Here is a 204798-nt window from a genome sequence, read left to right as displayed (position 1 = left end):
GAGGAAGAGCCTTGGGACCATGGTAGTAGTTCATATTTTATTGTTAGGGGAAGCCTTTGAAAGTTACCTAAATAGGTTATTTATCTTTTTGGTGGTTACCATAGTTTTCAATATACATTTACAACTGATACATGTCCCCCATGTCAAAGAACACTATACATTTCATAGACTGCTGCTGGGTCCTGCAAGGACATTACAACAGGGTGTTGCCAGTTCCTCCCTCATGTCCAGCGATTACAGCATTACTGTCATTAATTTCACTTATCCACAAGCTGGTGATCACAAATCACCCAAGACATTGTTGTTGTTATTTTCGAGCAAACAATTAGATCTGTTAGATCAATAAAGAATAAGAAAAAAAAAAACTTCATTTATACCTTCTCTAGTACTGTTCCTCTGTGTAGAGCCAAGTTTCTGACCTCCATAATTTTCTTTCTTTCTGAAGGATTTCTTTTAACATTTCATGCAAAGCTGGTACACTGGCAACAAATTCCCTCAATTTTTGTTTGAGAATCTTTGTTTGTCAGCTTCACTTTCAACGGATGATTTTGCTAGATACAGAATTCTAGATTGGTGGTTTTTTTCTTTCCAACTCTTACAAGTATTTCAGCCCATTCTCTTCTTGCTTTTGTGGTTTCTGAAGAGAAGTCCAGCATATAACCCTGAGAGAAAATTTTCTTTGGATATACTAATATATTCTATTAAATTATAATATGAAGCCATTTTACTAGGTGATGCTGCCTACCTCAGATCCTTTAGGTGATGATTCTTTTTTTTTTTTTTTTAAGATTTTATTTACTTATTTGTCAAAGAGAGAGACTGGGAGAGAGAGAGAGAGAGAGAGAGCACAAGAAGGGGAGTGGCAGGCAGAGGGAGAAGCAGGCTCCTCACTGAGCAAGGAGTCCAATGCAGGACTCGATCCCAGCACCATGGGATCATGACCTGAGCAGAAGGCTGATGCTTCACAGATTAAGCCACCTAGGCATCCATGGTGGTTATTCTATATTTTTGTTTTATATTGGACCTCAGGTGCATAGTGTTGAGTTAGTCATACGTCCTATTTTGAGGCACACCATCATTATTGGTCTAAGCAATGCCTCTCATTTTATTTATTTTTTAAGATTTTTTTAACTTGTTTCCCCCATTATTCCTTTTCCCCAGCCATTCTCCCACATCCTCCGTCTGCCAATATTGTCATTCTTGTATTTTAAATTTGGGTAAATTGTATTTGTTATCAATCTTATTTTTTTTTCTGTTTTAAGCTCAATATTATATTTTGCAGATTTGTCCATGTTGTTCTGGTTTATAGCTCTCTATTCTACCTAGTATTCCTAAGCATGCACTCACCACATTTTACTTATGCAACTCTTCATGGTGGACACTTGTGTTCCTCCAACTTCCCACTACTACAGTTAACGCTGGGATGAACATCTTTGGACATGCCCTCTTATAGACTTGTGCTCATTTCTCTGAGGGTATCTGTCCAAGAGGGAGACTTCTGAGTCACTGGGTGAACATCTACTTAATTTCACTAAAGACTGTCAGATTGTTTCTAACTGGTAGCACATGAGGGAGGGATTCTGTTGCTCCATGTCCACATGAACACTGGGTATTATCAGATTCCTATTTTTTGCCAATCTGATAAGGTATAAATTGGTATCTTGTTTTAATTTGCATTTCTCTGGTTACTAGTGAGCAAACATTTCTTTTTTAGTCACTCAGATCCATCTGCTGCTGAATCCCTCTAGTGATCTCTTTGATTACTTTTCATAATTTCTTTATTGACATTCTCATTTTGTTCAGACAGCATTTTCCTGATTTCCTTTAGTCTTCATCCATGGTTGTCTTTAGATCATTGAACATATTTAAGGCAGTTCATTTAATGCCTTTGACTATTAATTCCAGTATCTGAGCTTCTTCAGGGATGGTATCTGTGAAATACTTTTTTTCCTGTGAATGAATCATACTTGCCTGTTGCTTTGTATGGAATATACAAAGCAAATTCCATAGTTTTTAGTTAAGAACTCAACATTATATGTTGTAGGAGCTCTAGAAACCTAATTCTCCCATTCCTCTGGGATTGCTTGTTTTTGCTTTTTTGTGGGTAGATCCATCCTCTTGTGGCTTTTCCAAACTATTTTTAAAAAGCATGTATTTCTTGTTTTGTGGTTCCTGAAGTTTTCAATTTTCTCTGTGGCCAGCCACTGACCTGACAAAGATTACCTTATATAAGGAGAAAAAGGTCTTGTCTCTTTAACTCCCCTGTAGCTGGGAAGCTACTCGTAGGAAGTGGGTGTTCAAACATGGCTGATCTCTGTGCTGGTCCTTCAGTGAGCAAAAGCAGCAATCAGCTATCAGTACAATGTTCTTTTTGCCCACCCTGAGTCTAGTAAGTAACACCTGGAATGTAGGCTATGTCCACAGCTACTTGCTACTGGGCTGGAAACTGTAACCTTGCAAAAGGCTCAAATTCACAAAAATTTACCCGCCTCTTCACTGAGTTCTCCCACATGCTGAACCTCTTCTACTAAGCTCCAGGGTTCTAAAATAGTAACTTTAGACAGTTCCTGCCAGTTCAATAGGTGTTTAGGTGGAGGGATAGATTCTTAGTTTCCTACTCTGCCATCTTCCTTGACATCACTCTCTACATTATGTTTTGTTTATATGATTTAACTCCCAGAGGGTAAACCTATTTCTTTCTAACTTTTGGGACGGCACTTCAACTTTGTTTCTGTCTCTAGCACCTGTTCTGTCTTCCAACCATAGCAGAGCCCCTGGCCAGATTCTCTCACTTGTCCTCTACATTCAAGGCCGAGGCCAAAGCAGAGCTGCCTTACAGTTCTGAGAAGACAGCTCCTGAGAGAGCTCTTTTCTTTTTCCTGCCCAGTCCTGTAACAGAAAAGCTGAAGTATCAGGAAAAGTCATGCACATATAGGGATATTACTTGTCTCATTTTTTCTTCCTCCCTTTCTGCCTCCCTCCTTTCCCTTTTTTACTCTGTATTTTCCACATTTTTTTTGAGCAACCAGCTCTTTGATGGATGCTGGGGAGATGGTGTTAAAAGAATGATAGGTCCTTGTTCTTAATGAGCTATTAGTTGAGTGAGAGAGGCAGATGAAAAATTCCAGTATTCTTGGTGAGGTTTGAAAGAGGTGGAAAAAAGACACTGAGAGAGCTGAGAGAGGGAATGCCTAAATGAGTTTGAGGGAAAAGCAGGAAGAAAAATGGGAAACTTCACAAATGAAGAAGTACTTGAAGAAGTTAGGTAGGAACCTCTCCCAGAGCACTAGCAAGTCCAAATACTTGGAGAGTGAGAACATGGACAGTTGGGGAGCTAGAAAGTAATTTTGGTGTAAGGTGTATGGGGGAGGGTCAGGAGATGAGGTGAGAGGTAGGTGGGGGGCAAGAGCATGTAGAAGTTGAATTTTATTTTGCAGTGACTGTAGTATCATGGGATTGTCAGTAGTGGTGGCATGATCGGATTTGTTTTAAAATAATTAATCTGGTGTGAGGCACGTGGATGGCTTAGTTGGTTAAGTGTCCGACTCTTGATTTTGGCTCAGCTCAGGATCTAAGCATCATGGGATTGAGCCCCACGATGAGTTCTGCACTCTGTGGAGTCTGCTGGAGGTTCCCTCTCTCCCTCTCTTTCTCCTGTACCCTTGCTCATTCACTCCCTCTTTCTAAAATAAATAAATCTTAAAAAAAAAAAAGAAAAATCTGGAGTGAAGGCAGATTTGAAAGACATCAACAACAGTAATTTAACACATAATTTGCTCCCATGCATTTTATGTATGTCTCATTTAATCCTCATAACACACTATTACATTGGAATTATAATCATTCCCACTTTTTAGATGAGGAAATGAGCACATAAAAGTTAAATACATTGCCAAAGGTTAGAGAGTTGTTAAGTGATGGAGTTGAGGTTGAATCCAGTAGTCTAACACTAGTGTGGATGCTTAATCACTGTGCTGTTAGTGGGGGCCAGCCCTGGAGGGCACCAGTATTCTGTTGCAGTGATCTAAGGGCCTGAACTAAGGCAGTGGCAATGGGGCTGGAAGGTGGAGAACAAGTCTGGGAGATTTTGAGGAAGTAGAATTGAGAGGGTTTCATTCAATATGGAGGAATAAAGGAGTAAGTAAGATTCTAGGACAACTGCTTTGTTCCTGGTTTGGCTCTCTATTGAGAGACACTCACTGAAAAAAAGGAGCACGTATGAAGAAGCAACGTTTCGGAAAAGAATGGGGAGATGATCAGGTCAGTTTTGGACAGGTTGAGCCAACAAAATGGGGACATCCAGAAGCTGACGGGGCCAGGAATTCAGAGGAGGGAACAGAAGCCAGAGGTGTGCATGAGATCCCTAAGGGAGTGGACAAGAAGAAAAGAGGTGGAGGCAGGGTTCAGGAGAGGACAACTGCCACCCTCCTGCCTTCAAGATAAGCAGAGGAATACAAGGTAACCACCAAAATATTAGGGGACTCAATGATCATTTATTCAATAAAATCATAGTAAAGGAAAGGACTGAAGATTGAGTTCAGATTAGGAAGTGCAGCTGCTTTCAAGGTGACTCTTTTCACAGTCCTAAGAGGAGACACTGGCAAACCCAGTTTGCTTATTTGATACAATATTTCATCCATGTTCTTTTCAAATGGATCAAGTTGTTTGCAGCAATCATACAATAATGATGAAAATGAATTATTCATTTTTGGACTCTTTTCCAGTTGTAGAATATTTCCTTTTGTCTTGGAAAAATTGAACTGTCTCCTCAATCCCATCCCCGAAAACTCGTTTTAAGAAAGTCTACTCCTCTGTTCTCTAACACTGCTTTATTATTAAAAATGTTATATTTAAAAAGTTTTCTGGTTAGGGGCACCTGGATGACTCTGCTTTGGGCTCAGGTTGTGATCCTAGTCCGGGATGGAGTCCCACGTCAGGCTCCTTGCTCAGTGGGGAATCTGCTTCTCCCTCTTTAACTTCCCCTACTCGTGGTCTTTCAAATAAATGAACAAATGAATAAAATCTTTTAAAAAATATTTTATTTATTTGACAGAGAAAGAGAGATCACAAGTAGGCAGAGAGGCAGGCAGAGAGAGAGGGGGAAGCAGGCTCCCAGTCGTGCAGAGAGCCCGATGCGGGGCTCCATCCCAGGATCCTGAGATCATGACCTGAGCCAAAGGCAGAAGCCCAACCCACTGAGCCACCCAGGCACCCCAACAAATGAATAAAATCTTAAAACAAATTTTCCTGGTTAGTTTTCAGTCTCTACTTTTAGACTATATGTTCCATGACAACAGTGACCATTTATCTTAATTCACCATTTTGTTTGGCAACCTAGCAGGTTCTTGTTTGCATACTTACTGACTGATGTTAAAAGCCACCCTTCCCTATTTCTTTCCCACTCCTTGCCTTTCTCCTTCTCTGTCCCTTTCTCCTTTTCCTTCCTTTATACAGATATTTGTTGGATGACTTCTATAAGCCGGGAAGATTTAAAATTTTAAAATTTCGTATATATTGTCTTTAACATGTATTTTATATAAATTATGAAATTTTATAAATTACATAAACTTTATTTTAATGTATATATAAAATATAAATCATATATAACATATATAAACATAAAATTTAATTACATAAAATTTTATATAAAATATATAGATGACTAAGGCACTGTTCTAATCCTGACTTAACAGTTTAGCAAAGACATACTTGATATGTAATCAGAAAGTGGATTTCTAGAGCTTTGCCACAAGGACAGGAGAGTGAAAAGCATCGCCATCAGGAGAAGCTGGTGTGTAAAGGCTTGGAGGTAGGGAAACATGAAAATGAAAAGCATGGGTGTATGTGGGGAAAGGCCAGAAGTCTTACAGGGCTGGAGCATAGTATTCATGGGATGCTGTGCAAAGTGGGCAGAGGGAGTCAGTGCCAGGTAGAAGCTGGAAAAATTGACACTGTGAAAACACTAGAAACTATTCTAGGTTTTGACTTTTATACCCCTAATCTTTACCCGTAGGGACAACTGGGCAGTCAGGTAGGAGAGAGTCAGATAGAATTTTTATGGCTAACAGGAAATGATGGAGGATGCAAATCCTCTATTTGCACTGCTTATCTTTTCTCGTGGTTTGGTTTTAAAGAAATATAAAAATTAGTTATTTCTAGAATAATGAGAACAAATTTATGTTTCCTAATCAGCAGCAAAATGAATTTTTTTAAAATAATAATTGGACAAAAGCTTTTACCACTTGTCGTTCTTAAGCATTAATTGTACAAGAGTCTTCCATGTAGCAGCTGTCAGGGAGCAGTTTCTCTTGTCCCATTAATCAATTAGTTAATTATCAGTGTTAAGCTCCCTGATTAATTTATTCAATAGGTTATGATCCATTGGTGGCATTAATTACTTTGATACTCACATTGTACCAGATTTGGCCAGAGAGAGCCTCCTGAAGTTGGCTCTTGTCCTTTTGATAAGTCCTCATTGTTTTTTAAGTACTTCTTTACTTTCAGGCTCATCTTGTACTTTTCCTGCTCCATTCTCAGAATCAGCCATTTAACCAGGGAATGGAATGTGTTTTAAATATTTGCAATATTCTTGTTTGAGTAGTATATTTTTATTTTTATTTATTTTTAAAAAGATTTTATTTATTTATTTGACAGAGATCACAAGTAGGCAGACAGGCAGGCAGAGAGAGAGAGAGAGGAGGAAGCAGGCTCCCTGCTGAGCAGAGAGCCCGATGCAGGACTTGATCCGAGGACCCTGAGATCATGACCTGAGCCGAAGGCAGAGGCTTAACCCACTGAGCCACCCACGTACCCGAGAAGCATATTTTTAAAAAATAATTTTGACTTACTGTGTTAAAAGTGCCATTTTATTAACAGCATTTTATATTTAATGCCAATTAATTTTTAGTGCCATTTTAAACATTTACCCACCACCTAATATATCCCATGAGACCCAGATCTTGTGATCAAGATTCCCCAATCACAGTAGTTTATTTGTTTGCCTTTATTTATTTATTTATTTTTTTAAGTAGGCTCCAAGCCCAGTGTGGAGCCCAACATGGGCCTTGAACTTATGGCCCTGAGATCAAGACCTGAGCTGAGATCACCAGTCAGACATTTGACCAACTGAGCTACCCAGGTGCCCCACTAGTTTTTTTTTAATTTTATTTTTAAGTAATCTGTACACCCAGTGTGGGACTCAAACCCACAACCCCAAGATCAAGAGCTGCATGCTCCACCAACTGAGCCAGCCAGGCACCCCACCAGTTACACTGGTTTTTAAGAACATACACCAATGAGGTGGTCAAGGTTGTCAATACTAATGAGAGAATTTACATTTATAAGAAAAAGCTTTAAAAAACACATGTAATTTTTGTATCTGAGTAAATATTTTATTTCTATATAAGATATTGACATTTACACATTTAAAAGACAACTAATATACAGCTAACTGTAATAAAATACACAAGAAGCTTATGAGATATGAGAACACAGATAAGAAAACCTAAGAAGTTTTTAATTTAATTTGCCCTACTGGGAACATCAGGACTCCTGGACTTGATATTGACCTTATGTACCAAGTATTTTTTTCTGTAAGTACTAAGTTGACACCCTTCCAAAGAGCACGTTGTACTACTGTGTCTAAGAAATCAGTGAATAACTAGGTTTTCCGTCTTATCAAAGTACAAAACATTGCCTCAATTCTAGGCCTTCTGACAGAATCCAGTATCTACTTTTACTAAGTTCTTTAATGAAATTTCATTAAGAAATTATTGATTCAGAAATACAAGACATCTTTATATTACAAAGAAAATCAAGAAGACAAAATCTAATATTTTAGACAAATTCCCAATTCTGACATCTGGCGCAATAGGATTCCCAGATTATCTTTTTTCTAAAAGAGATTTCTTCCAGCTTGTTTCCAGACTTCTTTTACTCCTTTAATGCTCTCTCTTTTCACACATTTCCAGTATTCTTGTACACTTTGTTGTTGTGGTACCTGTTAACCAAAAGTAAACGTAGAGATCATTCTCTTCAGGGTTAAATATGATTTCACGTGAGCTCTGTTATTATTTCCCGCATGCCTCCAAAAAGTACTCGAGGTGGATTATGTTGTAAAAAATAACTGTAACAACAGGACAGGACAGGACAAAAGTACAACAGGACAAAAGACAAAAAAGTGAATGTGATGTAGGAATATCCTTGAGGGAATTAGGGAATGGAGGCTGACTAAATATACCTGATTGGAGCTTCCTCCTTAAGAAGATAATGAAGACTGTGGGTGATCTTCTTTCACATATTGGTTTAAAATGTAATCATTTCACAATACTTCGTAATATTTTATGTTTCCCTTTTTATGGTGAACTTCATTTAGCTATGTGGAATAAAAATTAAAAGCCTAAAACTTTGATTTAACCTTGCTGAAGTTAAAATGAAACAATATATTTGATACAAACCCTTAAGAAGAAATAATATAATTCACCTAAGTGCTCTGTGAAGTAAAAACTTCTGTATGGGTATTATTTCTCTCAGTTAAACAAGAAAGTAAAGGTTAGAAAACATTTGTATCCTGGTCACCACAAGAGCATAGCATTGTGGGAAATCTGTCAAATGGAAGCAAAAGTTTACTTTAGATTATATAATAGATATAATACAAAAAATATAATAGGTATTTACAAAATATCTATTATATAATATAAAATAGATATAATATAGATATAAATATAGATGTAATATAATATAAAAATCAGAAAAATAGATATAATATAAAAAAATCAGAAAAAAAGTATTTTTTCTGATTGATTTACAGGTCTTCTATTTAATGTCTCTTGAGAAATGGCAAAGGGGTTCCTTAGTATATTAAACTGTTAACTGCAAAGGCTGGTTTAATTTCCAGGGCTATGATCATTAACTATGAAGTACTGTATGACTACCAAGCTTATAAAACATGTTTGCTAACAGAAATTATATTTGCTCATTTTTCCACAAATGTTTGTGAGAGGAAAACAAAGGTGTTTTGAGTTGTAAATAAATAGATTTGTTTATGAACCTACCATATTCTCTCCCTCATTTTCCTTTCTTCTGGCCTAACTACCTACTTATCACATAGTTCTCTTTCCACTGTTATTTTCAACCTGCAGACTGCTTTAAACAAAATTTTGAGCTTTATTTGTCCCACAGACCAATATATGAATTTGAGTGGCTAACATTTACTTCAAGTGTCTCAGGCACTATACTAAGTATTTTACACTTAATTCTCACAAAATTTTTTTTCTGGTAAATTCTGTTAGTTTCCTCATTGTACACAGATGAGGAATGTGAGGCTCTGAAAAATTAAGTGGCTTTGCAAGATTAGGCAATTCATAAGTGACAGAGTTGGGATTCGAATTTAGGTGTGTTTAACTACAGAGCCCAAAGCAAAATTCTAGCCCATGATTTCTGAATAGTGGTTTCTGATTAGATTCAGATAAAAAAAAAAAAAAAAAGAAGGCAAAGAAAAATACTGGATCCCATCTGTAGGAGATATCTCAGTGTTGTGATCATAGCTTATAATCTCTTTATAAATGATAAAACCTCCATTTAAGACTATAGGTTCATCTAAATTCTAGGTGAAATACCATTCATTTAATTACATGTAAACATGTAATTATTTAAAAACTCAAAATTTTTACCCATAAACCTCGATGCATCCTGTTTTTTAAAACCCCGAGAAACTCTCCATGACTAAGACATTCATCACCATCCACATCAAAGATCTTGAAGACAGTGTCCAAAATATTGTTGGAGAGCTCCTGTCCTGTTGCTACTTTCACGGCCCTCTTAAACTCCGCTGAAAGAAAACATACAAGAACTCATCAAACATGTGAAATAGTCTAAGTGGAATTCATCTAAATTTTATTATTTGCGAAGCAAAAAACAAAAAACAAAAAACACCTAAAAGTATTCATTAACGGGAAGTAAAACAAAACCAAAAATACTCAGTAAGAACATACTGAAATAACAAATTTGGCTGAGAAATGTCATGAAAGTAACTGAAAGAGAAGAAGGCTATTTTAATTTTTTTAAAAAGATTTTATTTATTTATTTATTTGACAGAGAGATCACAAGTAGACAGAGAAGCAGGCAGAGAGAGAGGAGGAAGCAGGCTCCCCACTGAGCAGAGAGCCCGATGCGGGGCTTGATCCCAGGACCCTGGGACCATGACCTGAGCCGAAGGCAGAGGCTTTAACCCACTGAGCCACCCAGGTGCCCCGGCTATTTTAATTTTTAAAAATTTTATTTATTATTTATTTTGAAATATTTTATTTATTTGACAGAGAGAGAGAGCGTGAGCACAAGTAGGCAGAGTGGCAGAGAGTGAGAGAGGGAGAAGCAGGCTCTCCACTGAGCAGGGAGCCCAACTCAGGGCTCGATCCCCAGGACCCTGGAATCATGACCTGAGTTGAAGGCAGACACTTAACTGACTGAGCCACCCAGGTGCTCCTTAATCAATGTTTTAAAGAAGGTATTTAAATATTCCCTTTTCCTTCTTAGGGGAAAATAAGGAAAGTAAAAGCAAATAAAGTAATAGTTAAATGTGAGAGTCAATGTTGTAAGTCTAGAGTAACCACAATGAACTAAAAGGCAAATCAACTCTTTTATTGATAACTGGCTCCCTGATTGGTATGTTCTAGTTGAAGAAGAGACTGATACTGTTTATAGATGATAAAAATTAAGTTAAGTCATGTAACTTACCCAATCTGACAGGACGATGAGCTAAACTGAACATTTGCATAGCAATAGCAAAGTCTTCCAAGTGGGTTGTAAAATGACAAAATGATTTGAACTCATCCAAACTAATGCTCTAATAAAATAACAAAAGTGAATTTTAATTAAAATTTTGTAAATACATTAAATAATCTTAGCATATAAGCCTAAGTCCTGTTTCTACAATAATGCTTATGAACTTTTGTAGCTTTCTAAGAAGGTCTATTAAAAAGAAAGGGCACACAGTGAATGGTTGTGTAGACTGCATAGTGGGTGAAAGGTCTCCTGGAACAGGGCAAGACCTGGGGTGACCCTGTGGTACAGACTGGATTCTGTCTTCTCAAAATTCATAGGTTGAACCCTAACACCCAACATGATTGTATTTGGAGACAGGGTTGTTAGGGAGGCAATGAAGGTTAAATGAAGTCATAAAGATAGGATCCTAATTTGATAAGGACTAGTGTCCCAATAAAATGAGGAAGAGACACCAGAGCTCTCTCACTCTGGATGTAGGCACATAGGCCATGTGAGGACACAGTGAGAAGGCAGTGGTCTCCAAACTGGGAGGAGAGACTTCACCCAAAACCAACTTGCCAGCACCGTGATCTTGGACTTCCAGGCTCCAGAATGCGAGAAAATAAATTTGTTGTTTAAGCCATCCAGGCTGTGGTATTTTGTTATAGCAGCCTAAGGAAACTAATACATTCTGTTAAGTGGTCCGCCTCCTTCCTTTTCTGCTTTATCAATGGACACAGCACTGAGTAAAAGCACTGGGTTTTGGAGTTAGAGGAACCAATGCTGAAACTTCAGTTCTGCCATTTACTATGTGCGTGGTCTTTCCCTCTCTGAGCCTTAGGTAAGTAACCTTTCAGGAATTAAGTAATTTGTTCAAGGTCTACTAAATGGAACACTGGGATTTGAACCTTGATTCATCTGACTTTAAAACCTATGCACATAAAAACAAAACAAAAAATAAGTTAGAAAAACTAGTTTTTCTGTTGAAAAAGTAAACCAAGTATGAAAATTCTTAATTTGAAAATAAATTCTTCCCTGACTGAAAACATTTCTCTTTGTAGGGACCTTCAGGATCATGTCCTCTGTTTATCTGTGGTCTTATTCAAGTTTCACTGAGTAATTTTTACTTTTAAAATTTTAAGTAAGTTTTTGAAGAGGTAACATATACACATGGTAAAAAAAAAATCTAACAATATTATAGATAAAAAATAAAGTTTTCTTTCTTCCTTTGACCTTCAGTTCCCTTCCCCACAGGCAAAGCACTGTTACCAATTCTTTGTGTGCCCTTCCAGAAATATTCTACTCATAGAAAAGAACACACACACACACACACACACACACACACCCCTGTTTTACACAATGGAAGCATCCTCTTTGCATATTTCTATACCTTGTTTTATACTTTAAAAAAAAAATTATTTATTTATTTGAGAGAGAGAGTGGGGGCAGAGACAGAGAAGGAGAGAATCCTTAAGCAGACTCCCCACTGAGTGCAGAGCCTGAAGCAGGGCTTGATCCCAGGACCCTGAGATCATGACCTGAACTGAAATCTAGACTCAGACGCTTAACCAACTGAGCCACCCAGGCAATCCCCACCCTACTTGCTTTATACTTTTAACAATAGATCTTACTAACACAAATAAGAGTGGCTGTTTCTCTGCATCATAATCTCAAAGCTATCACTGGGTGCAATCTTTCTGATTTTTCTTTCACCGATAAGTGAAAAATGGCATGCCAACAATGTTTGAATCTGTATGTCTTGAATTGTGAATGATGTGAAACACTTTTCGGTTTTATGGTCTTAACTAGTCATTTGTAAATTTCTCTTCTTGTGTCTTTTTTATGTCCTTTGCGCAGATTTTTAATGAGCTGTTTCGTGACTTATTGCTGGGAGACAAGCCTCCATGGGTCTCTCATGTTTCTGCACATCTTTTAAAGAGAGGCTCCAACCACCTTTTTATTCCAGACTGTCTTTCCAAGGATGTTTGTCTAGTGAACAGCCTTGAATATTGACAATGTCTCATTTGGAAGCAGAGGACAGTTTTGCTTACTGCCCATTATAAAACATTCAGATTCCTGAAGATGAGCTTTCTTGGCTATGTGCATGGGCAGCATCCAACAGGCCCCTCAATGTGGTCTCTGTAGGACTTGGGAGATGAGAAGGAAGACATAAACATGATGCTCAGCTATTGCTATGCTATGAATAATAAAGTTTTTTTCTCTCTGACCCAAGCATATGTCTTCTGTCAGCATCCATGAAATGGCACAGGCTAATTTACAAATAGAAAAAATCTCAGATACTTTACAGTTATTAACACGTTGATTTTTAGGATCCTATTATATATTAAATAGGGCAAAATGTGAGACCCTTCAAAGTTCTTTTTGTTTTTTTTGTAAGACCCTTCAAAGTTTTTGATTTTTAAACAAATTTTTAAGGGGGAAGGGGCGAAGGGAGAGGGAGAGAGAAAACTCCAAGCAGGTTCCATACCCAGGGCAGAGCCCAGTGTGGGATATCTCATGACCAAGAGATCATGACCTGAGCTGAAATCAAGAGTCAGACACTTAAATGACTGAGCCACCCAGGTGCCCTCAAAGTTCTTGATTTTTAAGATCTCATTATAAAGAAATGGGCCTATTACATGTAATGCAAATATTCCTCCTCTCACCATTTTGTTATTTTTTTTCTTTTCACTTGGATTATAACTTTGGGGGCGGGGGATGAGGGAAAGCAGAATTTTAACTTTTAGGTAGCAATTTCACCAATTTTCCTTGAAAGCTTCTGATTTTTGCCTAGAAAGATATGTATATCCCACTCTAAGATGATTGTTTCCCAGTTTTCTTCTAAACACACTCAGTTTCACTTTTCTCTCTCTTTTTTCCAAGATTTTATTTATTTTTGAGAGAGAGAGAGCATGAGCAAGTGGGGAGAGGCAGAGAAAGAGGGACAAGCAGATTCCTGCTGAGCAGGGAGCCTGATGTGGGGCTCAATCCCAGGACCCTGAGATCATGACCTGAGCAGAAGGCAGATGCCTAACCAACTGAGCCACCCAGGTACCCCATTTTTCTCTCTAACATTTAATTCTTAGATCCATCTGGAATTTTAGAGTAGTAAGTAAGGAAGAGGTTTATCTTCATTTTCTCCCTCAGATGACCAGTGAATTAACCTATTATTAACTTACTAACAATTAACTTATTATTCCTTGTTTACTCAACTAATTTGCAATATGAATTTACATATACTAAGTTTCCATGCGTATTTGAGTCTATTTTTGGACTTTATATTCCGTTCAGTTGATAGGTCTGTCAAATTCATTGTCAGTAACAGGCTGTTTTAATTATCAATGTTTGATAATACATATTAATATCTCAGGAGTCTTTTTTTGAAGACTTAATTTTTTTTAAAGCTTTTATTTATTTGACAGAGGGAGACACAGCAAGAGAGGGAATACAAACAGGGGGAGTGGGAGAGGGAGAAGCAGGCTTCCCCTCTCATCGAGCAGGGAGCTTGATGTGGGGCTCGACCCCAGGACCTTGGGATCGTGACCCGAGCCCAAGGCAGATGCTTAAAGACTGAGCCATCCAGGCACCCCTAAAGACTTAATTATTTTAAAGCAGTTTCAGGTTCACAGCAAAACTGAAGGAAGGTACAGAGATTTCCCATATAGCTCTTGTCCCCTCAGCATTCTTCTTGTATAAACTTTCATGGTTTATCTAGGTCACTTGTGAGAATCCAATGGCATTTTTACTGGGACCCCAATATCTGGCTCTCTTTTGATTCCAGCACATATGAAAGATTAGACCTTTTTGCTCTGTGTAATTATGTGGGGGTCATGTGATTAGTTTGGCCAATAGCCAAGTGGGACATTTCTAGGCCAAAACATTTAATTGCTGGAATGTACTCACTCCTTAATTTTCCTGACACAGCCTCTGCAGATGATGTTTTTTCCAGATGGTAAAGCTCCAAGATGGCAGAGCTTGGAGAGTCTGGGTCCCTGAGCAACTGTATGCAGAGCCTCCTATCAGCCCACAATGGAAATGTAGCATGATTGAGAAAGAAATCTTTCTTGTGTTAGCCATGGGGGTTTCAGGGTAAATTTGTAACTGCAACAAATCTAGTCTGTTCTGACTAGTATAACCATTACATTTATAGATGAATCTAAGGGAGAACTGCTATATTCATAATACTAAAACTTCCCATTCAATAATAGGAGACGTCACTCTAATTAGGTAAGTTTTCTTTTATAACCAATAAGACTTTAAAGTTTTTTTCCAAATATTTGTTAATTTATTTCTAATTGTTACATGTTTCTATTATAATTATAAATGGGATCTTCATTATATTTTGTTATCTTTTTCTTCACTATAGAAATAGCTTTAAAAAATTATATAAAAATACACATCCACTCCAAAAACATGTATTAAACAATGAACTAAAACCAACACATGAAGTAAAAAAATCACACACAAAAAATCTCACAACAGTATACTAGTCATTATTAGTAGTCTGGCAATCATTTCTTCATATATATACACACACACTAGTGCGATTACATTTTCTAACTTGCAATTTGTACATAGGACAGTTACTGCTAATATATTAGGATTATAACAGGTACTTTCTTGAATTTTTATTGTTTCTAATGGCTTTTCAATTTGATCTCTTGGGTTTTCTAGGTATATCATCACATCTATGCAAATAAAGACAAACTGTGACTCTTTTCAAATGTTTATACTCTTTTATTCTATTAATTAATTTTATTTTATTAATTGGCTAAGATTTCAAGAACAATAAAAGTAATAGTGGTCACAGTGAACATTCTTGTCTTATTCCTGACTTTACTGGAAGTGCAAAACTCATATTTGCTATACTGATTTTACCTTAGGCAATAATACATTGATATGAAAATAGTATATAAAACATTTTTCACCTTGACTTTATACTTAAATAATAGAGAGTAACATGGTTTTTACTTTGAAAGTTACTTTATTGAATTACATAAATATTTCTAACATCATTTCATCTTTACCAGAAGCATAATAAAAAGCGTTACCAACCTCTCCTGCTGTCAACTTCTCTCTTACATTTTTCCAATAGATGTCTTTATTTTCAGTGTTAGTGAAAAAAAGCAGCCACTCTGCAAAGTCTTCTTTTCTCATGAAACTCAAACCTTTAGAAAACTGAATGAATTCCATTTCTTGGACCTCTGTTTGTAAATTCTCCATAAATCTAAATGTTAAAATACAAAATTGATATAAGGAGCTAGTAGCATGCAACCTTCATATTGTAAATGGAACTGCAAAGCACCTTCAGCACTACCTACTGGAGTGGCTGGTCTCTTGAAATGTTGAGTCAAACAAAGTATTAGTGCTGTGCATGGGGTGGGGGAGTGGAGGATGCAGAGAGGCTGATTAAGTCCAATACTTGACTCAATCTGTCACTCCTTATACTCAATTTGTTTATGCAAATTATACTTGGCAACCTACATTCTGATAAAGATTTACAAAATTAGGTAAAATGTTGCTTTGATGCATCTATAACATTTTTTTCCCCCAACACAGAAAAATTACCCATAATCAGAGAAACTTAACATTCAGTTGGGCTACTATTTTTAGAATGTTAATCATAATTAATAGCTCCTAATATTTTTCAGATACCAAAGTTGATTAATGTAGTCAATGACTTTGCATCAAAAGCTTAGATTTACTTAAAAATATTTATAATCATTTGGATAATAACATATGAATAAATGACTCAGTATTCTTTTAAAAATAAAAACACGTCACTCTGATCAAACTGTCACAAACAGCTCCCTGAGAAAACGCCCTGATAAAGGATATCAGATTAAAAAAACCTTCTTTGAACAAGGACTCAGATATGCTGCATATGATTTATTTATAACCTAAATCATGTGAAAAGTTTTATTATCTCCCTGTGTTTTAACATATTTCTGATAGCTTTATTCACCTTTCTACATGTTAAAAATCTGTCATGTCATAATTCAATGGAATTACATACATGGGGTGAAAAATTGGTCTACTGCAGTTCAGTGGGAGAGAAACTGCCACTGTTCAAAAACTACTTGCTTTCAGCTCTACATTTATCTCATAAATCTTAAAAGCATGAAGGGGGAGTTTGATTTTAGGCTTCTATCTGTGTGATAGGTAACAATCTGTTTCCTACAACATTTTCTGAATGTACAAGGATACACAGATTTATCAATGCCATGTGTCTTTCTGAGTCAAGGCAGAGGTTTACCTAAAATATGAAGCATTTCCAATTTGGGCTGATAGGTCGATGAAACCTTTTACTGATATACCTTGTCCTTTGTTAGTATTACTGAGTTTTATTATACTGTGTACTGAGAAAATTCAACTTCATAGGATTGTTAAAAAAATGCTTTACTTGCAAATGAATGTACAGAAAATTTAGGAAAGTAGAAAATACGATATAAACATATTACTAACTCATTCCTTTCCTTTTTCTTTTTCTTCAGGCCCTGATGTTGAAATATTATAAATTTAACTGCTGTTAAACTATACATGGTCTGGTTTAAGCTACTTTTATCTTACTAATTATACTACTTCTGAAGAACACAAGTATATTTTAGGAAAACCATCTTTCCTAACTCTAAAATTATAGATCTTGTTATGACTTGAAAATCCTGGAACATGATTACTAGACATAAATATATCAATTGAAGAATTTGTTGTAAATAGAGTCACCAGATATGTCCTGAACAAATTAAATAGTTTATAAATTAGTGGATTAATTGGGAACAATGGGAAAAAAATCTGCTTTTCCTTATCTTTTTTTTTTTTTTTTTAATTTTTTAGGTCACAGGGTGCTGGAGCTGGCTTCTACCAGCTCTGAGAATCGATTGTGCACATGTTTTCCCACCTCTATTTCATGTACAGCAGCTTGAAATTGGCTTGGTAGAGTATTTACATTACTCATTGGCAAATGCAACAAATCAGGCTGTTCTTCTTGAGAGAAGATTGTTAAACATATTTATTAGCACACCAGAGCTTATAGACATCTTTGAATTTATAAAAACTCCTCATGAATTTAGAACATCTTCAACTAATTGGCATTTTAGAATTAAAGTACCTTAGGAACATGTCACATACACACACTATCTCCAGTTACATACCAATCAATTCCCAGTGAAAAAGATCTGAAAACTAGCTGATGAGCTCCTGACAACAAAGGATAAAAGGGCCACACTGTCGTCTCTGTAAAAACTCCACCCCAGGAGAACCAGTAAGGAGGGATCTCACAAATAAGCCAGGTATCCCTGAGGAGTAACAGTCCTACTCTACATCAGGCACCCCAACCTCTGGCACCCACACTGCAGACAAAAGCTCCCAAAATGTGTGGCTCTGAAAGCCAACGGGGGAAACATACACAGCAGGAAAAGAAATGTAGAAGAAAAGGCCCTAAAGAGAAAGGAAAGAAAAAAAGGAAAAGAGAGACTCGAAAAACACAGAGGTAGTGAAGCAGAGTCAGTAAGGGCTACCAACAGCTACCTGAGGATCATTTTTTTTCCCCCTGAGATATATATATATATCCTGGAAAGGAATGGGTTTTTCACAATTAAATTACCTCTTGATTTCGTAACAATGAGTAAACACTGAAATTCCAGCAGACAGAGCTTAAATTATACTTTAGTTTTTATTTAAATGGCTAAGAGCTATCTCAGTCTTTTGACGAATTGTAAAAAACCAACCAAACCGACACAAAAATCAATAACCCAAACAAATCACAAATCTATCCAGATACTCTTTCATTAACTGGTAAGTTTCTCTTGACATGTGGTAGTATCTGCTTAATGTGTCTTCTATCCCTCTGGTCACCTGGTCTAGTGCTAGTTCCTTGAAAGCGCATCCACTGTACCTAACCACCTACCAGGAAACTGTGGGACTAATTCTTTCAGGAACTTTGTGACCATTTAAACCTTTTAAGAGAAACCTGGGTCTGAATTTCTAAGATATTTAACTCTGGACCAAGTCCCTTATTAATCTCATCAAATTCCAGCTGTAAAAAGGGAAGACTAAGGATAGGTGAAATAATATATATGAAACACTCAGACAAGTATCAGGCATGTAGTGATGGCATTGAGGATGCAGGTGACCACCCTTCCTTTTCATCCTCACTCAAGCCCAGACTGAGTATCAAGAATTAGCTACTATTGGGGCGCCTGGGTGGCTTAGTGGGTTAAGCCACTGCCTTCGGCTCAGGTCATGATCTCAGGGTCCTGGGATCAAGTCCCACATCGGGCTCTCTGCTCAGCAGGGAGCCTGCTTCCCTCTCACTCTCTCTGCCTGTCTCTCTGCCTACTTGTGATCTCTCTCTGTCAAAAAAAACAAAGAAAACAAAAAAAAAAACCTTTAAAAAAAAAAAAGAATTAGCTACTATTGCTTCAGCTCCCTGGGGCTGTTGAAGGACTTCTTCAAGGGCGGCCTGAAGAAAATCATACAACAATTGCTTACAGTGACAACAGCAGAAATTAATGATCTACACCTATAACTGGATCCTCAACCCTGCCAACACCCTGCTGCAAGGCCAGGGAGCTCTCTTTTTTATTTCACATGGTGGCTATTTCAATTTGTTTACATTCTCTACGAATCTATCCTACTGGCTTTCTATTTGTCCTCTGCAGATGACTTGCCCCAACTTCTCAGAGAAACTAGAGGTCACTGCTTAGGAAATTCTCTCATTTTCTTGCTATCTCTCTAGGAATGTAACAGCAGGCATCCCCATTCTTCCCACCCCCAATCTCTTTTCTGTCCTAGTGAAAGAAGGAGTCCCTTTTCCTCTTGATGGCTACCTGTGCTCTTAATTCCACCTATATTCCTCTGTTTCTTCCTTCTCTGGGGCCTTGCTCCTCTGGTGACTCCATTCACTCCTGCATTGTCTTTCCTTCTTCAAATCATGTAAACATGTGGGGGGAAACCTTTCTTACATTCCCTTCCTGCTACTGCCCCCTCTCTTCCTTTGCTCTAGTCTCCTTCAAAGAATTACCTGTATTTCTTTCTCCACTCACCCCTCACTCACTTCTCAACCCACTGTAGTCTGCCTTCTGCTCCCACTGACCACATCCACCCTACATTCATAATTTTTTTTTTCCTTAAACTTATTCTTGTGTTCTCTAGTTCAGTGAATAGGTATCACATGTGTCATTGGCTCCACTCAGAAACCAGGCAGTAGCTTAGATTTTTCCTCATTTACTCTTCATCCAGTCACCAATACTATTAAGTCCCTTCTCCAAAGTAATCCCTCGGATTCCTCCACTTTCCTTCTGTTTCCCGCTGCCACCACCTTGGTCTAATTATTATCCTTTCTTCTCTATTAATGCAACAATCTCTACCAGATCTCCCTGCCTTTTGTTTGATTTCCTTAGCCAATCTGCTGGATCTGATGATCACCCTACTGCCCTGCTTCAAGGCCTTCACAGCACTCTTGTTCTTGGCATGGCACAAAAGCCTTCACAACTGTGCTCGGGTTGACCTTCCCACCATCATCTCTCACATTGCTGGTTAAGTCACGATGACCTAGTTTCTGAATCTGCCATGTATTCTCTTGAGTTCAGACATATTACCTATTGATAATCATTGGGTTCACATTAACACTGGCTTGATAATTCTTTCCAATATTATGCAAATATGGGTTCATTTCCTGAGAAATTAAAAACATGAAGTATCTGAACAGAGCAGTAGTCTCTCTACATTATGTCAGTTAAATTATTCTGTGGAATGACAATAAACTTAAACAAATTCTGAGAAATTTTTTCTAACTTAAATTCACTGTGTATTGGCAGTATGACATAATGGACCTATCTAGTACCAGATATTCTGTATATTGTCAGTCCATAAACAGAATTTTGGGCCAAAGACTTAGATAAAAACATCAATATTTTGTAAAGTAAAATTTGACCCAGAGATTTTAACAAAATTATTGTTTTATTGGACTGTAAAACAGATTTTTATTTTTTAAAAAGATTTTTATTTATTTATTTGACAGACAGAGATCACAAGTAGGCAGAGAGGCAGGCGGAGTGAGAGAGGAGGAAGCAGACTCCCCACAGAGCAGAGAGCCCAACGCGGGGCTTGATCCCAAGACCCTGGGATCATGACCTGAGCCGAAGGCAGAGGCTTTAACCCACTGAGCCACCCAGGTGCCCCAAAACAGATTTTTAAATAATTGCTTTTTCCTTAGTGTAAAGTTACTTTGGAATGTTTCTGTCCCAGAAACTTCTAAGTTCTTTTGTATGAAGAATTTAAATTTATAATTTAAGAATTTAAATAATTCATGAAACAAAATCTGGAATATTGATTGGTTAAATTTGACATCAGTACCTTTTCCTATTGATAAAAGAACAACAAAATGGAGTAAGCCTTGCTAAAAGAGTCACTTAAAATGGAGTTGGGAGGACACTGAAGAAGTAGGGCCTATGCATATTTCCTGTCTCAATCCTCAGAAAAATGCTAAACTTGGATTGTTGCCAAACTGCAAGCATCCTGGATGAACGTCTGCTGTATGCAAGAATGGACTCAAATGGACTTTCTGCCTAGCACTAATCTTAGCAACTGATCATGTATAGAATAGTATCACTAAAACCCTGCCAGTACCAATCATAAAAAAACAACTTATGTAACATGCCTAAAATTCCTCCTTTGCCTTTAAAAATCCCAAGCTCCTCTGTGTATTTAAAGCACAACCTGGGTTGCTGCCTTAATTTCTGTCTTCTGAACTGTGATTCCCAAGATCCCAAATAAATGCTTCTTTTCCCCTACAGTGAGTGTACTGGCCTAATTACTGACTCCATTTTATGATACTGCCATAGTTTTTCTTTTCTTCTTCCTTCTCACCTGCTTCTGATAAGCCACTTATTTATATTCTCTTACAAGTGCCAATTTACAGTTGGACTCTTGTTTAGAATAAGAAGTTATATACAAATCAACATATTAAAATTATGCATTAATCAATACCTTAATTATATATAATCACATAATAAATTAACATATATATACATATATAAACTTATTAAGTAGTATTGGGCACTGTCATCTCAGAGATGAAGAAATGGACTGCACTGGAGACTCAGGTTAAACTGCTTGTTCATCAAATCCCACTTAATAAACTGTGAAGTTCTGCATTTGAATCCAGGTCTGTCTAAATCACAAATACGTGTTTTTCAAAATACCGTTTCTCTAAATGAGAAGCTAATATCTGTAGGCAAATACTGTAAGTAGCTACCACAAAAGCTGTAATTTTGTGTCACCTTCCTTGCCTTTCCTTGACACTAATAAGCTGTATCTCCTAAAATAATTTCCCTTATTAGAGCAGTTATAAGAAGGTGGCTGAGACCAAGGACAAACATCTTTTTTATAAGGAAGAGGACATATTACACTCCCATAAAAACCAGACTCAAAGCTCCAAATAACAAAGACCACAAAAATTTTTGTGGAATTTTAATCATTAATATGGTCAGTATGTTGGTGAAAGGTTAGCACAACTGTAAAAATTAACTAGGTTAGGGAATCCTAAAATGAAGGGGGAGTAGTGTATTAGTATGAACAAGTACAGTTGATGATAATGGCTTTGCTTGGTTCTAAATCATGATATTTATTTTAAAACTTAAAGAAATATTAAGATAGTAATATTTTTCAAGTATATAAGAAGAGACATTTTAAAAAATTTTGTGGAGAAAAACTGTTCTAGAGAGGTTAAAATGACTTACTGGAATTTAGCTATGGGGTACACACTGTGATTGGACATAATTCAGAAACTTGGGTCTTCACACATTCCACCTCATTCCTTAATCACCAAGCCCTACAATTTCATCTCCTAAATATGTCTTGAAAACTCTATTTCAAAATCCTTATTGCCACTACACCAGTTCAAGGCTCTCGTCATTTCTTATCTGGAATATCTGAATGGGTTTCTTTCTCATAAAATCTATCCTTTATTCTGCTGCCAAAATGTCGGGCACATCTGACCAGGTATCCTTCATGCATCATTCTTCAGGACCTCCCAATGTTAACTAAAGCTTGATCTTTTGGAGTATGAAATCTTTTGCAGGCAAGTACACACTTTTCCAGCCTCTCTTCTTAACTTTATCATACCACCTTACGTCTATTACTCTAGACTTAACTGCTTATAATTCCCTTTATAAACCATACATTTTCATGCCTCTAGGTCTTTTCTCATGCTGTTCTCTTTTCCTCAGATGCTTTCTCATCCACACATTTTTGCCTGGGTAATTTCTGCTCACATGTCAAGATTCAGCTTAGGTGTCATTTCCTTCAGAAATTTGCATTTACCTTCGAAATTCCCTATAATGAAGTTTTCTTTCTCCTCTTTTTCCAAAGAAATATATCTGAAGGGTTGTGGTAATTTCAGGTTCTTTCACTGTTGATTCCTATAAAAAATGATATAATAATTTCAAGTAATTATAACCAAGAACAACAACAAAAAATGTAGCCTGGACCTCTTTAGGATAATATCCATGAAAGATTCTTGTAACAATAACAACAAAGGTAGAAGAATCCTATCTGTTACTTTGCATAATACTATTCTATAACTGTCTCTGTTCAAGCAAGAGAAAAACAACAAGGCCTTAAATACTCAAGATGGACTTCAGCAGTAAACAAAATCTTAAATCAATCAAAAAAGAGAGCTTTAGGATAGTGAAATAAATATTATTTCAAATGTGATCTCGAGGCGTTTTTTAGTAAGACACTATTTATTTATCTGACAGAGAGAGAGAGGGCACAAGCAGGGGGAGCGGCAGGCAGAGGGAGAGGGAGAAGCAGACCTCCCCCCATGCTGAGCAGGGAGCCTGATGTGGGGCTTGATCCCAGGACCCTGGAATTGTGACCTGGGCTGAAGGCAGACGCTTAACTGACTGATGCAATGCCTGCAGCTCTGAAGGACAAAGATAAATTAGTTCAGATGAGGTGGAAAAGTATCAAGGAGAATTTCATTTGTGCTCTACCACAGCAATGAGAAGCTCTGGATAGACCATGAGCATGAGCAAAAGAAAACAGTATGACAACTAAGCAAAGGCACCATAGCAAGAAATAGAACAAATCCACAAAAGACAAAAAACACCCAGTCTAGAATACGTAATGCAAGGAACAATGTATGACCCCATAAATGCTTTATTTATATTAAAATTTTTTCTATTTTGAGACAGTTATAGATTTACATACAACTGTACAAAATAATACAGAAAGATCTCTTGTACCCTTTACTCAGTTTCCTCCAATGGTGACTGGTGACATCTTACAAAACAACGTAACTTGACACAGTCAACACATAGAAGAACATTTCCTCCACTGCAACAATTCTTTATTTGCTCTCACACCACACTAATTTCTCTCCCACCCACCCTCTCTTTGACCTCTGGCAACTGCTAATTGACTTTCTTTTCCCATAATTTCGTTATTTCAAAATGTTATATAAATAGAACCAAATATTATGTAACTTTTGGTATTGGCATTTTTTGTTTAGCACAATTCTCTGGATACTCATTCAGGCTGTTGCTGTATCAACGGTTTATTCCTTTTTATTGCAGAGTACTATTCCATTGTATGGATTACCAGTTTAACTACTCACTTGTTGAAGGATATCTGGGTTGTTTCCAGTTTTTGGCTATTATAAATAAAGCTGCTAAAAACATCTGTGGACAGGATTTAGTATGAACACAGTTTTTCATTTCTCTAGGACAGATGCCCAGGACTGTATTACTGTTTTATCACAGGGGCAGTATCATTGTACTTTCCCACTGGTAGTAGATGAGTGATCCAATTTCTCCACATCTTGTAGTCATTTGATATTGTCAATTATTTTATTTTAGTCATTTGATGGGTTTGTTAACTGGCACTGTCCTATGATTAATGGTGTTGAGCATCTTTTCATGTGGTTGTTGGCTATTTGTTTATATCCTTTGGGAAAATGTCTATTCAAGTCCTTCACTTAGTTTTTAACTGGGTTGTCTTCTTTTCTTTAAGTCTTTATTTAAGTTCCAGCTAAGCATATAGTGTAATATTAGTTTCAGGGGTACAATATAGTGATTCAACACTTCCATACATTACCTGGTGGTCATCACAAGTGCACTCCTTAGTCCCATCACCTATTTAGCCCATCCGCCCATCCACCACCCTTCTGCTAACTATCAGTTTGTTCTCTATAGCTAAGAGTCTGTTTTATGGCTTGCCTCTCTTTCTTTTTTCTTCTCCATGTTCACTTGTTACATTTTGTTTGTTTCTCAAATTCCACATGTGAGCAAAATCATATGGTATTTGTCTTTCTCTGACTTAATGGTGCTTAGCATAATACTCTAGCTCCATCCATGTCATTTTAAATGACAGGATTTCATTCTTTATGGCTGAATAATATTTGCCCACTTGATGTTTTCCTGCTTTGTTAAAGATTAACCAATTAATCTTCAATTGACCCTATAGTTGTGGGTTCATTTCTGAGTTTTCCACTCTGTTCCACTTAACTGTGTGTGCCAGTATCATACTGTTTTGATCACTACAGCTTTATAACATAACTTGAAGTCTGGGATTCTGATGCCTCCAGTTTTTTTCTTTTTCAAGGTTGTTTTGGCTATTCTGTGTCTTTTATGGTTCCGTACAAATTTTAGGATGGTTTGTTCTAGTTCTGTGAAAAATGCTGTTGGTATTTTGATAGGGATTGCATTAAATGTATAGATTGCTTTGGGTAGTATAGACCTTTTAACAGTAGTTGTTCTTCTAATCCATGAACATGGAATGTCTTTCCATTTCTTTGTGTCATCTTCAATTTTTCATCAGTGTTTTATAGTTTTCAGAGTACAGGTCTTTTACCTTTTGAGTTAGATTTATTCCTAGATATTTGATTGTTTTTGTGCATGTGTAAATGGGATTGATTCCTTAGTTTCTCTTTCTGCTGCTTCATTATTGGTGTATAGAAATGCAACAGATTTCTGTACACTGATTTTGTATCCTCTGACTTTACTGAATTCGTTTACCAGTTTTAGCAATTTCTTTAAAGATTTATTTATTTATTTATATGACAGGCAGAGATCACAAGTAGGCAGAGAGGCAGGCAGAGAGAGAGAGGAGGAAGCAGGCCCCCTGCTGAGCAGAGAGCCCGATGCGGGGCTCGATCCCAGGACCCTGGGACCATGACCTGAGCCGAAGGCAGAGGCTTTAACCCACTGAGCCACCCAGGCGCCCCCAGTTTTAGCAATTTGGGTTTTCTATATAGGGTATCATGTCATCTGCAGATAGTGAAAGTTTAACTTCTTCCTTGCCAATTTAGATGCCTTTTATTTATTTATTTTTTTGTCTGATTGCTATGGCTAGAAGTTTTAGTACTATGTTAAATAACAGTGTTGAGAGTAGACATCCCTATCTTGTTCCTATCTTTAGAAGAAAAGCTCTCAGTTTCCCCCATTTAGGATAATATCAGCTGTTTACTTTTCATATATGGCATTTATTATGTTGAGGTATATTCCCTCTAAACCTACTTTGTTGAGGGTTTTTTATCATGAATGTTGTTGTACTTTGTCAAATGCTTTTTCTGTATCTACTGAAATGATCAAATGGTTATTATCCTTTCTTTCATTAATGTGATGTATCAGAACTGACTTGCAAATACTGAACCACCCTTGTAACCCAGAAATAAATTTCACTTGATTGTGGTGAATGATTTTTCTTTTTTTCGTGAATGATTTTTTTAACATATTGCTGGATTTGGTATGCTAATATTTTATTGAGAATTTCTGCATTTATGTTCATCAGGGATATTGGCCCATAGTTCTCTTTTTTACTGGTGACTTGTCTGGTTTTGGTATCAGGGTAATGCTGGACTCATGGTATGAATCTGAAAGTTTTTCTTCCTCTTCTATTTTTTGGAATAGTTTGAGAAGAATAGGTATTAACTCTCCTTGAAATGTCTGGCAGAATTCACCTATGAAGCCACCTGGTCCTAGACTTTTGTTCGTTAACTACTGGTTCAATTTCTTTGCTGGTTATTGGTTTGTTCATTTTCTATTTCTTCCTGTTTCAGTTTTGGTAATTTATATGTTTCTAGGAATTTAACCATTTCTTCCAGGTTGTCCAATTTGTTGGTATTGGGTTCTCTTTCTGTTGTTGAATTGTAGGAGTTCTTTAGCTTTCTTGATATTAGATAGACCCTTATAAGGTCTATAATTTGCAAATATCTTCACACTCTGTAGGCTGTCTTTTTAATTTTTTTAAAAGATTTAAAAGATTTTTTAAAGATTTTTTTAAAAGATTTTTAAAGATTTTAAAGATTTTTAAAGATTTTTTAAAAGATTTTTAAAGATTTATTCATTTGACAGACAGAGATCACAAGTAGGCAGAGAGGCAGGCAGATAGAGAGGAAGGGAAGCAGGCTCCCTGCTGAGCAGAGAGCCCGACGTGGAGCTTGATTCCAGGACCCTGAGATCATGACCTGAGCTGAAGTCAGAGGCTTTAACCCACTGAGCCACCCAGGTGCCCCTGTCTTTTTAATTTTTGATAGGGTCCTTTGATACACAAAAGTTTCTAACTATAATGAAGTCCAATACATTAAATTTTCATCTACTGCTTATGTTTTTGGTGTCATAAGAAACCACTGCCAAATCCAATGCCATGAAGCATTTCCCCTTTCAAGAAATATTTCTAAGAGTTTTATAGTTGTAGCTTTTATATTTAAGTCTGATTGATTTCAGTTAACTTTTGTATATGGTATGAGGTAGAAGTCCAACCTCACTCTTTTACATGCAGCTATCCAGTTGTCCCAGCACCATATGTTGAAGAGACTTATGCAAAGGAAGTCATTATATACATGTTTTGAAAACAGCTTTTTTTTCTTTTTAAAGGGGATCACTTGCCATAACCAATATAGGTCTGTCATAATTTTTACTAGCTATTGCACTGTATGTGCCATTGTGCAGGTATGTATACACATAAACATTTTTTCAAGGTAACAAGCATGGTTACCTTATTTCTTCTTTATTAACATGCATTCCCCCCCCCCACCACTCTTGTGTTTGTCACAGAAAAGAGCAAAAAGGTCTGAATTTTCACATGCCTATTAGCAGTAGGGAAATTCCTGCATATGACATGTGAGCTAGCCAAGGTCGCCAGCATAATATAATGAACGTGCTGATATTTAGACTGTTTCCAATTTTTTTTTTTTACTATAAACACTGTTGTGAGATATACTGTTATATACTTATCTTTGTACACTAGTCATTATAAATTATTATTCATTTGCACTTAAACTTTGTTAGATGTCTTTACAATTTACATTGCCAATCAACAGTACAGAAGAATGCCCATTCCCTCACATCTTGGAGAACACTAAAGATTATCAAACTTATCTTTGCCAATCTGGTAAGAAATAAAACAAAACAAATCACTATTATTTCAACTTGCATTTCCTTGATTATTCATATTTATTGGTCATTTGTATTTCTTCTGCTAACTGCCCCTTCATGAACTTTGCCTACTTTTCTATTGAGATGTTAAGTCATTTTAAAAAAGTCACAGTAGTCAAGTTTACTACAATTTTCTTTTACAGCTTTTGGAACAGGACTACATTGCTTAGCTCAATAAGATAAAAACATTTACCCACTTTTTCTTTTCAAATCAGGTATAACTGACATGCAATACTACATTAGTTTCAGGTGTAGAACATAGTGAACTGACATTTGTATACATTGCAAAATGATCACCGCAGTAAATGTGGTCACCATCTCCTACTTTACAAAGTTAATACAATATTACTGACTATATTCCTAATGCTGTACCTTACAACCCAATGACTTATCTTCTCCAAGTCAGTAAGTTGCCCTTCTGTTCAGCTGAGGATTTCCTTTTGTAACTAAAAGTATGTACTTTGTGATCCTATTCCGTTTCTTCTGAACACACCTCTCCTCTGGTAACCACCAATCTGTTCTCTGCATCTATGAATCTCGGAGTTTTTTTTTTTGTTTGTTTTTTTGTTTTTTGTTTTTTTTTTAGATTCCACATGTAAGTGAAATCCTGTGGTATTTGTCTTGCTCTGACTTACTTATATTACTTAGAATAATACCTTCAAGGTCCATCCATGTTGTTGCAAATGTCAAGATTTTCTTATGGCTGAGCAGTATTGGGTATATAAACCACATCTTTTTATCCACATATCTATCAGTGGACACTTAAATTGCTTTCATACTTTGGCTTTGTAAATAATGCTGCAATGAAAAAAGGGGTACATATACCTTTCTGAATTAGTGTTTGTTTTCTTTGATTAGATACCCAGTAACAAAATTGTTGTATCATACTGTAATTCTATCTTTTTTTAAAAAAAATATTTTATTTACTTGGGAGACAGACTGAGTGAGATAGAGAGCACAGCCAGGGGAGAGGCAGAAGAAGGGGAAGCAGACTCTCCCTGAGCAGGGAGCCTGACGTGGGGCTCAATACCAGTACCCTGGGATCATGACCTAAGCTGAAGGGAGATGCCTAAGAGACCAAGCCATTCAGGCACCCCCTGTAGTTCTATTTTTAATTTTGAGGAGTCTCCATATGGTTTTCCACAGTGGCTGTACCAATTTACAATACCACCAACAATACAAAGCGTTCCCTTTTCTTCACATCCTTGCCAGCATTTTGTTATTTCTTGTCATTTTGACATTAGCCCTTCCAACAGGTGTAGGTGCTATCTCATTGTGGTTTTGATTTGCATTCCCCTGATTAGTGATGTTGAGCATGTTCACATGTGCCTGTTTGCCATCTGAAAACGTCTATTCAGATCATCTGCCCATGTTTTAATTGGATTGTTTTTCCTATTGAACTGTATAAGTTCTTCATATCTATTTTGGATATTAACCCTTTAGCAGATATATAATTTACAAATATCTTCTCCCATTTTGGAAAGTTGCCCTTCTGTTTGAGGGTTTCCTTTGCTGTACAGAAGCTTTTTAGTTTCATGTAGTCCCATTTGTTTATTTTTGCTTTTGTTCCCTTTGCCTTTGGAGTCAGATAAAAAAAAAAAAAGTCACTAAGCCTGACTTCAAGGAACTTATTGCTTAGGTTTTCTTCTTCGGCATTTATGGTTTTAGGTCTTATATTCAAGTCCTGAATCCATTTTCAGTTAATTTTTTGTATATGGTGTAAAATAGTGGTCCAATTTCATTCTTTTGTGTGTAGCAGCTGTCCAGTTTTCCCAACACTATTTATTAAACAGACAGCCCTTTCCCCATTGTATATTCTTGCCTCCTTTGTTGAAACTTAACTGACCGTATACGTGTGGGTTTATTTCTGGGTTATCTATATCTATAGTTCCATTGATCTATGTGTTTGTTTTTATGAAAATACCCACTGTTTTGATTATTATAGCTTCATAATACTATTTGAAATCAGGCACAGTAAAACCTCTGGCTTTGTTCTTCTTTCTTAACATTCCTTTGGCTATTTAGGGTCTTTTGTGGTTCCCTCCACAGAAGTTATAGTATTACTCTAATTCTGTAAAACAATGTCATTGGAATTTTGATAGGGATTGCAATGCATCTGTGAATTGCTTTGGGTGTATGAACATTTAACAATATCAATTCTTCTAACCTATGACAAAATATATCTTTCCATTTCTTGTGTTATCTTCAATTTCTTTCATCAATGTCATATAGTTTTCAGGCAATAGATCTTTCATGTCCTTGGTTAAATTTATTCCCTGGCATTTCGTTGTTTTTAATGCAATTGTAAGTAGAATTATTTTCTTGATTTCTCAGATATTTTGTTAATGTACAGAAATGCAAGAGAGCTTTGTATATTAATTTTGTATCTTGCAACTCTACTGAATTCACTTATTAGTTCTGATAGTTTTTTGGCAGAGTCTATAGGTTTTCTACATCCAGTATCATGTCATCTGCGAACAGTGAAAATGTTACTTCTTCCTTTCCAGTATGGATGCCTGTTATTTCTTTTTCTTGCCTAATTGCTCTGGCTAGGACTTTCAATTCTATGTTGAATAAAAGTAGCAAGAGTAGGCATCCTTATCTTGTTCTTGATCTTACAGGAAAAGCTTTAGCTTTTCACCACTGAGTAAGATCTTAGTTGGGGCTCTGTCATATACAGCCTTTAATATGTTGAGGTATGTTCCCTCTACACTCATTTTGTTGAGTTTTTTTTTTTAATCATAAATGGATGTTAAATTTTCTCTAAATTTTTTATGCATCTATTAGAGTATGATTTTTAGCCTTCATTTTGTTGATGTGGTATGTATCACCTTGATTGATTTGTATATGCTGACCATACTTGCAACCCTAGAGTAAATCCCACTTGATCATGATGTAAGATCATTTTAATGTAATTCTGAGTTTGGACTATTAATATTTTGTTGATTTTTGCATGTATTTTCATCAGGGATATTGGCCTGTAATTTCCTTTCTGTTCTTTTCCTCCCTCCCTCCTCCCTTCCCTCTCTGTTTCTTCTTGGTGTTCTTCTTTGCTTTTGGTATAAGGGTAATGATGACCTTGCAAAATCAGTATGGGAGCATTCCCTCCTCTTCAAAATCTTGGAGGACTTTGAGAAGTATAGGCACTAAAAGTTCTTCGAATGTTTGGTAGAATTCACCAGTGAAGCTGTCCTGTCCTGGACAGCTTGTTAGGAGGTTTCTGATTACTGGTTCAGTCTCCCACATCTAAGGTATGCCTGCATTCTTGGTTGGAAGTTGTTTTCCTTTCATCATTTTGAATACGTGATGTTGCTCTCTTCTGGCCTGCAGTTTCTGCCATGAAATTTCCTAATAGCCTTATGGGACTTCCCTTGTATGAAATAATTTTTCTTCTTTCTGCTTTTGAAATTCTCTCTTTAACTTTTGAAATTTTAATTATTATGTGTCTTGGTATGGATCTCTTTGGATTCATCTTAATTAGAATCCTCTGAGCTTCCTGGACCTGGATGTCTATTTCCTTCCCCTAGTTAAGGAAGTATTCAGCCATTATTTTTCAAATACGTTTCCTGACCTTACCTCTCTCTTCTCCTTCTGGGTCCCTTATAATGCAAGCGTTATTCTATTTGATGTTGTCCTAGAGGTCCCTTAAGCTACTTACTTAAATTTTTTTTTTCCTTTTCATTGCTTTGCTTTGGTGAGTTCTACTGCAGTCTACCAGATCACTGATCTGTTCTGCTTCATCTAGTCTGCTACTGAAGCCCTCTTGGTCCTTTTTTTTTTTTTTTTTTTAAGATTTTATTTATTTGACAGACAGAGATCACAAATAGGCAGAGAGGCAGGCAGAGAGAGAGAGGAAGGGAAGCAGGCTCCCCGCTGAGCAGAGAGCCCGATGTGGGGGCTCGATCCCAGGACCCTGGGACCACGACCCGAGCCGAAGGCAGAGGCTTTAACCCACTGAGCCACCCAGGCGCCCCCTTCTTGGTCCTTTTTGAAAAAAAAAAAAAAAAAAAAAAAGAGGGAGAGAAAGAAGTGAGGGGGGGCAGAGACAGAATCTAGAGCGGGATCCATGCCCATTGTGGATGCAGGGCTCAATCTCACAACACTGAGATCATGACCTGAGTTGAAATCAAGAGTCAGATGCTTAACAGACTAGGCCACCCAGGCGCCCCCTTCTTCGTTCGTTCTTATACTTTCTATCTCTTTTTGAAGTTCTCATTGTATTCACCATTATCCCTGAGTTCCATGAGCATCTTTATGACCATTACCTTAAATTCTTTTTCAGATAGAACACTTTCCTCCACATTATTAAGATCTATTTCTGAGGTTCTGTCATGTTCTTCTATTTGGAACACATTCCTGTTTCTTCATTTTGCGTGACTCTTGGTGTGTTTCTATGTACTACTTCAAGGAGCTATCTCTCTCATTCTTAAAGCAGTGCCTTGTGTAGGTGATGAAACTTCTCTTTCACCCTTATTTTTTTAGCTCTTTGTTGTCTCTTGAACCTTTGTGATTATCTAAACCACCTGACTTATTCTTGATATGACCTTGACATGATACTGTTAGGGTGTGCCACGACCTGCCTATTCCATGGGGAGGAATCTCATTTAAAACCCAGGGTTGACTGGAAGCAGACACTTAGGAGCAGTTTTTAAAATATAAAAGTATACACAATCCTGTAGGAGCTACAATCATAGTCTCTGCTGCCTCCAGACCAGATTTAGAGGTGTCTCCTGGGTAACAGCTGCAAAAAAACCAGGGCTCCAGGTAAGTGTGTAAGCTCCTGAGAGGTCTTGTTAAGATGCAGAAGGCCGAGGGGGGTGCAAGGGTGGCGTGTCTCTAACTAGGCTCCCCAGGGGCACTTCTTTTATCTTTATATGCTAGGGAACCGGAAGCTGAAGCTCCGAGCTAAGCAAACAGGCCTCTTTTCCATAAGACTCGGGCTGTGTTTCAGTCTGCTGCTATGCAGTGTCCTGATGGTGGTGGCTTGCCAAGAACTGTCTGGGTGTTACATTCTTGTGGAGCTCAAGAATGCCAGCCACTTTGGCCACCTGGGCCAGGCGACTGAATGGTGACCCCGTGTGGACTGCATGTATCTGCTGGCTTTATCTAGGCAGAGTGTATGGGGCAGGGCAAGTCTGCTAGCTTCAGAAAAGCAGGGGGCAAATGTCTTGACTGTACACCAGTGGGCTTCAGGAATGTAGTGGCTGAGTACCTTGTCCGTGTATGCACGCTGGCTTTAGGGTGGGAGGTGGAGAATGACAGTCCCAGCCAGAGAGTGGGGGAGGACTGCAACTGCCTACGCTTACCAACTTTATTTAGGGAATGAGAGGATGCCATGAATGTTGTGCTTGCCTGCCCCAGCTACAGACTGGGGGAGTGCTGCAACCTTCTACACTCTCCAGCTTCCTCAAGGCAGTGGGATGGTGCTTGTCCCCACCTGTCTTAGCAATGCAGCAGGAGGGTGCTGCCTCTGAGCCCACCCACTTGAGCTAGAGAGTCAGTGGAGAGTGCAAAATTGGCTTCTGTCCGCACCTCTATTTCCAGGGAGAGTTTCAACGGTCCCTTGCCCTTCCAGCAGATGGTTTTAGATTGCCAAATGAATTTTACAACAGACTCTTGGCATTTTTCAAACTACTATTTTTCTGCTGGGTCTTGGGGACGATGAGACTGCACGTGAGCCCTTTAAAAGGGGCATCTCAGTTTCCTATAGCACTTTGGGTCCCTTAAATATCAGCCCCTTTGCATTCTCTAAGTCAGATGATTTGGGGGCTCATCTCTCTGGTTCAGAGGGTGCTGTAAGTGAGACACCATCTCCTCACTCTTCCAGAATTACTGGACTGTTGTGTCACAGTGCTGGGGTGGGGTTTCTGGTAAGACCATCTGACTCTCCTACCTATCTTTTTCCCTTCTGTTGTGGAGAAACAGTTCATCTAGTTTTTAGATCTTTTTCAGAGGGAAATAATCCATATTTGCTGTAGATTTGGTGTATCTGTGGGACAGGGTGAGTTCAAGATCTTCCTATGCTGCCATCTTGCAGAAGAGCCCCACATTTCCTCAAGTATTTCCATAGTTTGACTTTCGACATTATCTGTGATTCCTCTGGAATTTATTGCTATAGGAACTGATAAATACACCCAACACTGTTTAGTCAGTCACACCATTAGTCACAAAGATGTAGTAAATGCCCATTATGTGTCAGACACCATGTTAGGCCTTGGGGCTTCATGGTTCTCTATTCCTGTTGGGTAACTGGGCATTCAACAAGTTATTAAAAATAATAATCTAAGCATGAAAATATTGGGAAGAAGTTCAAGGAGCTTTGGGAGCATACAAAGGGTGTCCAACTCACTTAGCAGCTTAGACAAGACTTTCCTGAAAAAAATACCATTTAAACTGAGATCTAAAGTTTGAACCAAAGTTAAGAAAGAAGAAGTGGGAATAAACACTCCAAACAGGAAACATGTATAAACGCCTGAAGGTGCTAGAGAGCATGGTGCTCTATGGCTGGGGTGTAGACAGCAATAATAATAAATATAAAGCAAATAAATATCTATTGCTTATGTGTTAGCAGAGTTCTAGGAGAGTTGAATAAATTAACTAATACAATCCTCAAAACAACCTACTGAGGTAGATTACTATCATTCTTTTTTTCTCTTCTTCAAGATTTTATTTTAAGTAATCTCTACACCTAATATGGGGGTTGAGCTCAACAGATCAAGAGTTGCACATTACCAACTGAGCCGGCCAGGCACCCCTATTATTCTCATTTTATAATGAAGAACGTTTTTATGCAAAGAGAAGTACACTAATTTTATACAAGGAGAAGTATAGTGATTTGCTTGGAGCCACACAGCTATTAAGAGATGGAGTAGCATATCAATGTAGGCAGTTGGTCTTTCTGAGTCTGAGGTTTTTTGTTTGTTTGTTTGTTTTTGATGATTCATTAGTTGCATGTAACACCCAGTGCTCATCTCCAAATGTGCTCTCCTTAATACCCATCACCCAGTTATCCCATTCCCTCCACTCCCTCCCTTCTGTAACCCTCAGTGTTTCCCGGAGTCCAGGGTCTCTCATGGTTTGTCTCCCTCTCTGATTTTTTTCCATTCAGTTTTCCCTCCCTTCCCTTGTTCTTCATATTCCACATATGAATGAAATCATGTAATTGTCTTTCTCTGCTTGACTTATTTCACCTAGCGTAATCCCCTCCAGTTCCATCCATGTCGATGAAAATGATGGGTATTCATCCTTTCTAATGGTTGAGTAATATTCCATTGTATATATGGAGCACATCTTCTTTATCCATTCATCTGCTGAAGGACATTTTGGCCTCTTCCACATTTTGGCTATTGTTATATCATATTTGTGCTTTTAGGTCACCCTGGCTATATGGAAATGAATTAGAAAAGACAGGAGTGGATGCAGAGAGATCAGTTAGGAGGCCACTGCAGTAAATGAAATGAGAAGTGATGGTAGTCTGATAAAATGATAGTCATGGAAAAAGAACAACAACAACAAATCTGAGAAACATTTAAGAGGCAGAACAGATAGTACCTAGTGACTAACTGGATATGAGAGGTAAGGAGATTACTCCCTTTTTTCTGGATTACTGAAAAGTAATTTGGTAATTTTTCCCTACTGATTTAAAATGATATCTATGTTTTATGCTATTGCTCATATGTTTTGGGTTTATTTTATTTGAGTATTCTATTGCTCACTATACCATTTCATTACCCCTCTCATTACTTGCATTTTCTAGACTATTCTTGGCTATTCTCTCATGTTTATTCTCCCAGATGAAGTTTAAAAGCATTTTGGCAAGTCTCTGTACACCTCTTACCTCTCAAACACTATCACCAAAGAAGAAACCATCCAACTCCTCCCCACAAACCTCAAAATATAACCAAACAAAACCGAAATCAGGTACTCAGGTGTTGAGTTCTGATGTAGACTGTACTGAATTCATAGATTAATTTACTGGGGATTGGCCACTTCACAAGGCTCACTAGTCCTACCTAAGAATAAAGCCTAGCTTTATTTATTTTTTATTTATTCAATCTTCTCTTATTTCCTCAATTAAAATTTATTGTTTATAGTTTTCTTTATTTAGATTCTTTTAAGTATTTTTTTGTTTGTTTCTGAACTTCTCTATTTGTGCATAGTTGACACACAACGTTACTTTAGTTTTAGGTGCACAACAGTGATTCAACATCTCTGTATGTAAGCTGTGCTTACAACTATAGCTCCCACCTGTTATCATACAACACTATTACAATACCACTGACAACATTCCCTATGCTGCACATTTTATTCCCTAGATCTTAAAATATTAATCTATTTTTCAAGTATCTTAAAAACTAGTTAATTATTAAATGGTCGTCAGTGTCATTAATATAAGCTGCATCGAAATGCACTGTAGTTCATGCTTTTGGTATACAGTATGGCATTTATTTTAAAAGGTAAACTTTTATACTTTATTACCTATATTGGTTTACCTGAAATATTTGCTTTTGGAACTTACTCACCATGTTTATTAAAAGTCATTGTAAACCTATTGGCTAATTAAAATGTGATAACTGCCTTCTGATTTCCCACAGGATAGAATGACAAAAAAGGTTTTCCCCAAAAAGCAAACAGTTGGACAAAATGGTCAAAACACAACTATTCAGCACTGTGGAATCCAACCAAAGGCACATAATAAAGTGAGAAGCGTTTTTCAAATTAACTATTAAACTTTGGGCAGCAAACGTCTATGGCCTTCTTGCCTTTTCAGTTTTACCCTATAGGAGTTCTACCAGAGAGTGTCAGGCTGTCCAAAACCAGTTTCCCTGTTGCTGATGGAGGGAGTTTGCAGGTGATCTTGGTGGCTCCTTTAAGTGAGACTGCAGTCCTCTTTGGAGCAAGCAATGGACTCAGATGGTCAGGTACTTGAAAGTCTGAGGAGCTGAGACAACCATAAGGACTTGCTGTGCTCTCCTTGTACCCTAGGTTGTGATCCACATTTAGCAGAGACCACACCAGCTCCAGCTGCCCACACATCCTTGGCTCAAAGAGCTGACACAGGTGTGTGCACCGGCAGGCTTAAAAAGAGCTTACATGTGAATGTACTTCCAACCTTACACAGACACATCGGCAGGGGGGAAGGGAGGACTCACCTTATTATCTCTGTGGTCCTAGTACAATCTCTGGCTGGACACTTAAAACTGCGACAGAGCACTGACTCCTAGGAAGCCAGGCTAAAAATAAAAATCAAATAGATTTCCTGTGCAGTAATTCTTCCCTTGAGGGAAAAGAGTCCATTTATAACAGTAAAAAAGTCATGTCACTAGGGATGCCCTTAAGAAACAAATTTCAGATGAATGAAAAAATTAAATGAAAAAATCCAAAAGCATAACTAAAGGAGAGGATAATACAGGTTAGTATTTATAACTGATTTTGATTTAAAAAAATGAAAGTAGTTAGATGAATAAAATTAAAAGACAAATAAATATGACCACGTAAAAAATAACATCTATAACCAAAATGTCATAAACAAAACCAAATCTGATAAATATTTCAATAATTTTGAAAAATTTTTTAAAAGTACTCTTAAAAGTAAATATGAAGAGAAATCTAAAGAAATTCCCAAAGAACAGAAAATTTGTAAGAAATATCTTGAAAAAGAGTAACTGAGATACCTTTTCCCCTAACTGGCACTACTTAAAAAAAACAGAACAAGAACAGATACCAATCCTGGAGACACTGTTCACAGGGGGGCATATTTACTCAATGGTAGTAGGACTGTAAACTGTTATAACCTTTCTAGAAGGCAGTTTGACCATATGAATCAAAAGTCTTAAAAGCATTCACGTCTTTTGACCCAACGATTTCACCTTTAGAACACTGTCCTAAATTCACATGTTTAACTATTTACTGGGGCATGATTGTAACAGCAAAGATTTGGAAACAATCTTAATGATCAATAATAAAAATGTCATATTCATATAATTAAATACTTGTTCATTCATTTAAAAATATTTATTGAACATTTAGAGCATGCTCTGGTGCTTTCCCAGGCTATGTAGATACAAATCATGCAGTAAAGAATTTACCATACCCAGATAGAGGTCTGACTTTTGTCCTGGGCTTCTGGGAGATCATCTCTATGGTAAGTGTCTTGTTTGCTTGAGGGCCTTGGGCCATACCAGACTAACCATGAGGTTTAGGGTGGTGGCTTGGGTCATGGGGTATCAGCATGACCTCCAGAATGGCTAGACACGGGGGTCAGCAACATGGGTATTCAAACAAATTTATACAGCTGACCCCAAGAAAATCTCTGGACATTAGGGCCCTGATTGGCACCCCTCCATGTGTACTGTTATATACCTTGTAGGGAGAGTTAGTGCTATCCATGATCCCTCTGGGGAGAGGACAACTGGAACCTCTGCTTGTGAAACTTTCTGGACCTCTGTCTCATGTGTGTCTGATTTTAATCTGTATCTGCTCATTGTAAGAAACGACCCATGAACCTAACAATTTTCAGTTAGCTTTTTGAGTCCTTCCAGTGAATAATGGAACCCAAGGGTGGTCTCGGGGTTCCCTGAACTTGCAACTGCTATCAAAAGTAAGTGGTCTCATCTGTACCCCAATGTTCATAGCAGCAATGGCCACGGTCGCCAAACTGTGGAAAGAACCAAGATGCCCTTCAACGGATGAATGGATAAGGAAGATGTGGTCCATATACGCTATGGAGTATTATGCTTCCATCAGAAAGGATGAATACCCAACTTTTGTATCAGCATGGACGGGACTGGAAGAGATTATGCTGAGTGAAATAAGTCAAGCAGAGAGAGTCAATTATCATACGGTTTCACTTATTTGTGGAGCATAAGAAATAACACGGAGGACATGGAGAGATGGAGAGGAGAAGGGAGTTGAGGGAAATTGGAGGGGCAGATGAACCATGAAAGACTATGGACTCTGAAAAACAATCTGAGGGTTTTGAAAGGGAGGGGGGTGGGAAGTTGGGTGAGCCTGGTGGTGGGTATTATGGAGGGCATGTATTGCATGGAGCACTGGGTATGGTGCATAAACAATGAATTCTGTTACAGTGAAAAGAAATTAAAAAAAAAAAAAAAAGTAAGTGGTCTCGTGGACTGCTCCCTAACTTCAAACAACTGTAAAGAGAGGAATGATGTTTACAGTTCAGAGGAGGACACAGACAATTATACTAATGTGTGAGAAGTGTTATGATGGTGGACAAATAGGGCATGATGGGAACACACAGGATATATACATCTAGGAATAGGGAATACCATTCAAGGATTCGGATGTGGGAAAAAGAAGTCCAGCACAGGACTGCTCAAAGGGATGAAATGTAAGAAAGAATTATGATTTTAATAATTTGCAAAATTTGAAGCAGACATGCTCTAAAAAGATGAAATAATTTGGAAATTTAAGAAAATCTCATGGAAAGCATGCTGTGGAATCAGAACTGACTGCAAGATTATCAACAGAAAATTTACTGATATACATTAGTGGTGGGAATGAAAATTGTTTCATTGTCTATAGGAGATACTTGCCAAATTTGTCAAAATTTATCAGCAACCTTAGAAATATATCTTTTGACCTAGCAATCACATTTCTGGGAAGTTATCCCTCAGATATATTCACATATGTATAAAAAGATACATTACAGGATTATTAACTGTAGCATTATTTGCATTATCAAGGGACTGGATATACGTTAAGACTGGATATACTGTTTTTAAAGAGGGGAATGGTTACATAAACTAGTACATCATACAAGAAAGCACTATGGCACTGTTAAAAAGGAGATATGCAGACGTATTGAGGAAAAAACGGGAGAGTGTGAAACAATGCACTGCGCTACTCCTTGCAGAAAAGTAGAAAAAAATACACATGGATGTATTTAGTTACTTCTTTACAGATACACTTATACACACATGAGATATCTCTGGGCGAATATACAGGACACTTAAAGCACTCACTGCCAGTGAGAACTGGGTGACTGGGATGAAAATGCTGCCCTCTGCACATACTCTTTTTGAAGTTTGGACCATGTAAATGTAGCACATCTATTCAAAATATTTAGAAAAATGAAGTTACTGATAATTTTCCCAATGCTGCCCTCTGCACATACTCTTTTTGAATCTTTTGAAGTTTGGACCATGTGAATGTAGCACATCTATTCAAAATATTTAGAAAAATGAAGTTACTGATAATTTTCCCAATGATGTGAGAATATTTATTTGACAAACAGAAGAGAGAAACTACTGTAAATATCATCTGTCTGGAAATACTTAGTTTATTTGCACATACCTGGCATTCTGTTTCATTAGCTGTTGTTGTCCTCAAGTCATCTTGTTTACTTATGATCTTCTGTAGCTAAAAAGATAGCAAACATGAATTCAGCTGTGTGACTACTGGACTGTTCAAAATAGCCTAAGAAACAGATGCTAAGTTTTCATTATAAAATATATACTAATTGTTAAGTAGCAAACTAAATTCTGCATTATAGCTAATATTGTACTTTTTTTTTCTTAAATCATGTAAGAATTCAAGGAGTACTTACATTCTTAAAATTTGAATCATTTTCTTCCTCTTAAGAAAGCTGGTTTACGTAATACATATTCCAAAGACATTACTCTATAAAAACTTCAAGATTACCGTCATTCTTCAAGAGAATTTTGATTCATAATTAATTTTCTGTATCACTGCTAGTTTATGGCCACATTTTCAAGTAGATAGCCTTTTTTTTTTTTAAAGGGGGAGGTAGAGGAAGAGGGAGAACCTTTTTTTTTTTTTTTTTTTTTTTTTAAGAGAGATAGACAGACACTCTTTAAGCAGGCTCTACACCCAGAGTGTAGCCTGACTTGGGGCTTGATCTCATAATCTTGAGATCATGTGAGATCCTGACCTCAGAGGAAATCAAGAGCTGGTCACTTAACCAAGTGAACTACCCACGTGCCCCTCAAGTATATAGCTCTTCAGAAGCTACTTATACCATATAAAAATGGTCTTCTTCCCCTTATGCATTTATAAAGCATCAAAATAATTCTTAAAAAATATTTTATTTATTTATTTGAGAGAGTGAGAGAGCTCGAGAGAGCAGGAGCAGGGGGAGGGGCATAGGGAGAGTCAGAGAATCCCAAGCAGACTCTGAGCTGAGCCATCCAGGTGCCCCAAGCATCAAAATAATTTAAAAACCTACAGTTCTGCCATATATAAAATTGTCAATAGTACCCTGAGACTGAATACATTTAAAAACCTACCTTTCAGGGTCATTTGTACCAATCCTCATATGGAAAGCAAATTAAAAAAAAAAAGTTTTAAAAAAAATTAAATGTAGACAAAATCTGAAACTATGGATTCAAATGAATTAGGAGACAAACCTTCACTCATTTTTTTTCTAGGCTACTTCTTTATTAACAGTTTGAAAATTGCTCCAACTAAATTCCAAATTAATTATCTCAAGTTTTGCTGCCTCTATAATGTTTGTTTTAGGCAAATGGTTTATCTCTAGTTCTCTTAGTCCCTCAAACTTTTCCACATCTCCCCCAAAATTATTTTAGGGAAAAAGTGTTGAAAAGTTTTACATTTGTTTTATCCTTATTTTTTAAGTTGACAGTCAAATATATAATGCTGAGTTCAATACCTTTCTTCCTTTGCTTACTGTGTCTCCTTTAAAAAATTTTACAATGGAGAATTTTAAACACAGCGAAGTAAAGAGAATTCTGTAATAAACCAAACATTCTTTACTTCAGTTTATCAGTACTCTGCCATTCTTGGTTTATTTATCCTTCTACCCATTCCCAGTTCCTTGTCAATTGTTATCATTTATAGCACTTTAAAAAAAACCCCATTTTATTGATTTATTTGACAGAGAGAGAGGGACAAAGAGGGAACACATGCAGGGGGGTGGGAGAGGTAGAAGCAGGCTCTTGGCTGAGCAGGGAGCCTGAGGCAGGCCCCAATCCCAGACACAGGAACCATGACCTGAGCGGAAGGCAGATGCTTAACAACTGAGCCACCCAGGCACCCCTCATTTATAGCTTTTGATGAAAAATTTATATACACTAAATGTACAAATCATAGCCACACAATTCTGACAAATGGATATACCTGAGTAACCTATCCTCCTATCCCGGAATAGAACATTTCTGTTTTCTCAGAAAGTTCTTTGTGTTTCTTCCCAGTCAATCCTTCCTTTCTGCATTCCCACAAAGAGAATATCAGAGTTTGAGTTTTTTATCCCATCTTAATGAGTTTCACTAAGTTTAGAAATTCAAATAAATTGCATCAAATGGAATGTATTCTTTTGTGCTGTCATTTTCTACTCTGCATAATGGTTTTGAGATTCATTCATGTTTGTACATAAGTAGTGTGTGTTCTTATTTATTGTTGAGCTGTATCCCACTGTATAAATATATCACTATTTATCCATTCACTTGTTGACAGATGTTTGCACTGTCTCTGGTTTTTGATTAGTGTGAATTAGTGATTAGTGTGAATCAAGCTACCATAAATTTTCTTTTTCTAGCTTTACTAAGGTATACTTAATATACAAAAAACTTGGACATATGCATACAACTGAAATTTGGACACATGCATACGTCGGAGATACATCAAGTTATAAACATATCTATCACTACCAAAAGATTTGTGTTTCTTTTTTCCTTTGGTGTAAGAACACTTAGCATGTAATGTACCTTCTTAAGTTTTTAAGCGTACAACACTTAAAACTCTTAACTATATGCACTATGTTGTACAGCAGATTTTGCCATAAGCTTTCTTGCACAATTCTTTTGTTTTTTAGTGGACATATTTTAATATTTCACTCAGATGAATTCCTTGGAAGGGAAGAATTAAATTCTTCTTAACTTTAAATTATTAAGTTGTTGAGTTTTTTATATATTCTGGATACAAGCTCTTTGTCAGATATCTGCTTAAAAATATTTCCTTCCATCCTGTAGTTTGCCTATTCATTTTCTTAATGGGTCTCTGAATGAATGAAAGTTTTTGATTTGGATGAATACTAACTTAATTTTTTTCTTTTGTGGTTATTGCTTAGTGCCCTAAGAAACTCTGAATATCCTAGATCCTGAGTATATTCTCTCATGTTTTTTCCCAGAAGCTTAATGGGTTTAGTTTTATGTTTAGACCTATAATCTCAAATACATTTTTATATAGACACACCTTGCTTTATTGCACTTTGTAGACACTGCATTTTTTATTTTTTTTAAAGATTTATTCATTTATTTATAGACAGAGATCACAAGTAGGCAGAGAGGCAGGCAGAGAGAGAGGGGGAAGCAGGCTTCCCGCTGAGTAGAGAGCTCGATGCAGGCCTCGATCCTAGGACCCTGGGATCATGACCTGAGCCGAAGGCAGAGGCTTTAACCCACTGAGCCACCCAGGTACCCCTGTAGATACTGCATTTTTTAAAAATTGAAGATCTGTGTCAACCCTGTATTGAGCAAGGCTCTTGGAGCTATTTTCCCAACAACACTTGTTCACTTTGTGTCTCTGTGTCACATTTTGGTAATTCTTGTAGTATTTCAAACTTTTTCATTATTTTTATATTTGAACTGCTGCAATCTCATGATAAAACTTTAGTGGATTAAGAATTACTTCTTATGAATGAGCACAGAAAGTGGTTTCTTGAAATGGAATCCACTCCTGAAGAAGACTGTTGAAATGACAACAGAGCATTTAGAATATTACATAAACTTTACTGATAAAGTAGTCAGCAGTGTTTGAGAAGATTGACTCCAATTTTGAAAGAAGTAACAGCATCATATGCTAGAGAGAAATCATTTGTGAAAGAAAGAGTCAATCAATGAGGCAAACTCCACTGTCTTAAGAAATTGCCCAACTTCCAGTAACCACAACCCTGTTCAATCAGCAGTCATAAATATGGATACAAGACCCTTCAGTAGCAAAAAAGATTACCACTCACTAAAAGCTCAGCTGATGGTTAGCATTTTTTAGCAATAAAGTATTTTTTTTTGCAATAAAGTATTTTTTAAATTAAAGTATGTGCATTCATCTTTTCAGACATAATGATATTGCACTTAACAGATTAAATGCACTAGGAAACCAAAAAATTCATTTGACTTGCTTTATTGTGGTGGTCTGGAACTAAATTTGTGGTATCTCCAAGGTATGTCTATATATGGTCTGAGGCTGGGGTTATAACTAATTTTTTTTTTCATATACATATCCAATCATTCTAGTGTCATTTATTGAAAAGACTTTTCTTTTCCCATGAACTGAGCTGGTGACTTTATGGAGAATTAAGCAACCATGTATGGATTCTTTATTATCTTCCACTGATCTAATTACTCATCCTTAGATTAATATCACAGTGTCACCATTATTGTAGCTTTGTAGTAAGTCTTGAAGTCAGGCAGTGTGAGTTATCCAGATTTGCTCCTGTTTCTCAAGATTGATTTGAGTGTTCTAGGTCCTTTTTTTTTTTTACATGTATACTTTAAAATCAGCTTGTTAATTTCTACAAAAAAGGCCTGCTGGGATTTTGCTTGGGAAGTTAAATCTTTAGACCAATTTGGGAAGAACTGACATTTTAACACTACTGAATCTTCTTACCATTAACATGGTATATTCCTCCATTTATTTAGGTTTCCTTGAATTTCTACTGGCAATGTCTGAAGTTTTTGGTGAATGCTTTTGTTAAATTTATTTCTACTTACTTTATCTGATACCATCCAAAGGAGAACCGATTTTAATTTCATTTTCCAACTATTTGCTGCTAGTATGTAGAAATACAACTGATTTCTCCATATTGACATTCTATATTGAGAACTTCCTAAATTTGCTTTTGGTTCTAGCAGCTTTCCTTTTCTTATTGGTATCTGTGAATAAAGTTGGATTTACTTCTTCCTTTCCAATCTTTTTATCCCCCCCACTTGTATTGCTATTATTAGAATCTTCAGTAAAATGTTGAACAGAAGAGAGAAGAAAATACAGCTTGTCTTGTTTCTGATCATAAAGGGACAGAATTCTATATTTGATCTGTAGCATGGTGCCACCTTTAAATTTTTTATAAATGCCCTTCATCAGATTGAAAAAGTTGTCTTCAATATCTACTTTGCTCAGTTTTATTATAAAGTGCTTATTTTCTTAAGTATTTTGTAAGCATGTAGTGATAGGATCATGTTGATCTCTCCTTTATTCTGTTAATACACTGGACTGCACTGATTGATTTTCAGTCTTTAAACACATTTTGTATTCTCTGCATAAACCTCACTTGATTTTGGTGATTATTTTATATAGTATATAATGTGTTTTGTTCTATCTGATTAGGTATTCTGTGTCTTTGTTCATGATGAAAGCTGGACTATAATTTATTTTTCTTGTTATACCTTTGCCAAGTTTTAGTTATCAGGCATATGCTGTTCTTATGAGAGGGAACTGTTCCTTTTTCTTGTATTTTCTGAAAGAGTTTGTGAAAATTTGGCATTTCTTCTTTCCTAAATGCTTGATAGATTTCACCAGTAAAACCATCTGGGTCTGGATATTTCTTTTCTTTTCTTTCTTTCTTTTTTGTTTTTTTTTAAGATTTTATTTATTTATTCGACACACACACACACACAGATCACAAGTACGCAGAGGCAGGCAGAGAGAGAGAGAGAGAGCGGGCTCCCTACTGAGCAGAAAGCCCGATAGCGGGCCTCAATACTAGGACCCTGAGATCATGACCTGAGCCAAAGGCAGAGGCTTAACCCACTAAACCATCCAGGTGCCCTGGGCCTGGACATTTCTTTGTGGGAAAGTTTTTGATAACAAATTCAATTTCTTTGATAAAGGGCTATTCAGATTTCTCTCTCTTGTTAGTTTTGGTTAAGGTTTTTTTTTTTTTTTTTAAGGCATTGTCTAGTTCATTTGAGTTATCAAATTTACAGTTACATATGAATAAATTGTTCACAGTATTCCATTTTAATCCTTCTGATATTTTCAGAATCTGTGGTGGTATTTCCTTTTTATTTCTAACACTGGTAATTTGGATTCTCTTTAAAGTACTCAGATTAGATTCAGTACTGAAAGTTACTTATAATTTATCATACAGATAACAGTTTAAAAATACAAATAGATTTTATGCATAGTGAGGTAAGTTTTTGTACAAAATTTTTAAAAACATATTTCTTTTATTATGACATTTAATATAGTTGTTACAATCTTCACATAGTCATTAAATAATTACAAATAAACCAAAGCAATTAAGATTAGTTCACTGAAATGAGAATTTTTTAGGAGACTTTTTACAACACTGGCTTGTTCTAATATGGTGTGGGATTTAGAGGAACAAGGTTCTGTCCTAAAGTTCTATCCAAGTGAGTATGGTGTGAGATAAAGCTTGCCATGTTAAGAAATACCAAGTGTTGGCAAGAATGCAGAGAAAAAGGAACCCTTGTGCACTGTTGGTAGAAATATAAATTGCTATAGCCACTGTGTAAAATGGTATGGAGGTACCTCAAAAAATTAAAGATAGAAATAACACATAATCCAATAATTCCATCACTGGGTATTCACTCAAAACAAAAACACAAATATGAAAAGACATAGGGACCTCAATGTTTACTGCAGCATTATTTACAATAGCAGAAGCTATTTTACAGAATTTACAGAAGTGTCCTAAGTGTCCATAGCCAAAAAAAGGGTGAGATTTTGCCATTTGTGACAACATGGATGGACCTAGAGATATAGCTAAGTGAAATAAGTCAGAGAAAGACAAATACCATATGATTTTTCTTATATGCGGAACCCAAAAAAATAAACAAACAAAACGCAGAATCAGACCTATACACAGAACAAACTGATGGTTTTCAGAGGGGAGGTCAGTGGAGGGGGAGGGGGGCAAAATGGTGAAGGCAAGTGAGAGATACAGGCTTCCAGTTATGGAATGAATAAGTCACAAAAATAAAAGCATAGGGAATACAGTTAATGGTACCATAATAGCACTGCATGGTGACAGATGGTAACTATACTTATAGTGAGCAGAGCATAACACAGAGCTGTTGAAGCACTATGCTGTACACCTAAAACTAATGTAACATTGTGTCAACTATGCTCTATTTTTAAATAAGAATGAAAAAAAAAACACCCCTTGTCATCTTAGAGTTTTACCTAAAACATTTTGGTCTGTACTCAGAGAGAGGATTATAGCAGGTCTTAATGTACTCTGAAGATTATAGTGCTATACATTTAGTTCTATAGTAAAAGCTTCATTTGAAAGAGCATATGCATTTTATACTAGCACAGCTGACCCCTGAAAAACACAGGGTTTAGGGTTCGAACCTGCGCAGTTGAAAAACCATGCATAACTTCTGAGTCCTCTAAAACTTAATCACTAATAGCCTATTGCTGACTGAAAGCATTACTGATAACATAAACATATTTTGTATGTTGGGTGTATTATATACTGTATTCTTAAAGTAAGCTAGAGAAAGGAAAATTTATTAAGAAAAGCATAAGGAAAGAGAAAATACATTTATAGTACTGTACTATAAAAAAAATCTGCGTCTAAGTGGACCTGTGCAGATCAAACCCATGTTGTTCAAGGGTCAACTGCATTCTCTTATGCCAAAAGGACTCTCTGGTTTTAAGACAGTTTCTAAAATGGCTGTACATGATACTGATTCATGATAGCAAGATAGTAAGTACCTATCACGTAATGAAAGTGCTGTTCTAAGTGTTGGGAATATAGCAGTTAAGAACAGATAATATCCTTACTGTCATGAAACTTACATTCTAATGGGCTAGAGATAACAAACACTGAACAAATAAGAGAATTTCAAATAATGTCAAGTATATAACTAGACCAAGATAAAATAAAAGTAGGGTAACAGGATTCTGAGATTGCTAGGTATGGGTTAATGTTACAGAGGTTTATTCTGCGTAGTTCATTGTGAGAACATGTCATTTAGGCTGAGATGTGAATGATAAAAGCTACCAAAGTAATGGGGAAAGGACATTCCAGGCAGAGGGAAGAGCAAAGTCTGTGGAAGAAAAAGGGGTGCTTTGAGAGAAACAGAAGGTAAAGTGGTCATAATAGCTAAATGGTAAAAGAAGCAGGAGGACACACTGACCAAATACAAATTCTATGATTGAAAAAGTACTGCCAAGTTGACTATTTAAATTTACATTGATCCATATTTTCAATTACAGGCTGAAAATGAAGAAATGTATGTATGATTGACTTAACTTATTTTTGCTTTCAGAATAATGTTAGCTTAAATTCTGAAACAAGAACACTGTCCCCAAATCAAGAAGAATAAATTTTACTGAAGGCTTTTATTATTTACTTATTTAATAATAACACTAGCACATGTATTTGGCATGATAAAATTATACCACAACTATATTAACAGCACAATCCTTCCTGCCAGTATGAAACTGATGTGAAATAAAAGGACCACCTAAGGAGAAATTCACACTAGTAAACACACATGTCATTAAGGTATTGTTTAAAGAAAGTGCACTAAAACCCTGGCACTTAGCCCAAAGAAGCAGATGTGCCATCTATCAAGGTAAAGATTAAATGTATTAACTTTTGCTGGCTTTGATCACTGCTGTATTGTTTATTATTATCTGACAGAAAACAGCTTATACAGATAGTTGCTATATTACTTGTTCTTGCGATAGAGAAGTAAGCAATTACTTCAACAGTTTTCAGATCTTGATATTAATAAAACATGAATGTACTGCATAACACAAAAATAAACAGAGGCAATTTATATTTTAGGACATTTCTAAAAGACTTTATATTAACATATTTCATCATTACTTTTGCATTTGCTGTTCAAATCAATTTGTTATATCTATGCTTTGGGAATTAAAGTAATTTTCATTACCTACTCTCATGCATTAGCACTTATGGTAGGAACAGCAATAAATAAAATTTACTGGAGAAACATTCAGATAATCTACAAAACAAAACAAAAAATCCACGCCCTTTAAATATGTTCTTCTAATCTGAGAAGAACTGCTAGGTTTGTTCAGTAAAATTTCAAATACAAGATGTTACATACTTAGGTCTCCTAAATAATGACCACAGAAATGAAACAGTTATTCAATTAATTAATGTAAATGTGCTTTTACTCTATGCTGTAGTTTTTAAAACTGAGGTCACATATGATCTTACTCATATGTGGAATTTAAGAAAGAAAACAAAACAAATGAGCAAAGGGAAAAAAAAGAGACAAACCAAGAAACAGTTTCTTAACACACAGAGAATACACTGATGGTTACCAGAGGGGAGATGGGTGGGAACTTGGGGGAACAGGTAACACATAGAGAATACACTGATGGTTACCAAAGGGGAGATGGGTGGGAACTTGGGGGAACAGGTGATGGGGATTAAAAAGTACACTTATCGGGGCACCTGGGTGGCTCAGTGGGTTAAGCCTTTGCCTTCGGTTCAGGTCATGATCTCAGGGTCCTGGGATCGAGCCCCGCATCAGGCTCTCTGCTCAGTAGGGAGACTGCTTCCTCCTCTCTCTCTCTCTGCCTGCCTCTCTGCTTACTTGTGATCTCTTTCTGCCAAAAAAAAAAAAAAAAAAAATCTTAAAAAAAAAAGTACACTTATGATGATGAAAAAAAAATGAACTGAGGTATAATTGATATATGGCATATTAATTTCTGGTATACAACATAATAATCTGGTATTTATATATATAATGAAATATCACCACAATAAATTTAGTTTTCCCATCACCATAAGGTTACATAATATGCAAATATAATGTTACTGACTATAGTCACCACGCTATATATTATATCCCCATGACTTATTTCATGCCTGAAAATTTGTACCTCTTGATCTCCCTCTTCCATTTTACTCATCTTTCCCAACCACTCTCCTCTGGCAACCACCGATCTGTTCTCTACATCCAGGAGTTTTGTTTTGTTTGATCGTGTTTTGTTTTTTAGATTCCATGTATAAGTAAAATCATACGGTATTTGTCTTTCTCTGACTGACTTATTTAATTAAGCATAAGCATATCCTAAAGGTCCATCCATGTTGACACAAATGGCAAGACTTCCTTATCATGGCTGAGTAACATTGTATCACATATACATACCACTTCTTCATTCATCCGCTGATGAATATTTTAGTTGCTTCCATATCTTGGCTATAGCTATGCTGCTAAGACAAACAGAGGGGTACACATATCATATCTTTTTGAATTAGTGTTTTTATTTTCTTGGGATACTCGGAAGAACTGCTGAGTAGTAGGTATGGGTATGTGGGTATGGGTATGTGGTGTTTCATACCACAGTGGCCTGAAAAGCTGTTTGATATGATTTCAATCTTCATAAGTTTGAGAATATCCTGGAGAATGTTCCATGCACACTTAAGAAGAATGTCTATTCCCCTTCTTTTGAATGGAATACCTGTATATATACCCATAAAACCTATCTGGTCTAATTTTTTTTAAGGCTGACATTTACTCATTGGCCTTCTGTCTGGATGGGCTCTCCACTGATGTTAAGTGGGGTATTAAAGTCCTCTACTACTATTGTATTGCTGTTAATTTCTCCCTGTTAATAGTTTTATATATTTAGGTGTTCCTATGTTCACTACACAAATGTTTTATCTTCTTGCTCAACTGAACCCTTTTTCATTATGTAATGCCCATCTTTGTTTTTTATTGCAGTTTTGTTTTAAGTCTATTTTGTCTGATATAAGTAAAGCTACTTTGCTTTCTTCTGGTTTCCATTTGCATGAAATATCGTTTTCCATCTCTTCACTTTTCAGTCTGTGTGTTTTAGATCTGAAATGAGTCTCTTACAGGCAATATGTAGACGGGTCTTTTTTTTTTTTTTTTTTTTCTCTCCCCAAAATAACTCAGTACATTTACGTTTAAATAGACATATAGATAGGTACTTGTGTGCTGCCATTTTGTTGACTGTTTCCTGGCTGTTTTGCAGTTCTTTATTTCTTTCTTCTTCTCTTTCCTTGTGATTTTATGCTTTTCAGTGCTATGTTTAGATTCCATTATCTTTTATGTATCTACTACAGATTTTTGCTTTATGGCTACCAAGAGGCTTATTATTTATCTATCTATCTATATCTATCTATCTATCTATCTATCTATTTTATACTGATAGCAAGTTAAGACTGCATTCCAAAAATTTACATTTTTACTCCCCTCTCCTTGCATAGTTTGTTTCTGATGTCACATTACACATCTTTTTATTTTGTATATCCATTAGCTAACTGTTGTAGTTATTTATTTTTAAAATAACTCTTTCTTTTAGCCTTCATGCCAGCATTGTAAATGATTAGTCCAGTGCCTTTGGTATATATTTATATTTACCACTGAAATTTTTACTTTTATGTCTTCTAATTAGTTCCATTTCTTTCAGATTAAAGAAGTCCCTTAAAATTTCTTATAAGGCCAGTTTAGTGGTAGTGAACTTGTTTAGCTTTTGCTTGTCATGAAAATTCTTTATCTTTCCTTCAATTCTGAATGATAACTGAATGAGTAAAGTATACTGGTTCAAAGTTTCTTGCTTTTGGCACTTTGAATACCATGTCATTCCCTTTTGGTCTGTAAAGTTTCTGCTTAAAAATCTGCTGACAGTTCTATGGGGGTTCCCTTGTACATACAAACTGCTTTTCTCTTGGTGCTTTATGATTCTTCCTGTCTTCAAATTTTGACATTTCAATGATAATCTGTCTTGTGGAGACCTTTGGGTTCATCTTATTTGGAACTCTTAGAGCTTCCTGGAATAGGATGTTTGTTTTCTTCCCCAGGTTATTGAAGCTTTAAGCCATTATTTTTTCAAATACTCTTTATGTTCCTTTGCTCTCCCACTTCTCCTTGAGACTCCGAAGTGTGAATGTTGTTCTGCTGTCCCATAGGTCCCTTACTTTTTAACATTCTTTTTTCTTCTTTTTGCTGCTTTGTTTGGGTGAGTTCCACTGCCCTGTCTTTCAGGTCACTGATCTTTCTTCATCTAGTCTGCTATGAACCCCTCTAGTGTATTGTTCAGTTCAGTTATGGTGCTTTTCAGCTCTGTGACTTCTGTCTGGTACTTTTCTATACCTTCTCTCTCTGTTGAAGTTCACTCTGTACTCATCCATTCTTCTTACAGGATAGGCAAGCGTTTTTATGACCATTACTTCAACATTTTCTCAGGTAAATTCCTTATCTCCATTTCGTTAAGGTGTTTTTCTGGGGTTTTATCTTGTTCTTTCATCTGGAACACATTCCTCTGTTTTTTCATTTTGTTTGAGTCTGTATTTGTTTCTATGTATGAGGCAAAACAGCTGAATCTCCATCTTGATGGAGCAGTCATAGGAAGACAGAGGATGTGTTTCAGTTGCTGTTTATGCAGTGCCCTGGGGGTGGTAGCCTGCCAAGATTTGTCTCTTCAATTGTTTCAGTCATGTTGGGCCCAGAAATGCAATGTTCCCTGGCCACCAGGGCCAGACATTTAATGGGCATCCCTTATGTGGACAACACATACCTGTCAATTTGGCATAGAAGGACAAGCCCACTGCTGGGTTTAGAAGGGCTGGGCCATGGGAGAGTGCATGGGTGGGGCAAACAGCAGTAGCAAGGTGAAACGGGACTGAAAAAAAATGGTGCTTGTGAGCACCTTCATCACTGAGAGAGTTCTAGCAGAACCCTGCTCCTCCAGCAGATGCCTTAAGATTAGCCAAAGAATTTTCTTCACATATGGCCTAAGCACTTTTCAACTTGATGCTTATGTGCTGAATCCCAGGGTGAGTCTGTGCATGAGTCCTTTAAGATTAGAGTTTTGGTTTTCTACGGTCCTTTTTGCGTTTCCTGGATGTAAGCCCCACTGGTTTTCAAAGCTGGTTATTTTGGGCCTCATCTCTCTAGTATAGCTTCTAAGTGTTGGAGTTAGTATAAATGATGTGGGGCTTGATCCCCTTATTCCCCAGGAATACATTCTTATTTGGAAGATCCCTCCCACTTGTGGGTTACCATGCTGGGGTAAGGTTTTTTTTTTGTAAGAACATGTCTCTAACTCTCCTGTTCCAAGGTGACCTTTTTATCCTTTGGTGTAGAGGACCTGTTCAACTAGTTTTCAGATCTTTTTCAGAGGGCTTTGATCCATATGCAGCTACAGATTTGGTAAGAGTTTAGGGTCTTTCTACACCCCCATCATCTCTATGTTGTTAATTTAAATTGATTATATCAATTTAATAGCTCTATGAGTTATCAAGTTTACTGTTTTATTTCTATAATCAGCATAAAGAACCCTGTATTGGCTTAAAAGGTTGACCTTTATAATCTTACACTTAAAAAAAAAATCAGCAGCATATCCTAACATGCTCTTTTTCTTGTTTTCTTAATTAATGAGTTGATCATCTAAAAATTTTCCAAACATTTAAGGAAAAAATTGTAGTATTCCGAAAGTGTTCCATAAATTCAGCATGTTAAGTTAGAGAAAAAGTATATGAAAACTTTTAAAGCAGGTATGCTCAACAATTTCAGGAATACAGACTATACATACAGTAAAAGAGATAAGCCTAGTCTCTTGCAATAGGAAACTATGTTTCAGTGTTAGAAAAGATCTGAAGAAGACAAAAAGAAAAACAACATGCCTTCTATTGCCTTTTTTCAAGTTCAGTGTCTCTTTTAAAGGCTTTGTCATTCAGACTTGATTATCATCAAATATTAGAATAGTGAATCAGAACTTTGGTTTGGTAAGTATGACAGTGATATTGCCAGAGGTTCTATTATGTCCACTTTATAAAATTACCTCCAACTTTACAAATCTAGGGAGGTATATAGTGGATAAAGTACTTCTAAGATTTGGTTCCCTATGCCTAGTAACTGTTAGAAACAGAAGCAGAACGTTCACCCAGTCTGAGGGAATTATGGTCTGTGCACACTCTAACGTGTTTAATTTGTGTAACAGAATTTTACCTTCATGTAGAATATCCTTTTCATAATTATTAGCCTCAACTTGAATAACAATCTTAAATATATCCTTTTCTTATACCTGAGGTAGATACAGTTAGGTAGGATGTAATGGTACCTTGTGACTTATCACACTCGTATTTCAGGTTCTACTTGTGCAGACAGACAGGTTTTCTACCTTAAACTAATATCAATTTCCTTCCTTAAACATTAAGCATCTCAGAAGAATTTTTTTCTACTGCCATTGATTTTGCATTTTCTATCTACTCCTCTTTAGCCTTTTGCTCTGTGGAACTGGTCTCTACTCCTCTTTTCAAAGTGCTTCTGTAATGGTTCCCAAAGACCTACAAAATTTAAGGAGTTCTCTACTCTGTTGCTATCCTAAAGAGTCTGATATTAAACACTTCCTCATTGTTGCTCTTTTCTTCCCTAGATTCCATTATCCTGTACTCTCTGGGCTTTCTTCATACTTCTCTGGTACTCTGCTGCTTCTCAGTTTCATTCTTTGGCTTCTCAGTCTCATTTTAACCTCTTAAATGCAACTGTTTTCCAAGAGCTTACCCTTCTTCACTCTACATTCTACCCTTTAGGTCACATACTCTCATGACTTGATTATCACCTCTATCAGGATGCTTCCTAATCCTGGCTATATTCTTATCTCCAGACAGTTGCTTGCTACACTTCTCTATCTCTACAGGGTGTCCCAACAGCTACAGCTTAAAAAGGTCAGATTTCCAAGCTCAGAGTTAAGGTATTTTTCAACCCAGTTGTCCTTTGCATTCTCCTTCAAATGAGGCAGGCTAACACTGAGGAAAGAGCAAGGCTTTGGAACTGGATGGATCTGGTTAAGTGTCAATTTTCTCATCTTTAAAATGGGGACATTACTACTTAACCTTGTAGGCTGCTGTAAAGATGTAATAATGTAACATATACCTTGAACATAACCAATCCTCAATAAGAAATCATCTTATTTTCTCTTAGATCAGTTAGTACTATCATTATTCCTAGTTAGGCTAGCTGGAAAAATCTCTGATTTCTCCTTTTTCCTAATCTCTCCAATCTAGCCAGAAACTAGGTTCTACAGAACCTATTCCACAGCACGTCCCAATTATATTTCCAACTTTTCACTCAGTTGTAAATTGGACTACTCTAAAGCTTAACAAACTTCCTGCCTCCAATCTCTTTTCTATTAATTCAGCTTTCATACTGTGGTCAGAGATGAATTCTGGAGCACTGAAGAGCTACAATCTCCCTAACTGCCTGCTGGTTTCTCCTGACAGCAGTGCTCAGTTCACATTAGGGGATTCTGCCTCTTAGGTGTCTCTGTTCACATTCCAACCATACAAGAACAGCAACAATGTTTTTATAGTGGTCTATATCTTGTAAAGTTTGTTTCCCCAAGAGATAATTAATTATGGTTATTTAATCACTGTTGATGCTAAATAGAGCAATATGTTTATTTTTGCTTTCCTTAGTCTGAATGAAATGGAATTTAAAGATAAATTTATGATGACTATATTTCCTCTCCTTCTTGCTTTTTGAGTATTTTTTAACCTGAGTTTCTGAGTAAGAGCCATAATATCTAGAAATCCTTTTTTTTTTTTTTTTGGTCTATTCACAAGTACCTTTAACTTCTCGGCAGAATTCCAGGCTTCTTTCATTACCTAGTTTTTCTACAACTGTAAACTTTATCCATACTGTTCCTTTGTAACAAGCAGATTTGCTAACATTTATTCACAATGATGTTGTAATGAAACAATTCTTTTTTAAAGATTTTATTATTTATTTGACAGAGAGCGAGATCACAAGTAGGCAGAGAGGCAGGCAGAGAGAGAGGGAGAAGGCTTCCTGCTGAGCACAAAGCTCCATGCGGGGCTCAATCCCAGGACCCTGAGATTATGACCTGAGCCTAAGGGAGAGGCTTAACCCACTGAGCCACCCAGGCGTTCCGGTAATGAATAATTTATATTTTTCCAAACCCATATCTCTTATATATAACTTGTTTGAATTTATGAAACCTTCCAAATATTCTTTAAGCAGTCACATAGTATAGTTTTCTCTATAGCTTTCTGTTACTTTTAACTTCTACCACTTTGAGAAAGTGAATCCTGTAAGATTACTACCTGTTTTTCTAAGCAGTAAATGAAACTTCAAGTATCTAAAGGTATACTTCAGGCAACTTCAATCCTCTGGAACCCTCCAGCTTTCTTACTTAAGTTGCAAACCCATAAGAAAGATCTTTTTCAGCACTTGAAACAGCTGTCATGAGGGGCATATAATAAAATATTTATGAAGATTTCTCAGAATTTATAGTCTTATATATTCTAAAGCAGTGCTGTCCCACAGAAATATAATGGAGCTACAGAAGTAATTTAGGTTTTCTAGTAGCTGCATTTAAAAAAGTAAAAAGAAACAGATGAACATGAACTAATATCCCAACATTATTACTTCATCATGTATTCAATATAAAAACTGAAATATTTTACATACTTTTTTCTTCAAAATCCAGTGTGCATTTTACATTCACAGCATCTTCACTGTAAATACCTGATCTGTGTTAAGATTTCATAAAATTTACAACTGAAAAAGTAGATCCATATACCCAGCTTGCTTCAAACATATGTGAAAATCTTCCAATATCTGAAGTAAATGTCAGGTTTTATTTATTTATTTATTTATTTATTTAAAGATTTTATTTATTTATTTGACAGACAGAGATCACAAGTAGGCAGAGAAGCAGGCAGAGAGAGAGGAGGAAGCAGGCTCCCTGCCGAGCAGAGAGCCCGATGTGGGGCTCGATCCCAGGACCCAGGGATCATGACCCGAGCCGAAGGCAGAGGCTTTAATCCACTGAGCCACCCAGGCGCCCCTAAATGTCAGGTTTTAAATTTAAATTTTATATTAATTAAAATTTAGAAACTCAACTTTCTTAGACACAAACCATATTTCAGGGGCTCGGTAACCACATGTGGCTACTGGCTACATTACTGGACAGCGCAAGTATAGATTCTGTACTTTATACATAATTTTAGCAAACTTTGTTGCCTGTTTTCCCAGTGCACTGGAGACTAGAAGAAAAACTAGATGACTGGAACTGACAGAAAGATCAACTGTTTGGGGCATCTGGGTGGCTCAGTGGGTTAAAGCCTCTGCCTTCAGCTCAGGTCATGATCCCAGGGTCCTGGGATCAAGCCCCGCATCAGGCTGTCTGCTCAGCCGGGAGCCTGCTTGCTCCTCTCTCTCTGCCTGCCTCTCTGCCTACTTGTGATCTCTGTCTGTCAAATAAATAAATAAAATCTTAAAAAAAAAAAAAAAAGAAAGAAAGATCAACTGTTCATTCCCACTGATATCAGTGATAACAAACTAGTACTATCCTAACAATGAGGACCAAAATCAGAAATACAAATTAAAAGCATGAAAGTCTAAGGCCATTCAGTGTAAGGGTCTATTAGAGTCCATTAAGTGCCCTTAATAGACTCTAAAAATCTAACTAGCCCATCACTATGAAAATGACCTTCATAATGATAATCCTGAGCTGTCAAAAAAAGAGGATAAATTATGCACATTATTAACTACTTTGAAAAGATGGAAATATATATATTCTTGAAGGGCTTATCAAAAAAGTTAACAAATGTTAAAAATTTAATCATGTTAAAAAGGTAAGCCTCAATTTAAAAAATCATTTATAAGAAACATTTCATTGTCTGATACTGCCAACTAAGTACATATTAATGTTACTCCTATAAATTCTAACTTCTGTCACAACAGGTTTCAACAAGATGTCTTCTTTAGTTTGTGTTGGAAAATTTGTTATTTTATGACTTTATAGGCTTTGATCATTAATCTTTCTAGTATGTTAATAGTCCATAAGTCCTAGCTTTATCCAGCTGCATTGGGATATAATTGACATAAGATGTACAAGCATGATGGTTTGACTTATTAAGAAATGATTACTGCAGTAAGTTTAGATAATATCTATCATCTCATACACATGCAATAAAAAGGAAAAGCCCCCCCAAAAAATGTTTCCTCCTTGTTATGAGAATCCCAGGAGCTACTCTTTTAACGACTTTCCTATGCATCACACATCAGTGTTAACTATGGTTGTCATGTTGCACATTATACTCCTAGTACTTATTTATCTTCTCACTGGAAGTTTGTACCTTTTGACCATCTTCCTCCCATTCCCATTCTCCCCAATCCTGCCTCTGATAACCACAAATCTGATCTTTTTTTTTTTTTTTTTAAAGATTTTATTTATTTGACAGATAGAGATCACAAGTAGGCAGAGAGGCAGGCAGAGAGAGAGAGAGGGGAGGAAGCCGACTCCCCGCTGAGCAGAGAGCCCGATGTGGGGCTAAATCCCAGGACCCTGGGAACATGACTGAGCCGAAGGCAGAGGCTTTAACCCACTGAGCCACCCAGGCGCCCCTCTGATCTCTTTTTCTATGAGCTTGGTTTTTTGTTAGAGTTCACACAAAGTAAGACCATATAGTATTTGCCTTTCCATGAGTCCCATTTTTTTAAGATTCATTTACTTATTTGAGAGAGGGAGTGAGCAAGCAAGTTAGCACACATGACCACGGGGGAGAGGCAAGGGGCAAGGGAAAGAGAAAATCTCAAGCGGACCTCACACTGAGCACAGAGCCCAATGCAGGGCTCAATCCCATGACACTGAGATTGTGACCTGAGCTGAAACCAAGAGTTGGACAATTAACTGACTACCACCCAGGCAACCCACCATGAGTCCTATTTTTAAAACCTCACCTCCTATTATTTCAGTTCAGTGTGTTTCATGAAGTGCCGCTAACCGCACAAAAATCCAAATTTATCTGTTTTGGTGTGAGGGTATATTTTTTATGTATTTTAGGATACTTTCTAGAATTTTATACCTACACACTGACTTGAAATATTGAGGCTAGTCTATGGTTATGCCAAACTCATTCCCTTCTAATATTCCAGAATTCAATTCCCTATAATTGTATACTGGCTTCTTTTTCCTTAAACAAAAGGTTAAAAAAAAAAAATCTTAACTGGTTTCCACATAACCAATTCAGCAGATTAATCAATGCTCTCTGCTCCCCCTGTAGAACTCCATGACAGATATTCACAGAAAGCGCTTGGCAAATCTCAAGTATGCTTGCACACTCCTGCTCTCAGCAGCTGAGCTCAACCTTTGTTTAGTTTAAGTCTTTTCTGTTTCCAAACCAATTACGCTCATTGCACTTGTTACAGTAATTACATAATTTTATTAAATATTACTGTGAAGTAATAGAGTTTTCTGGAAACACCAGAAAGCTGGAGAAGTTTGTTTGTTTTTTAAAAGACCTTATTTATTTATTTGTGTGAGCATACAAGTAGGGGGAGTGGCAGAGGGAGATGGAGAAGCAGGGCCCTGGTATCAAGATCTGAGCAAAGGCAGACACTTAACTGACTGAGCCACCCAGGCGCCCTGCTGGAGGAGAAGTTAACTACACGGGGACACTGGGACATTGGTCTTCCTTTTTTGGCTTAGGTGAGAATGTAGCTTCAAAGACAAGTAAATTTGGTGAAAAATCAGAAAAGCCTGAAATGGAAGCATTAAGCACAGAGACTGTGTAAATCTTTTTTCTAAATGGTAATATAAACTCCACATATAAAAGCATAAAATTTAAGTCTCTTAGATTTGCCAACCCAACACTCTGAAGTATGTGAGCCAGTATCACCTGCAGCTGCCAGATCCCATTAGAAACTGCAATGTCCAAAAAACCATGATGGGATATCCTGCACCTGTTCCTATTTTGGTTGTCAGCTTGATTCTCTGAGTTTATGAGCCTTGGTTAAACACAGAAGGGGTGTGGGTGTGTGCGTGCATGTGTGAGATAAAAAAGGGAGGAGGAATACTTCAGAGTTTTTGTTATTAAGGCGAACTGCCAAAGAAAAAAGTTGCTTTTAATTAGGCTAAGACTGTAAAAAGTAGGAAAAATCACAAAGATCTTGAAGGATCCTACATTTAGACTGCTTCATACCTGTCTTTACATTTTTTCCTGCACTTTAAACAAACTGGAAACTGCAGATGATAAATTACAGGCATACACAGGCAAGAAAAATAGGTGATTTCAATCAGTGGCTCCACTTCAAAGAAAAGGCCTTGGTTCTGGAGTGCCTGGGTGGCTCAGTTGGTTAAGCATCTGCCTTTGGCTCAGGTCATAATCTTGGAGTTCTGGGCTTGAACCCTGCGTTGGGCTCTCTGATCATCGGGGAGTCGCTTCTCCTTCTTGCTCTCCCTCTGTGCACGTGTGCATGCACTCTTTCTCATAAATAAATAAATAAAATCTTTAAAAAAAGAGGCCTTGGTTCTAAAATGGATGTGCATTTAAGTTAATTAAAATGTCTGTTATTTAGGTATTTTTATTTTTAAAAATTATTCCCCCTTTAACAGATTCTTTAAATTAACTGAACTACTGATAGTGGCCACACTGGGCAAGACGGGTTCTACTACACTTTAAGCTAAACACTGAGAACTGCATCTGCTACTTTATTGTCCACTCACATAGATGTTCATGTCATTTACCTTACCCCAAATGCTTAGATTTATACATTCTTTATACCCTCTTCCAGATAATTTCTATAATGTTAAATAAGCCTACTTTTTATTGGATCCCACTGTTTTATAAATTTATTCTCTGGTTAGAACCTTTTGCTGTGTCCTTTGTTTGTAGTTTTTGAGACAGCTTCTTGTATATAAAACCACATATCTCAGTAACTGAATTTGCAAAGCCTGTAGAATGACTCCTTACCAAAGGTGTTTACTGAGGTATAACTTGTATACAATAAAATGCACTTGTTTAAATACACAGTTTGAGCTGTAACAAATATATACACCCATGTCTCTACCATCCTAATCAAGGTCTGTAATATTTCTAGCACTTCAAGAGATTCCCTCATGGAAGCTGCACTCCATCTGTAGTCAATTCCTTACCCCCTCTCAGCCCCAGGGAACCAATGATCTGCTTTCTGTTAGCATAGATATGTTCCTTTTCTAGAGTTTCATATCAAAGGAATCATACTGTATATACAGTTCTTCCTTCACTTCATTTATCCATGTTGTTGTACTTACTGGTAATTTGTTCCTTTTTCTTGCTGAGTAGTATTCTACTGTATGGATATAATTTCTTTACCTAGTCACTTGATGAGCACTTAGGTTGTTTCCAGTTTGGGGCTAGTATGAATAAAATTGTTATGAATAGTCACATACAGGTCTTTGGGTGAACATGTGTTTTCTTTTATTTGACTAAATATATAGGACTGGAATTGCCATGTCATATGCTGAGTATACATTAAGAAGATGCCAATTTTGTTTTCCAAAATGTGTATGCCATTTCACACTCCCACAAGCATTGTAAGAGACTTCCATTTGCTTCATGTCTCAAAGACTTAAAAAAAAAAGTCATTAAAAAGAAAGGCATAAAGTAGTCATTTACATAGGAACTCAGTAATTATCAATGGTAGGAAGAAATTAGTAGAATGGTAGAAAGAAATTAGTATGTACCAAACGCTGTGTTATATATTTATCTACATGTTCTATTTTTTTCTCCACAAAACACTCCAATACATTAAAAACACTTAACTCTGGAAAATACCTAAGAGTTTATATGCAGAGGCTTTTTAAAAAAGATTTTTCTTAGTTATTTGACAGACAGAGAACACAAGCTGGGGGAGTGCGAAAGGGAGAAACAGGATTCCCGCCAAGCAGAGAGCCCAATGCAGGGCTTGATCCCAATGACCTGAGCTGAAGACAGACACTTAATGACTAAGCCACCCAGGAGCCCTCTAGAGGTACTTTTTAAAAAATATTACCATCAACATTCTTGGAATGGAGTGAAATTTAATAGTTGTATGCCTTACACTTATCTTGGAAACATATTTTCATTTAAACATATTTTCAGCTTTTCAAATAATAGCCTTAGCAAATTCCTGGAAAATCTGTACCCATTTATACCTATCTGCAGCTTTTTCATTTTTTCCCCCATTCTTTTCTTTTTCTTTTAAAGATTTTATTTATTTATTTGACAGAGAGGGACACAGTGAGAGAGGGAACACAAGCAGGGGGAGTGGGAGAGGGAGAAGCAGGCCTCCCGCTGAGCAAGGAGCCTGATGTGGAGCTCAATCCCAGGACCCTGGAATCATGACCTGAGCTAAAGGCAGATACCTAACGACTGAGCCACCCAGGCCCCCCACCCCCCAATTCTTTATGAAGGCTTAAGTTTTAATTTTTCTTATTCCTTTCTGGGGGTAGGGCGTATAAGAATAATTCTGAACATATCTATGAGACCCTATTATCTGCTAATATCATAAAATAAAACCCTAAAAAATGTAGATGCATAAGCCATTTCTCCCATAGGAATCTTATGCTCTGTTCCTTAACAGTTTCCTCAGTTGTATTATGGAAAATTAAACACTTTTGAATGTATAAATGATTTCTTGACATTTCATATGTAAGCAATGGATATAATTTTAATTTTTATGGAAATGTAAGATCACACAAGCATCCAACTGTTTTATGATAAACTAAGTAGAATGTACTTACCTTAAAAAATTCCTTTTTCTCAACCATCTCATTACCATCTGCATCCAGCATTTTAAAAGCAACATGAAACCCAGTATGGGGTTCTGCAATTAAGTGAAAAGTAAATAGTTATTTCAATGTTGGTGAGATGTAAATTGCTCACTGATCTATAGAACTTCAAATTTGAAAAAAACTTCCAGAAATTATATAAGTACCTAAACAGACAAAAAACCGATTTCTTATTATAACAATTTTCAAAGGCTGATGTATTTTCATGGCTGTGCTATTCTACTATTAAGTGCTCTACTTTTCAAAGCAAAACTAATTTGAGAACTTACTTCTTTAACTCTATCAGGGGCTTTCCTATATTCTTTTAGTAACTTGGCTACTTTCATACTGATTATTACTCTTTATTTCCCTTTCTCAGAGTAGGGTTTTTAAAAAATTTTTATTTTGAAATAATTTTAGATATGTTTAGATATGTTGTTAAGATAGTATAGTGAGTTCTCATATATCCTTCAGCCAGCTTCTTCTAATGTTAACATCTTCTATAACTACAGTATCATTGTCAAAACTAAGAAATGGACACTAGTAATAGCATTTTAAACTGAACTATAGACTTTATTTGGATTTCAAGTTTTTCCATTAATGCTAATTGTTCTACTTTACAATTAGATACAAGAAACCATGCTGCATTTAGTTGTTAGGTCTCCTTACTCTGCTCCAAGCTGTGAAAGTTTCTCATTCTTTCCTTGATTTTCATGACCAGTCTGAAGAGTACTGATCAGGAATTCTGAAGAATGTCTGATAAGGGTTTTTTTTTTTTTTTTTTAAAACATGTGAAGGCTAAGTCTGATTCTCTTCTGTTCAAAAGTCTTTTAAGGAGACAGAGTTATGGGGAGCCACAGTACAAAGGAAGCTGAAGGGCTAAACTAATTCAACAGTATCATTTTGTTGATATAGAAACTAAGGTAGCAATTATGTTTTAATGATAAAGACATAAATACCATACTTCCAAAACCTTGTTTGGTAAGAAGACAGAATCCACATGATCACTGAGAAAAACTGTGGGGTACTTACTAGTGAGAATTGTAAGCAAGAAAAGATACTCAGTATACGAAATTAATCCTGAAAGAGATAAAATAAAAACATCAGAAGGTAGGTTTTTTTTCCCCCCCACCCCAGGAGGTAAGTTTTAGAAGGTTTAGAAGAATCATATATAGATACTATATGGAAACTTTACCTAATTAAAAACACAAACATTTTGGGGGCACCTGGGTGCCACAGTTGCTTAAGCATCTGACTCTTGATTTCTGCTCAGCTCATGATCTCAGGGTCGTGACACTGATTCCTGCATCCAGTACTGGGCGTGGAGCCTGCTTAGGATTCTCTCTCTCTCCCCCTCTACCCTCCCCACCTCAAAAAAAGGTGGAGGGGAGAAAGAAAGAAAAAAAAATTTTTACTTTATCTCTTTTTGGTTCAGTGGAAAACTTCTATAATAGAGAGTTAAGTATAGTACTAGTACTTAGAAAAGATACTATGTTTTTTCATCAGGTTACCATTACTAGTAAAAAAAGGGGAATGGCTGTTGGCTAGCAAATAACAGGTATCCGCTACAGGGTTTTATTTGCATGGCACTTAACACAATTTCTCCCCAAATTTCACTATTAATAACACCTCAAGTAAAGCAAATTTAAAAATTCAGTAGAGTAACAGAGATCTCAATATACAAAAGGTCAAACTATATTATTTAAAATGAGATTAAATCTTTGCAGCAGTAACTTGATTTTCCTTCGGGAAACCATTCCTTCCCCATTCTCAAACATGTAGTTTTGGTAGGACAATCATCCTTACCTTCGATGGTAGATGCTGACAGGCCTAAGCCAATCATTGTACTCTAACTGAACTGGTGGAGAGATGGGCAAAAGGCTGACCCAAGCTAATGAGCAGGTTCCATTAGTCTGCCTGCAGGGACTAGTTCAGGGAAGGCCTTGACCTAAGCTGGGTCACTCTGAGTGGAATTTCTGATGAGAATGCTGAATCATTGACTTTATTACTATTTTTTTTTTTTTTGTCCTCTCCCACCCCCGCTGGGCTTTGATGATTTGAGAATGTTTCACTTAGGAATGTGAGGCAATGGAGAGAGTGCCTGGAACTGTCAGCCAGCCAGTGTTTAGGGCCTGAAAATTAAGCCAATCTTTAATTGGCAGGCCTGAAAGATGGATACTGGTGATGTCTGAGTCCTGAATTAAGTTGAACTTGAAGCTAGCTCTGTGTCTGGCCACTAGCTAGCTCTACATCTGCCTCTTTCTTGCTCAAATTGATAGTGCCTGGTTTTATGTACTTGCAATGAAAAGAATAGAATATAAACATATAATATAAATATAGAAACAATATCTTATAAATCATGGCTTCCTGATAAGCTAAAAACAATTTCCCCCTGGATCAAAAGTTTGATATAATAGCAAAATACACAACTGAAAAAACTTCATCATGGAAAACTTCGATGATAAACAAAAGTAGAGAGAATATAATAACTATACTACATAGATCAACTTTAGTAATTAACTCATGGCAGATCTTCTTTTATCTCTATCTCTTTTCACTCCCTTCCCCCCACTTCCCACTGGATTATTTTTTTTTTTAAGATTTTACTTATTTACTTGAGAGAGAGAGAGAGAGATACCATGCACATGCACAATGGAGCAGACGTGCAGAGGGAGGAGAAGCAGCCTCCCTGCTGAGCATGAGCCCAACTCAGGGCTCTATTTCAGGACCTCGTGATCATGACCTGAGCTGATGAAGTTAGACATTTCACAGACTGAGTCATCCAGGCGCCACTCCCCCACCCCCATCGGATTATTTTGAAACAAATCTCAATATATTATTTCATAGTAGAAAATTCAAGCTGTATCTCTAAAAAGACTGTTCCCTCCCCACAAATATACTTTGCACACCTAAAAAATTATCAATAATTCCTCAATATCATCAAACTAACATCACTTTTACAAATGTCTGTTTCAGAAAAACTTTTTTCAAGTGTGTTCAAATCAGGATTCAAAAAAGTTCCTTGTGTTGCACTTGGTCAGAGGGTCTCAAGTCACTTTTTTTTTTTATTGTGGCAAAATACACATAACAAAAATTTTACCATTTTAGCCATTTTTAAATGTACAGAGTAGTGGCATTAAGTATTCAGTGTTTTGCAACCATATCAGAACTTTTTAATCATCACAAATTGAAACCCCACAACCATGAAACACTAACTCCATTCTTTCCTGCCTCCAGCCCCTGTAACCTGTTTTCTGTCACTATGAAACTGCCTACTCTAGGGACCTCATATAAATGGAATCATACAGTATTTGTGCTTTTGTGTCTGGCTTATTTCACTTAGCATAGTGTCTTCAAGGTTCATCCACATTGTAGCATGTGTCAAAATTCCATTCCTTTGTAAGGCTGAAAAATATTCTACTATATGTATATACTACATTTTGTTTATCCATCCATCTGCTGATGGACATCTGGGTTGTTTCTACCCAGCTATTGGCTATTGTGATTAATGCTTCTACAGACATTGGTGTACAAGTGCCTGTTTGAGTCTCTGCTTTTAATTCTTTTGGGTATTAACCCAGGGTGGAATTGCTCAATCATATGGTCATTCTATGCTTAATCTGAGGAACCTCCATACTTTTTTCAAAAGTGGTGGCACCATTTTATATTCCCACCAACAGTGCACAGAAGTTATAATTTCTCCAAATCCTTGCCAACACTTGTTTTTTTCTTGATAATAATGGTATTAAGAGGTATCTCACTATGGTTATGATCTGCATTTCCCTAATGGTTAGTGATGTCAGGCATCTTTTCACGTGGAAATTAGTCAACTATTTTCTTTGGAGAAATGTCTATTTGAGTCTTTGCCCATTTTTAAATTGGTTTGTTCTTCCTTGTTGAGTTATAGAAGTTCTTTATATATACTGGATTTTAACCCCCTATATATGATTTGCAAATATTTTCTCCTTTCCTGTGGGTTGCCTTTTTACTGTCTTCATAGTGTACTTTGATTCACAGGTTTTAAATTTTTCTTTTGTTCTGTGTCTTAAATCTTTTTTTTTTTTACTTTTTTTTTTTTTTTTTAAAACAGGTTCTATGTCCAGTGTACAGCCCGATGTGGGGCCTGCATTCACAACCCTGAGATCAAGACCTGAGCTGAGATCAAATCAGATGCTTAACCAACTGAGCCACCCAGATACTCCTCCCCCCACCTTCCAATTTTTAAAGATGCCTGGTCATTTGACCTATAAAGTTTCTTAAAGTCTAGGATATTTTGCTAACTGCATCTTCTTGGTGTCATTTCACATGCTCCTCTAACTTCTATGTTTTCTATAAACTGTTACTTAGATCTAGAGGTGTGTTGAGATTCAGGTTTGATTTTTGGCATGAATTCTTTTTTTTTTTTAAAGATTTTATTTATTTATTTGATGGAGAGAGAGCACAAGCAGGGGGAGCAGCAGGCAGAGGGAGAGGGAGAAGCATACTCCCCAGTGAGCAAGGAGCCCAACACAGCGCTTGATCCCAGGACTACAGATTACGACCTGAGCTGAAGGCAGATGCTTAACCGACTGAGCCACCTGGGCGCCCTTTTGGCAGGAATTCTTAATAGATGGTGCTGTATACTTTCATCAGGAGGCCAGAATAAAAATGTCTATAAAAAGATGCTAAACACTACTGAAAGACAATGATAGTAAAAGTTACAGATTTTAGAAACATGTGAAATCATTTCTAGAGTTTAGATGATCAGAGATGTCCTAAAGGAAGTAATTCTAAAAATGGTCTTCAAAAATATGGATGAAAATTTTAATTAAGAGGTGTGGGATAACAGATGAAGCTGAATATGAAACCTAAATTAAAAATATGAAAATTAAAAAGTGAAATAACGTCTATGTGGAAGAAGCAATGGGAAATAAGGCCAGTATGGTAGCCTAGACATGAGGAAAAAAGCCTGCAGAGGGTGATGGCAGAGGATTTGCCTTACTGGCTCCCAATCAAGTAACACATAGACTCAGGGCCCAAGTTCACAGTAAGGCAGGTAAGGACTTTATATCTAGGTAATTCAATGTTTTAGTTACAAGTAACTTCAGGTACATATTTTAAATGACTTACAATTTTGTGCATTACCAACTTTTTGGTTGATTTTACTTTGGAGCAGGTGTACTTCTTTTTAATAAAAAGCCCACAGTACGTCTTCAGATATTTTTCCTTAAAAATATTCAGTATTTATGAGGGAGAAGAAATTAAATGTGTTTTGTCATTACCTTGTTACCTGAGAGAAGTACTCTAATGTAACTTGAAGGATCAAAGTATTTCATTCCTTGGCAGACTCAAAAAAGCAGAGGATAGCTTTTTTTCCCCCTTTCTAATTTTCAAAGGAATATGGCACCATGAAAAAATGGCCAAACTGCTAGACTGACATGGGCTTGGTGCCAAGAGGAGGCCTCACTCTTCTCTATACACAGGTACATGTTCTCTACAAGGGGACTTTGTGAAAAAGAAAATTCCAGTGTCATTCTTTGAAATGCTGACTTAAAAAGCTTGAATAAACAGAGTTGAGACAATGTAAAAACAGCACCTATACTCTCAAGATAGATTATAAACAATATAGTTCTACAACAGCATTCTAGGCATCTGCCCTCCAAAAATGCTTTTAAAGAAAACTGACACTTCAGAATATAGGAGAAACAGTTTAACGCATATATTTCTTATATTTAATTGTAAAGTAAATGCTGTTAAATGGCGATGTTTTAAAAGTGCATGTTAAATAGGTGAAATATTTTAAATAATTACATTTAAAAATTTGTTAATGAACCTGTAAGGAAAGGCCATTAGAAGAGAGGACTAAATTCTTTTAGTATGCTTCTCTACAAATATTTTAAATTTGGAACCATTCTAAAATATGGCTTGCTACTGAATGCAATTTTGAGAACTCTGTTTCCCAAGGAGAAATTAACAAATCCATCATATAAGAATATACTTATATTTACAATGTATCTTTTAATTTATATTCAGTACATCCTTAAGGACTATATTATACTGAGAATTCTGTTCAGTTCAAAAAATGCACAATAGTTATAACTTACATTTTTCTTTGTAATAATGTATGGTAGATGAGTTATTTTCTTATTTCAAGGATATACTATTATTTGCTAGTTAGCATATGGTATAAATTTTGATAGTTGTTTTATGTGGTAAAATGGAATATTTTACATTGCTCCCAATGTAGCTAAATTTTATATTTTTTTCAAGTGACTTCATTAATATCAACAAAGAAGTATATGTGAAAAAAGTGAATCTGTTGAACCTCTCCCACATAATGTTCATATTAGTGTCTTTTCTTAAAGCTGGAAATGTACATTTCAACTTACGTATTTCAGAGTTTCATAGAAAAACAGAAATAACTGTTGTTAAGATACTCCCCAAGATTTTTTTCTTGATCTGTTTCCTGTAAATTCTCTAGAGGTAGGGAGAAGAGAGGATGAATTCCATAAATACCTAAGAGGCAAAAATAGGAAGACTTTGTTATCTGACTGCATCTGAAGGACTAAGTGGTAAAGAAAGAAAGGGTTCAAAGACATTTCCTGGGTTTTGATGAGGTCGGTGAAAAGCAGTACTACCAAATGAAACCAAGAAAAGAAGGTGCTGGTTTAGGGAGAACACGACGAGTTCAGTTTGGGATATGATGAACTCAAGGAAACAGAGACCCACAAGTGGGCATCCAGCACCTGGTCTGGATACAGAAGCCTGAAACTCAGAAGAGCATCCTGGGCTGGAGAAACTCAAGGGGATCTGAGAGTCAGCAGCAGTATAAATGGGCACTAAACAAGAGGAGGAGAACAGTAAGCAAAGGGCAGATCCTAGGGAGAATCAATGCTTAATGGGCAGGAGGAAGAGAAACCAACGACAGAAAGAGAGGTTCTAAGAGAACTGGGATGTAGTTTCAAAGAATCCAAGAGAACTTGTGGCATATGAATTTGCCTAGTAATAATAAAAAGATCTTTTAGTGACACTTGATCTCAAGGCCTGGTGGAAAAGCATTATGTATGTTATTCCCACAACCGTCGAAATAGAGACTGTTACCTTTATTTTATAGACAAAGTAGGCTTTAAAGAAACTTACAAATTCCAGGGCATACAGGAATTGTGAAGCTCCACACGTTCGGCCTGTGACACTTCCCATCCTTAGGGACGGGTGCTCTTTTCCCAGCTATAGCATGGTACAGTAGATGTGTCCGAGGGATGGAGAATGTGAAGGGTTAGGACCGAGACCCCAGCCAGAGTAGAAAACAAGCAAGCACAGGAGAGCCCCGCGTTAAGGGAAACCAGCATTTGGAAGAGTGGTGAGCTAGCAGTTCTTACTCTGCCCTTTCATGGCATTTCTAATTCTTCCTACGTATGCAGCCCTGCTGTTCCTCATTTCCCTGACAGCTGCTTAGTTTTCCTGTCATTGTTAAGTCACACGTTGAGTCCTGATTTCCCTACCAGCCTTTTATTAATGAAGGCTGTTCTTCCATATGCTCCTATATGGTAGGAAGACAGGTTTAAAATTCTCCTCCTGCAGGTACCCAGCGCGAATCATTTATTCCTTCTGACTGACTTTGAAATGAATGCTATTTATATTATTATCCTTGCAGTTACTTATTCCTCCTGGTTCCTCTTAAAGCCTCTCTCTCCCTTTCTCTCTAATCATCTCCTTTCCTTTCTTTTTCACACTAATAACCTCATGCACTTTGCCTAGAGGAAAAAATATCAAACTTTCTGCTGTGGATTTCCACTTTCTATTTTTCTAATAGTGCATCAGTAAGGGCCCTCCCCCCAGACATCTAGAAATACTGACTTTAAATGCTTTTAGAAATCTTGGAAATGTACAATGCCCCTATTCATTCTGAGAATATAAATAACTCTCCAGCTATGTAAGGAACAGGGAAAGAGTACTATCCGATAGGAAAATGTGTGAGTAGGCTGGTGAATTTATCTCCTTGACAGTTAAAAAGGTATATATATAGAAAGAGAGACAGAAACAGACATATAGAATATATGTGCCTGTAACTGAAAGTTAAAATAAAGAAGTTACTAATAATCCTCCTCAGCATCCTCTGAAAACAAACATTTATTGTATCTCCCTTATGGCAGAGAAGCAGTGATGCTGGTCAAGACATACAGAGTCACAGTGCTGCTCCTAGAAACCAGAACCACGATTTCTGGAAATCGTAACTGCTGTCATCTGCTGACAGCAAAACTGCTTCATGAACCTTGCTGCTGCAAGCAGAGGCTGAATGAAGAGAACAGTGCCCTCAATTTTAAGAAGAGAACAAAACCTTTTTTTTTTTTTTAAGATTTTATTTATTTGTCAGAGAGAGAGAGAGCAAGTGAGCACAAGCAGGCAAAGTGGCAGGCAGAGAGAGAGAGAGAGAGAGAGAAGCAGGCTCCCTGCTGAACAAGGAGCGCGCTGGGGGACTTTATCCCAGGAACCTGGGATCACGACCTGGGCTGAAGGCAGTGGCTTAACAGACTGAGCTACCCAGGTGCCCCAGAACAAAACCTTTTAAAATCCCTCCTTGACCCAAAAGAAGGGAATAAAGAAAATCTTCCATTATAACCTAAAAGCTCTACCACCATTTGCTATCTTCTCTATACCAAAGAAATGAACATTTGCTTACTGTTTTTTGAAATTTCAACTCCCGCATTATACTTTAGGCCTCAAAATTATCGCCCTTCATTTGCCAGATGACCTCCCACTTCCTTTAGTTTGTTATGTCTTCCTTCCAACTCCATTATCTCCTGTGAGATAAATAGTTTCTCACTGCTTGCTAGGACTGATGAGTCAGCACCTTTATTCAAACTCTCCCCATCAGAATGACCTGTTTGATTTCCCCAGCTGAGGTGGTTCCGGTTGAATTTCACCAAAGGAGACAGAGAAGAAACCACTAGGATGGTAAGAAAACAATACCAAGGAAGTATGGGGTCCTAGAAACCAAAAGAAGAGACTGGTTTGAGGTGAGAGCAGGTGATAGTGTTAGTACTGTTGGGGTCATGGGTGCCAAGAATACAGAATTATCTTCACTGGATCTGACAACAAGGTCAGTGATGGTCTTGACAAGAGTGGTGGTGTTGGAGAATGGGTGCCAGACTGAAATGGGCTGAAGGATGACTGGGAGGTGAGGAAGTGAGCACAACACAAAATAAAGAGCTTGACTATGAAAAGGGATTACAAAGTATGGAGAGAGCTGGAGGTAGGGTCACAGGAATGTCTTTCCTTAAATATGGGAGATGCTGAAGTTATTATAAAGAGAGGAATGATAAAGTGCCCAGAAAGAGAATATGGCAAGGGGAGGGAATAACACCAGAGTGGAGAAGTCTTGGGAAGGCACAAAAGAAGCCTGGGGCCTATACAGGGAAGCAGGACTATTTCTGCCATAGGGAACAATACTTCTGTAACAAAGTGAAGGTGGAGAAGATGGACATAGTTGCAGGATGTGGAGGAAGCAGATTCGGAGGCATGTTCTTTTTCCTTTATGTAAAGGAAAAAAATGCCTTTAAAATTCATTAAATTCTTCTCTACAAAGGATATACTTCATTATGAATTTTACTAATTTTAACAATTATTTTCATGATTGTGAACAAAGAATATATGATATTAGAGAAACACTCATGCAACCTATGGTAGGGGTAGTATAATTTAAAAAACTGTTCTGTGCTCAAGACTGCCAAGATCAGGTTTATTTACTTCAATTAACTGAATGCATTTTATAGGTCATATACTTTGAAATAACTATATGCTACATAAAATATGGTAATACAATGAATAACTTCAATTTAAATAGTATCTAGTTCAGGAAAAGCAAAAGTATTCTATACTATAGTTGCAGGTCATTAAGCACTAAGCTGATAAAACATCGCTCATTAGGAGGCAAAAGTTTCACCTAGTATATTTCAGAAATATTTTACATCAAAAGGAAGTATCTTAATGAAAAAGAAAATAAAATTACTTGCTGATAATTCCATGTTTTTATTCTGGTGTTGATAAATAACTGATGTACTCTTTCTAAAATTTATGAAAGCATTACTGCTTAGCTGGATTTAATCCTATCGATAACGTAATACCAATTAATCTTAACTGGGAAGAAGATCAATATAAATCACTGAAAATACTTATTTTTTAAAAAAATAAAAAAAAAAGATTTTATTTATTTATTTGCCAAAGACAGAGAGAGCGAGCGAGCAAGCGAGCATGCACAAGCAGGGGGAGTGGCAGTGAGAGGGGGAGAGAGCAAGTCCCGCTGAGCAAGGAGCCCAATGTGGCACTCGATCCCAGCACCCTAGGATCATAACCTCAGCCGAAGACAGACACTTAACCAACTGAGCCAGCCAGGCATCCCATATCACTGAAAAGATTTAACTGGAAAGTATTTTTAAAAAACACATAGTCGTTGTACTTTCAATTCACAGAAAGGCTAACTCAAATTACATAATGAAAAAACTCGAGACTTGATGAAATAGATCAGAATAATTATAATTAGTGTGTTCATGTTAACATTAATGTTAATAACATTAACATGTTATGTGTTCATAACATTAATTGCATGTAATGCAATTTTAGATGAGTACCTGTTATGTGCTAGAGAACATTTTAGGGAACGTGCTATGCAAATGACCACATAGATTTATCATCTTAGAGAATTTATGGTTTAACTAGAAAATATAAGAAACAGTACAGTGCAACAAAATGCAAAAAATGAGAAAGAACAAGATCTCTGGTGGTTTCAGAGATTACTTTCACAGAGTAGGACAGCTGATGAACAGGAAGTTGGCAGATGCTGGCATTTAAGGCACTCCTGATAGTGTGGAAGGTTAATGCAGGGGAATGAGACTTGTGGAGGTAATTCTTTTCAGAAATGAAGGGTGCTTCCAAGGTCCTTGAAAATAAGTCTCTTTTAAAAGTATTACAGATTAATCTCTTATATCTTACTTTTCCCTTAAAATCATCTAAACTTTCTCTTCAGTTTTTACTTTATGAATTCACCTTAAAAATAACTTTTAATATAATTCCTAAAATTACATATTTATATTAATGATTTATAAAAAATGCTGAATTAACCTACTCCTGATTCTAACATTCTGCCATAAGGTCAAAATTCCCCTAGAATTCTCCCCACCCTTCCATTCTACAAGGGAAAAAAACAATCAAATATAAAATAACTGAGGTTTTAGCCACAGACATCACTCAACTTTTCACAACTGGTAAATATAGTATTTTTGTTCAAATCCTAAAATGTGTTCAGAAAGTATTTATCATTAAAGGATACCTCAAAGCCAGAGCTTTTCCCTTTCTTTCTTTCTTTCTTTCTTTTTTTTTTTTTTTAAAGCCGGAGCTTTGAGTTAAATATTAGTATTGTGGATTTAAATACTATTCCTAAAATCTTCTCTGAAGCACCAAATTAATGACACTTTCCTAAAATCTGTATTAACTATGATTTAAAAGGCATTATTTATTTTAATTTATAAGCTCACTAATAAGAGCCCAAGATCCAGTTAATACTAAAGTCTTAAAAAACATACAGCAATTAAAATAATGTTACTATTTTCAGTTACAAATTTCCAGCATGTCAGACACATAGTAAGGTAACAGAGACTAACTGGCCCAAGATCACATAGATAACTAATGGAGCTGGGTATGCAAACTCAGCTTAAAGCCTATGCTCCTCATCAGTTTAAGCAGATACTATAAACATTGAAGACACCTTATTTTATTATATCCTTTCAACAATCCCATAAAGACAGGCATTACTACCTTGTTTTATCTTTATATTATATATATATTTATATGTATATTATATATTATATATAATATATAATATTATAATATATATTTAATATATATTATATATATACACATATATTTTTAAAATTTTATTTATTTTGAGAGAGAGCATCATCAGAGGGCAGGGGCAGAGGGAGAGGGAAAAGCAGACTCCCTGCCCAGCAGGGAGCCTGATGTTGTGGGACTTGATCCCGGGATCCTGGGATCAATGACCTGAGCTAAAGGCAGACGATTAACCAACTGAGCCACTCAGGTGCCCTATTATCTTGTTTTAAAGGTCATAAAAGCAGGGATGAAAGAGACTAAGAAACTTCTTGAGGTCCTAAAACCAGGAAAAATTTGAATTTAAGTCTGCTGATCCAGAACATACCCTCTTATTCACTACTCAGAGACTACTTTCCAGTAAACTTCCACTTAAAAAAGTAAGGAGATTTTTAATTTCTTTAAGTGCATAAGGATGTTCTGGTGCTGACTGGAAGGAATCAGGTAAGGGGTGGGATGGAGTGGCATAAAGATAGTTAGACAGTTTAGTATAAGGAACTAATACTTGTAGAATATAATTCAAGTTTATGTAGTCCACTATATATTGACTCACTGAAGTGAGAGTAGGAATTGATACTAATAATAATTTGATAACAGTTTGATGGCTACTGATTTCATTGACTTGGGTGCCAGTGTTCCTCCTTTTTTGTCATATTTTGTTTTCTTTCTATACAGAGTGTTATATGATACACTTATTCTCATTTTAAAACTAATGTTCACATGCAAAAACAAGGTAAAAACAAATGTTGATAAGAGAACATCGTAAATCTCTTGAGCTAATGGTCACAAGTCTTCTGTATTCATGAACCACTGATTTGGAAATTACATTTGCTGCTTAATTTTCCAACTCCTTCAGACAACAGGAGAGAACACTATCACATTATCACTTCAGGTGAAAATTGCTCTACTTGTCACAGAGTTGTCCTTATATAAAAAGGACCAGTGGAGGTCCCCCAGCTATTTGTATGAGCATATTTAAATATATTCCATTGACACTTATTGAAATGAAATTCAGCTTAAATAGATAAGACAGCAAAGCTAAATGCTATCTATCTGTTATCAATTTTTATTTACACTGTAGTTTAATACACAGTGTAATACTGTCTCAGGAGAATTTAGTGATTTAACACTTAATGTAACACCCTGTGCTTATCATAAGTGGCCCATTGCCCATTAAACCCATCCCCTGCCCACCTCCCGTCCAGCAACCCTCAGTTTGTTCTCTATAGTTAAGTCTCATGGTCTGTCTCCATCCCCTAATTCATCTGTTTTGTTTCTTAAACTCCATAGATGAGTGAAACCATATGGTATTTATCTTTGTCTGACTTATTATTTCTCTTGGCATAATACACTCTAGCTCTATCCATGCTATTGCAAATGGCAAGATTTCATTTTTGATGGCTGAGTAATATTCCCGTGTGTATGTGTGTACACACCACCTTTTCTTTACCCATTCATCAGTTGATGGACATTTGAGCTCTTTCCATAATTTGGCTATTGTTGATAGTACTGCTATAAACATTAGAGTGCCTGTGCCCTTTCAAATCAGTATGTTTGCATCCTTTAGGTAAATACCTAGTACTGCAATTGCTGAATCATAGGGTAGTTCTATTTTTAACTTTTTGAGGAACCTCCATACTGCTCTCCAGAGTGGCTATACCAACTGCATTCCCACAAACAGTGTAAGAGGATTTCGATTACTAATCCTTGCCAACATCTTGTTTCCTGTTTTGTTAATTTTAGCCATTCTGACAGGTGCAAAGTGGTATCACATCATGGTTTTGATTTGTACTTCCCTGATGATGAGTGATGTTGAACATCTTTTCATGTGTCTGTTAGCCATGTGAATGTCTTCTTTGGAAAGGTGTCTATTCATGTCTTTTGCCCATTTCTTAAATGGATTATTTGTTTTTTGGGTGTTGAGTTTGGTAAGTTCCTTATAGATTTTGGATACTAATCCTTTATCAGATATGTCATTTACAAATACCTTCTCCCACTCAGTAGGTTTCCTTTTAGTTTTGTTGACAGCTTCCTTCATTGAGCAGAAGCTTTTTATCTTGATGAGGTCCAAGGAGTTCATTTTTGCTTTTGTTTCCCTCCAGAGATATGCCTATAAGAGGCTGGCTACAGCTGATGTCAAAGAGGTTGCTGCCTGTGTTCTCTAGGATTTTGACGGCTTCCTGTCTCACAGGTAGGACTTTCATTCACTTTGAATTTTTGTATATGGTATTAGAAAGCGGTTCAGTTTTATTCTTCTGCATGTGGCTATCCATTTTTCCCAATACTATTTGTTGAAGAGACTTTTTTAGTTTTTTTTTTTTAAGATTTTATTTATTTATCGGACAGCGAGAGATCACAAGTAGGCAGAGAGGCAGGCAGAGAGAAAGGGAGAAGCAGTCTCCCTGCTGAGTAGAGAGCCTGATGCGGGGCTCGATCCCAGGACCCTGAGATCATGACCTGAGCTGAAGGCCAGGCTTAACCCACTGAGCCACCCAGGCACCCCAACTTTTTTACATTGGATACTCTTTCCTGCTTTGTTGAAGATGAGTTGACCATACATACAGTTGTGGGACCATTCTGGGTTTTCAATTCTGTTCTACTGTTCATAGGTTAGGTGTCTGGGTTTTTTTTTTTTTTTGGCCAGTACCATACTGTTTTGATCACTATAGCTTTATAATAAGGCTTGAGGTCCCACATTCTGATGCCTTCAGCTTTGCTTTTCTTTTTCAAGACTGCTTTGGCTATTCCACAGTCTTCTGCAGTTCCATACAAATTTTAGGATGGTTTTAGCTTTGTGAAAAATGCTGGTGGTATTTTGATAGGGATTTATTAAATGTGTAGACTGCTTTGGGTACTACAGACATTTTTACAGTACTTGTTCTTCCAATACATGGGCATGGAATGTTTTTCCATTTTTTGTGTCCTCTTCAATTTCTTTCTTAAGTGTTCTATAGTCTTCAGAGTACAGATCTTTTACCTCTTTGGTTACATGTATTCCTAGGTATCTTATGGTTTTTGGTGCAATTGTAAATGGGATCAATTCCTTGATTTCTTCTTTTTTTAAAAATTTTATTTATTTATTTGACAGAGAGAGATCACAAGTAGGCAGAGAGGCAGCCAGAGAGAGAGAGGAGGAAGCAGGCTCCCTGCCGAGCAGAGAGCCCAATTTGGGATTCGATCCCAGGACCCTGAGATCATGACCTGAGCCGAAGGCAGAGGCTTTACACACTGAGCCACCCAGGCACCCGATTTCTTTTCCTGCTGCTTCATTATTGGTATATAGAAATGCCATGTACGTTCATTTTGTATCTTGTGACTTTGTTGAATTTGTGTATCAATTCTAGCAATTTTTTGGTTGAGTCTTTTAGGTTTTCTACATAGAGTATCATTTTGTTTGCAAATAGTGAAAGTCTGACTTCCTCCTTGCTGATTTGGATGCCTTTTATTTCTGATTGCTAAGGCTAGGACTTCCAGTACTATATTAAATAACAATGTGGACACCTCTGTCATGTTCCTGACCTTAGAGGAAAAGCTCTCAGGTTTTCCCCATTGAAGATGATTTGAGCTGTGGGTCTTTCACACATGGCTTTTATGATGTTAAGGTATGTTCCATCTGTAACTACTTCGTTGTTTTTACCAAGAATGGATGCTGTATTTTGTCCAATGCCTTTTCTGTACTTATTCAAAGGATCAAATGGTTCTTATCTTTTTATTAATATGGTATTATTAATACGGTATATTATTAATATGGTTGATTGATTTGCAACTATTAAACCACCCTTGCAGCCCAGGAATAAATCCCACTTGATTGTGGTGAGTAATCCCTTTAATGTATTGTTGGATCCTATTATCTAGTATCTTGTTGAGAATTTTTGTATCCATGTTCATCAGGGATATTAGTCTGTGATTCTATTTAGTGCGGTCTTTGTTTTTGAAATCAAGGTAATGCTGGTCTCAGAGAATGAGTATGCAAGTTTTCCCTCCATTTCTGTTTTTTGGAATAGTTTTACAAAAATAGGTATAAACTCTTTAAATGTTTGGTAGAATTTCCCTGGGAAGCCATCTGCCCCTGGACATTTGTTTGTTGGGAGATTTTTGATTACTGACTCAATTTCTTTCTGTTCAAATTTTCTATTTCTTCCTGTTTCAGTTTCGGTAGTTTGTATGTTTCTAGGAATTTATCCATTTCTTTCAGATTGCCCAGTTTGCTGGCACAATTTTTTATAATATTCTTTTATAACTGTATTTCTGATGTGCTGGTTATGAGCTCTTCTCTTTCATTCATGATTCTATTCATTTGGGTTTTTTTTTTCTTTTCTTTTGTTAAGTTTGGCTAGAAGTTTATCAATTTTATTAATTCTTTCAAAGAACCAGCTCCTAGTTTAATTGATCCGTTTTACTATTTTTTGTTGTTGTACTTTTTTGTTTCTATATCATTTATTTCTGCTCTAATCTTTATTATCTCCCTTGTGCTGGCTTTAGGCTTATTTGCTGTCCTTTTCTAGCTCCTTTAGGTATAACATTAAGTTGTGTATTTGAGATTTTTTTTTCTTTGCTTCTTGAGGTAGGCTTGTACTGCTATATATTTCCCTCTTATGACTGCTTTTGCTACATCTCAAAGGTTTTGGACTGTTGTGTTTTCATTTTCATTTCCTTCCACTTTTTTTTTTTTTAAATTTCTTCTTTAATTTCCTGGTTACCCATTAATTCTTTGTAGGGTGTTCTTTAACCTCCTGTATTTGTGGTCTTTCCAAATATTTTCTTGTGGTTGATTTTAAGTTTTGTAAGAGTTGTGGTAAAAAAAAATATGCACGGTATGATCTCAATCTTTTTTTTATTTGTTGAGGCCTGATTTGTGACCTAGCTTGTGATCTATTCTGGAAAAATGTTCCATGTGTACTTGACAAGAATGTGTATTCTGCTGCTTTAGGATGAAATGTTCTGAATGTATCTGTTAAGTCCATCTGGTCCACTGTGTCATCCAAAGCCATTGTTTCCTTGTTGATTTTCTGCTTAGATGATGTGTCCACTGCAGAAAGTGGGATATTAAAGTTCCCTATTGTTACTGTATTATTATCAATGAGTTTTAAAATGTTTATTATTAATTGATTTATATCTCCCAAGTTAGTGGCATAAATATTTACAATTGTTAGATGTTCTTGTTGGATAGACTGTTTTATTATGATAGAATACCCTTTGTCTCTTGTTACAAACTTTGGTTTAAAATCTAGTTTGTCTGATATAAGACACCCATTTCTTTTGACATCTCCATTAGCATAAGTAGTTCTTATCCTTCCCTTTCAGTCTGTAGGTGTCTTTAGGTCTAGAGTGAGTCTCTTGTAGGCAGCGTATAGATGGGTCTTATATTTTTTACTCATTCAGTCACCAAATGTCTTTTGATTGGAGCATTTAAGTCCATTCACATTCAGAGTGATTACTGATAGATATGAATTTAGTGCCACTGTATTACCTGTAAAGTTGTTTCTGGAAGATCTTCTCTGTTCCTTTCTAGTCTTCGTTGCTTTTTGTCTTTCTTTCCCACTCAACGAGTCCCCTTTAATATTTCTTGTAGGACTGGTTTAGTGGTCACGAACTCCTTTAGTTTTTGTTTGTCTGAGAAACTATCTCTCTTATTTTGAATGACAGTCTTGCTGGATAAAATATTCTTGGCTGCATATTTTTCTCATTCAACATGTTGAATATATCATGTCAGTCCCTTGCTGGTCTGCCAAGTTTTTTTTTTTTTTTTCCCTAAAGATTTTATTTGGAAGAGAAAGAGAGTGAGTGAGAGAGAGAGAGAGTGCATGCACGTGAATGCACAGATGTGTGGGGGCGGGCAGAGGGAGCTGGAGAAGCAGACGCCTAGCTGAACAGGGAACTTGATGTGGGGCTTGATCTGAGGACCCTGGGATTATGACCTGAGCCAAAGGTAGATGACTGACTGACTGAGCCACCCAGGTGCCCACAGCCTGCCAAGTTTCTGTGGATAAGTTCGCTGCTAAACTTATCTGTCATGCTTAGTAAATTAGGGATTTCTTTTCCCTTGCTGCTCTCAGGATGTTTTCCTTATCTGTGGATTTTATAAGTTTTCCTAAGATGTCTTGGCACTGGCTTGCTTTTGTTGATTTTGATGGGGGTTCTCTGTGCCTCCTGGATCTGGATGCCTGTTTCCTTCCCCAGATTTGGGAACTTTTCAGCTGTAAGATCTTCAAAGAAGCCCTTTGCCCCCCTTTCCTTCTTTTCTTCTTCTGGGACTCTTATGATACAAATATTATTATGCTTTTTGAAGTCGCAGAGTTTCCTAAGTCTATATTTGTGATCCAGTATTTTTCTTTCCCTCTTCTTTTCAGCTTCATTATTTTACATAATTTTATCTTCTTTTATCACTTATTCATTCTTCTGCTTCTTCCATCCTTGTGGTCATTACATCCAGTTGGTTTTGCATCTCAGTTATAGCATATTTTATTTTGACCTGACTAATTTTTAGGTTTTCTAATCTCTGTCGTAAGGGACTCCCTGGTGTTGTTTATGCTTTTATCAAGCTCAGCTAGTATCCTTACAATTGTGGTTTTAAATTCTGGTTTAGGCATCTTACTTAGATCCGTTTCAATTAGATTCCTGGCCGTGACCTTTTCTTGTTCTTTCTTTTGGAATGAATTCCCCCATCTTGGCATTTTGCCTAGGTCTCTGTCTTCTGCGTGTTGGGAAAGCCTATTATGTTCCCTGCTTCTGAAACTAATGGCTATATGAAGAAGACATCGTATACTGTCCAGGGTCTGGCACTTTGGGAAGTGTCTCTGGTGTATGCTGTGTATGTGTATGGTGTATGCTGTGTGCACTATGCTTTTGGGTTTTGGCTGATCCTTCCCTCAGGTCAGTCCTATGCAGTTTCTCTTTGCTGCTGTGGGGAGTGTTTGGACTTTGTCTACTGTGTAGCAAATTTTAACTAGGTGTGTTTTGGTCTGCTTGTTAAAAGAGGCTAGATCCTGTTTCCACTAGAGCTGAAGCTTTGCAGCATTCTATGGTCAGCAGACTTGGTGTGCGTATGGTGGGTTTGTGCTGGTCTTCTGGAGGAGGGGGCCCACTGCTACTCTGCCTCTCAGGCACACTTGTCTTAGTAAAAAAGCTCCTGAAGAGCGTTTGGAGCTTGGTGTAAGCGGCTCAAGCCTTCATTGTGGGCACTGTGTTGCTCACTGAAGTCGGACTGTGCTGATGGGCAGGGGAGAGGGAAGTTTGTACCCACCACTATTCAGGAAGCCCTCACAGAAAACTTATCAGTCTCTTCTCGTGTGGCTCAGACATCCTTCAGATCCCTACCTTCATCCTGTCTGTGTCTGAGCCGCATGCCCACCTGGCAGCACAGTGCACCTGTGTTGTATCTCAGAAGACTGTCTGGGTTTCAAAACTCCAAATTTTAGGGATCAGGTATGGCATGGCCCCACACTGATCCTCTGGGGAAGGTTCTTGCTGCATTGTGGCTGGTGTGGGTTTGTTGTCCCAGAAGGGCAGTCACACAAACACACAGAGGCTTGGAGTTTATGGTAAAGTGTAACAAAAAGTCAGCATCCAGGTTAGCTACCCTGAGCAGGTGCTTCTGCTTTTATGCTAATGAATGGGGCAGCTCAATGGCACCTGCCAGTTCTTTTGTCCCCTGAGAAGCAGTGCTGTCTCTCCCAAACTCTAAGAAGGGGAACTGTCTCTGCCAGTGTGACCCAGGGGATCCTTAGACCACGTTGTCTGGTCCTGGGCCTCTGCCCTCTTCCTTCACAGGAGCACCAATATGCCTGCCAGGCTCAAGTGACTTTTAAAACTTCAGTCCTTGAGCTCTGTTGCTTGTAAAAACTTCTAACAATCAGCCCCTCATTTTCCCAGTCATTGGTGCTGGGGAAGCACTTTTCTTGTGCAATCCCCGCATGGTTTCTGTTTGCTTTCGTGTGCACTACCACCCCACCCAAGATCAGGGCTCCCTCCCCCCTGCAGCACCCGAGATTCTTTTCTTCCCCAAATCATGTCGCTGTACCACCTACCTTCCATGCTGTGGCCTCTTTTCTTCCTCTAGTTTGTGCAGTTTGTTCTCTCAGTCCTCAGATCAATTTCTTGGATGTTCAGAGAGATCTGTATTTATCTGGCTGTGTTCATGGGACAAGGCAAGCATACTACTCTGCCATCTTAACTCTTCTTCCACTAAATGCTATTTGTAAATTGCTTTTACTACCTGTATATGACTTTGGGCAGGTTACTTAACCCCTCTGTGCCTCAGTTAACCCAGCTATAAAATGGGGGTATGAAATGAAGATAGCTTCCTCAAAGGAATGTTGTGAGGATTAAATATAGTAATATATGTAAGAGGATCAGTATAGTATCTGATACATAGGAAGCCTGTAGTTAAGTATTTGTAGCTATTAAAATTGTTATTGATCATGTACCTTTGTTTTGGAAGGAAGTACTTACAGCACCACACTGGTGAGGTCACTCCCGTGGGTGAGTCCCTGACTGACCACTCCTTCTCAAGCCTTGAAAAGGGTCCCTCTCTTTTTCTGTGCGTTCTTTAAACTGAGCTATTTTTTTTTTTTAAGATTTTATTTATATATTTGACAGAGAGAGAGATCACAAGTAGGCAGGGAGGCAGGCAGAGAGAGAGGAGGAAGCAGGCTCTCCGCGGAGCAGAGAGGCTGATGCAGGGCTCGATCCCAGGACCCTGGGATCATGACCTGAGCTGAAGGCAGAGGCTTTAACCCACTGAGCCACCCAGGTGTCCCTTAAACTGAGCTTTTATCTCAGGGCCTCTTCTCTCCTAAGTGCTTCCTGTATGGTTGCATCTGCAACAGCGGCTTCAGGGGCCATTTATGGCTGACAAATCTTTTTTTTTTTAACATTTTATTTATTTATTTGAGAGAGAGAGAGAGAGAGCAAGCACAAGCAGGGGCAGAGAGAGAGAGGGAGAAGAAGACTCCCCTGCTGAGCAAGGACCCCAATGTGGGGCTCAATCCTAAGACCATGGGATCATGACCTGAGCCAAAGGCAGACAACCAACTAACCAAGCCACCGAGGCGTCCATAGATGTCTGAATATTCTTTTTTTTTCTATTTTTATTTATTTTTTAAATTTCTTTTCAGTGTTCCAGAATTCATTGTTTATGTACCACACCCAGTGCTCCATGCAATACATGCCCTCCATAATACCCACCACCAGGCTCATCAAACCTCCCACCCCCCGCCCCTCCCAAACCCTCAGATTGTTTTTCAGAGTCCATAGTCTCTCATGGTTCGTCTCCCTCTCCAATTTCCCCCCAACTCCCTTCTCCTCTCCATCTCCCCATGTCCTCCATGTTATTTCTTATGCTCCACAAATAAGTGAAACCATATGATAATTGACTCTCTCTGCCTGACTTATTTCACTCAGCATAATCTCTTTCTGTCCCATCCATGTTGATACAAAAGTTGGGTATTCATCCTTCCTGATGGAGGCATAATACTCCACAGTGTATATGGACCACATCTTCCTTATCCATTCGTCCGTTGAAGGGCATCTTGGTTCTTTCCACAGTTTGGTGACTGTGGCCATTGCTGCTATGAACATTGGGGTACAGATGACCCTTCTTTTCACTACATCTGTATCTTTGGGGGTAAATACCCAGTAGTATAATTGCAGGGTCATAGGGAAGCTCTATTTTTAATTTCTTAAGGAATCTCCACACTGTTTTCCCAAGTGGCTCTACCAACTTGCATTCCCACCAACAGTGTAAGAGGGTTGCCCTTTCTCCACATCTTCTTGTTTATTGTCTTGTTAATTTTGGCCATTCTAACTGGTGTAAGGTGATATCTCAATGTGGTTTTGATTTGAATCTCCCTGATGGTTAGTGATAATGAACATTTTTTCATGTGTCTGTTAACTATTTCTATGTCTTCTTTGGAGAAGCGTCTGTTCATGTCTTCTGCCCAGTTTTTGATATGATTATCTGTTTTGTGTGTGTTGAGTTTGAGGAGTTCTTTATATATCCTGGATATCAGCCCTTTGTCTGTATTGTCATTTGCGAATATCTTCTCCCATTCCGTGGGTTGCCTCTTTGTTTTGTTGACTGTTTCCTTTGCTGTGTGTCTGAATATTCTTAAATCTGAACTCAGTATGTCCTAAACTGGACTCATTCCTCGCCCTTCCCTCCCCACACTTAGTCCTTTCCCTATGACCCATGTGTCTTGGTGAATGGCACATTTACCTTGCTGATCAAACTAGAAACTTGGGCACCATACATGACTCCGTTTTCTTCGTCCCCTCTCATATCCAATCAGTCATTAAGTCCTACCAATTCTATCACCAAAATACCTATCAAATCTATACTCTTCTCTCCATTTTTACTACCTCTTCTCTAGCATATAACTCCTTGCTGTTAATGCAAAACCTCTTGTTTCTTTTGCTCCCTCCTCAATCCATTCACTACCCAGCTGCTAGAGTGACTGTTCTCATCTGATTTGTCACTTTCTTACTTTTTAGTGGCAGTCTACTCTTCTTAGGATAAGGTCTAAACTCTTTAATATGTCCTGTAAAGGATGTATGATTTAGGCTCTGTGTACCTCTCTGGCTTATGTCCTACCATTCTCAACAGCCTCATCACCCTTTCTAAAATAGTATCTATCCTCTTTGTTTATACATCTGCATGCTGGTATATGCTTCATCTTTCCTGATTCAACCACTCTCCTACTCCTCTACTTCTACCCAAGCTTTCCTACTGTGCTCTCTGAAATTCTCTTTCCACAGTACACATCTTTAATCTATTTACTGCATGCTCAGTCTTGCCTTATCCAAAATCTGGATCTCTCTACTAAGGGTACTGGTACCTCTGCAGACTTCTAAAATAGAGGTTATTCATTTTTTTCTACCTCAGTGCTAATTCCAGAACTTTTCTCTTCTAACCTCTTATAAAAACTTTGTGTCTTTGAGGTTAATGCCACCTTTTATTTTTCTTCTTAGTGGTCATCTACCTAAGTTCCCTCTCATCATCTTTTAGTCCCTGAAGACTTTAGTACTTGATTCACTGTCCTTCTCTCTGACAATACCCTATCTCTCAGATCCTTGAGAACTTTCACTATGTTAACTTTGCAATCTACTTCTGCTTTAGTCATCTAATTCCAGGACCACACCTAGAACCCTGAAATTTGCTGGAACCGCTTCATCTCTGAAACGATAAATCTAAATACTTTATGACTGCAAGTTCTTTTCCGCTTTTGGACTCCTAATATACCTATTCTTCAACCTCACTGGCAGCTCCCTCTTGACTGCTCCACTTTCTTCTTTTCATCTCCCTTTTACTTTCTTTTACTATTCTACTTTATTCTCCATTATCTTGCTTAGATTCCATGGCTCATTACTAAAAACCTCTCTTGCCCTCAACAGCCTTACCTGTGAGTCTGTGACTCTTCTTCCACCCATTTGCTCAGCAAAATCCTAAATCCAGTACAACTGTCCAACATTTCTATTCCTACATATAGCCTGCAGAAAGATCATCACACAACTGCACTGACTGGTGACTTTCCTTTCATGACCTATACTATCTTCTGATCCCTTCAGGCTTCCCAGAACTCTATGTTTCTCTGGTCTGGTCTCTTCCCTAACCACAGAAGCTACTTCAAACCTTCTTTCTCCATATGTCCTACTTTATAAAAAAAAAAATAGCTATCCAGAACAACCTGCTTTTACTTCCTGCCACTAAATTTGCAAATGCCTGCATTAAATTACCCACCTGTTCATCCTTTCCTACTGATACAATGAAAAAAGCTATGTACCCTGTGGAATGCTGATCCTTCCATTTTTGCTGTGAAGACAATCCCTTCTCTCACATTTTCTAGGATTCTCTCCCATTCATACTTCCTTTCTCTTATATCTTATCAAGTATTATATAATTATATTACCATATTATACATAATATAATATATTACATAATATATTATGTATGTTTCCCTCTCATCGATAAGAAATGTGCTCAAGTATCTTCATCTAACATTAAACAACATTCCCCTGGCCTTCCATCTCCGCCCTCAGCTACTGATCTTTAAATCTCCTTGCTCACGACCATGTCTCTCAAGTGGCCTGAATTTACTTTTTTCTTTCCCTAACACTTTCTCCTCTTGACTTTTGTGATAACATTCTCCTGATTCTCCTCTACTTCTCTGGTCACTCTGCCCTTGTCTCTTTCATGAGCACTGCTTTCTCTTCTACTCCCTTAAAAGCTGGTGTTCCTCTGGATCTCTCTGAGGCCTTCACTTGCTACATTCCTCCTCCCCGAGCTTTAATTAAAATTGATGTTTTAATTATTAAGCTGTAATCTCTGAGAGTTTGAGAAAATTATTTCTCAATGAACGTTTTATTATGATTTAAAAACATCTATTAAAGAACATGGCATTAAAAATCTTTTAAAAAGAACATGGCATTTTCTACATTGGCTCTCTACCATACAGTTGCAGACTTCACAACAACCCCTTAACAATACTCTGATTAGATGAAACAAGTAGAAATTTAACAAATCAAAATTACCTTTATCACCAAGGTCTCTAAAAAAGGTTGATCCACAACGAGCTGGTTGGATTCCTGCCAGTATATCCTCGATATCCTTTGAATACACATTGAAATCTTTAAATTTTAACTTATAAAAGTTCATTTTCTATGTCACCAAAAAACAGAAAGGAAGAAAGAACTCTCCCACACACACTGCTTACCTTTTTTGTCAGCTTCTTCACTGAAGTTTTACCTACAGTAAAGAAGAAACATTATTTAGTACCTGTATTCCTTGGTAAAACTCAACTTCCACAAAGAAAGAAAATTATTTAAAAGACAAAACAAACAACTAGGGTGCCTGGGTGGCTCAGTTGTTAAGTGGCTGCCTTTGGGTCAGGTCATGATTCCAGGGTCCTGGATTCGAGCCCCACATCCCCACGCTGGCCTCCCTGCTCAGTGGGTAGCCTGCTTCTCCCTCCTACTCCCCTTGCTTGTGTTCCCTCTCTCGCTGTGTCTCTGTCAAATACATAAATAAAATCTTAAAGAAAAAAAACAACTCAATATTTATAAGAAAATAAAAATTTGGCAAGTTAGCTAATATCTTTAAACCAAAGCTAAGAGCCAGAGAATTCTAAGTCTAAACACAAAGACACTATGGTTTTTTATAAGACCTACTTTCCAATTTCACTCACCCTATTTCAGACATATAAAATCTTACCACCATTTTTGACTTCTCTTAGTTGTCTGCATCATAAATAAATTCTTACCAATATGATTTTTTTAAATGTCAGCATAGAGACTTTTTTTTTTTTTAAGATTTTATTTAATTTGACAGACAGAGATCACAGGTAGGCAGAGAAAGAGGAAGGGAAGCAGGCTCGCTGCTGAGCACAGAGCCCGACGTGAGACTCGATCCCAGGACCTTGGGATCATGACCTGAGCTGAAGGCAGAGGCTTTAACCCACTGAGCCACCCAGGCGCCCCAATTCTTACCAATATGATTTAAAAAACCTTCTTGCTTTCACTGATTAAAAAAATTCACATTCATCTCTTAGAAAGCTACCTTTTTGAACCCTAAAAAGTTCTCTTAAGTTTACAGCCCTCTAGTAAATTTAAAAGTCTAGCCAATATGACTATCCATTCTAAAGTTATTTTTAATAATCTCCTATTGGATAGCAGAGATTTATAATTCTTTCAGGTGTTTAGCCATCCTCTTTATTGCTTACATCATTTTCTTCTTATCCACTATAATTCTAAAGCATTGAGTTGCTTCTTTTGTTGAGACTTATAGCCTCAAGTCATTTACACATCTAGAATACTGAAAAATGTTTTACGTTGTTTCTTACATAAGCCACAAGAATCACAAACTTCCCTTTCTGGTCTCAAGATTATCTTATCTATGAAGTTCCTTCAGTACAATTACAAAGTCTCTGAAAGTTTAGGAGACAGGTTTAAAAAAATGAATACTTTTAGATGTACCTTTTCTGTACTTCAGGCTGCTTAATTTGGACTATAAATCTACTGGGGACAAATGCTATCATTTGCTGTTAATAAACTGAAGATTTTAGCTTTGCATTATTAATGAAAACCATAGTTGCAAATATGACTATATCATTTTTAGAAACATTTATGACCATGTTTATAAACTTAAGTGTTACTATTTTGGGATAATTTTATTTATTTTTATTTTTTATTTTTTAAGATTTTATTTATTTGACAGAGATCACAAGTAGGCAGAGAGGCAGGCAGAGAGAGAGAGGAAGAAGCAGGTTCCCCACCGAGCAGGGAACCCGATGTGGGGCTTGATCCCAGGACCCTGGGATCATGACCTGAGCCGAAGGCAGAGGCTTTAACCCACTCAGCCATCCAGGCGCTATTTTGGGATAACTTTAAAGTATGTGTCACCCAGTGACAACCCCAGATTCTAATGTTAGGTGCTAATATACCCTTCGACCATCAAATAGACAAAATTATCATTTAAATTACAACCTAAGGGTTTATGTGAATGTGTATATAGAAATATGTGGTAATACAATGCTAATAACAAATCCCAGAAAACTATGTAATAGAAATATTTTATCTATCTTTGTATATTCTATTAAAAAAAACCTGATGATTCACATTCCTTATATTGCTTTTCTTCAAGCCATGTTCAAACTATTAATTACCAGAGGCACTTTTATTTTTAGACAATTAACGTTACTCCCCAAAGAGATTAATCCTTGTATCTAAATGAAACAAGTATTCTAGGAAGTAATAACTGACATATTGAAGGTGACAATACGGATGGTTTCTAAGTAATAAGATAATTTCTAGGGGGTCTTATATTTGCTTCATACCTAGATTTCTTTTTGGTCTTTTAAAAATCTTTGTGTTTAAAAAAATCCTTCTACTTGAAACTGTATGAGGAAAGAAGGTAGCATTTGCTTCCTTGCAGCTAGAAGTCTAGAGGCCAAATACCTAAGCCAGTAAAATTCAATACTATTTAAATACAATACAACAATAAGGTTGTGAATTAACTGATAATGTAACACCAGAATCACATGTAAGAATGAAATTGTAAAACCCTATTGAGGCAGATTCCATATCTGTCCTTCCTTTTATGTAGCCCAGTGATTGGCATTTAAGTACCTGCTGAATAATTGAGTAAAAACTAGAAAACATTCCAGAATGTCTTCTTATTCAGATCCCTGCCTTTAAGTGGTTAATCATTTATTATCCTCATTTTATAAATAAAACAAATAAGACTGACTGATACGCAAGAGGAATTAGGTCACAATATAGACACTGGATTTTTTTTTCATCTAGATTTTTCCAAGAACAGGTATTACATGCCTTCAGTTCCATTAAAGTAGTAATTGGGAACCACTCTCAACACTTCAGGAAACTTCACAGAACTGAATGATTAGGCATAAGATGATTAGAGAGGTAACACTGGTTATTTCATGTTGATTACAAGTTCTGCTTGGTACCTGAATATGTATTTGATTATCAAAAATGGAGAAACTGTGTACCTAGTGAGCTTTTCTTATAAAAAATAGTTTTTCAGAATGGAATCAATAATTAGAAAAAGGCAAAGAAATTATTGTAGCTGACAAAATGGGTCATTCTCTTATATAAAATTCATTTTTAGATAAAAAAAAATTAATGAGTTACCAGAATAAACATCTAATTTCTCTTGTTTTCTCTTTCTCCTAAGTTAATAAACTTTTGCTTGAGTAAGAGAAGGGGTTGTAGTGTTTCAAACCCAGAACACTAAGTTAGGGGGTGTCTCACCAAGTACCAAGGAGACCACAGATTTTCAAAGGAAGAGGTCCATGGTCTGATCTGTGGTATGATGAGCCACAACCTTTGTTCTTCCGACAGCAATGATAACACCAGGACATTTTAAATACACCCAAATAATTTTGGCCCCATTTTTCTATTTAAGAATGAAACCCATCTGTACATAATCTAAAATTTTTATGTGTGTTTGTTTGGTCTGTCTGGTTTTTTTGGAGGGAGGGGAAAACTGCTTTTCTTTCTTTGGTTACTTCTACTATCACATACATAAAAAACCGTCTTTTTATATGCATATGTATATATGTAGTCATATATGGAAATAACAGAATGGGGAAAAACTTAACAGCAATAAGGTAGAGATAGAGTTGAAGCTGTAATGTTTTATTATATGAGGATGAAGAATGGGAAATACATTGTGGCTTTTCTTGGCAGGGGAAGGCACAGATCTTGAAGATCTATGAAGCACTACAATGGAATTCTGGCTCAGGAAGTAGAATGTTTTTAAAAGTCTCCACCTCTCGCAGAGATTCCACCATGTGGGTTTCACTGTTTACAGAGGATTTCTGAAGTAAAAATCAGGAACAAGCCCATCTTGTTACAGGCAAACAGACATTTTAATACGTAAAATAAGTAAAACTGCGTTAATACAGAGTAAGTATTGTTACAGGTCAAATAAATCTTTACCTCTAGCCAAAATAAAATTATTTGATGACTGTAACTATAAAAACATCATTACTGGTATCTAATTCAATTTCATTTTGCTAGAGGTAAGTGGACTTTTGATATATAACAATTAGACAACAGAGACACCATCATTTTATATCTTTTGCATGAATATATGAACAACCTGGCATCAATGTTAGAATTAGTATAAGACAGAACTAGTTACTCCAATACTTGCTTGAATTCAGTCACAGCTATTATAGAGACTGAGGGAGAAAATGACACATTAGCAAAACAAACTTCAGCACTAGTAAAAGTGGTAACTGGAGGGAAAAAAAGGAGGGCAAATTAAGTGGTGCTATTTTCCTTCAACAAAGCACGTGGCTTGCTCATTTCTGCTGTAATATTTAAATAGGGGGAGCAAGAACTAACCTCTGGTTGGTATTTTTTCTAGAGGGAGACAGTGATCTCCTAAAACGTCTGAAAGTGGCCTACTTGTCAACTTTGCTAAACTGCTGCTCTTCAAATACATTTAAGTTATTTTTGAAGGGGAAAAATGTGACTTTTTTTTGCAACCTTAAGTACTGTGAAATAATAACAACATTATACACAACACATTAATTACAGTTTAAGAGCTGATATAAAGGGGGAAATACAGCAGCTAAGAAACTAAATAATGGGGGGGGGCACCTGGGTGGCTCAGTCATTAAGTGTCTGCTTTTCACTCAGGTCATGATCCCAAGGTCCTGGTATCAAGCCCCACGTCAGGCTCCTTGCTGAGCAGGAAGCCTGCTTCTCCCTCTCTCACTCCCGCTGCTTGTGTTCCCTCTCTCGCTGTGTCTCTGTCAAATAAATAAATAAAATCTTAAAAAAAAAAAAAAAGAAACTAAATAATGGGGAGAGGAAAAGACAGGGAATGCTTCTCCAAATAATAGAAGCTGAAGTGAACATCTGAAGGATTAGCATGAATTAACTCAGAGAAGTGGGGTTAAAAGCATTCTGGGAACAGCATGTGCAGTACTGAGACAGGGAGAGTTGGAATACTCTAGAAACAGAGAGTAGGGCTTGTCAGTCACTTCTATTGTGATGAGGAGGGTGAGGACGAGTGGCAGTTTTGGTGGCAGGAAGCTGAGGTAATTGGTATCTAAAGACTTCTATTTTCTCTTTGAGTAGGTGATCAGGTAGTTTGCTAGAACATGTATGAGAAAGTGTAAGAAAACTTAGCATGATGCATCAGAGATCACTAGTATTAAAGAAAAACAACTGATTTTCATATAGAGAGGCAATAACCTGACCCTGATAACTCACTAATTTTAGTAGTTTTATTACTTGTAGATGCTTTGGGATTTTCTACATAGATAAGATGTCTCTGACCAAATATAGCTTTAGCTCTTCCTTTTAAAATCTATACGCTTCATTTTTTTTTTCTTGCCTTTCTGCACTGGGTAGGACTTCTAGTACAGTGTTGAATCTAAGTGGCAAGAGTGGAGAGCCTTGCCTAGTTCTTGATCTTGGGGGCAAAGCAGTCAGACTTTCACCATTAAAAATGATATTAGCAACTGACTTAATGTCTGTATGGCCTGTTAGGACCTAGCCTCAAAACTGCCAGACTATCATTTCCATGTGTGTCCTGTAAATTGAAGCAGTTACAAAGTTTCAAGAAGAGGGGACAAAGGCTCCACTCTTGCTGGCAAAATTGTGGAAGAGCATATAGGGCCAGAAATAGTATTGCAGCCACTTTTGGAAATACAATCTGCCACAGCACCTTAACTTACTTACCACCTCATGTGCAATACAATCTTGGGTTCTTTACCAAAAGAAACTCTATCCATTCTTCTCATACCTTCTGTTAAGTCCTGATTACTCCAGTCCTTACTGACCTCTCCACTGAAACTTCACCACACTGAAGACCATCTCTTACCCACTCTTATACTAGATCATATATTCTACAACAATATCTGTTTTATTCACCACTATATCCCAGTGCCCAGGACAGTGCTTGTGGGTTTTAAACCTGTTCTTCTCACACAGGAGAATGCATACTCCCCAGATGGGGGTGGGCTGGTGATGAGCCAGGGTACTTGGAAGTTTTAAGTTATTTGCCATGATGCAGTTTGATAACTACGGGAATCCTTACTGGGCTCCATCTTAGGTATGTATGTGTTTCTAAGAAAGCCTGGGGTAGAAATGTTTAAGGGTGTAGAATGACCGACTGGAAAATCTGATACTTTTGTATAGTGTTCAAATGCTATGAGAGCAGATTATACCAGAACCCTGTCTACTCAGGTACTGATTTCATGTTTAATAGGAGGAATGGGAATAAGACTTCTTAGTGAGTCTTTGAAGGCCAACATAGCAACTCTTTTTTTGGATAACGTGTTTATCATCAATCTGTGCTTTTAAAACTTTTAATTGTACTAAAAAAAGCTACTGCCTGTAAATCAGTTCACTTTTCTATTAGAATTGCAATAGATGAATGTTTTGGTTTACATACCTGCTTAGACCCACAAGAAGTTCTCTCATATCAGAAAAGCATATAGTCATGTTTTTATTATTTTATTGTCTCCTTTATGTTTTCTAAAGTATAATAATTTTAAAACCATTATTTTTAATTGGGTACAAGAGTTGGTATATTTTTATACATGCATTTTGTATAGCTTTATTATATTTTGATATTTCATATACCACAAAAGCCATCCATTAAGCTGTATAGTTCAATAGTTTTCATATATTCAGTATTGTACAATCATCACCACAATCTAATTTCAGAACATGATGCCATCACCCCAGAAGAATGAAAACCCATTAGCAGTCACTCTTCCTCCCCTAATCCTAGGGAACTGCTAATCTACTTTCTGTCTCTATAGATCTGCCTATTCTGGACATTTCATATAAATGGAATCATACAGTTACATTTGTGACTAGCTTCTTTCATTTAGCATAATGTTCTCAAGGTTCATGGATGTTGTAGCATATATCAGTACTTCACTGTACTTCATTTTTTATTTTTTTTAAAGATTTTATTTATTTATTTATTCGACAGAGAGACAGAGCACAAGTAGGCAGAGCAGCAGGCAGAGAGAGAGGGAGAAGCAGGATCCCAGCCGAGCAGGGAGCCTGATGCGAGACTCGATCCCAGGACGTGAGCCAAAGGCAGGTGCTTAACCGACTGAGCCACCCAGGTGTCCCAGTACTTCATTTTTTAAAAGAGTCGGATAATATTTCATTGTGTGAATCTACCACATTTTGTTGATCCATTCATCTGCTGGTGGCCATTTAGGTTGTTTCTGTTTTTCGGCTATTATGAATAACGTTGCTACATGTGCAAGTTTTTGTGTGGAGGTATGTTTTTACTTCTCTTGAATGGTACACCTAGGAGTGGAAGTGCTGGGCCATATGGTAATTTTATGTTTAATAGTTTGAGGAAATGCTGAATTATTTCCCAAAGTGACTGCATCAGGTTACATTCTATAAGTAATGTGTGAAGATTCCAATTTCACCACATCCTTGTCAAAGACTGGTATTTCAATATAAGAAATCTGAAGCATAAACTTAAAACTGAAGGAAATCTAGAATATCTTGAAATCACAACGGGCTATGTGAGACAGGGTACTGTCTCAGAGGTGCCCCAACAATGAACGTACACAGGTTTGAACTGCACGGGTCCAATTATACACGGGTTTTTTCAATAAATACATAGTACTATAAATGTATTTTCTCTTCCTTATGATATTTCTTAATAACATTTCTTTCTCTAGCTTACTTTATTGTAAGAATACAGTGTAAAATATGTATAACATACAAAATATGTGCTTTTGACTATGTTATCAATAAGGCTAATAGTAATGGAGATACTGGGGAGTCAAAAGTTATATATGGATTTTTGACTACATGGGGGGTTGGCACTCCAAACTGTATTGTTCAAGGACCAATTGTACTAGAGAAGAATCTACTTCAAACACAACTAGTAAACTGAAACTAAGCATAAGCTCTAGTCAATTTAAAAAGAGTGAGAAAGACTAAGAAGTTTCTTTAAAATTTAAGTTTTAGGGGCGCCTAGGTGGCTCAATCAGTTAAGTGGCTGCCTCTGGCTCAGGTCATGATCTCAGGCTCCTGGGATCAAGCCCCATGTTGGGCTCCCTCTCAGCAGGGAGTCTGCTTCTCCCCCTCCGTGTCCCCACCAAATAAATAAAATCATTAGAAAAAAAAATGTAAAAAAAAAATGTAAGTTTTGGGGCACTAGGCTAGTTTAGTCAGAAGAGTGTGCAACTCTTGATCTTAGGATCATGAGTTTGAGCCCCAGATGGGTATAGAGATTATTTAAAAATGAGTAAATATATTAAGAAAAACTTAGAAAAATAAAATGCAGGTTTTATTATTGGGGAGATGTAATTGGGCCTAAGCCCTACTGTCCCTTTAAGAAAACCTATAGAAACAACTATATAGAACTCTTCTTAGTCACACAACAGCATTTAAAAAACAAATGATGAAATATTTCAGTAAAATCATCCCTAATTTTTTCACTGAAAAAGAAAGAAGTTGGTGTAAGACTTCTTTAGGGAAACAGTCTTTTCAACAAATGGTACTGGGACAGCTTGGATGGATACCAAATGCAAAAGAATGAATTTGTACTCTTACCTCTTATCATATACAAAAATTACCTCAAAATGGACCATAGATCTAAATATAAGAACTAAAACTATAAAACTTTTAAAACAGGTGAAAATCTTTATGAACTTACAGTAAAGTTAGTTTCTTTGATATGACACCACAGCACAAGCAACCAAAGGAAAAAATGGACAAACTGGACTTCATCAAAATTAAACATTTTTATGTGTTAAAGGAAACTATCAAAAAAGGGAAAAGAACACATACAAAATGGGAGAACATTTCTGCAAGTCATTTATCTGACAATGGTCTAGTATTCAAAATTTATAAAGAACTCTTACAACTCAACACTAAAAAGCTAAATAAGCCAAGTAAAAATGGGTAAAAAAGTATGAAGACATTTTTCCAAAGACATTCAAGTGACCAACATGTACACAAACAGATGCTCAGTATCATTCATTAGGACAATGCAAATGAAAACCACAGGATAACACTTTACACTCACTAGGATGGCTATAATGAAAAACAAAAATTAGAAAATAACAAGCTTAGAGGAGGATGTAGAGAAAGTAGGACCCTCATACCCTCACATAAAAATGGTGCAGCCTCTGTGGAAAATAGTCTGGCAATTCCTCGAAAAGTTACACAGAATTACCATATGACTTAGTGTTCCTCTCCTAGGTATACATCCAAGAAAAGTGAAAACATTATGTACACACACACACACAAACACACACACACAAAACCTATACATGAATGTTCAGGGAAGTGTTTGGTTATCTATCATAACCAAAAAGTAGAAATAACCATCAAATGATGGATTAAAAAAGAAGGTCATATCCATAAAATACAATATATTCAGCCATTAAAAAACTGAAGTAATATATGCTATAACATAATGAACCTTGAGAACATTATGCTAACTGAAAGAAGTCAGATACAAAAGAACAAATACTGTATGACTCCATTAATGCGGTATCTAGTACACAAATTCAGAGACAGGAAGCAGATTAGGAATATAACAAAGACAGGCAGAGAGAGGGAGATGGTGTTTATTGACTGATCCCAGGGTCCTATCTCAAACCTTTGGAACCAACATCATCAGGGGAGGCAGGAACAGAACTTGAGATTTTTTTTTAAAAATTTTTAAAAAGATTTTATTTATTTATTTGACACAGAGAAAGAGAGAGATAGATCACAAGTAGGCAGAGAGCCAGGAAGAGAGGTAGGCAGAGAGAAAGAGAGAGGAAGCAGGCTCCCTGCTGAGCAGAGAGCCCGATGCGGGACTCGATCCCAGGACCCTAAGATCATACCTGAGCCAAAGGCAGAGGCTTAACCCACTGAGCCACCCAGGTGCCCCCAGAACTTGAGATTTTTAACAAGTGCTCCAGGAGAATTTACTCTCAAGCAAGTTTATAAAATTCTTTGTTATCACATTTGATTAGAAAGAATCAAATTATACCTAATTTTACAGAGCTGGAAACAATCTCAGAGAGAACTGGAGACTTGCCCCAAATCAACAACTATAATAGTGGCAAAGATAAGAACTATGTATTTTAATTGCAGCCATTTTAAAATTTAAGATTCATTTATAGAATTTCAAAAGTCAAAGATAAATCCACAAAGACATAAGCAACTTTGGCACAGGCACCATAATAAATTCTATGGCCATCCTAATTACAACCCTTTTCAGAGTAAATTGTCAATGCCAACAGGTTAAACTGAATTTGACTTATTTATTTATTTGCAATAAAATCTATGTTGTAAGTATAAATATAGGCATCCAACATATAGAGGTAAGAAACAGTCAGGACCAGCATGGGGCAAAATTCCTGTGGTATCTCTCTATTGGCCTTATTGCTCTCTTCCAACACTCTCAGGCATCTCTTCTGTGACTCATTTTTGCTTGCTCTTGGCTTTTAGTAACAGAGGGTTAAGTTGTGACTTCATTCTTAAGGGGATTTATATTATAAAAGAGCTCCTGTTTGTGGGAAAAAACTTTTCAAGAATTAAGCTAAAATCAAAGTCCAACAAGTGGTGGAACAGGTATTTTTTTTTTTTTATGGGGTAATGGTAGCACTGAGTTTTCCCTCAATTATTATTACCAATAATGATTATAAAGTGTAGCCACATAAACAAGAGCTACAAACATCTGCTTTCTCTGTCTTAAGAAAGAGTTCTTAAGGTAAAAATCACTCTATTATCTCAGCCCAGACACTTCTGGTTTTGCAAAGCTACATAAACTCATTAATGTTTGGTTTTCAGTTTCTAACCATTGAAACTTTAGTTGAGCTAAAACTAAAATACTTATTGTGTGTGGAGGTGCAATTTTGGGAATAATGCTTACTGCAAAATCTTTAAAAGATAAAGAAAAGAATGAAAGAATTAAAATCACTCATAATTCGAGAATTCAGATATAATTCCCAATATTTTTGCATCTTCCCTAAGAAGAATAAAAATTTTATGAATTAGCTAAAATTTCAGAGCTCCCTATATGCCAGGAACTCAGCGCCCTACTTGTATGACATTACCGAATCTTTAGACTTTGAGATAGGTACTAACAGCATTCCCATTTCGCTGATGAAGAAATTTAGGCTTGAAGAGCTTAAATAACTACCCACAGTCGCACTACTACTAAGAGGCAGAGTCAGCATCCAAACTCAGTTTCTGTGCTATTCTAGGACCTGTACTATCAACTATGCTATATAATAATACCACTGTTCTTTTTTTCCTCATCTTTGCATGCCGACTCCAACCATGCCTTGATCCTACTGGGTCCTCCGATCTATTTGATACCAACATCTTTTCATTATTCTTTGCCTACTTATGTTGTAACTTTCCACCTGGCTGAGCTTTGATGGCCAACTGTTGTAATCATTCCCTTGCTTCTATTTCCCTTTGTCATCTACTCTTGGCTGACCCCAACCCTTGTTAGATCCAACTCTCTGCCTTCTCCATCCCCACACTGCACAGCTGAACACAGAGAAAAGTAACCACAATCAGTTGATTTAGATTCATTTTATATTCATAAGTAATGATCTCAACTGGGATTATAATAAGGCTATTGGTGATCATATTACATTTCTCAATCCTTACAATCAAACCATACTGTTTTAGAAGACTACTTGGCAAAACTCCAAAACCTCAACCCCTTCTTCACTCTCAGCTGATGACCTGGATTCTTAATTGACTGAGAAATGGAAAAATCACCTTCTTTTTTTTCAAGATTTTTTAAAAAAATTTATTCATTTGACAGAGAGACACGGAGAGAGAGGGAACACAAGCAGGGTGAGTGGAAGAGGGAGAAGAAGGCGTCCCACGGAGCAGGGAGCCCGATTCGGGGCTTGATCCCAGGACCCAGGAATTACGACTGAGCCGAAGGCAGACGCTTAACGACTGAGCCACCCAGGTGCCCCAGAAACATAACTTCTATAAGCTCCCACCAAGTAGTATGACTTTTCTAATGCCAAGTTTCCACAGTGTTATTAGTCTCTTTCTTCTCTTAGCTTCTCAAGGATGTTGTCCTAGAAATTGTTTTCTTTCTTTCCTGCACTGTCAAGTTTTCCTCTCATCTGTCAACACATACACAACTGTTTCTCCTGTCTTAAAAAAAAAAATCCTCTCTTGATCTCACTTCCACTTCCATCTACTGCTTCGACTTTCTCCTTTCCTTTATGGCAAACCCCTCAGTGTCTGTCTTTCTTCCATTTTCTCTTTTCCCATTTACATTACCGATGACTCTAGTTAGGCTTTTATTTTCACATCACTCCACCAAAACTGTTCCTATGAAAGTCACTAATAAACCCTCATGTTGCCATATCCAGTGGTCAATCCATTCACTTATTTGTTTTTTAACTGAAGTATAGTTGGCAAACAATATTATATTAGTGTCAGGTATACAACACAGTGTTTCAACATTTAACATACGTTATGAAATGCTCACAAGTGTAGCTACCATCTGTCACCATATAAAGTTATTACAATATTACTGATTATATTCCCTATGCTGTACTTTATGTTCCCCTGACCCATTTATTTGATAACTGGAAGTGTGTACTTCTTAATCCCCCCTCACCTCTTTACCCATCCTACAACTGTCCTCCTCTTTGGCAACCACCAGCTTGATTTCTGTATTTATGAATCTGCTTCTGTTTTGTTTTGGTGTTTGGATTCCACATATAAGTGAAATCATACTGTATTTGTCTTTCTCGGACTTTTTCCACTTAGCCTAATACCTTCTAGGTCCATCAATGTTGTTGTAAATGATAAGATTTCATTTTTTTAATGGCTCAATAATATCCATTGTGGTATAAAAGATATACCGCATCTTTTCTCCCCCTTCTTTTTTCTATGGGTATTGCTGACACACAATGTAACATTAGTTTCATGTGTATGTTTCAGGTGTACAACACAGTGATTTGACAAGTTTATACATTATGCGATGTTCACAAGTATAGCTATCATTTGTCCCAAGATACACTGCATCTTTACCCATTTATCCACTGATGGACATCTGGGTTGCTTCCATATCTTGACTATTGTAAATGATGCTGCAATGAACACAGGGGTGGATACCTTTTTAAATTAGTGTTTTCACTTTCTTTGGGTAAATACCCAGAAGTGAAATTACTGGATCATACAGTATTCCTATTTTTAATTTTTTATGGAACCACCATACTGTTTTCCATAGTAGTTGCACCAATTTACATTACTACCAACAGTGCACAAGGGTTCCTTTTCCACATCCTTGCCAGTACTTACATTTCTTATCTATTTTGATATTAGCCATTCTGACAGGTGTAGAGTGATGTCATTGTGGTTCTGATTTTCATTTCTCTGGTGATTAGTGATGTTCAGCATCTTGACATGTGCCTATTGGCCATGCATTTTTTTTTTTAAATGTCTATTCAAGACCTCAATCCATTTTTTAAATCAGATTGGAAATACCCCCCTTATCAGATACATTATTTACAACTATCTTTCCCATTCAGTAGACTATCTTTTCATTTTGTTGATAGTTTCCTTGCTGTGCAAAAGTTTTTTAGTTTGCTGTAGTCCCAACTGATCATTATTACTTTTGTGGTCCTTGCCCGAGGAGACAGATTCAAAACAATATTGCTAAGACCAACGTCCAAAAGTTTATCACCTATTTTTTTTTTTTTGAAGGAATTTTATGGTTTCAGGTCTCACATTTATGTCTTCAATCCATTTCATTGTATTTTTATATGTGGCATAACATATGGTCTGGTTTGCATATAGCTGTCCAGATATCCCAACACCATTTATTAAAGAAACTGTCTTTTCCCCATTTTGTAATTGTTTCCTTTGTTGTAGATTAACTGACCACATAAGTGTGGGTTTATTTCTGGGCTCCCTATTCTGTTCCATTGATCTATGTGCCTATTTTTGTGCTAGTACCATAATGTTTCAATTACTATGACTTTGCAGTATAGTTTCACATCTGGGAGTATGATACCAGCTCTGCTGTTCTCTCAAGGTTGTTTTGGCTACTATGAATCTTTTGTGATTCCATACAAATTTTGAGATAATTTGTTCTAGTTCTGTGAGAAAATGTTATTGGAATTTTATAGGGATTGCACTGAATCTGTAGATTGCTTGGGAAATATAGACATTTTAACCATATTAATTCTTCTAATGCATGAACATGGTATACCTTTCCATTTATTTGTGTCATCTTCAGTATCTCTCATTAATGTCTTATAGTTTTCAGAGTATAGGTCTTTCACCTCCTTGGTTAAATTTATTCTTAGGCATCTCTTTTTTTGGTGCAACTATAAATGAGACAATTTTCTTGGTTTCTCTTTCTGCTAGTTTGTAGTTAGGGAAGAGAAATGCAACAGATCTCTGTATATTAATTTTGTATTCTGTGACTTTATTTTTGTATTTTGTATTACTGTGACTTTACTGAATTCACTTATTAATTCTAACAGTTTTTTGGTGGAGTCCTTATGGTCTCCATATACCATGCCATCTGCAAATAGGGACAGTTTTACTACTTCTTTACCAATTTGGATGCCTTTTTTTTTTTTTTTTTGGTCTGATGGCCATGGCTAGCACTCCTAGTACTATGTTGAATAAAAGTGGTGAGAGTTAGTAGTAGGAAAGAAATGATAAAGATCAGACAAATAAATGAAACAGAAACTTAAGAAAAGATCAGTACAACTAAGAGCTGGTTCTCTGAAAAGATAAACTCAAACTATTCCAAAAAACTGAAGTCCGGGGCGTTAAGCTCCGCTGATTTTCAAAGCCAGATATTATGGGGGCTTGCCTTCACGGTGCAGATCCCCAGGGAGGGGGTGACTGATGTGGGGCTTGATCCCCTCTCTCCCCAGGGTGAACCTCTGTGCCTTTGATATCCCTTTGGCTTGCAATTTTCTATGCTGGGGATTTGATTCCCCACCTAATCATGTCTCTGCCCCTCCCACTTGTCTTGATTTGGCTTTTCCTTCATGTCTTTAGTTGTGGAACAGCTATTCTCCTAGTCTTCAGGTTGTTCTCAGAGTTGTAGCTTTGATCTGTTTATGGGAAGAGGCGAACTCAGTATCTTCGTACTTTGCTATCTGGCCCACAGCACCCTCAACGGTCAATTCTTACTTCCTGTCTTACTTGACTTGGCATTGACATTTTTCATGGTTGATCATTCCTTCCACCTTGAAACACTTTCCTGCACTTTGCAACACTACTTTACTGGTCTTCCTTTTTAAACTGCCCCTATTTGGTTTCTTTAACTGCTTTCTCCTTCACCTCTCCAACTCTAAGTGCCAGAAAAGCTCAGGGCGCATTCTTTTTACCCCTTATTTTTGCAGTCTCATTAAGTCTCTTAATTTTAAATAGCATGAATTTACTGAAAAGCCTTAAACTTACACTTTTGGTTCCATTCACTTTCTTACTTGTGTATCTAACTGCTTACTCGTTATCTCTTCTTGGAAGTCTAGTAGAAACTCTTGTTAATGAATATCTACTATGTGTCAAGGACTTTTCTGGGCATTCAGTCTATGTCACTGAGTATAAGAGACAAAAATCTCTGCTGTTATGAAACAGGCATTCTAGGGGTAGAACAGAGACAATGAACAATAAACTTAGAAAATAAGTAAATTAGATATAGTATACATTAGACTGTGAAAAATGCTATGAGAGAAACCTGAACAACGTAAGAGGGATTAAAAGGGCAGCACAATGAATGGATGGGGGTGTGTGTGGTATCAGATTACATTTCTTCACTGAGAAGGCAATTGAAGCAAACAGGGAGGGATTAGCCAAGAGATATCTGGAAAATGTGTTTCAGACAAAGGCACCATCTAGTGCAAAGCCCCTAGGGTGGGAGTGTATTTGTTGTGTGAGGTAAAGCAAGGCAGCCGTGTAGCTGGAATAGACTGAGCTAAAAAAAAAAAGAGTAATAAACATTTTGGTTAGAGAAGTTAAAGTGGTAGACAAATAACTTTACACTTTATAAAATATTTTAATGCTAAATTTAAAAAATTCAGCCTCATGTATCTATCTAACTTGGATTTATGAGAAATAGAAAAGCTTCTAATCTCAGTTGCAATGCCTGCAAATGATTGAAATAATTTCAAAAATTTATAACAAATTTCAACAAAATTTTTAAGGTAGACAGACACTGTACAACCTTCTATGCTATTAAAACAGCATTTGTTCTAAGGCATTATATAATATGTTAAAGCATTATATAATATGTATAAGGTACGCATATTATAACAGAACAGTACCTTTAATTTAGCACAATGGGAAAAAGAAAAGTATGCTTGAACACAAAATCTTAATTTTCTAACATAATATAATGTTTTAACAGTATAAAGACATTTTATGGTACTCCTAAACACATTCTCAGCAACCTTTTAATTCTGACTATGCCAAAATTAATTCACTAATATTACAATGTACAAGGAATACAACATCATATTCTACTAAAACAAGTTGCCTGTTAAAATTACCATGAGAAAAAGTTATAAGAAATTTGACTGTTTTTAAAATTTTTAATTTAAATTCAATTTAATTAACACATGCTGTGGTATTAGTTTTAGCGATAGAATTCAGTGATTCATCAGTTGCGTACAACACCCGGTGCTCATTACTTCAAGTACCCTCCTTAGTGCCCATCACCCAGTTACCCCATCCCTCCACGTCCCCCCCAGCAATCCTCAGTTTATTCCCTATAGTTAAGAGTCTCTTATGGTTTACCTCCCTATTTTCTTATTTTTCCTTCCCTTTCCCTATGTTGATCTGTTTTGTTTCTAAAATCCCACATATGAAATCATATGGTATTTGTCTTTCTCTGACTGACTTATTTCACTTAGCATAATACACTCTAGTTCCATCCATGCTGTTGCCAATGGTAAAATTTTACTCTTTTTGATGGCTGAATAATATTCCTGTGTGTGTGTGTGTGTGTGTGTGTGTGTGTGTGTGTGTGTACCACATCTTTATCCATTCATCTGTTGACAGACATCTGGGCTCTTTCCATAGTTTGACTACTGTGGACATTAATGCTGTAAAAATTGGGATGCATGTGCCCCTTCGAACTACTGTTTGTATCCTTTAGATAAATACCTAGTAGTGCAATTGCTGGGTCATAGGGTAGCTCTACTTTTAACTTTCTGAGGAACCTCCATATTGTCTTCCAGAATGGCTGTACCAGTTGGCATTCCCACCAACAATTTAAGAGGGTTCCCCTTTTTCTGTGTCACCAACATCTATTTTCCTGTGTTGTTAATCTAAGCCATTCTGACCAGCATGAGGTGTTATTTCATTGTGGTTTTGATTTGTAGTTCCCTCATGCCAAGTGATGTTGGGCATTTTCCCATGTGAATGTTGGCCATTTGTATGTCTTCTTTGGAGAAATGTCTATTCGTGTCTTCTGCCCATTTCTTGACTGGATTTTTTTTTTTTTGGATGTTGAGTTTGATAAGCTCTTTATAGATTTGGGATACTAGCCCTTTATCTGATAAGACATTTGCAAATATCTTCTCCCATTCTGTAGGATGCCTTTGGGTTTGTAAAATTTGACTATTTCCAATAACATTTCTCCAAATAAAATTTAAGTCTCATGGCAAGGATATACTGTTGCTTTGTTACATACATAGCTTTATTACAAAAGGGTTAGTTTTTAAGTTGCGCTGTATGAATGAAACAAAGGGCACAATATAGAGAAGTAGGCACATGTCAGAGCAACAAGGGCTCTGAGTGTTAGGCTAAAAGTTATGGGAAACACTAAATAATTTTAAGTAGGAGAGTAAAAGGATCAATTACTGGTATGGGAAAAAGATTCTAGATGGAAGGAAAGGAGGCTGTTGCAATAATCCAGGGAGAAGTGCTGAAAGCCTAAAATAAGGCAAAGTAAATAAGAATAGAGAAAGTTGAGTAAAGAGAAATTAAAGAGCCAGAATAAGCAGATCTTGGTGATGAACTGGATATACAAATGAGGGAGATGGAGATGTCTACAAAAACTCACAAAACACTCTGGGTGACTTAGGAAAGTGATGAAGGTTGTGCCATCACAAAGAAAATACAGGAAAAGAAAAGACTTGATGGGAAAGATGACGAATTCATTTTTAGACATGTTGAGTTCTTGATGCCTATGGAGATAACACCCAAGTGTTTAGTGGGTGGCTAAGATATGTGATTCTAGTGGCCAGCAGAGTTTGAGGTTAAAGACAGAGATACCTCGGTAACAGTCACTTAAGTAGTTGCAGTCATGAGTGACAATAAAATCATTCAGGGATTACGTACAAAGTGAGTAGAGCTGAAGGGAGCATGGGCATTTAAGAGTTGACAGGAAGAAGAGGAACCAGGAAAACAACTGAGAAGTAATGAATACATTTGTTAGAAAAAAACCTAAGAAATGTGTGTCACAGGGAGACCAAAGTTTCAAGGAGGGAGTAAATGCTGTTGAAAGATCAACTAAGAAGCAGGCAGAAAAAATAGCCATTGGTCTTGGCAATTTGGAGGTCACTGGTAATCTAAAAAATAATATTCAGTAGAAAGGTGAGAGAAGCAGCGAGGTTGTGGTGCACCAAGGAGTAGTAGGCTGTAAAGGAAGGAGTATAGATGGCTGAAATCTGGCTGATAAGAGAATAACCAGAGACAAGTATGATCATATTAGGGATTTTACAAGATAGTAAAGACATAAGACTACTAGTAAATTTCAGAGAAGGAGGCAGTAGAGATAAAATAATGACAAAACTAGAGGAGATGGTGGGGGAACCAGTCTTAGGGTGTGAGGAGCATACCACCAGGAAAAAGCTAATTAGGGATGTATAAATGCTTTAGACGATCTAGGTGAAGTTGAAAAACATGAATTTAGTGGCTTCAATCTGCAGAACCATGTGATTTTCTCCCAATAGTTCTCAGCAGGCTAGGTTCAATAAAAAGGACAGAGGAGAAAGATATTTGAAAGCAATTATTAGTGAGTGACAAAAGAACAGTGTAGCTACAGAAAAGGAGGAAAATCCAGAAGAGCTGAGAGTTTGAGAATAATGGAATAATTGAGATTAGAAGCTTTTCTGAGGTCAAGAATAGGTGTATTGGATATTAGGAAGTGGGTAAGGTGGAAGGATAATTGATAACATTGTTGCCAGAGAGTGGACTTCTGTAATTGCAATTTCTAAACTGAAGCAATTTCAGATAATGGTTATAGGATATGAATGATAAGAATACAGTTCACTGGAATTGAGAACAAAAGAACTGTAAGGCTGAACAAATTTAGTAGAAAACAGCAACTTGGGATTCAGTGTAAAAGAACTTAAATAAGGAAAAATGGTGTTTCAACCACATAACCTAGTTCTCAAAGGAGTATGCTTTTATAGTATTTAGAGTTTGCAACAGCGAATTAAGGATGACACTGATCTTCCCCAAATCCAGGAAAAAATGAAGAATAAGCATCCAGCATCCACTTGGATGATTTATATCTCCATCAATTACTATTAGCAAAGTATATTATTTGCAAAAAGTTCTGAAAGATACAAACTAGCCAAAAATGAGTTTAGGATCTAATAAATCTCAGATTGTTTTTTTTCTTTCTGTTTATACACGAAGATCATAGGTCACTGGGTTGGCTCTGGTTTTCCTTGTTTTGCTGTTCAGTATGATCCGCAGGAATGCACCAAGATTCTTCTTCTTCTTACCCATGATGAAAAATAAAGGTGAAGTACATCATAGGTATAAAGGATGTATTATTTGGCTTGCAATTACTGAATTCTTGATTTAGCTAAATGCCTTCTGATAGAGTTTAACTGCATTCCAAAGCAATTAATAAAGTGCAAACATTATAAGAACCTAAATTGGTTAAATCAAGGGTTACATAAAAACAACAATGAAACAAAGAAAAGAGCCATATAAACTCTGAACTTGATTAGAAGACTAGCATAGGTCTGTGGCTAAAGTAAGGTAAAGCAAAAACTAGATTCAACTGAAAATGGAAGGGATTCTTTGATGACTTTAAGCACAAGAATAATAGCTGATGAAGAAGAAAATACAAATGTTTAATGAAAATTAAAGAAGCGAACCACTGAATTAGGTGAAGAGAAAACAAACACTAATACATATTATTTACAAGTATATAATCCCCTAATATTTTGAGGAGGATGATCAATTTTTATAATCTCTACTCGAAACACTTATATGAAAAAATGAGCATAAATTATAGTACAGGACACAGCACTGACATTTCTGATAATCAAGAGTTCTTTGGCTACAAAATATTTCTAAAGAATTCTTCCATTATCCTTTGTTTTCTCCTATACTATCATTCTGTTTTGTCCCCTTTATAACCAAAATTTTTAGAAAAAGCTATCTATACCTGTTGTTCTCGTCCTTCTAATTCTCTCTTTAGGGTCCTAATGACTCATACTAGTGACCAAATCCAATAATCTCTTTCCAGTTATCATTCTACTGTACCTTTCTGGAACACTCATACTACTGACCAAACATTTCCTAAATATATGTTTTTTAAAGATTTTATTTATTTATCTGACAGAGAGAGACAGAGAGGGAGCGTGAAAACTCTATCTCTCCTTCTAGTCTGAATGACAGCCTTGCTGGATATAGTATTCCTGGCTGTGTATTTTTCCCATTCAGCACATTGAATATATCATGCCACTTCCTTCTGGCCTACCAGGTCTCTGTGGACAGAGACTAACCTTACGTGTCTACCTTTGTTGGTCAAGAACCTTTTGTCCCCAGCTGCTTTTAGAATTATCTCTTTACCTTTGTACTTTCCAAGTTTCACTATGATATGTCTTGGTGTTGACCTGTTTTTGTTGACTTTGAGGGGGAGTTCTCTGTGCCTCTTGGATGTTGAATGCCTGTTTCCTTCCCCAGATTAGGGAAATTCTCATTTATAATTTGCTCAAATAGATCTTCTGCCCCCTTTTCTCTTCTTCTAGGACTCCTATGATATGGATATTATGGTACTGTGGAACCGCTGAGTTCCCTAAGTCTATATTCATGATCTAACAGTTTTCTTTCCCTCCTTTCAGCTTCATTATTTTCCATGATTTTATCTTCTATATCACCTGTTCATTCCTCTGCCTCTTCCATCCTTGTTGTGATTATATCCAGTTGATTTTGCATCTCAGTTATAACATTTTTTATTTCGGCCTGACTAGTTTTTAGGTCTTTTATCTTGGCAGTGAGGGTTTCTCTAGTGTCTTCTATGCTTCTTTCAAGCCCAGCTAGTATGGCTGTTGTTCTTAATTCTTGTTCAGATACATTACTTATATCTGTTTTGAGCAAATCCCTGGCTGTGGTTTCTTCTTGAGCTTTTTTTTGGGGAGAATTTGTCCACCTTGTCATAATGTTTAGGTTTCTGTCTTTTGCATGTTATGAAAGCTTGTTATGTTTCCTGCTTCTGAGTAATACTATATGACACTGCCCAAGGCCTGGTGCTTTAGGAAGTGTTTCTGGTGCATGCTGTGTGCATCTGCTATTGTATTTGGCTGCTCTTTCCTACGGGCCAGTCCTCTGCAGAGTTCCCTCTTGCTTGCGATGGGACATGTTTAGATCATTAAGTTGTTGTTCTTGGATTTGTTTGTTAAGATAGGCCTAATAGGAAGAAAGAAAGAAAAGAAAAGAAAGAAAGAAAGAAAAGAAAGAAAACCAATCCAAGATAAAAGGAAAAGGAACAAATAAACAAGCAAACAAATCAAAAAGTATATGCCTGATTTCAAAGAAAAAGAAACTGGGAGGATAGGGAAGCTGATCCAAAAAACTAAAAAAGAAAGAAGCCAACAAATGAACAAAAAACTGCAAGCCTGATGCCAGAGGGGGGAAAATAGTGGCGGGGGGGTGGGGGTGGGAAGCTGAAATGAAGCTGATGCTTTGGAACACTCTACAATCAGTAGCCTTGATGCATGGGAGGGCCTGTGTTGTCTTCTGAGGGAGAGACCTGCTGCACTGGCTCATAGTCAGACCTGCCCTTATAAAGATTCCCTTGCCAGCGCATGGGGAGTGCAGAGGGGGCGGTGCAGAGTTTGGTGTAAGTGACTACAGGGGTTGTGTTTCTGTCTGAAGTCTGACTGTGCTGTTGGGCATTGGGGGTGGGGTAGATGGTGTCAACCTGTCCTCTTGACAGGGGAGGGACACTCGAGGCTGCTGCCCTTCAGGAGGCCCCCACAGAAAAGTGAACAATCTCCTCTTCTGTGACCCAGGCTTTCATCAGAATCCTGCCTTCAGCCTATCTGTGCCTGGCTGTTGGCCTGCCTGAGGCTAATCCTCCAGTGTTGTATCTCTGGCTGGCAGCTGGGATTCAAAACAAGTCTTGAAAGTACCTGGTGGCATGTGGACCCACTCCCTTCCACTGAAAGAGAGCTTCACAGGGCTGCATCTGGCACCTTTCTGTCCCAGAAAAGCAGTTGCACACCTACATATGTGCTCAGAGTCTATGTTGAAAAAGCCACAAACAGGTTATCTGCCATTCGCGGGTGCCTCCGTCCCCTGCTGTTGAATGGAGGTTCAGTATTGCCTGGTGGGTTTTGTCTTTGGAAAGACAAAATATCCTCTTCCAAATCCACTCCATGAAGAGGAACATTCTCTTCCCCAGAGACCCAGGGTATCCCCACACCCCACACCACTGAGCCTTGCTCCAGCCCTCATGCGACTCTCCCTCCATCCCTGACTCTGCTCTATGAAAGGGGTTCCCACCATTCTGCAGTACTACGGCTTTTCTCTCTCCCAATTCACTCTCTGAAGCTCACATATGTCACGTTCTCTCCTTCTAATTGTGCAGATTTTTCTTCCCCCCTCAGATGGATTTCCTAGTTGTTTAAAATGATTTGATGTTGATGTAGCTATGTCCCAGGATCCCCTTATTACTCCACCATCTTAACTCTTCCCCCATCCCATAGTTTCAGAAGAGAAGTATGATATAATTCTTAACCCTGTTTCCCTTTAGGTAAGGTCTTTTTCCCCTCTGACTTCTGTTAAGATTTTTTCCTTTGTCTTTGATTTTCTATAGTTTGAAGCATATATGCCTAGGTATAGAGTTTTTGGTTTTTTTTTTTTTTTTTTAAATATTTATCCTGCCTAGAATTCTGTGGGCTTCCTGAATTTGTGGTTTGGTGTTTATTAATAATTTTGGAAATTTCTCAGCTGTTAATAACTCTGAATATTTCTTCTGTTCTTTCTTCTTCTGGTATTGCACTAGCAATTTTTGAATTGTACCATACTTTTTGGACATTGTTTTTTCCAGTTTTCCTTCTTTGCAGTTTAAGAAATCTCAATTAACATGTCTTCAAGCTCACTGATTATTTCCTTGGCATAGAGCATTATTTTAATGAGCCTATCAAAGGCATTCTTCATTTTTATTATACTGTTTTTTATTTCTAGCATTTCTTTTTGATTCTAAGAGTTTTCCCATCTCTGCATACGTTACCTGTTATTATATGTACTTTTTCTATTAAAGCACTTAAATATATTAATCATGGTTATTTAAAATTCTGGTCTGCTAATTCCAGAATCTTTGCTATATTTGAATCTGGTTCTGATGCTTACTTTGTCTCTTCACACTGCCTTTTGCCTTTTAGAATGTCAGCTGAGTTTTCTGAGAGCCAGGTAAGATCTATCAGGTAAACGTTACTTAGGAGATATTTTAAGTATGAGGTTCTATGTTTATCTGAATAACATTAGGATGAGATTATGGTCTGCTATAGTTGTAGGTGTCAGAGGTTTTTAAACATTTCCTCTGGTGTCCTTGTTTTGTCTCCTCTGTTGTTCTCATTTCTCTAGAGACTCCTTCATATATAAGGTCTGAAAGGTACAGTTCTTTCTGTTGTATCCCCTTTAGACAGGAGCCTGCCTGGTGTGTGGTGAGGTGTGGGGGAGTCTTATAATCTTATGATTAGGTCTCAGTCTGTTACCAAGCCTGTGTCCCAGGGTTGTGATCCTCAGTCCCAGAGTTGGGATCTCAGAAGTGCTTTCAGTTTTCTGTTTTCCTCCAAAAGTGAGACAGGAAGGCCAAAGTTGGGCATTTCCATTCACCTCGGTTGGTTAGACTTTGGTAAAAGTTTCCTGTCTGTGCAGGCCTTTGCTAAGGAGAACAGAATGCTCTGGAATTGTTTCAAAATGATTACTTTTCCCCTCCTGTTGAGGGAAGATTTTTCTCAGATCTTCACTCTTAGTGGGGCTCTACTAGGTAAAACTCCCAAAAGTACATAAGACTGTCAGGGCTAGGTCTTCACAAGTTTTCATCTCTCAAGCTAGCCCATGCTCAGATTCTAGCAATTAGCCAAATCACTCTTTAATTATTCCCACGAGATGCTGGCTGCAGTGGTGGTTTCTGGGTAGTTTCTGCTCTAGGTAAACTCTGCATCTCTGTATCTGTCCGTCTCCAGTTTTCATGTTCCTATGCCTAATGGTCTCAATTCTCTCAATTCTCTGATGGATCTAAGAACTGCTGACTTTCAGTTTTTCAGCTTTTTTTCTTGCTGTGAGGACAGGAGTGACGATGTTCAAGCTCTTTACACGCTGGAAAGTAAACTACCTTAAAAAAACCTTTTGATCTCTCTAGTTATTTACTTAGACTAGTTTTCTAGAAGTTTTCTCACAAAGTGAATACATGTTTTAAGGATTTTGATACATACAGCCAAACTCCCCTCCAAAATAACCTATATTTATTTTATTTATTTATTTATTTATTTTTCTGCTCACAAACCTTCACTGCTCCCTCACTGGTCAAAGATGATGTCCACTCATTCCAACCAAATATACAAGTCTCTGATGGTTGTGGTTGCATAAGGTTACTGAAATGCCCTGTACAATATGGCCCCTATCTGTTTTCCAATTTGATCTGTCACCACTCCGTAACACAATTCTTTGATTTTAGTGACCGATGAACTTACTATGCACAGCATGTCATAATCATACATTGTGTTTTTATTCAAGTCATCTCTCAATATTGAAAATAACTTCCCAAGTCTTCACAGTCTTTTTCAACTCAACTTACACTTGTTACTGCTCACTTCGGCCTAGCCCGTATCAGCTGTCCCACATACAGCTACCTACAGGGCAGTACTTCCAGCATCCTGGCAGGTGGCAGGAAGTTAAGAAGTTTTCAGAGAATACTTTTATAATAGAGGGCACAGAGTATAGGGCCATATTTACTTTCTGCAAAGTAAAAGGAACTAGTTTAGGTAATATAACTAAGAATTTCTAACATCATTTGGAATAATTAAAAGTTGATGGTTTATGAATTAAAATTACGCAATTATAGCTTTTGGATTTTTGCATCTCATTGTATTTTTGGTCCCCCCTGCCCAAATGCTCTGTTTTTTTTCTTTTTAAAGATTTTATTTATTTGCCAGAGAGAGAGAGAGAGAGTATACACAAGCAGGCAGAGAGGGAGGCAGAGGCAGTGAGAGAAGCAGGCTCCCTGCCGAGCAAGGAGCCCGATGTGGGACTCGATCCCAGAACCCTGGGATCATGACCCGAGCGGAAGACAGCAGCCTAACCGACTGAGCCACCCAGGTATCCCTAATCTGGTTTTATTCTTTGCTCACTTTAAAACATCAATACTACCAAAAACTAATATCTTAGATAAATTAATTATTCTATTAACATATTTAGTGACATTAAAAACTTACCTGTTTTTCCTTTGGCTCTTTAGAAAAACCCATAAACAAAACAAGTATTTCTTAGGTAAATACATAAAAAGTTTAACTACACTTGTGTCATGAAGAATGTAAAGTCTAAATAATAAGCAAATACATGGCACAAAGAATTATTATAATTAAAATGAAGAAAAGCTGTTAGCAATTCTGAAAAATAGAAGTTTATCAGCCTTAATGTTTGATTTTTAAAAAAAACTTAAAAAAAATCCAAAAAACAACTTACGTTCCATTTGGTCAAACATTACTGAAAAGAGGAAGTCTCGTGGTGTCATATAATATTCTCCTTCATGTTCCAGTGAAGAAAACTGCATGAAGCGCTGTTTACGAAGGGACAATTTTTTCCCCATCTCTCCAGAGACAACATTATCCTAAAAGAAAAAGAAACTGCATTTTAAGACTTTTCTCAGTATGATTCCCCAACTTAGCTACTTCCAGAATAATCTTTACAGAGTACTTTAGTATTTAGGTCTAACAGCCTCCAAATTTTTCAATCATTGATTTAATAAATATTTACGTGATTGTCTACTTACCACTCTTTCAGGCATGAAGACAAAACAGTGAATGAATCTAACCTGAAGGAACTTCTATTCCGGTTAATGAAAGAAATGACAGTTAATGAATATATGTAGAAAATAAGGTGAGCTAATGAGAAATGCCACAAGGAAATGTTAAACAGGATAAAAGAGTCATAAGGAGTAGTATTTTAGATAGGATACTCAGAGGAGGACTTTCTAAAGAGGTGACATTTAAAGAGACTAAATGAGGTGCAGTTTAGTGAGGCCTGGGGCTCTCTGGAGGAAGAGCATCCTGAGCAAGAGGTAAAGTAAGATCAAAGACCATGAGATGTGTGTGTGTGTGTGTGTGTGTGTGTGTGTGTGTGTTCGTTCCTAGGTAAGCCTGGTGTATTTAAGGAACAGTGTGGCAGAAGAAAGAAAGAGGCTAGAGATCAAGTAAAGTGCTTTTTCACAAAGATAAAATATACCATGTCTGATAAATAGCTCTGCTTTCAGAAATATACTTACATCATGGATGGAGAGTGCTAAAAGGATAAGAACTGGTAAAGTATTGTCAGTGTAAGATTCTGGCTATCTCAGGCAATGGCACCTAGACCTTGACTCAATGCTGATAGAGACAATACTGGATGCTAACCTTTATTGAGCACTCACTATGTGCTAGGGACTATACTAATAAAGCACTCTACGTCAATGATTTTGGTTAGTCCAATAACTGAACAACAGATACTAGAGTATATACAACAACTAAAGGAAATGGCACAGCCAGGATAAAATACCTGGGGTGTCCAACTCAAAGTGTTTCAATCCCTTAACTACCACACTAACCTCCTATCCATGGCTGGGCACTGTATCCTAAGCAAATGGAAGAAAACAACACAGCACTTAACATAAACACCAATGTCAATATAGCAATCTTGACACAGAATGTGAGTATTATCTGTGAAATCCAAAAGCATACTCTCACCTTGGACTACTTTCCTTAAAGTACTGGTCCGACCTGGACCACAACATCCTTCCTAGACACACATTACTTCCTTTTCACAGTTACGGCTACTGTACCTATTATTTACCCTGACACAGTGACGTTCACTGACTACAACCGAAATGGGGGAAAAATGAGAATTCCAGTTGCTTAAACCTCTAAGTTCAAAATCAACAAAATTCAAAGTAAACAGCTCCTTTTTGGCTGATCGCAGTTTTCTAACTAATATTAATTCTCTTTCCTTATTTTGACACTTGCTTTCCTTGAGCAGCTAGTTTTATAGCTCCTTTGTGTTCTATACAGTGCATACCGAATGCGAGACATATGTAGAATACTCAAAAATACTGGATGATCTGAACCCCTATCTTCTTTTTTTTTACTGTATTTTTATTATTTTTATAAACATATAATGTATTATTAGCCCCAGGGGTACAGGTCTATGAATTGCCAGGTTTATATACTTCACAGAACTCACCATAGCACATACCTTCCCCAATGTCCATAACCCAACCACCCTCTCCCAACCCCACTCTCCCCGGCAACCCTCAGTTTGTTTTGTGAGATTAAGAGTCTCTCATGGTTTGTCTCTCTCCCTTCCTACCCTCCAAACCCCCATGTTGCATCTCCACTTTCTCATATCAGGGAGATCATATGAGAGTTGTCTTTCTCCAACTGACTTATTTTGCTAAGCATAATACCCTCGAGTTCCATCCACGTCGTCGCAAATGGCAAGATTTCATTTCTTTTGATGGCTGCATAGTATTCCATTGTGTATATATACCACCTCTTCTTTATCCACTTATCTGTTGATGGACATCTAGGTTCTTTCCATAGTTTGGCTATTGTGGACATTGTTGCTATAAACATTCGGGTGCACGTGCCCCTTTGGATCACTATGTTTGTATCTTTAGGGTAAATACCCAGTAGTGCAATTGCTGGGTCATAAGGTAGCTCTATTTTCAACTTTTTGAGGAACCTCCATGCTGTTTTCCAGAGTGGTTGCACCAGCTTGCATTCCCACCAACAGTGTAGGAGGGTTCCCCTTTCTCCGCATCCTCGCCAGCATCTGTCATTTCCTGACTTGTTAATTTTAGTGATTCTGACTGGTGTGAGGTGGTATCGCATTGTGGTTTTGATTTGTATTTCCCTGGTGCCGAGTGACGTGGAACACTTTTTCATGTGTCTGTTGGCCATCTGGATGTCTTCTTTGCAGAAATGTCTGTTCATGTCCTATGCCCATTTCTTGATTGGATTCTTTGTTCTTTGGGTGTTGAGTTTGCTAAGCTCTTTATAGATTTTGGATACTAGCCCTTTACCTGATATGTCGTTTGCAAATATCTTCTCCCATTCTGTCAGTTGTCTTTTGGTTTTGTTCACTGTTTCCTTTGCTGTGCAAAAGCTTTTGATCTTGATGAAGTCCCAATAGTTCATTTTTGCCCTTGCTTCCCTTGCCTTTGGCAATATTCCTAGGAAGAATTTGCTGCGGCTGAGGTTGAAGAGGTTGCTGCCTGTGTTCTCCTCAAGGATTTTGATGGATTCCTTTCTCACACTGAGGTCCTTCATCCATTTTGAGTCTATTTTCGTGTGTGGTGTAAGGAAATGGTCCAATTTCACTTTCCTGCATGTGGCTGTCCAATTTTCCCAGCACCATTTGTTGAAGAGGCTGTCTTTTTTCCATTGGACATTCTTTCCTGCTTTGTCGTAGTTGACCATAGGGTTGAGGGTCTATTTGTGGTCTCTCTATTCTGTTCCATTGATCTATGTGTCTGTTTTCGTGCCAGTACCATACTGTCTTGATGATGACAGCTTTGTAATAAAGCTTGAAGTCTGGAATTGTGATGCCACCAACTTTGGATTTCTTTTTCAATATTCCTTTGGCTATTCGAGGTCTTTTCTGGTTCCATATAAATTTTAGGATTATTTGTTCCATTTCTTTGAAAAAAAATGGATGGGATTTTGATAGGGATTGCATTAAATGTGTAGATTGCTCTAGGTAGCATAGACATTTTCACAATATTTGTTCTTCCAATCCATGAGCATGGGACATTTTTTCATTTCTTTGTGTCTTCCTCAATTTCTTTCAAGAGTACTTTACAGTTTTCTGAGTATAGATTCTTTGCCTCTTTGGTTAGGTTTATTCCTAGGTATCTTATGGTTTTGGGTGCAATTGTAAATGGGATTGACTCCTTAATTTCTCTTTCTTCTGTCTTGTTGTTGGTGTAAAGAAATGCAATTGATTTCTGTGCGTTGGTTTTATATCCTGACACTTTACTGAATTCCTGTACAAGTACTAGCAGATTGGGAGTGTAGTCTTTTGGGTTTTCCACATATAGTATCATATCATCTGCAAAGAGTGATAGTTTGACTACTTCTTTGCCGATTTGGATGCCTTTAAATTTCTTTTTGTTGTCTGATTGCTGAGGCTAGGACTTCTAGTACTATGTTGAATAGCAGTGGTGATAATGGACATCCCTGTTGTGTTCCTGACCTTAGCGGAAAAGCTCTCAGTTTTTCTCCATTGAGAATGGTATTTGCAGTGGGTTTTTCATAGGTGGCTTTGATAATATTGAGGTACGTGCCCTCTATCCCTACACTTTGAAGAGTTTTGATCAGGAAGGGATGCTGTACTTTGTCAAATGCTTTTTCAGCATCTATTGAGAGTATCATATGTGAACCCCTATCTTCTTTAGAACTGGTTTATTCATGACTTTCCTTTTCTTTTCCCTTAAGTTACTACTACAAAAATGACTTAAGAGGCATGTTTTAATTACATGAGTCCATACTCATATATCATAATAATCAGAAAACTGAATTTTATTAATACTCTGAACATTTTATATGTGAGACAGATACAGTAACAGACATATTATTATTTTAATGAACTGATACTGAGTATATGCAGGAAAACAGTGGTAAATAAGACAAACATTAATTTCTACCAGAACATACTAAGTGCTTTGGCAGTAAAATTACAGAAAGTACACAAATGAGACAGGAAAGGGAGAGTGGGTGAGAGTCTTCTCAGTAAATGTCACAGGACTGTCAAAGTCCTAGTATGAGAGAGAATATAGTGTATTAGAAGAACTGAAAGAAGTTGAGTAAGGGCGTATACATTATTAGCTTATAGAACAATTCTATTTATACTAAAATTAATATGTAGCCTATTAAGAGAGTAACAAAAATAACTAACCCACATGGAAATACAGTATATTTCCAAATCCTAAAACAAATGCTGCCTTTCTTTATACTTCCTAATATCTAAGTTGTTCCTGACTAATTAACTTTTTACCCAACTCCATTCTTTCTTGTGTAAATAAACAAACTTTGAATTTCTACCAACTAAAAGGAGTCAGTTACTCATTTATTCTCCCCCTCAAATGGTCTCATAACAGGACGGACTGCTGTTAATGCTGCCTCTTGGTTTTCATGTTGTCCTCCACCTTGCAGCAGTCCTATTCTTTCCTGGTATATTAAAAATGACCAAGAAGTAAAAGCACAAACCTCACACTCTTTGATAGCAAGGCATGAAAACTATTTTCAAAGAAATCCAATATTTTTCCTTCTAGGATATTTAGATACAAAAAAACACCCTATCTCATTGTTACCATTTTCCACATGCCTGTATGTCTATAACTTGCACAAGCATGACATTTCTCAAGACTCTCGAGAAGAAGAATTGTCATCCCTTCCAATTTTGGTTAAATATCCTCTCCAGTGAATAAGAAAAAGTAGAGGAGGTAAAATTAAAACTCCCTTTCACGGGCTGATTTCTGAGCTTAAAGTTGTCATTTGAATTACAGGCCATGAACTTAGAAAATCACTTATAAACAAATGACCTCCAAAAATTTGTCCTACCACTAGGACTCTTAGATGGTGTGATATACAACCATCTAACCATCTAATCAATCTGGTATTGTGGCCTTTAATTCCTGCTATTTCATGGTAAAAACAGACTTATTCTCTAATCCCTAAATCTTTTAACTCCAATGCCAGCACTACTAATGTTTCCCTTTTTTCTAATCCTTTCTATTCCCTCTCACATTCTGCTTATTGAGTACCTCACTATCACCTGGAGGTCCCCACCACTGTAGATTCTAATTAGAGAGGCAGGCAGGGAGAGAGGAGGAAGCAGGCTCTCTGTGGAGCAGAGAACCCGACGTGGGGCTTGATCCCAGGACCCTGGGATCATGACCTGAGCCAAAGGCAGAGGCTTTAACCCACTGAGCCACCCAGGCGCCCCTGTATAACCATTTTGATCAAACCTCAGACTGACTGGATGGATTTAATTGTCAGGAATGCACAATTCTCCATTCCTCCCCAACCCTTTCTTTCATCTCTGTGCTTTTCCTACTCACATCCTTGCATGCTCTCTCTTTTCCCACCTCCCCTTCCTTTCTCTCCTTCCCTTGCATGCTTTAGATGGCTTTATTTATTTTATTTTTAAAGGTTTTAACTTAAGCAATCTCTACAGCCAATGTGAGGCTCAAACTTAAAACCCTGAGATCAAGAGTCGCATGCGCTACCAACTGAACCAGCCAGACATCTCAAAATCAGGAGTTTTCAGGGCCTTTTAAAAAATTGTTAGCTGCTGTTTTCATATTCCCTGAACTATTATTGTTATTATTCTTACTGATATTGTTGCAGATACTCATTTCCTTTAGTCTCTTTCTCACTTTGGGATATGTGTGGCCTATGTGTGGTAGGTTGGACTTGACAAACTGAACTAAGGCAAAGACAGTGGCTTGTAGACTTTGGTAAGTGTAGTTAGAATACCAGTTTGGAGGGAGATGATGAGTAATAATAAAAGTCAAAATATTAAAGTTTAACCTGAGAGTAACAATATAAAAGCAAACCCTAGCTTATTAGTACTGTTACATATCAGGCAGTGAAAAGTCCATTAATTCATTCTTAAACATTTAAGAATCTCCTTTTAAAATTTAATTTCAAGTTAGTTAACATATAGTGTATTATTAGTTTCATGGGTAGAATTCAATGATTCATCAGTTGCATGTAACATCCATTGCTCATTATATCAAGTTGCCCTCCTTTTTTAAGAACCCCTTATGTGTCACATTCTATAGATATATGACTGATATTATGAGGTCTTCCTTTAAGGAATTTACAAAGAGGAGTGTTGGATTGAAAATAAATAATTAAGAACACTGTCTCTGAGGTCAAACTGCCTGGGATTCAAATTCTAGTTCTGTCACTTACTAGATATGTGACCTTGGACCAGTTACCTCTCTGTGCTTCATCTGATAGGTATGAAAAATGTGGAAACTGGAATCAAACTGCCTGGATTTAAATCCCAGCTCTACCACTTGGCCAAGTTATATTATCCTTCTCCTTTACTTAACCCTATTTTGGAAAATGGAGAAAATAGTAATTATCTACTTCAAAGGGTCTTTCATTAATTTTTTATTCATTAAAAAAAGTATAATTAACATACAATGTTATATTAGTTTTAGGTGTACAGCATATTGATTCAACAATTCTTTTTTTTTTTTTTTTAGATTTTATTTATTTACTTGACAGAGATAACAAGTAGGCAGAGAGGCAGGCAGAGAGAGGGGAAAGCAGGCTCCCTGCTGAGCAGAGAGCCCGATGTGGGGCTCGATCCCAGGACCCTGGGACCATGACCTGAGCCGAAGGCAGAGGCTTTAACCCACTGAACCACCCAGGCACCCCTGATTCAACAATTCTATATATTAATCAATGCTTACCATAATAATGTAGTCACTATCTGTCACCATACAAGTTATTAGAATATTATTGACTATATTCCCCATGCTGTACCTTTTCATCTCTGTGAATTATTCAAAGGGTCTTTTAAAGAATGAGTGTTCAATGCAATACACATAAAGCCCTTAACGTAACACCTGGTACATAATAATTGCTTTAGAAGGTTAGCTTTTATGACTATGATATCATAATTTTAACAAATGCTCTAATAGAAATACATAAAAAAAAATCTGTGAGAAGGCAGAGAGAGGACCAATTAACTGCTTTATTATTTGGAAGACTTAAGAAAGGCATCACAGAGCAGGAGATAGTTGAACCAGATCATAAAAGAGGAGTACAAGAAACTACAGTACAGAAATTATACTAAAGTCAGTTCTTAGCTTTGGTGTAGGTCTCTGGGGTACATGAAAAAAATGGATCAAAGAGGAAATAGCAGACATACTCTACTGGAAAGATCATCTTGGCTACCGACATTTTCTTTTGTTAATTTATACAACAGTCACCATATATGTAAGACACTGGAACCTACACAACTGACTCTATAGATATCTTATACCATAATTCAGCACTTACTTTTAACCTATACATCAATCTAATATAGGGTTTAACAAATCAAAAACCCTGTCAAGAACTTGGGTTTTTAAGTTTCAAAATCCCAGCACATAAAAACATTGAGTTATACATGTTAGAGTCACATATACTGATGGCAGAAGGGAGATCTAAATAGCATGACAGTGACATAGGAGAGAAAAATAATATAAAACAGACATAGCGGCAACAGTCTGGTCCAATCACTATTAAAGAACCAATCAGTGGCCTCTGGGTCTATTTATGGTGATGATCTTCAGGCACCGAGAAACTACTAATTATGTAGAGAATGTTCTGTTAAAAATGTATGAAAATATGTAACATAGTTTAATTGTTTTAAATGCATATCTTGCATAAAAGGGATATTTAATTACTTACAAGGGTAATTTTAGTCATCTGGAAGATTCACTCACATGCACACTCCCAATGATGCTATATAAATTCAGCATTACTGATCCTACTATATATCCAAAGTACTTTGCAGAGTGTCTGTTATATAAAAATACCAGCGCTATGTTTATATAAACTGAAAATGATTAGAATCAGGACTGAAAACAGAATGTCTTTCAGAAAAATATAAGTAGACATAGTTGGGCTTGTCATAAATACTATAACATGTCAAATAAAATTAGACCACAGGATACAAATCTTTTTATCTTTCCAATATAATTAATCTACACCTTTAAAAGAACTTACCACTAGTGTATTCTTAGTCATAATGAGGTATCACTTACAGGAAAAGCAACTACAAATGGCATTTCAGTATGCTGACATATAGGTTTGGATGTCAAGAGAAATATGACTGCTTTTTCCTAGGGCTAAATCAATTCCTTTCAAAAATAAAAAGCATTAAAAAGCAAACCATAATTTTAAACTATGTAGGATATAAATGTCAGCATAAATATCAATATTCATGTCTAAAATCCTTGTAAGTACTGAGGGCTGTTTCAAGGCTCTGAAGAGAATATCAGCACCAGTGGAAGTTGGACTCTCCAGGTATTAAAGGATCTACTACATAAACAAGTTTTCCCTTTTTTCCTTCGGATTTTTGGTTTTTATCTCAATCAATATAATAATCCACTTGAAAATAAAATCTGAGACAATTCTATTATACTAGTTTCCTTTAAAAAGGGGATGTAAGGTGCCTTCTAGAGAGAGTTAACTCTTAATAAAATCAAAGGGTCATTAAAAAACAAAACAGAACAAAATAAAAAACAAAACCCAACAAACTGAAAGAGGTAAGTAAAAGTTCTTAAAAACTCCCTCCCACAACATGACAAAAACCCCCAAAAGCAGTAAGTATAGCCATACTGTTGCTAGCTCCTAACCTCCTACTTTAAACTGGTCCTAGAAGGATCTTCTGATAATCTGCATTAAACTTTAAGACAACACTGGGACTGAAAATTAGTTTCTTCTTCCAGAGAAAAGAGTACCATGCAGGGGAACGAGAGGTTGAAATCCTCAAATTCCTCACTGATTAGGGTCACTCTATGCAGAGCTGTGTGCACTGCACAACTCTAAGGGGCATCATTCACTGGAATCACCATGCAGTTAGTCAGCAAATGGAAGCAAAGTGCACTGAGGAAGGGGTATGTTTTTCTAATCTGTACAAAGTTACCACATGGGACAGGGGTAGTGCGGTCACTGGTGTTTCCCAGTTTGAAGGGACTGCGCAGGCCAGAGAAAAGGAGCTCCTGTCATTCCCTGCATTCACTATAGGCCCAACAGCTGCCCTTTTATCCCTCCTGTGTTCTATCAAAGGTGGGCTGGAATCAGCAAGTTATGACTTGGTTGAGCAGAGGGGAAATACTGTATTCATGACCACAGATCCCTCAGGCAGCTAAATGACTGAACAGTTGATATAACTGCGAACATCCTGTTCATTGGCTAATATTCTAATACAAAGATAAAAAGAGTGCTTAGATCAGGATGGAAAAGAGTCAAACATTCACCTTGTTTTAGGCAAACAACATACTTGGCTGGAATGTCTGTTTAAAACGTAGTGTTGGGCCTATGCAAATTCTGTGGGAAAAAATGAAGATGAGCAATAAGAAACAATGAACAATGAAAATCGCATTCTGAAAGAAAACGTGAAAAAGTTATAGGAAATGAAAGTGGCAACTTTATGACATCAGAGATTAAAGATAAGATAAAGACAATAGAAATAATAGATAAAGACAATAGAAATAATAATAAGATAAAGACAATAGAAATAAATACCTGAAAAGGGAGATGGCCTAGTTAAATAAGGGGAAGACACCATTATAAACCTTAAAATACTTTTAGAATCAACCTTGCGGAAAATATATGGACTATGTGATAGGAAAAAAAAAATCACACAGAAGGCAAAGAAAATCACATAGAAAAGCAGTCACAGAAAAGAATATCTACACTTATGACAAACACGAAGGACTCAACATATGAGTAACTGCTATGCTCTAGGATAAGAAAGAGCAAAATCAAACATCAATTTCCAAAATATAGTGGGGAAAAAAACCTACTGAAATAAAGACCTGAATTTGCTACTCTGTTTGCCCCTGCCCTAAGCGTATGTACTTTGGGTTTGAATAATCCTAGAAGACCTCAGGGGATATCAATTTTAGCCTCTTTCAGAAAACCTAAATAAGGTAGATGTTAGAAAATCTAAATAAGGTTAAAACCATGATGCCTCTATTGCTGGATATCTTAAAAACTGTTTCCTAAAGGGTTAATACCAAAAAAACAAAAAGGCACAATAAAAGATGTCATTTATTTCTAAGGTTATCCTTAAAAGACATGTATCACTCTTACATGTTATGTGGGGGAAATGAAAGCAGTGCCCAGGGCATAGCACACTGAAGCTACTCAACCTGAAGGGCTGGAAAGAATTTTTTGCCCCTCCTCATCTCAACTTACTTACTGATGTTTGAGAGAACTATTCCACTAGGAATGGACTAAACAATATTAATTTTAACCTTTAAATAATGAGATTTCATAAGAAATTTCTAGAAATCTACTCCGTTGGCCAATGTATACTGTTACACATAAATAACCAAAGGACTGGCATGAGGGAAGCAGCTGCCAGAGGAACTAGCTCCTCAGAAAGAAGAGTATAGAATGCAGTGGTGGAGATCAAAGAGCTGCAGAGGGCCTGTTGGTGGCTCTCTGTTATCTGAAACCCACCAGAGACTGAATTTAGAGTCTTGGTAGGTGGAAAGTGATGGCAGTGGGATGAATTCCTCTTACCACAACTATTTGCTTCTCAGACCTGCATCTAAAGCTAAATACATGGGAAAGGAGGGGCAGCAGAAATGCTGGGATTTGGGGCTACATTGAACACGTGAGAACCATCCACATGGTTCTGGTTATATATAAAATGCTCCATGGATTTCAAGGATTACTTGTAATACAGGAAAAAATGTGACAAAGGAATTAAGAGCAATGAGTGATGTGAGTTGGATAAAAGAGATCTTTGAAAGCTGATGACTTCTGTTAAAACATTTCCCTAGTTTACTGCCTTTAAAGCAACAGGTGCTTCACCATTCTGTCTCTACTTTTTATCCATGAACTGACAAATCTGAAAAAGTTATTTCTGTTCTTTGTTGGACATTCTTTGGTTTCTGCATTCTCAGGAAGAAAGTGAGAAAAGAGCGAGCCTTCCTTGCAATGCTTTTAATATGTCCAATATACCCTACAATGCATTAGGTAAAATGTAGTAAAACCATATTCATTTGGAACCTTTATTTTGGAATTTCTAACAATCTGGATACAATGTAATTGCTTTGTTGTCTTTGAACTTTCTGTGGCTAACTGAAAGACCATCTTCTTAAGAAAACTTTACAACTGGAAAATTTCAGTCATTAAAAACTTCTCCATTTTGTTCTGAATTGGGGAGATTTTATTGTACATGAAACAAAGTAGTGTCAGACTAAATTAGAAATATTCACCGCATAAGCAGTACTTTACAATAAACTCTACAAAATAACAGAATTATTAGCCAAGGAGACAAACTTCCCTCCTGGGAGACCTGGAAGCTATGGGAACTACACTGGGTGGCTTCTGAACATTGTCTGATCTTGTGATGGCCTAGTCTAGACTTCTTCCCACAGACTGAAAGAAAGCTAGTGTGACTTTTCTTAGATAAACATGGTAATGAAATGGTACGTGCTTACATATATTAATTAATAAAAAACCCCCACAGAATTCTGTATAGAGAAGTGGCCACTGTCAGGAGATGCTGATAAGTAAAAAAATAAGCATCTTCTATTAACTGGTTTCTCTTTCCTGATGAGATCACTGAGCAGAATACTCCCTTTCACTTCTTCCATAATTACCTTGCAAGGAGGTACATAACCACATAAATTTTTGTTTATGTTCTTAATGAAAAGTTTAAGTTAGGCTTCACATGATTAAAAAAAAAAAGAGTTTTAACTTAAAAGTTCAATACCCTCCTAAAGTTTCATCGATATCCCTCATTGAAACCCTAATAACTTTTTCTTAAGAAATGATGGAGTTACTTCAGCTTATTACTCCCCTCCCCCCAAAGCTCCGACCGCCACAACAGGAGAAGGTAAATACTACTTGGTGAACTGTTTCTACAACTATTCAACACAAACTTATTTAATAAATATCACATATCTCCTAAGACCAAGCATTAAATACAGGTAAATTAAGAGACATTCACTTTCTAGTGGGGGAAGTACAATGGAATGGAAGGTGGGAAGTGCTAGACAGTAGTATTGAAAGGAACAACTAGCATTTAGCAGATGTGTATGTCTCACAAGGACAAATTTCAAACTATGATAACTATTTCTCAATGTTATTTATCAACCATGACATTTTGACTTCTTAAACTTTTTAAAATGAGATACACACAAGACTAATATTTTCCAAGATGATACAATTAAACTTAAGTAGAAAACTAGTAACAGGTCTAGTATTAATAAATTTATCTAGACTGTAATCTTCTTTGGGCAGCATAGCAGTAACACGGAACCTTTTGTAATGGAAGATGGATCTGATTTCTGGAACCTTATATATCCATGCAAAATGGTCTCCTCAAAACCAAGAATTTCAAGTAAGCCTGGGGAAAGTGCTGCTATCAGAGGACTGAGTCATAAACAGAGGATACAACATTTAGAGATATTGTATTACTAGAGATAACAACATTTAGGATATTGTATCCTCCAATACATGACAGTCTGGAGCAAAGAAGGGATGGATTAAAGGATCCCTCTCTCCTCCCTCCTACCCCTTCATAGGAAAAGCTGCAGTTTGTAGCTCTAAGTATTTTATAGTTTGGGACTGCAGAAGGAAAGAAATTCATTCCTATAGTATTTTGCACTGCTTTTCCCCCAGGATCCCACATTCTCTGTGATCTACTCAGACTTCCATATCCACTATCTGTCCCCTCAGTTAACAGGAAACCCACTGTAAGGATGGTTGTGTAAAGCCTGTGGCTAAATACTGATAGCAATTTGCCTATCACCAAGTCCCTTAAGCTCCATACCCTTACCCTACCCAAAATTTGGTCAAAGACTGGAATTATTTTTTGAAAACAGCAATACATTGTTTGCATACAAACAAATTATATCCAAAACAAAAAATAAAACAAGGGGCGCCTGGGTGGCTCAGTGGGTTAAAGCCTCTGCTTTCGGCTCAGGTCATGGTCCCAGGGTCCTGGGATCGAGCCCCGCATCAGGTTCTCTGCTCAGCAGGGAACCTGCTCCCCCCTCTCTCTCTGCCTGCCTCTCCACCTACTTGTGATCTCTGTCTGTCAAATAAATAAATAAAATCTTTAAAAAAAAATGCTTTAGGTAAATGGAAAGATAATGAAAACCTGAATGAAGGGGCAGATTTGCAATCTCTTATTAAAAACAAAATTACATATCTATTTAAAAATTCTATTGTTACTATTATTTTTTTAATGTACTGGGTCTTTGTGCAAAATATATATTGTACTAACTTAAAATGTGAACCTTAGTTTTGCTCATTGCTAACATAATTTTCCTAAACTGACGGGCTTGCTGGTGTCCTTAGCTTCAATACTGACCTGGGTACCCTTCAATGAGCTTCAATAAGCCTTTACCACATACCTTTCCAGGAGACAGATTAAATAACCACTTACGACTTCTAACTGTAATTAAAACACTTCACAGAGCTAAGCATGTAATATAGTCAGTTATTTCTTGTCCCTTTTTTCATTTGGCTAACTTGTTTGTTAAGAATTCTGGTAGTTAACTGCTCTAGGAGTCCTTTCTCAAGTACCCATTTTAGGTTAGACAGCCTCTCAGTAGAAGCACAAACTCTGAGCAAATTTTTATTAAGTCCTAATGATTCCGTATTAGAATTAGAATTGTCTGTGGCCCAATACAAAGAAATCTTTAAGAACAGAAAACATCTTTTCTCCCCCACTCTGTATCACCAGTGCCTACGACATGGTTAATATTGCTAAATGGTTTTTAAAAAAAAGTGTGGCAGGAATGCATGAATCTTCATAAATGGGAATCAATTCCCAACTCAGAGTATGACATTAAAAAAATAAAAGATTCTGGTTTTTGAATATGCAAAAGTTTGATTTCTGTGTTTACATATGTTAAACCCTATTAATTTATTGAAATATCTTTAGATAGCTATGTATATACTTTGTTATGTGCAATTGCAATAAAGAAGTTTGCACACAAATGGAAATAAATGCCCTTTGTTTCCTTTTATTATAACCACAAATTACTGCATCCTGTTAAGTACTTCAGATTTTAAAAAATGCCTTCAATTAACAAGAGGAAAGAGGTAAAGCCATTGACAGGTGGTGGCAGTGTTAACCATACCAAAGAACATTGCCTTATTTTTTGCCTATCATAGAAATCATGGAATATCAGAAACAGAATGTTCTGAAACTGGATTATACCAGCTGCTTCACATCTCCTGTGAATATGAATAAATGATCTAATGGATTTCAGGCCTTAGAGCATGTTTGGTTTAGGTTTTATTTTTTTTTTTTTTTATTTTTTTTTTTTTGATTTTATCTTATTTATTTGAGAGAGAGAGAGAGCATGAGAGGAGAGAGGTCAGTGGGAGAAGCAGACTCCCTGCCGAACAGGGAGCCCGATGTGGGACTTGATCCCAGGACTCCAGGATCATAACCTGAGCTGAAGGCAGTCGTCCAACCAACTGAGCCACCCAGGCGCCCTGGTTTAGGTTTTAAAGGATTTTTTTCAGCTTTGGCTTGGAGTTTACTGACATAACTTAATACAGTATCTTTATGGTAAGATTTTACTATTAGAATGTACTTGTAGGAAATGAGCAAGGGATGAGCCAGACATTTTACCAAGCACTAGCAAAACAGGTAGAGTCTACTAGCAAAGGTACTAAGATGAATGCCATTTGTATTTCTGTTGATGTTTATAAATTACATTACCAGTAAATAAAGTAATATATAGATTACACAACAAAAAGACAACTAATACACAGATATGACTATTTATTTTGGCAAATTAATTTATTATTCAAGTAAATCACTTAAGACCTGGCAAAGATTTGCCAAAATTTCCCTTCCTGCTTTTACCTTATTCTTTGGACAAATTTCATGAGAAGATATCCACACTCTCATTCAGTAATTTCTGAAAATAGTCCAACAGGAAAGATTTAAAAATATTCTATAATAGAATTTGCTGTATACTGACTGGAATACCAAACAGAATGTTTTGGTTTTGGTTTTTTGGTGTGTGTGCTTTTTTTTGTTTTTTTTTTTTTTTGCTTTAAGGTAGCACGGAGCATAAGTAAAGTAAATAACTGCTAAATAAATGGAAAAGAGTTTTCATTTACTAAGTTAGCAGAATTCTTAGCATTTGCCTAGGAAACAGTGAGGTGTGTACTAAATATGAAGTTGTCTGGGTGCATGTTAAAGAACAATCTTTATCTTGGCATGCCTCAGTCAGTTGGGCATCTGCCTTCCACTCAGGTCATGATTTCAGACCCCTGGGATCAAGTCCAGCACCGGGCTCCTTGCTCAGTGGGGAGTCTGCTTCTCCCTCTCCTCTGCGCTCACTCTAAAATAAATAGATAAAAATCTTAAAAAAAAAAAAAAAAAGAGAGAGAGAGAGAGATCCCTACAACTACATGTTCAAAAGAGACTGAGTCTGACATTCACCTCACTTATTTAAAGTTAGTTAACTATATACACTATTTTAATATGGGCAGTACTTAAAATTGGAGCATTTTATTTACTAATCATTGTATTTCACCATATTATCACTTTTGCTGATTTGTCAATCTTTGAATAGGTTGTGAATCCATTAACAATGTAATAAAAGGTACATGCTTTGTTCTAGAAGTACATATACAATTTTCACATGAAATTGCAGGGAGTTATGAATACCAAGAAATACGACCATGTGGTATAGAGTTTAGAGCCTCTGTTCCGATTTTTTAGAATACATCTCTCTTCCCTTCTGGCTTCTTAATATTTGCTTTTCTTCATATTATGAAATGTTATATCTAAAGTTATCCTCTAGTTCACTTCTTTTATCATGTCTCACTGCATTACTCCTAGCTTTTCAATGATTTTACCCTGAAATCAGATAATTTAAGGTATTTACCTTTATTTTTTGATATTTGCTCTGCCCTCTCACTAGTTCTTCACTTCTGTTCTGACTCTGTACATTCCCTTTTCTAGCCCAGTTTATGTTCTGTTAGCCTTATTGTACTAGCTTATCCTTGTACTAGCTTATCCTATGTGTATAGCTTTATAAATGTCTTTGTCAATTACCATATCCTTCTCCTTAAATATTAAAGGCCTGTTGTCTGAGGGAGCGCCTTCAAGTTTATTCTCTTTACCCTCTAGTCTGTGAGTGGGTTCAGTTATTCAAATTCTCAGAGCCTAAGGAGTCTACATATAAGTCCATTGGAATATTAGTAATATTGGTAATATATAGTACATATATAAAGTATTTTTTAAAAACTTCATTTATATTAGAGAGTGAGAGAAAGAGGGGTGGGGATGGGCATAGGTAGAGGGAGAAACAGTCCCAAGCAGACTCCGTGCCAAGTCAGGAGCACAATGCAGGGCTCGATTCCAAGACCCTAGGATCATGACCCAAGCCGAAACCAAGACGTCCAACTAACTTAGCCACTCAGGTGCCCCCATATATAAATTTTTAAAAAGTTTTTAAGTTATAAGTATCTAAACAATAGCCATAAATATTTAGAAACTAATGTTACAGAATCCATCCAAGTCTTTAAATATTCAGTTAGTCTTTGGGACCTCCCTAACAATTCAAGTTTGAACATTTGGGTTCCCTGAAACATTTCAGCACTTTAGGCTCTGTTTATTCCAGTCTACAAATATATCTGTTCCTTCTTTCCCCCATGCTTCCCAAGATTTAACTAGAGTTATTCTCTTAGTTATAAAGAGTACAGGAATAATGATCAACAATAAATTTTAACCAAGATTACCCAAGTACTAGTTCTGTCCATGACTACCCTTAAAGTATATATGTAACAAGTTATCATCAACTACAAGTTGTCACTGGTTTTGTTTTCTTATGTAAGATTTTAAAGTTCTCAGCGGTCAAGACAAAGATTTTTCTTTTTCTTTTTAAAAAGATTTTATTTATTTATTTGAGAAAGAACACAGAGGAGAGTAAGAGGGAGAAGCAGATTCCCCATTGAGCAGGGAGCCTGACGTGGCGCTTAATCCCCGAACCCTCAGATCATGACCAGAGCTGAAGGCAGATGCTTAACTGACTGACCCACCCAGGGGCCCCTGTAGGGATCTCTTAAAAATTAAAAGGAAAAAAAAGCTTCCAAAACAGAACTATAAAATGAGAAGCCTATTAATTCTAGGTCCTTTAAAAATGTCTTACATTGTCCACCAGCTAAAGTAGATTAATTTAAGAATACATAATTGCAGTCTAGCCAGAACAAAGCAATGTACTAAAGGACATCTCTGCTATATACACATACCAAATGAAAGCTTGGTCTTAATAAAATCTTATATGTTTATCTGCACAACTCTTTAAAAATTGAGGTACAAATGAAATACAACACTATAACTCACAATTCTGACTTTTGTATCACTATACTTTTCCACTGATATGGGGCTAAAGCTATTGCAGGTTGCCTTCCCCAAACTAGGCCCTATCCTATATAAGGAAACTTTATCACACTAAGCATAATAAACACTTAACAGCTTTCAGCAGAAAAACTAAAAAGAAATATGGATAAGGAGTGACTGGGCAGCAAGGACATGGGGTAAGAGATAGTCCCTAAAAGGGCAAGGACAGCACACTTTCATTAACTTTATTTCTATAACATGAAAAAATAATACTTTGTTAATAATATCACCTTGTAAAATTTTAAGAAAAACCTTCCTACTCAAGATGTAAAATCCAAAACTTCAACAATTACAAGTTTTTTTAAGTCATAGTAAAGAGAAGATGGTTTTTACACAATCCTTTTTGCCTTTTCAATCTTCTATAATATACACAAATTTCAAGAAAAAAGCCATTATAAGTAATCTTTAATAGATTACTTATATTGGCTATATCTTGATTTAGCCAACTGTTCCAACTCTGTTCCTAATATATTTCAAGGAATTTCAATAACCACAATAAAATAGTATTTTGACAGGGTTTCAAGAAGCAATCTTTTCATGACTGTAATTTAAGAAGGATTTAATCACTGCCTACTAGTGGTCAAGTGTACTCTTGAAACTCAAAATCCTAATTTAAAAACAACTGTAGTACTACATTAAAAAAGTCAATTACAAATAAAACATGATTAGTAATATTACGTTTGTGTCTTTGGCCATATTATACCACTGACTGTCCACTTTTTATTGCAAAGGTTTGCTGATTAAAGCCCAATGTTTATAATCATTCTTTCCTGGCTTGCCATTAAAGTGTCTTACACGTGGTATGTCTACAAGAAGAGATAAGGCTTTCACATTATACTTTGATGTATGTAGGACTGATAATCACATGAGTCTTTAGGAGGTGCTCAGCTGTTTACTGCTCTTCCCCTGCAGTAAGCAAGCCACAGCTACAGGACACATACTGAAGCAACACATAAAAGTAGTGCTATACTACAACAGCAGTCTCCTGACAGAGACTTCAATCCTGGAGCAATTCCAAGCAACTCCCCAGGACTGGGTTTAAACAGGCAGAAGCCATATTAGGGCTTGATTTGAGCTGGTTCTTAACTAGGCAATTATGACCAAATTAAACTGAAAATAAAAATGTCTTTAAAACACTTTTAGTAGTGTTATTTAATTTCTTGGTATTTACATTGCACACACACAAAAATATGGAAATCAACCCATTTAAAATTTCTTATGTATAATCTTCTAATTGTGTATACTAGCAAGTGAGAAAAATGGCACAATACTCCCAGATTTACTAAGTCAGTCATGTTCTGCTTTGAAATATCTAGAGCAATTTATGAAAAAAACACTGTATTTTTACTATTTAAGGTTTATTTTGTCTAATATAAAAAATGGTTTCCATTTCCAAGGTAGATACCAGCTAAGTCATGAAGAACTGAGGAGGAAGATGCTTGGAACTCACATGTAATAGGATAACAAGATATAAAGTTTCTAGTACATAATACATGAATCATACAATATATGTGGATAAATTTAAGACTTTATATGGCTGTATTTCTTAATTGTGACCACAACTTTTACTGTACGTATCACATTCATGCAACTTTCATAGATGTAGATAAAAATTTTCCACATGGACCAGGCTGTACTTAAACATATGATTCATTAAGTATTATTTCTAGAGTGAAATTATTTACAATTTTAAACATTTAACAATCTTACTTCATTCAATCTTTTTAAATTTTAATTCATATATTGCCACTACTGGCGGCTTACAATAGGTTTATGCACTGTTATAATTCATAAAACTCTAAAATTCACAATAACAAGAGCATTAATTTGTATACAAATTAATTTGTATACAAATTCAGCTAAACAAATGCAATTGCCAAAGGAAAGATTAAAATACACTTCTGCTTTGATATTACAATTTGTTTTTCTTTTTCTCCTTGGTCCCCCTACCCCCGAGAAAAGTACCACAGAAGATTTACAGTAGGATATCTAAGTACTGTCCTCCTATTATACAAGGAAGGAAAGTAAGACAACCTCTCATTTGTGTAGGACAAATAGCTATGCCAAAAGCACAAATTACATCTAATTACAGGGTATAACTGTGTCATCTTTCTTTTCATAATCTAGCCATTTACACACTTTGATTTTTTACTTCCATCTGGGTTTATTAACATCAAAGCTTTGTCATCACTTATCTGTTTCTAGAGACATTTTTACCTGGGGCAATAAAGAATAAAAACATCTTTGCATTCTCACTTTACTGTTGACTAAGGAAAGCTTTAGTCTTCACTGGCTTTTCAGCATTTCATGGTTATTAAACTTCTGTATGTCTACTGCCCTTGGCATAGCAATTTTAAATGTACTATCATTAAACCCAATGCACTGCACACATATACACTCCAATCCAAGTATACTCCAGGAAGTTCGTGTTTTACCCATTGCTTATGCTATTATTGTCTTTTACCCACTTTTCACAAAAATAATCACCACAAATATAGTCAGACAACCTGGAATAAAAGAAAGTAACACCAATTTAATTTTATGAAATGTGTAGGGTTGTCAAAGCAAATTAAAATAGCTCCACTGTATTAATTACATGTTGGAGTTTTTAAATTATTCACTGATAAATAACAGAAATGTATTACATTTAATTAAACTTGTGAATTCACTTCCCAATTAATATTTCTTGCTTGTATTTATTTAAAATTGATGACCATTTGTTTAAGTCTGGTCATACCCACAAAATATAAAATATGAATTCAAATGTGAATTTAAATATTATCAGAGGAAAACAAATCATCCTTGGTGTTCTCTTACTATTTTAGACTTTAAATATTTTAATTTTTAATAATTTTTCATACCATTTTAATTTTAATAAATATTTTAATTTTAATATAATATTTTAATTATATTAAACTCATAGTACAAATTTTTCTTCAAAATAACTTATTAGATGGTACTTTTAGCAACACTGGAAAAACTCACCAAAACAAAGCAATTAGAATTTTATGGTAATTAGTCCTGTACTCATTGAAATTTGTTTTTAAGCTCTCATTCTTCATGAACTCTGTTATCTCCTTCCCGCTATCTCTATGGGTTTTTCTCTCTAGTGGCAGTCATTACAGATTCCTCTGACATGGCCCATTTTCCCAGAGCAGCTCACAACCAGGCTCTTTTTGCCTGTTTGTTTTTTAATAGAAGGAAAGTGTGGAAAAAAGTCTACAGTCAGCTTCTAGGACTAACCAAACCCTTTGCTTTTACTCCTGTTACAACAGAAGAATCCTTTCTACCTGTGGTCTTGACTCCATTTAACTTCCTTTCTCAAAGACTTCAACCTATGATTACCCTCTCATAGATCTGTAACAATTTTTGCCTCTTTATTACATTATTTTATCGCATTCAAATGTCTTCTATTGTCTCACATCTTAAAAACAAAACCCTACTTTGGTCTCGTATCTCGTGTCTTCCTGAATATCCTCTACAGTAACACTTGTAGAATGAATTATCTCCATTCATATTCTTTGCTTCCTTACTTCACCATCTCTCCTCAACACATTCCAATTAAATTAGTCCCCAGTATTTCATTGAAATTTCTCTTCTTAAGTTCACCAACAACTTCCCTACTGCCATACCCAAAGCACAACTTTCTGTTCTCACATCTCAGCAGCAAAAGACTTAAATAGGTACCCCTTCCTTGAACGTTTTTTTCAAGACTATACTGTAATGGTAAGGATTCTGCCACTTATCTAATATTTTTTGGTTATGCAAATGTCCCACTTTGAGATTATAAAAAAACTGCCATATGAAACTTCTTGCTATTCTTCTTACTATAAAGATCTACAGTATCCTCTTTATGAAACAGTAGAAAATAACTGTCTTATTCCCAGATTTAGTTGTTTCTAAGCAACTGACTACTATGAAGCATATAACTGGCTTGTTCTCCTCTTTGAACTTGTTGCTAAATTTAAGATCAAATTTATAGTTAACTTCAAATATAACACCAGAGATCTTATAGCATTGTTTTAATCTTTTCTAAAACCTCATCTGTATGCTATTTTTCTCTCCATTTAAAAATTATTGCCCACAATAGCACTTTTCTAAGCCATTTAAAATCCTTTCAGCATCAAGCTCAGCATAAACACTGAAATACAGTTAAAACAAACTATGACAGCATTAAAGTCAGTGGGGGAAGACATCTACTTTCAGCCTCCTAGAAGCTGCTTCTCCAGGCATCCTCTTCCCTCTTTCCTTCCGACATTTCAGAAACTATCACCTATTATATCCTAGGCAAGTTGTTGTTTTGTGTTACTTATGCTGAAAGTCCTCTTCTTTTAGAACAATTAATCAAGAATTGGCTGTAGGACCTCTGTTTCTCCTTCTCCTTTGCTAGGGGTAAGGGGAGTGGGGCATGGCATATCCAAGGCATAGCTTTCAGGAGACTGATTACATACAGGGAGATCCATTACTCAAATACAGATCTTCCTCAAGTTATGATGGCATTGTGTCCCCAAAAAAACCCATAGTGGGCTGAAAATATCCCAAGTCAAAAATGCATCCAAATAGACCTACCTACTGAATATCACAGCTTAGCCTAGCTTACCTTAAATGTGCTCAGAACACTGGCATCAGCCTACAGTTGGGCAAAATCATTGAACACAAAGCCAATTTTATAATGAAGTATGACTAGCTCATGTAATTGACTTAAAACTGTACTGAAACTGACAAATATAATGTTGTATGGGTGCAGAATGATTCTAAGTGTATCAGGTGTTAACCCTCTGATCACGTGCCTGACTGGGACCTGGAGCTTGTTGTCACTGTCCAACATCATGACAGAGTAGGTACAACACATTGCTAGCTTGGGAAAAGGCCAAAATTCAAAGTACTGTTTCCACTGAATGGGGATCACTTTTGCACCACTGTAAAAAGTCTAAAAATTGTAAAACAAGCACCATAGGTTGGGGACTGTCTGTCAATTATGGTCATGGACAGAAACCCCCTGAATAAAGTAGGAACCCATGAATCCGAACAGATAGGAATGAATTAATGAATGAATAAACAGTGGAGAAGAGAAAGCCTCATGAAGCTTCAAAGTACCTCCTACAAAATACTAGTTAAATTGAGTATAAAAAAACATTATTTAACTTTACAATGGAGAAACCTGGCAGATACCATCTTACCAAGTGATAAAAGTTAATATCATCAGTAGCCATCTATATCATATGCTTCCTTAATATGACACATTGAGAAGAATACAGCATAGCTTTAGTGTTATTCTTAACAAAAATGCATAAATCATGAAGAAACATCAGCCAAATCTAAATTTAGGGACATTCTGCAAGGTAACTAGCTTTTGCTCAGTGAGAGGTCAAAGGGCTTTAAAACTGCAAAGAAGCCTTAGAACAATATAGATGGATTGAAGCATGGACGAAAGGCACACTATTTTTCAACTGATTTTAGCCATTTAAACACAGCTTTAGTTGGGTACTCTAGCCTTCATTCATTTATTTATTCACTACTCACTTATTCATTTAAAAATTAAATACTTACTATGAGCCAGGGACTGCTAAGTATTGTTAATAAAATGATAATAAGAGCCAAAAGTTATGTATAAGTACTTTATAATGGTGGTTGTATAGTAAGGTATTTTTAAAAAATTGAGATACAACTGATATACAACATTATATTAGTTTCAGGTGTACAAGATTCGGTATGTGTACACATTGTGACATAACCACCATGATCTATCATCCAACATCACACAGTTACAATGTTTATCCCTTATGAGATTTATTTATTTTTAATTGTGTTATGTTAGTCACCATACATTACCTCATTGGTTTTTGATGCAGTGTCCCATGATTCATTGTTTACATGTAATACCCAGTGCTCCATAATATCTGTGCCCTCCTTAATACCCATCATCAGGCTCACCCATCCCCCTCACTCCCCTGTCTTCTAAAACCTTAGTTTGCTTCCTGGTGTCCAAAGTCTCTCATGGTTCATCTCCCACTCCGATTTCTCCCCCTTCATTTCCCCCTTCTCCTAATGTCCTCCATGCTATTCCTTATGTTCCACAAGTAAGTGAAACCATATGATAATTGACTTCTCTGTTTGACTTATTTCACTTAGCGTAATCTCCTCCAGTCCCATCCATGTTGATGCAAGTTGGGTATTCATCCTTTCTGATGACTCGGTAATATTCCATTGTGTATATGAACTGTATCTTCTTTATCCATTTGTCTGTTGAAGGGCATTTTGGCTCTTTCCACAGTTTGGCTATTGTAGACATTGCTCCTATGAACATGGGGGTGCATATGGCCCTTCTCACCACATCTGTATCTTGGCATAAATAACCAGTAGTGCAATTGGTAGGTCATAGGGTAGCTTTATTTTTAATTTTTTGAGGAACCTCCAAACTGTTTTCCAAAGTGACTGCACCAATTTGCATTCCCACCAACAGTGTAAGAGGGTTCCCCTTTCCCCACAACTTCTCCAACATTTGTTGTTTCTTGCCTTGTCACTTTTTGCCATTTTAACTGGTGTAAGATGGTATCTCAATGTGGTTTTGATTTGAATTTCCCTGATGGCTAATGACAATGAAAACTTTTTCATGAGTCTGTTAGCCATTTGTATGTCTTCTTTAGAGAAGTGTCTGTTCATGTCTTCTGCCCATTTTTTGACTTAACTATCTGGTTTTTTTTTGGTGTTGAGTTTGAGAAGTTCCTCATAGATCTTGGATATCAGCCCTTTGTCTGTAGTGTCATTTGCAAACATCTTCTCCCATTCTGTCAGTTGCCACTTTGTTTTGTTGACTGTTTCCTTTGCTGTGCAGAAGCTTTTGATCTTGATGAAGTCCGAAAAGTTCATTTTTGCTTTTGTTCCCCTTGCCTTTGGAGAAGTGTCTTGAAAGTTGCTGTGGCTGATGTCGAAGAGGGTACTGCCTATGTTCTCCTCTAGGATTTTGATGGGTTCCTGTCTCACATTGAGGTCTTTCATCCATTTAGAGTTTATATGATGAAAATTTTTAAGATCTACTCCCTTACCAACCTTCAGTCATACAATACAGTATTATTAACTACAGTCACCATGACATATGTTACATTCCCAGGACTTTGTTTTGTAACTGGAGGTTTCTCCCTTTTTACCATCTTCACCCATGTCAGCCCCCTTATAGTAAGATATTAATAACTAAATGTGGGCTTAAGGTGAATGGAATTTCAGTGAGTCCTGGATCTTAATTTTTTTTTTTATATATAGTTTTAGAGAAGCCAGACTTAGAACTGCACTGTTGGAAACATTTTGCTTTCTCCCAATATGAAGGCATCCTAAATCAAACGTATTAAGTAATACCAAATTTGACATTTATAATATATTTCTACAACAGAATTAGCTATAGAAATAATTATATAAAAATTAATGTAAACACATCAACAAAGCTTTATAATGTGAGACAGTGAATGAAACGTGACACTCCACCATTTTTTCCTCAAGGAAAAAAAGCTTCAAGTCCAAATTCTACGTAGGTTGTAAAAACAAGTGAAATATAAGAAGACTGAAGACTTTAAGGCAGTCTAGATACCTATTTAGGAAGACCCTTTAATAATATTTGTTAATCCTCAAATTATGTTAGTCTACCATGTTTTGACCACAGTGAATAAAAAAGCATCTTTTTCTGACCATTCTTAACCTGTTCTGACTTTCCTTTTCTTGCCCTAAGCATCACTTTCTGATCTCAGGGAAACTGTTTTTCCTGTTTCTTTGAGAAGTATTTCTATGCCCATGATTTCTCTTCTTCTAAAGACTAAGGTTTTGTCAAACTATGCATGTATCTCAATTTAAGTGATAAAAATGTGGACAAATTCTCACAGTAACAGGCAATAACAACTAGGTCATGATTGCCACCTGGCCAAAGGGGATTCTGTAAAACACCACTGACTCTAAGATATATCCTGATTTTAGATATGTTAAAATGTTAAAAAAGAAAGAAAGAAAGAAAGAAAGAAAATTGCCCTAGAAGGAGAGAAATATAAGTATGGGAGTGTTGTGATACTGTATCTACTTAATTCCACTTTAATAAGGATTTTTCAAAGTAATTTGATATTTTAACAAATTAAAATGATATGGGTCAGAATATAAAAAATAGTTTCTGAGCTTAAAGGCTAATAATACTGTTAGAGAGACCAGACATTAGATTTGCTCATAAGAAAATGCAAATGCTAACTGATGGCACAAACAAAATTATGATGAAAAGTATAAGAAAGGAGATACTAAAGTAGGCTTCAAGGAGATCATCTCCATGGATAGAATTAAGATGGTCAGAAGGAGGGAATTCCTAGCAATCAGCAGGAACTGATAAAAGAGAAATTGATAATTATCATGGATGTCAAAATGTAAAAATTAAAGGTATGAAAAAACCAGGCTGTTCTGAGAATATTGAAAGTTTCTATAAGCTAATGCTGTTTTGTAATGCAAGTTGCTAAATGATTAATATTGCTGCAGTCTACCTTAAACCCATTAAAAATGCTTAATCATAGGGCAATGGTCAGTTAAGCATCTGCCTTCAGCTGGGGTCATGAATTCCAAGGTCTTGGGATTGAGTCCCACACTGGACTCCTTGCTCAGCTGGGAACCTGCTTCTCCTTCTGCCTGCCGCTCCCTCCTCCTTGTGTGCTCTCTCTCTCTCTCTGACAAATAATTAATAAAATATTTTTTAAAAAATGCTCAATCATAAATCTAAGGTGAGGGAGGATTAAAAGGCAAAATATCAGTTTAGAAATATAGGTCAAGAAGATCATTAAATGGGATTTATTTTATTTTTTTTTAATTTTTATTTATTTATTTGACAGAGAGAGATCACAAGTAGACAGAGAGAGGGAGGGAAGCAGGCTCCCCGCTGAGCAGAGAGCCCAACGTGGGACTCGATCCCAGGACCCTGAGATCATGACCCGAGCCGAAGGCAGCGGCCTAACCCACTGAGCCACCCAGGCGCCCCATTAAATGGGATTTAAAGACAAAAATCACATCAACACACACATTAATTCTAAGATATGTTCATGTGTGAGACATTTTGTCATGTATGCAAGATATTTATATGAATATATCTTAAAGGTGTTTTTTCCTCTAATTTCTTTTAACTTAGATAAAAGTAAGCAAATTAAGCCAGTAAGAGAAAGGAAAATATATTTATGAAATGTCAATAAGGAATACATGAGAAATCATTCAAATTAGACCTGACAACTAAATCATAATCACAAATACATAAGAAAATAATTTTATTTACCCAGAAAGTAACACATTACCTCAATTTATATAACATCCTCCCCTTGGAAGATCAATGTGATTCTCCCATACATCAAGCCACATTTTTCATAAACCTTGAAATTATAAATTTCTTATAGTATGGTTTTAAAATGCATATTTTCTGAAGTGTAACAATTTTTGGTCACCACAGGACCAGTTTTTATATTGGTAATTTACTAAATTTTCTCATTGAAAATATAAAGTTTACTGAAAAATTCAAAGGCATTATAATACCTGATGTGTGCTAAACACAAAATAGATGTCTAGATCAAAAATCTAAAACTGATTTCAAGTTGTAGTAGCAGAGTCCTAATTTCTACATATAAAACAGATATAAAAGGAATCTCTCAAAGGCTGCCCATTCAATTTTCTTCTGATCTTGAGAAGTCTCTCCGATAGAACACTGCTGGAAATCACTGCTCTTAGACCCATGCTACATTTTAACTGCATTCATTTCCTAGGGCTCTTGTAACAAAGTACCACAAACCGAGTGGTTTAAATAACAAATTTATTGTCTCAAAGGTCTGGAGGCCCAAAGTTCTGAGATTGAGGTGCCCACAAGGGCACGTTCCTTCTCAAGGCCTGAGAGAAGAATCTGCTCCAGGCCCATTTCCTAGTTTCTGGCAGTTCGCCAGCTTGTGGCAGTATAACTCCAGTCTTTACATGGTGTTCTCCCTTTGTGTGCATCTAAATTTCCCTTTTTATAAGGACACAAGTCATCCTGTATCAGAAGTCCAACCTACTCCAATATGATCCCTCCTAAGTTTTAACTAATTACATCTGCAATGTTCCTATTTTCAAATAAGGTCACAGTTTGAGGTAGTGGAGGTCACGACTTCAAAATACAAATTTTGGGGGAATAGAACTCAACAGTGCACCCTCTGGCCCCACCCAGATTCATCTGCTTTCACATGCAAAATGTACTCATCCCATCCCAACATCCTCCAAAGTCCTAATCATCCCAGCAGCAACTTTAAGTCCAACATCTCATGAAAATGCCATCAACTAAGTCCCAAATCTCACCATGTAAATTCTCATAATCACTTCCAGGTAACATTCAGAGTATGACTAATCCTGGGGTGAAAGCTTACTCCTGTAAACCTATGAAACTAGACAAGTTACATGGTTCCAAAATACAATGGTGGAACATGTACAGGATATATCTTCCCATTTCAAAAGACAGAAACTAGAAGAAAAAAAGGGGGTCATGGGTTGCAAGCATGTCTGAAATTTAGGGCAAATCTGATTTTATGGTTTGAGAATAATCCTTTGTGGCTGGGTGTTTTGTGTCCTTTAAACCACTGAGCCACCCAGGCGCCCCTAGGTGCTTTGTGTTCTTAATGTTAGTCTCTCCATCTCTCTTTTTTTTTTTTTCTGAAGGATTTAATTTATTTGAGAAAGAGTGTGCATGAGAGGGTGGGGGGAGCAGGCAGAGAGGGAGGGAGAGAAATTCTCAAGCAGACTCTCTGCTGAGCATTTTGGCTCCATCTCAGGCCCCTGAGATCATGACCTAAGCTGAAATCAAGAGCTGGAAGCCTAATCAACAGAGCCACCCAGGTACCCCTCCTTAAGTTACTTTTCTCTTTTCTGGAAAGATAACAAGTTCGTGGCTAAATAGCTGTACCAGCCCATTTCTTGCCTGTAGAACCCAAGAAGTCCTTCCTTCATTTCATCCCTTCTCTGCCATCTTCAGTCTAACCCTAGCAGCTTTTTTTGACTGGATTCAGGAGTCACACTCCTAATCTCTTTAGTAAATGGTTGTCTACCCACACTCTTAGTTTTCTCTGCAGAGCATCCTTCTCATTTTTTAAAATACAGACAGGGTAATAATTTTCCAAATCTTCAAGTACTGTTTTTTTGTGTGTGTGTAATAATTCCTTCTTTAACTTCCCTCTTTCCTCTCAAATTTTACCATGTACAGCAAGGAGAAACTGAACCATGACTTCAACAGTCTGCTTAGAACTATCTGCTCAACTAAATATCCAATTTTATCACTCACTAGCTATAACTCCCATAAAATAGTAGAGCACAATTTAGCCAAGTGCCCTGCCACTTTATCCACAGGAACTGCCTTTCCTTCAGTTTCCATTACCATGTTCCTCATTTCCATCTGAGACCTCCTCATCAGAAGCACCTGTAACATTCATTATTTGCAGCAATAGTCTCTTCACGGCAATAAAGACCATTTCTTTTTTTTTTTTTTTTTAATTATTTATTTGACAGACAGATCACAAGTAGGCAGAGAGGCAGGCAGAGAGAGAAGGGAGGAAGCAGGCTCCCTGTTGAGTAGAGAGCCCGATGCAGGGCTCGATCCCAGGACGCTAGGATCACGACCTGAGCCGGAGGCAGCGGCCTTAACCCACTGAGCCACCCAGGTGCCCCTAAAGACCATTTCTATCATGGGCCTCAACTCTTCCTGCCTCTATCCATTAATCAACTCCAAAGCTACTTCCAGAGTTTTAGTATTTATTACAGCAGCATACTAATTCCCAGTACCAAAATCTGTTATTAGTTAGGGTTCTCTAGAGAAATGAGACCAATAAGATATTCTTATATTCTATATGTATAAAGGGAGAAAGAGAGACAGAGGGAGAAAAAGATTTATTTTAAGGAATTAGGATTGAGGGGGACAGCAAATCCAGCAAATCCAAAACCTGTGGGACAGGCTAGAATTTCTGGTAAGAGATCTAAATTCAGGCAAGGGTTTCTATGTTGCCTCTAGAGACCAAATTCTTTCTTCCTCAGAAAAGCTCAGTTTTGCTCTTAAGGCTGTCCACTGACTGAATTACACCCATCCACAGTATGGAGAGTAATCTGCTTTACTGAAGTCTACTGACTTAAATGTTAATCACAACTCTTAGTGCCAGGGTGGCTCAGTCATGAAGCTTGATCTCAACTCAGGTCTCGATCTCAGGGTCATGAGTTCAAGCCCCAAGTTGTGCTCCACATAACTGCACCTGAAGAAAACCTTCACAGTAGTATCTAGACTGTTTAACCAAACAACTGGGTACCACAGCCTCGCCAAGTTAATACGTCAGATTAACAATCACAATGACCTCACTAATTTTCCTGTCATCATTAATGTTCTTTCTCTCTCAATAATATAAAAATGACAATTTCAACAAAACTTTAAAAATTTTTTCCCAACAATGAAAATATTTTAAACATCAATTACTGTACCATAATATCAGGAATTTTACAAAAAGCAATAATTAATTCGATGAGAAATCTTTGATGGAGAAGGGTGTACCTTGCAACCATGGAAATGTACAACCAACAAACATTTAATAAATAACATCCAACAGCCAGGCCCTAATTTTAGCACTAGAGAGATAATATGAAAGAAAAGCTCATTTTGCTGAGGTCTTTTATTCCTCAATAACAAATAACTGAAGAAACACAAAGGACAAGGGGGCTCTATTAAGTGCCCACATATCCTTGGCACTGCATATAATGCCAATAAGAAATCCGGACAGTTCCCTTTATAACAAGTGGTCAACTGGAGTTTTTCTGTTGAAACCTGGGTGAAACACTCTTGAACTCAGTACAAGTCATCAACTATCCCAGCAGCTAATTATCTTTTGTCCTGCTTCGTGACACTGGAACTGAACTGAACCCCCTACAGATTTCTCTCCTTTGTCAGCTAGAACAATTTTAGCCTCTGTCAATAGAGGGCACTGGAGTGACACTGCAAGAAAACAGGTGGGAAGGCACTTCTGCCTTTTTTATTCAGAGCTGGAGCCAGGCGGCCCTCATAGACCAGCCAGTTTCCAAACAGATCTACAGAGTAGCTTCCAACATACCAGGTCACCTCCTATGTGCAGCTCCAGGTGCCACTTCTGCAGCAGCTCTGGCCATGTCCTCAGGCCACATTCTCCCATTCAGTGGGTCCATTCTATAGACCAGTTCCAGCCCCTAAACATCTACCAGCAATGACAAGTTTCTTCCAAAAATTAGCTCTGGCCTGAACCATCTGGCCAGAGCTACAGACAGCAGACTTCATATTTCTGTGGTAACCATGCCCTCTTCAAAAAGGCTAAATCTCAGCTTTGGGGTTGGAGGAGCTTTCCCAAGTACTGAGTATCTTCACTATCTCTTCTCCTTTTGCTTACAGGTACTGGCTACCTTTTGGCACCTGCTACTTCTGCACCCCTTAAAGTCCTTTACTCCTTTAGAAGTCAACTAGCTTTACTAGATAATTCTTTGTTATTAAACTTCCCCATTCGAATTACTGTTTTAAGTTACTGTCTTCTGACTAGACCCTGATGGATAAATCCTACCTTTCATTTCATAATCCATACCTGTTCAAAACCATTCCAGGAATTAATACTGTTAAAATGTCCATACTGCCCAAGTGATTTAAAGATTCAAGGCAGGCATTCCCCTTCAAAATCCCAATGGCATTCCTTATGGAAATGGGAAAAAAAAAATCCTAAAATTCATATGGAACTACAAAGACCCTGAAAAGTTAATCCGATCTTGAGCAAGAATAAACCTGGAAGCATTATGCTTCCTAATTTCAAAATACACAAAGTACAGTAATCAAAACAGTTTGATACTTGCATAAAAACAGACATATGTCACAGAATAGAGCCCAGATATATGACCACACAAAGGGGAAAGGACAGTCTCCTCAACAAATGGTATGAAGAAAATTGGATATCCCTATGTAGAAAAATGAAATTGGATCCTTATCTCATACCACATATGAAAATTAACTAAAGTGGATTAAAGACTTAAATGTTAGATCCAAAAGAGTAGAACTACTGGAGGAAAACACTGTGGAAAAGCTTCTTGACAGAGACCTGGATGATGATTTTCTGAATATGTGACCAAAAGCACAAGCAACAAAAGCAAAAATTATCATGTGGAATTGTACCAGACTTTTAAAAAAGCTTATGCAGAGCAAAGGAAATCAGAGTGAAAAGTAAACTACAGAATGGGAGAAAATACTGCAAACCATACATCTGATAAGGCATTAATATCCAAAATATATAAGGAACTCAAACAACTAAATTGCCATAGAAATAAATAAAATAACCAGATTAAAAAATGGGGAAAGGACCTGAATAGACATTTTCAAAAAGAAGACATACAAGAGACCAAAAGGTATATGAAACGGTGCTCAACATCACTAATCATCAGGAAGACGCAAATCAAAACCACAATGAGGTATCACCTCATACCTGTCAGGATAGTAATTATCAAAAGACAAAAGATAACAAACACTGTAGGGGATGTGAAGAAAAGAAAACCCTTCTATACTGTTGGCTGGGAATGAAAATAGGTACAGCCACTATGAAAAACAATACAGAGAGGTTCCTCAGAAAATTAAAAATAGAATTACCATGATCCAGCAATACTACTTCTGGGTATATGAAGGAAGTGAAATCAGTATTGCAAAGAGATATTTGTACTCCCACATTCATTGCAACATTATTTGCAACAGCCAACTGTCCATCAATGGCTGAATGGAAAAGATGTGGTGTGCATCTGCACACAACGACACACACAAATATTATTCAGCCTTGAAAAGGGAAATCTTGCCATTTGCAACAATATGGATGAACATGGAGGACATTCCACTAAGTGAAATAAGCCAAATGCTACATGATCTCACTTATCTGTGAAATCTGAAATAGTCAAACTAACAGAAGAACAGAGCAGAATAGTGGTTGCTCTGAGTTGGGGGAAATGGGAAGATGTTGGTCAAAGGGTAAAAGTTTCAGTTATGCAAGGTAAGTCCTAGAGATCTAACATACAGCATAGTGTCTACAGTTTATGATGCTGTTATTATATACCAGAAATTTATTAAGGGGGTAAATCTTTAAGCGTTCTCACCATACACAAACATGCACTCAGTGATAACTAGGTGAGGTGTTGTATATAATTAACTTGATATAGTGTTCATCATCCCAATGTCTTAAAAAAAAATCAAGTTGTACACTTAAAAATTTTTTAAAATGTACTTAAAAATTTTTTAAAAATATTTACTTTTAGAGAGAGAGAGTGCACATGCAAGGCAGGAGCAGGGGCAACGGGAAAGCCAGAAAGAGAATTTTAAGCAGACTCCCTGCTGAGTGTGGAGCCTGGAAAGGGGAGGTGAGGTGCTCAATACCAGGAACCACATGCTCCAAATTCTTCTGCCTCCATTATGCAAAGCAGCCTTCCCTTACCCCTGAAGCCTGAGCCACCACATTTAGGCTCTTAGGGGGCTTACTCTCTACCAGAAACACTCAGTTAAATAAACCAAGACTACTCTCTCTATAAGAAGAATTTTAACCAATCATTAAGGTACAGATCTTGTTTACATCTTCAGTCAGTGTAATAAATATGGCATACACAGTATATACTATATATGTAACAATAATATCAAAATATAATATCAGAATATAGTATCAGTATATCCAAACAGAGTTTTCATTTTTACAGTTACTTTTCATCAGACGTCAGGATTACTTCCAAATTTAAAAACAGTTTAATTGGCTTGAGGTTTATATGTTGAAACATCTCAGTAACTGGAATGAAAATGCAATTAACTTTATTTAAATTCTAAAATTAATTTTGATATTTTAATATGATAGCAGAGGACAAAAGCTTGCCATATGAAGACAAACAAAAATGCTAATAAGGGGATTAAAAATGAAATCTCAGGGGCACCTGGGTGGCTCAGTGGGTTAAGCCTCTGCGTTCAGCTCAGGTCATGATCTCAGGGTCCTGGGACTGAACCCCACATCAGGCTCTCTGCTCAGCAGGGAGCCTGCTTCCCCCTCTGCCTGCCTCTCTGCCTACTTGTGATCTCCCTCTCTCTCTGTCAAATAAATAATAAAAAAATCTTTAAAAAATATATTAAAAAATGAAATCTCATACACATTAACAGGTGAAATGGAACCATCTTTTACATTTTTGAGAGAAAGATATATCTATTAGTTACATTATAAATTCCATCAATTTATTCACTCCTTCAATAAATATTTACCTCACCTACTATGCACAAGACTCTTTTCCAGACCCTTGGGATATAGCAGAAAAGAGCAAGATTTCCTATTTACTTATATTTTCTACTGGGAATATGGGATGACATATCTTTATGACTTGAAGTATATAATTGAGTATACACAGAACATTTAGCAACTTAGCTGATTCTAAGCATTTTTGGATACTGCTTGTCTAATATTTCTATAAATGCCAGTCAAACAAAAGTTAGACCAGGTCATTTTGTTATATAGTACAGTTCATTCATTTACTCTTTGAATAAACATTTATTATGTGCCTTCACACGACCATAAATATACAGAGATGAAAAAGACCAAGAGACCATTCTAGTGGGAGAAGACAAATAGATAAAATAACTTCAGAGAGTAGTAAGTTCTATGAAAGAAAAAAACTGATTAAATGTTATTGGGGAAAAGTTTCAAAGATTTATAAATGTACACAAATAAACATATAAAAATAAATCTCATACCTCTCTATGAACCTGTATAAGATATTTGAATTTATTTAGAATAAACATTTATACCATTTTACAGACTACGTCATACAAAATTAATTTTACTTTTTAGAAAGGATTTATTTATTCATTTGAGAGAGAGAGAGAGAGAGAACACACGTGCACATGAGCATACAGGGGGTGGGGTGGCGGTGGCAGAGGGGCAGGGAGAGAATCTCAAGCGACTCCCCACTGAGTGTGGAGCCCAATGAGGGGTTCGATCTCAGAACCCTGAGATCATGACCTGAGCCGAAATTAAGAGTCGGATGCTCAACCAACAGAGCCACCAGGAGCCCCAGTAATTTTGCTTTTTAAATATAATTCTTTTTTTTAATTAAAGATTTTATTTATTTATTTGACAGAGAGATGGAGAGAAAGCACAAGCAAGCAGTGCAGCAGGCAGAGGGTGAGAGAGAAGCAGGCTCTCTGCTGAGCAGGAAGCCCGATGTAGGGCTCGATCCCAGGACCCTGGAACCATTACCTGAGGTGAAGGCAGCTGCTTAACCAACTGAACCACCCAGGTGCCCCTGCTTTTTAAATATAATTCTTAAACAAATTTTTCATTAAAAGCAAGCCAAAAACATCACATTATGAAGTCTGATAAACATATAGTATCCAGTATCACATAAGTAATTTGAAAATAAAGGTAAAAAATACAAACATTTAGAGAATAAATGAAATATTAATAAAATTAATAAATGAATAAAACAAATAAAATACTATTACTGTTTTGCCAACTGTGAAGTATACTGCACTTTATTTTGGCTTTACAGTTTTTTACCTTTTTTTTCCCCGCCAGTTTCAGGCCTTATTATTACAATGATTTATAATACCCATGGTTCAAAAAAGCTGTATAGTCTGATCTGACATGGCACTGAAGATTTACTTAGTGATATGGAAATCTGTTAGTTTTCATCAGTTGTAGTTTATCAATATATTATTTCTAGCTTGTGAAAACAAAATATGGTAATAGCTATAAAACTTTTGTACTGAAATACCTGCAGGAAGACAATAATTTTGCCATTCCAAATCTTAAACTCTCTAGCTCCTAACTGCTTTCACTACTGAAATAGACCTATGTTTTTAAACATATCATTTTTTAAAAGATTTTATTTATTTATTTGAGAGAGAGAGTGAGAGTGGGTGTACTAGCAGGGGAGGGGGAGAGGGAGAAGCTGACTACCAGCTGAGAAGGGAGCCCAACATGGGGCTCCATCAGAGGGAGCCAAAGGCAGACGCTTAACTGAGCCATCCAGGTGCCCCTAAATCACTGTTTATGAACAAGGCAGCTACACTTTTATAGAAGAATGGATTGGAATAATATAATACTTTTGTCTTTCCCCTTTCTTATCGAATTCTACTATGCCAGAAGCAATTAAAATAATATTGTAAAGGGAGTAACAGTAAAATCTTAGAACGTTTTCAAATATTCTTAAGTGTTTCAGAAGAAGTTTACAAAAAAGTAATACACTCATGTGCTCCAAAGCAAATTCTCTAAGGATCTGTAGAATAAAAGGTTTTGTTGCCCAGTTGAAATGACTACATATTTTTAAAAACACTATAGTTACATTTTATATAACATCTGCAACTCTGATTCTTTGCAAACTTACCTTCTAAATGTCTTTCAAATTCATCCACTAATTTACCATCATCACCCCTCTCTGAAATTATTACAATCATCCAGTTTTCAAGACTTAAAGGTATAATGCAAACCTAACAAACAGAATAGTGCTTTTAATTTTCAAAACAATACACACACTAAAACTTGTTAAAATTAAAAGTCCATAAAATATGTAAAAAGTAGTACTTTTCAAATTTCCAAATACTTTACGTGGCAATTTTATATCTAAGTAAGGAACTTATACCTTTAATACATGTAAGTTTTAAAAGAAACGTTTTTCTTAGTGTTCATAGTCCACTGAAGCATTAAGGTTTACAATCATGTAATAAGGTTCCTTAGAGTTAGTTGATCATAAAATCTGGAAACTGTCACCTGGCTAATTTTTATGATTGACATTTTTATAATTAAAAATGTCATCTATTAGGACAACTTCATCATACTATACAAAGAACCAGTCGTAAAGACTTTAGTTATAAAGGTTAACAAAGGTACGTCCGGGTAGGGAACTAGACACACACCAACTACACATCTGTGCACCACTTCACCAAAATAGGGAGAGGCGGGGGGGGGTGTCACCGTGTAGCGAGAAAACTGCAAATTAAGAGTGTTGAAATAAGACACGCCCACACTCATCACCGCAAATTTGTTATCATGGGCTTAGTGTATTCAGCTTTCGCGGGATCCTCCCAGGGGAGGCTCAATCTCCTGCACTGGCCTCCAATGCCCTCTGGGCGCGCCGTGGGAGTCGAGTTGAGGAAGGAACACATACCACCTGTCGAGGGTCTTCTGCAGCGATGCCCCTACCTGGGCTCAGCAAGAGGAGCTGGGGCCGCCCGCTCCAGACCCTCACCCTCCACCACCCGGAGTCTGAGAACGGAGAAGCTTGGTTAGGGGGGCGAAAAGGACAGGTCCCGTACCTGTGCTAAGACGGTGAGGCTGCCCTCGGGTGCCACGACATTCATGCGGCCATGGTACCATGCCACTCCTGTGCCTGCGAGGGCCACACCGGCCACTGCCGCGGTCAAGGGGCCGGGGCCGGGGCCTGGCAAAGCTCGCCGGCCTGCAGCAATCCCGCGCCGCAGTCTTCCGCCCCAGGCCGCCAGCCAAGCGCCTCTTGCCATAGCGGCCGCCATCTTTGCGGAAGCGCCCCATCACAGAGTCCGGTTCCACCGCCTCTTCGCGGGACTCCAGAACTCCCGCGCAGCCGCGTATCTCGCGAGATCCGGACGGCCTCTGCCAGGCCCCTCGAACCCGCGTTCCGTGCTGGCTACCGGTTGGAAGCTCAGAGCCTCGGAAGGGGAATTTCTGCAGGGAGGCCGGGCGGCAGGGAAGCGCTTGGAACAGAACCCAAAGTGGTTTCCCCAGTTGGAGACGAGATAGTTCTCATATTGTGTAGGAAGGTCCTACCTTTTTCGTAAGGAAAGTGTGTCATTCACTAGGGGAAAGCCAGTATTTAGTGGGCGCTGCGGACTCGAGGGGAAAGCACGAATGGGTGCAAACTACTTGTGTAGTTTGCCTTTCTGATGGACATGATTATAAGGGTGGAATCCCGTCCCTGAAGAAGTTGGGGCGTGGAACTGAAAAATCTGCGTATTCCTGAAAACTACATTTGCTCTGAATTCCACAAGCCCACGCATGTTAAGAATTTCTTTATTGTTGTTGTTGTTATTATTATTAACATATAATGTAGTATTTGCTTCAGGGGTATAGGTCTGTGAATCATCATTACACAATTCGAATACACTCACCACCAGAGCACGTATCCTCGCCAATGTCCATAACGCAGCCACCCTAACCTTCCCCCCACCCTCCAGGAACCCTCAGTTTGTTTCCTGAGATTAAGAGTCTCTTCTGGTTTTTCTTAAAACTACTTATGTATCATGTTATTCTGAAGTCTGCAGAAGCTGCAGATACTTTCCTGCAGGCCATTTAAATTAGCTCGTCCCCCCTCTAGTAACCAAAAAATTTTTTAAATGTTTTAAAATGTGTGTGTTTTCTACTTACCTTACTTTAATAGCTAAGCAAAATTTAAATCTATATTTTAATTGTGGTAAAATATACACAACACCGCCATGTTGACCATTTTTAAATATACAGTTCAGTGGTGTTAGGGACATTGATAATTGTTGGGTAATCATCACTACTGTCCATCTCCAGAACTTTTTCATTTTGCAAAACTGGCAAACTTAAAAAGAAAAAAATAGTGTCTTCCCCATCTGTCTTATCCATCCTTCCTATTCTTATATTCTTGACTGCTCTTTCATTTTTGCTAAATCATATCCTATACCAGCCTTCTAACTTTGATGAAGTATTTTCTAATGAACTCTGGATGAAATCCACTCTATCAGGCAATCACTATTTGCTGAATAGAAACCCTATTCTAGTAAAATGTTATCTATTATCCCATCTGGGGCCAAGTCAGATGCAGCAGAACACCTACCCCATATGACTGTTGTCAGTGTTTTCCGTTTTGCAGGCTTAGAATAATACCTCAGTCCTGGTTGTTCCACTGGTCATAAGAAATGATTTAGCTGAGGCACATGCCTTTAGCAGAGGCCTTTGTTTTGCAGCCTCTGATCCTTCATTCTTTGGTCTTTACTTTTCAGAATCCATTTACTTAATAAACTGTGTTCAGCCTCTGAAATGTCCTTAGCCATTAGAAGCTTTACTTGGAGATGCAGTAACTTTACACCTAAAAATTAGGTGCCAAGATCTTGATCACATAATCACTGCCATGTTGAAGTTTGTAAAACAAACAAACAAAAAGCCAAAACAAAAAAACAAGTACCACACTAAATCTAATTTGACCACTTAATTCTCAGATCATTTTGTCATGATCTGCCTTTAGTTCTTGCTCCCTTTTTCTTAGCCTACTTGTCTAAATCTGCACTCAAAGCTTCCTCACTTCCCCCCAGCTGCTGAAACCACGTTTAACATGCCTTTCCAGGCGAGAATAAGTAGATGAGACTCTGTACACATTTGTGAGCCAGACCACAGGGTTGGAATCCTGTCTGTACTAGGATGATCACCATGATTTGAGGTAAATTAATTAATATCTCCAAGTCTCAGTTTTCTCCACTGTAAACAACTATGTTGTGGTTTGGGGTTTGGGAATTAAATGACATATTCTGTAGAAACGGACTAACCAAATGCCTAGCACATTGTAGACTCACCACAGGTCATTTTACCTTCTTCCAGTTTTGGCTTACTCCCACCCTCTGATCACAAATGAGGTTGACTGGGACCTTAGCTTCTGCTTACCTTGTAGTAAAGTCTTGATTTCCAGAAACCATAGTTAAAATGGTAGTGTTAGGTATATACATACTATCTAATTCACACAGTTCCACTACCCATTTAATGAACCCCACATCAATTAGTCATTGGTGCATATTCCCATTAGAGCATTTGGCATATTTCAAAACATTGTGTTTATCACACAGTTTGACATCCTTTTGGGAAAGGCTATCTTATTTTGGTCTGGCACAATGCCCAGCATATATTAGACATTCAACAAGTGAATGTATGAATAAGTAAAAAAAAAAAAAAAAAGATGGCACAAATGACACTGATGTGCCTATTTCCATTCTTTGAGTATCAAACATACAGAAATATACATAGTTTATTTTTTAAGACAAACTGCATTTTAAGTTATTTTGCTGAAACTCTTTGTATTTGGAAAACTGCTTTGTAATTAGGTCTTTTTGGTTTTGGTTTTGATTTTGGTTTTGGGGGTTTTTTGGTTTTTTTTTTTTTTCTTTGCATTATGTGCCCAGGCCTGTAGAACTCTCATTAAGATTTAATATTTTCAACTTTTCTTTTGCAGAGTAAACAAATTCTTATAATAGACCCAATCTCTAGCCGACTAGCCATTCTAAGTATGAAATCTTCCTTGGCAGCTGCTGACGTTTGTCTAAGTGCATTGACTATATTGGTCTTTTAAAGCTCCGCTTTGTTCATTTCTTCATCATCAGCTGTAGAGAAAAATATACATCCTTGGCTGGGATGTATTTTCAACCATGTAGTTTATAAACCAATCCCCAAATAAGAAACTGCTTCTAAAACTATAAGATCTATGCTGCTTTAAATGATAATTGGAGAAAAACAGAATAGAAACACAGAGAGTTCCAAAATATTCTGAATTCACTTACTCTGTGCTCCTTTTTGGTAGGAGGGACATAAGTTATATGACAGAAAAACTGTTCCCAAGGGATTTCACTTTTACTGGAGGCCAGGCCTGAATTCAAAACAATGCAAGATGGCATTTGAATGTTAGAGGAGAAGGAGTGTAGTTGGCTAGAGCAGGGAGGGAAGAGGGAAGAGAGGAGATTGATCTGGAACTTGGGAAGTGAGAAAGGTTTGGATAGGTGGGATCCTCAAAGATTGGAGGACAGTAGGGTTGAGAGCATGGAAGAAAATTAGATGGCTCAGAGCAGAAGAACTGGTTTAGGTCTGGCCTTAATGGCTTCAGGGCCACAAGGGGGTCATGCAGCATTCCCACCAATATGTGATACAACTGTCCGCTCTCCTGACCCTCTACATGTGTTTGTCTTTGGGTTATTTATGCCTCTTTTCTGGTATCCCCATCCATCCCACCCTGATCTCCTTCTTTGTATGTCAGACACTCTCCACCCAGTGATTGCCTTCTGCTTGTCTAGATTTTATCCTGGCCTTTCTCACCCATTATTCCCTGGGCTTCTCTAAATTATTTTCCTTCCTACCTACCACCAAAAGTTTGATTTTCTCGGGGTTGTTGGTCTTGAACAAAAGAGATCAACTAGCTTTTCTTATTGAAGACATTTACTCTATTTTATGTCCATTTCAAAAGATGAAATTAATGCAAATGAATCTTTGATTCATTTCTTTGATCTTAGCATGTTTAGGGAAGATAAATAAAACTTGCTATCCTGATTCTGAAAGATTCCTTACTGTTGCATTACAGAACAATGTGAAGATTGATTATCTTTGGTGGAGGAGAAAAAAATATGGAGGTTCTCAAAAGGTAAAGAGGCTGGACTCAGTCCTATAGCAATAGAGCAAGTGGCATACAGATGGACATTATAAAGAACCATTGCTTGGAATAGACAGAGGTTAAACTATATTTATGGTGGATAATTGTGTAGCGAAGGATATGAATCACTCTCAGAGGCCCTAGATGAGTCAAAGAATTGCTAATTATGTCTTTTTTGTGCAGTTTGGGGCCATGGGTAAAAATATCTGGGTATCATGATTGATACCAGCTTGTGTAGAAATAGGTCAAGATTAAATCTTACTGACAGTGAAAAAGCAGTGCCAAGGGTTGCATTTTCAATGTCTTTCAGATCCTCCTCTGCTTCTCATTCCCTTCCCATCATCCCAGTTTACACTCTCATTACTGCATGCTTTGATGATTGCAATCGTCTCTTAACACATACTGTTGCTTCTAGTCTTTTTCTCCTCTGAAGCATCCCATAGATCTATGTCAGATCAATCTTCCTAAAACATTTCTTTCACCATACTTCCATTAGCTGTGTGATTTAACCTTCCTAAACCTGTCTCCTTGTTGGAAAATGAGGAGTTTGGTTTCAGTTTATTTTTCTAGTTCTAAAATTCTCATTCTATGCCACTCCAAAGTGCTCCCCCAACTTTTTTTTAAAAAATACAGCAAACTGTATTGAGTGTAAAATATGTGTCAAGCTTATTGCCATAACTTAGAAATGCAAAGACAAAGAAGTAACAGCTCCCCCTGTGGTGTTTTCTCATGGGCAAGGGGTCTCCACATAATGGAGTGTGGCCCCTATGCTTAAAGCTTTTTAAAAACATGTTGCCCCCATTTATGTACGTTTATTTATTTCTTAAACCTACACATTTACAATGAAATGATAAACACATAGTAAAAAATTTAATAATGATAAAAATTAAATAGTATTTGTAAAATGAAATTTTAATTTTGTTATTAAAAGTGAAATAAATGTTTTCCTCATTAGATCAGTGTGATTAAGTTGGCTTTATGAAGTTGGATAATTTTGGTTTAAGTTTTGGGAGATAGAAATGCAAAAGTCTGACATTATGTTTAGTTAATTTAGACATTAGTTTTTAATGACTGTAAAAACTCAAAAAGATATCTTATAAAAGTACATTAATTCAAAGGAAGAGACTGGATCTGTTATTAACTGAAGTAATGAAAGCATGACATTTGTGTCTTTTTAAGCTTTTTATTCTGAAAAACTTAAAAGACATACAAAATTGGAGAGAATAAAATGATGAACTTCCATGTACAACTAATGTGACTTGAACAGTTACCAGCTCATGATCCATCTTGTTTCATCTCTAGCTTCCCCTTTTCCCCCAACCAGTTTAGGTTGAAGTATGTCTCAAGCTCATACAATTTTATTTTAAATATTTTAGTATGTATTTTTTTAAAAAAAGATGACTTAAAAGAAAATCCATATACCTATTTCTTGCTTTGTATTTCTTTTTTTAAATTATTTTTATTAACATATAATGTATTATTTGCCCCAAGGATACAGGTCTGTGAATCATCAGACTTACACATTTCACAGCTCTCACCATAGCACATACCCTCCCCAATGTCCATAACCCAACCACCCTCTCCCTTCCCCCCTCCCTCCAGCAACCCTCAGTTTATTTCACAAGATTAAGAGTCTCTTATGGTTTATCTCCCTCCTGATCCCATCTTGTTTCATTATTTCCTTCCCTACCCCCCACAACCCCCAACCCTGCCTTTCAAATTCCTCGTATTAGAGAGATCATATGATAATTGTCTTTCTCTGATTGACTTATTTTGCTCAGCATAATATGCTTTAGTTCCATCCATGTCGTCGCAAATCGCAAGATTTCATTTCTTTTGATGGCTGCCTAGTATTCCATTGTATATATACATATACCATACCTTCTTTATCCATTCATCTGTTGATGGACATCTAGATTCTTTCCATAGTTTGGCTATTGTGGACATTGCTGCTATAAACATTCGGGTGCCCCTTTGGATCACTACATTTCTATCTTTAGGGTAAATACACAGTAGTGCAATTGCTGGGTCATAGGGTAGCTCTATTTTCAACTTTTTGAGGAACCTCCACGCGTTTTCAAGAATGGCTGCACCAGCTTGCATTCAACCAACAGTGTAGGAGGGTTCCCCTTTTTCTGCATCCTTGTCAACATCTTTTGTTTCCTGACTTGTTAATTTTAGCCGTTCTGACTGGTGTGAGGTGGTATCTTATTGTGGTTTTGATTTGTATTTCTCTGATGCCGAGTGATGTTGGCTTTGTATTTCTTAATAGTGTTTGTAATCCAATGGATGCACAAAACGTCACTGAGAAAAAAAAGTCACAAAGATTGCATAAAATGCTAGGAAGTTAAGGGGAAATGAAGGCAATGGGAAGAAGAGTATGACTCAAGTGTGTGTAACACATCCATGTTGTGGGGAGAGTGGCCCGTACTGTAACGAAGCCTACTTATGGATGGGTGATGGCACAACTTTTGAAGTTGCAAATAAGCTGTTCTCTGAAAACATATTTATGTAACAGATTGTATCTGCTTGGGAAACTTGATTATTTTCAAGTCAGTTATAGTATCTCCAAAGTTCTGCATATCTCACCAAGAAAGAAAAATAACACTTTTCCTTCCTTTGCCCCCTTTCAACTGTAAACCACGTATTTCCAGCAAATCAAAGATGACGAGTGGAGGAGTTAGGAAATATGGCATATCCAGATGAGCAAGGGGGAGAACGGGACAGGAACTAAAAAAAAATCTAATGAGATGTTCCTTGATCCCAAGGTTTCAGTAGAACTTTTCCAGTCCATGATATGGATTCATGTGCATCAGGACTCCCAGAATATGTTAGCCTGTCTTCAACTGTGCAAAAGATGAAGGCATTTAGTTAGCATAAAATCTTCACATTTTCACTGTTTCTTTAAAAAAAATAAAAAATTTCAATTTCCTATGCTTTTCTTTCCCTTAAGAGTAGTTCTGTTGGTTCTGTCTTTAGGTGACCAAAATATGTGAACATGTGGTAGCAGCATCACTAGCCCAAGGTGATTTGTGCCCCGGAGGCTGGCAGGGCTAGGGGCTGGTCATCTGGCAGCAGAATCTGAGTTCCTTCCAGAAGATTCTTTTTCCAACTCACTTGATTGCCCTGAGTTTGTTTTGTGCTTCAGGAACTCAGAAAAAATACTCTGAAATGGTCACTATTCATCACCCAATACCGTGATGTTCATGAAGTGTCAAGAAATGTTGCCACTCTGGCGAGAAGGGTAAGGGTGAGGTGTGATAGGAGAACCTCCGATAACTCACAGGGTGGATAGATCTGCACCTTGAACACATGTAGAATGATGGCCGGGATGTTGGTGATCTGCTGCCTGCTTGGCTTGCAGGGAGGTGATGTAGGTGGCCTTGAGGGATGAGGGATTCAGTCTGGCTTACTTCCTGGCCATGACCTCAGTGACCTCTCCCATTTGTGAGGCCTTTAGCTGCAACCTTTGGTGGTTGGGGGTTGAAGGTTGGACTTCAGATGAAGAGAAAAGCTTACAAGCCCAGAAGCTGTCCATGACAAAGACGAGCTCTGCAGAAGCTGGTGGCTTTTGAAAGCTAGCAGTTCTTGCCACACAACAGAAGACTTGTTCAGAAGTGAAGCCAGTACAGTCAAATCTGTGAAGTCAAGTGCAGAGTGACATCTTGTTTGGGGCTGGGCTTCAGTAAGGGGAGCTGGGTTTGTAGACAGTCCAGGTGGAGTGATAGGGTGGCTTCTGGACTGCCTGGGATGAAGGGGTGACCTCTAGAGATCTGTCTTCATTGAGTACCCACATGGCCCATTTGGCTTGTTCCACCTAAGCCCAGAACTCAGATATTCAGCCCTAGTGGCCAATTTACGGGTACACTTTGAAGGTTCCCTTGGCCTTTCCAGGAACTTGAGATGTTTTGCAGAGCTGGGCAAGCTGAGTGGGCTGGAGGGCTGTTTCCCTCCAGACGGAGGGACTAAGTGGAAGCTATGTCTAGAACCAAGAGGGCAAGTGAGCTGAAATGCCAGGAAACCAGAGTGTGAGCCCTGAGCCTGGGCCTGGAAGGTTTGGAGGTCACTGTACCTGCTACTGTGGAATATTAGTGAGGATGGAACTTCCTGCCAGGGGCAGGCACTGCTTTAGTAGCTTTTTCTAGAGCTGTGGCAGGGCTACTGGCCATTGGCTGTTCTCTGCTGCTCACATGCAACTGTTCCACGTGGATGAGCTCTGATCCTGTGTCCTGGGGGTGGGGTGTAGTGAGGACAACAGGCAGGTGCATGACTGGCACTTCTGAGTGCAAGTCCAAAATACTACCCTGGTATTATATCAGCTCTAGCCACCAGGAATTTGATGTCATTCACTTGTTCTTTCAAACTAATTGGGTTTGAAACTTACCAAAAACCTTAATTTCAAAAATGTTGAAGAGGTAAAGGGATGGTCAGAATGGGTGAAGGGGAGTAGGTGGTATAGGTTTCCAGTTATAGAATTAATAAGTCATGGGAATGGGAGGTACAGCATAGGGAATACATTCAATGGTATGGTGACTGTTCGTAGCTCCACTTGTGATGAACACAGCATAACATAGAGACTTATTGAATCACTATGTTGTACACCTGAAACTGATAAAACCTTGTGTGTCAACTATACTTCAATTAAAAAAAAAAGGTTTTCACGTGGGTTAGAAAATTTTATGTTCAGGCTTTGAAAGTATGTAGATAAAAGAGTCACACTTGAATCATTTTGGGGCAACTTATCACAAGGTGATGCAGTCATTTCCAAATATTGGTTTCCAAAATGTACTTTCCAAGGACAAGTTTCTTCCAAACAGCAATCACTTTCTTGGTTGGTCAATATTAAAGACAGCACTTTTGTCTTTAAAAGATAGATTAATATGGTTTTTTAAAAAAATTAACTATATTACTAACAGCCACTTGCAGAAGTGGACCACAAATCTGGAACGTATCATTTCGTAAAAGAAAGATGTACAACTCATCTTTCCATGTGACAGTTGCTTAAATTACTTTGCTGTCAGTTGACTAGCCAACTGTCGTGTGATCCAAAAGTTTCATGATCACTTTCTAGCTCATTTTAAGAATATAGCAAAGATTCTATGCTATGTTAAACATCTTAAGAAATTAAGCCTTTGTGGTCAATCTCAGCCCTGTTGACACTTTGGGCCAGATCATTCTTTGTTAGTGCTGTGTACTGTAGCATGTTTACCAGCATCCCTGGCCCCCATCCACGAGATACCAATAGCACCCCACCCCCCTTAGCTGTGAAAGCAAAACTGTCTCCAGACATTACTGAATTGTCTTCCAGGGAGCAAAATTTTCCCCAGTTGAGAACCCATGCTATAAAATGTCAGCTCCAGGAGGGCAGTGAATTTTTCCTGTTTGGTGTAACCATTCTATGATTCCTGGTGCCTAGAGTAATGCCAACCACATAGCAGGGATCCAATAACTACTTATTAAGTGAATGAATATTATGGCTGTCATTTTTATTATAACAAGAAAAACAAGGATTTTCTCAATGGGTTTTAGGGCTTCTGTCTTTGTTTTATTTTTAATTAAAAACATTTAAAAAAGATTTTATTTATTTATTTGAAAGAGAGAGAGAACACAAGCAGGGGGAGCGGCAGAGGCAGAGGGAGAAGCAGGCGTCCCACTGAGCAAGGAGCCTGATGCAGGACTCGATCCCAGGACCTTGGGATCACAACCTGAGCTGAAGGCAGACGCTTAACTGACAGCCGCCCAGATGCCCCATGGGGCTCCTGTCTTTGTGGTTAACAAATCTCAGCAGGACTTCATAAACATTTATCTTTAAATTTTGTAATGTTTAGTTTAACTACTGGATTGAATATTGCTGAAAAATATTTGTAGAGGTTTACCTTCGTGTTCTGGATAGTTCCTTCTGAATTCTTATTTTGGTTTCATACCATTGATGGCTAATTATCTCAAGAGAGTATTCATTTAAGATTAGGTTCATTATTAATGATAATGGATATAAATCCACTTTCAAATACCCTTCTTGATAGTTTGTTTTATCTTTACTGACTTTGTCTGATTAGATAGTTATGTTCATCTCATAATAGAAAAGGGGAAGCATGAGCCCTGCTATTTTTACCTTGTTCACTGGTATTTTAGTATTATCTTCTATTTTTGGCTTTGCAGAAGTCTTTTATTTTATTTTATTTTCTTAAATATTTTATTTATTTATTTGATAGACAGAGATCACAAGTAGGCAGAGAGGCAGGCAGAGAGAGAGGAAGGGAAGCAGGCTCCCTGCTGAGCAGAGAGCCCAACGTGGGGCTCGATTCCAGGACCCTGGGACCATGACCTGAGCCGAAGGCAGAGGCTTTAACCCGCTGAGCCACCCAGGCACCCCTGCAGAAGTCTTTTAAAGCCAGTTATCCATTATCATCAGGCTTGTTTTTATTAATGCTAGATAATGTAATTTATCCTGGATGTACAGACACCTGACAATGATGAACTAGTGACAACTGGCACATTCCTTCAGGTCATAGAACTCTTACTCTTTTGTCAAGATACTTCACATGTTGTGATATGAGGCTATCTTACATGGTGTATATATGTATTATTTATATATGGGCATTACTCCATTTATGTATTGCTTATATGTGTATTTTTTCTTTCTGTTGGATTAGAATAGCACAATGCATAGTAGTTGTAATATTTTGTTTGTGTGTCATTTGTCGTATGTACATTCACCTTTGAGAATCACAGGTCTAGTACATTTGGTGGCAGATCCAATCTCCCAGCCTCACATTCTCAGCTGTGGCAAAGACAGTGTTATAAATCAACCAAATCTCATTGTATTTTCCTCTTTCAGGGCACACAGGAAGTTGCCTTTCTCAGCTTCCCTTGCTGCAAGGTGTGGTCATGTCATCATGTCAGATGGCCATGTCTCATGGCCAACAGTGTGAAAGTAAGGGGAGTTGACTTGTGTTCATTCTGAGCTAAGGAAGTTGAGAGTCAGCATACCTTCCTCCATGCTCTCTCCCATGATTATCTTTCACGGTAATCTTGGGAGCCATGCATTCTGGATGGTGGAGCTAAGAGAAAGAGAGACCCCCTGTTGGAGGAGAACTGCCAAGGAGAACGCACAATCTACTTTTGGCTTTGACTCTTTCTGTGTTAAAAATCCTAGACTTTTTGGTTGGATGTTAGGGTAGCTGGCATGAGTTGTCCTGCCTGATACACTTATTCTCTGTTAATAGTCCCTATCTAAATTCCCCAGTATAGCTCTCAATTATTGACTGGCTTTCATTGACATCACTCTGAAGAATATAGCAAAATGAAACTCACTTGCATATTGTTTAAAGAGTGTTGAAGCTGTAGCCCACTAAGTCATATTGTATCTCCTAATGAGCGTCCTGAGGGGAAATTTCTCTTAGTTCCAGTGATAAGAAAAGATCTCTCGCGGGTGTACCTCATTTTCTTTAATCTTACAGACATGATCAGTGTATGGTAACTAATCATGTTTTCTTCAATGCCAACTTTGTGGCTTATGTCTACTAACTATGTAATATATATTATTCTGATATACATTATTCATTTTTGCAATATACATTATCCTGATTTTCTAACTTTATCTGTGTCACTATACTTTCTTCTAAAACATAAAAATTAATCCCTCTTTTAATGTTTGTTTTAATGCCTCAAATATTTTTTGTAAATATGAATATATTTAAATTTTTAAATATTTAAATATGAATATATTTAAAAATTATGTGGACTTTTACTGTTCTCTGGTCATATTTTTCAGTTAGAATATAAATTCCCTGAAAGTTTGTAACATGTCTTCTAGATCTTTGGTAACTCTCCCAATAACATTTAATAAATATTCCTTGGCTGATTAATTAATAGAGATATTAGTATATGTGTTAATTTAAAACCGTTATAAATTTAAAATGAATTAGATGTGACAACAGCACAGAAGTTAGGAAAAGGGACATTATAAGAGTAAACAGAAATCAGACATAAAGTATAGATGTACCTATATGGTGTGCATGACTTTTGTTACATTTATGCCTTCCTACAATTCAGTTCAAATGATCTCAGTATGTATTGCATTCTTTCTGTAGGAACTATTTCATTCCTCGCTCAAATGTAGATATCAAGTAACTTATGATTTAGGCAGGAATATAGTGTTTACAAATTTCATTAGAAATCTTTTAATGAAATCAAAGGAGAACAGTCCTGAGGTAGCACATGGGACATTTTTTTGTTAATATAAGAATTGCTTAGGTGTATTTTCCCTAGTGCAAATATCCAAATTATCATGGCTGCTGTAAAACAGATACTGGAGTACAGCACTGTGATTTTCTTTAAAAGATGACAGCAATGATGAATTGCATGTCACTGTGAGTGAAGATAAGGTGCTCACAGTAGCAGTATCAGCCAATGTCAGGTGGGAAGGCAGCTATGCTGTGCTGAAGTCAAGGCTCACCAGTGCAGACAGAAGGCACTGTAGACCATTTCCATACTTCCTTAGATATCCCCTGGGATAGGTTTTGAAAAATCACTATGGCTTTGGGTCCTTATGAACTGATAACTCCTCAAAGAACAGTCTGCAGCTTCAGAAAGATATACTGTGTTTAAAAGCCTGGTTTTTAAGGGTGAATTGTCAGAAAATAAATATGTATGGCTATGTATATGTGTGTGCGTATGTTGTGTGTATGTGTTTGTGTGAAAATTTGCTTATTTCTGAACAAACACATGTTTGAATTTGTATAAGGTATCTTTCATAATATGATACTATGATACGTCTAGAGGGTGTAAAATTTAGGAATAAAGTAAAATATTACTAATCCATATATAATACAGTATATAAAGTATTAAATTATATAGCATAGATCTGAAGCATTCTTGAGAGGAAAAAAAGAAGGTAGACCTTAGTTAAAATTTTACAGTGCTTCTCTCTTTGTGAAGCCTTATCAAAGTTCTAAATCCTTTTTCTAGCATGTGGGAGACTCTTCAAAAATACTTTCCTCAGAGATCAAAATTCTAAATTTCAGATTGGGTTAAATACATTTTATATTTTGTCCTGCAGCTGTTGGAGCTATAATGGAGTAAATTGAGATTTGCCTTTTAGGGCATATTTCTCAACAGAGCAGTTTTGAAAATGAAACCAAATCTTCATGCTCCACTTGACATTGGAATTTAAAGTTATTTTTATAGGCTCCATTGCAGTAACTATGTGAAAGATTTAAAGGTATTAGAATATAGTAAGTTATAGTTAAAATAATTTTCTTCCAACATCTCATTCAGTAAATAAAAAACAGGAATACAAATTTTATCTTGCTATTATATTTCACAGGTTTTCATATTTATGCTTTGACCAAATAGCACATTTTCTTGTGTAAAATGTTTCCTCCCTTTTAATTATAGCCAGATTTGCTGCCTTGGCAGGTAGAGCTTTTATGAACTTGAAAAGTATGTTTGGTTTAAGTAGGAGATATGGGAGCAAACCCTTCAAGGAAAATCACATTTTGTCTGAAATGTGGTATGGTATCTAAATATAGCCTTGACTAAGTCCCTAGAACATTGAGGTACTGGAAAATGTTCAGGTATCCCTACTGGGGATAGATCTACTTTCGATTTTACAAAGTAGTGACTGTATGAAGTCACTGGAGCTGAACAGAAAAAAAGGGCTTCGAATTCATAGTAAAGTCCACAAAAGAAATAAGCTGAACAAAAGCGTGAGCAAAGGAAGGACTGTGTCTGTCTTCCTTTTCATATTTGACTTGAAAGGCCTTTGACCTTAGGCAAGACTGTGAAGCAGACCACTTTTGTTTTTGTCTTATTCGACTTCCTCCTTCCATTACACGCCCCTGCAAGTAGACTGTGTATCATTCCTGGAGGGCCTTGGCCTGAGCGAACTGCCAACTAATCCCTAGTAAAGTAGATGTGAAAGGTTTCTTTCAGAAAATGGGGACTAGCTGTCTCTAATCTCCGCTGACTTTAGGGAATCAGGCTCAAACTACAGCTTAAAGATGGAAGGATTTAGGTTCGTTTACAGTGAAGACTGGTAAATATCAGTTCCATAGTAATTCCGGAAGTCTTTTAAAATGAGAATTCCTCATGTGTCTGAGACAGCTTAAATCTTGATGTTAATCTGGGAGACAATGAAGGTGTGGTAGCTAAAGAGCAAATTCTGGGTAACCGTATGGTGGAATGTATGATTCCAATGTTAGGCTTTTTTTTCCTGTACAAGAAGATATTTTAGGTCTGATCATTACTCATTTGTGAAATTTTAAAGATCCCAGTTTGGGAACAACTAGTAGAAAACTTTCATTTTATATATTTAAACGAATAATTAATGGATAAAACAGAAATAAAAACAAACTAACCGATATCTAACAAAATTAATAGCTTGCTGATGACACTATCATATCACTAGATGACAAAGTCAAGATAGAAAATTCAGATATTCTAATGTCAATTGAGCACTCTTTCTATAACAGTGTACTACTTCTTAAATTTAAATTATGATAGTTAATTGACAAGCTGTTCCCCAATAATTTAAATATCCTATAGAATATAATATCAGCTGAGGCCCAGCCTGTTACCATCTTTCTAACAAGAACAAAACATGTATTGGGATCAGTGTGGACTATTCTGAATAGTTAGGTCAGTTGTTTTTGACACTGTAATGTGCAATCTAATGACCTGGGCATCTCCTTACAATGCAAGTTGAGCTCCATAGTAATGAGGTGGGAGCTTGCATTTCTAACAAGCTCCCAAGAGACTCGGATGTGGCAGCTGGGGTTCAGAATGGGGATGAAAGACCCCTCAGTACCCTAAGAAGGACAAGGTTTCTGTCTTTAGAGAACTTGGACTTCAGACCCCAGGTGAAAAAAATAAGGAAAAGCAAGACAACAGATAAATATAGCTTGAATAGATGGTTTTAAAATATGTATATTATTCTTTGTGAATGTTAGAGTTTCCACTTAGAGGAAAACCCCTCCTGCTTAGTCCCATTTTTACTTTTTCTACTGTATAGAAAGCCACTCAGTACACAGTGGCTGTTAAGAAATGCCAAATGACTGTCATTATCATACATCACTGGAAATATCTAGGTGGAATCAGAACATTCAGTCTTGGATTTCAGTAATGGATTATCAAAATGGCTTGATGGTGGATTTCTTTGCACCTTCATTAATTCCCCAAATTCTTTCCACTTCACACGCAGAGTGGGGTCAGGCGGTCTCTTCAATTCCTGGGGAGATCCTGCAGGTTTCGAGGCTAATGGACAGAGTGTATGTAGATGAATGGCTATTAACTGTTTCCTCATCAAACCAGAGTTTGAGGGTGAGAGCGAGGGAGATGGAAGCAATGAAAAGACTGGGGTTTCCCAAAAAATAGTCTGGAGCTTGTGCTGTCCCACACAGTAGGTGCTTGCCACTTAACAAGATGTTGTATACTTCTACTGCATGCTATGGAAATTAACAAAACAGGACAAAGGATTTCAGAGAATTGATTCAGCCAAAATTAACTTGTTTAAATTAACTAAAATTCATTTTAAGTTAACTAAAATTAAGGGAAAAAATGCGAACTCAGTTCTGGAGCTGCACAAGACACATTTGAAGTGCTGGGTGATGTGTGCCCAGGGCCTACTGCATTGGTTCGCAGTGCAGAGGCAGATCACTTTCATTGTCGCAGGAAGTGCTAGTGGACATGAGGGGCACAAAAGGACTGCAAGCTCGATTTGAGTGAAGCTGGAAGTTATTGAGAAATATGTAACTAGACAGTGATTGCTTGAAAACAGCATTCAAACTGGAAGAGGAGACTAATGGGAGGGGGTGGGTTTAGTTTGAGTGGAAGGGAGTGGAAGAGTAAAATTAGTTCTCACATCATATCACATCATAACCAATTCTTTTGATTCATTCCTTTTTTTTTTCTTAAGCGAGCAGCGTGTACACACAACATTACTTCACAGATTCATCCCATAACCCATCCTGTTAGGAAAACACTTTATATACCAGAGCACATAGTGCTTCCTGCCATGCTTTATACATATTTTATGTTATCCAAACTACTCCTGATTTTATGTCTCCCCAGTGGTAGATGTGTATTCTTTTGTTAGCTCAGTTCGTTAAAGTGCTTTACTCTGGTGCTCAGATATCAGGATCAGAGGTTCTGCTTTTATGTCTTATGACATTGTTTAATAATTCTCTTTTCATTCATTCATTCGCTCAACAATTATTAAACACCTACTAGGTACCAGGTGTTTGTTGACTCTTCCTCTTTCTTCTCTTTTCCAGTGACAGCTTCTTTCTTCTGGTTGAGATCATAAACATAATGCAATGAAATTACCCAGGCTGAACTTAACATTATAAAATATTTTCTAAGTAGAGCAAGCCACATTGTTTAGAAATTTGGGTCAAATGGATGAACTTCTATCTTAGGAGGAGAGAACTTTTATAGCTTTTTCTTCTTTGGTCTTAAGATACCTTCTGATTACTCAATAGCCTTAGACATTATATCTGTTTCTTGGGGCTGCCGTAACAAATAACCACCAACAGGGTGACTCAATAGAAATATGTTCTCTCATAGATCTGGAGGCTAGAAGGCTGAAATCAAGGTGTCAGTGGGGCCATTCTCCTTCTAGGGAAGCATCCATTTTTACCTCTTCCCACCTTCTGGTGCTTGCTGGTAATCCTTCGTGTTCCTCGGCTGGCAGCTGCCTCCATCATCATGTGGCTATCTTTCGTCTGTGTGTTTCAGTGTTTCAGTGTCTCTGTGTCCAAATCTCCTTCTCCTTCCTAATATAAAGACATTAGTCACTGGATTAGGATCTAATTTAGCCCCCTGTGACCTCATCGTAATGATTACATCTGCAAAGACTATTTCCATGTACAGTCATGGTCGTTAGTACCAGGTGTTATGACTTGAACATCTTTTTGGAGGACATAGTTCAACCCACAACAGCCACTTCAAGTATATAAGCACATGTATGTATATAGAGGTCATTAATTTTAGCCCCCAAGAAAAGTAGCAAGGAAACAGGACTACAAGGAGAGCCTGAGATTCAACAAGAGAAGAAATAACATTACTCTGACCCTTGGTCCTTACAGCTTCTTCAGGGAGCAGATGGGATGAGCCGTGAGAAAGATCAAAGACAACCCAGGACTGGAGGGCAGAGTGATGAGCACACTGGACACCAAACGGATTATAAATCACTTCTGGTCCTTTTAAGTTACTTCTTATGCCTTTTATTCCCTCCTACCATTCTTCCTTCTATCTGCCTCTTTTCCCTCTCCCCCTGCCCTTCCATTTCCATTCAGTCTCTCAGTCATCCTTTTCCTTTGAGCCCAAAAGCAAAGAAGAAATATATTATGTGATCAAAGAACTTCCAAAGAACGATTGTATATTTCCCGTTAGGTTATAGGTGCTTTATGAAATTTTACCTTTTCCAAATGAAACAGCCTAAATCTCGCATCCTGAGGACAAATGATAGGACAAGTTTTGTCAATTTCTTTTGCTTGATGTCAACCAAGTTTTGGTTGAATCAATTTTCTGAAATCCTTTGTCCTGTTTTATTAATTTCCAAAGCACACAGTAAAAGTATACATCTTGTTAATCAATATGTAGACATAAAAACAAAGTAAGAAAACAGGAAGGACATCTGTTAACATTTCCTAAAGAGCTGACTCATGTTGTAGGTTAATCTGCTCTGATCTTCCTGAGGCTTTTGTTCATTCTCATTGTAAATATTTATAAAATACCCACTATGAACAACAAATTTTCCTATAATTGTAAATGATGCAGAAATAAATAGGATACAGTGCTTGCTTTCAAGAGGTTTCCAGTTTGGTTGGAGGGAGACTCATATATAAATAACTCGGATGTAAGGTAAAATGAGATAAATGCTGCAGACAGGTTCAAAGTATTAGATGAGTATTTGGGGAAAGAGGGATTAATTATAACTGGGAGTGTACTTGATAGAGGTAATGGAGTTTGCAATGGGAATTCAAGAATGCAGAATTAGGTCAACTAGGAGATATTCCTTAAAGAACATTACCATCAGAATACTGAGCAATGGTGTTGAGGTAGGACAGAGTAGTGTATATTCTGAGAGAACACCAACAACCATAGGGTATAGTTAAAGGGAAGTGAAGTGAAGTAGGAAATAAGGTTGAAGAGAAGTTTAAAGATCCAAAAGTGAAGGTTTTCCTTTGAATTCTAGATTGCAGTGTTTGGACTTCATACTATGTTTAGTAGAGACTCATCAAAGTTTCTCATTGGAGGACTGAAAGATCAGTCAGGAAGTGACTGAAATAGTCCAGGAGTCAGAACATAAAATCTGACAAAGGAAAGGAGCAGAGGATGTGGAGAATAGGAAGATTTGCAGCACAAGGGAGCAGTAGAATCGAAAGAGTCTGCAGCTGATAGGATGTTGAAGATGAGGAAGAACATGGAGCAATGAGAATCTTGGCAGTGCCATGAAGGAGGAGAAGGTTATGCAGGGAGAATGGATGTAGTGAGGAAGGGAATAAAAATTTTGTTCTGGTCTTGTGGAATTTGTGAAACATAGATGGAGGCAAGTCCAGCAGGTAGTGAAAATGCATGTTTAGAATTTCGAAGAGCAGTCAGAGAGTATTCTTTTCTTCTTCTTCCTCTCCTTCTTCTCCTCCTCCTCCTTCTTCTCCTCCTCCTCCTTCTTCTTCTTCTTCTTCTTCTTCTTCTTCTTCTTCTTCTTCTTCCTCTTCTTCTTCTTCTTCAAGATTTTATTTATTTATATGAGAGAGAGCACAGAGGAGAGTAAGTGGAAGAAGCAGACTCCCCGCTGAGCAGGTGGCCTGATGTGGGGCTCAATCCCAGGACCCTGAGATCATGACCTGAGCTGAAGGCAGACACTTAATGACTAAGCCACCTAAGCGCCCAGAGAGAGTATTCTTGAGCTCAGAGATGAATATTGTTAACTAAAGAACGGATTTTAGAGAAAAAGGGGATGACTAGCCCCTTCTCTGCTATGGAAATACCATGTATTTACATTTAAGTACATTTTATCATATTGGAGAAACACTTAAAAACAAAAGCATTAACATTTGCTAAACATAACTGTGTTGAAAGAGGAAAACATGTATAAGATAGAAAAATACTAAGTGAGATAAGAAAAGGCTTATGGATCCGAGGGGGGAAAAGGGCTTAATTTAAAGATTTGTTTGTTGATTGAAGGAAGTCTTGTTTTTGATGGATTTTATATTTTATAATGGGTCATTGAAGGGTTGTAGAATATATTTACATAAAAGTGCTATCTAATATTTGGATGGGACAGTCAGAATAGAGAGCTGTGTGGGCAGTCAATTAACTGGAAAATAATATTGTCTGTGATGCTTACGTCCTAATCAGTTAGGAGGCATTTCTAGTTTTATTTAACTTGAAGGTGAACTTCCCCACAGTAATAAGTGTCCAACAATGGAACAGGCTTTCTCTGGAGGTCTTAGACTTCCCACTCAAAGAAGTGTTCAAGAAAAGTATGGTTGGCCATCTGTTGAGATATTACAAAAAACATTTTTACTTTGGGAGAAAACATTGGCCTAAATGTCACCCAAAACTGTATTAGCTCAGGATTAGAAGTTAAATATTGTGTTAGGCGCTGCCTGGTTAACTGTCCTCTGGTTCCAATGGCATCCTTGTTGCTGATTCTGTTGGAACCCAAAGTCAAAAGGATCACAGGAGATTGTAAATAATCTCATTGTCTTTTATCTTTCCTCAAGATTTTCTAATCTTTAAACATTTTTAGGTCTTGCGTGTGGAGAATAAAAATGGAAAACTGTCTCATGGGATGTTTTGTTTTGTTTGAATTTTGAAGGCAGCCCCAAAGATAAGATTTACTTTATAAAGTATCTTAAACATTTTATTTCAAGTCAATTCTTTGAGTTTAAATGGAAAAATTATCAAAGTATGTTTATGCTGGTATAGTTAAAGCTTTGCTATTAATACAAAATAGCTTAAAATTTTGAATTGATTATAATGCTGACAATTTTGTCTATACAGAAGAGATGCACTTCATTATTTAACTTACTTGTTTTTTCATTTGACTCTTACTTTCTTTTCTGTACTTGGAATATGTGCTTATGCTTACTATGATTATAAAATTAGTCCAATTAACTATGGCAAAAAAGGGGCGCTTGGGTGGCTCAGTTGGTTAAGCATCTACCTTTGGCTCAGGTCATTATCCCATGGTTCTGGGATCAAACCCCGAATTGCTGGGCTCCCTGCTTCTTGGGGAGCCTGCTTCTCTCTCTCCCTCTCTGCTTGTGCTTGCCCTCTCTCTGTCAAATAAATAAATAAAATCTAAACAAAACAAAACAACTATGGCAAAATGAAAATAGTGTTCGTAAATCTTAAATAAAAACAAAGATAAAATATAACTGCTTAGTATCCTCTCCCTTTACGTTTATGTTTTTGACATAAAATTGTGGTTCTATCATTTGGTAGTCTTAAAGGCAATCTTAATCCAATTTCTAGTCTTATTAGCCAGAGTCATATTCACATATATTTTTTCAACAATAGGTGGCACTAGCATACAAGCATCTCATGTGTGTTCAATCCAACAAAAATGTTAATAGGTGGGAGGGAAATATAAGATATTTAAAATGCCTGAAGACTGGGAATTCAATTCGTTTTCCTTTTTTTTATAAAATTCTTAATTATGTTATGTTAGTCACCATCATTAGTTTTGGATGTAGTGTTCCATGATTCATTGTTCGCATATAACACCTAGTGCTCGGTATGCAATATGTGCCCTCCTTAATACCTATAACTGGGCTTACCCATCCCCTAATTCTCTCCCCTCTAAAACCCTCAGTTTGATTCCTGGAATCCATAGTCTCTCATGGCTCCTCTCCCCCTCTGATTTCCCTTCCTTCATTTTTCCCTTCTCCTAATGTTCTCCATGCTATTCCTTATGTTCCACAAATAAGTGAAACCATATGATAAGTGTCTTTCTCTGTTTGACTTATTTCACTTAGCACAACCTCCCCCAGTTCCATCCATGTTGATGCAAAAGTTGGGTGTTCATTCTTTTTGATGGCTGAGTAATATTCCATTGTATATATATACCACATATTCTTTATTCATCTTTCTATTGAAGGGCATCTCAGCTCCTCCCACAGTTTGCCGATTGTGGACATTGCTGCTATGAATGTTGGGTTGCATATGGCCCTTCTTTTCACTACATCTGTATCTTTGGGGTAAATACCCAGTAGTGTCTTTTTAACTTTTGAAGAACCTCCACACTGTTCTCCAGAGTGGCTGTACCAACTTGCATTCCCACCACCAGCGTAAGAGGGCTCCCCTTTCTCCACATCCTCTCCAACATTTGTTGTTTCTTGCCCTGTCAATTTTTGCCATTCTAACTGGTGTAAAGTGGTATCTCAATGTGGTTTTGATTTGAATTTCCCTGATGGCTAAAGATGTTGAACATCTTTAACAGAAATGTTTAACATTTCTGTTAGCCTTTTGTATATCTTCCTTGGAGAACTGTCTGTTCATAACTTCTGTGCATTTTTTGGAGCGGTGTTCAGTTTGAGAAATTCCTTATAGATCTTGGATATCAGCCCTTTGTCTGTAGTTTCATTTGCAAATATCTTCTCCCATTCTTTGGGTTGTCTCTTTGTTTTGTTGACTGTTTGGTAATTCAGTTCTGAGGAACATAGGTATATTGGGGATCCGTGTGAGATACGAGTAGTTCTTGAGTGGGAAGACATTTCAGAACATGAACATAGGTGCCTAAACAAATGAGGTAGTCTGCTCTCTTGTTGAGGAGAACAATAATAAAAAAAACCAGCTCTTTTGGAGAATATCTAGCCAGAAAATCTACCCAATTTCTCAATTCGAGAGAAAGAAGGAAACCAAAGATTGTATTTGCATATCCTACTGCAACACTAGCAGGAGTAGAAATTTAGAAGAATGTGTGGAAGGAAAAAAAGGGAGAAGTTTAGAAATGGGATGATTGAATGCCATATGTATTTGAAATTTCAGAAAAAGGTACTGGGTACTTTCTGCCTATCTCTTCCTAAAAAGTATAAAAAAATGTGATGACTGCATAGATGTCTAAGAAAATGTCCTCTGGGGAGACAAAAAGCAATGGAGATGATGAATTGATTGTAATTATTGTAACATGTTTGTACAGTTGACCTTTGAACTGTGTAGGGGTTTGAGGCACTAGCCCCTGCACAAACATCCCTGTGTCATTTTGGATTCCATAAAACTTGACTTCTAATAACCTACCTTTGACTGGAAGCCTTACTGATAACAAAAACAGTCAATTCCTGCAATTAAGTAAGCTATAGAAAAGAAAATGTTGTTAAGAAAATCCTAAGAGAAAATACATTTACAGCACTGTACTGCAGTTATTGGAAAAAATCTGTGTATAAGTGGACCTGTGCAGTTCAAACCTGTGTTGTCCAAGGGTCAACTGTAATCATATTATAGTTTTCAATTTGAAAAGCTAGCACACATGAAGCTTTACTTTTATTAAATTCTGCTTAAGAAGCATTGCAGCTTGGGTGTTTGTTACCAGATTGCTGCCAACCATAGTCAGACAAATGCCTCTTGCTTAAATAGCTAAATTTAATTTTATACTACCACATAAAAATCTAATTGCTATCAAGACTTTTCTTCAAATTGACAACTTTATTAGAATAAGAGCACAACTATTAATGTGATCACTTAATACCTCTGGGTCTCCTTTTCCTAATTGGTAAAATGTAAGGGCTAGATTATTTTTAATATTCCTCTACTGGTCTATGACATTGCACATAAGAACAACATATGATTTAGAGAAAGATTTAAAGAAATATAAATACCCAAAGTACAACTAAGTGTTTATTATTAATGCTTTAATAAAGTTAATCTTTAAATTTTTTCCTTGTAGTAATAAGTTGATAAATTAATTTAGAATCTTTCCTAATATCAATATCTACATGCTTTAGTATATTTCAGGTGGCTCCTGGATTTCATGGTCTTTGGAGTAAAAATATATTGCTTTGAATATATTTATTTTATTTAATATTTTCTGCTAATAAAATATTTCTTGTCTACTTTTCCTGGTTGACTACTGAGGTTATGAATATGTTTAAAATTCTAATTTGTATCAAATACTTAAGATTAACAGTTCTCTGGGTGCCTGGGTGGCTCAGTTGGTTAAGCGACTGCCTGCAGCTCAGGTCATGATCCTGGAGTCCGGAGATCAAGTCCCACATTGGGCTCCCTGCTCAGCAGGAAGTCTACTTCTCCCTCTGACCCTGCCGCCTCTCATGCTCTCTCTCTCTCTCTCATTCTCTCTCTCACAAATAAATAAATAAAATCTTAAAAAAAAATTAACAGTTCTTAGTAATTCAGTCGGCTTTGCACCCTATCTTTAACGCTCATCAATGATAAAAACTACTTTGGAAGAGGAAGCATTAAAAAGGAAATTAAAAAACCAAATTCTTGCCACTCATATAACATATGGTGGTTTTAAGAATGAAGTCGAGTTCTACTTCTTTTGTAAAATCTTTCCTTACATTCCTAGCTACCCAGCTTGACAGTGTTTGGTGATTGTTGTCTTCATTTGTGTATACTTATACATATAACTCCAAGTAGATCCCAAGGTAATTGAAACCAAATTCCTTTCTTGTGTATTTCACTGATAAATGAATGTATGTATATATAGATATATTTTCTCTCTCTTCTTTTCTCCTTGAATTTCTATTAGTCTGATATCAGACATACTAGATTGATTCTGATCCTGTCCAGAGTTTATCAGGAGTAATTAGTAGCCTTTTGGCTTCAAGAAAGTTGTGGTTTTCTTCATCATTGACTTTACTACTATTCTCCAAGTGCTTTCTTTCAGAACATTGTTGTGATTTCTTACTTGCTGATGGACTCCTCTTGGTCTCTTCATTACATTTTAGCTGAGTCTCAGAATACATGCATGTAATCAGTCTTCGATGACTAGAATTAAAAGTACTTTTATGGCTATTTTGTTTAGAGTTTAAGACATTAACTTAGATCAGTGGTTCTTCAAGTTTGATCCGTGGACCAGCAGCATCAGCACCACCTGGCAGTTTGTTAGAAATGCAAAATCTTGGGCCTGTCTGGACTACTGAATCAAAAACTTTAGGGATGATTCTGAAAACCCATGTTTTTAGCAAGCCCTTCACATGATTCTGTTACAAGATCAAGTTTCAGATCACTGAATAAAGGAATCAGACACGTCCTACGGCATCATTTCTTTCTTATTCTTTTTGTTTTTGGGTTGAATTAATTTTGGTTCTTTTTTAAATTGCTTCTTTCTTTGTAGTTTCTTTTTGTTTATTTTTTTCCCTCTTACTTAAGTGTACACTTACATTTCATCTTTATTCTTTTTTTTAAGGATTTATTTATTTATTTGTGGGGGGCAAGAGTGGCAGGGGCAGAGGGAGAAGGAGGGAGAAAATCCCAAGCAGACTCGATGCTGAGCACAGAACCTGATGTGGGGCTCATTCTTATGACCCTAGACCATGATCTGAGTCAAAACCAAGAATCAGACACTTAACCAACTGCACCACCCAGGCACCCTTGTTTTTATTCTTTTCTGAGAATAGAATTTTTCTATTTCTTTATTCTTTTTTAAGTCTTTAAATTTTCATGAATTACTGCTCTTCCTACATCCCTACAAGTTTTTGAATACGGTAATTTTTTTTTTTACTTCACCATATTTTATTTATTTATTTATTTTTAAGTAAACTCTACCCCCAACACGGGACTCAAGTTGCAAGCTCTACTGACTGAAGCCAGCCAGGTGCCCCTTGTAATATGGTGTTTCTGTTATTCCTTTATAAATATTTAAAATTTTCCACTATGATATCTTCTTTGATACATTTTAGAAGTTTAATTTCCAAATATAGGGACTTTTGTTTATCTTTTTGTTAATGCATTGTCTTGTGCTTAGAGAATGTGACCTATTGTGATATTCTGTTATATGTAGAGACTTGTCGTATTTTAATCTTGGTAAATTTTCCCTTTTGTGCTTGAGAAAAATGTTCATTCTCTGATTATGGGATCCATTCTAGGTATGTCCAATAAGTCAAGCTTGTTTGTATATTTTATTCTTTTATAGCTATAGACGTTATTGCTTTTTTGTTCATGTGACTTGTCTTATTTCATGTTTTGGAAATATATATTGAACTCTCCTTAATCACACATATCTTACGATGGCAAATTTGTTACTTTCTTCCTGTAGTTCTAGCAGTATTTGTTTTTTCATTTTGAGGCATATAAGTTTTGGAATTATAGTAATTTGTTGATGTACTGAATCTTTTAATCGCCATGTAGTGATGTATCCTTATTAGTGCTTGTGGTCAGAGAATTTTTTTTGTCTAAAATAAGTATAGTGACTCTAGTAGCTATCTTTTGCTTGTTAGTTTTCTGGAATTCTTTTTCCATATGTAAAAGTGAGTTAAAATTTACTTTAAAATTTTCCAAATCTATATGTTTTGTTTTTTTTTATGAACAGCATATGGCTATGTTTTGCCTGTCTTTTTATCCAAAAAGTTTAGTTCACTAACTTTAAAAATTTTTTTTAAGATTTTATTTATTTATTTATTTGACAGAGATCACAAGTAGGCAGAGAGGCAGGCAGAGAGAGAGGGGGAAGCAGGCTCCCCGCTGAGCAGAGAGCCTGATGCGGGGCTTGATCCCAGGACCCTGGGATCATGACCCGAGCCAAAGGCAGAGGCTTAACCCGCTGAGCCACCCAGGCACCCCATAGTTTACTAACTTTTATTGTGATTATAGACCTAAATTTGTTACTTTTTTAAAAATTAATTTTATGCTTTAGATTATTTATTTATGTATTTGAGGGAGAGAGCATAAGCAAGGGGAGCAGTGGACAGGGAGAAGCAGATGCCCCTGTTAGCAGCGAGCCCGATGTGGGCCTTGATCCCAGGACCCTGGGATCATGACTGTAGCTAAAGGCAGCCACTTAACCAACTGAGCCACCTGCATGCCCCTAAATTTGTTTAAATATCTTACTTGGTGCCTTCTATTTGACTACATTTTCCTATGCTTTTTTACTTCTTTCTTGCCTTTTAAGTATCAATATTTTAAAAAATTGTTTATTTAATTCATTTTTTGTCTACGGGTTGGAAATGATACATTCTATTGTCATATTTGAAATCTTATGGATGCTTATCAACATTAAAAGTTAATATTTTATCCCTCTTCTTTTGAACAGTTCAGGTCCTTAGAACATTTTAGCTCTGTCACTATCCCAATTTACTTGATATTTTTATTCCACATTTTGTTCTAACCTTATCTCTCCAAAACAAACATTATTACTGATTCAAAAGATTTTCCTGCATTTAAGGAAGTTATTTGCCCACTGTTCCTACCTGTATCTCAGTCCCTCCTTTGAGATCATTTTCCCTTTTCCCAGATATATCTTTTATAAGTTCCTCTAGTGTAGTCTATTACTGGCAAATGCTTGGCTTTTTAATTTATCAGTACATTATTTTGAACTTTGTCTTGAAATACAGCTTTTCTGGGTACACCATTCTGGACTGATAATTATTTATTCTTAGATTTTTTTCAAGATATTCTGTGGCCTTCCTACTTCTATTTTTGCTTCAGAGATGTCTGCTCACAATCTTGTTGTGGGTTCTTGGTGATCTGTCCTTTTGCTCTTAAGATACTCTCTTTTTCTGTAGCAAACAATAGTTTATTAAGATGGGCCTAGCTAGGGATGTTTAAACATTTTTCGTGTCCAAAACATGTTCTGCTTCCAATATCTATGAATTCACGTCTTTCTGGAAAGACATGTCATTACCTTTCAATTCCTGTCTTTTCTCCATTCTGACAGTTTTTGCCTTCTATTAGACTTTTTCTTTCCATTCCTCCATATCTATTAATGCTTCTTTCAAATTTTCCAATTTCCTATCTTTCTATATGTATTCTGAATATTTTTTTTTCAGATCAGTGTTCCAGTTAACTGACTTCTCTTCAGCTGTTTTCTGCTGTTTTATTTATTGGGTTTAAAATTTTCAACAACTGTTATTAATGTATTTATTAATTTTTTTATTGTGGTAAGATGCAGTTAACATAAAATTTACCATCCTAACCATTTTTAAGTGCACAGCTGAGTGGTATTAAATACAGTTCCATTGCTGTGCTACCATTACCACCATATATCCCCATTAACTCTTCATCTTGTAAAACTCTATACTCGTTAAATAGCGACTCCCCATTGTCCCTTCCCTCAGCCCCTGGCAACCACCATTCTACTCCCTGTCTTTATGATTCTGACTACTCTAAGTGCCTCATATAAGTGTGTTTACACACTGTTTGTCTTTTTGTGACTAGTTTATTGTTACATAGCATAATGACATCAAGGTTTATCCACATTATAGAATTTTGCAGATTTTTTTCCTTCTAAGGCTGAATAATATTCCATGGTATGTATAACCATATTTTTGTTTATCCATTCATCCGTCAATGAACACTTGGGTTGCTTCTACATTTCAGCTATTTTGAATAATGCTTATGTGAGCATGAATGTGCAAATATTTCCTTGAGACCCTGCCTTCAATTCTTTTGGGCATATATCCAGTATTGGAATTGCTGGATCATATGGTAATTTTGTTTTTAACTTTTTAAAAAGATTTTATTTATTTATTTTTTTACTTATTAGAGAGAGAGAGCACAAGCAGGGGGAACAGCAGAGGGAGAGGAAGAAGTGGGTTCCCCACTGAGCAGGGAGCCCAATGTGGGGCTCGATCTCAGGACCCCAGGATCGTGACCTGAGCTGAAGGCAGATGCTTAACCAACTGAGCCACCCAGGTGTCCCTGTTTTTAATTTTGGGGGGAGATATTTTCCATAGTGACTTTACCATTTTACATTGCCACCAATAGTGCAAAGCTTCCAATTTCTCCATATTTTTACCAATGCTTATTGTCTGTTTTTTTTTTTTTTTTAATAGTAGCCATCCTTATAGGTGTGAGGTGATATCTCATTGTAGTTTTGATTTGCATTTCCCTGGTGATTAGTAAAGTTGAGCATTTTTTCATGTGCCATTGGCTGTATCCTCCTTGGAGAAATGTCTATTCAAGTTTTTTAGCTTTTGGCCTTTGAAATATTTTTTCAAGTTTCTATATATTCTAGATTTAATTCTTTATCAGATATATGATTTGAAATATTGTCTCCTATTCTGTATGTTGACTTTTTACTCTGTTCCTAGTATCTTTTGATCCACAAAAATTTTAAATTTTTATGAAGTCTGATTTGTCTATTTTAAATTTTATTATCTGTACCTCTGTGTCCTATCTAATAAATCATTGCCAAATCCAATGTAATGAAGTTTTATTCTATATTTTCTTCTAAGAATTTTATTATTTTATATTTTATATATAGATCTTTAAACCATATTGAGTTAATTTTTGTATGTGGTATTAGGTAGGATCCAACTGCATTGTTTTGCATGGGGATCTTCAGTTTTTCCAACACCATTTATTGAAGAGACAGTCCTATCCCTATGAAATGGTCTTGGCACCCTTGTCAAAAATCATTTGACCATATACATGAGAGTTCATTTCTGGGCTCTCTGTTCGATTCCAATGGTATATATGTTTATCTTTACGTCAATACCACACTGTTTTAATTACTACAACTTTGTGGTAAATTTTGAAATCAGGAAGTGCGGGTCTTCTAGTTTTTGTTTTTTTGTTTTTCCAGATGGTTTTGAAATAATGTGGGATTCCTTGAGATACCACAAGAATTTTAGGATGAGCTTTTTTATTTCTGCAAAAAAGTTATTGAGATTTTTTTTTTTCATTTTTGAGATTTTGATAGGGATTGCATTGAATCTATAGACCATTTTGAGTAGTATTGATGCTTTAATAATATTAAGGACTCTAGGGGCACCTGGGTGGCTCAGTGGGTTAAAGCCTCTGCCTTCAGCTCAGGTCATGATCCCAGGGTCCTGGGATCAAGCCCCGCATCAGGCTGTCTGCTCAGCAGGGAGCCTGCTTCCCTTCCTCTCTCTCCGCCTGCCTCTCTGCCTACTTGTGATCTCTGCCTGTCAAATAAACAAATGAAATCTAAAAAAAAAAAAAAAAATTAAGGGCTCTAATCCTTAAAGGACGATTGTGTTTTCATTTATTTACATCTTCTTTAATTTCTTTCAGAAATGTTTTACAGTTTTCATTGTGCAAGTCTTTTACCTCCTTGGTTAAGTTAATTCCTAAGTATATTATTCTTTTTGTTAATATTGAGAATGAAATTGTTTTTTGTAACTTCCTTTTCAGATTTTTCACTGTTCATGTATAGAAATGCAACTGATTTTTGTATGTTGACTTTGTATCCTGTTACTTTGTTACTGGTTCTAATGGTTGTGTGTGCGTGTGTGTGTGTGTGTGTGTGTAAAATCTTAAGGGTTTTTTTTTTTTTAAGATTTTATTTATTTGCTTGAGAGAGAGAAGAGGGAGGGAGGGAGAGAGAGAGAGAGGGAGAGAGGCAGACTCCCTGCTGAGCAGAAAGCCTGCCTGATGAAGGGCTCCATCCCAGGACCCTGAAATCATGAGCTAAGCTGAAAGCAGATGCTTAACAAACTGAACCACCCAAGCACCCCAAATCTTTAGGTTTGTTGTTGTTGTTGTTTTAATTTTTTTATTTTTTCATAAACATATAATGTATTTTGTTGTTGTTTTTTGACAGCACCTGCAAACAGACATAATTTTACTTCTTTCCAGTTTGGACACATATCTTTCTTTTTTCTTCCTTTCTTTGTTTTCTTTTCCTTTTCTCTCTCTCTCTCTCTCTCTTTTTTTTTTTTTTTTTTTTGGCCTAATTGTTCTGGCTAGAACTTCCAGTACTGTGTTGAACAAAAATAGTGAAAATGGACATCTTTCCCTTGTTCCTAATTTTAGAGGAAAAGCCTTCTATCTTTTACTATTGAGTATGATGTTTGCTATGGAATTTTCCTATATATCTTTAATTATGTTGAGGTAGCTTTCTTCTATTCCTAGATTGTTCGGTGTTTTTATCATGAAAGGGTGTTGAATTTTGTCAAATGCTTTTTCTGCATCAGTTGAGATGAACATGTGGTTTTCCCCCCTTCATTCTGTTGATGTGGCATATCACACTGATTAGTTTTCATATATTGGACCAGTCTTAAATTCCATAAATAAACCTCACTTGGTCATGATGCATAATCCTTTTATTATGCAGCTGAATTCTATTTGCTAGTATTTTGTTGAGGATTTTTACATCAATATTTATAAGGAATATTGTTCTGCAGTTTTCTTTTCTTATTGTGTCTTTGGCTTTGGTAGTGCTGGCTTCATAGAATGAATTAGAAAATGTTCTCCCCTTTTCAGTATTTTGGAAATGTTTGGGAAGTATTGGTACTAGTTCTCTAAATGTTTGGTAGAACTCACCAATGGAGCCATCAGGTGTAGGACTTTTCTTTGTTGGGAGATTTAAAATTACTGATTCGATCTTACCAGTTACAGGTTTATTCAGATTTTCTATTTTGTTGTGATTTAATATGGTAGGTTTTGTGATCTAGGAATTTGTTTATGTCATTTAGGTTATCTAATTTGTTGGTGTACAATTGTTCATAACACTCCCTTAAAATCCTTTCTATTTCTATAGAATTGATAGTAATGTTCCCACTTCCATTTCTGATTTTAGTACTTTGAGTTTTTTCTCAGTTCAATCTAGCTAAAGTTTCATTAATTTTGTTGATATTTTTGAAGAGCCAACTTTTGGTTTCATTGATTTTCTCTGTTGTTTTTTATTGCCTATTTGTTTATCTTTGCTCTAATCTCTATTATTTCCTTCCTTCTGCTAATTTTGTGTTTAGTTCTTTTTTATCCTAGTATTTTAAGTTGTAAAGTTAGGTTGTTGATTTGATATTTTTCTTGTTTTTTAAATGGCAGTATTTATAACTACAAATTTCCCCCTTGACACTGCTTTCATTGCATCCCATGTTTTAGTTTGTTGTGTTTTCATTTTCATTCATTTCTAAGTATTTTATAATTTCCCTTGTGATTTCTTCTTTGACTCACTCATTGTTTAATGCTGTGTTGCTTAATTTCCACAATTTTGTGAATTTTCCAGTTTTCCTTTTGTTATTGATTTCTAACTTCATACCATCGTGGTCAGAGAAGATATCTTGAATGATATCTATTTTTAAAAGTTTACTGAGACTATTTTTAACACATGGTTTATCCTGGAAAATATGTCATGTTCACTTAAGAAGAATGTGTATGCTCTTCTTGGGATGGAGCGTTCTGTATATGAATTTTAGACCTACTCGGTTTATTGTGCCGTTTATCCTTATTTGTCTTCTATATGGTTCTATCCATTATTGAGAGTGGGGTATTTAAGTTTCAAACTATTATTGTAGAACTATTTCTGCCTTCAATTCTGTCATTTTTTGCTTCTATATTTTGTTGGTCTGTCGTTAGATATGTAAGTGTTCCTAATTGTATCTTCTTATTGGATTGAAACTTTTATTAATATATAATGTCCTTCTTTGTCTCTTCTCATTGTTTTGATTTAAAGTCTCTTTTGTCTGATATTAGTATAGCCATGCCTGCTCTCTTTTGTTACTATTTTCATGGAATATCTTTTTATATTCTTCCACTTTTAACCTGTCTGTGTCTTTGGATCTCAGGTGAGTCTCTTATAGACAGCATATTATTGGATTATGTGTTTTTATCCATTCTGCCAGTCTCTGTCTTTTGATTGGAGAGTTTAATCCATTTACCTTTAAAGTAATTGCTGATAAGAAGGGAATTACTATTGTCATTGTGCTGTTTATTTTCTATATGCCTTATGGCTTTTTTTGTCCCTCATTTTTTTGCATTACTGTCTTTTTTTGTGCTTAATTGAATTTTTTTTTGTAGTGAAATGTTTAAATTCCTTTCTCATTTCCTTTTGTATATAATCTATATCTATTTTCTTTGTGATTACCCAGAATATTACATTCAATATCCTAAAGTTACAATATTCTAATTTGAATTTATACCAGTTTGCCTTCAATAACATACAAAAATGATATTTTACAGCTCTGCACCTCCACTTTCAATGTTAATGTTATAAATTAACATCTTTATACATTGTGTGCTCTAAGGTGTAAACTAATATTTCTCTTAAATACGTTAATGTCTTAAATTAGCAATTGTTAATTTTTATTTTTATATTTTTTTGAAGATTTTATTTATCTATTTGACAGACAGAGATCACAAGTAGGCAGAGAGGCAGGCGGGGGTGGGGAATCAGGCCCCCTGCTGAACAGAGAGCCTGATGTGGGGCTTGATCCCAGGACCCTGGGATCATGACCTGAGCCGAAGGCAGAGGCTTTAACCCACTGAGCCACCCAGGCGCCCCAAATATTTTCTTTTTAATAGTCTCTTACTGCTTGCCAACTTTGGTGATTCCATTTAAACATTAAATACTGTAGTGATTTAAATATCTGAAGTCCCTAAGAGTCAAATTCTGTTGTTTGTTGTTTCTACTGACCCTCATTTGTGGTGATTTATCTTTTCTCTTTTGATTTTGTGATTTTTGATTGAGAACTCATATTTGGTTGGTTAATATGTGGACAACCCGGGGACTTCAGCTGAGGATATTTGTTTCATCTGGAAGATCAGGGTTTCATTGGACCCTTGTTGAGTCTCTGGCTAAATCCTTGAGTCTTTATTTCAACTCCCCTCCCTTCATGATGGCTGGGTTGATTTAATATTTATTGCTATGCAATGCAGCACATTACCTATGTTTATAGCTCACTGCTTATTGTTTTTCCTTGTAAGTTTATATTACAAATCAGTTAGAATAGACTAGGCTACATTGTGTTAACAAACAAATCCAAAAGTCTCAGTGGTTTAAAACAGCAGAAGTTCCTATCTCACCCATGTAAGGCTGGATGCAGGTCACAGTACCTTCCAGGGCACCAGTCCTTCATGCTGTGACTAAGCAGCCCCGGTGACTTTGCTCATAATGGTTCCACCATCTCAGTGTGAGGCATCTGCTTTCATGTTGTAAAAGGAAAAGAGAGCAGAGAGAATTATATATGAAACCTTTACTCTACCAACTCAAGAGGGACACTTGTGATCTAGCTCATATTTATTGGGGTAGTTACTGATTCCTCTGGCTGCAGGGGACCGGGGAAATACAATCTTCCAGAGGCTCAAGAAGGAAAAGAGAACAAGATATTGGTAACCCCTAGGAATGATGAACGCAAATTAATTCCCCAAGGCCCAGCAATGTGGCAAAAATGGCTTTTTATGTGGAATTTATTTGTCGCACTGTGAGAGGGCCTTTCAGATTGTCTAGACTGTTGCTCTGCTTGATTGAAAGCTCCTAGCTCATTCCTATGTGCACAAACATTTGAGAGCCACTAGATGTCACAAGTTCTACTGTGAGTTTTTAAAAACTCAATTGACTAATTTTGATGAGGTGTATGGATATGAGTTTGGATAGAGGTAGCACAGAGTATAGGTATTTATATATAAAGGAAAATATTTGAAAACATGTAAGTCAAACAGGATTGAGAAAGGTGAATGATTTTTGGGAAACTTTACAAGGTGTGCACATATACTATCATTTCACTAGGATCCTTTGAAGCAGTTGAGCACTTTCAGATTCCTTTCTGGTAGGAACTGATAATGGTACTCAGGTGAAATGATCAATTCTAGAACATTCAGGATGTATAACATCAGGGGATTTAGATCTTTTAAATTCTTACTACAAGTATTAATTTTGTTACTTCTTTTATTGATAGCTTTCTCTTTAAGATGGTATAATAATATGAAAATTTATATATATATGTTTGTCTCTAGGCTCTGAAATAAACTGGATTAAGAAGTGAAATAAAGCATGTCAGTATCAACAACGTTAATTGATACATTTTACTCCAAACTCAAGTAAGATTTACTGGCATCTCTGTATCTAAGTCTAATGCCAATTCCAGAGTTTGAATAATTGCAGTGTGTGCAGCTGGAAGAAACAACTTAAATAGGAAAGAAATCTATTACGTCACAACACTATTAAGGAAATAAATATAGAATTACTAGTGTTTAAATCTATTTTCAGTATTTTAAAATTATATGTTGCATGAAAATGCTAAACTCGAAGAAGCTTATTTAGTCTCTAGCTTCTCTGAGCAGCTGCCAAGGGCTAATGGTTATAATTATTATTATTATTGGTAATAATAATAATTAATAGTAAAATCTCTCTTAAAATGTGATGCTTTTAAAAATAATATTGAAGATGACAAAGTGTATATAAATTTTCCCTAATAAAGTTTAAGATTGTAAAACTGCATCATAATTATTATTTCCTATAAAGCACATCACCTTTCAACTGGGATTATTTCCTTTAGCCAAGAATTTTAAAGAAAATACTTGGGAGGGGCGCCAGGGTGGCTCAGTGGGTTAAAGCCTCTGCCTTCGGCTCAGGTCATGATCCCAGAGTCCTGGGATCGAGCCCCACGGCGGGCTCTCCGAGGGAGCCTGCTTCCTCCTCTCTCCCTCTGCCTGCCTCTCCGCCTACTTGTGATTTCTGTCTGTCAAATAAATTATAAATAAAATCTAAAAAAAAAAAAAAGAAAAAAAGAAAATACTTGGGAAAAACACCTCAAGCTCTTTGGGAATAGAAGTGTTATCTGAAAGGGGAAAATATATTATTAATTCTTATATTGGTAATAATGACATGGGAAGAATTACCTTGTCATTTGTCTGTTGTATGCAATAATATTTGAATGCCTATTTAATTGACCTTATAATAAGATACTCTTTTTTAATGATAAGTTTTGATATGAGATTCTGCAAATTTCTTGTATACTAACAAAAAGAACAAGTTTTTTCTTAGAAATTAAGTGTGGTGTTATAATGGCCAACATAACTGATGCCACATACCTGGCACCTGACATCATGCTCAACATGTATGAGCTCATTTAATTTCCAGGGAACCCGAGGAGGTAAGTCACTACACTTGACTGCACGGGGACAGAGGCTCAGAGATTTGCCCAAGGAGAGTCCTGTTCCAGTCTTCCTTCTTAACTCTGGGGCTGTGCTCCCTCCCAGGGAGGAAGTCAGCCAACCACCCTACTAATATATAGCTTCTTTTAAACTTAACCTTCCTCTGACTGTCAGTGGGATAGTAGTTGATTTGTACACACACAATGAAAACAAGACAATATGTTGGTAAATAAAACTAGCGTTAATAAAAGTAAAAGGTGAAATTTGAAATCTCTTTTTTGAATAAAGGAATTATATAATTTTGGATTTGGAAGAAACTTTTAAAATTATTTATTGGCTCTTTAATTTTACAAAGGAAAGCAAATGATCCCAGAGACTTGAAGTTTTTGTGCTGGACCTAGTGGTAGAACCCAGGTCTACTGACTCCTAGATAAGTACTTTCTCCTAGATAAAACTTTTGGGTGTTTTCTTTTTTTAAACCCCATCTTGCTATTAGGCTTTAACAATTTAGCCTTCTAAATATAGACTAGCAAAACCAAAGTCTGCCATGTTGGGTTTAATTTTGCAAGTCTTATTTACTTCTTATTAAATAATAATGAAGCTACATTTCCTGCCTTCAGCTCTTTCTTTTTTCTTACCTGTGTTTATCGATTAATTCTTATATAACATGCATCCACTTTCTATAGATGAAAGGTGACCACAAGATAAATCTGCTGCCTTTGACTGACAATAAAAAATAGTGATGTAAAAATAAATGCTCTACGTGTTCATGACAATATCTTCAGAAAATGTTTTCTCCTGTGGATATCTTATTGGGAGGCAGAGGCAGATCGATTCCATAACTTGTGCGTACCAACCTGGCATGGATAACAACATTTTGGGGGCCAGTCTACACCTCAAACCTCCATGTCAATCTAGTCGGTAGTGGCATTGCTTCTCTGGGCAGTATTGTTAGCAGGTCCTCCAACTGACCATCACTCTGTCTTCAGTGCCTGTTGGACACTGTTTTACTGCAGCCCATAATAGCTATCTTTCTCCAGGACTGGTCTAACTCACCTGTGACAGTGACAGCTGTCCTGGGATAGAGAGGTCTATGGTAATGGAAGCTGTAAGAGCTGTGTGCCTTGGGAAAAGGCCCAACTCCGATCTTGGACATTACTAATGTGTGGACCCATCATTTCCAGTAGTTTTGGAGCTGTGGGATTGCAGGAAGAACAATAGCTTTGATAGCAGAGGACCAGGTGAAGAGAGGAAAGTCATGATTATGAGGGGCCTACTTGGTGCCTGGTTTGTGCTAAGGACTGCATGCATTACCTCCTATAGTTATTCAATCTAGATGTAGAATCTTCATTTTCTAGAGAGGTCAGTTCCATTCCTGAGAGGTCAGGGAACTTGACCACAGTTGCCCAGCTTATATGGGCAGACCCAAGACTTACTGATGTCCATGTGGCCTGTTGGGCCTGTTTACACTCAGGTCCTCACTGTCGTGCTGAGCCTTGCAGGTTGCATTTCCCAAGCTCCCATGTCAGGTGGCTTCTACCTTGGTTGGGCTCTGGGTTCTGATAACACACTTTCCTCTTTTAGTTCAGGGTGTTGTTGCCTGTCTCTAGATTGCTTCCCTCAGCTCTTCCATGGCCTCTGTTAACACCTCTATTTCAAGTTTATTTGACTCTAAAGTTAACATTCAGAAAAAAGAAATCTGATTTAAGACCAAGAGCTGTCACTTACTATTTGCCTTCTTTTCTCTAAAATTCAGTTAAAATTTTTGCCTTCTCTTTCTCCTAGGATTGTTAGAGGCTCACATGAAGACAACATTGGGGAAGACCCTGCAGGAAGGACGTTTTATTATTGCGTGTTTCTGTCACTGAAATGGATTGCCTATACAGGCATCGGGCCCCAGGCTTTGGCAAAGCCTTTCTGACTAGAAACGGTTTTGTGCTTGTTTGGGGTATGGAGGAAGGCTTTAAAATTACTGCCACTTGTGTCCTGCCCATATGGATTCTGGGTTTCAGTTGTCCTGGGTAACCCAAATTTTAAGAAATCTCCAGGTGGTTCTAATGCACAGTTGGGGGTGAGAATCAAACATAGCTTTCCAGCAGTGGTTCTTGAAGTGTGTGGTCCTTGGACCAACAACATCAGCCTGGAAATTTGTTAGAGCTGCAACTTCTTGGGCTCCACCCAGACCCAGTGAGTCTGAGACTCTGGAGGGGGGCCCACTAGCTGCAAGTAACAAACCCTCCAGGTGCATCTGGCACCCATTCAAGTTTGGGTGCCGCAGCGCTGAGTGACCCTTCATCCCCAGAGGTATAGGTGTCCCTGGACTTTTCTCTCATTTCACCTCTGCTCTCCTGTGGCTGGAAAGGGGGAACGTCTTGCAATCCTAACCATGATTGATGCTTTGCACTTGCTGTTATCATGTGCATGTACTGCTTATCTGGCTCTCTTGGCCTCTGTTTCTAGCAAACCACCTTTGGGCACTGAAATGGAATTTATTTATGCAGACCTAGTTAGTAAGCATACACCGTATGCCAGGAGCTGTGTGAAGCCCTGAGAATGCCATGGTCTAAAGAGGAGGCGGTCGCTGTCCTCACCGCACGAACAGTCTGGGGAGAGACCTCTGAGCAGCTAAGCAACGAACATCTGTCATAATAAATGTTGACAAAAGAGCTCTTGCCCTAGCACGTAAGAACAGCACTATTATTTCTCTGAAGACAATGATCATAAGATTTATTCATACGAGGTGTTCTTTTTCACATAATGAAGATAAACTTAATGTACAATGTTTGATAAAGAGAGAGACCAGTTGCACATATTTACAAGGCTGTGATGACTGCAGTGGCAGGACATGATGTGAGACTAGCAGGAGTCTCTGTCATCCAGGCCAGTCCCAGGTTTTGTCTGAAATTCCAGCGGTGGAGGGACACCTCATGGGTAGCCCCTCATGGAGTTCATGGGGCTAAAGTAACGCACAGGTGGGCCTGCGGAGAAGTATTTGGGAGGCAACACCTTTGGCTTGTACAGAAAATGAAACTCTGACGCCCTTGCCTAGTAGGATAAGGGTTTGCTTGAGCAGCAACTAGGAAGGCAAAAGTCTTTTAAAATGTATGTATATATGGTTTGGGACCCAGTCTGATTTGGATAATGCGAGGTTGAAGTGGTAGTGTTGACTCTCTCCACAAGAGGGCGCCTATATTCTTTGTTTTTATTTTCTATCTGGACCCAACAATTTGTATTTTCCTACTGGCACTGAATAAACAGAAGAGTGACTTATGTTTTGTTGTTTGTTGAGCTGATTTCATGTACATTTTGACAGTTGTATTACATTCCAAACGGTTATAATTTTTTCCACTGGAACTTAGGGATGTTAAATTAGGACATCTGAAAAACATGGGCTATGCATCTCCTAACAATATCTGTATAATGTATGAGGTCTATGCTATTTGGATTATCTGCAAAAACATCTCCCTCATTAGTGCCTATGAACAAGACCTGTCAGTAAAATACTAGTCTCCAAAATATGCTTCTGCATATTTGAAAGAATATTTACATAACACAGAAAACAAGTGGTTGATTCATTTAAAAATGGTGAAACAATTGAAAGATACATTTTCTTATTATTCAGACAGTTACAGCACTATGGAGACGTTGCCATTAATAAGTTCAGACATGAGTAACATGACACTTTTGCAGATCGCACGCCGGAATAAGAAAGGGGCTGGCAGTCTTGGAGGGCGCTGTGGGTGTGGGGGGGTGTGCCGCCGGGGGGGGGGGGGGCGGAGAGGAGAACACATGTATGCAAATAGGCAAGCTCCTTTCAGTGACCAAAAAGGGTGAGTGAAGATACCTGAAAATAAAAATCTGTGGTCTTTGATTTTATTGTGAAATTGCAGATAGATAATGAAGTCAGCAGAGAGGTGGTTGAGGAAATAGAAGTTAAATTTTGATGACACAAGACAATAGTATGTGAAGAGCAGTTTCTGTGGCCCAGGGGTCCTGCTATGCCTAGGAGTCTGACACAATGGCCTGTGGGTGACAATGCCATTTTAAAAGCAGATTTGTGCGATTTTCTGCTTTCCCAAGAAGTAGTAATTCCCTCTCTCCCTCTTCGCTTGCCTGTCCCCACATTTTTACTCCTAAAGGAATACGACTTGGGGAGCACGGAAGTCCAGGTTAGGGCTTTATGTTCCCACAGCTTTCTGCAAAGATAAGAGATATTAAAACTTCCGGGACTAATGAATTTGCTCACGTTGCTCTGAGATTTTCTTTCCTTGTAAGATGAAGAGCTGAGGCAGAGTGGGGGTGGGGTGGGTTTCCATACTCTATTATGTTCAGTGTTTTCTCAAGAAATCTTAAGGATAGCTAAAAGCTCTCAGCTTTTAAATTACTGTGACCCAACATTCACACGGGCTGACGATGTGGACATGACTGCCTGTGAGGAGATTTGGGGTCTGGGGTTGATTTCTGTGGATGTAATCAACAGAGAGCATGAATGGGAGGGATGGTTGGGAAGCTCTGAAAGTTTCTAGTGTGCTCCATGTTTTGTCATTATCTCAGGGTAATTGGAGTTGAGAGGGTAGGACCTCTAATGAGCGGCTTCTCTCCCCTAATGGACGGGGGACTGGAAATTAGCGCGGCTCCTGCTGTTCTACATGAGTGAACCGTGGCTGCCAGAGCCGCCAGCGAGTCCCTCCAGGAAGTTTTAGGCAACTGCCTAATGGTAGCCTCGCTAATGGCAACAATTACAGAATAGCCTTTTCAATAAGACCCGTGTGCATCAGTTGGAGACTAATCTCATTGAGCAACAACAGGCCTGTGACAATGTCCATTCAGTGACTAGTACTTCAGCGTGGCTGACTAGAAGTGGTTTTCGTGTCTCCCGGGAAAGCCACAATAGACATAATGTGACACTAACCTATTCCCCCTGTAAAACCAAAAGTGCAATAGCGAGTGAGGAAGGAAGCATGCCTTCCACCCAAGGCACTCTATTTAACAAGTACATAGCCATAGTCAGAAGACAGAGCATTGGCTCTCCCCACCTCGGCCTTCAGATTGACCTGTAACCTCTTGGAGGGAAGATGGAGGGACAAGAGGCAGAAGAGGGTTCTCACAATGAGAATCCAAGAATACGAGTGGATTCCCTAGCTGGTTAGTGCTATTTAAAATGACCGAATGGGTCATGGGTTTACTGCCACAGGTTTTAACACTTCTGGTGACAGATCTGGGGCTTCCAGGCCTGGCTGTGAGAGCCACCATATTTTAAGGTCACATGGCTTGGCTTTCCTTCATCTGTGGGAAGGACCAGCCTTGTGCTGTCATGGCAGCATTGACTTGACCCCAGAAGGAACTGGACTCAGAGAGTGAGTAAAGAGGCACTCGCCTTGAGGTCTCCTCCGGTGCAGGGTCAGCTCCTCAGCGTGAGGGCCTCTTAGACTCTGCATCACAGGTCCCTTGCGTGCATCACACTACTCCCAACCTGAGGAGAACCACTCCACTTTTCTTGAAATGATGTGAATTCATTTATTTTTACATTCATAAATTTGGTGTAATACAAACACATATACACCATCTCCTGTGTGGAAAGATATAGGTACTGAATTAGTTGCAAATGGTTTTGAATACAAAAACTATATAAGGAAAAAAATTTAAGACAGCAGTATGTGTACTGGGTAGATTTCAAGATAAGCTAGGTCCTCTTCATCATGATACTTTTTCTTAAGTGTCACCAATTGACTCAAATGTGGACAATTTGTTTGGGAAAAAAACCCAAGAGGCTTCAAATTTGTCTTAGCCTTCTGGGGTTTGTTCACATATGACAGCTGTTGGTTTATCATCATAGAAAAGTGGAGATGAGAGAAAGTAACAACACACTAAGTGTATTGAGCTCTAAAAAGAGTTCTTGCTGTCCTTTCCAGGGTTAAAGCGTTTGTTTCAACCATAGCATTGCAGACACAAAAATTGCTCGTAAAATGTTATTTCACTAGAAGATGATACTTTATCCAGTTAGAATGAGGAGACAGTGCTGAGTTCAGCTCACAAGTGACCAATTTGACTTAACATTATTTGTGAATGAAAATAATTGTGGGTGCAAACAGGGAGGAAATCTTTTGAGCAACTGGCCTTAGGTGTGCTGGCATCATAATGCCTGGTCAAGTTGAGTCCTGTAATATTTGTTCTCTGCTTTGGCTTGAGTCATTCCAGTGACTTGTAGGTTTTTTTTTTTTTTTTGTGGAGGAGCACAAGGAAAAATCTCAGACTTCACCTAATTTAAAATAAGTTTCCTATTGACTGATTTTACTCTACCCGTTGCAGAATTTAGAGAAAGCAATAAGTTCACAAAGCACATATTTTTGGTTTGCAAGGCAGATTATGGTTTCCCACTCATGATACATTGGCTGTATTTTTGAGACACTTTGCCTAAGAGTTTGTTTTTTTTTTTTTTAAAGACTTTATTTATTTGACAGACAGAGATCACAAGTAGGCAGGGAGGCAGGCAGAGGTGGGGCGGGGGGTGAAGCAGGCTCCCTGCTGAGCAGAGAGGTCCCCATGTGGGGCTTGATCGTGGGAACCTGAGATCCGTGATCTGAGCGGAAGGCAGAGGCTTAAACCACTGAGCCACTCAGGTGCCCCTGCCTAAGAGTTGATAAAGTGCTTGTAAAGTCATGATTGTTTCCAACATCTGAAAAATCCTCCAGGAATGAAATTGTTGTTGTTTTTAATCTCCAACTAGAATGGGAGTTTGCCCAAGATGTCGGTGATTTCCTGCAGTGATTTCTGAATCAGAAGTAGATGTAAGGTATGAAGTCACTTTTTTGTGTGATCTCTGGGTTGAGAAGCAAATTCCTTACTTTGAAGGCTCAAACAGATGTTTTTCTTTGGAGAAACAGGAAAAAGAAATCCAGTGGGCTCGGTAAACATGTTTGTCCCATTTTCATTCCATTGTAGAATGGAACTTGGCCCATAACGAAGTGGTATCAGCGTGAGGTGGTGGAGTTAGGCCCCCTCCTTGGGCCACAGAGACCTCAAGTGTGAGTGGAATGGTGATGGTCGGCAGCCATCAGGCCGTGAAAACAACATGCCAATTACTGGGGAAAACAAACAGCCGGACATTTCTACACACCCATCTGGGAGATATGAATAACAGAATGCATACATTTTTAAATTTAGTGCATTTCAGCTGTTCAATAAATGCATAATAATAATCATCACATTTTTATTAGACACTGTGCATTTATGAGCAAGCTTGGTGGTCTCTTTGGGCCTCTGCCAAGGTCTAATGGAGCCTTCATAGCTGTTCAGATTCCTCTTTTGGGGCTTCCCCTCCCTTCTGCATAATCTAGGGGACAACAGCAAACCTACCTGGAGTAAAGGGAAAGTGAAGGAAGTAACTTTTACTTTTTCTGAAAGTCAATCTACCCTGGTTTCTCCAAGCCAAAGATGTTCTTCTAGAAACCACTGTGCTCTGTAACAAAAGTTGAGCAGAAGATAATCATTCACAAAGGAAAAGAAAAATGTTAGCATTAGATTTTTGTTCAAAATTTGGTTTCTGATCCAAGTCTCAACATTCATTAACCTATAATGACAGATACTATGCTTACTTACCAATAATGGCAAAGGTGGGGCTTGGCGCAAAGCCATCACCTTGTTTTTTTAGAAACCAGAAATGAAATACAGTTGAAGGCAAAGTTAATGCTGTAACATCCTCTTTATCAGATATAATCTGACTTGGAACATAGACAGATGAGACAGGGACATTCATTCAGTCAGTCAACAAATCTTTATTGAACACTTAAGATGGAACAACCCCTCTTCCTGGGACTGGGATATATTGCTGAATGGGGCAAAGAGCCCTGACTTCGCAGAGTTTACAGCTGGGTGATGTTGGAGCTCATGTGCTACTGAATAAAAAGTGCAGAGAAAATCCACACCTAAAGGAGAAGTTTGGAAGGGGAGGAAAATCATAGCAAAACGTTAGGCATCTTGGGAAGATGCAGTTGAAATTAGACTTTTTAGTGTGATTCAAGTATATGAAGAATTGCTGTCTTGGAGAGGATGGGGGCCCTCTCCATGGAGGGTGATACAGAAGGAGCCAAACCAACTGCTAGGAAGGAAATCTGAACTCGAAGATATGAAAGAATGGCAATGAGAACCAGAGTGCAGTGACAATGAAAGGAAAAACAATGAGGTAAATTTTGTGTGGTCTTCCCAGAACTGAGCATGAATTATCCTTAAGCTTTATCTACTCTACATTTAAAACTTGAAATAGCTGTAAATTTATTGAACATGAATAAGCAATAGATTGTCTAAAGGAGATAAACACAGACTAATGCACCATGCATAGACCCATATGTTTAGAGAACCAATGTATTTTGTGTCTAACTTGTAGGTAGAGGAGTGGGTTTACACAGAACAAACATTTTTCTTCCATCTGAGGTAACATCCATGGAGGAGGCTGGTTCACCACTTCTAGACACTATACCCCCTCACAATACGTGTGTGTGAGATATATATTTATAGGTTTTTTTGTTGTTTGGATTGTGTTTCTTTTTTTTCTTTCTAAGATATATAGTCAACATATCTCCCGGAGGAGAACTATTTGAGATGTGCTTGGACTACGTTCACCTCTTGAATATCAGAGAGGTACTAGGAGAGCAAGCAGGTAGGTTTGTCTAGGAGACATAATTAGTAAAGGTTTAGAGCAGGTAAGAGCAGGGCCAATGTGGTCATTATACCCACTTCCATTCTTCCTTTGCCTTTTGTTGCTGTTCCTAGATTGACACCTGACACAGCATATCGTGAGATCCTTGAGGGCAGGGACCATGTGTTGTGTGGCATTGAATTCCTAGCATCTAGCACAGGGCTGTGCACTTAGTAGGGGCTCAGTGCATGTTTACTGGCTAGAATTGAATAAACAGGTAAGGAAAGCCTCATCAGGGAGACTGGAATACCAAGAACTAAGTTAAAGAAGAGCTTTGTGTAAGTCTTCTTGCCCAACACTAGGGCAAAGCGCTTAGCATCTTGAACACCACTCCTGCATTTGGGCAAGGAGGGGCACGGGCTTCAGGATGAACTGGGTCTAGTTTAAAGGATGTTCACTGTGGCACTATGGGTGAGAAACTGTTCACAAGTGAAATATCCATTGACAGGAGAAAATCGTTGAATTATGGTGTATTGATGCTATGGAAAGTGAAATGGCTTTTAAAAAGGAATGAGGTAAGTCTGCATATTCTGACTGAGGAGGCTATCAATGGTAGAGTACTGGTTTTTGAAAAACAAGATGCATGTCAATATGTGTAATTTGTTCCCATTTAAAGAAACACTCCTATACCTATGTAGGTACTTAGAAAAAGGTCTGGAAGGATGTACATTAAGTACTAGTGAGTGCCTGTGAGAGAATGGGAGAGATTTTGAAATTTTATATCATGAGTTGTCTGGATGTTTTATAGTAAGCTTGTATTACTTATGCAATAACATATAAATATATTATATATATGTGTGTATATATATATACACACACACAGTTCTCCTTCATGAGAATTGTTTTTAATAGCCTCGAATAAATACATAAATAAGCCTATATTAAATATTTGTTACTTACTAATTTACCATTTATTTATTGATTTAGTCTTGGCTAGAGAAAGCAGAAAAATTCTCATGAGGGAGAGAGACCATCCTTTACTTGTAAGAGAATCTTATTTTTCATGACTGAAAACCCTATCATTTGGTCGAGCTTGCATTTCTTTAAGTAAGGGGCAGTGTCCCCAAAGGCCCTTTCTAGGATTGTGTCCAGGATGGGTAGGCTTTGGTTTAGGACTTCTTTCTACTTGGCATGGATGTTTAATTGCCATGACCTAGTTATCGTCTCGATTTGGGGCCCTGGTCATGGGGCCTGGAACAGGCAGTTCCCTCAGGTGCTCACAACTTGGTGATGAGACTGGATGGGTGGGCCAGTTGGTTTGAAGATCAGCGACCATATCCTCAAACTGGACCATCACCTGGGAGCTTTACAAAAATGTACCCAGGTTGACCAAACTACCCCCCACCTCCTCCCACCCCCGACAAGGACCTGACTCTCAGCAGATTCCAGTGCTCCAGTTGAGCTGGAGAACCTCTGAATAAAATGAGATAAGGGAATGAGGATCATCAGCAAAAATCACGGGGGGATGTGTGTGCAAAATAAGCCAAAGGCTACTCAGTATTACAGAGTTCCTCCAAGTACAGGTTCCCCCAAACTCACTTGGGGTATGCATTAAAAATGTGAATGCTTTGGTACCATCCCAGACCTACTGAATTGGAATTTCTATGGGTTGATCACAGGGATGTGCAGTAGTTAAGGATCCCCAAGGATTTCCTGGAAAAGTTCTGGAACCCCTGGTGCATAGACTCGCTTCAGTAGCAGCATTTGCATTTGGCAGCCAGTGATAGGAAGCTTCTTCCTATGGGAAGGAGGGTCCTTTGACAAATTATTCAGTTATGTTTAAGAAAAATCAGTTTATCGACCCTCCTGAGGTAATGCATCTCAGTAACTGGTTTTGCACAATGAAAGAGAAAAATTTCTGATTATGTTGATTATGTTGCTATGCTACACTAATACTATAGCTTCAGAGTTTGTGTCTATGTGGCACTATTTATGTAAGGATCTTAATGTTTTTTATAGGCGTTCTTCTAATAATGGTTTTGGCAGAGTTTGTGAAGTTACTGTTCTCACTTTTCAGTTCAAGAGCAACAGATTCATAATGAAAAGTCACAACTTGAAAATAAAAACCAGTGTTTCTCTAGACTTCCTTGCAGTTTACAGACATCAAATGGTACAAGAGGAATATTTTTGTCATTAATATCAGAGCATTAAACTCTAATGGAGTGGCATTCAGATGTTTAAATATTTTTAACAGATATATGTCTCATAAATTTATAACTGAATTCAGAAAAGCTGGCCCCAGATACTTATCAAGTTAAATTCAATACTCTACATTTTTACTTTTTGTATGTGTGATTAACTTCAGAAATGACTGTAGTAAGACTTTCTCTGATACAGAACTTTATTTTAGAGGTGGGAGAGTAGTAATGAAAATACTGTTTCTCAAATTGTGGGTTTTAAGGAAAAATAATAATTTGCACGCCTGCTACTCCTTTCTGTTTTTTGCTCTGGGCATGTCTACATAGAGTAAGTCAAAAGTTTAAGTAAAACTCTAGATTAGCATTCTCACCAGAAGAGGAGGAAAATCCTGACAGCAAGTCTGAGATGGGTCCCAAGCAACTGTATTTTTATGTCACTCCACACATAATACTGAAGCATAGCTAGGTCCGAGACCTACTCCTGTGGTTTCTTTTGATCGTAACCATACTCTGTAGCATAAAAAGCAATCTGTCCAATGTAATCTTGACATGAACAAAAAATAAACATTAAAAAAACCCAAAATTTTTAAAAAATAATTTAAAATTTAAAATTTTTAAAAAATAATTTAAAATTTAAAATTAAAAAAAAACATTAAAAAAAAATTACCTTGCCAACACAGGCTTGTACTTTTCCCATTTGTTTGCGTGGTCAACATCAAATCCTATTTTGATATTTAAATGCTTATTATTTTAAAGTGCCCCAAATCAAGGCTCTGTCAGTAATTTAAGAAAAATCTAAATCACCACCTTGTTTTCTTTGTCACTATTGGGGGAACTTGGAGATTACCACAAAGTTTCCTTCATTATATGATTCCATTTAATGGCTCTTATAAGTAAGTACATGAGTGTATTAAATAGGTTTACATTTTTAGAGCTGGATGAGTTGTATTCTCAAGGCATTGTAAGAATTCATGTTTATAATGCCTGAGCCTGGTCAATGGTATTCAAGAAACTTTTCCATGACTCAAAACAGTTTTCTACCACACTAGAAAAATAATGGTTTTATTGTGGGACTGACTTCATCTATTTAATTGATTCAGTACTATTGAACATTAAGTTATTTCCAATTAAAAATTTTTTTATTTGAGTATAGTTGACACACAGTGTTATGTTAGTTTCAGGTGTACAATAGTGATTCAACATCTTAATCATTATGCTATGCTCACAAGTGGAGCTCCCATCTGTCACCATACAACTCTATTACAATATCATTGACTGTATTCCTATACTGTACCTTTTATTCTAGTGACTTATTCATTCCGTAACTGGAAGCCTGTATCTCCCACTCCTTATTCACACTTTTTGCCCATCCCTCTACTCTCTTCCCTCCGGCCACCATCAGTTTGTTCTCTGTATTTATAGGTCTGATTCTGCTTTTTACTTATTCACTTGTTTTGTTTTTTGGATTCCATACATGAGTGAAATCATACAGGATTTGTCTTTCTCTGACTTATTTCACTTGGCATAATAACTTCTACTTCCATCCATATTGTTGCAAATAGCAAGATCTCATCCTTTTTTTATGGCAGAGTAATATTCAAGTGTGTATAGAGATATCTTGGCTATTATAAGTCATTTCTAATTTTTCCTCTTTTACATATGTCTTTTTCTTTCTGAGTAGGTGTGATGATTAATTTTATGTGTCAATTTAAGTGCTAGATATTTGGTGAAACATTATTCCGGGTGTTTCTGTGAGGGTATTTTTGGATGTGGTTAACATTTATATCAGCAGACTGAATTGAAGACTGCCCTCCACGTATTTGGGGGTGGGCCTCACCCACTTAGTTTATGGCCTGCATAGAACAAAAGGCTGACCCTTTTCTCTGAGTGAGAAACAATCTTTCTGCCTGATGGTCTTTGACCTAGGCATTGACTCTTCCACTTGGCAACTTCCAGCCTTCAGATTTGAACTGGGGCATCAGCTCTGTAGATCTCAGACTTATCAGTCTCCGTAATCACATAAACCAGTTCCTTGTAATAAATCTCTTCATATAATCACTCCCTATGTAATAATCTTTATACATATATAATCTTTATATATAAAGTCTAATAAATTTATCTGTAATAAATATGTATATATGCATATTTACACACATGTATATATCAGATTGACTGTTTCTCTGGAGAACCCTAATACAATGGATGATGAAAATACATGATTTCAGTGTATTTTCAACCTTTTGTTTTTCCAGTGACAAATACATTGGATTCTTAGCAGAAAAATATATGTTGTGCTACTTGTGATGCACATTCATTGGGCATGAGGGTGCTATAGTTATGATTTTAAAAACCTCCTCTTATTTTACTTTTAAGATGAAATCGATTTTGTTGCAAAGAGCAAATAATGTTTAATATAATTTCAATGAAAGAATAAATGAAAGTTGAATAAATCACTTGAGATATGTTATTTAAAATGTAAATGATGTAATGTAAATGATGTCTCATGAGTTATGTTTCAGCAGTGCGGTTGACATGTCATATGTGGTATTATATTTAAAGTTTTAATAGTTTAGATATTTTCATTTTTAAGTAATCTCTACATCCAACGTGGGGCTTGAATCAAGTCACATGCCCCATCGACTGAGCCAGTAAGGTGACCTGAACATTTTAATAATCTAATTACAATGAATAGCTTTCACTGATGCAGAACATTAGTATTTTCAGCCATTTAAAAAATGAAACATATTTTCATTTTACCTTCCCAAATCACTGAAAACTCTAACATAATTATAAAGAACTATTTCAGTGAAGTCTGAAAACTGAAGGTTAAGAAGATTTAACAAGCTTATTTTCTCCATAGATCTTGTTTGTGAGGAACTTAATTGGAATTTGTGGCGGAACTCATACTAGTATGGTCTAGACCAGGGTTTCTCAACCTTGGCCCTACTGACATTTTGGGTTGGATAGTTCTTTGTTGTGGAGTCCTGTCTTGTATATCCTAAAATGTTCAGCAGCACCCTGGCCTCTACTGTGTACCCCAACTGTAGCAACCTAAAATGTGTCTGGACATTGCCTCAAAGTCACCCCAATTGAGGACCAAGGGTATAGATACATATGGCATGAGTAAGGCTAGTTGCATAAATAAGTAAGGGACCACAGCCTAAAATAAATTTAAATAAGAGATTGTCTAATAAAAACAAAGTTTTATAAAGAACAACAAAACACCTTTGGAGCCTACAGTGTGAGATCATAGCTGTTCCTCCTATTCTCTGCCTTTTGCCTCCTCACATTTGACACTCTGGTTAATAGGGAGTGGATTGAACCTTTTGCTGACTTTTATAATGCCTCTCTGCCTTGGTTTTTACCAAATTTAAAGCAACAGCCTACCCGGAATAAGAATACTGTCCTAAAAAAAAAAAAAAAAAAAAAAAAAAAAAAAAAAAAAAAAAAAAAGAATACTGTCCTAATTCCTTAAGGCATTCTCTAGTGAGAGAGCTTTTAAACCTGACGATTTTGTGTTTGATTTAGTGATGGTTCAGTGAAATAATCAAGTTCCCAATCCAGCAAGCATTGTGTTAAGCTGGCCTTGGAGGGACAACAGGGGTGTAGCAAGGGCATTAATCCCTGAGAGTTCTGTTTTTGGTGAGGTCTGAAATGAGTTGAGAAACTAGTGGCTTTAACTAAATTAGGAAGTAGGAGAAAGTAGGAGAAAATAGGAGATACGTTGGGTGACTATGAAGGTCAGTTTGATGTGTCCACTTGGCAAGGCTGAGTCCCCTGTTATTTAACCACTCATCCAGGGGTCACTCTGAGGTATTTCATACATGTGGGTGCCAAGTAAAGTCAGCTGACTTTAAGTAAAGGAGATTACCCTGGATAATATGGGTGGGCCTGATCCAATCAGTTGAAAGAACTTCAGAGCTTAACTGAGGTTTTCTTGAGGTAAACAAACATTTCTTGCTTGCCCCAGTAGCTTCAGGTTCTGCCCCAGAGTTTCTGGCTTGCAGGCTTGCCCCAAAGATTTTGAATTTGCCTGGCCAGCCCTCACAATTCTTTGCAATAAATCTCTCGCTCCCCTCCCTCTCCCACTCTCCCCTTTTCTGTTTTGCCGCAAGCCTTAATGCTTAAGCTGGTTTACAACAGAACTACTAGCATTGTTACCATCAAGGGACAGAATGAGGACAGGCCCCTATCTCATTTATTATGTTTCCTTCTGGAGTCTGGAACATGGCTCTCAATAAATGATGAATTGAATGAAGCATGTTATTAGCAATTACAGCAAACAGCTCTGGAGTATCTAAAACGATATTTTAAATGTCTCTGCTAGGAAGTTGGTGATTTCTATGGAAAAAGGCATCATTTTCCTTTCAAAATTCAAAAAGAAAAGTATTTTCATTATATAAGCAACACAAAGCACAACATTGAAAATCTGGAAAATAGAGGGCAAAATGCCTTATTTCATGATTATAACATAACTAGTGTTAGTATTTTGGTACATTTCCCTGAGGCTTTCCTACAGAACCTCCACCGTGAGCAAATGTCATTTTTGACAGAGGCAATCATGCTGTATTTGAAATTTCCCCTGCTTTCTCCTTTGTTATTACTTAATCTTCATAAATCACATTTTCCCCTTTATTTATCTAGTTTTCTGTTGAAAATAGCTTTACCATTCAAGCAAAATTGATTTACACTCATTAATAAGATGTACCTTCAGTAAGCCCCTTTTAGCTGTGCGGCATTTTACATCAGCTGTATACCCTCCAAACAAGCATGTGGCAAGTATTAGCTTCCCCATTGTACAGATGGGGAAACTGTTCTAGGAGTCGCTGAAGAGCTTGTCTGCCAGGTGGCGGAGTTTCCAAAAAATACACTCTACACTAAAGTTTGCCATGCTGTCTTGTCTCCTCGTTTTACACCATCTTCTCTATTTGGAGAAAGGGAAATATGGCTGGGAGAGCACCCCTTTTCACCTTGTTCTGTGGGAAAGTATATGTGCATAGACTCAATATCTGTTTCGATCTTGTATCATATAGTGTTGCTGTTTCACTAAAATTTGAGAAAATGAAGCATGCCTTTTTTTCTTTTAAGGGCATGACTATTTATGTTTTACTTCAATTTACATTTTCAAATTTAGTTCACGTTCCACTAAGTTTTACTGGGGAAAAGTTAACTACAGAAAACCATAGTTTTAGGCTTTGGGTTAGTTACTGGTAACTACCCCATTCGAAATCCACACAATCAGATACATGCTGAAGATTGACAGAGAAAAGCGCTGCATCATCATTCAACTCAATTGGAAGGATGTAAAGTAAAATGAATAAATAAATAAAAATAAGTAAAATTCAGCTATGATTAAAGAAATGTTCAAAGATTAAGAGTGAGCCCTGTCAGCTGAATCTCCTTTTCATGTGAAGGAATAACTCCAAATACAATATTCTTCCCATATTGGGTATAGTTAGAAATACTAAGAAACTTTTGTTTTATCATGTGTTCAACATACTGAAGTCAAAAATGTCACATTAAAGTGAACAATCACAAATATGGCTGACCAATTAAAATTAAGTACACATGATCAAATTATAGCATGAAAACAGGGCTTTACTTCCTTTGCCCTCAAGTAGCTCCTGTATATTGCAAATAAGAATGCCTTCCCAGCACTGTCTATAGTGATGTTGTATGATGAGTGTGGTTATATTTTTTACTTTTCTTTGAACCCATGCTATTTATTCTTGCAAAAATACACAAGTTGATATTAACAGTGTGTCCTCTGGGTCTGGCCAATTTATGAATAAGACTTGCTCTCCTCCCCACTCTGATTTCTAAAAAAATTGCAGTAATGCTGGGGGAGAATATCTGACTGTAGGGACTTTCTGGATCTCCTTCAGACAATACCAGTGAAGTATTTGCTGGCCATCATGCCAAACACCAGCTCAGCTGAGCAGCAACTACTCTGCTACAGTGAAAGGGACTGTGTTGAATTGCAAAAGCTATCTAGAAGGTACTTAAAGACGTTACACATTCCATTTCTTTGAAAGGTCAGCTTGGTAAACCTATCTAGAGAGATACTAAGGATAAACATATCCTCCCAGCTCTACAATATTGAGAAGCAAGCATGGTTATCTAGAGGTAAGTTTACATACCAGCATAATTCATGAAATTTATGTGCCAGGAGGTTCATATAGGGTACAATTTTACTGCTCTATATATCCTTAGAGGATTTTGGAATGTTATTTTTGATTTTGTATTTTCTCCAATCAGTAACCGAGTGGACAATGCTGTCTGAAGTGATTGTTTCATAAATGCTATAAACCCACATTTATGAACATTTACCCTGAATCTGTCTGCATTCAAGCATTCTTATAAATGAAGACTAATGAGTATGAGTCAGTTGTTGAAGACTATGCTTTTTTGCCTGGTCAAAATCTCCCATTTATTTTTATGTCCTTAATTTGGAGAGACAATAGATAAGCTAGGTCTCAGAAGAACTGAGAAGAGCCCTCCTCCCTTTTCCCTTGGGCAGTTGTGCCCATGTGGTATGGCTTCAGAGATTTCCTGCCAAGACAGGTAGCTTAGTTTACCTAGGCCACAGACTTGGTAAGAGTCTTGAACCAATTGAGGTAGTGGGTGTATAAGACCCTAACCTACCTAATCCTACCAAACACCATGACATATAAAGTAGAATCCTTATAATAAACACCTGCTCATCTTCAAGAATAAAATGTGAACCTTCTACTTTTGGATAGAATATAGTTAGTTGAGGCACTAGGAAGAACAGAAGAAATTACAAAAATGAGATTTTGGAAGGCACCAAGGAGTCATGGAAGAAATGAGTACTGGATGAACTAAAATTACAGAGAGGGGAGGAGTGTTCTCAGGTAAGATGAACACGTGGCCCTAGTGGCCTTTGTTGATTTTGGGCACAGAGTGAGGATCAGATGTGGCTCAGGCAGATGGTCCTTGTGAAGGGAAGAGAGACCACCAAAACTCTAAACAACACGGCGCCTACTGTGACAAATTGGAAACTTGAGGGGTTTCACACTCAGAGCTGGTTTTCACCACAAAATATTTGCTGAGTTCTCGGGATTCATAGGATGCTGGGGAATGGGGCTGAAAATTTCTAAAGGGCAAATGAAGCCTCCCATGAGCTTATGTTCTTAAAAAAAACAAGAAGTCTTTGGAAAATAGGGCCTGCACATGGCTGTTTCCTCTTGGCCTTAAGACTTTTGCCAGACTTTGACACTTTGTGGGGTAGTGGGGTAATGAACCTGAAGAACTGGCTTGAAAATGTCTGAAATCTTCCAGAGTGGAGGAAATTGACACCCACCAGGCTCTCCATCAGAAGCAGGGGAGGGCTATGCCCAAGGAGCAGGGTGAACCAAAGGTTTATAGAGTCTTCCTAAACCTGCAGTCCAGCCCCAAGCCAGTTCAATTCCTCGTTGGATTCATGTGATCAAGCACTCATATCTAAGAAGAAAAAGCATACACTCTCCAGTGGAAAATAGCATCAGCAGGAACCTCCACTTTCCTATATGCAATATCTGGCATATAATGAACAATATCTAGACATGCATGGATATAAATGAATATAGGCTGTACAAAAATAAACATTTTCTAAATGTTTTGTCCCATTGTAAAGAGATTCTGATCTAATTGGAAAGGCAATTCTTTAATAAAAGTAGGAAGTTTATGTTGGCTGATAGGTAATAGGAATCAGATGCCTACTGTTCACTCATTCTTCAGCACATTTGAAATATGGCTTCTAAAAATGTAAGTCACACCTTTGGTATTTTTTTATTCTTCCTAATATAATTTATGCTTTTATGTTTTTTTCTATTCTTCCCGTGTCTATGTTTTTAGGTACTTATTAAAAAATAGTAACTTGGTAATATCCATTGAGTCACTGAAAAACATTGAACTATAAGAAACGAAGGAGTAGATGTTCTATTAAATTTAAATCAAATTTAAATTAAATTTGTTAATGATAATGAAGGGCAGACTTAGAAAAAATGGAGAAGAGAATATAGACAGATAACTCAGTGGGAGTCTGATAGCAAAGTAAGCTTAAACTGGGAAGAAGTAGGAGGAGAGAACCCAAGCTTTTGTGTTGGAAGGTCTGCATTAGAATCCTGCTCCATTCATTGCTCCCTTGCTGTGTGACTTTGGTCAAGTGTCTTAAGCCCGCTAAGCCTTAGTTTTCTCAACCTGAACAAGTAGAGGTAATAATGTCTAATTGGTAGTGTAATCGGTTCAAATGGAATAGTATATGTGAAGTTCTTTGCATGTACTGAGTGATAAATATTATCGGTTTTGTTATTATTTATACCCCATCTATATTCTAAAAGTAGGGAAATAAAAATAATAAAAAGTAGGGAAATGGAAGAGAAAAAAAGTTAAAATGGATTATGCTGGAGTGACAAAAAGGAAAGTGGAAAGAAACAGGACTGGAGAGGCAAACAAGGAGGGGAGAGGTCATATTAGGAACTTGGGCTGCTTCACTGGCTATGAGAATGAACTTGGAGTGGAAGGTAGTGCATTTTTGAATCAGCAATGTGATCCAACATTAGGACAATTTTAAGTGAAGAAAGTCCCAGGACTTTACCAGCCATGTTTTAAGCTGGAGAAATAAGGAGAGGCAGAAAGGTAAAAGGAACAGTAAAAATGCTGAACACTGCTAAGGAAACACAAGAAGTATGCTGAAAGAGAAGGAAAGGATTTGATTCGATTACATTTTCAGAGATGTGTTAATTCATGCACCTGGATTGTGTGGAGGAAAGTGGTCCCTGATCACATTTTCTGCAGTTCCCTTCAAGACCTTTGCATTAGGCACTGCATGTCCATTCCTTACAAAGAAGAAGAGACAATGCCTTTAAAAAGTTAAACCGTGCTT

The 204798-nt window shown here is 37.1% G+C and overlaps 1 protein-coding gene across 1 annotated transcript; it reads right to left on the bottom strand.

Moving 5' to 3' along the window:
* Window positions 1–7177: 7177 nt before the first annotated feature.
* Window positions 7178–150263, bottom strand: MICU2 (mitochondrial calcium uptake 2). Its single transcript, XM_080797885.1, has 12 exons — window positions 150019–150263; window positions 112992–113136; window positions 87296–87327; window positions 87114–87189; window positions 63756–63803; window positions 62697–62779; window positions 40521–40586; window positions 23086–23183; window positions 15817–15988; window positions 10735–10843; window positions 9672–9829; window positions 7178–7999 (listed from the first exon to the last, which is right to left on the bottom strand). Exons 1-12 carry the CDS (start codon window positions 150232–150234, stop codon window positions 7895–7897), a joined length of 1308 nt encoding a protein of 435 aa, XP_080654011.1. The 5' UTR covers window positions 150235–150263; the 3' UTR covers window positions 7178–7894.
* Window positions 150264–204798: the final 54535 nt, after the last annotated feature.

Source organism: Martes martes (genome assembly GCF_963455335.1).
Source record: "Martes martes genome assembly, chromosome: 3".
NCBI lineage: Eukaryota > Metazoa > Chordata > Mammalia > Carnivora > Mustelidae > Martes > Martes martes.
This window is presented reverse-complemented; position numbering and strand designations above follow the sequence as displayed.

Bases quoted from the DNA above. Each gene is read 5' to 3' on its own strand.
- MICU2 (XM_080797885.1), bottom strand. From the start codon at position 150,234: ATGGCGGCCGCTATGGCAAGAGGCGCTTGGCTGGCGGCCTGGGGCGGA. The intron at 87,328-112,991 runs GTAAGTTGTTTT...TCTTTACTGTAG, and splicing joins AATGTTTGACCAAATGGAAC to GTAAAACTTCAGTGAAGAAG. The intron at 40,587-62,696 runs GTAAGTACATTC...CTATCTTTTTAG, and splicing joins AGAAAAAGGAATTTTTTAAG to CTACAGAAGATCATAAGTAA.